General features: G+C 38.8%; 3 protein-coding genes and 1 long non-coding RNA gene across 6 annotated transcripts; all 4 read right to left on the reverse strand.

The window, feature by feature from the left end:
- Positions 1-225: 225 nt before the first annotated feature.
- mtnr1al (melatonin receptor type 1A like) lies at positions 226-24,730 on the reverse strand. Its single transcript, XM_059346852.1, has 2 exons — positions 23,109-24,730; positions 226-1,296 (listed from the first exon to the last, which is right to left on the reverse strand). Exons 1-2 carry the CDS (start codon positions 23,404-23,406, stop codon positions 527-529), a joined length of 1,068 nt encoding a protein of 355 aa, XP_059202835.1. The 5' UTR covers positions 23,407-24,730; the 3' UTR covers positions 226-526.
- Positions 24,731-49,378: 24,648 nt separating this feature from the next.
- On the reverse strand, positions 49,379-175,216 carry fat2 (FAT atypical cadherin 2). The gene is made up of 29 exons (XM_059345583.1): positions 174,921-175,216; positions 155,150-158,413; positions 153,734-154,045; positions 142,885-142,943; positions 141,068-141,379; positions 137,433-137,640; positions 126,029-126,168; positions 124,974-125,036; positions 123,259-123,471; positions 122,282-122,492; positions 116,768-120,435; positions 115,421-115,817; positions 111,723-111,922; positions 110,265-110,418; positions 109,348-109,581; positions 104,300-104,686; positions 91,454-91,665; positions 87,494-87,631; positions 87,215-87,358; positions 82,692-82,889; positions 80,735-81,335; positions 79,470-79,670; positions 74,803-74,960; positions 67,756-68,197; positions 65,141-65,294; positions 62,108-62,207; positions 61,795-61,943; positions 60,891-61,165; positions 49,379-53,821 (listed from the first exon to the last, which is right to left on the reverse strand). The coding sequence occupies exons 2-29, from the start codon at positions 158,397-158,399 to the stop codon at positions 53,325-53,327; spliced, it is 13,077 nt and encodes a 4,358-aa protein (XP_059201566.1). The 5' UTR covers positions 158,400-158,413; positions 174,921-175,216; the 3' UTR covers positions 49,379-53,324.
- Positions 175,217-175,454: 238 nt separating this feature from the next.
- On the reverse strand, positions 175,455-202,628 carry LOC131982090 (uncharacterized). 2 transcript variants are annotated; one of them, XR_009395354.1, is made up of 3 exons: positions 202,549-202,628; positions 197,400-197,542; positions 175,455-176,056 (listed from the first exon to the last, which is right to left on the reverse strand). It is a non-coding gene; the product is annotated as an uncharacterized LOC131982090 (long non-coding RNA). The 2 variants fall into 2 exon arrangements; XR_009395353.1 differs by lacking the exon at positions 175,455-176,056 and adding an exon at positions 196,435-196,600.
- Positions 202,629-217,010: 14,382 nt separating this feature from the next.
- Positions 217,011-228,698, reverse strand: lman2 (lectin, mannose-binding 2). 2 transcript variants are annotated; one of them, XM_059346590.1, is made up of 8 exons: positions 228,393-228,698; positions 224,794-224,912; positions 223,790-223,907; positions 222,470-222,549; positions 220,790-220,951; positions 220,420-220,534; positions 220,078-220,197; positions 217,011-219,133 (listed from the first exon to the last, which is right to left on the reverse strand). In XM_059346590.1, the coding sequence occupies exons 1-8, from the start codon at positions 228,526-228,528 to the stop codon at positions 218,973-218,975; spliced, it is 1,011 nt and encodes a 336-aa protein (XP_059202573.1). In that variant the 5' UTR covers positions 228,529-228,698; the 3' UTR covers positions 217,011-218,972. The 2 variants fall into 2 exon arrangements, with proteins under 2 accessions (XP_059202573.1, XP_059202572.1); XM_059346589.1 differs by lacking the exon at positions 222,470-222,549 and adding an exon at positions 222,606-222,688 and having other exon boundaries at positions 228,393-228,697.
- Positions 228,699-288,358: the final 59,660 nt, after the last annotated feature.

Raw genomic sequence — 288,358 nt, forward strand, 5'->3', positions numbered from 1 at the left:
ATCACAGTATTTCTGTCTTAAAACTCATTCATAGAAGATTTGATGCATCAAAATGAACCAAGGGGAAGAAGATGATCACAATGTTTGAATAATCCAACATCAAACTGAAGTATGAAGTTGGTGAAAACACAACTTGTTTTTTAATTCGAACAGTAACTCATGACTTCATGAACAAAGAAAGTCATGTTAAAACACTTTACTAAGTTAAAAGTTCCCCCACAAGTCTCATCTCTTCCTCCCACTCTCTCCGTGCTTTTAAAGTCTCCCTGAAGGCATCACTGATAACTCTGAATGTAGCATCATTTATTTCACTTTATGTCTCATCCTCATCGTCACCTCCAGCTATCTTCTTTGTTCTCTCTCATTCAGTGTTTTTCTTTCATCTTGATGCAGTACCTTTTTTTCCGTTTCATTAGTTAAGTTTTCCTCTCCTTGTCAAGGACAAGTTCGTCTCGTTAATGGCCTTTTTCGCCCACAAAAAAGTTAGAAATGACTCTGAAACTTAACCTCTGCTCAGCGTATCGTCTCAGCAGTGGAACTTGAAGATGATCAGGACGATCCTCTTGTACTCCTTCCTGAAGTTGTGGTTCAGGACGCCGTAGACGACGGCGTTGAGGCAGCTGTTGAAATACGCCATGAAGTAGCTGGCCGTGAAAAGCCACTCCGGTATCGCCCGGCTCAGCCTGGAGTCCAGCGCCACCGCCAGGCCGATCAGGTTCAGCGGCGCCCAGCACACGGCGAAGAGCACAAAAACAACGAACATGGTGAGGAAGTTGCGGAGGTCGTGCGGCTTGATCTTTGGCCGCGAGTCCGGCTTGACCCTCCGCCTCACCTGGATGACGAGGATCCAGATGCGCAGGTAGCAGTAGCTGACGATGCCGATGGGCAGGATGAAGTGCACCACCACCACGGTGATGGTGTACAGCGAGCTCACCGACTGGGCGAAGGTGCAGGAGTAGACCCGCGGGTCGTACTGCAGCGACTCCACGAACCAGTTGGGCACGATGGCGAGGATGGTGAGCGCCCAGACCAGCACCACGTAGCACATGGTGTTGCTGTTGGAGAAGAGTTTGTCGTACTTGAGGCTGTGGCAGATGTAGCAGTAGCGGTTGATGGCGATGCCTGTGATGTTGAAGATGGAGCCGATGACGCTGAGGCCCATGAGGAAGCCGCTGATCTGACAGTGGATGTAACCGGCGATCCAGCCGTCGTGGAAGATGGCGGTCAGGACCAGCGGGTACGGGTAGAGGGCCACCACCAGGTCAGCAAGAGCCAGGCTCACCACGAAGGCGTTTCCTGCAGACACGAGGGGAGACACACGGGTCATTGACTTATTGGATCATCATTTTGAACCCCCAAAACTTTATGCAAGGAACTAAAGGGGAAGTTAAACTTATATCACCATGAAACTTCACTTACTCACTACATTAGAACAATTGGGGATTTTTTTGTCTTACAAGTTTTCGGAAATTTTCTGTTTAAACAAAATCTGCGGATGCTAATAATAAATGTGTATTTTGGAGGTTTTCTTTCCACTTGTCTGAAAGAAGACATATTTTACAAGCAAATTAACATAAGAAGTTGCTTTCATATCTAGTGATAAAAACAAATTGCATCTTTTCATTGAACTGACAATTTATAATGATATTCTACCTTCCAGACAGCTACCATCTCCATTTCTGTTGTGCTCGAATCAACTTGTCAAGACTTGATTAAAGAAGGTAATCCATCATAATAAACATGGTTTATGATTATTGCTTTGAGATTTCTTACTTGGTGGTCAATTAGTGAAAAAGTTGTCAGCAATTTTTCAATCATCTATGAATCATTTCAGGTATTTATGGACCAAAAAAAAATCATCATTCAAGCATCTTAAATGTGTATATTTGCAGATTTTTTCTGTTTTATATCATCGTAAAGTGAATATATTTGGGTTTTGGCCTTTTTGATTAGATAAAACAAGACTTTAAAGATGGAACTTAAGGCTCGATGAACTTCTGATGGACATATTTCACCTTTGATTAAATAATAAATCACTTGGTTGTAAATATATGATAAGATTCTTTAAGTAGCTTCTGGATTCAAACATTAAAAACCTTGTACATATAAGATGATATAGTCAGTAGTTAAAGGGAAGAACAGTGCATGTTTGGAAATATTTTCTGGCTTTTTTTGGTAGGAGACGGGGGAGATAGAAGATTTGGAGCCAACAAATGAGAAAACAACACGACAAGGAAGAAGGGAGCTCTGACAGAAAGGAGCTGAACACAAACAAAAAGCCAGACAAAAACAGGGAACATTGAGTTTGGAACAACTGTGAAGAGGAACAGGAGGTTACTTAAGGAAACAGAAACAGCAGACTAAAACCATAAAGCCAAACTGCCATTCAGATCACATTTCCCCTCCAACTTAACTTTAATAGCATCTGGATCATTACTCTCCAAACCTCATCACTGACGCCTAAATGCCTCACCATTATTATCAGCTAATGACTACAACTGTCCAAAGCTGCTCCTGTACACACTCAGTCCGATAATCTGCACTCTAACCACTTTAGACAGCTCACACACACCACTTCCAAAGAAATAATGATGAACTATTGTTGTTCTCTGGTTGAGGAGTAAACACTGGTTTGTATGCCAGACGCAGCAGACTTTTTTCCCAGTTTTTTCGGCTCTCTGCTCAGTCGATTACTGTATGCTTTGACAATAAAAAAGTTCCCACCCTGCTGATGTGCTGTAAAGGTCTCCCACATGGGGAAATGAAGTTTGAGAGCCTGATTTAGGAGTTTAACATTTACCTGTCGGCCCGAGTGGACCGTGCTGCATTTCAATGATATTTTCTCAGCGTTTTAGCCATTGTGCAAAGCTCCCTTTATGAAACTGTCCCGTGTCTGTGCAGCATTAGTAAGGCAGGCAGGTTTCTATCTCAGATATAAATTTACACCTCTCTAATGAAATCACTTCTCCAACCCAGCCTTTTTCCTTTCAGTAGAGTTTTAATTCTTCTTGGCCTTTATCCAGAGGACCAAACTGAGAAATCTCAACAACTATCTGATAGATTGCCTTGAAATCTTGTGCAGATATTTACGGTAGAAAAGAAGATTGATCCCACTGACTTTGTTTATCTATTAATTTTTCCTCCACAAGGTTGACTTTTTGTCTTTTCATAAAATATCTCAACAACAATTGGATGGATTGCAGAATTTTAATGCCTTGTATGCATAAGTTTGGAGTTGCACGTATTTGCTGGTGGTCTAAAAAACAGTCAAAATATTCTTATTCTGGACCATTCTTTAGTAAAAAAAAAAAAAAAAAGTTGAAAAACGGGAGCAGATAGTAGATAAACAACACCCTAAAAACGTTGCTGCTGAAGAAGTCCACTGGGACCAAACATTATATCTGGGAAAAGTAGAAGACAATAATCATTTTAATGCTCTCCATTTTTTCACTCATCTAAGGCAGGGCTGTCAAACTGATCCATGAAAGGGATGGTGTGGCTGCAGGTTTACATTCCAACTAAGCAAGAGCACACCTGAAACAACCTGACTCAGTTGATTTGTTGTTTCAGTGTGTTTCTGCTCTGTTTGAACAAAAACATGCAGCTACAGACCCTGTTGGGAGCAGATTCATCACAAGCCAAGTGCAATATCTGAGAGAAGGCAGACATCTCTTCAGCCAATATCTCAGCAAATTTCACCAAAACAATGTAGTTTAATAAGAATCACTTCAAGTAAGAGAACAAATATAATGTCTGGTTTTGGGGTGAACCGTTCTGTTAAAACCTTTGAAGTCTTGGACTGTTTTGGCCCTTTTTGAATATATTTCATTATGCCTGTATATGCAACTTGTTTTTTTTTTTTTTACTGGATCAACATTTTGAAACCACAATCATTCTCATACTGGCATGGAGTTTGAAGTTTGTATGTTGTCATGAAGAAGTCATGTGATTTGATCATGCAGTCTCAATTGGTGACTCCATAGTGTTAAAATTCACTGAAAGCACAGCTAATAAATAAATGAAAATATTTTGTGTTTGTTTTCATCAAAAAACAACCAAAAAAAATGCAACTGTTGATTTCTGATTGACCACAACCTACAGAACAATGTGCATGTCCACTTTCTGTGTCAGCGCCTGCTTTGGAGTTTATTCAGATCTTTCGTAACAGGAAGAGTTCGGAACAAAATTATCAGATGCGGATATCTCAAAACCTAGAAAAATATTAGAGTGCATTTAACCCATTTAAGCCGGGAAATCATAACCGCATTTCTAGCATAAAAACTGGGGCGTTGTTGCGTTATTCTACCATTAAAGCCAGGAAAGCAGATACGTCGTTTTGTAGTAATATTTGTAGTTTTTTCCACCTATTTTCGGTCTCTTGGCCAATGAAATGCATCAGAATACATGTAGGAGTGTTGCAATGCAACATGGGACTTTTCCAGAACTTTTAAATCATGGCGGAAGACGACTATAGCGGAGGGAGCTCAGATATAACAGCTATAAGCTCTCAAACACCACAAGACAGTCCCTCAAGTGGAATCCCCAAGGGAAAAGAAAGAGAGGTCGACCACGAAACACCTGGCGCAGAGACTGGGAGGCGGATGCCAAGAAAATGGGCTCACCTGGGGACAGCTTGAGATGCTGGCTCAGGACCGAGATGCTTGGAGAACTCTTGTTGGCGGCCTAAGCCCCAGAAGGGGTAGTAGGCGATAAGAATAAGCTCTCAAATACTTTTTGAATTTCATTCCTATCTGCTACAGAGGCTGAAAAATCTATTATTTAGTAGGAAGCGTTGACACTTCTGTTGAAATTCCAGAAAATCTTCAGGTTTTAGGGAGTTATTTTAAAATACTCCCATGGGTTTTACAGGCATTTTTTCCAGGCATTTTCGGCCTAAATGGGTTAAATCTCACTCTTGAGGCCTTTGGTAGCTCTCACAAACAAGCTAAATGTGCAGTCTGAACCCCTCTGCTGACTGAGGTGTGTCTCAGCCCTCTGCTGCAGTAATGATAGATTTTTGGTGGAAGCTTTTTATCAGTTTGCATAGACATGTTCACACCCCGAGGGGAGTGGCGGTTAACTCTCTCAGCGTTAATAACACCTTGTTCTACCTGTTAAACTCTGCGGCGCCATTCAGCTTTTATTACCCCCGGCTCCATCTTCATTACCAAGAAGCTTCATCGTTATTATTCTGGATGGCGACTCTTTGTCTTCATCACGTCACAGAGGGCTAGTTAGAGAAGAGTTGTGGCCCAGAGCAGCGAGATCGGGGACTTGTTGTTAACCAGCAGCCAATATATGTTAGTCCATAGTTCTGTCTTTATTACTGCGTATGTCCTTCGTGACCATTCTCAACATTATCCCTGCTCTCCTGTGAGCTGTATGAGTTACCTGAATGTTAACAAGTTTAGACGAGAGATGCTGCCGGGGTTGAAGGTTCAATTCCCATTGCACCTCAGTGATTGAGGAAGACATTAAGCTGCCAGAGTGAGTCTCATTACAGCCGTTCATGCTGTAAATGAAGATTCATGGTGCTTCTGATAGACGTGTCAGCTGCTGGCACGGCCTCGGCAGAAGGTTAAAACGGTGTTAATGTTAGGATCCTTTCAGAGAAAAACAATACCACAATATGAAACTCCATTACAAGGAAAGATAATTACTTAAGAGTACAGTACTTGCAGAAACATGTACCTAAATATCAAACGGAAATGTTTGAGAGAGGCCACAATAACAACAGATACTATTAGGGTCCCATTCTACATTACAGAGAGATATTATTATATTTCTGTAGCTGTCATATAGCTCTGTTTTTATTGCTGATGCCTAAACTTGTAAGCATCATTTTATTGTTGCAGCTTGTTAAAGGTGGAGATTTTTCTAACTATTTTAGTAAATGCTGTTGTTTGCTTTAATCATAACAATGCATCTGATTTAGGAAGCTGGTTCTCCTTTTTAGGAAAGGTTTAATCTAAAAAGCAGCTGTTAAACTGTCTCGGGAGATTCTCAGGAAGAATTTTGTCCATTTTAGATTTACCGCAGTGTACGAGCCTAAGCTGATCTGAGTTTATATGCAAACTGGCTGAACCTTGTTAGTTATTTTGACATCTGTTAGAGCATTAAAAAGTAGCTTACATCAGCAACCTGTGCCACAGTGGTGTCACAGTGCTAAATCTAACTTATATACAGACTTCATAGACTTCACTAGCAGGCCACTGACTGGCCACATTTTAGCATTCTTCATTTTATATTTTGTTTTCATACATATGAGAGATCGACACCATCCGTGATTGATGAAGTATCTCCCGTCACTCTATTTGACATGCTTTGCAGATTACCAAAGAGAGAGAGGTTGTTTAGTAACGTTTTAATGTTAGTACAAGGTGAATTTTTTGTGTTTGTTTGTAAACAGGTTAACGGAGTAACAAACAGTCGGTTCGTCTACCGAGCCAAGGCAGGCAACATGCAGGAGATCAGTAGAGGTAGGAGGAAGTTGTGTTTGTTTACTAGAAACTCTTTTTTTGGGGGGTGATAAGACGAGGCGGGACACGAAAGAGTAAGTCACAAAGGAAAACTGAAGCTTAGCCTCTGTCTCTGCTTCTTCTTCTTTTGTTTATTGGCGGTCAACAAACCAGCTTGAAAGCCACCAAGTGGATTGGAGTCGCTACACTCTCATACATCTCTCGTCTCTCTCTCTCAGTCTCATTATGTTCCACTCAGGAGCAGCTCAAGTGCAACACCTGGTGGTCCAATCCGGTATACTGGTCTAGTTCAGTGTTGTTTCAAACTGGTTTGAAAATGTTTACACCAGCCCAAACTTGTCCTCAGGCATTTTAACGTCAGTAGGGTCGTCACAAGCCAGGCTCGCAGTTTCGTGATCCCAGTCTTCATGCTAAGCTAGGCTAACCACGACATGACTCCAGCAGTCAAGGGATAATCTTATCATCTCACTCTCTGAAAGAAAGCTGAGAAGCATATTTGTTTTAATGTTGAACTATTCCTTTTAAATACACAGTTGTTTCCATTTCTCCAGTAAAACTTCACAGAAGCAGAATTTTTTAAAGGTCTTGTTGCACAATAGAGCTGTATTTCTTTTTTTTTTTTTTTTTAAAGATATTTTTTGGCCATTTTTCAGCTTTATTTGATAGTGTGAGAGAGAGTGAAAGGGGGAGACAGAGGGGAAGACATGCGGGAAAGGGCTCCGAGTCGGACTCGAACCCGGGCCGCCCGCTTGCGAGGTCAAAGCCTCTATGGTACGCGCTCTACCAGGTGTGCTACCGGGGCGCCCATAGAGCTGTATTTCTACAGTAAAAGTTGGTGACGTGGTACACTGCAAAATATGAGACAATGAATCACCAAAGTCAAGGAATAGAAGACTGAAAACATGGATATAAACAATGCTTTTTATTTCAAAGCTTAAAAAGGGTTTGAAAATGCATCCAGCCCATTTCTTTCGTTGTCTTCTCACTGAACTTCACACAATTTCCAGAACTGCCCTTTCATAAATTAAGCACACAAAAGCATTCTCACCTCCTGGAATATTTAATTAGAGCTTGCAGGAGGCAGGATATGATGGAAAAAGCAGACTGTGGTCACATAGCTGGTTAAAATGTGTCCATGAACAACCAAGTCTCTTATGTATCTGCCCTGACCGACAGAGGTTGCCGAATATCTCCAGTTCGACATTTTAATGGCGTCTTTGTATGAATGACCCCTCTTCTTATTCTTCACCCCCAGATGTCTATTATTCTCAAGGTTTCGCACCACTGCCATAATAGAAATGTCATCAGTACACCCACTCACTGGCTGTGAATTCACTGGACAATGACCACAGACTTTGTCCTCTGGGAGCTGGCGGGGTAAAGTCTGTTTAACGTCTTCATTTGCATTCTCACATGCAGCTCCTGTTGAGTAAAGTCTTCTTAGATTGGGGTCACAGTGTGTTCTGCTGAGAGATGCTGAATGTAAACATGACTTTTGTTTGTTTACGAGGAATCTCTTCGGGGCACCTTTAATCCTAAACGAGCAGACTGAATCATGAATCATACTTTGAGACACCTGATATGACTTTGCTGCGAGACAACAAGGGGCACCTAAGCTCCCGGCTGATACATTAAACACATGCAGCCATGCTAATTAGCCTGTTCATTAAGACAAATGATGAATTAATGAGCAAAGATTTCTATCAGCGCGGTGTGATCTTTGCCTCTTGAACGCGCTGAGAAGTTACAGTCGTTTCAAAGACATCTGCTTTTTCCACATTGAGATGCAAATTTATGCGGCGAGTCGCTCCGACATCTAATCAGCTCATCTGTTCTGTAGCGCTGTGAACTTTCCTCCAGTCTGTATGTGTGGGACACACCGTTACAAACACAGGGACTCCAGGCAGACGGATGCCAGCGTGGTCGAGCGCTGAAGTGAGATGCTCGTCTTTGTTCCTTCACTCCTCTCGTGTTTCATTTGTTTCTCTCAGCAGTGCGTGTCATCCTGACGGCAGCTCTGACTGCGGCTGCTTGTAACTCGTACAAGTACAACAGCAAACACTCCCGTCACCCACAGACTCGCGGATACTGAGCTGCAGTTTGAAGGGGAAAAAATAGACGCGTACACTTTGTCTGCCTGACATTTCTGGATCATACCGGAGTATTGCAAAGACGCAGAAGTTGGAGGTTATAAAACTGAGGTTGGGAGTATTTAGAGGGTCATATTCAGGGCTGGAGGATGAGACATGAGTTCATGAGTTCATTAGCACAGCTGAACTTTACACAAACCAAACTTTGTTATTATTATCCTGTGTGAACTTAATCACTCGGCTTTATGGTTTAAATGTTGTTTGAAGCCTTTTGTACACTTTCATATATGATATTCTGAATCCCTTTCATTTTGTTTGTTTCTTTTTGACTCAAAACTTTAAAACCCAGACTGTGGAGGACCGCTGTTTATGTCCTGTGTGAAACCAGGAGTCAAGATCGATGTACACTACCTAAATTACACAATCAAGCCGTTTTGTTCAGTGTTAACTGTGTGTTTAAATCTACAGTTTGTAACTTCTATAAACATATGCTTTTGCCATATTTGATGAAACTGGCTTTTTTTCGTGTGTTATCCTGACATAAAATCTGTTTTTTTGATATTTTGCATGCTTTTTTTAAAGTGACAGAGAATGGAAGGTGACACATGCAGCGAAGGGACCTCGGCTCGACTCAAAACCGGGTCCACTGCTTCAAGGACTCAGTCTCAGTGGTATGTGCTTTTGTTAAACAAAAAATCACATTCCTCTGCCTCCTCTAAGTGCTCCTATTTTCAACTCTTCCAGAAGAAAACAAACAACCAAAGTCGAGCAGTCTCGAACGCAGCTGACGATCACGTCAAAGACTTTCTGTATTGCAGTCAAATCTCTACAAACCTGATCAAATATGAGACATAAAATGAATTCACTTTTCCAACTCATTCTCATCTGAACTCATCAGATACTGATACTTTGTCATGGATTACGACATGTGATACTGACAGAACCTCTTGCTTCAGCTCGTGTTGGGAACGGTGTGTGAACTTCTGCTAGAGGCTTTTCAAAATAAATGTATATCTTAACAGGAAACAAGACACAGTTGTGCAGATTGAGTCCAATTAACAACGCTGACTCTTTGTCTCTTCGGTTGAAGTCTGGGTCAAGTTAAACCCATTCACTCGCCTTGATCGTAACTTCTAACAATGCATATTATGTCTTTTACTCTAAGAGTCTAATATTGCAGATGGGTTCACAGTAGAATGGAAAGTCTGGTGCGTCTCATAAGCAGGCCAAAGGGTGCCTTGTGCGTCACTTTCACAAGCCGAGGGCAGTGACAAGACATGTGTCTGATGAGTTCGGAGTGAGACCAGGCTGGTATTTCTCGCCCCAAATGTTTTCAGAAAGATATTTTAGTGTACTGTTTAGCTGCAGATTGAGTAACCCATGTTGAAAAGAGTGGAGCAAAATTTTTCAGCAGAGAGGGAAGAGGGAGCGCTGCAGGAGAAGGGCTGACATCACTTCAGATTGTCAGTTTCCTGCCTACCAGAGAGTATAAAAGTACCACCAAGGGATCCTGATCAAGTGGCTGTGGTGATGTGGGAATGAGAATGGGCTATAAAATCTAAAATAACTGATTTATTTTCTTTTTTTGGCTGTTTGGGGGCAGCGGAAACAAGCTGTGCACACAAAATGGACAACTTTTGAGTTGATACAGTATGGTATGGTGCAGTTATGTGGAGTTGTGTTTGTGTACAGCTGATGACTCCCTGTTTCCATCTCCTGAGGGAAATATATGTCTCTCTAGCTGCTACTTGCTGCAAGTCAAGTCAGTTTTATTCACAAATCAGATTTTTTTTCTCCAGGGATTTTTTTGTCCAGCATACAACAGCCACTATCCTCTATAAAACTCCCACCCCAAAAAGACCAACGTAAGATTTTAGAATTTGTCTTTAAAAACAGCTGCCTGCTGCAGTAAAAAATGCTCTGAGAGTAAATCTGTGCACTGGACAGCTTAAACAATGAGCTCAAATCTCAGTATGAAGCCAAAGAGAGCTGCATATTCAGCTGATAACTTTCTGCGGGTTCATACAAGGAGTGACCCCTCTGAACTGTCACATTGTTCTTATGAAAATATCACCGTGGAATGTGCACCATTAACCAGCGAGATGCTTTGCATCAGCAGAAACATCTGTGCTACTGCTGCGAGCGCAGTCTTTGATCAATGGACGGCTTCAGTAATTAGTCAAATGATTATTATCGGCTGTGCAGAACACAGAGGGCACTGAGTAAGCAGGGAGAGCTGCAGGTAAACGAGGAAGGCTAGTGGCTATTTCAAAATTCACCTTTGTTCAGCTTTAACCTGCAAATTTGCATGAACAGCTGATAGAATATGTTTTTTCAATGTATTTTGTGTCTGAATCATCATCTATCTCGACCTGTTTGCATGCCACGCTGGACCTCTAAATACCTTTTTGTATCAATACTTAAGTCATGATTACAACTGGGAAGTTCAAATTATTCTGAAATATTTAAAGGCCCTTAATGTGGGCTTTACACCCTAAAATAATGCACATAGTATTTTTAACTCTCACATGACAAAATCATAAAACTGTTTTTGCTGTCTGGTGATAAGAACCCTTCTATCTTTCTCATATTTATCATCAATCTCACTGGACTGACTCACGTGATGTCAAAATAATTGGGAACTCAGGAGAACAGCCTATCAACCTGAAAAAACAACCTGGAAACTAGGCAAAAATGTTTGATACGACAGAGTTGCAGAGTTGGAGTGATAATGAATAAATGTTTGGTTGATTGAAAGAAACCTTTTTATTAATCCCTCTATTGTGCATTAATGTTCTGCTAATTTTTTTATGTGGTATTAGGTTGTAAACGTTTGTGGCTTTCCACATAGAGTGACCTCAATGAGTTAAAAAGTAATTTGTTATCATTAACAAGTCAGATAAAGAATATTTTAGTGGTTTTAGGGAATTCATGTATTGTTTAAATGCTCCTCCATTAAATAAACCAAACCAACTCCAACCACTCCAACCAACTCTGGAACTGGGGGGAACAATCTGAGGAGCAGCTGAATGCAGCATCAAGGTAAATATCACCTGACTCTTAAAGGGCCGGATCCCTGCTCTGCTATTGGTCAGGAGTTTTCAAATCAAGCCAGCTCATTGGCAGAACTGATGAACAAATCATGGGCCAGAATTTGATTTTGTTTGGCTGCTGGACATGTCAGACCAACTTTTACTTCCTCAATAAAAAACACCAAACTCAAGACAGCCAGTTTTACTTGAGAAGTTTATTTCATAAAGTTGCACATTTAGGGACGTTTTTCTCCACAAAACAGACTGGAATCCAGCAGACTAGAATCCATTTTACCTGCCATGAAAACACAGAAGACAAACTTTGTGCAGCTGCTTTCAAGCCAAAAGGAGGTGAGTGTTTGATCCTCAAAAATACAGATTTAGCTGTTAAACTGCACATTTGACTCCCATGATAGAAACATGCACAGCAGAGACATTTATATCAGAAATGTATTTCCAGAGTCAGAACCTGATGGTAAGAGGTTATAGATGAGTCGGGTTGCTTGCGTCGAATGCCTGCAGACTCACTAACCAACGCTGAAAACACAAACAGGCCGAATTATATAAAGTGATAAAACATCCGAGCAGTTAAAGGAAATGAGATCAAATAAATCAGAGCTTCTGTGGCAGCTCACCAGAATGTCTGAGAGTCCTCGGGCAGGTGTGCTGCAGCAGGACGTGGGCTGCCAGGTGTCTGGGATCAGGTCAGGCTCATCAGACATGATGTCAGGGGGAAAACAGAGGCCGTGACTTCATGTCAGCGCTGCAGCAGAACACATGCCTGCACCATGCAGCAGACATTAGCTAGGCTGTTAAGCCTTATCACACCTGTTGCTGTTGTTGGAACAACTCTCTTCTGCTCTCGGCGGATCAGAGTTTTATTATTATCTCTCGGTTTTGAGTTATCCACAAAGCACTCAGAGCTTAAACTTCAGTTAAAGAGCAATACCAATGTTAATGAATACTATAAGTTAAGTATTGCCTTCAATCTTGTAGTCATTTTTTTTACTTTTACGATTTGTGTATCAATTTTTCAACACTTTTTACCTTGAATTCTTAAAGAAAAAAGACAGGAGAAATCAAAAAACGACTGAAAAAGTTGTACATTTTTAATTAATTGAGTTTAATGGAGACAGCGTTAAATAACTATATCATAACATCCATTTCAAACTCTCACACAGCTTATACGGTACAATCCAAGTCGCATTTATCCAGTTGTATACTTAGTGAAACGTACATCCTCCCCAAAATCTTACTGTTTAAAACTCTTTAACTTTAAAACATCCATTTTCAGCTCAGGCTGGTATGCTGCAAGTTCATGCCACTTTGGATGAGTGGGTGTTATTGGTGGTTTTAAACAGTAAGATCTTGGGAGTAATACTTGTATTTGGGAAGTATACAACTGGATAAATGAGACTTTGATTATACTGCACAAGTTGTGTGAGAGTTTCAAATGTATACTGATTCAGTTTTGCTAATGTTAAACACCGCCTCAATTTTTTTTTTTTAAATGTATTTTTTTGGGGCTTTTTCATGCCTTTAATGGACAGGATAGTTGAAGAGAGACAGGAAACAGGGGGCAGAGAGAGGGGAATGACATGCAGTAAAGGGCCGTCCGATGCGGGACTCGAACCGGGGCCAGCTGCAGCGAGGACTGTAGCCTCTACACATGGGGCGCCTGCGTAACCCACTACGCTACCGACCACCCCAAACACTGCCTCAATTTAACTTAATTCATTAAGAATGTGCTATATTTCCCTCCTGTAGAGGCACGCAGAAAAACCTTTCTTCAATAATTAAAGGTAGATCGGTCACCAACAAATTGGAATGTCTGTGGTTTGATCCCTGTCCATATCAGTATGTATGTCGAAGTATCCTTCGGCAAGATACTGAACCCCAAATTGCTCTTGCGTCATCTGAGAATGAATGGTTTACTGTAGTGTAGCGTAGCCTCGGTGTATGAATGTATGTGTGTGAATGATCTTCCGTGTAAAAGCGCTTTGAGTGGTCGCTATGACCAGAACAGTGCTATGTAGTGCAGTTCATTTACCATTAAGCACATGGTGAGTAACTAATATACAAATAGTCACTTTAAGGGTGAAGTTTTCCTTTTAAGGTAATATTCAGTTAAAGTGATATAAAACAGAATAAACACCAAATCCTCACATTTGAGTAAAATCCTTAAAAATTTGGGGAAAATCTGGGAATTTTGTTGTGTTTATTGAAATTAATTGTTCTGCGGACGATCTGTAAGGTAACTTAATTTTTTATTTTTTGTAGCTTTTGATGAAACGCAGCTGTTATATGTGTCATCATGACGGTTTGTTTACTATCAGGGTTTTTTTCTTTCCAAACTGCAACAGCCAAATCCTAATTATTGTACCTTTTTAAAAAACGATTCTCAATTCTCACTAAGGTAATAATCTTGAAGATTTCCATTTAAATACATGTCTAATAGATAATGAAAGAGCTTGCATTTGCAGTATCACAAACCGGGTGTCTGTGGAGACATTCCTGGCAGAAATCACAAGCGGTGCACTATTAGTGACTTTTTGTCATTAATCTGTCACCAGAGACCGGTGACGGAGCTTTTGCAACACACTACCTCTCAATTCAATTGTGAAGAGGCTTACTGTTTTTCCTGGGTCTGCTAGCACCAACGAAAAAGTAATGACTTAAGATAATGAAACTGCCTCCTGACGGACATCACACAGGCAACACTGTTTGAATCTCGGAGAAGATCACACCTGCAATTACAGTTTATTGCCAGGGATGCTGCGAAACAGTCAATATAATTCATCAAAATATAGTTAAAATATCAATAGCAAAGGTGAGCTACCCGGCTCATCCAATAGCAAAGACAGTGTGTCAATTCTAACTCCATTTCCTTCTGTTGCTGCTCCACTTTCAAATCGTCCAACTGTCTTTTATTGTGAAGTAGGGGTGGGCGATATAGCCCTAAAAGATTATCATGGTATTTCAGGGTATTTTTGCGATAACGATATTCTTGACGATATTACAAAATACTGAAAAAATATAGAAAATATAATTTTTTTTAGTCTGTATAAATAAATAAAACTAAAAATATTACTCTTGACTCTTTTGTAATAGCAAATAATTCAAAAATAACCATCTAGGGGGTCCGGGGGCCCCACCAGGAGAAACTTTTGTACATTTTGAAGTAAAATGCATCAATCTCATCCACTTTGGGAGCTAAATGCGAGCAAACACCTCACATAACATTTTTCACAGTGAATAAGGCTTTCCACTAGGACATGGAGCAGCCAGAGTGTTGAAAAACAGCTGGGTCTGGGGGCAGAAAGGTGGGGGCCGGGGTTTAGACTGACTGACGGGTGACAGACACTCTGCTGAGCAGATACAACGCAATATAACTTTATATTATGAATAGTGTAAATATAATTTCAGTGGCTTGAAATGTGACATTAGCGCAGCACGAGACTCTGGAGCTGCCACAGTCTAGGTCATTAATGGAAATCTTTACGCCATTACCTCAAAAAGTAGGAATGTTGCCAATATCATGATATGCATTTTTTTTTTACCCATAAAAAAATATACTGATATAATTGTGAATGATACGATATGGCTCACCAATATTGTGAAAAAGTCACAGGAAATGCAATCAGCCTTTATTTGTCACTACTAACCTGAATGTTTCTACACCTTCACTTCATTAGTCAGATTTAAACTGCAATAATCTGGAACAAATGTACAAATGAAATGTTTTTCAAGAGACAATAAATTGCAGTAAATGCAGATCTCACCACGGATTATTTGCTAATAACCGCATTTAAACACCATCATCCATTCCTGTTTTAAAATCTGTAGAAAAAGCTTTTTCCTGGAGTAGGTACTGCACCTCACAGCATTCTTTTTAAAGGCGTGCTATCTGGAAACCCTGAGGGAAGCTTCCATAAATATTTCTCTCACCTGCTGGGCAGCTGTGACCTTGCTCCGGCAGCGCAGTCACCCGGTGCTGAAGCTGTAAAGGTTTAATGATGTGAAGGCATTACACTTCACTCCTCATTCTCCTCTTAAAACCCACCGTTAACAAGAAAGATCTTTTCAATGAGACAAAAAGCTGGAAAATGAACAGAACAGGATAAAAAGCTGCCTGTCTTCCTGCAGATTAGTAGGTTAAATCAACTGGATCCAATCTGAAAGATATATGGGTCTTTGGAGAGATTCTGCAGCAACATGAGTCTGAGTCTGCTGTGAATCCAAACAGCTGCTGTCCTCTAAAGGAATGAGCTCCAAAACTATCAGAGCCACCTCAATATTTGACCCACTATTGATTAATCTCACTGCTATTCTATCCATTCATTGCTTTGTCTCTTGAATATCATAGTCGTGAAAAGAATCATCATAATTACTCATTTGTTTCAAAGTTTCTTTAAATTGCTTATTTTCTCTCCCAAACAGTTCGAATCCCACGTATATTCAGTTTACAATGATATAAAACAAAGAAAAACACCAAATCCTCCTCACATGTGAGAGGTTGGTAAAACAAAAATGATTTAAAGGCAAATGAGAAGAATCTTCTTAAAAAAAATTCTCTCCATCACTTCTCTGCAGAGACTGACTGTATGGGAAACCTGGAAAAGTCATGGAATTTTAAAATCTCATTTTCCATGCCTAGAAAAGAAGCGAAATTAGTAAAACCCTTGAATTTTTGGGGAAAATCATGGAATTTTGTTGTGTTTAATGACTAATTGTTACAGTAAACTTCCCTGGACGACCTTCCATTTACAGTGATGTAACTGTTGTTGTTACATGCGTCAACGCATGATGTTTTGTTTAGAATCAGGTTTTTTTTTCTTTTCAAAAGCCAGCGAGGAGGATCTTTAAATGTTTCGTTTACAAACTGCATTGGATTCAAAGTAATCTTATTAAATCTGTAGGTTTTAAAGGACCAGGATTTGATGGACAGAACCACTTCTGGTTTCATAAATCCCTGAGCTAATTATAGTTACTGGCTATATGTTTGTTCATGTATGTTGATAATGTGGTCATCACAGACTAGGGTCACTCATTTCCATAACTTTCATTAGTTTGGGAGCTTCAGGGCTCGTCGGAGTGAACTCCGCTGCATCTCGAGATGTGAAGATGAAAATGAAGGTCAAAGGAGAATCGTGATCTTATCTCACGGGTAAATCCCCGTGGCGGGTGGTATTTCAGAGCAGACCCCACTTCCTGCTGGTTTCCAGCTGTCAGACCTTGTTCTGGATTAAATGCAACACCCAGAGAAGTGCCATCTGCTCATCTTCACTTCTCAGGATGCAGAGAATGACACCACCATCACTCAACACTTAAAACTGACCAAACTCCATCTGTGAGCAGCGCCTGACATTTATCTCAAATTATAAATATATGACATATCACAGACTCACAGATGAGGCATTATCCCATGTTTTAAGAGCGGATTAACTAAATTGCTCTGTGAGATTATCCTGCGAGGTTACTGCAAAGCATGAAGCTAAAGTCTCCGCTGAAGGTTACACAGAAGTTTTTGACCACTAGTAGCACTATAGAGTAGAATTTTATAGTGTGTTTTGTTTGAATCCTGCACAAACACGAGGATGCACATTAATACACTAAATACAGGAGTGTGCATCATACACAACTTTTTTTTTTATTATATGAGAACTTTACAGCGTAACTTTTTACAGTTTCTAAATGGTACCAAGTCATTAAAGGTCAATTGAAAAACACAAAAAGCAGGCAGATTTCTCAAACATGGCCACTAAAGCTGATGGTTTTAACCACATTAATGCAGTTTTCTCAGGTTGTTACACACAGAAATTGCCTCTACTAAAACTGTATATAGATTTTTTTTTTAAATGCACTTTGCTTTGCATGACTGATTGCAGCTTTAAAGCGAATACAGAAGTTTGTTAAGATTGTTATACTGCCAAAAACATAACGAGAAGAAAGCTGCAGTGAACGCTCCGAAATCTGGATGTTTCATTCTGTAAAAGTGCAACTTTTATTGGTGGTTCTGTGTCTCCTGTGACATGTGAGCCTGTGTTACAGAGAATTTCTTTTTTCTTGAACCACATAAAGATGCCTCCCTGTCGCAGAAGAATGTAATTATTACAGCAAGCTGAACTTTGCTGCTGCTTGGTGTATTATTTGATGTAAGCGTTACATAATACTCCAAAGAAAACTAGTAAATGTAACTTTATCAGTAACTAAAAATCCAAAAAAAATTTCGTTCTTGTTCTGTTAGTTAATTTGACTCTCACAAATGGACGTCTTAGTGTTTATTTCAGGAGGTCTTTTTTACTTTAATTTGCACATAGATTTTTAGGCTCTAACTTACAGGATGAGTTTCATAAAGTTGCTTTGAAAAACTCTGGTTCCTTCCACATGTATCTAGACATGAGGAGGAGCTGTAGTTGGACTGGACCAACTTTACGCCACATTTTATTTTATTTTACTGCACTTTGTCTGAAGTTCATGTAAGAAAACGGCTTCAGAGTGATGTTACAGATGCTACAGAGTCAGTTTAAGCCCTTCTCTTTGCAGCTATCAGCCTTCAAGCAGTCTGGACACTACTGAACTTTTAAAATTAAGATTAAAAATGCATGTTCATGAATGGATCTGTGTGACATTTAGAGTTCATCCACAGCCCGGACTGACTGTGGATTACTCTGTCCAGGTGGGACTTGTCCTCCTGGCTCTGAAAAGGTTGAGAGCTGCTGATCTACCGGCCTCAAGATCAATAAAAAAAACTGTCTGGCTCATTCATGCTTTCGACAAAATTGATTTCTAACAGGACACAGTTTTCAACAAATGGGAGCACAATTCGGTGAGTTTGGGAAATTGGCCAGAAACCGCCTGCGTTTGAGCAAAATCCCACGAGACGCTGATCAGAGCTGAGAAACAAGTCAAACCCTTCCTCTCAGGATAATTGCCTTTTTGATTTATACAATGACAGCTACTTCCATAGAGGCGTCTCCCCATAATGTGATAACAGAGCCGTATTTACAGCTTTTTGCATGTCTGTTGTGTGAAAAATGAACTGTGACAGGATTTCATCAGTGATCAGATAATGTGTCTCATGACAGGCAGATGGAGGGAGAGGAGATTAATGGATGGAGAGGAACATGGAGAAACGGAGATGAGAAGAAAGAGTCTGGAGGAGACAATCGGAGAGATGTGAGACCTGACAGGACAGCAGAGGAGGAGAAAGAAGAGCAATTGAAGTTTGATTGAAAAGCAAGGAGTAAGGAGAGGAGAGAAAGGGTGAAAAGAAAAGTCTGAAGGAGTGAATACAATGGAAAGGACGAGAAGGGCCAAATAGGTGTGAGAAGGAGAATTGGAAAGGCAGGAGTTGAATTGAGTCGAGAGTTGAGAAGATGGGGCCAGGAAGGGAGATCAGACGATGAACAACGAAAAATAAATGAGCAGTTGAACAACTCATCCAGTTTTCCACCTCCAATCGTTTTTCCATTTCAGATTTTCACTCAGGGCTTCCAGGATTCCACCTCAGATTGATGGAAAAGCAGGAAAAATAAATCGCTCAGAGACAAAAGGGGAGATGGCAGATTACCAGTGTTTATGTATTGATTTATGGGGATGCTGATTTGTCATCGTGACGGAGCGTGACTGGGACTTGATGATCGGAGGCTGCAGATAAAGACTTATGGGTGAAATAAATCTTGGACACAGATAAAGATAATGAACCCCTGAACCTTGAAAAATATGTGTTCTTTAAGAGATCGCCAAAAATACACTGTTTATTGTAGAAAGAAACTGTAAAAAAGAAATGGCATTCTCGTCTGAGTTTGCGTTTGAAAAATTTACCAAAGCAAAGCTTAAAATAGTGATGTTTCTGTCAGAATCACTTTATTCTACATGTGTTATTTAAAAAAGTCTCCAAAATAAGTGTTTGCACTAACCAGATCCTAAAATTAAATTCTCCTCAGCAACACTGTGAAGCCATGATTGATTCTGCTGAGATGAACCGTCACGTCACAAATATTCACTGAAAATCTGTTTACACAGAGCAGAGAGGAGAGGACAGGAGAGGCTGGAAACATGACAATACATCAATATGTACAATATGGAGAGACCCATTTTTCCCTACAATATTAATGCCACTTGTAATCAATTGGAAAAGTGTTGTAATTATAAATTCCATTTTAATCCAATTTATTAAAAATGAAATTCAACTTGCTGTCAATATAACTGTGTTATTCTGCACAAATACATGTTTGAGTTGTTCCCACTTCTAGCCATGATTATGCTGATTCTATAGTGCTGCAGGACTTTTAGATTTATATAGATTTTACATATTGCAGTGAAATACAAGGACACACTGAGTAAAATGTGAAAAGAGGAAAAAAACACCCTGAAACTGCTTGTTGGGGTCCAGAGGATTAACTTCAAACTCTTACAACTCTGTTTCATGAAATCTCTGCTTTCTTGGCACAAGTTCAAACTTTTGTCTGTTTCAACGAAGATTTACACCAAGTCTGAGATCTCCAAGTTAAAACTCGGATGCATTTGGCTTAAAAGTAGTTTTTTACATTTATGCTACACCTTTCCATTGTTTCATCATTTTAATTACTTTATTTAAACATATATTCAGGACCTGCTGCAGATTAAAATACAGCCCTTGAAATAAATAATGTAAAAGCCACCATCATTTTAACTACACTTAGCACAGTTTTAGCTTCTAAGTCTGGTACATGCAACTGTTAGGACCAATAAATCTTTAAAATTAAAGAATGAGGCAATCACCAAGAGACTCACACACCCTAAAAACATTTGCAGGTGCAGGGTAACAGTTATCAGCACAAAAAGACAAAACCTTACTGCTGCTGTCTGCTTTTTGTTCTACTCTACATGGACATGTCATGTTCTGTCCTTCTTTTATTATGTCCATTCAAAAACAAGACAATAAGAAGGCAAATTGGGAACAAAAGCAGATAAAGGCCTTTGTTAAAATGAATAAACTAACAAAGGTTTGATTGATTTTCCCTTGAGCGCACCAAAAAATAATACAAGAAATGGGAAAAATTAAAAAGATATCTCAGTTTGATTGATATTCTCTGGACTGCACCCAAAAAATGAATAGCGTGACATAACTCAAAATGGAGATATCTGTTTTTGAAAGAGAAAAGATTAACAAAAGGGACCAACTTGGACTGTCACACTGCTAGATATTGTGTTTTCTTTCAAACTCTGGTCTGCATGGAACATTTTGTTTTAAATAATGAAAAACGCCACAGAACTAAAGAAAACTTTACATTACCAGAAGTGCTGAAGAGGCACACAAAAGTTCTTTATAACTTACAATTTAAACTTTTGAGGGTCCGGTGCCTTTTGGATGGTCAAAAAGCTGTTTGAGGAGCTCTCTTGTCATTATTCAAACAGCAGTTTGAGTCAGTTTTCATGTGAACAGCTGACTGCAACCCAATGAAAGTCTTCACAGAGACACTTTTTGAAAATGTGACCAATTAGTCCCATATTTAAACTACCCAGTCTCCCCTCTTTCCCTGCAACTCATGTCTTTGATGTCTTCTTCTATTGAAAAAAAGACTCCTGGCTTTAACACTTTCAACAGATCAGGGATGGGAAATGACCTCCTGATCCACCAGCTGCAGGTACAGATATTTCAAATCCACCAGCCACTTATCAGCCTTTAATACATTTGTCAAACATTTTACAATGACGGCTTCTCAGACGGTTCTGTGCAACAAACCATCTGAAACTGAAAAGTGGTAAAATATTACTTTTGTTTGTCAGTTTGTCCCAAATTAACATCATTCGTCCCTATACACCCAAATTTCATTTGTCTGAGTTTCTCACCAGCATGTAAACGCACCACAGCAAACATACCATATACTCAACTTTACAACCATTTAACAATGAGCAAACATTGCACAAACATAAAGCATGACATATTATCTCTCACTGTTGTCGTGTGGTTAAACATTTTGGCACTAAAAACATAAGAACCTGTCACTAATAACTATATTTCTAAAGCTTTATTTGGACTTTGATGACAGCAGATTTGGTGTACGAAGGTGTAAATGTGCGCAAATGGTGACAGACTCCCCTGCTCTCCATAAAACGCAACGTTATTTTGGTGTCCGGCGTTAATTTCCCTCTGCAGGACCTTCCCCTGAACAACCTCCTGTTGATCTCTGAGTCCATTAGCACAGAAAATGGGATAAGTGCTTCCGCTAAATGACAGCCCATTCATGCTTTCAATGAGGAGCTGCTAGCCCTCCCTCCTTCACACTCTCCTACTTGATTTGAGATTTGATCTTTCAACCTTGGATGCTAGGAATTGATTTCCTGCCTGAACTATTAATATCTGGAGCTAAGCAGGAAGTTAGGCTTCACTGTTCTCCAGGATACAAAGATGGTAAATGACAACCACTCTTCAATATTCATATATTGTGCTATGAGTGCAAATAAGCTGCCTGTCCTGACTAAGTGCCTTTAATGTGACTTTTGATGCTTCAGATGGCTCTGCAGAAGCATGCTTCAGAGTGAAAGATAACAATTAGGAGCCTGGATTGATTTTTGTTCTCTCTGTATGTTTGAAGGGTCCTAAGTGCTCTGATTATTTATGCACAGCGGTGCTTTAGAAGGCTTGTAGTCCACGTCGGTCTGGGGATACTATCAGATTTATACATCGATTACGTTGAGTCACCAGCTTCGGCTTCGCTACTTTCCAAAAGTCCTTGACCGAAAGCCAACATGGCAAATCTCTCATCAGAGGTGCACAAAAAGTCTCAACTGCTTTCAGACGCTGATGGTTATAACTGTTCCGACAGTGATGCATTTTCATTAAAACTACAACAAGTCACACAGTGTTTGTCGTCTGAACGTCTGCAGCAGCCAAACATTCTGTCAGTGTCTTTGAGTAACAGCGACTGACAGCGACTGCAACAGCCAACATGCAGAAAGTTACAGAGCTCTAAACAAAATCTCCAACCAGACCTGTCCTGCAAAAAACTGCAGTTTGCACTTTATACTTCTAATCTTTATAATCAATAAATAAGTAGTAAAGAGGTTCAGCAAGACACTATGTGTTATATAGTAGTTTATATAACCCAATAACAATCCTTTTTGTCTCACAATAGCTCATTGATAGAGACATTTTTAATATTTCTTTATTTCTAATACATTTCCTATATTATTAAAATTTAAATTATTAAAAATAATTATATTAAATAATTGTCTAAATAATTGAATATCTAATAGTTCTGCACAAAAGTGAATATATGTGATAACATAATAAATAATGAAAGAAAAAGATGAATAAGTTAAAATATACATAAATAACTAGATCAATAAATAATAACATAATAACTTCTAATGGTAAAAACTGTGACATCACTTCAGACAAAAATAGAATAAAGTTTATATTATAAACAAATATGGAAGACGAACCACATTTGAACTCATTCTGGTGAGTTTACGTTAAATATCTCCATAATCCGACTCACGTGCACAAACAGCTGTACCTGCTTTCCTGAGTTTCCTGTTCCTGAACACGGACACGATGACCAGCATGTTCCCGATAACATCCACCACGATGGTCGTGATGAGGACGCCGGCCAGCAGGGTCACCGCCCAGGGGAAGGACTGGTGCTGCTGCCCCGGGGACCCCTCCTCCCCCGCCGGCGCGGTGGAGTTGCGCGGCCATAGGGTCCCTTCCACCATGGTGGGCTCATGGTCCTCCAGGGACATCAGTTGCGGGAGGTGCCTCGGGTCGACGAGTCGCATCGGGTCGTGGTCGCGGAAGGTCGGTCCATTAAGCATAACGCAGGAGCACGCTGGGAGTCAGTCAGAGTTGTGGGTGCTGATCAGTCCATGTAATGACATCACACTTAACGCTTATAGTTTATATTTGATAGTTTTAAAACTTACAGCAGACAGCAAATCAGAGCAGCCACAGTCAAAAAGCGTGTGAGGAGCGCGAGCAGAGGAAGAGGGAGGGATACAGGGCGTGCACGCGCACGAGATGTCACCCAAGTTTATATATCACCTGCAGCGCAGTGACACGAGTCTGACGTGCAAAGTTCACTCACTTCGCTCAAACACGGGAGCATTTGCAGTGAGATTCATTCACAGTAAAAAAAAGTTTTTGTGTCTGCACACACCCCTCTTTCTAGCGCACGCTTGTCCACGTGTGTGCACCTCTCTTCCTCTCATCCACATCAAACATGCTATTAAAAGCCCACGAGTGTCAGTAAGAGCAGTTACCGTCTGCTCTCTACAGCTGACAGGACGATCTGCGCCCTGAAGTCTTCGGTTACTTTCATTCAACTTGACACTTGAAACAAACTTCCTCTGAAAACACCTCAATGCGTCCACACCACAAAGAATACAACAATGGAATTATGAGCGTCATAATATGTATTAAAAAACAAAGTAAGTCCTCTTTTCCACCACAAATACGTGCGTACTATGCATCCAACATCCTCGCAAGAAAGAGGGAAACGCTACATAAGTTTGAACCTTTTTAAATAAATCTGCTGTTTTTTTAAATGCCCGGTTTCAGGAGGTGCTGTAGCCTCATCAGCACCCATATTCCCCCAGCCATGCGGTGTCAGACTATCGGGAAGCTGTGCGCATCGCTGCGCGCAGTGGCACCGGAGCGACGCGTCCTCTGTGCGCGCAGGTCTCCGAACAGAGCATTGTAGGATATTTCTGTGGAAAAAGAGGAGTTTTATCTCTGATTAGTCCCTCTTTTCGTCCGTGTAGGTTCACTTATCAGGAGTGGTGGTGGGCATTTACGCGCAAAAAAAAATCCTCAGTGAACATTCAAGGACTGAAAAACGCGCTAAAAACCGTTAAATGTAAGCAGGTGTCACACGTTTTCCAGTCTGTGTGTCAGTTCCCATTCAAATTCTAAAAAAAAGAAAACGAGCTTCTCAGGTGACCCGCTTTCATTTTTTGTGAATCGAGTCCTTTCGCGCAGCTGGAGGTTTCATTCACAAATCCGCTCCGTTATTCATGAGTCCAGCTCCTCTCAGTTTGCCGGTTTCACGGTCATTCAGACCCTCACGTGCGGAACAAAACTTCAACTCGTCTGAGTCCTTCTGGAGGAGGTTTATGCGCCTTATAGCATCCAACCGTGATGCTCTCTCTCTCTCTCTCTCTCTCTCTCTCTCTCTCTCTCCCTCTCTCTCTCTCTCTCCCTCACCCCCTCCCCCTTCTTTCCTTTACAACCTCTCTCTCTCTCTCTTGCTGCTGTGGATTTGTGTGTAAATTAGTGTGTTTCTGTCACACACCATCCACGATCCACCATTTCTCTTCCTCTCTTCTCTCTTTTTTTCTCTTTCCTCTTCTCTTTCTGTTTCTGCTCCCCATCTGTTCATCTTCACAGATTTTTCCACCTGAGCGCGAAAATGGTTCTCTCTCTCTCTCTCTCTCTCTCTCTCTCTCTCTCTCTCTCTCTCTCGCTCAGCTTCTTATCGCCTCTTCCAGATGATGTTGCGCGTGCGTGCCCCAGCTTCCTCGGGGGCGCGCCTCATCCTGAAGGCATCCACCGGATGGTTTCATGTTCTCCTGTCCTGTTGAGGAACTCTTTCTTTGAGTCTCGTTGGTGAACTTACTTTGACCTTTATATTTTTTTGATATGATGTCAGAAGTATATCAGACACATTATGCAGCTGTATAGGCATACATAATGCAAATTGGCAAAATGGCAAATTAAAAGAAAAATCTATATCTTAAAGCACTCTTCACAGTTATTGCTTTATGTTCAGTAATGTTCAGTAAGGTGAGAAAGGTTCATTTCGGTTTGAGTCTTTTTCTGTCAGACAGTCATGTTTAACATCAAACCTAACATCATAATTTATTTAATTTAAACAATTAATTCTGAAGGATGTGATTATGAGTCATAATGCTTTGGGTCAAAATCATCCGATTTTAATGAAACAGGAGTGATGGAGCATGTTGGCACCTTGTTCTGAATATTTCTCTAATTGGCCTGGTGAGGGCGCTGTAACTAAAGGTCAGATTCCTGCACCCAGTGTCCACCAATGTCTCTGCAGAGACTACGGTCCACTGAGATTCCTGCACATACATGCTCATCCTTATAAACTGCATTGATTGGCTAAATGAGAGCAGTGTAATGCCAGAATTTAAGAAGTCACTCAATTAACATCAGACTAAAAAAAGCAAAAAAAACCATTAAATATTCTGCATACTCCGATCAATGTAAAATTATTTCTCTGTTGATTCCTTAAAATGTAATATACCTATAATCCTGTTAATATCCTGTGAAAATATAGACAAGTGGAGACGCTTGTGCCATTTTGCTCCTTTTTGCATTTGATTGAATATTTTCGACCAGTGGTGGACTTGTTTGAGGGTCGAATTCAGCCTTCCTTTTCTGTGCTGCGCTCTTTGCATGTGTCCAAAAGCCTGTTGATATCCAGGTCTCTGATCATGTTTAAAAGTCGGCAGGTTTTCCTTGCCTCCAGGAATGTGGGTTCTTCTTCTGGGCATGCATCTCGAACCCTAACCCTAACCCCAGCTTTGCAAACTGTTGGCTGGTTGGTTTGTGTTCAACGCACAGAGCTGACTGTAAAAATGCAAGAGGTCATAGCAACATACAGTTAAAACCCAAAGTAAGACACATATTCAAAATACTGCATGTACTTTCCCTCTGCAGCGACACAGAGTCGGCCAAAAGCCTGCCTGAAATAGCTGCTCAGCTGCATTTTTTTTGTGAAGTGTTATTTTTTATGACTGAGTACAGGACGAGTCATCAAACATTTGAGCCCGTCTTAGTTGGTTTAACTGGAAAAGGGGATTTTGGTGTGAAATTCCTACTTGACACAAATATCAAGAGAAAAATTAACAATGAACAACAATAAACACAAGATTAAAATTGGTAAGATGTACATTTTTTATTTCACAGGGACTTTAAAAACCTTACACTAATTAGTTTGATGTTTGCAATTCCCAAACCTTAATGGTTCTAACTGCCACTTGTTCATTTATTCAGTTATTCATTTTGACAATGAAAAACTGTCTCAAAAGCTTCCATCACCTGTGTTTTACTTGAAACTCCTCCCTGGTGCACCTTTTAAATAAACTATGAATGTTACATTTCTCTCTCAAAAACAATAACACCTATCTGTTGCCTGAACTGAGCCACAATCAGCAGCACAGGTGTACAGCAGACATTTGAATAACCTCACGGTAGCTTATTGTCAAAACAATTCAACACAGGAGCGCAGACGGTGGAGCGAACACGAGATGGATGTAGACCATTGGCTCACGTCCAAACACAAGAGAAGAGGAAGGAGGTAGGGGGGCTGGGGGTATAAAAAGACAAGGCGGCACCCAGAGAATTTGAATCATTCATTTACACATCAAACGCAACGTTCGCCAAGTCTTTGGATTTTCATCCAAACAGGGCAAATACTCTCCTCTCCCTCATCTGACATGCACTTTGTTGGTTCAGAGTCTCCGCTGTGAATAATGTCACTTAGTTGCATGTGAGCGTCCACACACACTTTATGCAAATACACCAAACATGATGCTTTATATGTGTTTGTTTATTGTTGATAATCATGTAGCATTTGTTTGTGAATACACAAATCACCTAAAAACAGACACACGTGCAAACACTCATGCACAAAGTGATAGAATACCTCATGTGGTTGCTTTTTGTTAACATATTAATGTGGTTAATGCAGGCCACGTTCACACTCAGCATGTTCAGAGAGCTTTATTTAGACCCCGAGGCATTAACTCCCCGAGTCCAGTCAAGAAACAGCACAGAGACACACCTGAAAATGATAAATAGATGTCTGTTGATCAGCAGGAAAGGTAGAAAAAAACTAAATGAAGCAAGAAAGTCGGGACTGATTAAAAGTTCACTTTCAGATCAGAGTATTCCAAAAGTGTTTTTTTTTTTTTTTTTTTAAAGCATCAGACACTTTATTCTTACCTTGGAGCACGGTGTGCATGAAATACATGTATCATATTTCAATATTTAGCAAGGTCATGTTAGGGCAAAAAAAGTTCATGGTGAGGAGTAATAAAATAAAGTTTAACAAGTAAATAAAGGCATTTAAATGCCAAAAGTTAAGGAGTAAAGAGGAAAATAATTGCAGAAGTGACATAGTTATGAAAAAACGTGACACACTGAAGATAAGTGACGTAACTTCAAATAACGTTTACTTTTCAGATGGGACACCAATGTCGGTCCTCTGGGTGAAAGTCCTGGGTGTGTTTGACCAATCCTCCACTATGTGCTGTAAACTATGTTCCCTTACTGGGCGCCACAGCAATGACTTCTCAAACCAGGTAGTAAGTTAACATGTAAGATGCCTGAAGTAAGGTTTGTGGTTAACACAAGCTGAAGAGATGTTCACGTTTTATTGCACGACATGAAATACGTTACAAAACTTTTTGCATAATAAATCATTTTTAAAGTATTTACGCTAACAAGTGGCTAAATAAGACTACAGTGGTTGTTGAGGACATTAAACATCATCACTCCGAAAAAGGATGGGAACTCTCTCTTTCTAGTCCACCTCACAGCCTCTAGTCATGTTTTTCAGTGCTCTGAGATTGTAGATTAGCAACTTGTAACCACGGTAAGGTAAGGCAAGGTAACCACGCCCCAAATCCTGCCCTAAATGGGACCATTACTACACATTAACATTATATTGCTTTGAAGACTTGAAACTAGTGATTGAGATCATAATGTTACCACGAGATTTTTTTCTGAGGTAATAAATCAATTGAGAAGTCATCTCATTTTGTATTGCGATAGATAGGGCCAGATTGCCTTTGCAACCCTGTTGGAATTTCAAAAGATTGCAAACTGAAGGGTTAGCTTCACTGCTCAGACCGGGAGGTTGTGTACAATGCACAGAGCTGACCGTAAAAATACAAGATTGTAGATTAGGTTAATAAACAATTTATAAGGCTGCGATTTTGCTAGCTTGTCATAACTGCTGGTTAGCTTGTCGGAGAGTGTCTGAAGCTAACGATAGTGACATTGAATTTCTGCAATTGTGGTGTAGTTCACCATAGCATAACGACTATCAGCTGCATTCACTTCAAACATCAAAAAAATGTGGTGTTTATTCATGAAGATGATCCTGCTGAACAAAACGCATAAGCATTAGAAACATGTGTTGGCCACAGAGCCTATTCTCTGCAATGATCCAAAATCCAATGCAAAAATCCCAGAGGAGAATCCTTAATAGACCCCAGGACCACTGAGGATTGGCATTTATTGACACATTAGTCACTTTGTCCTTTATAAGCACATTTAAAAGAAAAGATATAGAAAAATTTAAATAAAACAAAACAAAATACATGTACAGGTGAAGTAGAAACCCACTACAGGCTTATCTTAAAACCTTACCTGAAAAAGATGGGAAAATATATATATGTATATATAAATTGATATTAAAAACAAAACACCCCATGTTCTAAAAATAAAGAATACAAAAAATAGATACATTTAAAAATGATCTACAAAGAATAACATATATAAATTTATGAAAAATATAGCACAATTAATGTATTAAATGCTTGCTATCACAAAGTAATTAAAAACGAATCCATATGAGGCCATTATAAAGAAAATGTATCATTGATGACCCATTAATATCTAACATAGAAAGTGTAAAGGTGCAAAATATGAAACCAGTTTTTTATGAATAAATATTCAATGTGCTGTGCCTCCTCTCTTATTGATTCCATTTATTCATAGTTTGGGACCATTCTGCTGCAGTAAATCACCTGTTGTTACCATTGTATACCGTCCTATAGGTGCACAACAATGAGGCGCAATTTTCGGCTTGTTTTCCCCGGAAATCCTGCCAGGTTGGCACGAGAGGTGTGGGGCTGCAGAAATAGGTTTTCTCTGAACTCCGACCCTTTGCTTTGTCCCTGTGGCTCATTACTGCCCGGAGACGCTGCAGAATTGTGTCTGAATTGCTCTGCTTGTTTGCACACAACAGATTTATTCAGGTTTCCTGTGCGGAGAGAGCTCGGTCTCGTGTGACAACCAAGCACATGGAAGCACACAGAGACAGGTACACACACACAAACACACACACATTATCACATTACCACAGAGTCTAACAGGTAAACACACGTACATGCCACTGCAGGGCTGTGTGGACTACATTAGCGCTGTCTTAGGTCACACAAAGGTGTTTGATGTTGTTGATTTCCAGGAATAACAGTGTGTGTCTTTATGCGTTTTGTGTGTGTGTGCGCGCATGTCTTTGTGTCATAGTGTGTGTGTGTGTGTGTGCGTGCGTGCGTGCGCGTGTTTTTGTGTCATAGTGTGTGTCTGTGTATCTATGTGTGTTTCTTTGTGTGTGTGTGTGTGTGTGTGTGCGTGTGTGTGCGTGCGTGCGTGCGTGTGTGTGAGTGTGCGCGTGTCTTTGTGTCATAGTGTATGTGTGTCTCTTTCTGTGTGTGTGTGTGTGTGTGCGTGCATGTATATTAGATGGAAAGCGATATTGTTTATGTTAAAACATCCATGTTACACACAGTTACACATTTGAAAACATGTTTTTTAAAACACACAACTTTGTCCTCATTAATAATCCAAATTTAATCCAAATGTCGAAATCTGCATATTTATGAATATTCTTTAACCTTGTCTATGAATGAAACATACCTAACAAGGTGTGTAGTGTTTTAAATCTTTACACCAGACACATGTACAGCATGTTCTTATAGATTAAAGTAAAAATGAATAAATTTGTATAAAATCATAATAATTGCAGATTCGTCTTTGCAGGTCACTGAAAGGTTTAATGAGCATGAAAATGAGATGAATTATATGTGTGTAACGGCATCAGATATCAGCTTAATTGTATGTATGATGTGTATAATTTGCATTTCTCATTGTTTTGTTCCTGGTCTGTTTAAAAAAAATGTTTTTTTCTTTTTCTTTTTTGTGTGTGTATGGTTTTTAGTACACATTCTTTTTATTAGTGGTTTTCTAATGTTTCTTAATATTTAAAAATGAAATACACATGTATTTGAACATGATGAATATTCAGTAATTTCTGGTAGATATATATATTTAAATATGAGTGTCATAAGTTTAAATATGGGTGTATGTAGGTATACATATTTAAATATGAGTGTCTTTGTAGGTTTGACTTTTTATTTTATCCATTTTTTCTAATATCATAGTAAATTTTACATTAATTTTAATAAAGCTACATTTTCCCTAGTAAAATCCATTTTCTTCAGTGTTTTTTTTATATTTCAAAATGAAATTGACTTTTTTTTAATCTAATAAAAATGATTCATAATTGTTAAAACAAATTCTAGTAGATGTTTCTTTTACTTTTAGATTAAATCATTTATATGGCTTTTGTGTTATTGTGTCTTAACATTAACATTCTCATATTTTAGTTTTTATTGTGTTTTGCTTTGTGTCTTACTTTCTCACTGCAGTGACCATGTTGTTGTGTGGGGGAAGCAAGATTTTTATCACCGCTGTAACCCTTTTTCTTGTTTATTTGAAATGTGTGTATCTGTGCTTGTCATCATAATAAGGCTAGTATTTCTCTTATAATTAAAAAAGACCATAAAAAGACCAAAATTAGGGAGCACTGTGTGCATCAAAGCCTGATATATCTGCTTCCACTTTAGCTCCATTGTTGTCCCGAAACAGATTAAAAAAATTAAAGAGTCATAGTTTTATTGGTTGACACATTCCTTCACACACACACACACACACACACACACTGCAGTTTATTTTGTCGTATTCTCTGTATAATACTGTCTGTATATTGTACCAATCATGTCCTTTGAAGGTTTTCTGCTCAGGTCATTATTTCTGCTTAAACCTGATCAACATGAACACTGCTCATCTCTCATAAAACACACACACACACACACACACACACACACACAAGCACACACACACTGGCCGTTCTAAGTGGATAATGAGGACGACACCCGAGGTGCTGAAATAATTGAAGCTGTTTGATGTCTCGTCAAATAATATTCACACACTCTCTCTCTCTTTCTCTCTTTCTCTCTCTCTCTCTCTCTCTCTTTCTCTCTTTCTCTCTTTCTCTCTTTCTCTCTCTCTCTCTCTCTTTCTCTCTTCTCTCTCTCTCTCTCTCTCTCTCTCTCTCTCTCTCTCTTTCTCTCTTTCTCTCTCTCTCTCTCTCTCTCTCTCCTATATGCATACACATGGCCACGTTAACCTTTCTTCATGATAATGATGTACAGTTAAATTCACACATACCAGCAGGACCACAAATGCACACACACACATTAGCGGTCCCTGATAGATGTGTCGTCCCTGATGCTCTTCAGGGAAGCTCAATAGATGGCCATATAATAAGCTTTGACAGCAGTGTGTGCATATATTTTAGAGAGGTGGTATGGTTCATTAAATAGAAGAAAGAAGGCTGTTCTGAATATTCATTGTATACTTTTGCATCAGATGTGGTTACAAAAAGGAGCAAAACTCAGTTTTTGGGGTCAATTGAGATTAACAAAAAATACTGTTACATCGGTTTTGAATGTTATCAGATGAGTATATGTCCAGCAGTGGTGGAAAAATAATTCAGATTCCTTACTTAAGTAAAAGTCCTGCATTCAAAACTTAGTGAAGTTAAAGTACAAAAGTATCAGCATCAAAATGTACTTAAAGTATTAAAAGTAAAAGTACTCATCATGCAGAATGTTATATATATATATAGGTTTAAAAAATGTCTTGACCTGTAAAGTAATTAAAGCTGGCATCTAAGTGCAGTGAAGTAACAAGTATAATTCATACATTAGAAATACTTAGTAAAGTACAAAAACCTAAAAATTGAACATCGGTATAGTACTTGAGTAAGTGTACTTAGTTACATTCCACCACTGGTTATCAGCATAATTATACCCATAAGAATGAGCGAGGAGGGTAATGCTCTACCTGCTGGCAGGTTGAAAAGGTTGTTATCAGCACATTCAATGGCTGCTTATTGAAAACAAAGCGGTTACGTTGAGGTAAAATGCTCCACATTCCTTGCAGTTATGCTAGAAAAATACTTCTCTAAGTTTAGGGCAAAAAACTTTCTGGTTAGGTGTTAAAAAGTTTAATAAAAATGCACGTAAATGACAGAAATTAAGATGTTACTTTCCGTGCTTCATAATCAGTTTCAGAATAGTTCCATTATTATTTCAGCCACTGGAGGGCGCTGCTAAACAACACACGTTAATGTAGCTGCCCATTCTTAATCGCTCATAACGTCCATTCAATCGTGTGACAAAATTTGAATAGGCTGACAGGCTAAGCTAAAGGGAATATCGTTAGTTTAGCGGATATTTGGTCATAAACCAGAGTATTGCACTTATTTCATTTTTGACCAGATGATAGCACAAGAGGAAAAGTCTGGGTGTCACCAAAGTTATAAGTGAGTTTGACAAACATTCTTATTAGTTAATAATCTAGTTAGCTGGACATGCTCATGTTTTGCTTGTGTTTTTGGTTTTGGAAAGGTAAAAAAATCTCCTCAAAACAGATGTAGAATAACTACAGTACCACGCACAGCTGTTTTTTACTTTTTACTCTTTTATTTATTTATTTATTTTAAATTCAAACTCAAACTAGACTTACTACATTGAGTTTTTAGTATTTTATTGTTTTCGTTATTTTTATTTATTACTATATTTGTGTATGATTGTGGGTTTTTTTTTAATTGTATTGTAATAACTGTACAACACTTTGGTCAACTGAGGTTGTTTTTAAATGTGCTCTATAAATAAACTTTGACTTGACTTGACTTGTAACATGTTAAGGAATCCATTCGTTTCCATGCCTGTTTAAAGTTACTTAACTGTAATTAGACGTCACTGCTCCGGCAACCGGTCCATTAGAAGGTCAACTGCCCTGTTACTCCCAAGGGTCCCTGAAAGCTGCTGATTACCAGTGTGACACTAGATTATAATTTGACTAATTCCTCTCTGCAACACTTTATCAGCTAAAAACATAATCATATGCTTTAATGGTGGAAAGGATACTTCTGTTTTAATTCTTTGACACAGAGTTGTGGTCAAGTGCTGGATGTTTTTGAGGCTGTGGGCAGAAGATAATGACGCTGTCACGTGTGTTCTGTTGTGTACACATTATTTCATGTACTTGATTGTGTTTGAAGTACTAGAAGCTGAACTGGGTGCACACACAATGCAATGGCAGTGGGAGGAACATGAGTCACAGCTCATTCTGTTGGATTAATCTAGACTTGTGTGCGAACAGTGACTGACAATACAAAGGAACTGACTACCACCACTAATTATGTCACCACTTAGTATGTTTTCGAAGCATGTGGACTATGTGATTTGCCTGCCCAGGTATCCTCTTAAACTTTTCACTGCACCATTAAATTATTACACTATTCCTAATGTGGCATTTAAACATAACTGTTATTACGCTGCAGGACAACAATTCATGCTCAGAGCAGCAGAGAGGAAATGACGCAAATCAAGAGACGCTTCTTACCTCAACAACTATCAAAACCTTCTCACGTCTTTCACCTCCAGCCTGAAATCAGACAAGACCACCTACTATCAGGACAAGAACTGCAAAGCCACCAATGTTTGAAAAAAGTTCTCGGCTTTCAACTCACTCCTACATCCTCCACCACCTCCTTCCTCCACTCTGCTAACTCCTGAAATGTTTGCCTCCTTTTTACTGATAAAGTTTCTGCCATCAGTAACCAGTTACCTGAGCCTGACCAACTAAAGCTGCTGCCAGTACCTAACCGGGCTTCCCTCACCTCTTTCCTCCCACTGACTAAAAAGGAAGTCTTGTAACTCCTTATGGATTCTCGACAAACCACCTGCCCACTAGACCTGATACCATCCAATCTCCTACAAACCATTTCAGCTGCAGTAAATCCCTTAACCCTGTCTCACTCCTACCATTCCTATCAAAAATACTGGAACACACAGTCTTTAACCAAGTCTCTAGATTCCTTGCTGAGAACAACCTGTATGATCCAGATCCTCCTCTCTACACTTGCTGAGCTGGGTATCTCACTTTCGGCCCTTCGATGGTTCGAGTCCTACCTCTCAGGGAGATCTTTTAAAGTATCTTGGAACAAAACCTTTCCACTGGGGTACCTCAAGGGTCATTACTGCCCCCCTTCTCTTCTCAATTTACACCACTTCACTTCACAATCATCCACAATCATGGCTTCTCATACTATTGTTACGCCGACGATAGCTAGCTGTTTCTTTCCTTCTCACCAAACGACCCCACAGTCTCAGCCCGTATCTCTGCCTGCCTTGCTGATATCTCCACATGGATGACAGAACACCACCTTGAGGTCAACCTCTCAGACGGAGACGGAGCTTCTTCTCATCCCAGCCCATCCCACCTTATATCAGCCTATCAATGTTCAGCTTGGATCCATGCAACTTGTGCCCACAAGCTCTGCACGAAACTTGGGTGTCATGATTGATGACCATGATCATTTCGCCCTATACAACATCAGGAAGATCAGACCCTATCTGGCTGAGCAATCCACTGCTGCAGATGTTTTTCCTGTCTGTCGTGGCCAGCATCCTCTTCTCTGCTGTGGTTTGCTGGGGAGGAAGCAGCAAGAAGAGGGACGCCGCTCAACTGGACAGACTGGTGAGGAGGGCAGACTCAGTGGTGTGTGCAGAGCTGGACTCTCTGGTGACAATGGCAGAAAGAAGGACCCTGGACAAACTGCTTTCCATACTGGACGATGCACAACACCTTCACCAGGCAGAGGGGTGTGTTCAGTGGTAGACTCCTGTCCCAATCCAGCTCCACCAGTAGACTTAAAAACTCTTTCATCCCCCTGGTCATCAGACTGTTCAACAGCTCTCAGCCATTGCACTATTTTCCTGGTCATCCTTGCAAATGTTTAATTTTCATCAATGAATGGATGAAATAATCCAGAAAGCGATGGCATGTCTCGTCTTCAACCAGCCCAGGAGAGCAAGTCACTTTGCTCTTACTCTCTCACTCTTACTTACAAGACAGCAATGGGCACAGCTCCTGCAACGTCTCCTACGTCTCAAACCAGACTCTTCTCCTCTCTAGTGCTCCAGTGGTGGAATGAACTTCCAAACTCAATCCGATCTGCAGAGTCCCTCTCAGTTTTCAAAAAGAGACTGAAGACCCAGCTCTTAATTGATCATCTACACACATTATCAACACACAGAACAATACAAAAAAATAGGAATTGTTATTGCACCATCTGCACTCACTACTGAAAAGCACTTACATCCTAAAAGCACTTACATTGTAATGCACTTGCTTCCTAACAGAACTTAGTCCATGCCGCTTATTCTTGTGTTGTTTCTTGACTTCATCCTTGCTTGTGTTGTATTATCTCTCAAATGTATGTCGCTTTGGTTGAAAGCGTCTGCTAAATGACATTGTAGATTGTAGATGTAAGTGTGGAGATTTTTTTTTTTTTTACCTTGGGGAAAGATGGAGTCAGAAGATCAAGGCAATACTTCTTCTAACAAGACATTTAGACAATGCTGCAAAAAACGATATCTAATTAATACCTTAATTAATGAATGTTTTCGGTCACAGCTCCAACTCTGACTGAGGCCTTCATTATATTCAGAATCTATCCAAATTAGATGATACAATAAAAAGGTTATTTGTTTACAATGAATTTATATACTTTAAAAATATGTTTTAACATATATCAGTCATTTTGAAATATAATCATATAGAAGTTTATTTTCCTCCGCTTAGTAATATGCTTAAATTCAGCAGGTTATCTATATTTTAAAACTTATTTTAAAGTGTATATATGTACTTTAAAAATATGTACACACACACAATGCTTAACAAATTTATTTGACCACCGGTTTATGCCACAGCTGTCCTCAATTAACAGCACTAGTAATTACCAAAATCATTATTCAAATTATACTTTTAATGCTAAAATAAAATTATTATTGTTATCCATGAATTTTCAAATTCACTGTTTTACAAAAAAACAACAATGCAAAAGCACATTATTATTTCTTGATGGAGATGTCAAATTATAGTTATTTACTTGCATTCCTGGACAGAAAACTGACTTTTAGTCGTTGAATGTTAGGCTTTATTAATTTCTGCCCAGTGAGCCAGCTTAAATCTGGCTATAAAAAGTTGAATTCATTTTGTTATTTGCCAAATTTCCTGAACAATAACATGTTTTCTCGTTTTTCTGACAGGTGGTCTAATAAGTTTTTTGAGCACTGTATATTTGATGTTTGATGCAGGTACAGCTGTAGTAATGTTATTTCATCATTATTCCTGTTTTTCCCCCTAAACTGGTGGAAACATGTTGCCTAAAGACATCAGGACTTTCATGAAGGTATCATGGCTCAGGTGTTTCTCTTTGCCTCCAGGCCGTCTGCCGCCAGCCGTCCTTTATCACTTTCTTACACAATGGGGTCAGTGGCGATCGTCTTTAGGTCTTTTGAAAGCACCAATATCTTCCTCAGCTTCTGTTGTGGCCATCTGTATTTGATATTAAATAATTCAAATATAATCATTTACTAAACTTGCCAATAGATTTTTCTCCCGTGCACAAGAGCTTTCATTTTTTAAACTCAGGGTAAAGTGCAAAACATTTGTAATTCCATCACTCTCTTGTCATCCATTATAAGTGGAGCATGTAATGTTTTTCCGGTTGTGCTGAATATGGTAAACATGCTGAGAGTGCAGGGAGAGACAGAGCCATTAATCGTGAGCACACAAGTACACAACATTTGATGTCATTAATGTGCCTCCTTTCCGTTTTAAGTGCATGTCCATGTTTGGGGATGTGTTGAATATGAAATGAATACATCTCTGATATGTGCACTCTTGAGTTTTTAAAGGTGTTCACAGAGATTGTGTAAAAAAAAAAATACTGCACATGCAAGATATCTGTATGAATATTAATTACTCGCCTTGTTTTACCTTGAATTATTTTCTTTTTTAAAAAACAACTGTTGTTTTCCTCTCTGTCTTTGAACAGAGTGGAACGGTAAATGCAGTAAATACATTATGAATTGAGGCAAATTCTGACAACTCGTGCAGTATAATCCAAGTCTCTTACTTCAGTAACAGTAATAATATCACACTGTGAAATTACTCCACCAGAAGTAAAAGTGCTGCATTCAAAACAAGTACAAAAGTCTCAGCATCAAAATTAAGTACTCATAATGCAGAATGAACCCACTCAGATTGTTTTATATATTCCAAATATATTATTAGATTATTATTATTCATACGTTTATGTAAGAAGGTTAGGGTTAGGTCTAATTTTAACTACTGAATGTATTTTGTAGTTTAATTTATAAGAAATACATATTGATATTAAATTGATGCTTTTTTATGTTAAATCTCAACCTGAAAAGTACCTAAATCTGTCAGCTATATGGGGGAGTAGAAGTATAAAGTTACATAAAAAATGGAAATACTCAAGTAAAGTACAAGTACCTCATAATTTTTCTTAAGTACAGTACGTTGCAGTACATGTACACTCTGAAACTGTCGTGTGTTTGTGCAGACGCAGCACTTGTGAATGTTATGTTTTAGGTATGATACAGCCAGGCCACATGGTTTTCACTGGGCAGCATTAATACTGCTAAGCTGATTAAGTTGGTGGCTTCAATTTCAAGCTGATGGTCACTAAGCGACCACTTAGGGAAGTTTATGGTCGGATTTCAACACTGATTGAATGGTTTTAGCTGGCTGCTGATCTGGATCAAGGATTTTGGCACCTTGACCAGCAGTGGCAATTTGCCTTAAGCTTCACATGTTGGTTAAAAAATCACAGTACACACAACAACACACTATTCAGACAACAATAAGAGACTTGGAAGTGTGAAGTTAGGCATGTAAGAGGGACTGTTTGTAAATGTTTTTGGTTGCAGCAGCAGCAGCTCTATAGCGTCTGCCCAAGGTGCAGTTTTTACTATTGAAGTCTCCCAGTTGCTAGAAAACACATATTACAGTTTTTCTCAGTCGCTTTGGTGCACATCACATCACTATTAACATTTGCACAGCAGTTAGTTCAACCTCCACAACATTTAGTCATTTGTGTACATCATAGTAACAGTTTCTCACTCCTTCCAACAAGTTATAAATGCTTTTGCATCAATTGCTTGCATACAACTCTCTGCTGTTTTATAACATTATCGTATGTTATGTCATGTCAGTCAAAATTAACTATACTTGCACATGCTGGATAGTCATTCCATATAAAACTAATAGTCCTCATTTCATTGCTTGAGTCATTACATACAAAAAGGTTGAACAAGTTGTCAAAATCTGTCAAGCAAATTTTATACTTTTTTTTTTTAATCTTTTTTTCTCCTGAAAATGTCTCCTAAATTGAACAATTTCTCTCAGGTGAACCTCAGCTGTCACTGATGAAGCATTAGTGAAGCATTAGTTCCCAATTCTACTCATAGCTGAATCCCATAAACCCCACTTTACTAGCACATATGAATCATTTCTACAATACTGTGACACAGAAATGGAAGGTCAGGCTTGTAGAAGAGGGGTGAGGGTGCAGGGAGGAACCACTTTACACTACAGACTACGCTCATTCACCCATTCACACACACATTCATACACATTCATACTGGTGGCCGAGGCTTCCAGGGCACACTGGTGCCACCTGCCACCATTGGGAATTAATTCATACATTCATTTATATGAATGCAGCATTGGTGGCCGTTTTGGGGTTCATTATCTTGCCCAAGGATACTTTGACATGTAGGCTGCCAAGGTCTGAGAACCTTCCGATCAGTACGTGACCACTCTACCAACTGAGCCACAGGCGCCCCATCACAGCAGAGTCCTGCAGAGTCTGGATTCGTAGAGAGAGATGATATTGGCTGTGATGTAAATTAATCTATGTGGCCAGACAGAGAGGAACATCTGGATGTGCATGAATGACTATGTATGTTGTATGTTCAGTTCCAATATGTACTGCAATATTGTTTACAGTTGTGCACAGCTCTACCCAAAGGGAGTTCATGTTTGTTGTAAATAAGGGTGTATTTTTTCTTTTGCACAATGATGTGAACAAACTAGAATTGCAAAGAGCATATGCAGCAAATACATGCAACATACCAACATACATATTCAGTGTGTTGTACTCAGTTACCTCACTAATTACAGTAATGTGTAACTTTACTGTAGTTTTCAAATGAGTGTGCAAATAGTATATAGTGCTGTCTTGAGCATTTTCAGGTAACTTTTTTGCATTGGAAAACATTGACAGAATAAACTGTCATAATGAAAACATGACACATGAGACATTTGACTATCTTGTTCATAAACAATTGTGTCAGGACTTTTCATCTTGATGACACTGACACTTTGATTCACAATAATATTTGCTTTTGAGGAATGAGCTTTCCATTTTGAGCAAGTGGCACGCTTTTGCAGGTTATCAACTAGGTTTTGCAGCTTGAACTAATTTTTTTGAGAAATGCATTAACTGTTGTGCAAATGTAAATAGTGATGTGAGAAATGCACCAAAGCGACTGAGAAAAACTGTAACTTGAAAAACTGTGTGGAAAAAAATATATAGCTGAAAATATGAAATATTGCTGGCGAAGCAGGCACCTTGGTATTATGACAAATGTGATTTTTCTTTTTTTAATTTCTAATCCTCATTTCAACCTGCCAAGATTTTACTCTAGGTTTAATCCATTTTTCGGGGATTAAGAACTAACACCTCTGGATATTCCTGATTTATTCTGAGGGGTGAACAGAAATGTAACAATACAGAACACTGTGAATCTTTTTACAACCCGATTTTTGTGCTGTGTTAGGTAACAGTTGTAAGCTTGCCAGCAGTGAACTAAGCTGTTGTGTATCATGTTTCCAGCCTTGACTTCAGAGCTCAGGTAATTTAGGATTGAGTGCTTGTTGTCAGTATTGTTTGAGTGAAGCATAGAAACAATCACAGGCCTTGCAGTGCAGACTACATGACTGTCAGAGCGTTACACCACCTGACATACTAACACCTTCGCTGTCTGACACCCGTGACCATGTGTTTTTACCATGCGCGTGCATGTGTGTGTGTGTGTGTGTGTGTGTGTGTGTGTGTGTGTGTGTGTGTGTGTGTGTGTGTGTGGGTGTGTGTGTGTGTGTGTGTGTGTGTGTGTGTGTGTGTGTGTGTGTATGTGTATGAAGGACAGGGAGGGAAAGAGTGATTGACAGCTGGTTGGAGAGGACAGGCAGCTCCACAGCTGGGGTCTAAAGACAGGAACTGGCATTACACACTTGCCATGAGTGTGTATGTGTAAGAGGAGTTAAAATAACACACTAACGCTCGTGGCCTTTCAACTGTTTCAAGTTATATTTACTATTTGCATATCAAACTAGAGCTTTGTTCAATTAATCAGTGAATTAATCAATGAACTGATGAACTGACTTTTTTGAGATTTGAGTATAATTATTGTCATCTTCCAAACAAAACTTCCCTTAAAATGGCTTTTACTGCTCCTGAAATATGAAAATTTAATGCTTTTCTTTACACTTTATCACTTCAAACTAGAGCCTGACCGATATAGGATAGGGGAAACTTAATCGATATGGTGGTTGACATAGTAATTTTTTGAGCTGCACTCAAAATAGACCTTTTTTCTGTGGCGCGTGCATGGATTTTTCACCACTCTGCAGATGTACCCAGAGAGCTACTTTCTCAAACGTAACAATTTATTAAACAATATTTAACATTGTTATACATTATTATACATTATACATACAATGTATAACATTGTCAGCCAATTCTATAAATGATAACTAAGAAAATAAACAAGATAAATAGTCAAATAAACATTGTTACTGTTCATGTGTCAATTGCAGACAAGCAACCTTTTGCTGCAATATGTATTATGTAAATATCACTGTAAACTGAGTATATTTTGATTTCTTTTGGGTTAGTCAGCCAAAGTATTTGAACAATTGATTGGATGCGACTCATTCCAGTTGAAAATGGTTCAGAGAGAGGGATCTAGAGCAGGTCTACAGTGAAATAAGATTATACACATTCTAAATGGTAAAAAAAATAATAATAGAAAATCAGTATGTCATGGTGTGGCTAAGAAAATCGAAATGCATGAACGCTTTATAAATATTTCATTTCATCTATACTCTGCTCACACTTGGAGATAATAAAACAGTTGCATTAACGCTGAAAATCTGCCTAGGCCTACTTTTTAAAATTAATCAGGATTCAATAAGGGGACTGATAATTTTTCAGACCACAGAATCGATGATGGCAATCTTATCAATTCCCATCCCTATTAAAGAAATCCCTTTGGGCAGTGTAAATTGTAACTTCATCTTTCACTTATTTTAAATCCCATTTTTTGATCTATCAGCAAACGTTAAGTTCTTTGCTCTCTATATAAGTTTAATTGTTCTTCACAGAGTCCGTTTTTAATTACAGGGTTTCCCGCAGAGTCCTATAATGAAGATGCCCCAAGAATCATCAAAAGAACATCATTTTTTGTTGTTGTATGAAACATAATTATTATGCTTTACAAGCAATTAAAGAAAGGTCATACAATTAATGAGTGAGGAGATAATTTAAAATAACAAATAAAGTAACTAATGCATAAAATCTGTGTGGTGCAGCTCAGCAGGTGATCAGCTGAGTAGAAACATGTTTACTGTAACTAATCAAGAAGACAGTCGAGAGACAAACAGCCCAATAAGTTGCTGTGAGATGCTGCTGTATCCCTGCCCAGGGACCACAGATGCTAAATTAGCTATCCAGCTAACTCTGGTAAAGAACCTGTTCTGTCAACTAAACCATTAAACTAAAACCAAACTAAATTAAGAAATACTCATATAATGTTCGATAGTCACCATTTGGACTCATTAGTAAGTCTGCACTAGTAAGTCTGCATCATGTTAAAGTTACTTTCGGGTTTGTGTTGAAGATCTGCTGGCTACACATGAGTTGGATATTGTTATTTTATTGTAGATGGAGACAAATGTTGTTTAGGGTGAAAAATGTACCAGTATGAATGTGTGTGTGAACTGGTGAATGAGTGCAGTCTGTAGTGTAAAGCACTTTGGATAAAAGCGCTTTGTAAGTGCAGTCCATTTACCATTTTTTTAACCAGCATTGCATTTGGAAGATTTGTGACTACAATTTGCACAGTTCACTGGGAAAGAGAAAAAATAGAGCAGCAATTTTCTTTAAGGAATTTCCTCCAAATATCGTTGGATGTTTCTTGCAGCAGGAAAAATCGGTGTCCTGATATTTGATGGCTGCTCAAAAGGGTAAATATGGCTTCTTTCACATTCAATCATATACAATTTCTTTTTTTTTTTAAATTGTATCTTTATTTAGAATGGACAGAGAAGTACATACACATGGCATCAACATTAAAGCTTAAAACAAATGCCATCCCAGTTTTTTGTTTCAGTACAGGAAAAGTGCAACGTCAGCCATCAGGACTTATAAATCCAAAGAAAGTAGTCACAAGTCGTTGGTCAGACTCTGTTTGACCTCACAGATCAACATGGTCTCCTGTAACAACATAAACTACGCAAGAGTTGTGCTAGAGCAGCATCGGTGGGAAGTACAGTTAACTTCTTAAGACCCATGTTGACAATTTGCCCAACACACATCCAATTTCTTAAGAATCTTTTCCTAATTCTGTGTAATATTTTCAACTTTGCAGAAATGGCTCGTAAAACTAGTGATTCGTTTTCAAGAGAAGTTCACAAAGAGGAGAATCATGAAGGCAGATTAATGATTGTTACAGGCAGTTAAAAAGTAGTTTTACTCACAAAAAGTTTGGTCAAGTCTTAAAGTTGGGATGGAGAGAATCAGTTAAAGTTCAGGACAGGACAAAGAGTCAAATTAAGAATATTCAGTTGCCGAGTCGTTCATGTCAGGGTTTATTTTAACTTTTTAACTTTTATTCATTTTCCCACATTTACTCAAAACTGAGCCAATGGAAGTAACCCGCAAAGGCTGAATAACTTTACTTGGCGGAGACATAATGAGGAGAGCATGACAGTCCCCACACTGCAGTCTGGATGCCTAAAGAATTCACGACACCGATCCATAAAAGGTCAGAAGAAAAGGAGGGAGGCATCGAAGAAGGTACCACTTACACAAACGCTTTACTCTATAAGTTACTGAAAACTATTATAAAACTGTTGTTTCAGAAAGTCATTATTTGTTGTGTCTTTAGGGAGAAGGCTGCAGCGTGCCAGAGGACCAGAGGGCTCTTGAATGCCTCAAGCATCAGCGGCCCATCACACCAGCGGTGAGCCCATTAGCTTTCAGACACTAGGTGCATAGGGAGAACTGAATACATTGTCGGCCCTGTTCATTCCTATGCAAGTTGCTGAGTGGTGCATAAAGCCAAAAAACTTTGACTACTGTTTGTGGAACCTGGTCTCACAGGAATCCGTGAAACTGACACGGATTTCGCTACCATGCAAGTTACTAACAGTCATATCCCGTGGCTATTCCATGGATATTTTTTCCTATTGGTTTGTTCCAAGTCACGTGACTTTCAAGGTCCCGGCGGTCAGAACAAAAAACATGGCGGACAGTTCTCTCATTTTTTTAGTGAAAAAAAAACAATATTTTGACTTAGTTTCTGCATAGAAATGGATTTTGATCACATTTCTAGTGAGAAATATGTTTTATTTTCTGAATATTCACTCAGTGAATGTACATAATCACTTTGTATGTTGAAATAGCCCCGGGATATGACTGTCATTAACTTGCATTGTAGCGAAATCAATGTCAGTTTCACGGAAATTTGAGTGATTCCGTGGCTATTCCACGGATTTTGAGTTAAGCAAATCCGTGGCTATTTCACGGATTCCTGTGAGACCATGTTGGTTTGTGGGTCAGTGACAAATAAGGGTGTCAAATGGTGTAACGACAAAAAAATTATAAATATAACTTAATCCACCTACATTGTATTTAAGTGGACTTATACATATAATTACTTCATTTTAAAAAACATCAATGAATTCATTTTTTTAGTATTTCTACATTTACACATTTCGTCAATATTGAGCAGAACATATTCTAAATACAAACATTTTTTTTCTAAAGTTTTGACAAATTATGTAAAATGTGTTATATATTATAGTGTTGCAATGTACACATGGATTGTATTTTTTTCTCATTTTAGTTCACATTTATTTTCCTGTATTTAATGAGATTTTTATGGGGGAAAAATTACTGGTTACACCAACTGACTGTGTTAGATCACGTCATAGACCCTTGTACCGTTACCCAGGTCTTCTATGGATCTTCTACACCAAATGATTGATGAGTATTTTGCTTTTACCTTAAGTTTTTCTGTTTGATAAGATCTCCAACAGGATGATCAGCAGTCTAAAGGAAATGAAGAGGCTTTTTAAACTCACTTTTTAGTCATTTGTCATTTTTTTGCCATTTGTCATCAATTCATTTTTAGGCACCAGGTGGGAATGACTGCTGGCAGGCATGGCTCCAGTCAGATGCTGCAATATAGCCTATATAACATACCATAGGTATGAATGCATAAGCAGTAGAAGAGGCCATTTTTCTGCATTTCATGTTGTAATATATAATTGAGAACACCATCACTACACTATTTGTCTGTATAGAATGTCAGAATAATAAAAAGTTTCCTATTGCTTTTTGTTTGTTTTTATAATGTGAAGACTTTGATGCCCAACAGATTAAAGGAGAGGCACCAAACCTAATTCCAACTTGACTTGACATCCTGAGTCAAAATAATGAGGTTGTATCTTAATTTTCTTGGCCTCCTTAGACTTCAAGGATTTATGGATTTGATTGAAAATGTCCTGTCTCTGGTTGTTATAGCTGTTTAGGTGAAAATGATTGCTGCAGACTTTTATAGTCCTTTAACAAGGCCCCATTTTGCTAGTTGTGAAAAGTGTAAATGTCAGATTTATCTTCAGCTCAATTGTAAACGGGCCCCTGTTAACTGTATATGAAAACGAAAGTTTATATTCTATTTAATTTTGGAAAACTTTGCTGTTTGTTAACTTCAAATTACCACATTAGCTTTTATACACACACACACACACACACACACACACACACACACACACATTAACTCATATCTACAGCATATAAGGGAAAAACATGCACACATTCTTCTGACCAGCTGACCACATTTATGAACACATTTTAAATTATTTATGATTTATCATTCTTTATATGTACATTTGAGCTACCACCTCTCTGTTGATGGTGGCTTCATTTGATGAAGCACTTTGTAAAATCAGTTTCTAAATGAATCATTGATCATCCTCCTGATGATTAATTAATAATGATTACTGAGAATTTACCGAGGTGATGGTTTGCAGAAATGTGATACATTAGCGGTATCGATGCTACAAATAGCAGCTGTATAATGACGGCTGAGGGTATTCTTAGCCGTCTTATTGACAGGTCTAAAGAGCGGTGGAGCAGAGTTTAAAAGTGTTTCTATATCCACTTCTGGCTAACTGTGGGTGTGGAAATGAGGCTTGTGTAGGTTTGCACAAGATTTAGATCTATAAAACAGAATGTAGGTGCAGCTTTATAAATCTGATGAAAAAAATACATATGCACATTGCTGTCTTTGTGGATTTACACAGTTTTAGTTGTGAATCATTGAGTTTTATGCTTCTGGACCCAAAAATAGTTCAAGGGAAGTTGGGAAATCCTGAAGGAAAACAAGTTTAAAGGAGACGAAAAAGTAGTTTTGGACAAAGTAGGTTCACCTGATAATAAATTAAACATATATAATGCTTAACATTTTTATTAGACCAGTGGTTTATGCCACAGCTGTTGTAAATTAACAGCATTAGTAATTACCAAAATCATTATTCATGTGTCTGTAATGGTTAATACACCAGTATGTAGAAGCTCTTTAACCGAAATGATATTTTTATGCTAAAATATAATAATTATTGTTATTGTTGTCTATGAATTTTCAAATTTACTGTTTTACAAAAAAAAAAACTATTTACTTGCATTCCTGAACAGAAAAATAAGTTTTAGTGGTTGAATGTTCTGATTGATTTATTTCTGACTTTTCAGAGAAGCCCAGTGAGCGGCTCAAATCAAAGATTTCTAAAATATTTATGTTTTCTCGTTTTTATGACAGGTGGTCTAATACATTTGTTAAACACTGTATATCATCAGAGTCTGATGATATATTTCAGGCAGCATAAATTAGAGCAGTGGTAAGTGTGTGTGTCGTCTTTGATATTCAGTGTGCTATAGCTTCCCCAAAACACACACACACACACACACACACACACACACACACACACACACACACACACACACACACACACTCCTTATCAGGTGGCGTCAGGATCTGGCAGAAAGTTGCTGACTGGGTCAGATAAGAGTTTCTTCTGTTGTAATGTTCAGTCTGAGACACACACACACACTAACTGTCACACCTTTATCTCAGCACCTCCATTTCTCCCTTTCTGTTTCACACAGACACACATTCTTTCATCCCGTCACACTTGCATATTAGCAAAATCTCAGACTGCCAGACACGAGCATTCACTGTGTCCTCCTGCCTTTATCTTGTTTGGTCTCACACACATCTGTATACCAGTTTGTTCATAAATGTGTATGTGTGTGTGTGTGTGTGTGTGGAATAAGATTATTTTTATTATAAAAAATTATTATTATTTCCTGTATTCTCCGCTGTTTTATGATGAGTTATGAGATATTAAGCAAAAAGAAAGTTAGATATCAGTAAGAAACTCCAAACACACATGAATGATACTCGAAATCTTTCCACTTTTGTAATATCAAAGAGAAATACGGCTCTTTTCTTTACTGTGTATAAATTCTAAATGTTTTCCCTTTGCTCTGTTAAAACTCTTAAAAATACAAGAGAGATGCTTTGGAATGACCCCCAGAGAGCAGCTTAAGGCACTTCCTGGTTTGCCTCCCTGCTCTGACACGGAGATTGCCGCCTGGTCTGGCATCGGACGGGCTATAATGATTGTTCGACACAAGTCTATCACCGGCCAAGCAAGGCGACCTCATCAAACACACTCTAATCTGTCCCACCATAGTCTCATGTGATGCGACTAATCCAACCCTTAGATTGGAGCTGCTATTGTTTCCTTTTAGCGTGTACTGTACCCGTCCTGCAGAGATATCTGTAGAGAGATGTGTATTTATTAGCTATGCGATTATCACATTTCAAGCTACTGAAAGTATTTATGATTCATAGTATAAAGTTATTTGGCGTTGTGTTACTGTTGCTCAGCAGAGTGTCTGTCACCCGTCAGTCAAAAGTTGTTTTAATCACACTAAACTGTGACTAATTGTTTTGAATAACTTCCTGTCGCTAAACGCATGCAGCTTTCAAAATAAGAGCGCAATGTGTTAACAGAATCGAACACAGAATTTACAAGAAGACTGTCAAAATAAGATGTCTTGAATAAAATATACAAGAACCTTTATTCTCCTTTAAAATAATTCTTAAAATATGCAATGATTAAGATCAGTGTATGTTATGGAATAGTGGGATTAGAATGGAGGAGAGGCCACCAAATTTGGGCTTTTATGGAAGAAAAATCCCCCTAACCAGCTATTTTTCCACACTGACTGGCTGCTCCATGTCCCAGTGGAAAACTTTTTGACATCAATTAAACATGACACAGTAGGATAACAAATATTCTATAATACAGTATCTCCCAACTGTGAAAAATGTTATGTGAGGTGTTTGCTCTCATTTAGCTCTCAAAGTGCACAAGCATTTTACTTTACAAAGAGATGTTTCTTTACCTGCTTGACAGTTTCGACTGAGACTCTAATCTTCCTCAGAAGTGTCATTACTAGTCCTTAAATTAAATTAATTATGGACTTAAAATCTTTTTTTTTTTATGGCCTTGGTGCCCTCCTTTTTGTTTTATATGTACTGTATCTCGTCAGTGTTATTGAAGGGACTGTGATATTATAGAATTGTAATACTTTTCAACATAATATGATGTTGTCATAATATTTGTGGCCATACTGTACTATTACCATGATCAACATTGCATTTTTTTCTCAATTTATGGACATACCATAATGTGTTTTTTCCATATTTTAACATACATATATAACCATGATTAACATGCAATTCTATGACACTTTTAAAGCATTTTTGGACAAATAAAAAGTTTTATTTTTTGCGATACTTTTTCAACATACCATGATGTTTTCATAATATTTGTGGCCATGCTATACTGTAACCATGATCAACGTGCTATTCTATGAGACTTTTTTCACATTTAAAAATTTGACCTTTTGGAAAAAAATATACATATGAATCCTGTTTGACATACTACACCATGGTAATCTTTTTTGGACATGCTACTACTACCATGATCAATGTGCTATTCTTATTTTGACCCTTATTTCAAAATGTTCAAAATATTCAGTTTTTGTCTCAGTCTCCACTTACATGAGGTGAAATTTAAATGTTGTACGTTGTTTTCATCATCTAAACTACATCTTGTAAAATTCCAGCTGTTTGGCCCAATGAATTTCTCCGTTGAATAACCTTGAAAATTATTTTACTGTCTGGGTGACTTAGATCAACGATGTGCATGGGCAAATTCAAATTACCCCATGATTTCCTCAGATAACACTAATCCTGTCTGGAGAAGGCTTAAAGTCTTTTTTTTTCTCACTTCTTTGCAGACAGTGATGAAACCTACAGATGTGTGTGTTGTTTAAAACTCGTCATGTTTTGATCCTGCAAACACAAAGAAGCAAGAAGTCTGATATCCTGATAATCGCTGTTCATAGAAGATATTATCTTTATTCATATTCTCTTTACAATATTGAAAAACAAAACAGATAGACGGCATCTTAATAAAATCTCTCATAGAGAAACCACAGGGCAAAACATGGGGAGGCCCATATTAATAAAAAAATAAACTTTATGAATGAAAACAAGTAAAACGTACATTCAAGTGAAGTCATATTCTGCACAAAAAACAACCTACAACAGCAACACAGATACACACTGAATGTACAACACAATACATGTACAATATAAACTAAAGAAATGTTCTTTCCAAGACAGTAGTCACAGTTTAACCACCAGTGATAGACACATACATTAACCCAGAGCCTCCAACAGTTAGACTGTTGGATAGAGACGGAGACATGACACTGACCGAGCACAAAGAATGAACAGCAGAAATGTATCTTGTTACTCAAATCAAAATATTGGTTAGTGTGTATATTTAGGCAAGTCTAACAGCATGGTAAGGACAAATTTTTTATATCAGATTTTCAATTTTTGTTTTAATTTTTGTGAACTCAATTGCCTTACAATACTGGGAGCGACACAACAAACGTAGTATGAATTCACTCTGAAATCGAGGATAGAAAAGTGCAAGGAAGTTTGATTCTGTACTCATTAAGGCTCATATTATTCATCCAGGATATTAAATTCAAAAGGCTTATCTCAGGCAAAAATGCTAATCCGTCTACTTTGTTCTTCTTGACAATAATTTGTAGATTGCTGTCATTGTCAGTGGCTCAACACTGCTCACTGCGAGACTGATTAATAGTTTTTAATATTAATTACTTTGAGCTTTTTTTCACAAAATCCAAACTTTGAAGTTGTCTCCGGTTTAGCAAAATGAGATTCTCGTAATCTGTCATTTCTCTTAAATTTTGAGGATGAATTTAAAATTTAAGACACGGTCATTCAAAGGAAAATAATTAAATAATTGCTTGTTTGCACTTGGCGAGAGTTAGATAAGAAGATCAAAATCAATTTATATGTCTGTGATGTTTTTTTTTGTTTTTTTTAGCTTACTTAAGCACATGTTGTATATGTGGAATTAGAAAGTAATTGGTTTCTCTCTCCGTGAATATGAGCTGATCAACTGTTAGATCTCAACAGTCTTGTCCTCATTTAGAAGCTAAAAAAACTGGTGAATAGCTTGCTCGCTGTGATACAAACATGCTGAAAGGCTTTTTAATTAACTCAGTAATCGTACAAACTTTACTAAATACATCACAAGCTACAGCTCACTTAACTTCAGATGAAACTAATGTTGAACCAAATTTTTTGAATTTCCAGGATCCTCTGGTTGGATAATTAGGTGCTTATTGTGTCTTCCCTGACTCTGTCTTTGTTGTAACAAAATATGCTTCATGAGCTTACAGGAAAGATCTGTGTGCATCAGATAAACAAACTGAGAACAGATCATTTGCTGAAATCCGTTAAACTCCAGTGCCAAAAGCTCAGCAGCAGCTCAGCACGACTGCAGTAAAAACAGCAGTGACTAAATATGTATTAATAATTCCAGAGTGTGCTTTGATTTAGCCCATTATGGTGCCAGATGGGAGAGATTTGACAGTTAGGACATTAAGAAAGATTGAGACATTTTTCTCTGCAGTCTGTTTGAATCACCCTGGAGTCTGGTAACACCTACATGCTACAACAAATGCCTTCTTCCAGCACAGGCACTGCCCTTGTGTCTTGTTTTTTTTTTTATCTCCAGCCTCAAAGAAAAGCTCAGCTGCTTTGATTTTACACGCATCATCTGCATCCTCAACACGTTTACATGGAGGCAGCAGCAACAGAAAACTCTGTGTACACGTTCAGCCAAAACACAAACTGTCCAAACAGCTGATTTGTCGATCAGATCTGATCTTTATATGCTCTGGAATTCACAAACAAGCTGATCAAGGTTTTGTTTTGTTTGGACTGTATAATAGCTTGCACACAATGGTTGTTTCAGCGATGGAAGATATGAAATAATGTGATTTGAGCTTCATGCATGAATGTAAAGACTTGACTGCTGAGTGGACTAATTAAAACATCTGTTTTCACTGCGCTTGCTGTGACATCTTATGCATAATGCATGTGGCATGTTGTACCTAAACAGCACAAAGACTGCTGGACTGTGTGTTTGTGCAGTAGATTTCTTTTAGTGTCTTTAGATAATTAGAAAACTGAGAAGTCCTTAAATCTTTTAGACCTGAAATGTATGTTTTTTCTCATTATATATTTAAATACCTTCTAAATTTTTAATAAGGTATTCTAAGCAAGTTGTCATTGACATTTATCATTATCTATCACTTTAATAGACTTAGAGATGTTTAAAAAGAGCTCAAATAAATAGTCATACAGAAAATTGATTGGCAACAAATTGTTCATGCATAAATGCCAAACAATTGCTAACTCCAGCTTAATCAGTGTTGGTTGTTGCCTTAAAGTTTATATAAAGTAAGTGATGATTGTCTGAATTTATAACTATGTATATTTTGGCTCTTAACTGTTAAACAGTCCATTGTAGAAAATGCTGTGTGGGCTAAACATGGACTCTATTCAGTATAACACATTCACTTTTAAAATGTTGCATAATGCACAACAAGCTCTTGACCAAAACAAGCGTTTCTTTCATCTGAGGCTCGCATATTTACACCATTTAAAATGGCTGCATAGACATTTCTCCACCGCTCTTCTTTAACTACTCCAAATTAAGTGTTCCCTTTATCACTGAGGGCAGAGTTGAACTTGATCACGAACACTAACTTCTCCAAAAGGAAATACTGTAACCTAGTTCACGCTAAGATGCAACAGAAACAACGTTGATTCTAGTAACACTTAAAGTTAAAATACATCTACTTCACAACTAACTAAGTCACTTTGTCACTGGTGTTTATGCTTTTTTTTCTTGAGGATCCAGCCCCCTTCATTGTAACAGACAGCAACAATAAACAACAGCAACAGTAAGCAGATTAAAGAGTTCACTGAAATGTTTATCCTGCATGAAATGTGCTCAGTGTCATTTTTAATACCTTTAGATTTGAAACACCAGGCTGACATTATACACACACTAAACCTGTGTGTTTTTCTAACATTCTCGCAGTTCTTTTACGATAAAAACAACAAACACACGCCATAGAATGTAGATATGATAAACACGGCCTCCATTTCACACAATGCGACAGTTTTCATCAAAGCTTTTTATCAGGACCATCAGAAAAACATTTTCTGAATGAATATTGTTTTCTGAATGTCACGCTGATCACTGTCATGGAAACGGTGTTTACCTCACGTCTGCTGTCTCACATTCAATCACATCTTACAATGCATGGTATACATACCATTATCAATATTTGCCAGAGCGGAAATTGATGTTTTCTGAGTGGTTGGCTTGTGTGACAAATGTCTGAGAAGTGAAATGCAGGAGATGTCGTTTGCTATGCAGCTGTTTGGACGTTTCTAAAGCAAAATCTTCTGCTGAGAGTCAGATTTTTTTCCTGTTTTTTTAAACTTTGAAATGGTCCACAGGTCCTCAAGTCAGTAATACTGTTCACGATTTCACAACTCTAACAAGTTAACGAGTTCTCTCGGCGGCGTCTCTTTGACAAAAGGATGAACTTCTGCTGAACTTTTTCCACCGAGGTAACCGAGGACGACTGATTTACCCCCGTCTGGTCTGGCACAGCAAGACTTCACCGCTTTAAAAAAAAGTCAAACAAACGAAAGACATCTGAACCATTATTCCACACAGCGCTTTCATCCGTGAAAGAAAGAGTCAGATCTCATGGTGAGAGACTGCCGAGCTGCTGTTCATTAGTTTCATGTGAGAGGTGTGCTTGTACACAACAAAGCTGCCTTAGGATGGAGAACAGAGTGCACTGTTTGGGTTGAATAATCACTTTCCTTTCTGCCACAAAAAATGGATGTAGTGTTGGAGCTTAAAACATCACCTCCTCACAGCTCCCATAATCGCTCTCCACCATGCTCAACCCATCGTAGCTGCGCGGGTTCTGCCCGGCCGGTCTCGTCTGAGGCTGGGCAGTGTTGGGCGCTGGCGGCGGGCTCGCCTGCTCAGCGTAGGATGGCATCGCCACGCTCAGACGCATGCTGAGTCTCTTGTAGCCTCCCGAGACGTTGTCCAGGCTGCGGGTGTGCTGGGTGGGGTAATAGCTGATGGCCGTGTACTCGTTGGGGCACTGAGAGCTGGGAAGAGGAAGCCCGTCGGGACCCAGGAAGTCATCCAGGTTCTGGTTGCTGTAGCAGGGGGGGAGAGGAGCGCGGCGGTCGCAGCGGTCCAGCGGGAATGGGAAGCCGCCGAATCGGGAGTTTCTTCGCGATTCCATGGTGGAGGTGGAGTAGGTGTCCTCTACGATGTCAAACTGGGGGAACTCCTGGACTGCTGGGCGGCCGTAATAGTCAGGGTCCGCCGGATAGACTGATGACGAGAGAGGAAAGATATAAAAAAACATTAGAATAATTCATCCTGATATGGTCTTTACATCTGAATATTCGAGTAACCAATTACTAAGATTTGATTTTGAAGGAATTTGTAAGAGTCCTCAAAAAAGTCAAATATTTTTGAATGCTAGCTTCTCAAATGTGAGAATTAGCTGCTTCTTTCTGATTAATGTCATTGTAAATTTAGTACATTTTGGTTTTAGACAGTTCAAAACATTTTGAAGCTGTCACATTGGGCTTTTTGAGAATTTACAATTTAAATTTTTGGACATTTTATATATTTAAGTGATTAATGCCACAGAGTGACATCTGCTCGCAGACTGAACAAACAACTCTAATCAACACTTACTGTCACTGAAAGTTAAATACTAACAAACACTGTGCGGGGCGTGCAAGGTTTAAGTCTGGGGTTTTAAGACAGCTTTGAGAATTTGCATATTAAATCCTTCAGTGTGGATTTGAAGTGGCGTGGGTTTCATTAGAGGAATAGATGGAGGGGAGTTCAGTGTCCTAAAGTCCCCACATTTGTTTAATATTTTAGACAAATGACTGATCCAGACTACTGCAGCAGTAGAATAATCCTCTCTCCTCTGGAGCAACAGGATTACAATCAACTAACATTAAGACAATTCAAGGGCAGCCTTGATGATAAGCTCTTCTGGCTTTTTGTACATCCCCCTGTGTGCTCTTAACATTTTATCACTCGAATATTTCCCTGAGACTAATATCACTCTAAGTCCCCAGCCTTGAAATACTTATCATGTCCTTTCTGATGTAAAAAGCAAGAAGTTGACTTTTTCAATCTGCAGGTATAACAGCAGGACTATGTGGCAGGTGAATAGTTCTTTCTGAGGCTTGTTGACGACCTTGCAGTGATTCATCCTTCAATTTTTCTCCCTTTCAGAATGTTTTCTGCACACTCAACACTATTCTCTGTGAGTTGTATTGTATTGGACTCTTTGTCCTTGCATAAATGGTCTAAATCAGCATTGTTTAATGTGGGAAAGCAGCAAACATGCCGTCAGCATTTGAGCCTAAGTATGAACTCTTTTATTGTTAAAGTGACTGTGACAATATTTCTTTGTTTTATAAGATTGTGCTATGTCGATTAAAAGTCGATTAATTAATTAATTCAGCTATTTTTTTAATAACTGATTAAAGTGAGTAATGGCTGTAATTTTTTCAAGCAAAAATGTTTTCTTTGTTTTTATTGCAAATTAAAGTTCTTTGGGATTTGAACGTTTTTGTAAAAAAACAAACAAACAAACAAAAAAAGGTAAGAAATTGTGGCATATTGTAGGCATTTTGTTCACATAAAAACAGATTTTTTTAGGGTTTTAAAGTGTTAGTGCATGACATACAGTAGCCTTTGGCTTTAGAAAATTATACTGGATATTTTACCCTATTGTCGGAGCAATTGATTCAAGTGTCATGAAGCCTAAGCTTTATCATGCTTAACATCTCATCTGTAAGAGAACATCTGTCCAAGGACACACATGCACAGACGCACTGTTACAGCTGTAAGTCATTACTTTGTGAAATCTGCATAAATTATACTGTACTCTGGCATTTATTCAGCTCTGCTGTGTATCTGGGACAGAGATATACTGTATCAGCATTAGAGTTGCACAATTCAGGGGTTCTATTTCCTTACTTTTTGAATGGGAGGGGTTGGGGGTCATGAGTATTTAACTCTACATTCATGTTTTTGTTCAATGACAGAATTGATGGTTCAACCAAACAATTAAAACTTGATAAAGTTCTACTTTCAAATAAATCTGTTGAATTTTTTTTTTTTTTTTCAATAACATTATTTTGCATGGATGTCTGCTTGTGATAAAACAAAATGTTTATATTTATGTGTGGATATGAAACACTTTGCTTAAATTTTCCCCAATTTCCAGTGAATTCCCATAAGTTCCCATAAATGTCCATAATTACCATTTTTCAATATTTCCAAAATCCCCAATCTTAATTTCCCATGGAAAGTTTCTGGAAATTGTCCACCCCTTTGCAACCCTAATCAACACAGATGCTGGTTATGAGATGTGAAAACAGGAATGGCAGAGATATGTTCGTGTGTATTACGTTGAATGTTGCAGAGACCACTGACATGTTTATTGGAAAAAGTTATGATTGGATGAAAAACATTTGTTTAATTCATGAACAACTGATGATCTTTAACGTGATTAAGCAGTAAGTAGTCCAACGTGGGCACCTGTCGCGTTTGTCCCCCTAATTATATATATATATATATATATATATATACACATACATATACACATATATATACACATATATACATATATATATATATATATATATATATACACATATATAAGATAGTGATACCAATAAAATAATAATTAGAACCAGGCAAAGATCCAAAGGCCCACAGTGTGGCAGCTCAGCTCACACTGTGTGACTGACAGGAAACCCCCTGCAGCGATGAGCGCTTAGCAGGGAAGATGGGAGGAAAATCTGAAAACAAAAATGAGGATTCTTGAGGATTACCACTTCAAATTCCTGCCCTTCATCCCCAAAATCTCAAACTAACAAGGCATACGCATTATACAGTTAGTTCAAACAAAACGACATTAAAAAAAAAGCCTCCTGCTGTCACTTGAGTTACTGAGAATACCAAGCAGACTCCCAGCTGCTCGTATCATGAGACAGAGAGAGAAAACTAGACAAAGTAGCAGAGAGAGTTACAAAAAGAGACACAAAAACAAAAGAGAAGGAGAGAAAGTGAGGCAGATGGTGGAAGAAAAGATAAAAATCAAGAGAGTAAAAGATGGAGAGAACCAAAGGCGTGAGGGGCAGACAGGTGAACGAGTTGCGAGAGAAAGAATCAGGGGAAGAATTTAAGAGTAGAGAGAGACTGAAGGATAGAGCAAGTGATGGAGGGTGTGAAAGAAAGATAGAGGGCAAAGGGAGAGATGAGTAGATAACAAGAGGGATGGACGGAGACATATAGAATAACTGTGAAGAAGAGGAGGCAGACAAAGTGAAAGATGGAGAAAGAGATGAGAGTACAACAACAATGATGATGTTAAAAACCTTAAGAGTTGAAAAACTGTCTTTAAATCTCCCACTGTACACTTACTAGATATCAAACTACACATGGGCTGAGATTTAGTGTTTAAGATCAAGGTGAATCCTGCCCCTGTTGTTTTGAAGCGTGTGGCAAAAACTTACAAGTTGCACATTTAAGAAGAATCGCTTGAATCACTGACAGGCTGAAACATATAAAACAAACATATATAAAGGGCAGAAGTACCGGTTACTCTGTACTAGAAGTACAGTTAGTGTTTACTATGGGCAAAGTTGCAAAATCTTCAACATTATAATTGCAAGTGCTTGTAAATAACTGCAGGTAGGTTTGTTGGCAGGACTGAAAATGAACCTGCCACTTCAAATACAAAGCTTTGCCAGCACACTGGAGGTGGTGAGCAAGTGCTCACTTTGTGGCCAGTGTGGACAGGAGGAATGATTACAGTGACCATTATTGTGCTATAATAGTGTTGAATGAAATCTTTACCTATCCTATAAATCTATGAGCCTTTGTAGTCTGAGACAACAGACATCAAAGGAGGCTCGGATTCAAACTTTGTTATTTCCACACTTTGCACAGTTAGAAATACTTAAAAACAAGAGCTGTTCTTTTTCTGAAGCTGCAGAGATCAGAGGCTCAGATCACTGCCATGGGCTGCAACATTGATAATAAATGGCAGAATTACTTTGTTCACTTAAAGATTGTTTTTTTTTTTTTTTTAGCTCAAAGGTAACTCTTTACCTGTGAAACTCCCTTTTCAAACTCAAGTTCAAGTTGGAATATAATGCCCTGAAAAGTAATTTAAAGTCTCATGAAATGTGAATAGTCTACTATGCAAAGATATTGTTTATATATGTTAGGGTCTTTGCACTTTACCTGCAAAGTGATTAATATCTGCAGCCTCTGGGTTTCTCCCTACACAATTAATCAGTGAAACGGGCCGTAAAAGGGAAAATTAAAATCATAATTAGTGTCAGAATGCAGCACAGTACACAGATCTGCCTGTATCAGCAGGGTTGACTTTGGCTTCGGTTGGCTGCTGAGCTGGAACGATTTAGCAAACATGCATTTAAATTTGCCAGCATTTTATTCTTTAACAATGTATGCCTCTAGTCCTGTTCCTAAATTATGTATTTAAACAGCCTTGAAAAGGACATTAAAAATCCTGATTTGTTGATCAATTTTCCTTCTCCAAAAACATGAAGGCTCGCTGCTGCAAATAGCTGACAAGTTCATTTAAGGCTCACCCAGGCAGAGCAAACATCTGAATCAAGAGCTGAAATTCAGTTGCACCTCATTTTGAGGATGCCATCCATGACTTTGGGCATGTTTTACCACAGATCAACGTGGCTGCACCTTTTAGCTTTTAGTACCTTGTGCAGAATGTGACACACACAGATATCAGAATTATGGTTCTAAGAGAAGTGGAGTCACCCCGTCACTCATCTTGGTTGGAGTTATGAAATCACCGGTCATAGTGATGAAAGTTTGATGAGGCTCTGATTGGTTGCTTCATCACCAATTCAGCAACAGTTATGGTGATAGAAAGTAAAGGTCCGATATTAAGTTAATCTTTTAATCTTCATACTGTGATATAGAGCTGGACAATATGATGACAAATTGCCGTCAAAACGATATAAAAATGTAAAAATATGCTGGATTGATTTTACTTTATTGTTTCTATTACAATGTTGAATAACTTGGATGATGTTTTACGTTCTGATCACTTAAAAGTGGGAGTAAAGCTGGAGCGAACAATAGTATCTTTACCAAAATGACTGTGTGGTTATTTCATATAGAATATTTATTTATTGAATCACCACAAAACATGCTATAGCGTGGTATATATCGTTATCAAGATATGAAATTACCTCAATCTGGATAAAGGATTTTAGCCATATTGCCCCGCTGTACTGAGATATTATCGTTATTCTAAACTTTGGAACCTATTCTGGGTATAACACAGAATGTGTCTGGTGAGGTCAAGCACCACAGAAAATGTCACAGGGCCGACCAAAAGCAAAGTGTAGAGGATTCAGCCGCTGTCCCCTTTAATAACGTGCTGGGTAACAACTACAGGAACGTGTCCTTTACTCTCCGTGATAAGGTCAAACAGATGAATGACCTGCCAGGCTGCTGCTGCCTGGGGAGTGATGGCATGACGAACGCCTGATCTGCCTCTCTTCATCTGTCTCGAGAACATAGCAGCACAGAATATTGATCTGCCATATGAAAAAATTGCCGCACACAAAACAAAAGGAGAGAGAGAGAGAGAGAGAGAGAGAGAGAGAGAGAGAGAGAGAGAGAGAGAGAGAGAGAGAGAGAGAGAGAGAGAGAATGACAGAATAACAAAAGAGGAGAAAGGAATTGAGTGAGTGGGATAGAAGGAAGGAGAACGAGACAAATAGACCATAGGGAGATAGAGGAGGGATAAATGAAGAGAGAAAGATGGAGCGAGGGAAAAGTGGGTGCAACGGAGAAAAAAGTGACAAAGATGAAGTGAATGAAAGACAAAGAAGGGGAATGTGAACGAACATTGAACGAGCATTTTCATATTCTTATTTTAAACCTCTTGACTTTTTTCAACTGGAATTTCAGATTTGATTTAGCAAACCCTCCTGATTGCATTGCATTGCAGTGCACTGCATTGCACTGATTGCAACGTGTCATAAATTTCTTGCTTTTATTAATGCCACCTGTTCAAAGATTTGCTCATTAGCAAAACTGGCTTAAAAAATGCCACGTAGAGCTGCCTTTTCCCCTGTTTGTGGTTTTGTTTCATGCACAAAAATTTCCCAGAAGACATATTTATAAATGAAGAATGTAAGGCGAGAATGTGTGCAACTCACACGTGTAAGGAGAGAAACACTGAATATAAGCATTGCTGTGTTACAGCGACTTGTCAATGAAATGTGCATTTACAAACTTAATTTATATTATGGATATTTTCTTTACACTTGATGCATCTGGCAAGCACATTTCACATTTCACCTGAAAAAAGATTAAACAAAAAGAGAAACAGAAGGGAGACAACAGGGGAAGATGTTCAATAGGGGAGGGTATTGCAGAATATAGAATAAGGCTAGTATGTAATATTGACGTATACGAGGAGAGAGAGAGAGAATCAGTCACAGAAAGATAAAGTGGAGAATAAATACATGCTGAGAGATGAAACAGAGAAATCATGTTGTTATTCCGTGATGTTATCGCATACAGTCGGCCTCGCCTATGAATGTTTCATCTTCCACAGTTTAATCAGAGCTGTGTGTTGACAGGCGACTCTACAGGCAGTCCCGTGTTTCTCCCATGATGCACCACTCTGCATGACAATTAAACACTTGTTTGCAATGACCTTGAGTGACTCAGTAGTTCAGCCTGTTATGACCTTTTCTATTAACGTGTGGCTTTGCAGCACAACACAGAACCCTGGGGGGATTAAGTTGATACTTCATGAAGAACAAGTCCATTAGAGGGACAGCTCATGTTGGAAAGCTTGGTGGGAAAGTGAGAGAGGCATGTTTGAGACGGTTTGGACATGTATGAAGGAGAGATGATTGTCATGTAGGGGAAAGAATGCTGTGGATGGAGCTACAAGGCAAGAGGAGAAGAGGAAGAGCAGTGAGGAGGTCTATGGATGCAGTGAGGGACGACATGTAGGTGATTGGTGTAAGGAAGGAGGACACAGGAGACAGAAGGTATTGAAAGATGATGATCCGCTGTGGAAACCCCTAACAGGAAAATGGCGAAAGGAGGAAAAAAAGAAGAACCTGACCAGTACTGGAATGTTGAGGCAGATTTATGATATTGAGGGTTTAAAAATGGGGTAGTTATATGTGGAAAAAATGCCAAATATTAAGACACAATATTTTACAAACAACACGACTGTAATATGTACTGAATTGGACATTTAACTGGTCAACCTGTCACTGGTCTCTGTTTGACTGTGATGTGTGTGTGTGTCACCCTAATACAGAAAAACATAAATACACACCTTCGTAGTCCATGTCCCAGTGGTTCTTCCGGATGGAGTCGTTGTCGGAGCTGGACGGCGGCCTGGCGGGGAGGTTTGGGGCAACGCTGCACACCACAGGCCCCTGTGTCTTTGGAACCACGCTTCCTGACGAGATGATCTGGCTGCGTGGGCGAAGCGACCTGAACGGCGTGTGGTCGAGGTCGTTGGTGGTACCGATCATTGAGCTCATCTCGATGGGGGTGACCTCCGGGTTGTCTTCTTTGAGGCTCTTGGCCAGACTGGGCTGGAAGTAGCTGCGTGTGTGAGGAGATATGTTTCAGTTAAATATTAATCTTGTGGAGTTATTACAAATACACTAATTCCTGGCTCCTTCACTCACTGTTTAGCAGTGTTTGTTTTTTAAACAAGGCTTATTGTGTTGGACAGGAATGGAGGAAAATGCATCTTGGTGTTGCTGGATACAAAGTTTGTTAACACTAATACAGTTTGTCGGGGCGATGTGCCGCTCTGCTGGTTTTATACAGCCTTTGTTCTCTGGTGGCTAACAATCGATTAATCCAAGTTTAACTGCATGTTTGGGATGTGGAAAAATAAAGTTCAAGCAGATCAATTTTAAGCCTGCTGTGTTTCAAGTAAAGCATCTTTCCAAGAGAGAGTATTTCTTCTGACATCCCTGCACAACTTCACAGATGCATAATTTAGGAAATTCTCGTTCCAATGGAATCAAATCTCTCCTGTTTCTTTCTTGTTGTTCGGCTACTTCCCTCCTAGATATCCATTGGATGCACAAAGGTACAACTGTACACGGCTCAGAAAGAACCATTTGTGCTGCTGGAGTTGTTTAAACACTTTGTGTAAACAGCATTTGAACAGAATATATATGTTGACAACTTCGGAACTTCACACAAACATTTGCTCTTACCCATTGGAGTCCTGGACACAAACAGGCTTTTTCTTCTTCTGCTGAACGTAACGTTTCCTGATGCAAACAAAGATGCCGACCAAGAAGAGTAATCCAAGCACGCTGACACTGATCTCCATGATTTCCATGTAGCCGATCATTGGAGATACCTGATGGGTGAAATTAATGGATTTAACATCCAAAGGTACCTTGACATATACTCAATCCATTCATTCTCACAGGTTTCTGTAAAACTAATAATCCTGTGAAATTTTCACTAAAAAAGCAAAATAAAAAACATTAAATAATTTTATTAGTTCTTGTTCTGACTGACCTGAGGTAGTGGGTCGCAGTGGATGGAACCGTCTGTGACTTTACAATCAAAACCTCCAGGACACGGATTGGGCGAGCAGACTTCGATGTGATTGTGGCACCTGTAGGAGAAAAGGAAGTTGGAGTTAGGACAGGAATAATAGTTGTTTTGTAGTGCACAGTGTTATTGGGCAGATGCTGCATAATACTTCAACATTCATTAGTTCTATGTCCTATTATCTTGGGACCCATCAGATAACTTTGTGATGACGATTTAGTCCCTGGGGGCAACACACTATATGTCTGAGGTTGTGGTGTGGCCAATATAGTGACAGATGTGGATGCAAAAGTGACTTTATCCATTTAAGCCGGGAAAGCATTATCGCATTTCTACCATTAAATCCGGGGGCGCTGTTGCGTTATTCTTCCATTAAAGCCTGGAAAGCGGATACGTCGTTTTGCTGTATTTGTAGTTTTTTCCACCTATTTTCGGTCTCTTGGCCAATGAAATGCATCAGAATACATGTGGGAGTGTCGCAATGCATCATGGGACTTTTCCAGAACTGAAATCATGGCGGAAGACGACTATAGCGGAGGGAGCTCAGATATAACAGCTATAAGCTCTCAAACACTTTTTGAATTTAATTTCTTATCTGCTGCAGAGGCTGAAAAATATATTATTTAGTAGTCGTGACAGTTCTGTTGAATTTCCAGAAAAACTTCAGGTTTTAGGGGGTTATTTTAAAATCACCCAGAGGTTTTACAGGCATTTTTTTTCCAGGCGTTTTAGGCCTAAATGGGTTAAAGTATAGAGAGAAAAGAAGACATTTGAAGGGCAGAGTTTAATGTTGCAACAGGACAACGCTGAAGTAACTGACACGTAGATCTGCTTACATGAAGTTTCCTGTGTGTGTGTGTGTGTGTGTGTGTGATGGTCTTTTGATACCATTTCTGGGAACTGTTGTTTTCTACATTTCAGAAGCTGTTTTTAGCGCTCTCACTGTCCCAGGAAGTTAACCCATCCTGCTATTTAAACATGACTTTAGCTAAAGAACTAAACAACTAGTACCTAATTTGTGTCCACTTCGACAACAGCTTATCAAGTCCGACTGCAGAATATGTAGGTCATCACATCAATCCCATAATTCAACTTACAGAAATATACTGCACCAACTGATACCCAGGCCAACACTTCCTCCTCTGCATGCCATTCATTGTTTACAGTCTGTTTAGCATCTTGAGATGCAAGAATAAAGTTGGAGACGAAGTTAGTATTATTATGATAAGTATAGAAAGTTTGAAATGGCCTGAAGGAAGTGGATTTTTTTTCTCAGTTACCCTTCAGCTGAAATGAAAAATATAGTTCAGGATTTAAAAAAACAAAGTGTTTTCTCCTCACTTGGATTTGTCCAGATTTTGGCCAAAAAATTAGCCAGTTGTGAACTGCTATGTCCCTGAATATGCAGCGAGAACAAGAGTGCTACACTGAAGAGCAGCACAGAGGCTTCCACCTTGGCCCGGGAATTGAGGTTAAATTTTACTGATGATGCTGAGAGCTTCACTGGAGCCCTCCATCTTCCAGGCCCAGACATGAAAAACGACCCAGAGGACAGACTGGCAGAGCTCTGATTGCTAAGTGCCGCTGCTGCGATACTGACAAAACCTATCATTTTGTTTTACATAAAACTGCCTGGTACTCAGTGTTACCCACTCATTTCCCAGGTGTTGAATTCCCTTGCTGTACAGCAGTTACAGAGCAAAATCCATTATTTTCTTCTCTGACAAGGAGTTTGGTTTTGGAAGGAGAAAAAAGTTTTTTGATGAACTAAGTTGTGAAGTCCTGTGTTTTTCCTTGTTTTGGACACTGGTTTGATGGATGACTGCCGGTTCATGTGGAAGGTATTCAATCAAAACACACAGCGGGCATTGTAAATGCATTCTCCTGCTGTCCACCGAACAGGCTGATGACAATGTGACGCACATGTGAAGACAATTATCTGACTGCAGCACAAAACCGTCCCAGCATGATAAAACATCTATCTGTGTGTTTTACAAGTCACGCAGTGAACTCCCACTTCCTGCAATTAGGATCCACCGGCGGTCATTTTTCATTCAGCGAGTTAATCAAAAACCTACCTGCATCATGGATCGCTGTTAATACCCGTGAGGAGCCACGCAATCCCACAGGCGGCTTTAATGAAAGGAGGAATATGCAAATGTTGCTGTAATTTCGTTTGAACGTGACTGTTCTCTTTGTCAGCCGTCGGTGGTGTGAGTGGAATACAACTAGCCGGGTGTAGGCTGCTGGACGAATGGGTGTGTGTGTTATAGCTGAGAATATGCATCCAATCACATATGCATGCAAATTCAAGGATTTTAGGAATGCAAACATGTGCGTGAATGTATGTGATGCTGCATATAATGAGGGCTATGCTGGTGTTGGCCTTGTTGGGAGTCATGATAATACCTCTGTGTATCCAATTATGATTTAGCGGCTAAACGTGATCTGTTTGAGGCAATGCAGTAGGGAGAGTTACAGCTGCAGGTGATTATCTTCTTTATTACTTCATTTTTTTGTTTTGATTATTTGATTTATCATTCAGTCCAGAAAACGGTTAAGGAAAATCCTGTTTCTTAAATCTAGAATTTCATTTTTATCAGCTGCTGCAATGAATTCATGCTACAATCATTTTTTTCAAGGAATCTTTGAGGTGCCATATCACTTAAAATATGTCCACCTTCATTCAATACTGTAACTAGTAACTATAATTAGTTATCAAAAGACTTAAAAATCATGAAAATTTTCATTATAAATATTTTTTATAGGACAGGAGTCACATTGAATTAATCTTTTGTAAATCTTGTTAAAATCTCCTAAAAAAAGCATTTCAATTTATATTAATACTCAAACTCTCCGGTAAAATCAGGCTAATATTCACAGCACCTTTAGCTCTTGCAGGAAGACAAACTTAAACACATAAATTAGCTGAATTATTACTGCATGTAAGTGGAGAATATGTTAAAAATGCACCATATAAAATAAATGTATGTTTACCGTGCTTCAGTGTCGTCCAGCGAACAGTTGCACATGTAACCTTGAGCCTTTGGCACACACACCCTGCCATGGGCACATGGTTGGGAGGCGCACGGGTTGTTGGCCAGCTCGCAGCGGGCGCCGTGGAAGAGTCCTGCACACCTGCAGCGCGGCTCTGCAGAGTAAATAAAACACACCCGGACGTCTGAGACAAGAGCCACTGATCATCAGGTTTCCCCTGCAGGCAGTGAATAATCAAAGCAAAGGTCAACCTGATCTAAGCACAGAACACGAGAGTGTCTTTGATACTTAAAAGGAAATAACCGTTCGAAAACAGACATCATGTCTAGCAGCTACAAACAAGTCTGCTTTTTAGAAATGGGTTCACTGATTTACGACATCAACAGTGAACGTTATGTTTTGTCAGTCGCCAATTATGAAAAAGTAAGAACTTTTTTCTAGATCTGCCTTTTTGTGTTAAAGGTCACCAAAACACGAGGACAGAACAACCTGGGAGGAGGACACGGACCGAATTAAACCCACAGGAGTTTGAAACAGACCAGAAAGAAATGCAACAAGGACACAAGCTGTTTGAGGATTCACATTTTCACGTTATTACACTCTGTGATGGCAATGACCGGAAAATATGAGAATGAACCAACTTCTAAATTTAAAGAACTTACTTTAAGTTTAAAAGTTAAGTAAACATGTTTTATTTTCAAAATTATATATCCCCAAGTTTATGTTGCATTGACTACATGTTTCTTTGTTTGCCTGACATCATAAACCACAACCTAAAAAAGTCTAAACTGGTACAAGAAGAAGAAAACAAGTTAAACCTTCTGTCCTGTTACTTCTCATCTCAGCCTCTGTAAAACAGTAGGGGAACCACTTTATATTCTGCAGTAAAAACAAAAGAAACACCAACAGCCTCCATTGTTTTTGCTGCCTGTCTGATTACATTTACTTGACCTGGAAGGATCTTTTGGGAAATAATATTTATTTGTTGTTCTGCACTGCACTCCAGAATTTGTGCCTGAAGCATAACTGAAATTCAATTTGACGTGATGATGAATCAAGTCCTGCGAAAAGTAATACCTAGCTGTAACCTTCTGTCCTGTGTCCACAGGGCCACAGTGAATATTTCTTATTTTGCAGAAGGAGAATAAAAAATTATACAGTTCAGTGACCTAACAGGTAAACCCGAGATAAAGAAATTGGAACAGGCGGCAGGTTTAGGGTTCGTTGTTTACACTGCTCCTCCAGAGTACAAAGATCTATATCTTCTCCTGCTTTATGTTTGGTTTCATATCCACCTTTATAGAAAAAGAACATATTGCCATCAGTCTCACAGAGAGAGGCTCGTGAGAATAATATAATTTTAAAGCTCCTGGTCTTTTTGCTGTAAAATTGCGTCGTCCTTATCAGCTGTTATTCTGTGAAGAACACGTCAAGCCGCCAGACATTCTCTATTGTGACACATAAAACACCAAGACTCTCTGACATCAATTTTTTATCTTTTGTGTTTGAACAAGAACTGATGCATTTGGCCAATTAGTGATAACCTTAAACGGCAGTAAGCATGCAGACACAGAAAGAACTGAGAGAGTCTGATAAGGATTTCAGGACAAACTAATCTTTCATGGCTTGTCCCTGACAAAGAGGGTAAACCGCAGCTTCCAGAACTTTTACTGAAATACTTTCTACTTCTTCCTAGTTTGAAGTAGGCGGGGCTGACCTAGAAATAGGTGACATCACATAAGATCAGTCCGACAATTAGTATTGAGCAATAATTATATGAAATTAAAGATATGGGGTTGTTTGCTCATGTTGCCAGGCTATTGTAAATCAAATCTCATAAAAAAGTCTCAAAGTCAAGTTCCTAGGTGGCACCTATGGTGATAACTGGTGTGTTTTTGGATCTCACTTTTACTTGTTTTTGAAATAATCATTGTTCTTCTCTTTCTTTGTTCGGCCATAGTAACAGTTTGCTTTAGCTGAGAGCAGTGAGTTTAGGAGTGAGTCTCCTCTTTGGCAGACCAACCACTGCTGGGTGTGCGCCACTTGTGATTTTTTTACTAGGACTCTCACCACAGACACCCAGTTGGTAGAAAAGCCTATTACTGTAAATGCCAGGGCTTTAATTAGTGCACCATATGCATAATCAGCATTGTGTTATGTCACTTAGTGCTAGATAATGACATAACAGACTTTTATTTAAATCAAAATCTCTAAGATTGGTGGAACACCTTTTAAACAATATATTCAAAACAAATTAATTCAATTTTTTTGTATTTTTTTTTTACCAAAGTGGGGGAGCTCTGGAGTCTCTTGGAGCCATTGGTTTGCATGTCTGAACTGCGGTTACAGAGATCCGTAGCTCCAATGATGCGCTTGGCTCTGGCAAGCAGTAGTTCTACTAAACCCGTTCATTTTTAAGGGTTCCAATGCAAATTATTTGATTTGCCGCTCCAGTACTTGGACTCTAATTTTATCAAACCTGACTCCATGGATGGAAAGAAAAATCATATGCTTATATTTTTACTTCAATTTCAGTTGTTACTTATTTGATCATGAATATCTAAGGTTAGAGAGAAATACCAACTTCCCTCTAAGTGTGAGTGAAATGACCTTACCCCCACTGTCATCCTCCTCGCAGACTCCTTCGTTCTGACAGGGGTTGTTGTCGCAAGGTCCCGCCCTGCCACAGCACTGGTACACCCCGAACACCTTCCTGCTGCCCGGCCCCGCCCATTCTGCCGTGTCACCCACTCTGATTGGCTCCCCGTTGAGCTCCAGGCCCTCTAGGCAGCCGATAAAATTATGTGGATGCGGGCGAATGTCCTGAGTGAACGCAGCGAAGAGCAAAGCACCATGGGAGCGCATCATACGGCACGGCTCGCTCAGAGCGACGTGGGCTGGATGCTGCTGGTCCAGGGTCAGTCTCAGGGAGCTGGAGTTGACCTCCAGCACAACGCTGTGCCACCTGCCGTCTGATACGGGATCAGATCTGATCAGTAAGGAGCCAGGGGAGGTGTTTCCACAGCTGTACCTGAAGCGCAGCCCTCCATCAGTTAGCTGAGGAAGGAAAACAAGGCTCAGTTAGCAGCACATTAATATTAATCTCTCGAATCATAAGATAATAACTAGAAGAAACAAGAAGACCCCATCCAAGTTATGGTTCAATGCCATGTTAGATAAGATGAACTGACCTCTTATCAGCTGTGTAGAGGCTCAACATTAATCCTGACTATCGAAACTGTTTTTTAAGTTTTAGAAAGACCTTATAGAACAGTGAGAGTAGTGAGGGAATGGATTGTTAAGTTAGAGTTATAATTTTACCTTATTTGTTACTTGCTTATCAGAAAACCATAACTGCCACTTTTACTTTAAATACATTTTGTATTTAATCAATTTTTAATAAACAAAAAGGAATCTCTCAGGAAATATTGTTTGGTACTACGTCGTTACAAATGATAAAAAGTAAATAACCACTGATGTTCTTTTTTATTCACATTAATGCCGCAGTTTATTAGCTTCAAGTAATAAATGTTGTGTATAGATGCCTTCAGGGTGGTTCTAATGCATGCTGAGTGGAGCTGGTTGTTTTATTGATTTCTTTTTAGAATTATAATTATTGGCTGGTGTAATTGTGTCCCCGGAAAAACAGTTTGTTGTTTGCAGAAGACGTCTTGATTAACATCAGACTAAATTGATTTGGAAGTGAAAGGTTAATAATAATTGTTTAAACAGCTTTTATATGACGTATTTGTTGCAGTTATTAAAATGAAAACAGTAAGATGTAATCTGAAAATGTTTTAACCTGGAAAAACTGTTTGAAGCTGCAGGCATTCAGATAAACATCTCTGTTTTTGTTGACAAGCCTTTAGTGTGTTACAACTAAAATCTGCTTTCAGCTGTCAGCTCCCCGTGTTGCGGATGCTCCCTGGACAACAGCACGCCGTGCACACACATTTATTCAGCATTTCATCAACATCAGTGGGAGCCTCTTAATGTTCCTGCACGCTCAGCAGTTCTTCAAACTAACAAGCCAGCAGCTTTTTTATCTATTCATGTTTTCTTTATGTAAGGGAAGGCTCCTCGTATCTTATCCTATTAAATATACAGATGAAGTGTGTATTTTGCAAATTGCTAAGCGTTAACCCCATCGGACACTGAAGGCCGTGATGCATTATTGATCTGCCAGGCTCCTGCGTCTTTAATTGATGCATGATGATGAGCTTTTCTATCTTTGTTTTGCAGATGTATTTTCTTTCTTTGAGTCTGCATTATGCTGCTTTATGTGAAATCATGAAGTATAGCATAGACAGGTTGCTCAGCACTCCGGCTCTGCAGGGCTGCCCCCCGGGACACGCTGGTTTGCTTTCTGTCTCTGCCAGAGGTTTCTGTGTGATTCCCCGTGGCTGGGATGAAAAATACGACCAGGAATGATTTATTCTGGAGGGAAGGGCCGGCAAAATTCTTCACATGGATTAATGACAGCACACAGCAAACGGGGAGGGAGATGCGGGCCGCGCTGGCTCTGGCTTATCATGGGAAGATGCTGAAGTGCTGGCAGAGGAACAAGTGAAAACCTCGAGACATCCGAGGCGCCTGTCACTTGTCTTTTAATCTATTTTACATGACTTGGTGTGGCTTCTCGTGTGATTTATGGTGGATATTTGAAGAGAGATAGCACAGCTTGACGCACTGATGATTTTACAGTATCAGCACAGCCGATGTAGCGCAGGCACAGTGTCAACTTAAAACTCCACAGGGACCGAAGCTCTACAGCATCAGTGCTTCATGGCTCCATAAATCACAGACCCTGAGTGCAAACGCTGCGAGCTTCCTGCAGGGAGCATTAATACTGCCGGGCAAAGTTCAATATGCAACAATGGCTGCTACACTCCTGTATTCTGCCTACATGTGATGTTTGTGCACACTCAAACACACAAACACACAGGTGTTACATCAAGAGCTTGCGGGAGGCAGAGCTGCCCTTCTGCTGCGATAAAAGCTTGTTTATTGTGGTACATATTAAAATTTGTGAACATGGGAATAGCTTCTGTGGTTGCATTTACATGCTTATATTGTAAAATGTATGGGCCTATATCTGCACACACAAAGACACAAGGGAGGGTGAATAATGGAAAGTAAAATATACTTTTGATTTTCATCTAGTGGAAAGCAGAATGCAAAAACATACTTTTAAACCCAAGATTTCTAATTTAGACAGAAAAGGCATCTATTTCGGTATTTAACACAACTAAAAGCTTTTTCCGAATAATCTTATGGTACGAATGTAATCCTATGAATTATACAAATCTGATCACTGAGCTTGTCTCTAACAGCCTCATTTTTTTTTGTTAATGTCTCTTATTAATCTAATCCATTGAACTGAATACCTGATAAATCATGCTACTTCATCACACTGATGAAAAAAGATATCCTATAAATCCAATATTGTCATTTAGCATTCCCGATCACTGATGTGCAACATCGGCTGCAGTCGTCTAATGTGAGAAATTGTAAAAGTTCAACATCACGTCTACCTGATGAAAAATCTCTCCTCTCATGGTATATATCATGAAATCATCTGCACTCAGCTGTAAACGGGCCTCTGCTACAGAGCACGGGGAACAGAAATATGAATAGCATGTTTGCACCAGTAAAATGTGCATGTAAAAGTTCAGTCTGGTGTTTACAGGGAATATCAGTATTTGTATTGAATAAACAAAAGAACCCAACAAAAGTAGTCTATGACAGCTACACTTTCTGCAGCCTACTTCTGTTGGATATTTGCAAGCTCAAGAAATCCTTAACGAAATCACTTTTCCCAAAGAAAAAACAGTTTATCAGCTAAAGTTACTGTGCTGTCATCAGTACACACAAAAGAATGTCAGGATAACAACAAACACAACAACAACAACAACAACAACATCAACTAACAATCTGAGTCGGTGAGTGGCAAAACAAGCACTTTTAGTGGACGTGCATTGATGGTGCATGGCTCCCCCTGTACAGTTACATCTTTTTAAGCATTTTTATTGCTATTAAATGAAAAAACAAACAAACTTGTAGGCAGTGTTGACGGCAGAGGCTGGCTGCAGCACTATGTCTCAATACTGGACCACTTTTAAAAAGTGTTATTCCAGGGGCGTCCCGGTGGCTCACACAGGTAGAGCGCTTACCATTAAGGCTGAGTCCTTTCTGCGGCGGAGCCGGGTTCGAATCCGACCTGAGCTCCCTTTGCCGCATGTCCTCCCCTCTGTCTCCCCCTTTCTATCTGTCACTTTCAATAAAAAGCATGACAAAAAATTCCCAAAAAATTATCTTTAAAAAAAAATTCCCGTTGTTGACAAGAACTTGGGCAAAGAAGGTTCCAGGTTGAGAAATACTAATATTCTTCTTTATATCAGCGATACTGATGGGGAAAGCAGCTATACAATCAACACCTACACTGTATCCTTGAGTGAGATATTGAGCTTGTCCTCCTGTTGGTGAGATCAATCAGTTTGTGTTACTGCAGAAAGCACGATGGATGAGTGCCGCTCCACTGATTCCACACCAGTGTGCATCTACATCTCCGTTCACCGCCAGGTCTTCAAACTGCTCCGCTGTCACATCTGAGCTGTCACTCCTCATCAGGGACGGTGTTTTCCTTCCACTGACACATCACCTTTTACTTCGTCTCCTCGGCTCACCACAGCAGTTCTCCATTCCAACAGCTAACATTTCCATTTCAAAGCCTCACAGTAGCGTGTGTGCAGACATAAAAGAGAATTAGCAGCAGTAAATAGGTCTGAACTTAAATGTGTGTTTTATGATTTTTTTTTCAAAGAAGAGGTTTCTGACGTAGGATACTGATGAGATTTGGTGCTTTATAAGAAGATATTCAAAACAGTTTGTGTCCCGAGGGGAATAAAGTGCGCAAATAGCGTCTTGTATCTCCAGGAAGTTTGTCTGAAGTCATCACAAAAAGCAGGCAAGGGACTTCTCAGATGACCATGTTAAGAAATTCCTTTTGAAGCCATTTCTGCTCACGATGAATCAGGCAGGGATCTATTCTTGCATGTGCAAAGCTGAGAACCAAAACCCAAGAGGTAGAACCTCGGGAAAGACTGAATGCCTCTTTTGAAGTTATCCGTGAATCAAAATGATTGAATATTCCACCCGAGTGCACACGGATGTCACACAAATGAGAAGAGCCCACAAGGGGAAGCATCCTGCTGCATTTCAAGTCCTTATCAAGCCCTTTTTTTATTATCTGTTTAGAGAATTATTCATGTCTCTCAAAGAACACAACAATTCATCATTCTCTTTCAACGTTTAACATTGTACAGTAGACCTTGTATTGTAGCTGCAGAGATATATCTTTCTTTCCCCTTGACAATTCCAAAAAAGCACGTCAATAAATCTTGAAGATGAGACGTTTTTCATCAGGGCTCCTGCAGAAGTCCCTCCGGTTCCCTCAGTGTGCATTTTGAGGGAAAAGGGCAACATGTGGCTGACGTGCTACGTGCAGAGCCAGCAGACGTCACAACCCGAGTTAAAAGGGCATTGATGAGCTGATTACGCTGGATAAGCAGGGAACCAGACATGTGTCGCCGGCTTTAAAATCCGATGTGGAACTTCAGGTATGTGCAGGGAGTTTACCGCCACCTCTGATATTCAATCAGGCATTTAGCACACATAAACATGAAACAATCTCCTGCAGAGAGATAAAAGACAGGTATATCTGATATGCATCTGCAGGATTTGGCAAGAGAGAAGCAGCAGGGTTTGGACAGTTTTGTATTAATAAAAAAAAAACACTAACTCAACAACAAACTCATGCTGGCTTTTCTTGTCAGCACAGACGATATGAAAAGGCCCAGGACACAGCTGGAATCTCAAAGTGAAGAGCGGCACGTGGGCTGAAATGTCAGCGTTGCCACAATCACACAAGTTTAAATCAAGTAGATTTTATTTGCTAAGTTTCAGGGTGTCAACAGGTGCTGTTTGATGCTGACAGTGTTGACCCAGATACACAGCGGAGTGTCCTGCTATTCTGGGAGCTGTGTTTGCAGTAAACACACAAAAGGACAAACTGAGATTAGACAGAAATTCAAGACGACAGCTCAGCAGATATCAAATATTTCAAAAAATGTGACACCAGTGCTGATAATGTGACTGCTGCCACAAAGTAGCAAATACAATACTGACATTTAAAGATGATATCGGTTTGCACAGTGAAGTAGAACATCCACTAGCGTTTGTGAACCCGAGCTGGAAACATTTTGGATTTTTAAAGCTTCACTCGACTGCAGCGTTCCCCAGCGAGAACTCCCGTAGATGAAATCAGCAGCTTCAGATTTGATCATTCTGATAGTAAATTAGTCCCTAACAACAACCGCAAATGGAAATTAAGAAGAGATTTAATCTCTCCACAGCAGCAATACTCGAAAAATAAATTACCTCCCAGCTCAGGGGAGAATAAAACTAATATTTACACCACCTTCAAGTGATGAAAATAATCATTTTTTGTTCCTTTAGCTGTAATTTAATTGCTGCATTAACCTGATTAACCTGAGCCGTTGTGGCATTTCCAACCGACAGACAGAGGAGAGCTGTATGTCTCATGTGAAAAGAACAAACACTGACACACATGTTTTTGCTGGTTCGTCCTTGAACCAGTTTTAAAACAATGCTGCCGTGTTGCATTGAGTCAACAGATACTGAAGGACATAAAGAGCCAGCAACAGAACAACGAGTTTAAACTGAGATAAAATGTATGAATTCTATATGATTTGGGGGTTTAACACTAACTGCTTATCCTTCAGCATGAATGAAAATGGACACACTCCACCACTGGATTGGCTTTACTAGCTCCCCGCCATTCACTTAACCCTATGAAACATATATTTTCTTTAAAAGACCACCAAAAACACAGTTTATCATAGAAAGAAACTGTAAAAAACTGGCTATATCTTCAGAATTGAAGATGTCTGACAGATCATAGCTAATGAAAGTTTCTGTTAGAAAAGTATAAAAAACGGAGCTTATCACTTTATTCTACACGTCTCATTGAAAACGTTGCCAAAAATAAACTGTTCGGGATAACTAGATCCTGTTAAAAACATTAAATTATGTGCTGCTCAGCAACACTGTGCATGTGACAAATATTTACTGAAAATCTGTTTACACAGAGCTAAGAGGAGAGGACAGGAGAGGCTGGAAGTAGAGACTGTAAAAATGCAAACAGTTCAATATGTATAGCATGTTGAAACCCCTTTTTCCAATATTCATGACACTTGTTGGCACTTGAAAAATTGTTGTATATATAATTTCCATAGTATTCTAATTTAGAAAAAAATGTCATTAACCGTGTGTTATTCTGCAAAAAAAGCCATGATTGTGCTGATTCCATAGAGCTGCAGGACTTATAGACTTATAGATTGCAGTGAAAAATAAGGCCACAGTGAGTCAAATGTAAAAAGAGCTTGTTGGGGCTCAAAGGGTTAAAGTGTATTATAAACAGCAGAACAGAAAAACATTTAGTAACAGAACTTTTGGAACAAACAAAAAAAGAAGGCATCTGGTTGTGAGAATGAGTGATTTAGGAAATCAGAAGCAAAGAACATCTGTTACAAATGGTTCAAAAATAAATCCTGCTTTGTGTTCCTCTGAGAGATAAATACCTGTAAAGTCCCCTGGTCGTTGGTGCTGTTGGCGTATGCGATGAGGCCATGCTCCTGGACCGTTTTGAATCTCAGTGACAGTTTGAAGTCCTGGTTGTCCTCATCCATCCCGTGAAGGTACTTCAGGTAAGATTTACCATCGAACCTCACTGCGGACTCTGGAACAGGAAAAACAGCGAACAGTGAGCCAACACACAGCAGCCAGATGATGCATCGTACAGCAGCTGTAGAGAAACACAACTCAATGATTTGATAAAGCACTGAGACTTCTTTCTCACACCATACAAAAGTAAAACTAAGAAAGGAAACTATGAAACTACTGCATTGTGCTTTCCCTTTATGTTTATAAACTGCAAGCTGAGTTTGTTCTGAACCTATTTCTAAACTTCATTTTGGAAGAACAGAGTAGAAGTAGAAAGATGCATGCATGCATGCATGCAACAAGTGGGTGTTTTCAAAGCTCATTCAGACTCTTTCACACCAACATGTTGATGCACTCAGTCTGCAGCCACATACTTCAGATAGACGCTTCCTATAAATCTGCTGCATTTATTTCTTCTAACTGTTGAGTACTTGATTTGTTGAGAATGAATAACATCAGTATTTCTTACTTTCACTCGCTCCAGCTTAGTTGAACTGAATTGATAGTTTATTTGCGTTGAATTATAGTAAATTGAATATCGTGGGTTGGTCGAGTTCCTGACCTGACAACTTTGTCTTTGGAGAATAGTGATGGGCCTTTTCCCCTTTTCCAGGCAGTTTATAGTAGAGCCAGGCAAATATGGAATTTTTGAGAGCAATACCGGCACTAATTTTAGATAAAAAAAAAAGTATTTTATGGCAGCTTTCTTAAAGAAATAACTAATAAAGAATAATTAACATTATAATACATCATATCAACCAATTCTAGAATTGAAAACTGAAAAAATAAGTAATAAACAATAATAAAATAAATAGCAAAATAAAGATCAGTACTGTGTTGACCATTTCAATAATAAATAAATAAATAGCTTGGCAAACATATATGTTGACACTGATATGTCTGTCAAAGGCTTATCATTATTCAGTTGGACTAATTTATAGACAAAAAACATTTATTGATCAGCCTAATCACTAATATAATAATGGCTAATGCATCTCATTAAACATTGAAATATTTTTTATCAAGATTGCATCAGGTGAATAAACTAACTAATGAAAAAATAAGGTAAACACCTTGAGACAATGCCTCTGCTTTATGCCTGTTATACCAAAAATTATTTGCAAATCAATTTGTCCATCTAGATCTGAAATCCGAAGACTCGCCAGTAACTCTAAACGGCATTTTTAACATTCCAACTCAAGGCCAAAAAAACCCTCAAACTCATATTCATCACTCCTCAAGGCAGCACTGCTTTACACCTTTACAGCAAATGTGAGTGTGCAGATGAAACATGGTGTAAACTGAATGTAATGTGTGATCTCAGATGTGACAGACCAGACTGAGAAGAAAGGGAAAAAAACATGTTTTTGAAAAAAAAAGTTTGATCTTTTTTAACTGGAGAATCGCTAAAAAGAAGAAGAAAGTAAGCAGCAGCAGGTCTGGTAGAGGTTTAAGAATGAGCAGCAGTAACAGGGGAGTAATGAATGAAGGTGAGTGAATTCATGAATGGATGGATCAATGAGTCCTGCAGCAGAAGGGAGCAGATTAGTTTGCAGACAAAATGTCTCCTGGTTCTTTAGGGTTTTTAAGATGAAACTTTAATGATGCCTGTGGGGAGGTTCACTAACACGTTGCAAAAAAAAAAAAAAAATCTTTTCCTCTTTCTTGGTGAAAAACAACTTTCCTGAAGTGAGATTTGAATCAGCAACTTTGGATTTATACCTTCTGGTGCTCTCTGAAGAATCATTTAAAACACCAGAGTTTGTGTGTGAAAGGCCACACAGTTTTGAACAGACTGATTTCATGGAGAGTAAAGCGAAGAAACCAAAAGCAAAGTGCTCTGCATAAGCACACAAAATGTAATAAAAATTTAGAGTTTAATGACAAATAGAGAAAGTGCAACTTTATAATTAAATTTTGCAAATTTTAAAAATGTTAAAAAGTTCTGTTTGTATGACTTTTGCCAGTTTCTTCTTTTACTTTGTCAAATTGGCCAAACTTTTCAAATATATAATGTGATTGTTTTTGTCAAAACACTATTTCCTGATAGTGCTTTTGTTAATTGTTAATTTTTGTGGGAGGCAATAACAGTTATTGTTGTAACATTCATTTTTTTATTGTTTTTTTTTAATTAACTGAATAAAAGCTTTGTCTATTCTTCCAGGAAACTGTTAAAATGCCACCATGGAATTTCAGAGCTGTAATAACGTGGCACCTTCAAATCGGTCAATCCAACAAAATTAAAATTACGGTGACATAAAAAAATGATTGAGAAGCTGAAACCAGAAGATCTTTGGCATATCTGCATGACATTCATCAGCAAGTGATGGACGATGAGACTTGTCTGATTCAGATGCAAGCTGATTAATCAAAAATTGTCCAGTGTTGACGCTGTGAATGAATAAAGACATTGTAATTTACAATACCAGAAAATTCAGAGTTTTGAATATGATTGCTCAACATCGGACAAACTGTAGTCTGACACCTTCTTTACAACTCTTTTCTTGCCCATTCTCCGTCCTCACACAACATCTCCTTATCGCCAAACCCCAGAGTCTCTTAAGACCAAAGAGGTATCCGATATAGTCAAAATATGGCGGGGATAAGACACTCAGAAGATATTCCAGAGGGAATAAGACTCTAAACAAGCTGATAATGAGAATGTATCCTGAAGAGCCCGTAGCTGACTCCTATTCTGTCCTCACACCACTAATCCTCACAGGAATGGCAACACAAATCACTGAGGACAATACGGCGAGGTGGCGCCGTGGCTCCATGGTTAAGAGGTTAAGAGGTTGTGTCGGCTGTGACAGAAGCTGTGTGAAGCATTCACACTAAACATGCTTTGAGTGATTTATATAAAATGTGGAGATTTACTCTCCACATTTTTACTCTGTTTAGTTTAAACAGGTGAGAAGAAGAAGAAGAAGGTGCTTTGATCTCCAGCAACAACAGACATTTTCATCGAGCTGCCTGAAAATGCAAGTCTTCTTCTAAAAAAACGAAAATTTAACCTGATGGAAGATGGGTCTTTATGTTTGAAAAGTCTAGACGAACTGAGGAGAAATCAGAGAATAAACTCTTTCTTCTTCTTTTCCCAGCTGGAAAAAAAAACGGAGACGGTGTTCACTCACCTCACCCTGAACCCCACAGAGGACGATAACTTTCCAAAACTAGGGCTGGGTTTCCTTCAAAAGTGTTCAATATCGAAATCAATACTGATACCTTTTTTTCAATTCAGGTTCCTGAACCTCTCAATACCCATTTAATAAAACCCATTTAATAAAAAGATCCATAGTTTTTTTCCTGCATTCCTCTATAATGTGTAATGTTAGACGGACAATCGCCAGCCTTATTAGATCTTGTTACAAGCATCCTTTTCCATCATGAAAGCAGTTCAGTTGAACCTAAATATACCAAAACTCTCCAAAAGCAGCTTCAATTACAGAACTGAAGAGACAGACAAAGAGAGAAAAAACAATGTAAAAGTTACAAATCCATATTATAAGCTAATTCTAAAAAAATATGTAGCTTGTTCACACTCCAAACAAACAGACACAACTAAGTACTTATGCAGTCAGCAAACAAACTCAAACTCTTGACTTTAGAAAAGCTGTTAATTGACATTATTATCTATAATTAGGGCTGCACAGTTATTTTAAGTTTATTGAAAACCCAAATTGGATTAGTGCAACATTCAAATCACAGGAGGTTGCAGTTTTTGTTAAAAAATACTGTTCTGAAGTAAGTGCTGCTGCAAGATGTCCAATGACTACAAATATGATTTCACAGACAGAAACGTTGCAGCCCTATCCACAATGCAGTGCACAAAGGAAGTGGAGGAACTTCACAGCAGCAAAAGATTAAAGGCAGCTTCAGATGGGATTAGGACAGCTCCTTCAATCTTGTCCGAAATACCCCCTTTTCTACTTTCTGTGTGAGGAAAAAAAGATTCCATTGATTGTTTGTGATTATGCAGTATGGGTGATTTGCAGGTACAACCTTTTGTGCAGCACAAATAACAAATATTTTGTTCCCTTATTGCTTTTTTATAGTTTTTTTAGATAATAAATATAACTTGGTTGTCTTGCTTTGAGCCTCTTGTAACTACATTTAGGTGTTTTTTAATTGTACTTTTATATATGAATAAAACATAAAAATGAAAAAAAAAAAAAAAGGTTCAAGTATAGGTGACAGTAAATGTGCCTCAGTGGCTTTCTACATCAACAGTTGAATGAGATGTCAGGCTGCTCTGTGTGGAAGTTAAGAGCATACAGAGAGTTTGCTGAAATGACCCTGCAGGAGCTCACGTACGGCTCGTTTCTCCTGCTGCAGACTCGTCCTGCTCTTCAGCAGAGAGGAGGGTGATGAGAGTGTCAGTGTGTCTCCGAACCTCAAAACTGTGGCTCCTGCTGATAAAAGGCTGCGGCTTTCTCCCTGGTTCACATGCACACTCCCTCATTAACGCCACTACAAAGCACAGGTGCATGCACACGCAGACACACACACACGCAGACAGCCGTACCGTTACAGGGGCAGACGCTCTCCCAGGTGTGCAGTGGGGTGATGTAACCGGCTCTGGCGGTGGTGAAATGGCTCAGTCTTTCTGCTGTCAGTCGGACGGCGTTCCTGCAGCCTCGCGGCGGGCAGCCGGTACCCAGACACCCGTTGTGGCTCACTCTGCGGATGCTGAGGCCCAGAGAGTCCTCGATGTCCGATATAATACCTACATCAAAGAGTTCAGGCTTTCAGACTGCACATTCAAAGAGACTTTTCATCTCACAGGGATTACCTGACTCACTTTGTGGCAAAATGAATGACTGCAAAACTCTTCTCAAAGAGTCTCACCCTTTTGAAATGTACCTGATATCCATTGTTCTGTATTTCAGGTAATATATTTGAAATTATTTGCAATCATTTTTCCATCTAATGGTAATTACTGCTGTTGTTTAAGGGCTAAGTTTGCAAAGACGTCCAACTGCAATGTCATACTTTTAAATACAGAATTTTAATGTCCTAGTTTAACCTCAGTATTAGAACGCATCAACTTTCTATCATAGCTTATCGAACATCTACATGATATGAAGGGCTGCCAGATGTTCATATTTTTAAATTATTGCAGCTTGACTTTTTACACTTATTGGCTGAGATATTAGAACAGCTGGGACTCATTAAACCAACAGCTCCTTAAATGCTCAACTTTCCATCCTTTAAGTGGAAGTGATTTCTGAACTTCTGCAAGTCTGAATCAAAAGTTAAATGTAAAGATCTAAGAAAACAAAACACAAAAATAGTTGGTGTTAATCTAGCTTTTTTCCTTTTGAACCATACCTCTTTATTATATTAAATAGGGCTGTGGATCGATTCAAATATTTAATTGGGTTTCACCACAATTGTCCATTTTTTTTATCTCTTCAAATTGCAACTGAAAGGGAGAATTTTCAAGTATTTTATACTCTTATCAACATGGTAGCAAAGGGTATTTAATACTAGCTGTACTCTTACTATAGTAACTTGCTGTTAAAAACACCTTTTTCATTTTCACTGCTTTCTAGCTGCCATCCACTTTGAGCAAAGAGTCAGAAAACATATGTTAACGCATCAAAACAGTTAATGGTGCTGAAACTAATTTGCATTCATGTGTAATACCATTTAATTAACTTTATTGTATTATCAATGCACAGCAAGGAGGCAATACAACAAGGTGCACCGGGGTTAGTTAAGGCCCTCATTGTGACATATTTGAGTTAACTGAAATGGCTTAGTACGCATCTTATATTAATTGCTCACCCGCGAGTCTGTTTGTGGGCAGAGACTGGACAAGTCCACTTTGAGGCCTCCAGACCAGCAAGGCCTCGAGGACCTGGGCGTCAGGTAGCTGCTGCAGGCCGGCCAGTTGGAGCTCCTGTCTAGGTAAACCCAGAGCCTGTCCCAGGCTGCGCTGCAGGCCCCTCCAGTGGTCCCCCAGAAACTCCTCCGGTGACAGACCATCCAGCTGCAACGTCAGGCCGGAGTCCAGGACCCGCTGGTCGGCCGCCCACACGTGAACTCTGACCCCGGCCGTGACGCTGAACTTGCCATCGGTCACGCTGACGTTGAGTGAGTAGGAGCCCTCTTTAAGATTCTCATCTGCCCAGATTTTGCCGTCCGCCAGGTCGACGGAGAAGCGTCCTCCGTCTGGGTTTTCTGACACCAGCTTGTAGGTCAAGACGTCCTGCAGGTCCTGGTCTGAGGCGTGGAGCCTGCCGATGACCCGGTTGGCAAACAGCCCGCCAGAAGTGGTGATGAAGACCTCCAAAGGCACCACAGAGGGAGGGTACTTGCTCTGCTCAGTGACATTGATGTTCACCACACAGATGGAGGAGAGAGGAGGGTGGCCGCTGTCCGTCACCTGGTTGGATAACACAAAGATTAGACCGGAGTCATTTCTCTTCAAATCCACCAACCAACCAGCACCTTAGAAGTCAAGAAACAGTTCTGCAAACAAGCCCTACCCCCTCTTTTGTTTTTGTATGATTTAAAAAACATGAAATAAAACATGCCAGTTAATGAGCTTTGGAGGAGCTGGTAGGCAGAATGTGTTAACATTTAAAAAGGCTCATATGAGGCTTCTTTGTGCTGAGCTCAGCTCTCTGGCTGCAGCTTCATATTTATAATCATTACAGCCCAAAATGTCCAACTCTTCCTTTGAGCAGTCATTAAATGATTAGTGTTGTAGGATAAAAGAAAAATAGAACTACTCCCAGCCTTAATGAACCATTCGTGTCCCTTGATACTCAAAATGCTGAGTATGTGGAATTTTTTACACTGACCAGCAGACTAAAAAGATTTTTCTTTAAGCAAGGCAAATGTAACAAAAAAAAAAACCTTCATTTGGTCCAAAATATACTATGGATAACTATAATGACGTTTTAAATAATAAAAAAAACCTGCACACTAAAAACCTTTACATTTCATCTACTGATATGTATGTTCAGCTTCAGTGTAAAATATTTTGGGTTCATTACCTTGAACATCATTGAAAACTATGACCTTATGACAACTTTTTTTTTCTTTTCTAGTAAAAAAACGTTAAAGGTTAAACTTTTTTAAAACTCTACTTATGGATTCTAGTCTTTTTTCATAACTTTTAACAACTTTGAATGTCATTAAATTCAAAGTGTCGAACTTTCTTTATATTTCAACCTGATTTTCACCTGTCTATGACTGTGATGGGAATATGCCGACTGTGTCACCTCACATCCAATAAAAAAAAAATCAATAAAAAAGCTAATTATCTGCAGCCTGAAGTCAAAGCTGGAAGTTTTTCAGCTCAACGGTGGACCTGAAGCACCGCGGGACTCTCGGCTTGTGAAGTGAGCTGTATCGCTCCTCAACATGAGAATAACTGTGTTTCCACTTCCTCTTGTGTTTGCTGGAGTGACTGCCACCTCTCCTGACAGCCCTGTCAGCAACACAGCACCAGGGGCCATGAGGGACACGCTGCAGCGCGTCAGCGTTTTATCACCCATCCACGATTTCAATGAGCTTTGTACTCTCTTTCGCAGATTCACCATTTGTGAGATTTTTTGTTTTATTGCCATGAGATTCCAGGAAAAAAGATGAGGATGTGAATCTCGGTGGTGAAATGTGAAATTTAACAGATATGACGATTTTTTTCTTCTCCCCACAGAGCAAGAAAGAAAATGAGGAAAGTTGAACATGTTACGGCAGAGAAACTATGAAATTAGTGTTTTCAGTGGATTACCTGGATCTTGAGCTGGTGATGCGGTTTGACCTTCTTCCTGAGGGGAGCAGAGAGCGACAGCAGGCCGCCCTGGTCCACTTGGAAGCGTCGGTCCTCGTTCCCGCTGACGATGTGGATGGAGAACGGCGGGCCGTTCCTGGGCGTGTCTTTGTCCGTCACCACCAGCTGCAGGATGCTGCTGCCGACCGCCTCGCCCTCCTGCAGGAGAGGAAACATATCAGGCTTTACCTCTTTCTCTTTATTTTATTTCATTCATGAAGATTAAGGCTAGACCAAATGGTAGTTTTAAAGTTCCTTGTACTAATAGTTTCAACAGCATTTAAAGCCACTGTGTGAAGTATATTTATGGGATGATGGCATTTGTTTTTGTTTTTCTTACATTACTACGTTTTAAAGAGGTGTTAATCAAACTAAATAGTAATTTAAAAGGCTGTAGTTTGAATGTATTTGCATGGTAGTAATACTGATGATAGAATTTGAGTGGCAATTAAAATTTTGTTTGCTTTAATAACCTTTTAACTTTAAATAATGTTCATGTCCTCACTTTTGGTGACACAAGAGATTTAAAAGTCGTCTACTGTAGCAAATAAATTCACAAACCCATTTGTGTCCACAACTAAGATTTTGACTATACATAGATATTTTATTTTCCAAAAATCTTGACTTTCAGTATTGGCAGAAGTGTGATTTTGCATTTGATCTAAAACTTTCCAAGCTGTATTTTGTGGAACTTCAGATCAATGTACTCAACACAGTCTTTGTGTAGAATTGTAATTAACCTTGAACAAAAATAAACAAGAGTGCTATTGTTTTCACTGCAGCTTACTGTATTAAAAGTACTGTACCACCGTGAAAGATTTTGAAAATGGTCCCTGCTCACAAATTTATCGCCACAGGACAATAACAAAAAAATAATAAGGTCCTTAAATTGTTCGCCATGATGGATCACCTCTCCAAAGTCATTTTAACAGGCTCTGTCTGCTGGTTTTCATTGTGTGCTGACATTAATAGTACAGAGGTGGGTTATCAATCTAAAAACTTACAGCACGCTTTGGGAGATAGGCAGCAATTTGGACTTAATGAGCCAAAACATACAACTCCTTCAAATTTCAATTAGAGAATGCAACACAAAACACAAAGCAGAGCTTCGAGGAATACACAGAAGGTTTTTGGCTGGTAAAGAGTGTGTCAGGGTCAGGAGTTGTACTTGTTTTACAGGTGAATCCAGCGCAGGACTGAGGTGGAAAATCAGCTGCTCTTTTGCAGCTGTTAATCTGTCCAGACCATCAGTACTGGTTCAGTGTTAGGAGGTCACAGTGAGCACCAACAGGCAAACTGTACCATGGGGTGATTATATGGGGAGGATAAGAGGAGGATGGGGATGTCCAATAAAGATATATAAAGTATTTGTAATTTGTGTCCACTGGTTTCACAGTGGGTTTGCATCACCCTGTGAACCGGCACTCTGAACTATTTGACTCCAAGGAAATCCACTTAACACGAGTACAAAATAACTGTCAAACAGAGGCTGCTGCAGTGAGTTAAACAATGTAACACACCCTGTCCATCAACTACTAGACCTTGAGAAACAATGAATTAAAAACAACAAGATAAAAACAGCAAAGGTAGAAGCTGAGTGAGTCTCACCAGTGATGGACGTGTGGTAAAAAAAGTCTATTATTGTCGCTGTTTTTTTAATTTAGATGTCAAGGTTAAAGCCACTGTGTGGACAATAGAAAGATTTTAGGATTACGGCATTTTGTATTAACCAGTTGCAGTGTGTGGTGTTGTTTTCAGCTTGTGAGTCTTTTTGTGTGTCATCAGGGCAAAAAGTGATCCTGGAGACACCGACTAGAGCTGAAAAAATATTTTTTTAAACTTAGTTTTATTTCCAGTTGCCCTGCAATAAATCCAACCTCATTAAAGATTATGGAGTTTTGGAGTTTAAACTGTTTGAAAGAGATGAGTTAATTGAACTTTATGATGATTTCGGAAAGATAGAGAGACACCTACTGTAGCAGAAACTACAACAGTAGCCACAACCATGCAAGATGCATGAAACTTAACAGGCTTGTAGTTAAGATCAAAATGAAGGCTGAGTTTGAGGATGGATGTGATCTGAGCAAGGATGCTAGAGCTAGGAGGGTAAAAAGTAAGGACATCTCTATTGGATACCCCACTGTATGTCCCTGGCCAACTTGGTGTGGTCCTTTCATGGTCTTAAGTCCTGGTGGCATATGATTTTGTTTGTAAAAAAAAATCAGATGGTCAAAGATATAAATTCTACAGGTATTGGAATGTCACTTAGATTTCTTTGAATAATTTTCATTTTTAACCAAATTTAGCCAAAACATCTTGATGTCTTCTGACCTGCAAATCACCAAGTCAATGCTTGTACAAACATGTGACAGATGCAGAGCAGCACTGATCCCTTTAGCTGAGATAAATTCTGCTAAATCTGGGAGAGAAACATGTTCACATGGATTATTCATGCGTCACTGTTTAGCATGCGGGAGTGAAGATGAACTTCACCCAGAATTTCCAGAGTGAGCAGTAAATCAGCACAGATCCAGTGTGATTTATCGCTGTGTTGGGGCACTTCCACATGTTTTGAGGACGTTCTCCTGCATTACCTGTTCATCTGCTGCTTTTAGTGAAATAAAACAGTTTGACTGCAGCCTAACAGGGCGCTGACACTTCACAACAGATGTGCAAGTCGTAAAAGAAAAGGTGACAGGTAGTCAAACAAAGGCATGTAACATCCACAGAAGAGACAACGCCTCCGCTGCTGCTGACCTGCAGCACCTGTCTGAGAGAAATGACAAGTCCTCTCCCCAGTTTCAACAACATCCATCTGCTTCATGCAATCAGAGCTCTCTTCATCAGGCCGGCTGGCTGTGGACATCAGCAGATGGGACGATATCACATAGTTTGGATTCATCGCCACACAGCGCACAGGTTTTGGCTCGAGAAGCAGCTATTCTGTGACTGAATGGGAGTTTCTGAGCTGGCAGAGCTGCAGCCGGCAGTGATGGAGAGCTGGCACTGAAAACTTTAATTGTCAGTGAGCGACAGCCAGCGCAGTGGCTCAAACAAAGCTGTGATAGTCCTGCCTGTCATGAATGCACATATATGAAGAATATGTGCTCACAGCAGGTATGGGGGGCAACCGCTTTACACAGCAGCGATACAAGCTTTTACCCATAAAAGTGCAGGTAAATGATCTTGCCCTGGTTTTATGAGACTTGTCCTGCAAGCACCTTATGCTTTCTTATAATAATATATAAGTGTTTATCACATATTTGAGGCGTAGTTCACCCATCACGTAGGCGTATGCGCAACAACGAGTGTGCAGCGTCTGTGCGACGCCTACGTGACGATCGTCTGTCCATTGAAAGTGAATGGAATGTACACGCGCATGTTAGAGGTTTGATGTCATTGCATAGGCGATGTACACGCGTTTTGGTATAGTTCGCTGACATAAAATGCCCCTCATAATGCACATGCACGCACGCACACACGCACACACACACACACACACACGCACACACACTCAATAACACCAACAAATCATGACAGCTGATCCTTCTGCTTCTTTGATCCCCACAAAGCTCAGAAACTTCTCTGCTTTTTGCCTCTCCGAAGAGTTTCCCCCTCAAACCCTCAGCACACAGTTTTAATGAGCTCTGGGCGCCGTGCAGCACTTACAGGTCAGCATATTTTCGCAGTGAAGTGCGCTGGAGAAGGAGTTAAAATGACACAGACAGATAGATTGATAGAGAATGACAGATCTTCTGTAGTTTCTCTATAATTATCTTCAATCATTTGAACATGAGTCTTCATCATCATCTTGTTAGGAAGGCAGGAGCCGAGCCGGCACACGTTTACAGTCATGCTGGAGGAATATTTGGTAGTAATGGCTGTTTTAATGGAGAACACATTCAAACTTTCAAGCTTCAAACTTTTTCTGTCTTTTTGTCAGGAGCGGCATATGCTCTGCTGATATTCATGGAAAAGCGAGTTGATATTTCTCCATTTTGTTGTCAATTTTTGATGATGAGGCATTTCTTTCTGGAGATTTTTTTTTATATATACATTTTCCTTGTTTTGTTGTTCTTTTTGTTGCTGCAGTGGTTTGTATGAGGTCCATGTTCTCTTCTGCTGCATGCAGCATGGTGCCAACATTTCTCAAAATGCTCGAGGGCGCTAACTTGGTCAGTTTATGAACAAAAAAACTGAATCTGTTTTTCTCAACCAGAACACATTGCAATGAATTTCTCAAACTTGCCTATGGCGGCCCGTAGGGGTCAAATAAATGAATGAAATAGGGTTTAAGGCAAAAAACCCTGCATACTCTTAATTATTGGAGGCCACATATTTGGTGCATGCAAACTCAAACAGGATGAAACATTATTAAACTTTAACCTGTAAATAAAGAATGCTGATGCTCTCTGAGAAGGGAAAAAAGATGTTAAGATTTTATCAGGTGAATCAAAGTTGCGGAGATGCTGTTGTTGTCATACCTGCAGCAGCAGACTGTGGTTGACCTGGGAGAAGACGGGCGGGTTGTCGTTGACATCAGTGACAGTGATGGTGATGAGGACGGCCGAGGACAGAGGGGGGTCACCTTCATCTGCTGCCTGCACCGTCAGAGAGTAATGAGGGATCTGCAGCGGAGAAAGAGAGGACATTTAATACTTTTTGTGTTTTATTTAAGTCCCTTTTTTCATTTTCTGTCTTTGAAATGAATCAATCCTACTTTATTCACAGACACTTTGTCTACAGACAAAAAATACACTGACTTCCTCTCTGTCCAGCGATGTACGGACAGAGATTTCTCCACTTCGAGGGTGAATAGAGAACTGCTGCAGAGGGTCTCCGCTCACTATGGAGTAACGCAGCAGATTGTTGATGGGACCGTCCTGATCAGTGGCTGTTACCTGGAGGTGAAGAAAGGAAGGGAGAGGAAATGTTGAGGTCACAAGAATCTTTCATCTTATCTCTTCCTGAGGGATGTCAGAGGTCAGGCAGAAGGTCCACACACTACTGAAAGATAGAAGCCAACAGATACAATCCAACAGAGCAACAACAATGCCAAACTACAAACAAGTAAGGCCAAATGTCATGGTTATCTATAGAACCCTTACTTGGTTTTCCAATGGTGTAAAAAAAAAAAAGCCTCTTTAATGCCACTATGGTAGATAAAACGTAAGTTCCATCAATGTTTATTGTGTAAGACAAAATGATGAAGTGCCAGTTGGGGTTCCCTCCAGTGGTGAAACTGCCATAAAGTGCCCTCAAGGGTGCCCTAAAGAGAGCCCTGAAGAGTGCCTTTCCAATGGAGAAAACAGGACACAGTGCCATCCAGGCTGCCCTACATGCTAGAAAACGTTCTGCCCCCTGGTTTTATGTTATTGTTTATGTCATTTTTTTTGTTGTTTTTTGTCTTTAGACAGTGTGAGTTCTTCACTGGTACCTCTGATGCTGGTTATAGTCAGGTCAGTTGAAGGTTTGACTGTAGATCCTTGGTTTGACGGACATTTTTGTTAGATCCCTGTGTTTCCACTATTTTACATTTGTAGGAACCTTCAACAGGCCAGAAAAACATTTTTTTGGGCCAAAAATAATGCCAAATATCCAGTCTGGTGTTTCTTAGATATTCATTCTGGAGCGTCACTGTGAGCCCATGAATGAGGCAAGACTCTTTGGTTAGTTCAGTTAGATACAGTCTATGGTGCACTGGCATCTGTATTTATAGAACAGCCAAAAGGAACGCCCTCTCTGAAATGATCTGGGATTTGCCAGATTCCTTTCAGGGTTTTAATGTTCTAAAGCCTGAAAACGGAGCCAGGAAGGGGCGGAGAAGTCTAGATTCCTGCCAATATGCTGAAAGGTTATTATGGATTTCACGTCTATAATAATAACAGGACGGCCGATGTCTGTAATCTTAACTGCTAGAGTTAGTCAAACAAGTGAAGTGAAGATACTGGTTCTGTAGTCAACGGTATACTAATGTGCTGATGGATTTTGTGTTGAGTAATCTGATCGCAAATAGATAGCTCTAGGTACATCAATTAGACCACATTCAAAGGTGGACTGGGCCATTCTTCTAACAGTGTAGATGCAAATGTGCAAACGGCATCATACTAAAGTGCAAAATTTGGCAAAATGCTTTATGCACGATGTCTGAACATTAAGAAATATTACATGTGTGTCAAACATCTTGGGCGATATGGTTTGCCTGGAACACGCCAAGGAATAAACCCAGTCTTCTTTTAATTTCTGGAAGCACATGCTTTACTTCCTCCACCCAACATACTTGGTCTTTGCAAACAGAAACTATGTATTTATTTGCATATAGAGCAAGGAAGTGAGATCAGATCAAGTTGTGACTCGAGATGTATGTGGAGACACATTCAACTTGTCATCATGTCACCTAAGATTTATATGTATGCAGGTCTGAACAGGGACTATGTGCAGTTTCCACTTGGTTTGATTCTTTATGTTTTGTTTTATCCTTGTTATTAGCTTGTTGTGATGAAGGCTTCAAGCCAAAACAGATTAGAGATTTGTTAAATATTACAAAAGTACATGATGATCTTCAGGGGCAGATTGCTTTCAGATTTTCAATAGAAGACAGAGATGACTCATTTAGATGAAGCCCTTTTGAGGAGCTCGTTCGCTTCTTCATTTCATCAGCTCATTGTCACAACGAATCCTATAATTGTCGCAGCTGACAGAGGACCCTCTCCCCGTTTTTATTTAAACATTTTAAACGCAGAAATTTTGCAGTTAAATGGTGAGAATGAGAGACAGATTGAAAGAGCAGCCGGAGAAAAGAAAAATGTCAAATATGAAACCGTATGATTACAGACTCATCATCGAGCCGAGGTCCGACCATCAGCGAGCCACTGAGCTGTGTTATTGCTGCGTTATCTCCGCGGCTGGCCTGACAGCTGACGGCTGACATGTTGGCGGATAACTATGTGTGTGTGCGTGTGTGTGTGTGTGTGTGTCTTTAACACGTGTACATCATCGACAAGCTGCCACATCAGCTCATGCTGCCCTGTTGTTATTATCTGTGTGATTTTTTCATGCGTTGAAATCTCAGTTTTTTATTACCTGAATCATCAGACGGCTGCCAGGTGTCAGACGTTGTCATATTACTCACGTGTGTGTGTGTGAAAGGAGATAATAAAAACAAATATTTGCTTGTGTGCTGATGCATGTCGCGTGTGTGTGTGTTGAAAAGTACCACAAAGAGAATTCTGTCCTGAAGAGGCAGATAACGGAAAAATGTCCTTCAGTTAAATTGTACCTTTGGAAATATATTCAATTTAAAGTCTAATTCAATTCACTGATTCAATTACAGATTACCGATGTTTTTGTGTCTATGATGTATGAATGTTGCCAATATTAAAGTATGTGTGTGTATGTTGAAGAATCTACACAGTCATTTATAAATGTCACCTTCACTGCATTATTTCTCTTTCAGCCCTGTTAGAGAGAGTGCAATGCTCTAAAGAAGATAGATGTCGGTCAGCTGCTCAGTGTTCGGGTCAGTTTGTGAGCTTTTACATCAGTTTGTGACGTACTTTAAGATGGGAGAGGGCAAAACCAAAAACAAACTACTAGAATTTTAAAATCCAGCCCTTCTCCTCTCTGTGTCCTCAGCTCCTCTTCATCCAGCAATCTGCTGATCCTGATGCTGTTAAATAGCAGCAATTCTATGGGAATCATCATCCTGTTTTCTTTGCAGACTTGTGGCCTGTAAAACCCTTTGAGATGACAAACTGATTTGAAACTCGGAGCCTTTGGCTACAGTAAAACAGTATTAGAAACTGTTTCTCTTTCTCTTTATATCCGACATGCTTCGGCAATATTGACTTGTGTGTTATTGCCTTTATTGTCAGACTCTCTTTTAGACTCTTTTTGATAAGACTCTGAAGCTGAGGTTTAGACAGTTGCTGCCAATGCTGGAATAGCAACTTTTTCTGCAAGATTTTCTGTTATTGAATCAGACTTTCATGGTCTAAAAGGCTTGCACGCTACGCAGCAACCTCCAGGGCCAAAAACATTTAGAAGTTAAAAAAAAAATGTCAGTTCCACAACAGAACACTTTCAGCTTGCTCGAAAAGGCAGCCGACCTTCATATTTCCAACTTTCCAACAGAAACAAACCTGTTTTCAGCCTGGTACAAAACATTTTTTGGTCTTTGTAGCCAACTTTCTCCTTCACGACAACTATGAGGGGTGTAAATCTTTATTCAACTCACTTATTTAACTTAGTATTAAGGTTTAAAGTCCTGTATAATTAAGAGTAATGGCTGCTTTGAGTGACAGGCATCTGCCCTCACAGGTGGCTCGCCGCTGCATTCAGCCACCATTGCTCCAATTTTTTCTACTAATTCCCAGCTTATCAAAAAATTGAGTCAGGCACCGCTCTTCAGAAACCTCGGGTGATGTCTTGGATATTACACCCATTTATCTCTGTGATTGGCCATATTCTCCTGTCAGGGATTAGATGTTCTAAAGCCCGAAAACAGAGCCAAGAGGAGGTGGAGAAGTCTAATTTTCTCTCACACCACTTGAATTACAATATGCTGAAAGGTTATTATGCCCATTGAAGCCAAAGCATGCAACCTAACCAGAGTTTAAAGGACACATTCCCTCTTAAATGTTTACATCGCTGCTTCTAGACCAAAAGGACATTTTGTCCTGAAACATCTGATCAAACAAACACTCATCCCATTGTGCTCTGACCTGCATCACCAGGCTCCCCGGCGTTAGATCCTCTGTTATCTCTGTGCTGTAGTCGCCTCGTCCGAACACCGGCGGGTTGTCGTTTAGGTCCGTCACGTTGATGATGACCGTGGTGATGTCACTGAGGGACGGCTTGCCCCGCGTTCCCTCCACAGATAGGTAGTACTCCCGGGAAACTTCAAAGTCAAGCGGGGCGATAAGGGTCAGCAGGCCTGCAAGAGCAGATTAAAAACTGTGAGAAGATGCAGTATAGATTTTACATGTTTGTACATTAAACCCCTTTCGAAATAGAAAACACACTCTGGACTGAATGTGTGATCTTTCCCACCTCTGATACCTTTGATTTACTTTGGTATAAAACATCACAGAGAGACCAGGCTGCTGTGTGCTCTGATGTAATGCTCTGGGATTTGTTTGAGGTGATGAAATCTTCGACTTTTAAACAGTTACCTCTGATATACAACACAGGAACAAAATTCACTAAATGTACAAAGCTGCCGAGCTCACCTCATGAGCCAAATACTCATAAAACATAAAATATGTGCAGCGTGTGCTTTTACACTCCTGTCAGGTCCTTCATTACAAATACATTTTGCATCGCTGAACACTCTTCAAAGATACAGAACTTTGATTTAAATTCAAGTCAAGACCTCTGTCTTTGTGAGAACTACCTAATGCATGAGATAATATAAAACATAGCACTTCATTAAACTTTCTATAGCTTTTTAATTACTTATCACAGCAAGAAGCCACAAAACTGTGTGATGTTTGAAAACAGCCTGCATCATTAAAGAAAAAAAAATCTTCAAATAGTTTGTTTTGTAAAACCAACGGTCTTAGAGTCAAATATACATAATTCATAACTGTATTTCTCACATTTAAGAAGATTGAAAAAGTGAATTTATGTTTTAATTGATTAATATCTTAAATTAGGTATTAAAGTAGCTTCAGATTATTTTCTGTTGAATTAATAATCAAGTGGCTTATTTTCTGCATTTTGTAGCACAATAACTTCAGTATGTTAAAAAAAACAGGAACTATCGTGTTAAGACACTGAGCATGTTTTATTGTTATCACCCGGTTGTTAGCATTTTAATGTCGATAAAATATGTTTACATATCAGTCTCAATTCATTTTTTTTTTTTTTTCAAGAGGCTTTTTCATCAAGTGAAGATCAAAGTGCATCTGAATGGAAGAAAAAGAAAAAGAAAAGAAAAGAAAAGAAAAGAAAAGAAAAGAAAAGAAAAGAAAAGAAAAGAAAAGAAAAACATGGCAGCCTGGTCACAAATTTTATCAAATCACAGCTAAACACTAAAATGTGTTTCTGAAAGCATTTGAGGCAAGAAATAAGGTAAGGCAGTAACATAATCTTGATTCATATTTAATCCGCGCTGTTTAATCTTTAATCATAAATGGTTGTGATCGGCTGGTTCAGGATCAAGCCTGGAGGAAATCTGTCCAAATGGGAGATTGACCAGAAACATCTGCCAGAGCAAATAAAACATGAACTTTATGGATTTGACTGGTTTCCAGGCCGAAAGAAAATGCAGCAAGGAAGAGTTGAAATGGAATCAACTTCAGGAGAAATGCAACCTGACGTCATGCTGCGGTGGCCAATCTCATAACCACAAACAGCATCATGTAAAAACAAGTTTAGTCACTTGATTAGGCCTTGTGAAACATTTTTTAACACACCGTTTTCGATCTGCCAATGTGTTGTTTTTTTTTTCAATCACCCATAGGACCTGGCACACTAGCAGTGTAACGAGATGCTCACACACAGGCTGTCCTCCTGTCAAAACGTTAATATAGGTTGTGTGTACAGGCAGCGAAAAATGAGCTATATTCATGAATTCCACTGTCTGCTGTAATGCAGCCACCGCTATCTTGTTGATGTGATAGCGATTGAAAGCCAAGTGAAGTTTAAAAGGGGCAGATTCCCACAGTCAGCAGATGGCTGGATTGGTGGATGGGTCAAACAAGCAGCATACTTTCACCCAGGAGAGCGGGATTCGCATCCCATGTGACAACAAAAGTAAACAATTTCTAACTTAAGTCACATTGTTTACGTAAGTTACGTTTTTCAATGTAACTTAAATTTTTTTACGTAAATTGCGGCAGTTACGGGATCCTTGTAACTACCTAATTTCCGCTTATTACGCTCATTTATTTACTGTATAAATAGTCTTTTATAAAGCCTTACCAGAAGTTTTTTGCCGTAAACATAAGGTCAGTTAGCCTGGGTATACCCATACTGCCTTGCACGCTCGATTTCATTTCGAACTGTGAAAGGGTCTGGAAACTACGGCCGTTTCTTAGCCCTGTTTTAGGGATTCAATCACAGAATGGGGAGGGACAGCAAGACGATGTCGCGTACTACTCGACAGATGGAGGCTTGTAGTTTTGTAGTTTTCTTACGGATCCAACATGGCTGCAGCAGACACGAAACTCTCTTTGGATCTAGCTGTAGACGCCGTTTTAAATAGTTTAGAGCGAAAGTTGATCTTAAAAGAAGAACAACAATTGACTTTACACTACTGTTTCACCGCGAAAAAGGATGTTTTAGCCTTGCTTCCGACAGGATTTGGCAAAAGCCTAATCTACCAACTAGCCCCGCTGTCGCTCACTGCTGTAACGCCGGTGATCTCGCTACGAGCCAGGGGACAGCGGAGCCGCCAAGAGACCCGCAGCAGTTCGTCTGTTCGTTCGACCATAAAATCAGTGGATGTGTGAGGCTGAATGACATGAGGGGGAATAAGGCGTAAAAATAAATAATTTGCAGAAAGCCAGAACTGGAGAAGCAAGGCAGCAAGCAACACTCTCTCACAGACACACACACGCACACACACACCAACACTGTCGGTAGACGGTGAGCAGCCAGAGCCAGAACATGCTGCAGAAAAACGTTGCAGAAGCTGAATTGAGCATTTTAGTCTGAAAGTAGAGATGGGCTATGTAAATATCCATTTATGTCGCTTTACATACGTCATCTGGTATAATTGATACGACTGGCTAAGAGCAACGTACAGACCAATAAACGGCTCTGGAGGATCGTAAACCACACCTCCTCTACGAAAAAATGAATGGCTGGTGTCCAGACTAATCTCATTTGTGATTAGTCTGGCGTTAGCCAGGCTAAAGGTCAGTGGTTTAACAACATAAATCCACAGAAACTGCAGTCTCCTTTTAAAAAAAATGTGTGGTACTGACACACAACCTCTTCTGCCGTTTCTGTTGGAGAACTTGTTGTCACCCAGCATGAGGAACACCATGGAGACACAAACGGGCCATCAAAGTGACGCTCCCACACTGCTGCACAATGCTGCAGTAATGGCTGCAACGCCTGATTTGGTGTGAATGCAGCAATGAACTCAATAACACTCTGTTAGTGTTAACGCTCCATGCACAGCTGAAACTGATGGGAATTGATCCATCATTTGTGTTGGATAAGCGAAAACTGTTATCTGTTATGAGACAAGTGATAGACAAAACACAAAAAAACTGACTTGCATAGAATGCCTCTTACAAAACCAAACAATAATAATTTACAAAAGTCTGCAGCTAAAGAAGCCCAGGTCCAGCTCAGTGACTCACCATCACCATCATTCTTATTCAGACGTTATTCTCCATACATTTACATTCTCCCTGCTGCTTTAAGTTGCACATCATCCGCTCTGTATGTAAACTGCTGCTCCGCCCGACTGAGCATCACATTGAAATGCAGAACGTATATTATGTGGAGCGACAGACGCAACATACTGTTTAAAATGGATGTTCACAGGGTTCAGACTCGGTGCTTTGGATGATAATATCCACCATAAGTCAAACATGCACCGTGTGTGTGTGGCATCATGTGACATATGTAGTGAACCCTCACTTCTGTCAGCTCAGTGGAGCCGTGAGTTTACCCTTTCAGAGGAGATAAATCTCTGCACAGCTGGCTGCTGTCTGCGTCTGTTATCTGTCACACATACTGTGAAGTTTTAACCTCAATTTACGGTGGCGATAAAAGAAGCGTCAGAGTCCTTAAGGGGATAAATTGTGTCATGTCCACTTTTCTTTGACTGTTATTGAGTCACTTCTTTTAGAAATGGTTTGAAGTCATCATTTATCTGACCTCCTGTAAACCTTCTTAACGGTAACAGATCAACCTTTTCACCTCCTGTGCCGGAGCAGAGGGGTGAGATTGAATGTTTGGAGTAGAAAGACATATAGCCGAGCTAAAGGTCTGACACAGAACACACACACTGTTGTCTTTTAAGTGAAGATCAGGGAAGATAGGACTGATTTGCAAGTTGTAGAGCTGGAAAGATTAGTTCATCAATCAGTTGATTAGGAAATTGCAGCATCAATAATTAACTGATAATTAAATCCATTTTCATGCAGAAATGCTGAACATCCCCTGGTTACAGTGACTTCACTGTGAGAGTTTAAATTTTCTTTTGTTTTTGATTATTGTTAGTTGAATATTTTTAGGCTTTGGACTTTTGGTCAGACAAAAAACTGCTATATAAAGATGCTGACATTGAACTTTTAGAGATTGTGATCGGTAAATTAAAGATTTTAAAGGATAAGTCTGGTCAGCATTGAGCAATAACGCACTAAAACAGAGTGTTCATTGAATGTGCTCAGGTTTTGGATGAACTGAAAATTTCCAACTAATGAAGATGAACATGAGCAACACACACACACACACACACACACACACACACACCGTGCATTACAGCATCCAGCATGCACACTTTTAGACTTTGACTTTGACAAAAACTTTGACTTGGACATTGCAGTCACATCTGTAACTGAAAATAGTCCCGAAAAAACGCACTTTTTCTTTCTGCTGGAGTAAGTAGTAGTGCCATGATTATTGTTTATGAAAATATATATCTGGGAGGCAATTTTAAAATGTATATCTTCAGTAGGAACCAATGGGTTTTGAGTCGAGAGGAGGGAAGTCAGACAGTTTTGAGAAACTGACAAACACGTTGTTGGTTTTTGCTTTTGTCCGGATAGGTAAACATTAAACCCAAAGGAGGAAAAAAAAGAATCAGATGTCAGAAATTACATTTATTACTTATGTTAACAGCAGCATGTTGGGACAAACACACTGAAGAGTAGCAGCCTATTATACTTTATTTTTTAAACTTTTTTATTCTTTCTCTGTTTGGGTTTACACGTCTCAGTCTCATTCCGTTTGTAAAAACCTGACTCACTCGTAAACCTCCGTCTAAATCATGCCTCTCAGTTGCCAACAAACGAAATCTAACACTGTAATTTGTGCTGTGATGATCCATCTGGATGTTTGGACAGTGAATTTGTTGTATTACACTATGCTGGTCTGAGGGGACAGGATACCTCTGTTAGTGAACTCATTATAGTGGATCTGTCGACTCACATCCAGCAGAGTGTGTGGGTGAGACGCGCAGCCTGTTTTCTTGGGCTGCCAGCCAGTCTGCTGAGCCGCTCTTCATTAAGATAAAACAAAATGAGCTCCAACGAAAACAAGCATCTTCCATTCCCCTCCAACGAAACACCTCCAGGTTTCAACAAGTAAATAATTTGCATCTCGCTGCACAAATCTCACTTTTTAATGGGATCCAAGGAGTCACAAAGATTTTTTATCTTTATTTTTTTTTCCTCTATCAATGTCCTGCTCAGGGTGATTTTGATGACTAATAAGAACAGAAACAGTGGTTTCTACATTAATAATTACATCTGAGTCAAATCTGAGTCACAGGCTCTGATTCAAAGCATCTCACAACCCAGTGACTCTCCCTGGTTCGTGTAAGGTCAGCGTGGGAATTTTAGGGTATAAGAGAGCCATTTTATGGTTCTATTGTGATTCTTTAAACTGAATTCAACGGTTCAGTTTTTTATTTCATATGACTCATGTGATTGCAGTCCGTCTTTGTATCCACATGATTCTCTCACTGAAGCTTGCTTCTTTCTTTCTTTCTTTCTTTCTGTAGCTTTAATGATGCAGGGAGAATGACGGCTGATTACACTGTAACTTCAGCTGGTATTATCACAGGGGAGTGAGTGTTTATTACGGTGGCCCTGAGAGCTCACAGTGCTGCAACTTAGGAAAACACATGGAAATACACAAAACACAAGCAAATTGAGAAAACATCTTCATCAAAATGGCAACACAAGCGCAGACCACAACATAACACGATAATAAAATGCGTTGCAAATAGATCAGAACACAACAGAAGTGCTTTTAGATGACACTTAAAAGTGATGCACACGTCTGGACACACTTGTCATCACGTTATTTCATGATAATAATATTTTCATTTTATAACATGATATATAGCATTAGCCCGCTAGCTCATATCAATCACATTGCAGTTAAAAAAATAAAATAAATTAATGATACACGTTTTAGTTGGTCTCTTTCAACGGCACAGAGTTGGTCTTGGTCTTGGTCGCCTGCTCACGTTAGCACGCTATCGATTGCCAGCTAACATTAACATGCTATTGATCACCGGCTAATGTTGACATGCTATTGATCGCCGGCTAACGGCACGTAAGACATGAATGTAAAGTCACGCTGTTCAGATAATCATACCAAAGCACCAGAGAAGCAGTGTCTGGAAGGTTTTTCTATTCAAAGACGACAAAACTACAGGTAAAAGGTGCACCTCCATCAATTTGTTTTTATAGACTTATTCAATTTGCCCATTAAGAAACCAGAGGGGTTTGTGATAACTAAATCTGAGCTGCTACAGCGGCCAACTGAAGTTCTGTCTCCAGAGCTGATGTCCGTTCTCTTCCAAGTTAAGTATCATAGCGGTCAGACTGTGGGCTGTGCTACTAATACTTCTCTCATTTGAGGTCTAAGGGGAAGAAACAATAATGTGGATATTGTTTTTCACACGGACATAGTATAACAGCTTTGTTCTACTTTAAGATTCAATTGGTGCTCTTTTAATTATATAGTCTGGAAATCTACTGCTTATCTAAATAAACCAACTGCTAGTAATCCAACAAGATCTCCAACCTAAACTACAGAATAGTTTGTTCCTCAACATCACCCATAATAACACATATGAGCATTTCATGGTACAGAGCGAGTGTTAGCTCGCCCCGAGCGTGAATACCGCCATTTAAACTCTGCAACGGCGTCATTCATTGTTATAACACCCGCTAAAGGGCGATGGAGGACAGTCATTTTGCTCCCTGTACAAACAACCTATGGGGTCGTTTTTTGAGGGGAGAACCGTCTCAATAATCACATAACAGTAGTAAATTTAATCAAGTAGTCGTAAGTGCGTTTCTTCTGCAGATTTTCTATGAATTTGGGTAAAATTTACAATGCATTTGGATGGAGACTATAGAAAAAGTTGTTTGCTGTGTTTGCACGAAGCGAGTGAAGCAGCAGAGGCACGGAAAACAATAAGTGGAGCGCCAATATCAACCGTTTTGATTTATTGCAATTATTCACACAGTATATTTCCTGTTACACAAGCTCCCAGGATGCTTTAGAATTGATTTTAACCTTGGTGCTGAACCTTGCAAAAGTTGAAAATGCCGACTGAAGCTGCTGACCTCCAACATGAAGTCAACTTCTGGCAAAAAATCCACTTTATTTCCATTTTAGTTTTTATAAACAAACAGACGGATCCAGCATTGTTTTATTCCCTGAAAAAAACTCTTGGCACTGATGTTCCCTCAACCTTTAACTCTGCCTTTTTGTTCTCTGTGTACATAATTCCCACAGTCCAGCAATTTCTCTCCACACACACACACACACACACACACACACACACACACACACACACACACACACTGTTATTCTGAGAGCAGAAACCACCAGAGGCAGACATTCTTCTTTGTAGCAGTCATGTTTGTGCAGATAATTATGCTAATGTCAGAGATTTATTGTGTCACTTAATCCTGTTAAAATTCTGCATGTTGTGTCTTTAACGCAAACAGAGATATGGTTTATGTACATCAGCTTGTATACGTCTGTGTGCGCTCGCGGCTGCAAGCTTTCTGTCAATAAGGGGCTCGTATCGCTGTTTAGTGTTTTGCTCAAAGCAGTCTGAGCTCATGCTGCACAGCGTGATGCGACTTCTCAGGAAGAGGACACGTATCAGGTGGAGGTGATTTGTCATTGTCAACATAATGACTTCGCTTCCCACGTCTGTCATTGTGCGCACACACACACACACACACACACACGCTCACACGCAGGTCTAAGAACTCAAACTGAAGTTTCTTATAAGAAGTTTTAAGTGCAAAAAGTAACTTATTAAAAAACCCGGATTTAAAACTAAAAGACAGAAAGCTTTTCTTGGACAATTATAAGGCTCTCGTACTCAAACAAACTGATTTGTACATGTGACTTTCAGTAATATAGTTTATTCCCTATGACCTCTGCATCTACAGTCTCTGATACACTTGAAAACGTGACGTGCATACTTTCCTAGAAAATGTCCCTGCTTTTATGGTGTAAAACCTAAAAAGATCCCCATAAAGAAGGACACGTTCAGACTGAAAACAGCCGTGTTGTTTCACATACTGCGGAGGCGATGAAGTAGAAATTCCAGTTTCAGTAACAGATCTGTGAGTTTAAAGACTTGTCAGATGCCAAAATAGTCACTAAGTTATCTTTATCATCTCAGTAGGGATTCATGTCACAAACTCATCTAGCAGAAATGTGCATTTTTAGCCAAGTCACTAGGAAAAAAACGTTGGCCGTTCCTGCAAACCACATTACATTGATATGAGTGTCACAGTCTGCAAAGGGAGGAGATTGGGGTGGTTGGATGGCTTAAACAGACACTAGTGTTATGTTAAGTTTATCCAAAAAATAACTTCTGTATGCAAATATGCTACATTACACGCAACGTTCTATGATATCATGCATCCAGTTTTATCCCCACCAAATCTTTATTGAATCTATGTCCAGTAGTTAATGTTTTTAACCCTGAACATCATCTGGTTCCTAACTTTAACCATGCAGTTTTGCTGCCTAAACATAATCAAGTATTTTTTGTTTCAATTCACATCATAACTGGATGTTTAAAACTGTGAATCAACGATCAGTTGAGAAACTTCGAAAGCCAACGTATCTGTACAATGCCACCATTTCATTCACGCTATCATTACACAGTGACGGAGAGAATGGTGGGGATGACGTGCAGTGAAGGGAACTCAGACCAATTCAGAACCGATGAGGTCTCGCATAAGTGGTATGCACTCTACCAGTGAGCCACAGGGCCCCACTTCAACGCCAACATTTATTCTGACACTTTCTGCAAACATTTCTGTCAGCTGCTCACATCAGCAGGACACCGTGCAGACTGTACAAATGAAGCCCAAATTAATGATTCTGCAGACATGTAAACGACAACAGCACACTTGCATATGCAGGAACAGATCCTTAACTCTCATTAAAGTGTACTAAGTCTTCCTTAATGCTATACTTACTAATCATGCAAAGCAACACCTTTTTAATTTCACTTTTAACATGATGTAGTCATTAAAAATGTGTACATCATGCTCACTCTTTGTGTACTGTGTGCTCCTCGTCACTGTGGGATGTCAGCTGGTACGACACTTAACTTTCAGCTGCAGAGATATGTGGACTGTCACACACTTCCCTGTGAGTCAGCGGCACATTACACTGTCACGTCGGGTAAAGCCTCGTCCATCTGCCACCTGCAGTAAGAAATGACAAACTGCGGCGTGTCTTCTGATCCGGGGCTAGCGGGAGATTTACTGATTAAAACTGCGTTGTTAACGGCGGCCTTGGAGAGGCGGCCTGATGACGCATGGCTTCCATAATTTATTTAATAGTTTTGAATTATTCTGTGGACATCAAAAAACAAAACTCATAAATTATCATCAAACCAGTGAGTCATTCTCTTTCCAACATGCAGTGGTGAAAAAAAAGAAAGAAAACTATTGATTAAAAATTAACCTTTACAAAAACAAGGACAACTTTAGTCTGAACTGCTCACTGAGGAGTTTTATTCAACTTGCACTTGCTCTCAACCAGGGAGCTTAACTTATTCTTGTGTTAAAAAGTGCCTTTTAATGAATTTAATTTCCTAAAGTGCGCTTGATGATTTCACTACTTTCCTGTATTTCAGAGTCAGTGTTGAGAACCAAGGTGAACTCAAAACTCAACATGACAAATTCCCTGAAAACAAATCAATAAAGGCATGTTTTTACCCTAATAAACAACCAATTTAAATATAAGCAAATAATTTCTTAATAAAACTCAACAATTTGAATCTTAAAACCTTTAAGTTACACATTTATTCATGTGTAAAGGCTGTTTGGAGCCGTGTGTCCCTGAATACGATTGCGCTTGCTTAAAGCAAAAGTTCACATTGAGAAATATGCTTATTTGCTTTTTGTGAGATGAGTGCAACAAGTTTTACAAAGTGTGTGTGTGTGTGTGTGTGTGTGTGTGTGTGTGCTGGTTATACTGGGTTCTGTATGAATTTTCCTTCCTGACATGTCTACACACAGATGCTGAGCGTGCATGTCAGGCTGGTTGAGACACTGTGAAAGAGCTTCACACATGGACAGGGAAGTAATTTGGTTTGTTTTGGTCGTGACACTCGATACTTTCAGTGGAAATTCGAAAGAAACTCAGTGTTTACTCAGTGTTAACTCAGTGTCCTTGTTTACTAGTTCAGTTCCCGGCTGTATGTAACTACACACTGAGAGGGTAAACAAGGAAAAGCTGATCAGGGGATTTATTGATTAATGCAAGCTATACAGAGAGAAAACACAGCTTGTTTTCCTCAGCCACATTTAAAGGCATCAGAGCAGTTTTACAAAGCAAATGAAGGATTTATCACTTTTAAAATAAGTTCAAGTTCAGTTCTAGTTCAACTGCTGCTATTCATTTTACTTTGTAGAAAGAAACAGCAAAAACAGACATTATCGTCATTTCCAACAATCCATACACAGATCATTGGTTACGAAAGTTTCCCTTAGAAAAAGTAACCAAAAAGAAGCTTAAAATTAAATATGGAAATAGAAATATATTTCTGTCAGAATCACTTTATTCTACAGGTCTCATTTAAAACGTTGCCAAAAAGTGTTTGCGCTAACCCGATCCTGTTAAAAACATTAAATTCTGCTCCTCAGCAACACTGTGAAGCCATGATTGATTCTGCTGAGAAGAACAGTCACGTGACAAATATTCACTGAAAATCTGTTTACACAGAGCAGAGAGGAGAGGACAGGAGAGGCTGGAAACTTGCAAGTACTTCAATATAGTATATGTGGAAACCCACTTCATTTTATTACCAGTATTTATGACACTTGTGGGCACTTGGAAAGGTGTTTATATATAATATATATATTTTTAGAAAAAACCAACTTCCGTTTTTTCTTTTTTTATGATTTCTGTCATTCTGTTATTCTGCACAAAGACATGTTTGAGTTGTTCACACTTCTAGCCATGATTGAGCTGAGTCCATAGAGCTGCAGGACTTATAGATTTTATATATATATTGTACATATTGCAGTGAAAAACAAGGCTCTACTGAGTAAAATATAAAACGAGTCTGCTGAAACTGCTTGTTGGGGTTCAGAGGGTTGATTTAAATTTTTGTTCTTCTAGTGCAACTTGAATAAAAACACATCTGCCACATATCTTACATTTTCCCACCAGTGCCTGTTTATTTATCCAGCAGTCTGAGATTCTGATCGCTTTTCAAACTTTTGAAACTCTCTTTGCTCCCCCCGAATAATGAAAGGAATGCAGTGGACAGTGATCAATGGTTGCGGTTCTTCTGACCAGCTGCCCTTTAATGATTTATTGGCAGGAAGCAGTGAGATGGTCCCACACCGTCCAAAGGGGCAGACTGCAGCTCACTCCAAAGTTTTTAAACCCAGCAGGGGACGGAGAACGTAAGAAGAAACTCTTAAACTACTTAAATTCAAATCAGAAGCTCAGCTCTGACTTTTATGAAAGTAGTTAAATGTTCATTTATCAAAACAAACAAAAGGAATGATTCATTCTGTTCCCTCAAGCATAAGACTGAATCATAATATTGATATTATTTTAAATGGGAAAGTTTGGTGAAAGAGAAGATTAAGTCTTTTAGAGCTAAAAATTATTAAATTAAATGACTAATTGAGAGTGGCATCCAGCTTGGATGGGCTCTAGGTGTTGCAGTAACACACAAAATGTTACAATTATTATTATTATTTTAAGAAACTACTAATTACTGTAAAGCTACTACATAAATGCTGAGCTGAGTGGAAGCCTTAGGGCACCTGGGAGGTAAATTTAATTAATTTAAAGCAGTTCTGCTTTTATGTTTGTTTCCAGCTTTGTGCTGGTTTATAGAGTTCTTATTCAATCAATTTTAGCATCTGTCCTGGTCTCCTGGGTTAAGAAGATTACAGTTAGGAGACAAAGTTACAGCATTTTTCATACTGCACTTTGCAACCTTGATGTTAATATTTCTTGTTGTTTATGGTTTATTTCTCCTACATGGTGCAGCTTGACTCCCATTTTTTCGTTCTAGTGTGGACAGAAACATTTAGTAAAATGAAGGTCACAGGGACAGATTTTTTTGAATCGGAGGGAGCGCAATTCATCAAAATATGTGTACACGTGTAGAGGGGTCCTGAGTCTGGATGTCTGGCTTTGTGTCCACCTTAGACAAATTTAAAGGGCAGTACAATCCCTCAGAACCACAAAAGACGATATACAACTGTTCTCACAGGATGAGTAAGTGTTATTCTCCATGATGAATAAACTGACCTTTAAAATCATCGCTTTGGCCATTTAATATAAAATAATGCATCTTGTGAAAGCTGGTCTTATTTGTTTGGAGGTGGCTGGAGACGGATAAAAACATTTCTTACCTGATCGTTTGTCCAGCAGGAAGCGTCCGTCCTCGTTGCCGGACACGATACGGTAGATGGGATCCGGCCCTCTGTCGTCTCGCGTCAGGGCGGAGACACTCAGCACCTCCGACCCGACCGCTAAGGATTCTGGGAGCTGAGCGGTGTACTCCGAGTTCAGGAAGACGGGCTGGTAGTCATCCAGGGAGACCACGTCCACAGTCACAGTGGCGACAGAGTAGAGGTGGCGAGGCAGGCCGCGGTCGGTGGCCTTCACCTTCAGCTCAAAGGTGGGCGGGGTGTCGGGGGTCAGGGGCCGCTCCAGACGCAGGATCCCCGAAAACTCGTCCAGGGAGAAGTAGCCGCTGTCGCCCGCCAGGAGGGAGTACTTCACCTCAGAGTTTATACCTGCAGGAGAAAATAAATAACATCTAACATGTCATTTGATTCTTCAGCCATGTGACCTGAGTGTGAGCTGCGTGTCTGACGTGGTGCTGCACCACACCTGGATTCTTTTGGTTGAGAGAGAAAACAAATTGCTACCGTTATGAAAACCACATCTGGATTTCCACAGGGTGTGTTTACGATAAAAAACGTTTCTTCACTTTCAACTCTGTGATTAAAAGATTAGAAACATGTTGAGATGTTGATGTTCAAGAAGCTTTTATGCATGTGCCAAAGACTGATTAAATTAATTCATACTCTTCCTTGTATCTAGTTGGGTTTTTTCTGCTACTACAGAAGGTCACAAGCCACAAGTGCGCACAGGGTTTAATGAATAAAATGTCAACGTCATAGCAACATTATTTTGATAAAACTCTTTTTTAACAACCTGCAAGTAGCTCCCAGAAGCTGCAATGTTCCTGACAATCTTTCTTCAAATGTATAAATGCACTGGGAGTAAAAACAGCTTTTCGTAAGGAAAGCATAGACACTGCAAAAAAGGTGTGTCTAAAAACAAGATAAAACACTAAATCTGAGGGAAATTATCTTGCTACATGGACAGATAATTTAATTTGACAAGGTTTCTTGAATTAAGATTGTTAAATCTAGAAATAAGCATGTTGAACACTTAAAAAAAAGAAATGAACTCTTAAAACATTATAAATTATCCACCACTTCTAAGGTTTTTTTTTTATCTTGGTAAGAACCAAATAATTTGCAGCGCAGTTTATCTCTGCACATAAAATTTAAATATGTCTTGAGGAAAAGAGTGATGTGGTGGTGGAGGAGGAAAGGACAGAGGGCAAACTTCCCTCCACGACTTTCAGACTTTCATAATCGTCAAATTGCTGTACAGTTCACAGTGAGTCTAGAGTCTTCAAGTTGTTCTGTTGTCACAAACTGACTGACTAACTGATGAAAAAACATGTTCCAAAAATGGATGTTAGCCAGAAACGAGAGCTCCAGGCTGTTTGTATGTAGCAGCAATAAAACAAAGTGGGAAAGAAGGGTTAGGTTTAGGGGGCACATATGTTCCCAAAATACATTGATTCCTGATTCCCTGTCTTTACTATTTTATTGTCTAACCTCGAGGTGCAACAACTACTTTGGTCTGTACTACACAAGCAACCTCTCTCCCAGGTTTCCCCTCGACCCGTCTACTGTGCTTTCATTGGCTGTAGCTCTCAGGCAGACTTCCCAAATGATCCAGATATTTAGCCTGCCGGATATTGAACAGTTCATACATATCGATCCTGGCTCACACAGGCAAGTGTTGAGCCAATGCCTCGTGTTGTGACCAGGAAAAGACATTTAATTTAATTTAAAGAAACGCTACTCAATCTGTGGTGACTCAGCTTGAACGCTTACACAAAGTATTAGCCTCGTTGTTATTATTATTATCAGATAACGAAGAACACAGGTTAATCACCAGCTCTACCTGCTCCCCCATTAAAAACACTCTGCAGCTCACAGGAACAGGGAGTTTTTCTTTAAGAAGTTACAGGCTTAAGCATTTGGGAGCTGCTGTTTTGGGATAATTACACAGACTAATGGGAGTGCCGTGATTAAAGGTCAACGTTTTCAACTCAACAAACAGATGGTGTGGCAAGTTCCAGAGGGAAGAAGTATTTCTGGTGTTAGTGTATTTGCAAAATTAATCGGATGGCGCTACGGTTGAAGGTTGACTTTTAGAATCCTGCTTTTGACAGGATCTGTTTTTTAACTGTTGATTGTTGATGGCATTTTCTCTCTTTCTTCATGTTTCCTGATGCTCTCTGTGAGATGTCCATTATGTGTTTAATGTTCCAACAATAAATCTAATTCTGAAACAGTTTGAAGGAATCTGAGAAAGATGCTAATGATACACATGCATCATATTACAGATTCATCTCTCTTTTCAATCACAAAGAAGGTTGTCAGAACAAAATGTACTACTTTTTTTTCTTAATGTGTTTTTGATACATTTTTTTGGCAAACTAAACATCCCCGAAAAAAAAAGAGTTCATTAGTCACTGTTGTTTGTGAGAAAGTTTCTGCGTAGAGAAAGAGGACAAGCTGCTGCACATCTGAAGGAGTGGCTGACCTGTTCTGTCTGCTCATGTGTGTGTGTGTGTGTGTGTGTGTGTGTGTGTGTGTGTGTGTGTGTGTGTGTTTGTGCGTGTGTGTACCTGTCTGAATTTGTTGATCTCTTTGTATAGACCAGCATGTGTGTTTGTATGTGTATATTAGCAGAATATTTGTATTTGTGGGTGTTTTTCTGCATTTTTATCGATCCTCTTGTGTGAACTGTGATTATTCAAGTGTGAGTAGTGTGTGTGTGTGTGTGTGTGTGTGTATGTGTGTACACACATGCCTGCACTGACTGTGCGCTACATCTGGTTTCAGATGAGGAAACTGCCTGCTTTACTTTACTCTTATCTGACTTTACTGTTTACACCTAAAAAACCAACGAAGCATCAAAGGCAACACATGAATAAAACATTCAAACAGCAGGCAGAAGAGACCGGCTCAGATTTGACTCTGTTTGTTCGCTGCTAAAACACTGAGGTGATTAAAAAAAACTGTGAGATCAAATTGTGTGCTGAAACACACAAACAGAATGACAAATTTGTGAGAGTAAGATTAAAAAAACAAGAGTATAGTATAAATCACAGGAAAGAAGAAAAAAAAATCAAAACACAATGAAAACAAGGACGAGACGAATGAACAAACAAAGAATGGATGAAAGAAGCTGAATCATGCTGGTTATTACTTTCACTAAAACACAACTAAACTAGAAGATATTGTGAGTTTGTTTCAGTTCTCTTATGATGCAGTATGTGAGAAGTAAACATGTAGAGTTTTTGCAGGTATTTAGCAGATATATATATAATACTATGTTCACAGCTTATAGCTTCACCAATGCTGGAATGTTCTGAAATGTAAACTGTTCTTGCAAGATTTTGGCTAATGCTCCTGCTATCTATGTTGCCAGATCTGAAGAGAGAGAGTTGCTGAGACAGAGACTGGTCTCAAACAAAGTCTATTTTCTCCTGATTAGTCAGTTAGAAAAATGCTATTTTTGTATCAGAATGTTCAGAAGACGTGGCCTGTGAAAAAGCAGCTCCTATGTGTACTTTCTGGGACAAAAGCCTGTGCTCACTTTCATTGGAATCAATAGACCTGCTGCTCGTCTCCTAAAAGGGCGTGACAGGAACTAAACCCATGTGACACAGATACAGGAACTGAGTGGTCAGTGAACTGCCTCGGGCAGGACTAATGGTGCATTCACAAGCAAACTCCTCAGGAGTTTAAAAGTCGGTCTTCTGACTTAAGTGTGCATTTTATTGCTCAGAGTGTTAAAAACATCATGTTGCCAGCTGTTTCCAGAGGCAGCTGGAGCTCAGGACGAAGAGCAATTCATCTAATCAGAAAGTTGGTGGTTCAAGTCTGCAGTCTGCATGTCAAAGTGTCTTTATGCAGGATACTGAACTTCAAAGTGCTCCTGATGTCTGTGACATGGAGTGTGAGTGCTTATTGCTCCTGATGAGCAGGTAACACCTTGTTTAGTAGCCTCTGCTGCCAGTGTATGAATGTGTGTGTGAACTAATAAATGCTGACTTGTGTTGTAAAGCTCTCTGAGTTGTGACAGTGACTAAAAAATAAATAAATGCACTTGAAAAGCAAAGAGGTGAGGCATGTCATGTGTTCCAAAATTTTAGCCAACTCTCTGGGTCGTTCTAACGATTTAAGGGGGCGTCCCATTTTTTTTGAGATGATACCTCAGCTTTACTAGATTGGACAGAGAGAATGGAAGATGGAGACAGAGGGAAAGACATGTAGTAAAGGGTCTTCAGGCCGAATTCCAACCCGAGTCCGCCGTGGCAAGGATCAGTCTAAATGGTATGCACTCTACCCGTGAGACCTTCGGGAACTCTTTTATCTGATGATTCTGACACAACAAGATTGCAGCACCCTACATCACAATGTTAATGACAAGGGTAAATAATTTGTGTTTACCCCCGGCTATTCAGATCCGCTCCAAAATGTAACTGGTTATGTCCTAGGCTACACCCTTCCACCAAGTAAAATAAAAACAGAGCCAGTAGTTTTTCTGTAATCCTGCAGACAAACAGACGGACAAACTGAAATCAGCTCTAGATACGAAGTACAGTTCAGGCAACATTAGTTTTGCAGGTATTAGGTGATAAATCAAACTAATTGGACCTGACTATGGTGAGAGATGAAAAGTCTGTGGATCACCAAACAGAAGCTATTAAATTTAAAATAACTGTGATCTAACAAGCAGGGCCAGACGCTAATGCAAACGAGGTGAAGGGGTTAAAATACCTGAGCAGCACGATAAAGTACCAGCACAGCTGGAGGAGCAATCAGGTGGGCGTTTCAGAAAGCAAAACTCTGTTGGGAACGGCTTAGTCTTTTATTATGTTTAGAATTAGTGATATTACAATCATACACTGTACACACACAAAGACGAGCTGTGTATTAGGATTTAGTGGAGTTAAGGATCGCTGATGGCGGGACAGAGGGGGTGTCGCAACATGTTCTGACCTGACAGAAACATTATAATTCTCTCTGTGGTTTTGTGTGTACGTGCAGGTTCACAGTGACATTTAATAGCCTACCTGTGTCCGGGTCCTTGGCGTATATGACGGCGACAGGAGTCCGGACGGTCGTGTTGTCGAACACGGTGACCTCGTAGTGGCTGGACGAGAAGTGAGGTGGGTTGTCGTTCATGTCCTGGATCATCAGCCGGATGTCGGCCTGACACGAGCGCCCGCCGCCGTCAGTCGCCTTCGCCACCAGGTTGTACTCGACCTCCTTCTCGCGGTCCAACATGTAGAAAGTGAACAGCTCGCCTGAGGACAGACGGACACACAGCTGGAGTTATGACAAACAATTTCCCTGTCATGTCAAGTTTAATAAATAAATAATATTAAAATCATTATTTTTTAATGTTTCATTTAACACAATTCATGCCCATTTATTAGCAGCTTACAGATTTAAGGTTTTTTTCAACCACACTAGCAGCTCAGTGAGGCTCATTACACACCAGAAACTAATTTATTGGATGGGTGAAAAATAATGGCTGATTGAATAATGAATAATTTTGATATTCTTAATTAATTCATTCATTCATTCATTCATTAATGATGTGTTATTATTCTACTGTGTTAAACTGTTGAGTCTATTATCTATAATGTCCCTTATTTTATTTTATTTTTTACATTTTCCTCGTTTACATTCTAAATATCATTTAATATTTTCCTCTTGTTTAAATTTTTAAAAATATTAAAACCTGTTTAATTTCTTAAAGCCAATCAAGTGTCACTGAAGAGATGAGAGAAATATGTTATGACAGAAATTAAGTGTGATGGATGTCAGTGAGTCGCTTCTAAAACAAAACAAGGAAAGACAATAGAAATGTTGTTGTCTCTTTCGGCAGAGAGCGTGTCTGAGTGCTGATGATATCACCAAGTCAAACACGCCGCTCACTTAGAGGCAGCAGCCGTGTTTTGACCCCAAACAGACGGCGTCATACCTGTTCTGTGGTCGAGATGGAACTTGTCTGCGCTGGGACCGTGCAGGGTGTAGGAGACCTGGCCATTAGCTCCCACGTCCGGGTCTGAGGCTGAAACCTTCAGCACGAACATATTGAGGGGCGAGTTCTCCATCAGCGCCTCTGTGTACACCAGCTGGAACAGAGCAGGAGGATAATAACAATAATCATTGCATAGCACTTTCCTTAGTCAAGCTAGTGAGTGCTGCATAAATAAAATGATCCGGCTACTGGGGGCCAGTAATGAGGAGAAAAGACCTTTTTGCACCAGTCAGAAGTCACTATTAGAAGCATATTGGGAAGCAATTGTTCTTTGCATCAAAAGTTTCTTGCAACAACAGAAAATGTAATTCAAAAAGTGGTTATAGGGCCTGCTGATACACTGAGGATATATTTTTTGAGTTTCTTTTGACAAATGTGTCAATTAAATTAACTTTTTAAATTGAGTAAAAAAAGACAAATCTGAATAAATAAAGAAATAACTCACACTTTAACTAACTAGTGTTAAAAATATATAGGATTTTAATTGTTTTGGAGGGGTTTGCTGTCTAAAATATTTTCACCAAAGATATTTACTTTCCTGATCATTTTTACTGTTTAATCTTAATCTTAATCTTAATCTTAATAAAAGTGTAAAGATTTATTCAAATTAACCACAGGGAAGTTTCAAGATAAATAGATAACCTTTTCTGCGACTCTATTCACGGTCATTATACTGCATTTTCTTGTGTAACTGCATTAAATGTTGATCCATTTCCAACCAAATAATATTACTTTACCACAACATTTTCAGTGAAAATTTAACAAACTAACAAACTTCACAAAAGTTACTACTTGAAATTTCCACTAAGTCTCAGTGTTTTGATTGAGTGCAGCTCAGAGCTCCAACAATCCCTCATCTCTAATTTGGAGTGCAGAGTTGTCCCTCTCAGACTGATATTGACATGTTGGTGGTTGTGTGTGGGCGCTGTGCAATAAAATATGAATGGAGGAGAGGGTCTGAGTGCTGACGCAGCACAGTTGGATCTACTGTATTCAGTTGTGTTATTGCAGCCATATGTGAGAGCAGGAGGGGTTTATAGTTTGGGAGGAATTCTCTTCTGATTGCAACCAATAACAAGATAGTAAAAGTTTTACTATACCGACTCACTTCAATGAAGCTGATGAGATTCTTTATTAGTGAAAGTATTGATGGCACCGTGAGGCAGGCAGCGTGCATTATTACTTGAAAATGAAAACATAACTTACTGAGAATCATTACTGGAGCAATAAAGGAATTAAAAAATAAAAAACCTGTTAACTGTTCCCAGTCAAGAAAAAGATTATTGCACTAATCATCCTGCAGGTGGGAGTTTGGCCGACAAGCTGTTGTTATCTTCAGATGGATAAATGAGGATAAATTATTAATATTATCTGTAAATTAAAGAAATAATTCCTCACCTGTTCACACATCGGACTGTTGTCGTTGATGTCCAGAACGTGCACTTCCACAACAACCGGAGCCTCAAACTTCCCGTCGGTGGCCATGACTCTGAGCGTGTATCTGTCTTTGGTCTCTCTGTCCAGAGCTTCCTTCACGATCAAACCCCACTCGCCCTCGTCCTCCTGGATGATGGCGAACTGGCCCAAAGGATCCCCGTCTGCAGGCAGGGTGAAGAAGTGAGATAATAGAAAGAAGGTTTCTCTTTATTTTGTTTTTACTGAGGTGATGTCTTCTGCAAGCCGTTTTCAGGGTGTTTTTTGCTCTTTAAAGTCACTGTGTCCTTGTATTTCACTGCAATATATAAATATATATATGAAATCTATAAGTTCTGCAGCTCTATGGAATCAGCACAATCATGGCAAGAAGGGGGAACAAATCAAACATGTCTTATTATTATTATTATTTTTGGAATAAAGTGGAATTCATATCAACAACACTTTTCCAAATGCACACGTGTCATGAATACTGGAAAAACAAATTGGGTCTCTACATGCTATACATATTGAAGTATTGTCATGTTTCCAGTCTCTCCTGTCCTCTCCTCTCTGCTAAGTAGAATATGTGTTGTGCCAGAACTACGCAAATCACTACAAACCTTCTACATCTTGTCAACCACAACTGTATAAAATACCAGACCTCTCCACCTAACTTTATGGGAACTAGGAAGAGTTTAAGAGTTTTTCCGTAACTAACCTCATTGTCATTATAGACTAGCCTGCTGATTATTTTTAAATAAATGGTAATAATATTTGGTCTTTAAGACTAAGGGTAATGCACAATATTGACGTTAACCAAGTATTTAAAACATTTCATCTACAAAAAACTCAACAGTTTCATCAACATTCTGATTCCATCATGTGTGTGAATGTGTCTGAGGCTTTCATGGGTGATTCTGTTTCTTATCATTCACACTTTATGTAAATGTTGTTTTCTTATTTGTTCCCTGAGCTGCGATGTTTGTTCACATAAAAGAGAATGAGGCTGTGACAGCAGTAATATATGGAAACGTACAAGCTTTGACATTGCAATTCACTGAGTTTCTTATTGATTGTGCTGATTATTTGTTTGTTTTTGTGCTTTTGCTTTCATTACTGTGTCTCTCTAACTTTCTATTACCCTCAGAGTAATATAAAGGCTTTTTTTTAATCACAGTTTTCTCATTTAATACAGCAGAAACTTTGATATTGAGTTCTGCTGCCACGTATTTCCTGATGAATAATGCAATAATTTCTGTTTGCCATCTTGATTTTTCCTCAATTTCTGCATTGTAGAGGAATATTTTAACATTAGGCTGACTCACCCGGGTGCTTTGCATTTTATTGTTTTCTTCTCTTTCTTACAAACTTTCATCTTGAAGATGAAAACTGTTTTTTCTCTGTCTAGACAGATAAAGTCAATGTTTAAAGCTGCCCCACTGTCAAATTGTCAAGTGTTCGAAGGCGGTATAGCAGATATGTTGAGGGCTTTTTGCAAACTTTCTGTAAGTCTGCATTTCTGAAAACTTCGGCTGAGAGAATTACCCACAATACATAGGACTGCGACATTAAAACACTGAAAAGCAAGCATTGGTACATGGGTGTTTAGGCAAATAAAATTTACACAGAAACATTAACAAGTATTTAAAATGGGACATATTAAAGACATGTGATTAAAGAATGAAATAAGCTCCATCAAACACCTAGTTTATTCATCAAACGTTTCTTTTAATCTTGCTAATAATAATAGTATTAATAAACTTTATTTAAAGAGTGCTTTTCATGCAAGAGATGCAGCTTAAAGTGCTTTACATAAAAAAAATAAAAAATACTATACAGTAAAAGCTTTTCAATCTAATGTTTTAGAAGACAAGTAAAAAAAAAGAAGGCTTTTATCTAAAAAAGATTAGATTATTGCAATGAGTACATTTTTCAGCGGTTACCTTCTTTATGGTTGCAATAAAATGTAGTTTTTAAGTTTAGTTTTATTTTTTTAAATCTGAATCTAAAGCAACACCCAGGCATGTAGCTGCTGCTTTAGTCTCATGGGACTATAGATGTATGAGTTTGCAGCAAAGTAAATCTTGTTTAGCTTCCAGGCAAATTAGGAGACAAACTTTCACTTCTAAAATACTCCTATTGTTTTAGTCACCTATCATCTACCTAACTAAGCAAAAGCTTGGCTGTGAAGAAAGTAAAAAATAAAATAAAAACGTCAACACAACTTATATACATATAAATTGCAATACGTGCCATATTTGCCAGAACTGTGCTGCCTGCAGCATATTTATATTTTTTAACTTGCACACAATGACAAACAGTAGACGTAGCATTTTATCATTCTTAACTGCACAGTTAACTTTCTGTATAACTCCCCTTAACTTTTGAACTCAAAACTTTAATTTTCTTGTCTTACTGTGCTGTAACACTGGTCCTATTCCTGTGTAAACTGTATGACATATGTTGCTGAAAAGTGCTGTTCCGCTCCTATTAAAAAAACGATTTTGAGCCCTTACAGCACTCTCATTTTAGCACCACCACATGACGCCAGTTAAGGTGGAGACTGACACCGGGCCTCAGCAGATTGTGATCAACCACCTGTTCAACAGGTGCCAAATTGTGAAAGAACCACAATAAAAACCTTCTGAGGCTTCAACCACAAGAAAGAAACCGTATGAATTCTTTACAGCTGTTTGAAAGTTGCCACACAAGTCTGAAGGTTTTCTTTGGCAATGAGAAAACACCAGTTTAGTGCTCCTCTACACAAATAACCTGCAGCACTGAGAGGAAAAGATGTATAGCTGAGAGGATGTGAATGCTTGTAGGCACATTTTAATTAAAGGTTAAAAAAGACTAATTATCCTCAAATGTGGCTTTTTTTGCAGTGGGGAGAGTCTTTGAAACAGGATTCATGTAGTGAGAGAAAATGAAAAAAATAAATGTAAAAACCCACCACAAAAAACATTCAGGATTGGATAATTTTCTTTGTGTCTGGTCAAAAGTACTGGATTGCATGAAAAGTCCAGGGGCCTCAGTGTTTCTGACCCTGATGAGCAACAATAAATAAAATAAAAAATCAAAGTTATGAATTTTGGATTTTGTTTTGTGAATCAGGTCTGTTGCAGACGGACACTGAATAAGTAAAATTGTTAAATCAATCATACCAGTGGAGGGAACTTTAATATCCAACACTTGCTTTTGTTTTTGTTTGGTTTCTGACAGGCCAGTGTCACAGTCAGACTAAACACTACCATTTATAAATAATCCAAATGCAAATGTTCCTCTGTTACACTTTCCAAAAACAATGTTGTGACAGCGAGCTCCTTTAGAACGGTCCGGCTTTAACTGTCTGGAGGAAAAACGGAGGATTTGCATTAATTCGTGGCTTTGTTTTTGTTGTTAGCTGCGGGGCATCCGGTTGGTATTCAGCTCTCGTCGGCTTGTAAACCAGCTCCTGTTTGTGATTAATCTTTGGCTGAATAATGTAACATCATGACTCAGTAGAGGCCGATTAACAGAGATTTCATTTCGCCTCGTTGTCTTGATGTATCCCACAGCGAACAAATCTTCAATGGGACAGTAATTTAGCTGACACACACACATTTTTGTGCACACAGTTAATATGTTGCACACACAGGGGAGCAACACACTCACTCATAAATACGTTCTGATTCACTCACCTGTGATGTAACACGTCACGAGGCGGTTCTCCAGCGACACGTCTGCATCCGTGGTCGTCATTGAGACGATGACCTCGCCGGGGCTGCTGTTCTCCACAATCGAGCCGCGGTACACGTCATCGGAGAACTTGGGCGGGTTGTCGTTCTCGTCTGTCACAGTCACCTCCACCAGGACGCTGGAGGAGAGCTTGATGTCGCCGCCGTGGTCCGTGGCGAGCACGTTGAACCTGTACACCCTGGTGGCCTCGCAGTCCGCCTCCCGCATGGTGGTGATCCAGCCGGTGTCCCCGTCGATGGAGAAGACTTCGGTGATGTCCCCCGTGGTGTCGTCAGGCAGAGACTCCAGGCTGTAGGTCACCAGACCGTTGGTCTCTGTGTCCGGGTCGTTGGCGGTCACCTGGGGGTCAGAATCAGCATTTGGGTCAATTTTTTGCTTTGAATTAAAGCATTTTAAATTGTTGTGCTGACATTTTAGACTTGTTTGCAGTCTTCCTGGGAGTTAGAGAAGAAGAATTATATCACTTTTTATGTTTTCCTTTCAGTAGAGATAATTTTGCAGGGTGGTTTATTAATTGTCTAAGCAGCAGACCATGATAAACTCCCATCAATCCAATTCAGCGATTGTTATTTTTTATTGAGCTACATATCTGTAGCAGTTGTTAACAAGTAAAACCAGATAAAAAGGAGATACAGCTCCTTTTGAATGAGCTAAATTATCTGAATACTGAACTACAGCCCAACTCATTTATTAGTCCGCCAATATTAGACTATTTTGCTATTTTATTTTTTATATTGATTCTTTATTTAAATGGTCAGAAATTGACCCAGACTGAACATACAGTAAATATCTTTATTTAGCTATTTATTAGTTTTTTTATTCAGTTTTCACGTCTAGATTTGGGTGACAATGTAAAACATTGTATGTATCATGTATAATAATGATAATATTAATTTAAAAAAAGTAACTGTTTAAGAAAGCAGAGTCATATCAGTGCACAAACCATAAAAAAAGAGTCTATTTTCATTCCAGCTAAAAGATGCACTATATCGGTAATCTGGGAATTTTTCCCCTCTAAAATCTGTGTCGTACCAGTCTTAAAAGTCCCCTATTGGTTGGGCTCTAGCCTGAACAATAAGACGGATGGATGCAGTGTAAACCTTAATAGCTGTCATGCTTCCAGGACGTTTTTAGTTTAACTTGTCGTCACCTGAAATTGCCTTGGATTAGTATTAATATGAAAAAAAAAACATTTTAATACCCTGCACATCAAAATTGATGGTCCTCATACAGTTTAAATTAGTTCTGTCCACAGTTGGTATCAATGATAAAGACGGAAACTTTCTCACCTGAATAACAGTGGTTCCAGTAGGCATGTTCTCAGCCAGGAAGGCTCTGTATGGGTTTGCATCAAACACCGGCTGGTTATCGTTCACGTCTTGGACTTGGATGCTGACCGACACCAGCGATGCAACATCCGTCCCGTTGTGGTTCCCCTGAGCGATCACGTCTATCTGATACCATTTCGTCTTTTCGTGATCAATCGTCTTTTGCAGCAGCAAAGTCCCGCTTTCTTTGTCCAGACTGAAAACTTTGTCCTTGTTGCTTTCCACTGTGTTCCCGTTCACCAGGCTGTAAATTAGCGGCATGTCGGAGTCCGCCCTCACCGAGCCGACCTCCGTCCCGATGGGGACGTCCTCTGCGGCAGAGAAGGTGTAGAGCGGCTCTGAGAACTTTGGGAGTGGAACCTCAGGAGGAACGACTTTGAGCTGAACGGGGACGGTGGAGTTGTAGAAAGGGAGGCTGCCGTCACGAGCTTTCACTTTGAAGTTGAAGATCTTGTTCTCCATGCCGACAAGACTCTCTTTGACACTCACGATCCCGGTGAAAGGGTTGATCTCAATAATGTCTTCTGCTACCTCTTCTGCTTCCTCGACTGTGTAGGTGACATCTGCATTGTTGCCGTCATCTGCATCGTAAGCCAGGATTTGAATGACAGGGGAGCCTTTATTTACAGTCGACTGAATTGACACCTGGTACTGTGACGCTTTGAATTGAGGAACGTTGTCGTTCTCATCTGTCAGAATAATCTTCACCGTGCAAAAGGCCACTTTCCCGCCGCCATCTTTAGCCATCACTTTGATAGCGATGACTCTCTGGGTGGGATTTTCTCTGTCCAGTGGTTGTGTCGTAACAATCTGCCCGTCAGCGCCAATGGAGAATTTCTCATCTGCGAGCTTGTTTATGATGGTGTAGTCGACGCTGCCGTATGGCCCGTCATCCGGGTCAATGGCCGCCAATCGGATCACCCGAGTTCCTGCCTCTGCGTTTTCTGCCAGCTCTGCTTCGTAGATGCTCTGCTTGAAGTGCGGACTGTGCCTGTTGCTGTTTATCATGTCGATATTGACTGGCGCCGTCTTCTGAAACACTCCATCAGACACCGCCACCGTCAGGTTATAGTATGGATCCAGATTCCTCTTACACACGTTAGAAAAAGAGATGATTCCTGAGGATTCGTTGATGTTGAAGTAGCGGCCTTCGTTCCCTGAGAGGATTTTGTACTTGAGGTTGTTCAGGTCGCCCGTGTCTGGATCTGAGGCTTGGATTTTGATGACTATGTGGCCGCACCTTGCCATTTCATCCAGGGTGGCGTCGTACTGGGAGCTGACAAAGTCTGGTGGGTTGTCATTGACGTCTGTGACATTTATGAAGACGAGAACTTCACTGCTAAGAGGAACAGTGCCATTGTCTGTAGCTTTAACTTTCAAATTGAAGTGTTTAGTTTTTTCATGGTCCAGCACCTGTTTTAAGACAATCAACCCACTATGAGGATCAATCTCAAAGAAGTCTGTCTCGTTCTTCTCTGTTTTTACTATCTGGAAGGTAAGATCTTTATTTCTGCCAGAGTCCCTATCAGAAGCAGAAAGTTGTAACACAGAAGTATCGATCGGGAGTCCCTCATCGATTATCACAGTGTACGTTAGCTTTGAGAAAACTGGAGCGTTATCATTCACATCCTCAACTTCTATTTCAATGGAGGCCTGAGAGAAAGCTCCAGTCACAGAGTCAGTCGCACGAACTGTCAACACGTGCATTGTTTGGCTCTCATAGTCGAGGGGGTTGGTGATGGTCAACACACCGGTTTTAAAATCAATGTGAAAGTGCTGCGAGGCATTTTCTTCTTCAAGGTTGTAGATGAGCCGATAACCCTCAGGATTCCGGGCCTGGACATGCAGGATTGTGGTGAATGGGGGGACATTCTCGGGGACTTTCAGCGGATACAGAAGGGTCTGGAAAACTGGGTTGGTTTGATTCCTCACTTGAATACTGAGCTGAGCCGCGGCGGTGTGACTGGGCTGGCCTTCATCTGTAGCCAGGACTGTCAATGCATACTTATTCAGAGCTTCAAAGTCAAGAGGTCTTTGAAGGGACACATCGCCGACGTCAGGGTCAATCCTGAAGAGGTCGTAGTCCTCCTCCAGTGAGTACAAGATGGACCCGTTCTCTCCCAGATCTCGATCAATAGCGGTTGCTTGATATAAAACATCTCCTGGTTCAGAGGTTTCAGAAATCATCATTGAAAAGGGCAAGTTCAGAAACTGTGGAGCGTTGTCATTGACATCATCTATGAAAACCTTGATCTGGGTGGTAGCTGTCCTCTGCAGTGTTCTCATGTCTTCTACCTTCACCACAACGTCATAAACATCTTGTTCCTCTCGGTCAAAAGGGATTCCTGTTGTTTCAAGAATGCCTGAAGTTTGGGAAATCACAAACTTCCCCACTGGGTTAACAACAGAAAACAAAAGAGGCTCATTTAAAAAGCAACCTGTCACTTTAAGTGCCACCAAACTCTTGACTGTTTTTAAGTTTTCTGTAACGCTTGCTGAATAAACTTGCTGCTCAAACCCAAGATCGCTGGCTGTCAGGTTTGTGATGTTCACTTTGACGGTAGCCGAGTCTTTGTAGAGGCCGTCAGAGGCTTTGACAGCCAGTTGATAAAATGACCTGAAATCTGACACATTGCTCACGGTGATGACTCCGGTATTGGGATCAATTGAAAAGGCATTGTGAAGATTCCCCTCGGTGATGCTGTATGAGACTGCAGAGTCTGCGTCATGAGCCATCACACGCACAACCTCTGTATCCCTGACAGCAGGGAAGATGATGGATGGCTCGTACACAGGGGTGCTGAATTGTGGCGGGCAGTCATTCAGGTCCAGGACACGAATGGTGACCTTGGTGGGTTCTATTGCATACAGCGATGGCTCCCCCGAGTCCTTTACCTGAACCGTGAAGTGATACTCGGCCTTCGATTCAAAGTCAACCGGTGAAATTAAAGTGATGGTGCCCATGCTAGAGTCTATCTTGAAGATGTCCAGAGCTTCCGGTTCGAGGATCTCATAAACAAGTAGAGAATTTGAATCTTTGTCTGCATCTGAACCCTGAATGACCAGAGGGGTGTTTCTTTCTCCCATAACCATGCTGTTGATGTGTGCTGCCTCACTTATTTGCCCCAGGTACTCCAGCCGCTGAAAAACAGGAGCGTTGTCGTTCTCGTCAATCACGTAGATGAAAACGACCGTGGTGGACGAGGCTCCGGCCGCGGTGGAAGCTGTGACTTTGAGCTTGTAGGAGGCACAGTTCTCAAAATCAAGATACTTTTGGACTGAAATCAACCCGGTGTAGGGGTTGATATGAAACGTTCCATTTGTGTTGCCACTTTCTATCCCATAATGCACTGAAGCGGGGCTGGAGGCCAAGATGGTGACCACTGGTGCTCCGAGGGTGCTTAATTCGCTGATCTCTGTGAGGTATTCGTCCGAGGGGAAGGCGGGCGGGGTTTGGTCGGAGATGCGGACGTAGACGTGGACGGAGCAGATGTCGCTGCGCTGAGGGAAGCCCTGGTCTGTGGCCTTTACCGTCAGGTGGAACTGGTCCTGAGGCTGAAGGTCCAGAGGTTTGGACACACTGATGGAGCCCAGCTCAGGGTCTATGGAGAAGATGTTGTCGATGTTCCCTGGAAAGGAAAGAAAATAATGTGTTACACAATTGTATTAATGCTAAATTAAATAATTCCTACTGTTTTTATGCTGTTTATGTTTATGTAGCACTATAGTTTTACTCAGAGCCTCCTAGTTCATGTTGCATATTTTCTTGAAAAAATAAATTATGTGAAAACTTTTATTGAATACTTGAACTCTACTCCAATTGCTTTTTTTTTTTAGCTATGAATTTGCTTTGAAGTTTTGCCCTTGGAACAACATTTAATCATTTTTTGCTTCTTTGTATTCTGAATAACTATTTTTTACTAGTCTGGGTTGAAATTTGCCCTGAAGATCCAAAACACACAAAGCGTATTCATGGAAATACTTGCTGCTGAATGTTTTACAGTGCTCACATTTATATAAATTATTTTTTTTTTACTTGAACAAAGAATCATTACATATTCAAAATTTAATATTTCCACTTTTCACTTTATTCAAACCGTGGTTTGATTACGTGTAATAATATAGTTCTGTCCGTTTAAATTAGTGCCACAGATCTTGCTAAACATGGCCTCATAGCTGAAAAAAATCCACTTTATCAGATATGTTGACTGTATATTTCCCCCCCAAAAGATGATTATATTGGATATTATATTACTCAGTCATCACCTGGAGTAGAGCTGAATGATTTTGCAAAGTCCCATGAATTTAAAGGATGTTTACACATGATTTTTTTTTTCAAGAAAATCCTTGACAAGAAGCAGGCAGTGGAGGTGAGCTTGGTTTTAATCATTAGCAATATATTTGTCATTATTACAAAGCATTTTGAAGGTCATTCAATTTGTCTTGAGGTCTTGTTTTCTGAAAAAAAAAAAGATTATTCCACAACAACTAATGTGTTTTTTTAGTGCAAGTTTGGAAAACACTGTTCCTGGCCAGGAAACAATATGGCACATACAACCCGATAATATTGTTTCTTTCACACTTTTGTATTTATACGGATTAAAAAAACCAAGATGTAGCATGCTAAATAATTAAGATTGAAAGATGCTGGTTTGTGTGTTTTAGATGGATGAAATAGGCATGAATTATGTCATTCAACTCCTGGCTAGAAAGGGAAAATGTTGAACTTTTCCAAAAGTACAATACAAAAATGTATCTAATTAGAGTTTCTGATTACTTTACCCAACCAGGTTATCATCGAGATGGAAAGTGCCCTTTTCTTGACTCTACTGCAGTGAGCCATACTCTTTCTGGTTTAAAATTACTAATTTTATTCACATAAGAGAAACTGCTCTGGAGTCAAGAAAAAACAAAAATCAGAAGGGTTGAATCTAGGACAGTTATTTGTAAAGATGGATGTTCTTCCAGTCTAAAATACACTGAGCAGCATAATGTGGGCCACTGCAGCAGTTGGGGTCATCTCCAACACACATGATCAGCAGAATCTCCAGGATATAACCTACACTTCTGCAGGAGAATGCAAGTAATAGAGCTCAACTGTTCTAGAAAGAAAAGATATTTTAGCGTAATATGTGGTGTGAAAAACAAACAAAGAGGCAATAAAAAGATAAAGTCGGGGCAGGACTGAGATCAGGACGTTTAAATTCTAATCCCAAACAGAAAATTGTGGCTGGGAAGGAAACTTAGAAAAACTTTCCTCCCTGAGGCATCATCTGTGTGCCCTTGCATCAGTGGAGCTAAGTCGTCTACATCTGAAGGCACTGGTTGTACGGGGCGACTCCCAGCGGGCTACATTAGGAAATAGTGGCAGCTCCGAGGTGTGAATATGTGGAACTGAATGAATGTAAATCAGAGCAAAGCTGCAAAGGAGCCAGCATTAATACAAGATAAAAAAGTAATCCCTTAGCTGCTCACCGGAGTTCAGAGAGTAGCTGATGTCGGAGTTGCTGCCCATGTCCTTGTCCAGGGCCTTGACCCGGACGACCTCGGAGCCCGCGGGGGCCAGGTTGGAAATGCTGACCTCGTAGCGGGGACTCAGGAAGTCAGGTGAGTGGTCATTACAGTCCTCCACATGAACCACCACCTTCACAAAGTTCCTCTTCACTGGGATCTCCTGGTCACGCACCTGAGAGGGAGCAAAGAAGTGTTGAAGTGTTTGTAGTGGCGAGAGACTGATGACAGAAAAAACTGAAATATTAAATTAATGAGCAACCAGTTTCACTTACTGATACATGCAATTTATTCTGCATTATGTTGGCTGTCAATCAACTAAAGAAATAACCAATTAATCACACAATTGTCAGCGATTAATCATGATTAATCACCATTTTTTGGTCTAACACAATAGCTTGTAATTATGCATATTTGTCTGTAAAGGAGAGACTGATGGGTAAAATTAGACACATAAAATCCAGTTTCTTTCAGATATCTTGAGCAGATATATTAAGAAATATTAAGCTTGATTTTGGAGTGTTATTTAGACATATTCCCAACAAGACATCATGTATATGTCTCTAACTGTTCTGCATAATTTAACGTGTCATTAAGGGGAATAATTTACAGGCAAATCACCATCTGTAAATCAATTACTCATCCCATGTTGCCTTGAATTATTAATGAACTTTTTTGAGACTCGAGAAACATGCCTGAGCTAGCATGAGACGGTTAATGTTTTATGAAATACTGAGCATACGACTGGATAAACAAGACTTGTATTTTACTGCACAAGTTGTGTGAGATGTTTTAATATAGTTTTGCTGTTATTCAACCTGGCCCCCATGTCCTTAACTTTTACTTCAATGGTAACTTGGGGTGACTATAAATGGTCATTTTTGCATTTTGCATTTTGGTATGTTTCAACTGTATTCTACTGAGATAACGGCATCATTTACCATAACGATGAGCGTATGAACGGAGATCATCTCGTAGTCGAGCTCCTCCGTCATCACCAGGACTCCACTCTTTGGGTCCAGGTGGAAGAACTTGGTGCTGTCTGGATGGAGGCTGCTGTGGATGGAGTACACCAGCTTACTGTTGGTGTCGGCGTCCTGCGCGCTGATCTGCAGGATATCCTTCCAAGGCGAAGTGTCCTCAGGAACCCTCACCTTAAACACACACAGGAACAGGAGGAGGAAATGGGTGAATTTTTTTCAAGTAAATGAAAAAGGAAAAAACAAACCCAAGAAACAGCAGGGTTTGAAAAATGGATAGAAAACTGATTTCTTGGACTTTTTACATTTCAATTTGAAAACAATTTTTATTCATGAAGGCAGTTCAAGTAAGAACAGAAAACATTTTGAGGACAAGAAAATGTTTGGTTAGAGCAACAATTCTGAAGAGGAGCTGAGGGGGGCGTTGATTACTGTGATTAAGAAAACAACAGTGACGCAGCGGACTCGTACTGTCTGTTGGCTGTCCTGATAATTACAGTAAGAAATGCCTGCAGAGGTTGGTAATAATTCGCAGCATGTGTCTAAATTTAAGTTCACTCTAAAAGATCACTAACTTCCTTTATGGTCAACACAAAAACTCACAAAAGCCAAAACAGAAATAAATAAAGCATGGCCGAGCCAGCTCTTATATGGATTTATAATATAGCAGTAAGTCACGATTAATAGACCGTAAAAAATATTAATTTTGATAAGTGGTCATCTTTCTGTCAAACTTTGCTCCATGTAACAAATCATACCTGGTATATAAGTATAAAATGGGACTTTGTCAGAGAAGACGCAGTATTTAATCTGATTTAGCGCCCAATTGCCAATTTCCGCCAAAAACTTTACTCATTCTGAGTCATAACTCGGCCAAATATGAACACACAGACATGATACATATATTTTTAGATTCACAATGACTTACACTTTTCATGAAAATTTGTATATCTGATGTCCATTGTAATTAAATCAAAAGAAATCAGCATATAAATCATAAAACAAAAGCTGCTTCTTAAAGCTGCATAACTCCCTTGATAATTACCATATTTTATATATTTCTTGAGTATTAAAGTAATTAAGTAATAGTTTTCCTGTAAATCCATGGCCACATTGAAAACAGGATTAGCTAATAGCTAATTCGGCATACTTTTAATGCCAGTTTGCTAAAATGTAGCCCCAAAATGACCAGATCTGTAGTTGAAGAAGTTAGAGCATGATTGTTCCCCAAACAGAAGTAAATCAGCAAGTTATTCTGTTAATGCCAGTATAATTTGGTTAAATAAATCCCAAATATGACAAATCTTGAGTTGCTCTTGAAATCTGGATAAATTATGTTTACTTTTAACATAGCAGAAGATATTTTGTCTCTTTGGGGATTTATTTATTTTTAGCTTTCACATGGGAAAAAGCTTGATAAATACTGTTTAGGTCTTTGATTATGAAATTTAGTCAGCTTAGGTGGTTTTGTTGTGAAAAACCCCTTTAAACACACACTTCCATTATTGTGATTATAAAGGGCAAACAGCACTCTGCAGCATTTCACACCTGGTTGCATCTGTTACAAACCCATAATTATCTTCAAAGAATGCCCTTTTGTTTATTATTGCTGTAATAAGTCTCCCGTGAGCTCTACTTTTCAAATGGAAATCTACGGGATGCTCCTCGACTCTCACCTCGTATAGCGGCTTCAGGAAGACGGGCCGGTGCTCATTCATGTCCAGCACACGGATGTAGGCCTGCAGTTTAGAGATGGAACACACAGGGTTTCACTTAATGGATGCTCAGCGTGATCAACATTAAATATGGAAAGCAGCAGCGGTTCAAGCTGCTTCGCTTCACACAGCACCTGAGCCGCTGCTGTGTGCAGGGTTTAATATCAGATTCTAAAGATTTTCAAACTCAAAAGGGACATAAATAAAGTTTTTGGACATTTAAAGTTGCTTGGTGAGTTGAACTTAAAATAGATAGGACTGAGCTTTGGTTACTTATGGTTACTTCTCACTTCTACAAAAACTGCATAGTAGTTCTGCAAAAAATGAGCTGAACATGGACAAAATATTATTTTTTTGTTACTTTTTTACTAAGCTGTTTACATGGCTAATGAACTTGAATGTGCCAATAATATTCCTGTTTGCATGCAGCGATGCATTCTCTGATTAATGTCTCATGTTATTTATCACGTAGAAATAAAGACATGTGGAACACGTGGAGCTGCTTGTGCCATTTTGCTTCTTTGCACACACAGCCTCCCTCTTATTCCTTCAGCCACCTTCTTAAATATGTCACTGTTGTTTCTCCTTCTGACCACACATTTTGGCTTTTCTTTGAGGCATGTTTCTCTACCTTAGCCTTGCAAACTGTGTACAAAGCACGGAGCTAATTGTAAGCATTAATTGTTGCTGTTACCTGTTCTAAAACCTAAATAATACTAGAATATCCCACATGTCTTAAAAAATGTTATTTATTGATTCAGGGAAGGTTTCAGTTTTAAACTGTCCTGCTCAAACCAGAATTATCTTATCCTGGGATCAAGAGTATTCTCATTTATAGATTTTTACACTTGAGCCACTCTGATTTGCTTTAAAATTTAAAAAAAAGATTTTCTGATTTCTTTCCTTATTTCGTATGACAGCTAAGGAAAGCTTTCCTTCTTAAGTCTTCAGCTTTTGCAAATATGAGGCACATTTACAAAAAAAAGTCTTCTGTTTTTCTGGTTTATGTCTCTGACCTGTGTGGTGGCGCTGTGGTGGCCATCGGTGACTCGCACCGTCATGTTGTAGTTGGAGCGTCGGGCCGCATCGAGCCGGCGGGCAATCGTGATGGTTCCTGTGTTTCTTTGGATGTCAAAGTCCTTTTCCTCATCACCACCTGAGAGAGAGAGAGAGAGAGAGAGAGAGAGAGAGAGAGAGACAGGTGAAGGAGAGACACAGAGAGACAGAAAGAGAGATTTATTCCACCAGGTGTAGATGCTACAGCTGTCAGGTGTAATATCTTGGATGGTATGTCAGACTCTGCAGGTCTGATTTTGACGGGTTGCAGCAATGATGCATCTTGGCATCGTCCTCCAGCTTGTGAAGAATATCGTTATTTCCCTGTGGGGGGCGCTGTAATTAATGATCCACTTTCTAGCTTTGAGAGGCCCAAACTCCTCCAGAACAAGTACCAGTCGGGGGAATATTTAAGGAAAAAGCATGTTTTTCTATATTTAACTGTCATCATCAGTCATTTAGCAAATTATGTATTGTCATGTTGCAGATGTTCTCTTTTAATTACAAACTTAAAGTCTTTAAGCCAAACAATGCAACTCGATTCTATAAACTGACCTTTGAAAATGTAAGTTTCTGATATACTGTTAGAATCATTGAATTAAAATAGAACAAAAACAAAGAGAAAAATAGATTTTTCTCTCCTTCATATGAATCCATCCATCATGGCAGAACATTTTGATAGCCTCCTATTTACAGACAGAGCTGAGAAAACCAACCGAGACACCCAAACCCTCCACCGCAGCAACATCTCTGTCTGTCTGATCACCTGTCTCACTACCTGTCTGAGTGTCTTTCTCATTTTGTACGAGTTTACATTTAAACTTGACTGTTTTTCCTTTTTGTTCTAGAGGTAGATGGTGTAGGGATAAACAAATCATTTGTAAATAAATTAGTAACTCTCAAATGTGTTATCCAGACATTAAGATTTAATGTCCCCCAGAATCTCAAATCACCAATTTGCCTCGATTCTCTCTGTCCTTTGACCTTCACAAGAAAAAGTCCTCAAAAAACCCTTTATAGGGGGGAAAAAAGAATAAACCTTGGAAAGGAGAGCGAAAGAGGAAGGATCTCAGGACGTGCAACAGATGTATTTTGTACAGAACAGATCAATATAGTATAATTACAACAGAAGGAATATGAGAGGGAGGGAAGATAGAGAGGGAGAGTTGAGAGAGAAACAGAGATGCAGAGACAACAATAATAGTACTAACGCTATAATGATATTTATGCAATAATGCATAGTCATGGCAGCAATGTGCCATAAAAAAGGCAGCAAAGCACCAATTAAAGAGAAGAAGATCATAATTCAGTGTAAACAATGCACTTTAGAGCACGCACTTGATAAGGATCCCTTCGCCTCAGGGCCCGATCAGACAGAGCTCATTTCAGCAGCCTCGGGCGGCTTCATGTAATTGTTCTCAATGAGAGGAAAGTTTATCACTCGCTGCTTTTGTGTTACTGAGCCCCTCACGTATTCCTGTTCTGTGAGCCTCATGTTTTATACAGGAGCATCCTGAACACAGTGAGTTGAAAATAAGAAGCTGAAAAGTGCCCAAAGTCAATGCCTTTTTGTTCCACCTTCTGAGGGTCTAATTTACCCACAAAGATTTCTTGCACCGTGTTCAACAGACGGTCAGAGCCACAGTAAATTCCCTCCAACTGTCCATTTTACATTTTGCTAAAAAAAAAAAGAAGCTAAAATTGTAAAGCTTGAAAGAGTTTACTTCACAGCAAACACGCCACATCCAATGGTAAGGTTAAGGACATGTGATTCGGCCAACAAAGAAACAGACCAGACTGCTTGAAGTCTTAAATCTGTTTTCTGAAAAGGAATTTTAACAGTTGAAAGGTAGCCTTGGCAATTTCCTGTTTCATATTGACGACATATAGTCTAATACTGACATATCTGCAAACCAATTTTGCCAGGATTTATAAATTAGCGTGTGAATGGTTTAAAGACATACAAACCCATACTGTTTTCCCCCCTTTAGCAGAACAATTAGCACTTACACAACCATGTGGAGACAGGTCTGGCTATACCTGGTGATAAACACCAAAATGAAAATTTGATATCCCTTTAAATCTCAAACCGGAGAAATGAAATCTGAGTTGTATTCTGGCTTCACCAAGCTTCTTTTTTCTAGTTGCTACCAATAAAATGTAATTATGCAGGAGCTCAAATGTGGCTGAAGAAAAGTGTACTTGTAGTTCTATTCACCCCTTATCTTTCCGGTTTTATCTGCATGATTGTTTTTCCTCTCTCCCCCACCACCTCTCAATTTTGAGACATACTGTTTTAAAATGTGCAGTAACTCTGACTCACTCTGCCCATCTGTTTCTCTTTCTTTCCACTCCTTTGCTTCCTCTATCCTCTCTTCCTTCTCTTCCTTTCCTCCTCTCTCCACTTTATCCTGCAGCCCCTTGTTTTTTCTTGCTTCAAGACTTTCTTCTCTCTCTCTTTCTCTCTCTCTCTCTCTCTCTCTCTCTCTCTCTCTCTCTCTCTCTCTCTCTCTCTCTCTCTCTCAGCAGGTCGTGTGTACGGACGTGAGAAAGGTAAGCCTCATGCCTGCTCGGCCAGATGGTGTTTATTAAGATGTCCACCTTGCAAAGGGCTAAACAAACACACGTTCACACTACTGTACCTTTACATGCGTTTCTCTTACTGTAAGTGTTGGTTGAGGCTGAATTCTGTTTCCATTTTAGTTCAAATCATATAGTATTTTAGCATGTATGTAAAAAGAGAAGTGAAATAAAGCACAAATCGACAGACAATTGGGTCAACCAGAGATCTGTCTCTGTCAGTTACGCCCTAATGACAGTCTGTTTAACTGTGCTATAAAACTATTAAAAAAACAATCCTAAAAGAAGCAGAAAACAGTCAGCAAAAATATGTATTTAAAAAAACATATATCTGTAGAATAACAAAGTTTTTTTACTTTGATATGATGGTAAGTGAGACTTTTCAAAGTTTAAAAAGAAAATGTTTACTATTTTTTTTTACGATTGTATTTATATAAAATTTAAATTTTTACTGTTATAAACAAAGTTAATTTTACATTCAGCAATATGATCTGTATGTTTTGTATTTTTAAATAGATTTCACTGTAATTTAACGTTCAAGACCATTAAGTAATAATAGGATTAGAATAACGCCTATAACGCCTATAACACCCCAGTACAATTCTTTACACATTTCTACTTCCTCTTTATGGCTAACATTTGTAATAAAATAATGCCCTTTGAGGCAAATCTGTGATTTGTGATTCTGGGCTATATAAATAAAAATAAATAAATAACTTGACTTGACTTTTTCTTGAATAAGAAAAAAATGTTAAATAATACTGTACATTTCTGGAAAATAACCCTTTTTAACAGTGTTCCTTTAACCTTTATCATTTCTTGACATTATACATGAATCCAAACACACACACTCTTGTTTTTCCCCCAATCAGCAGATAATTAGGTCACACAGAGGTCTCCAAGTTCAGTTACGCAGTAATAACCAACAGTAACACTGCAGACGAAGCAGCCACATCGACAGGTGTGTTTAACTGAATTAGATTTCCACATCTATGGACTGACTTCCTGAAAGACACAAAACTGTACCCAAAAAGCCTTTCATGGAAAAATAAAGAAAAGCTCGACTGAATGAGACACGGCATCGCTCATCGCTGGCTGTCGTTTCAGCACTCAGAAAGAGGAAGATGTACTGTGAAAGCAATTTTTCACTTTGCTGATCATTCCTGGAAAGATATGATATCTCTGCCATGGTCGGAGGTTCCATTCCCCCCGGGGCCAGCCATGCAAAAAATATGATTTACTCAAGGTAGTGGGAGCAAAAATTGCTGCAAAATGTCAATTTGACTGAAAAAAATAAAACAGATCTTCAATGCAGGACATTTTTATCTATTCATCCATTCTTCTATCCATCTTGAGGCTGTTTATCTGGGTCAGGGCCACGTAGGAAACAAGAGGCCCGACGACCATCAGTCATGAGGCCATCCGCAACAGTATATATGTATATAAAACCCACAAACAGTCAATAACACCCACTAAAATTTGGCTTTTGTCATAGGAAAGGTTACAATCTGCATTCATTCCCTAGACAAATGACTCAGCGCTATAGTCATGTATTAATCTCTCAGCTATTCAAACAATCTGGGCTGAATAATTCTTAATCCCTTTTCACTGTGGTGGATAAGTACATGAAATTATTGAGCATAATGCATTCTGAACAAGACAAGTTTCCATGCCGAATGTCTTCATCGTCAAAGGGCCGAACTTTGTAAACAGCAGACATTCCCTTCAGGGCAAGTTGGAATGACCACGAAACAGATGTCCTTTCCTACTGCAGCATCCTCCAGTAATTGCTCCAGGAAATAAGGAGGTTTATAATTTCTCAGCTTGTCTCTGTCTCTGCCTCGGGGTCTCCTCCAGGTACCTGTCCTGCCTCAACAGCTCTGCTCACCAGACAAAGAAGGGCCACATGTTGTCGTTCACTCGGTTAAATGTGAATCAGGTCAGCTTTCCTGCTGAGAGGACATAATTTCCTCTGATTTGATCAGCAGTTTTTGTATTCTTCAGGCCACTGCTCAGAGGTTGAGACAATAGGTGAGGGTCAGAAATGAAGATCAATCGATCTTTTTCCTCTGGCACTTTCTGTCTGGTCGACCCCGCTGTGCAGTAGAACAATTTCAATCAAAGTGCAGCAAAAAGTGAAACTTTATGGAACGGGTTCAAACTCTGAATCAGAAAATGTTGGAGTTATGGCAATATCTGATTATTACAGGTGTGTTTTTTGGATCTCACTCATCATCTAGTCTTTTTCTCTTTTCTTTGATTGTTCAGCTGTAACAAGCCTTAACTTGCAACACTTGCAGGGAAAAAACAGCACATTGCTTCACACCAAAGTGAGTTGAACATCTAGTCTGTGGCCCTCTCTGACTAATGGCTATAACTGTGTGCTGCTTGTGAATTTTATCTGGGATGGCCCCACAGACACCCAGTCTTTGTTGTTTGTAATACTGCAAATGCAAGAGCTGTCATCAGTGTGCCATAGGCTCAGTCCTGCCAGTTCAGATGTCATTATTATTACAGGAGCAAAGGAGGAAGTGATGTCGTATAACGAGCGGCAATGTCCATGCTAGGAGGAAGGAAAACCTAACCATGTAGTTTTTTTTCTATCATGTAGCTCTGACACCTAAAACTTACAAAACTGAAAACGAAACCTGATTAAACATCGACCACTGGTCAGATAAAAACCTTCTGAACATATAGTAAGTGGAGCAGGTTCCTTCTAACCCATATGTATGAGGTTGACAGCAACTGATAACAACCCTTTAATGAGCTTATAACATCCAAAATTGGCCTCAGACACCATTGATATTATGAGATATAATCAACGACCCCAGTAAGTGCTTTTAGCTGGACTTTATCCAGATGTAACAACACCCCTCCTCCACTCCCTCCACTGGCTACCAGTGGCTGCGCGGATACGCTTCAAGACTCTAGCTCTGGCGTACTCTGCTGCTAACGGTTCAGGTCCTACTTACACCCAGGACCTTGTCAAACTCTACACCCCTGCTCGTCCTCTCCGCTCTGCATCAGCTCCCAAATGGTGGAACGAGCTCCCTACTGATCAGGACCTCAGACAGCCTGTACATCTTCCGCCGCAGGCTGAAGACCTATCTCTTCCAACAATACCTCAATACCTCGGTTAAGTCATGGTCACCTAACAGATATATTTAAAAAAAAAAAAAAAAAAAAACATCTTTAACATATAGCACTCCTTTAGCAATGAGAGTTAGCTCTTAAAGTTATGTACTTACTTGATTCCTATGGTCTATGTCTAGTTCCATCAGGTTGAATGCACTTATTGTAAGTCGCTTTGGACAAAAGCGTCTGCTAAATGACATGTAATGTAATGTAATGTAATCTCCCTGTTTCTCTCTGCTCTGACAAGTATAAAAGTGGTTTTGATACCCCCATTCAACTCTTATAAAGAAAGCAAATACAGGGATTTCCTGACACAAACTATTCCATTAAGTAGTTTTTCATTCTCACAGTGTCCCCATCATCAGGAAACGCTGCTGGATTCAGACCCAGAGACGCCTGAACTTGTCCACTTGGAGCAGATGCTCAATCCTCCCCTGAAGGGGACAAAGCTCCTCCTCCAGCAGAGGGCCACGGCCTCGAACCTGCGGGTGCTGACCCTCATCCTGTCCACATCACACCCAGCTGGGACCCACTACAGCGCACAGATCACAGTCCAGTGAAGCCGAAAGAGACGCCGCATCCATCCACAAACAGCCGACAGAGACTCTCCGGCTCTTTGATATCCTGTCCCTGATTTTATGTTTCCACTTGGTACTAAACACAGCGTGTTGTTTTTGTGCAGATTCACAGGAGGCGTTTGAGATATTTTGACAGCGAGGGAAGTCTTCATTTGTCTCCCTGAGTTATCTCACAGCCAGAGAGGCTCGATAGGCATCTCAGTTCTGCTGCTGGAGAGGAGGAAGGTAAAAGCGGAGCGATAAATGCCCGATCATATCTGCATGGGAGAGGAGTCCTGTGACACAACAACATTCCCTCATCTACCAACAAGATGAGGGTCAGTGATACTGAACCGTGGAGCAGACTGGGCTGCAAGAGAGTGGAATCAAACTAAATTGAAATATAGTGGCCGGTCTCCAGTCTCATCATGTAGTCATGAAAATGGAAATGAAAAGGTGGGCTTAGTCTAATTTCTCACAATTAAAAATACAGAGAAGAGAAGAGAAGAGAAGAGAAGAGAAGAGAAGAGAAGAGAAGAGAAGAGAAGAGAAGAGAAGAGAAGAGAAGAGAAGAGGATCTGACAGTCAGTTGACGGGCCATCATCAGTAATTACCGCATTATTTGGGAGACCACACAGGGAGGTAAACGCTGCACAATTATCCAACACTAAAACAAACACTTCAGCTGTGATTGATTGAACACAGAGCTGTCAGACGTACTGCAAACATGGAATATATTAAAACACATTAACTCAAGTACAAATAGTATGGCAGTATTAATATTTCATGGGCCTTTATAGTTTTACTCTCCTATATTTCTGTGGGAAATATTGTTTGTGTTTATTTTCTACAGATTAACTTTAATGCAAAATAATATTACAATGCTCTACATTCAAAGAGTCAACTGTGCATGACCTGGACTGACCTCACGCCACCGAAACCAACAATAACATTATAGTAGGGGTTTCTTTTTAAATAGGTTATACAGTTTGAATGCAGGACTTTGTCTTTGTCTCTTTGACTTTGACTTTGACTTTGTGCATTTGTCTATTTTTCCATTGCCGCATGTCCTTTATTATTAGTAATAATAATGCATTAAATTTATATAGCGCTTTTCTAGACACTCAAAGACGCTTCACTAAATAAAAGCTAAAACAACATGTAATGTACTGCAAGACAAATATACTGCATAGGTAGGAGCTATAAAATTAAAACGACAAGAAGACAAAAAACAAGGTGGGATTAATTACTTTGTCATTAACCAGCATGGTGGTAGCTTCCAGAAATATAGGTGCCCAAATAGAGCTGAGTATGTGAACTACATGCTCAACCTTAAACACATTCAAAAGATGCATGAGATGTGCATAAAGCAAAAATATTGGACAGCTAGATTAAATATATATAAAAAAGGTATCAAGTATATGTATCAGACTTCTATTGGTGTTGTCAGGGATATATATATATAAATATGACATAAATAATAGATGCATAAAGTACAACGAAAAGTTTGTGGATAAAGTTCTATCAATTTTTTTCTTACAGAGAGCTACTTTTTGTGCTTTAATGATTCTGAAATCTACATTTTATGCAACATGTGTGAAGTAAGTTTGATTAAGTCTAGCCACTCTTTTTTGCTTTGTGATATAACACCACAGAGATTGGTGGAAATATTTTTAGACATGAAGAAATGTATGATTTGTGCATTGTACATGGTTATGCTTTGGTACTCTGAAAGGCCTCAGAGTCCTTCACTATCAGCATGAAATATGTGTGGAGATCCTGGATGTCTGGAGGTTAAGATAAGATGAGTGCTTTGATGATGTTTCCATTGTTTTGCCTCCTCTAAAGTGGCTTTGATGTGATTGTACGTCATTCTGTGCAACGTGGGACTTATTGCGTAAAGCTGAGTGAATGTAATGTTACATTTTGTGTATCTTCATCTGTTCACAAGTGCTAAGTGTCTCCGATCAGATTTCTTGCAATAAATGCAGCCGAGCCTCATCGAGTTTGTAGTACAAGTTTTTTCATCGCACACAAATGTCAAAAGACGCAACCTCCGACGTCAGCAGCTCTGAGACAACCGAATGTCCCCTCAGGGATGCAGAGAGTATCTGCTGTGTTCTGCCGGGTTCTGGCACAGATCGGGCTTGGCACAGCAAACTGAACAGGAGGAACCTCGGCCTTTCTCTGCACATGCCGCCCTGCCTGGCAGGAAATGGCCTGGCAAACCAAGATGTGTTTTCCTGGGAGGCTCAGAGGGAAAAACGAGACACCGACACGTCCGGCGTCACGGGGATGATTTCCACTTCAACTGAAAAATATTGTCATGCCTTTTTATTTTTCATAAAGCCCTCTGAGACATTTCTCCTCGTCCTGCAGCTGAGAGGAGCCAGAGAGGAGGGTGAGAAGGGAGGAGGAGGAAGAGCAGAAATGGCCAGTCGTCCCTCCTGTGGCGATCTGGCAGGTGATGAGAGGAGCAGCACTGCTGATTTATCCTCACAGAGAGAAAACGTCCTGCTGATACCGCTGACACCGAGACCTTTTTTTCCTCTCCTCCTCCCTTTTTCCTCTATTCATCCATCACTCCAGGAACACTTAAGCTTCTGTGGTGGAGAGGTTGTATTATTTATCTATGTTTTGTTTGCATTTATTTAAGTTTAGTCGATCTACAAATCCTCAAAAAGTTTATCAGAAATTTGTGCACAGATTGAGTTTTTAACTGTTGTGTCACATATGACGGAGAAATCTGCAAATATCAAGGAATTTATTTTGAATTGTACATCTTTAAAAACTGAACACGGAAGTATATACAAAAGTCATTGTGTAAAACAAATCGTATATTGTTAAACGTTTTTAATTTTGCTAAAATATTCAACAGGAATCATAGTTTTTTTTTACTGCCTATAGTTTTGTTTTTGCATGTTCGTGTGTGTGTGTGTGTGTGTGTGTGTGTGCATGACTTGAAGGTGAAGGTATACTTGGATATCCAAGGTGAACAAGGTCAGTCACACCCTACTCCTGCTAAGCCTTACATTCCCCCTCTAAGGCACGTCAAAAACTCACCGTCTGTGATGTTCTTTCAGTGGCTGTAGAATGTCTTTTCTATGGATTAAATGATCACCTCAGTTACTTTTCAAACACAAACCATTCAGCTCTAGCAGCACTTCAAAGCTCTTTGCAACTCTTTAGAGGTTTACAAACCAAAGTCATTCACATTTTTCTGCCATCGCTGGTCAATGTTTGTTCTGTGATGTCTTTTTTAAATGCTTTTCAGCTTCGGGGACAGGACACAAGAGCGAACACAAATACTGTGAGAGAGAGAAAGTGATTAACCGCCAGACCACCAGGAGGATTTGACTTTTTTTAAATACATTTTTAGACTTTAACTTTCTCATGTTCCTCGTTGATTAATCTGTTGAGTATTTTCTCGATTAAGATTCGTCTTGTCTATGAAATGTTGGACATTTTAAAAAAAGTACATCAATGTTAATTGATTTTTAAAAGTCAATTAAAAATGATGTTTCGATAAATGCAGAATGTGAAAAAGTGCAAACCAATTGAGCTAATAAAGGTACATGAAGCTTCAAGGTCGAATAAAGCTTCTGCTTCAAAAAAATACTGTCAATTTAAAGCTTTCATTCCACATTAAGACGTGAAACAAACAGATATGTCAGATTATCATACAGCATTCAACATTGTTTTTACTGTTTGAGATTCGACAGGAGCTCATTTAATTACACCACCTCACTGTGCCCTCTACTTCTGCAACTGTAGAATGGTTTTTCAAAATTGGAAAACCTACTGCTGATAATCTGGTAATCATATACTGTAGTGGGTGGAAACAAGCATTTACTCACATTTTCTTTTACCGATTTGGGTAAAAATTGGAGTGAAAATTTGCGAGACATTTCAGTGGAAACCTGAATACTTACAGAGTACAGAGCCTGAAGTCTGACTTTTTTTGTCCTGACCTGTTTCTGCCGGGCAGCACAGGGACACCACAGCAAATGAAGACAACAGAAATGGAGATGGTCTAAACATAACCACTAAAGTCATTCATTCTCAACTTTTTTGGAACAAACAGTGGCTTCTGATAATCTACTTCTCTCCTCGGGGTGTTTTGATATTTCCTGCAGAGACCAGAAATGTTCACTGTCTTTCTGTCAGTTTTCAGTATGGAAACCTGCTTCTATACCACAGGAGCAAATAAAAATTATATACAAAGCAACCATATCTTGGGATTCAATCAGGGATGCTGTTCTCACATTTGTTCGCCTGGAAACTCTTGCTGTGCCCGTTCTGTTGCAGTCTTTATCACTTCCTGCACCTCCATGTGTAATATCACCCCACAGCTCAAAGTGACACGATTTCTGGCAAGCTGATGCAAACTATATTGGAAAACATCTCAAGTTTAACAGGCTGATTTAGGACAGAATGGTTGTCGATTTAAGAGCTAATAACAGCATTTACACGCTAAATAAGTTTGGAAAGACTGAAGTTCACACATCGATTTTACGTTAAAGTAGAAATGTTCTTTCTTTAACTCACACCCGTATTGTTTGTCCCTGCTCCGCTCCGCCCTGATATCATTCACTGTTGCAGGACTTCGCTGACCTTTAGAAAATAACTTGTCTCCTGTTTATATAGAGGCTCACATGGATGGATGATGGCTGTAACCTGTTTGTATTCTCCAGCGAGAGCCGGAGCTCCACAAGTCAGCACTTCGGCGTAAGTGGCAATATGGTGAATGTCAGATATAATTTCCTAATGTGTTGTTGCTTTGTGGCTCGGCTGCAGGAGTTTAACGTCACACTCTGAGTGATCTATGGGGAGTCATTACACAGTGATCACTGAACCCTGATTCAGGAGCTTTTTCCTGTTTTCTTTTATTCCCTTTTTTTGGTCAAATTTAGCAACGTGCGGAAATAAAAATAGTTTTTCTTTTCATCCTTTTTCTTCTTTAACCCTCATTTGTGTGACGCTTGTTTTTCATCAGAGCTTCAAGTTTATTCTGTTTTCTCCCTCACCTGCACAGCGAACAGATTCTGATCAATACCACAGTGTGTGTGTCTGTGTGCGTGTTTCCTCTCACCTATGATATCAAACCACTTCTGCCGGTTCGTCTCCGTCATGATGATGCCCACCATGAGAGTAACGGGCTCCGTCTCCATGACTGCAAAGGTGTAGTGAGGCTCGTCGAACGTGATTGGCTCGGAGGACGGCGGCGGGCGGGTGATCCACTCGATGTCGAGTCTCGCCGTGGACGAGCGTGACGGGCTGCCCTGGTCTGTGGCTTTAATCTGGAAATTAACATAGAAATTAAATTAACATTTTAATGAGTGCTGGGACTAAAAATAGAGAGAAGACAATATCGGAGATATTAGGGTCTGAACCGGCTCCTCCTACCTCAATGTTTAAAACAAACACTTGTTGATAAGGGTGCCCAAGAGATCAAATTTAAATTAATTTAATGCCTGTGTGATGTCATCACAAATTAGAGCGAGGTCAAAGTGGATAGACAGTGAAAATGTCGCTGATGGCTGCACAACTAGGCATTTATTTTTGATTTTTTTTTCTTGTTTTCTTTATTACATTTTACAGATTTCCATCCAAAAACTACAGATGTTTCAAAAGGACATCTATTTAAACTGGTTTTAACCTATTTTATGTTACTATACACGTTCCAAAATTCCAAAAGTTCCAAAAAGTTTTCTGCTGCTGGTTTCAGAAGAATGACAGAGAAAACTGGGTGAAAAGCACAACACAGGGTTCCTCAAAGTAAATAGAAAAACACTGATATATGTGATAATATTTGTGAAATAATTTATTTATAATAATATTTTTCTTGTCGATTACAGTGGTGGTTAGTGGTGAAAAGTGGCTTTAAATCCAGCTTTTACCACTGTAAAAGTCACTCTGGTTCGTAGATTCGAGTCCCAAGAGCAAACACACACTGGCGATAAAGTAAGGTCTCATTTTTTTCCCCTTTATTTTTGGTCACAGGTAAAATTATGCAAATCTGGTCTCAGAATAACATCATTCTCGCATGAAATCAGTTAGAGTGAGCCATCAACACTATAAAAGTTTACATTTTATTCTTCTCTAAGCCTGCCCTGCACAGAAAAAGGACGTATCGACACAGATTCTATTGGCCAGTTGCTAATAACAACAGCTGTTCACAACGTTCATTCTACACATTACATTACATTACATTACATGTCATTTAGCTGATGATTTGTCCAAAGTGACTTACAATAAGTGCATTCAACCTGATGGTACTAGACTTAGACCACAGGAATCAAGTAAGTACATAACTTTAAGAGCCCACTGTCATCGCTACAGAAGTGCTATATGTTATAGAAGAAAAGAAGAGAAGAAGAGCATTTAAAAAAAAAATAATATATATATATATATTAGGTGATGTGTGAGTGTTTGTGTGTTGTCCTCACAGGCTGGTAGCTAAGAGTTACCAAGACTAAACATGACAGCTGAGAACCCAAACTGTGTCCTCCAAAATCTTTGAGAAAAAGATTTAAAAATCACCAGCAAAGTAGAAAGTCACATTTACTCAACACAGCATTATAATTATGAAAATATAACACCAGTTTGTGAAAATCCTTTGTACATGCCATTATTTTCCACTAGTCAACAATATGAAAAGAACCAAACCAGAAGTAAATATACTCTGGTTACAAGTATTTCCAAATAGTTTTATAGTGTCTCCCTCTGTGCCTTTAGAGCTCCACTGTTATCCAAAAACTATTAAAAACACATTATACGCCCTGTTCAGACGTGGCATTAACACTCGTCCTCATAGGTCTGATCATGAGTGGACAGCTCTAAGTGCATCAGTTCACACGTGGCCTTAGTGTCTCCATTTGCACCTTGAGTGACCACTTGTGATCAGATCTCACTTCCCCTCTCTATATGCAAATAAACTGGGAGTAAACACATTGCTAATACACCAGTTGTTGAAACATAAAATTGCAGGAATGTTTGAAGTAATGTCCCACATATTCACCAAATAGATTACATTTTATGAACCTAAACATATAATATTATTATGAACCTCGGGGACCTCCAGGCCGCACACAGAGCTTCAGACAGCTGGGTTGAGAAAAGGTGGACAGGCTGGTCTCAGATGTTTCCAAAATCAAACACCCAATTACAAGATTCACTCTCAGTGACATGAGAACCACAGCAGCAGTGACAGGGACACAGTAGTGAACTGAAGCTGTTTTTACCACGCAAAGAGCACCTGACGTGCTCTTTCAGCAGGATGTTAGCTGGATAGTCAGTTTTTAATGTGGCCCAGGACACATATTTACATTCACACTGCTAAAAGAATGTGTCAATATGCAGCCCAGACCACCTCTAAATGTTTTCTGAGCGATCGGATCTCAATATGTCTTGACACATACACACCTGTACTTTAGAGCTGTCTGCTTGTGATTGGATCACCCAGGACGCATGTTAATGCAGGTCTGAACAGAGCTACTGCTGCACTGATTGACATGTTCCTTCATTACCATGAACACACACGCTGTAGTTATTTGTGACTCATTCCAACACTCACCCTCCTGCTGCTACAAATACTCACTAGAGCTCCAAATGTGGATTAATCCGCTGCTGAAAATAGTGCCCAACACATGCACTGTTTGTTCCTATTTGCTTGGTAAAAACTTCTGTGAGCAGCTGATTTAGGGAACTACAGAGACCTTTTTTTAACTACATTACATGATATAATCATGTACATCTTCACTCTGCACCAGTGAGCTCAGGCCTGAGTGCTTCAAACAGGATAGGGGAGTCATAAAGTAAAGAGTGACGGACACATTGTTGGTTCTGTTCTTTGTCAGAAAGAAAAACATAGGATGCCTCATGCTTAAGTTTTCTGTAAAAAGGCTCAACATCAAGAGGAACAAACTCCTAAAGACAACATGTACGTCAACAGCAGAGGGACACAAATGTTTTCTGGTGTTTCTGAAATCTCACAGCTTTTCTCCAGCTGATTAACCTCTCTGGCATCTACAATGCAGAGTGATGACAAGCGCAGAGACCTCGCAGGTTTCAGAGCAGCTGTCAGTAAAGTGCCTTTCAGAGTATTAAGCACGGGTAATTTAGCCCCTTTAGCAGAGCCGGTGGGCTCGGTCAAGACTTTAAAGTCTTCACACCTCCTACAGAGACGCGTAAATGAAGCACAACTCTTTAGAAAAAGCATTTAGCCACAAGCTGCTGTAATACAAACTCATTAGCACTCTGAGTGAAAGACAGTAGACACATTTTCTGCTTCATAGTCACACAAACTCCTTGTAGGTTAACCATATTTGGCAGAAATGATGCCACACTGTAAAAAGAATCTTAAAGAAAGGGTAAAAAGTCTGGCAGCAAAACTTGCCAAACAGTTGCCGTCAAATAACAGTAAAAAAGTATACTATTTTACTTTAAAAATATAGGTAATATACAGTAAATATCTGTATTAAAACAAATGTTTTTTTATATATAACAGTAAGTGTGTAACTTTTTTGCATTTTTTTTGTTACAATTTCTTTTTCCATTTTTTACATTCAATTTAAAGATTTACTGTAAAAAAAACAGAAAGAAAAAAAGATTTACCTTTTTTTAATCGCATTTTTAGCAAACAAAAAAACCTCTGTTAAATAATACAGTACATTTCTGTATTTTTTACAATGCATATTAACTCTAAGAGAAGTTCTATACACTTACCGTGAGAATACTGTAGTTTCCGGGCCAGAAATCACCATGTGATGTCACCACACCGGTCACTGAGTCGATCTGGAATCGCTCGTCCTTGTTGTCTTGGAGCTTGTATGTCACCACAGCGTTCGAGCCCTCATCGTCGTCCCGTGCGACCATCCTGCAGACTTCCTGTCTGCCTGCCTGCTGCCGCTGGTTGGGCAGCTTAATGTGGAAAAGTTTGTCTGTGAACTTCGGTCGGTTGTCATTAGCGTCCAGAACTCGAATCACCACGGTGGCGGTGGAGCGCAGAGACGGAGACCCATTATCTGAGACGATTACCTGAGAATTGGGACGAAAGACAGTTAAAATAATAATAAACCTTAAATGCAATAAAAAACAACCTTTTCTTCCCCATGTTATGGACTGAACTAATAATTAGGAAAATAATCTGCAATCAATAAGAATAACCTTTTTTTCGCAGCTCTGTTGGGATTTTTTCCCCTTGTTTTTGCCTAATTTTCAGGTGCCACATGCTGTCCATACTCAATAAGACTCTTTTACCTCGGTTACTGAATTATTTGACTTTGAAAACTCAATCCACTGAGAAAAAATATGAGATGTGGTTAAAAATTCCAGAAAGATATAGACATTTTAATCTGTTCACTGCACCGAGTTGATTGATTCGCCCAGCATCATGACATGAAACATGGTTTTAAAGCCATTGATCCAACCTGCACCACATCACTAACGCCGATATTAGGATGCTGTCAAGCTGTGCTTCTATGTTTTGCCAATATCAGTCGATAACTTAGATTGTTTTGATGTCACTCTGCTCTTAAAACCCGGCAAAACTGGTATGTTTACATGGCTTTGCATTTGTGTTGACTTAAAATTAAGATATATTCAGATGGATATATTGGTCTCCGGTGATCGACGCCACCTCCTGCATGGAAATTACACTATTAATTAATTAATTATAATTAGTCAATGTCAAACTGAAGATGGAAACTGAGTGTTATATGTTGACAGTTCTGTCTGATATCTTGCAAGAAAAAGCTAGTAAGTGTGTGTGTGTGTGTGTGTGTGTGTGTGTGTGTGTGTTTTTCAAACTACTGCTTCCCAAGAATTAACTTTCATGTTCCAGTCAGTATCAGTGTGTTCTTAACATAAACATGACATTACATGTAATGATGATTATTAGACAAAAATTCATGCACCGGTAAATTTCCTATTATTTAAATTGATTAAAAATATAATTTTTATCCTGAAATGTGCCAAAATGTTTTGCTGCAGCCCAGAAAGAAAATACTTCATATTTTATTTCATGGCCAAATAATTTTGGTTTAATTTTTGATAATTAAAGGGTTAGGTTTTTCCATTTGAGAAAGTGTTGCACACAACGTTTCCTGTAGCTGAAGTGGATTCTGGTCTATCTTCTGTCTTCTCATGTTAATGCAAAAGTTGGCCTCTGTGTGTCCTCCGCACCCAGCATGACTGCTCAAAATTAAAAAACTTGCCCTAACTTTCCAACCTTGAATCCAAATCCTGATGCTATCCAGCCTAAAAAAGCCTCTTAAACAGATTAGGATAACCCAACATGCCCCGATGTTTTCAGTGACAAACAAAACAGACTTTTGTCTTCTGGTTAAAAGCTACCTCGTCTCTCTTCAAAGTAACTAGTTGGAACTCAAAAAGTGTAAAACACATGAGATGCCTTGAACAGCCTGCAGAACATATTATCCTGCCATGGATTTATTGATACTCAGAACCTGCGATGCACTTGTTTTTCCCCGTCTCAGCATTAGTCCGAGGGGAAGAGAAAATGTTGTTTATAAGAGACTCACCTCGATACTGTGTTCTGGTTTATCCTCCCGGTCCAAAGCTGAGAGAGTGCTGATAACACCTGCACACACACACAGAAAGAATCAATGTTGTTAGTGTGTGTGAGTCTCAGTCCTGGGAAGTGAGAGTGCTAATTACACCTAAACAAACAAACAGACAGTTATTGCTTGTTATTGTAGGTGTGTTTATTTGTGTCTGTCTCAGAACAGTCACAAAAGCTGAGCAAACACATTTGGGTTTATGGATGTTGTTTCTGCTGCTGTTGCTGTTATATTTGTGTATATTTCTGTATGTCTACCCGACAGTATATCCTCCAGTGTGTGCGTGTGTGTGTGTGTGTGTGTGTTTGTGTGTGTGTGTGTGTGTGTGTGTGTGCGTGTGTGTGTTGGTGTGTGTGTGTGTGTGTGTGTGTGTGTCAGTCCGTTCAGAGCAGCACAACCGTCTTAAGCTGCCAAGCAATAAAAAAAAATGTACTCAAGCTGTCATCATGAATTATTTTTTCACCTTCCAAACCACTGATCAGTAACATAAATAGATACATACATGAAATAACAACAGATGCACAAATATTATACATGTACTACATATATTATACTTTTTTTCCATCTCATGTTGACCGACTTATTTCCAAGAAAGTTATGACTAGATCTCTGGTAAACACGAGATTTAAAGTGTTGCTTTTTCATGATTCTTTGTGGAGAAAGTGACAAAATCGAAGGAGTCTTGTCACTAAAATGTATTTACTCAAGGTCAGCCCTGAAATAAACACATATAATATTGATAACAATATCAGCACATTTGTTTAGCAAATAATACATTTAATTAATTAATCTGGAGCTTTGAAAAGCATCTAGTGAATTTCCTCAGCAGGTGGAGTGGAGTTAGCTTGAGTTGGGATGTGGTTGAAAGCTCTGGAGGAAGCTCTATTAATGCATTTTGTTCAAGAATGAATTTTAATGCTCAAATTATAAGCCAAATAATAATAATATTAATAATAATAATACCTTTATTTATATAGCACCTTTAAAAACAGCGTTCACAAAGTGCTTTGACAGAACAAGCATGAATAAAACTCATGCAAAAATAAGAAACCAACAATGAAGAAGAAAAAATACCACACAAGTTAAAAAGACCAACATCACATGAATGCAAGTCTGTAAAAATGTTTTTTGAGAAGTGACTTAAAGGAATTCACTGATTCAGCAAGCCTCAGGTCCTCAGGCAGGGCGTCCCAGAGTCGAGGGGCCCTGATGGCAAACGCCCTATCACCTTTAGTTTTGAGCCTTGACTTTGCAACAGCCAGAAGGGACCCGCCAGGGGACTTAAGGCTGCAGGCTGGCTCAAAAGGTGTCAATATCTCTGAAATGTAACTTGGAGCCAGCCCCTGACGTGCTTTAAAGGTGATCAGTAAAATCTTACAATAAGTTCTAAAACGAAAAGGAAGCCAATGAAGAGAAGCTAAAATCTGAGTAATGTGCTGTCGTCTGTTAAAACCAGTAAGAATAATTTTGCCACACCGCAGATAAATACAGAACAATACTGCCAAGTCTGAGCTTAAATTCAATTAAATTCTGAATCTCCAAAGCTTTTAACCAAGTCTCTCGACCTTCCTCAACATTTGGAGTTGCTGTAGTGTGAGATGTGGTTGTTTCTTTTGGCCAGAAATGTTTATTGGAGACCTTACTGGGCAGATGACAAATACAAACAGACTACAACTTTGACTTCCAAACTTGTTCTCCCCTTTTTTGGTGTGTTTGAACCCCTGACACATCCCAAACTCTCACAAGGAGAAGGAGAAGAACACAACAAACAAAAAACTAAATAAAATGAATAAAGCACACGCACAAACTGTAGAGAAGAAACATGGAACAAAGATATTCAAAGTGCTCTCTTCGAAGCACGGCTGCATTGAGAATCTGTTGGGTTCCAGCGAGGTAGCAGTGTTTACACATGTATTATTAGGCTGCCATCTTTGTAGATATTAGAAGATGAACCTCTTCAGGCATATTTCACATACATTAAATCATGCAGACAGAGAGACAGGTTTGTTGTAGAAGGTGGATTAATGCTTTTCTACTGCACCAGAATATGTCTACGGGCCACAAGAGAGAAAAATGGTAACAAACGTGAAATAATTACTTCAGTTGGTAACGCTCAAATGAATTACATTCAATGTGTTACTGTGTACGTTCCACTGGTGACGAGCCTGATCCATCACAGATACATTCATCACTCATCGAAGGCTGAACAGCCAACAACGGTCTCTAACCGATTTTCTCCATCGTCAGTTTACCAAGTAGCAGAAGAAGCGTTCCATGACTAAACCGCAGTTTAACCGCTCATTAATAACAGCACCAGACTGAAGGTTTGGTGAATCACTGTTTATGTCTGTATCATGTTTGCTTCTCATACAAGTGATAAAGTATGTGGCTCAACAGGTTTATTCAGACACATTTGGCCACTGTGCAGCTGTTTGTGTGTCTGCAGCTGTTTACTCACTTCAGTATAACCTGCCAGGGACACTCATGTATAAACATAAGTGTTCCAGATAAACTATTTACTGAGTCGTGGAGAAAACCGTCATTATGCACTCTAGGAATTTGTAATTAAATATATTTTTTCACCATATTTTTTATGGGGACTAAGATGGTAGTAATTGGTACTTACTCGAAAAATACTACAATGCTTGCATCATTGTTATACTCACTGGATCTGTACTAAATGTGTGATGTTATTTTTTAAATTAATAACACATTTTTAAATTAAGACACTATTTGTTTAAAGCCTGCATTTTGGTGCATTTCACTCCGTCTTATCTCTTTTTTTCTGCAGCAGTTACTCAATTTCCCACTTGGGCTATTGACCTCATCTCATCCAATCTAAATAAATGAAGTGTGTTAGGGCAGCTATTAGCTCTAACAAGGAGAGCAGGAACACACTGGCTAATGCTGCTGGCTGCATAATAACAGGGGTCAGGTGGAGGAGGGAGTGGATGAGAGAGAGTGTGTGTGTGTGTGTGTGTGTGTGTGTGTGTGTGTGAGTTCATCCCCTTTCACACCAAAGCAAGGACCAAGGAAAACCCCCGTCTTTATTGCTGGTGTGAAGTGATTACGGATTCTGCTCTGGAGGAGGTTTTATGACAATCTGATGCTCCTCCTTTTGTTGAAAGGATAAACATCTGGTTTAATAGTAACAACACGAACACAACAGGGATATTAAACTTATCTTATAGCCGCCATGTGTACAATCTATAGCCCTTTCCCACATAAAATCCTTGTTAATTATTCATGAAGATGATTAAAATAACGCTTTTAATTTCACTTTTTATAGGGAGACAAAACAAAGAAGCCTTTAAAAGTTTGATTAAAAGTGTTGTAAAAACTGTTAGCACTGCCTTACCTGTACCCCTGCACACCTGGCTAAACTCTGTCTAATTATAGGTTTTGGAAAGTTGTAAAATTGCAGGATGCAGCCCCCCAAATTTAACAATAAATATATGAGCAAGATAGGCTTTTTACAATAGGCCTGGAAAGAAGTCAATGGTATTTAAATGCATCAGGAACATCAAGCAATCATCTGAGACTGATCCATGTTTTACTGTAACAAATATGTCACTGTGTGAACAGGGTGGTTGCTGTTCGGCTGGAAGCCAGGTGTGCACAGGTGTGAAAACGGGCAGAACTCCAAGTACAATGCACAGTTTTTCCTCTGCAGTTCATTCCCACTGATTAATGACACAGATCGGCACTGTGAAGGAGCGAGAACAAAGACATACATTTGGCATTTGACCAAAATTGGCACTGAAATAAGTTCCACAAAAACTAAAACCCAGGCATTAAAAATTACCTTATTTAGATATTTTTTGCATTCTGATGTGTTTTTCAATGACAATCTTCAGATTTTCGCCATGGACAGGCTGCCGGCTGGCTAGCTTGTCTAAATAAATTAAAATTATTTTTTTTTTTCAGTCAAACTTTTTAATGCCAAATTGTATTTTCAATGCCAAAACGCACTGTGACTGTCCTCGCTCCATAGTTTTAAGCTTTCAAATGATGAAAGTGATGAAAGTTTTGATACATTACATGGACAAAAATGAGCCTCAACTACACATTTCTTTTTACTCTCAGTGAGGGAAACTTCCTGTGTTTCTTCCTGTAATTCCACAATTTTATTTCCAAAAGCCCGTTTAGATATTTTCCCTCATCTCTTGGGCCAGAAACTAGTTTGTAATTTTGTAATTGCTTCCTTCATCATAACAACGACTTCTTATCCTTCCTTCAAACGCAACAACAAGACAAATCTTGTAAAACACAAAACTGAGGTTGATCAAAGAGGCAGCGATCAATGTGGAGGAGAAATTAGTAAGCAGAGAAGGTAAGAACTCAAAATCAGCTCGTGTTATTTGCATTTTTGTGGAATTAGATGTTGATGTATATGTTGGTGTGTACTAGTTACCATGGAAGCTGTCTGTAACCCACACTGTCAAGTATTTACAGTTTATTCTACATTCTTAGTCTACTTTGCAACATTGCAGAGGGAAACAATGTACTTTGTACTCCACTGCACCAATGTTACCTACTTAGATTAAAATTCTATATCTAAATCTTTTATCCAAATCTCAAAATCAGCTTATATAATCTGAAAGTATTGGAAATTGATCTACATTATTGCATTAATAATGACAATCTGCATCATGAGTTCTTTTACTGATACTTTAAGGATATTCTCCTGATTGCACTTTTGTTGTCTGAACTACAAATTTGAATGCAGGACTTTTACTTGTAACAGAGTATTTCTCTGGGACTTAATTAGGGGTGTGAATACCTTCTCTACCACTAAACCTGGTAGCTCTGTCTATTGTAAGCTAACCGACAAGAAAGGGCAGGAAACCTGCAGATTAATGGGCTGATATGTTTCAAAATGGACACAAATGCAAACAGCTGATGTTTATTTTATGTATATTACATTGGGTGTCTGCAAGGCCGACACGTGTACGGACTCTTGAAGTAACACTAACCCTGGTGGCTGTGCAGTCATGAGAGCATAATTTCAGCTTCACATTTCTTAAGCTTGTGGCACAGGTTATATCTGTATCAGGTGAAACAGCATCAAACTAAGAAAAATTTTAACCATTCTGCAGAACTGAATATTTCTGTATAAACCACTACAGGAAGAAGTTTAAGTATTCTGAAGCCACTTCAATGGCTGCATGCAAAGTAACCCTGATCCCTGCTGGGATCACTTAAGAGTTTTGTAATTTGGGAACACCAGAGGGATGAGTTCATTTGTTGGGATGCAGTGAAGGAGACAGGAGGAGGAGGAGGAGGAGGAGGAGGAGGAGGAGGAGGAGGAGGAGGAGGTGTGGGAGCCTGTCCCTGCAGTGCAGACAGAGCTGAGGGGTGGTATGTGCAGACCATGCTGAGGGTCATTCAGACCTTTTCTTTTTTACGACAGTGCAAACAAGCCCTGCTGAGTACATCATTAGACCAGGTGGGGCACATTAGAAAGTGTGTTTTTGTCATTAGTGCAGACATGGGAATCAGGGCTAAAGCCGAGTCTCTCCCTCGTCGCCTGTTTTCACTCAGCCGTGTTGGGCTGCTGTCAAAACCACGTGAAGATAAACAGACTGTCTGACATGTCGGGACCTGGTTTGTTTGTTTCCTCGTCTTTCTCTTTATATTCACTGCCAGTTGGCTACTCTACAACTGCTACTACTAGCTACCATCTTTTTAATGTGGCTTTTGGATCACTCATGGAGTCCTGTCAATATCAACTTTTAAGGGAGCAGTCATAAATGATGTGGCACTTCTGAGCAACATTTCAGCAATGTGAATGAGTCAAGGGAAGAAAACTTTCAGGTTCACAGTCAGTCAAACAAATCAAGATTGCAAGACAGCAGCCCAAATTCACTTGGGGTTGGGTTGAGTTTATTTGTTGGACTAAGAATACAAAACGACTTCTTTAATAACAAATGCATGCAAATTAAGTTGTGAGTGTAAACAAGCCCCTGTAAAGAGCTGCAAACAGCCCAATTCATCACTAATTGCAAGAGCAAAGCTTTTAAAATAAAACAGCGAGCTGGCACCCCTAGGCCTTAAATGCCCCTCATTATCGGATACCTATCTGATCTGATCTGATCTCAGATGGAAAACACTGTCTCGTCTGCCTGACTTACTGGCAATGCTATCTGATCATTGCAACCATTCTCAGCGCACAAACTTTCTCAAGGTGAGCTCAGTTACAAAACAGGAAACTTGCAAATGTTTTAAAAGAGTCAGAGGAAAGACGCAAACAGAGTGGAACAAGAGATCAGCTCTGCATGGTGCAAATTAAGGCTGAGACATTTGAGTTTGAGATGGAAATCTTTTATGAATAAGCCTGGAGGAAAAGAAAAGTCCTGCCTTTCTTAAAATGAATAAACCAACACCAGTGTGATTGATATTCCTTTGAGTACACACTAAAAACACGATTTATGAAAATTATTTTTGTACACACAAACACATAACATATATCTGTTTTTGCAAATCAACTTTTTAAGTTATTCCATATCTGAATATATTGCTTCATTTTCTTAAATAGGCTATGGGTTAAATAGGTTATCATGCAAACAGGAGGAAATAATGATTTGTTGGAAGCTATTTTTGCGGCAGATTTGGCGTTCTAGTGAGTATTTGTGGCAGCAGGAGGGTGAATATGGGATTGACAACCATGGAGCCTCATGGCACAGAGGAGGAAGACAGCTGTGGATACACGTGCAATACTTGTTGGTAGATCTATAGATTGTTGGTTTTGTGGCGGATTTGTTGGCAAGAAAAAGAAAAAAGTATTCTTTTTTTTTCTGCCAAACTTGTTAAAGTGTAAAAAAGTACTAGCTGGATATATCAGTTTAAGGACTTTTAGGGGCTCTGAAATATTTTGAGGAATTTGCTATTGCAAAATGCTAATTGAATTGGGCACATTCCCGACTTGTCTGGCCTTGTTAACAAACAACTTTTCTCCCGAAACACAAAATGAAACCCCGCTGGAGTTACATAAGAGAGAGGAGCTGATTTTCGGTCATTTTGGTGATTCGGCACACCCTTGTTCCCTGCACAAACCTGTTGTTGGAGTCAGACAATTCGTTTGGAGCAATAACAGCTCAGCTAAAACAGATTGGACTGGATTTCATTTGTTTTCCCTCTTGCTCAGCACACATCCTTCACTGCTGAAACTCTTTAAAGTTGAACCAGACAAACAGTGCTGCAGTGTAAAGTATAGACACGATCCAAGAGGGTAAAAAGCTCAACCAGAAACCTGCACACAGCCATGAGTCACTTCATCCTGTCGAGGCATGAGACGTTACACTCACCTGAACATTAGTAATAGTTGGTTCATTCGTGAAAAAAAAAACAAGGTGGATCATGTTCTAAAGGTCACATTTCAACAGCACTCTAATCTTAGTCAAAGCAACACAATCTCCCTCATTTACACGATCAGCGAACGCTGATATCTGATTTTTCTTGTATTTCTCTGTTGTCTGATTATTTTTAATGGCAGCTACTTTACTGTTCCTGCCTTCAAGTTAAAGGCCAGATTATCTGTGTAAATGTCAAATATCCTCTTAATGTTTTTTGCACCGTGCATGCAAATTATTTTATGACATTACATGGGCCAAACATTGTATTCGTATGTGATTTTTGAAGTCCAAAAACTACAGGCATTAATGTGCTGCTATGACAGCCTCTACTCTTCTGGTTTCAGGCTATCCACCAAATTTTTGAATCCAGCTGCAGGGATTTGTTCCCAATCAGCTGCTAGAGCATTAGTGAGGTCCAAGACCGATGCTGGCTGATAAGGTCTTGCCCCGTTCCAGTTCACCCCAAAGATGTTGGATGGGGTTGGGGTCAGGGCACTGATACAGCTGTCTCTGTGCACGGGGGCAGGGGGGTTGTCATGTTGAAACAAGAAAGGGAATTCCAAAACTAGACAAGAATTTGACCATAGTTGTCCACATACTCTTGGCCATAGTATGTTTAAACAAAAAATATGTTTTTTTTTGGTTTACTGTTTTGGACAATTTCGATTCTATATTTTTTAAAGTTTACCATTTTAATTTGTGTAATCACTTCACATATTTTATTGAGTTTCCGTGGTTAGTAATATATTTTCTTGTTTGACCGGTTCTGTGTTATTATAAACAGATTTTTAGGTTTGACATTAATTCCCAAACATTGGGCATTAATGTGCTGCCATAACAGCCTCCACTCCTCTGCTTTGACTCTTTCCAACAGATTCTAGGCTTCAGGGATTTGTTCCAATTCAGCCACAAGAGCATTAGTGAGGTCCAACACTGATGCTGGCTGATAAGGTCCGGCTCACTTCAGTTCACCCCAAAGGTGTTGGACAGGGTAGAGGTCAGTTAAACCCTTCCATAACAAACTGGGATAATCATCTCTTAATGGAGCTGGCTTTGTGCATGGGGATATTGTCATGCTGAACACAAACAGTTGTCAAAAAGTTGGAATATGTTTGTCTTATTATGATTGCATGCTGAAATAGTTTTCATTCTACTTTTTTCAAATTCTTTTTTACCGACATTTTCATTTTTCACCCTTACATCTGAGTTATCAGTTTATTTTACAGTGTTTCCCCTGCCATTATGCCAGCCCACCCAACCTGACTGACAAGGAATTATTGATTTCATTATTTTAAAAAGAAAAGTAAATAAATGTATTGTAATATTGTTTATATTTTCATAGTTGTGTATCTTTCAAAGGCCCACTATATGCTTAAGTTATAGCATATTGTGGAACATTTCCAAGAACTGAACGATGTCTGACAGGAAAAAAACAGAGCAGTCAATCTTCACTAACTCTCCAAAACAGTTTCATGTTTGCTAATGTTTATGTGTGGGTAGTTATGTCTGTTGTTGTTCCACTGTTTGTGTTTAAAGTGCAATTTATTCTTTATTCCTATCATTTTATGTGGACTTATGGACGGCTAACTTTTGGAAACAAATGAGGATCCAATATGAGAATAAATAATACATTTCAGTAGCATTTGATGAATTTAGGTCATTTACATTCATGTTGCTGAGGCTTGACATTAGAGGAGTAAAAAAAGTACACAAAGACACAGTCACCCCTTTCAACCAGAGACATTTTTCATCCTGTGCTTCAATGCACGACTGTATGAATATCAAATACACCTGCTTTTACACAAAACAGCTTGTTTTAATGTGACACTCTCCGGCTGTTTCAACACCTTCTGTCCTGCCTGCCTTTGTGTGACGTCTCTCCGTTAAACATGGCTCGCCCTCTCTCTGTAATCCCTCTGTATACCGGCCTTAGGGTGTGGACAAACACTAGAGCTACCTGGGGATTATTATAAGAAGAGGACAGGGCTTGTAGCGGCTTGTATCGTTCAGAGCTAACGTTTCGCTAATTTGCCTGAACTTCAAAGTCCGTCACTAGATGAGTCAGTTGCAACTGTCAGAAATGAACATGCACATATCTCCGGGGGGGTTAGAGGCCTCTATTTTTTTAGCCCAGCTATTCCATTTTTCTCTCAACAAATCCTCTCAGATCACAGGTGAGTGAGTTTGTGAGTGACCTCTGAATGAGTTTCTCATTATGAAGTTTCATTTTCAGCCCTTTACTCTGTGTGACACGCCCAGGTTCTGCATGACTTATCCTGCTCAGACTTGCAACATGCATTAGAAGAAGATATTAACCATTTTTAAACCCCCAGTTGTGGGAAATAACTAATTTTACAGCTGCAGTAATACCTCTGAATCAAAATGTAAATCTGCCACGGGGACATGGCCACATATACAGGTGTGTCGTAACTGTTTGTGAAAGCGAAAGCACAGAGGTCCTCCAGATGTCTTATAATCACAAAGGGAGTTGAATTTAAAATGTAAATCAATCACAATGGAGCGAGTTGCCTATATTTCTGTCCAAACTGCTTATGAAATGGGAGGAAGACACCATGCAGACTGATCCAATTACATCCTATATCCCAGAGTAGCTATATAGTTGTCTGCCCGTAAAAGCTTCAATTACATGTTTCAGGGCCGTGCTGAATGTTCAGATGTCTGCACTTACTGTCACCCAGCTGGAGAATGAATTTTGTTTAAAATAGCAAGAACTGACCTTACAATGAAAGCATGGAGCTGTGGCGTCAACATGTCAATTTATGTTGATTCCAAGCAGAATATCCATTCATTCATTACCCTTAAATGCTTTTCTGAACTCTGGGCTGGAGCCGGTCCCATCTGACAGTGGGTGAGAGGCGGGGTACTCCCTGGACAGGTCTCTAGACTATCAGGTCTAGGAAGTCTATCATCAAGGAAACCGGATAGAACACACACTGACTCAGGGAGAACATGCACAGTCAAGCTGGATTCGACCCTCTTGCTGTGAGGCAAAAGTCCTAACCACTACACCACTGTGTAGCCTTTTCTAGCAGAATACATTTTTGTGAAATTGAAAGAAAATCTTAGCCTAGAAACCAGATTAATCAGCCAAGCTCATGTTTCATTTGCTGTGCATCTGGTCTCCCTCCATTCAGACAGAATTCTAAAATACTGGCCCTGAATGGGCAAATAACAACCATTTATGTCACTTGGGGTGAGTTTGACATGATGACAGGCATCCAAAACAACTCATGAAACTCAAAATCAAAGTCAAAAATCAAAATATCGAACTAGTCAGCTCTTATCAAATATGTACCAAGATTCTGTTACTGGGTTAGCTATTTCTTACATTGGATGTTTTTAGAAACACATCTTGCTCCTGTTCTCACTAGCAACTCATGGGGACTGTTTTCCATGTTCAGTGAAAACATTTCTGATCATTCACTTTTAATTACCTGTCTTGGGATCCACATCAAAGTATGTCCGGTGAGATTCCAGCATCTGGAAGGACAGCTTCCCCTCAGAAGAAGTGTCCAGGTCTGTGGCTGACACCTGGACGACAGACTTCACCTTGTCCACGTTCTCCAGGACTGATGCGAAATATACCGGCTGAGAAAGTTCTGGAGCGTTATCGTTCACGTCCAGGACCTCCAGGAAGACGTGAGTCCAGGAGATCAGAGGCTCGGTCCCCAGGTCAGTGACGTAAACAGAAAGCCAGTAGTGTGGCATCATCTCGCGGTCCAGCCTCTCTGTCGTACGAATCACACCTGAGACACGTGAAAGGGATCAGACAGTTTGACTTATGAACAGAAAACCAGTATTTACTTGTTTCAAACTGCTGCTGTGCCTTAGTAATTAATCACTTATCAGGTACATCAATTTAAGATTTAATAACTGTAACCACCCTTGAGGTAATATCAATCATCACGACTTTCATCTACCTTAAGGTGCCTAATTGCATTTTTAAAGACGGAGTGGTGCCCAAAGGCTGAGCAGCATGACACCCTGGTGTTGCCAAAACGAACCCAAATTCCATAAGTGTAAAAGAAGCTAAAAGGTAGTTATGGTATGCCAGGGGACTAAAATGTTTTCTGCATTTTTTTTCAGAAGCAGCTAAAAATTGGATACCCTGAGGGAGAGCTGCAAAACCAGTGACACAGAGAAAGAGATATATTTCAGCATTATGACAGAGAACTCGATTCACCCTGATTTTATCTGTGCTTTAAGTGCAGCAGCAGTCAATGGAATGCAAAATAATTTGTTGAGAGGTCGAAAGGAATCCTCTGCAATGGATATGCTGATGGAAAAAAAGACAAACCACCTAAAATACCCCAGAGAGAGAGAAAAAAAAACATGTTGTACAACTACAGGAGGAAATACACTGCTGTAAAGATTTTCTGATACGACGTGGTGAAGGCATGTCAGTCTGCTGGCTAATATAAACTTTACTGGGCTTTATATTTAATTTATTTATCGTATTAATGCAGATTGAACCTGAATCTCACCTTTGATCTTAATCCTCTGAACCACAATTATAGTAGAAAGAAACTGTAAAAACTGGCATTGTCGTCAGAATAATAGGGCCATGATTGGGCCAATTTCATAGAGCTGCAAGACTTTTGTCTTTTATATAGATTTTATATATTGCAGTGAAATACAAGGCCACAGTGGGTAAAATGTAAAAAAAAAAAGCAACAAAAAAAAAGAAAGAAAGAAAGGAAGAAAGGAAGAAAGAAAGAAAGAAAGAAAGAAAGAAAGAAAGAAAGAAAGGGTTAACTATCATTCAAATATTGTTAGTTATAAAATATGCAGCATCTTAAGACTGAAAGGTCAATACATAGAACAAAAATGTAGAAATATAGTGTTTCTACCTGATTCCTCATCAATGGTGAACACTCCGAGACCAGAGCCTTCATGGATGTGGTACCGAACAACTCCATCTCTGCCCATGTCCTTGTCTGAAGCTGTCAGTGTGACGACTGATGTCCCCACGGCTGCATCTTCCATGACTCCGGTTTCATACACAAACTCTGAAAACACAGGCCTGTGGAGGTTCTCGTTGACATCAAGAACTTGAATCTCCACAAAGCAGGAGGAGGAGAGGGAGCGGGGGAGGCCGTGATCCACTGCCCGGACTGTGAGGTTGTAAATGGGCCGCCTCTCAAAGTCCAGCTCCCTTTCCAGGGTCAGGGCGCCCGTGGAGGAGTCGAGGTGAAAGATCCCGCCCTCTGTTTTCTTTAGGTTGTAGGTGACGAGGCCACCACTGCCAAGATCCAAGTCAACGCTCTCAACCCAGACAAGCAGAGTGCCCACAGGGACATCCTCTGGGACTTTTATTTTGTAAACCTTGGGCACAAACTTGGGAGGGTTGTCATTTATGTCTTGCAAAACAACCACAAGGTCGATCACGGAGAACAACTGGGGGCCCAGTTTGGCTTGATCTCTGGCTTGGATCCGGAGGTCGTGCCTGGGAGAGGTTTCTCGGTCCAAACGGCTCGTCACCACCACCTCACCGGTCCCTTCATCAATTCTGAACATGTCTGTAGACGTCAGTAGGGAGTATTGGACGCTACCACTTGTATCTACATCAGGGTCTAGTGCACGAGCTGTAAAAATAATAGAGTCCACCTCTGTGTTTTCAGGCACGTGTATCACGTATCTGGGCTGATCAAAAACAGGAGGATTGTCGTTGACGTCCAGGACGTTCACTGCGACAAACTTCCATGCCGATGTTTGCGGTATTCCCAAATCATAAACAGTGATGTTCAAAATGTAGAACTCTTTATTCTCTCTGTCTAACGGGCAAACTAACTGAAGGTCACCAGAGAAAACGTCAATGGAGAAACAGCCATCTTCATTTCCACTTGATATGGTGTACACCAGCTTGCTGTTAAACCCCGTGTCAGCGTCCGTTGCCTTGAACTGAACGATGGTGGAATTCAGCGGATGGTCCTCGATCAGGTCGATTGAACCCGGGATGCTCAAGTCAAACTTTGGAGAATGCCGGTTGGTGATGTGGATATCAGAGAACGCTTCATCTTCTTGACTGGTTAAAACAGGTTTGATTGACTCTATCAGTTTATCTGTGAGCTGTTTGAAAACGCCCGTTTCCTGGCAGTTGAGCGTTGCTTCATCGCCTCTGTTTGTGACAGTTACTCTAACAATTGAAGGTTCAGACGAATGTTTACCATCTGTGGCTACCACTCTCAAATCGAACGAACTTGCTCGGAGGGGAATCGGTTGCTTAAGGGTGATGGCTCCTGACGAGTCAATACTAAACACTTGGAGTTCGTTTCCGGACTCGATGACATACTTCAGCTGCTGCAGCTCATCCACATCGATGGCTGACAGCTCAGCGACTGTGTGCCCGACAGGTAAATCTTGGGGTATAGTGGTGTTGCAGCCCACCCTCTCAAACAGAGGGACGTTGTCGTTGATGTTGTTGAGGGTTATGGTCACGGGGCATTCGCTGACCTGACTGAAGGGGCTGCCGCTGTCTGAGGCCCAAACTCTCAAGTGGTACCGCCGCTTCATCAGCTCGTAGTCTAAGTGTTCGGAGGTTGAGATGACACCTGTGAAAGGGTCTATTATGAAAGGTAACGGGCCTGCGTTTGCAATAGCATAAGTCACAAAGCCGCTTTTGCCTTTATCTTGATCCATGGCAGCTACTTTTAAAACGCTGCTACCAACGGGGGTGTTTTCATCCAGTGTGGCCTGATAGGAGGTGTGGCTGAACTGTGGGCTGTTGTCATTTTCATCTGTTATCTCAATCACTATGTGAGTCTCAGCATCACCATGATTGGCCACTACATCGAACTCGTATCGCTCCTTTCTCTCGTAGTCAAATTTCTCCGTTGTTATGATAATTCCCGTTTTGGGGTTTATCTTGAATTTAGTGCTGTCTGGATTATTTTTGATACTAAAGGTGACATTATAAGGTACTGAGGCAACTGAAACCTTGACTACATAAGTTTTAGGGGGGGAAAACTCACTCAGTGTGACAATGTAGGTGTCCTCCAAAAATGCCAAAGGGCTGTAATGATAGGCCGGAACGTGGATTTGTGTAATTGGAGAGAGTAAACTTGGGAAGCTCCTGTCTTTAGCTTGAAGGGACAAATTCAGCCCAAAAGGAGTTTGAGACCAGATAATCCTCTTTGTAGAGATCACTTGGAAGTCAGTGCCCTGCACACCTAAGGGGATTATCTCAAAACACTTGTGGGGATCCCCTCCAACAATTTTAAGGGATTCCACAGGCTTAACTCCTGCTTCCACATGGACATGGATAGTTATTTTACCGTCTGTGGAGACTGTGGGTTTGGGTGGAGGTGTGATAACTGGAGAAGCCATGGGCATCTTTTGTATGTTTATTGTAACCCTTGCGACATTACCAAATTTTTGAACACCAGATATCTTCTTTGTCCTGTCCTCTGCTAAAACTGTGAGGTCGTACCTCTCATGGCGGGTGTGATTGAGCTTTCTGACGAGGCTGACTGTGCCTGTGAAAGGGTCGACGACAAAAGGATGAGCTCTGCTGGTGAAAGAGTAATAAAACTGAGCGTTGCTCCCAATGTCAGCATCTGTAGCGCTAACCCTCACGACACTCGACTTAAGTGGGGTGTCCTCCCTGATGGCCTCGTTGTACGAGGCGGGAAAGAAAAGAGGTTTTAGGTCGTTGGTGTCAAGTACCTGGACAAACACCTTCGTCTTCGCCTCGAAGGAAAACGTGTTTTCGATTGCAGCCACAGTGAGAATGTAGGAGTCTCTGACCTCCCTGTTGAGGAGTGCTGAGTTACTGCTGCGTGTTTTGATCCTGAGGAAGCAGAAATCCCCAACTTTAACCGCCTCTGCTTGGAAAAGGCCGTCGTCATCACCCGAGATGACGTTATATTTGATTTCCCAGAACAGATCTGTCACTTCAATGCCCATCTTCACCGGCGTCTCGGCATACGTCCGCGGGGCAGAGTTCTCATTGATGGTGGCATTGTAAAGATGATGTGTGAACCTCAGTGGCAAGCTGTCTTTTCCCTTTCCCATACTCCCCTGACATCTCGCCACGTGCAGAAAGACAGAGGCTAAAGTGAGGAGAGTTGTTCCGAAAGCTGCCATCTTTGGTACCTCCATGACGATCCTCAGACCTGTAAGAAATAGATAAAAGAAAGAGACAAATAAATGTCTTGTAAAATCAAGAAAAACAGAAGTCTTGTCTGTTTCATCTTGCATTAGCTGCAGAACCACACAACTCTTGTAACTACACAATTTTGTAAACAGACCAATCATTTGCCCTAAGCTTAAAAAAATAATGGGCACAGTATACACTCTGACACAACAGAGGAGGGGAGGCCTGTGGCAAGGTATTAGACTCGTGCTGCGACTTGCAAACAAAAAAAAGGCAAAGTAAAACAACACATTGTTTTAAGACCGGATAGCTGCCTCCAAGTCTTTTCAGAATAGGCTGCAGAACAAACCCTCCCCCATAATTATTCTCTTTGGTGGCCAAACACTCGCAGAAAGTACTCATCAAAATTATTACTCCTAAGCCTTTGTCATCACAAAGCTATGAGAAGGGATTTGTAGTTTGATGACTCTGTATCATGCAGACGGCAGTGGGTGGTTCAGTCCTGATCCGAGAGTAAACTGCTGCATGTGTACTGTAGGTCTGAGCCTGTGATTGCTGTCTGTGCATTAAAAGTCCCTGGAGGCATGGGCCACCAAATTGCTGCTTTCATAATCAACAAAGGATCAAGATCCCACACTGCTGGCATTTCAATATGTGTTGGATCTGCAATATCTCTTTTTATAAGAGAGACTTGGTGCCAGAAATGGCAGCATGAAATGTTTAAAATAAATGAACGCCAAGACAGACTTGGATCACGAAGTGTAATAAAGTTGAAGAGTCTCAGATGAAAACCGCAGCTTTTACTGTTTAAAACATTGACATTGCTCATAAAACATTTATTGGATGCTGCATTTAAATTGATGACAGTTCTTTAAACTATTTTTCACAGGTTATTACAAACATGCGTCAAGAGTTCTGTTCTTTTCTAGTGCCTGGTTTAGTCTCACAGAGCAGATTCGTCACTAAGAAAACGGTCTTGTCATATTTCCTTTGAACCTAATCTAAATTGTAATCGGTGTTATTCATACTTCAGTGTTGTAGCTATGATGGCATAACTGATGTTATCTTAATCCATGGAGTGATTACTTTGATTCGAACTGAGGATTTAGCTATGCTAACTGTTTACCTGTGGACAGGCAAAGTGTGTTGACACTCAGACTGATAGTGAAAAGATCAAGGCAGGGGAGTGTTGAGTAAGATATGGGGAAAGCAGAGTGCATATGCAAAACTGGCAGCTTACGTCATGCACCGTATGAAACAGCTTCTTAAGTAAATAGGATAATAAAGAATGTGAATCCCAAAAATCCATTAATTTCTTTCTTATTGGCCGACATGTTTTGGCACTATTCACAAATCAAGGCACACATCATCAAGCAATTTATAAACTTAACTCTTTAGGATTAATTCAACTGCATAGAGACAAACCATGGAGGAAAAAACATGTGCATATAAACTAACGCTGGGCCAAAAACAGGGTTCCAGTTCTATGGAAATTGACAGTTATCATATCCTGTATATTCACTTATCCAAGACTGTTTACACAAACATCCAAACGTCCATTTAATTAATAGTTTTTGTTTGGATTAGGTGACAAAGTTAGAAAGAAACACATGATTTTGACCCAGGAGATCACAGTTTGTGTTGCATGTGCAACCAAAGGTGAATGTTCAGATATTTTGGCTCACATACACAAGTTTACTCACGTAACAAACTTAACCTACATATGTTACTTATGTAATAAACATACTCATTTCAACACAAACCATTATCTTTTCCTGAGCCAAACAACAAGCAAATTGTTTTAATTCACAACATTAGTCACGTGTCAAAACTGCAACTGCAACTGTTTCACAACATGTTTTGCAGCCCTGCACCTGCAAAACTGATGCTGATGCCTCTCAGTTTGAAGCGTGGGGCCACTGACCAAGCTGCTGTATTTGATGAGCTGGAAGTGAGAATGTGTTGGCACTGCATGAATGCCCTAATTCAGGTTTGACACATGCCTGAAGGTGCACCCTTTTACATGTGGACTCCACGCTATTTAATGAAAACCAATTGTGCACAAGAATTATGGAAATGTATGAGCTAAAGTGAGCCCAGTTGATGCACGGCCACACTACACCAGCTCGGATTTCACAACACCCAGAACTGACAGCAGAAAAAGAACTGCGGGGCAGAACACTTTGCCCTTCACTGCCACTCACTGACAGCTCGTCCACAGCTAAAAGCAATCCGCACAGAACAATCTGCAGGGCAGAGATGGTGTTCCATGGGATCAGCGATGAAAAGATATATCATGCTCTTTCACCCTTTTGCTCCTCCGCAAGATTTAAACCTGCTCAGATGGTATTATTAGAAAAATGCAGAAAGAAAATGCAAACAATTTGACCCCATCGTTAGGCCAGAGTCCTAAAGAAAACACACAAGAAAGTAGCAAGACAAAAGGAGCCTTCATATTGCGCCACAAAGGTATGAATACCGAGGTCATAGATTATCTCACAATTTATATGGGTCTGAGAAAACAGCTCATCACAGGTATACGATGTACTGAATGTTCAGGTCTGTGACTGCAGGTAGCCTGGCGCTGGGGGTTGCAGTGGAGGGTGACAAGTATGTGGGGTTTTATCTTCAGTCAGGGCACTCGGTGACAGATAATCAGATTACTACAGTCAGGGTCACTATTTGGGTTTCGGAAGAGATTTAAGGAATCCTGCATTCTACATTGTTCTATCTTTTACATCGGCGAGGTCGGATCAAATGAGGTTTTAGCATATTTCAGACTCAGGGCTGGGTCATATTTTAAACCACGGACACTTTACATGTGGTACTTGAGAGTTTTAGAGCCTTTGCTTTCAGTCTGAAATATCAACAGAGATACCTCATAGATTATAGGTCTCACTGCATGAATGAAATGAAATAGAGAATTAAATTTTTCATTTTGCATGACTGTGCGACTGGTTATTGAATCAATGTTCACATTGATCTCAGTCTCACAGATATGGATGTTCAGGAGTGGTATAATGAGGTATAAAGTAATCCTAAAGAGTAATATTTTACAGGTCTGACAAGGATTTTGTCTTTGAAAAATTCTTTAATATGGTTATCCCTGTGGACGGAACCAATCTGTCTGAATTGAAAAAGGTCACTTTACCCAATATGCAAAGAAAAGATACTTTGCTTCACATATTCATCAAAACTCGATGATCTGGATAACTATAGATAATCACTAAGAGAGAAAATCATTCTGCAAGTTGAACTTCTATGATCATTTATTTTCCAATACAACATTTCTTTCCTTGTGCCGACAAGTGTTACCTATATTATGTAAAAAGGAGGTTTCACATGTTGAACTATTTTTTTAAACCTCTCTTGTCCACTCCTCTCTGCTCTGTGTAAACAACCTGCAGTTCAGCCGAGTTTCACTGAATTTTGGTCACATGACTGTTGGTCTCAGTCGAGTCATTCACGGCTTCACAGTTGCACCAAAGAGGCCCCAAATGTAATGTTTTTTGTTTGTTTTGTTTTTTACAGAAATTGGTAAGTGCAAATCCTAAAGAGGAATATCTTTATTTTAAGCTGAAATTTGGTTATTTTTTCTGACACAAACGTTAATCACACATATTTGTTCGGGCGCTGTTTGATATGTGAAAATGTGATGAGAATTTCTGTTTTTTCAGTTTCTGTTTTCTGTAATTTACTACAAGCGGTATTACAATATGTGAAAAAATAAATTAGCCATCAAAACACAGAAAGAAATTGTCTTATTAAATAGATGACAGATAACAGATGTAATGTGCTCTGTGTGAGGATATACAGTAGAGCATCGAACAATATTTGGCAACATCATAACTCAAAGTGTCATCATCATAAAATACTTATACAAATATTTGCTGATGTAGTGTTTTGCCAATGTAAAGCAGCAGTGAAAGCCTTTAGTGAGCATCAAGAGGAGGTCTGATGTGATGAGAGGAGGATGGATTACACAAACACAGAAATGTGTCTATTTCCATTTGTATCTAATGAACACTGTGTCAGACATGTAATGAATCCCACAAATCAGCATGAAATGCCTCATCATCACAAAGTCATACTCATCTCACTGCATTCAGAGGGAGTTATTGTGCTATTGCACCTTTTTACTGCCTGGTGGATTTTTATTTCCCTACACTGCAAAAAAACAACAACATTACATTGTACATTAAGTGCAAATGCAATATTAAAAAAAGGAAATTATTTTTATTACAAATATTAACCACAAAATGTATCTTAAAATCTGTAAATAATATAATGGGACATTCTTGGTTAAAATGCAAAAATAAACATCATGTTGCTGAAAGTAAAAATTTGGGCAACTTTGTGTTTTCTAACTGTAAAACTTTAAATTTAATGAAAAAAAGTAAAATGAAAATAGCCTGTACCGTAAGTTAATTTACATATTATTTCTTTAAAAATACAGGAAATATCTGTATTTAAAGAATATATATCATAAGTACTGTATGTTATCTGTATTTTAAAAGGAAATTATCTGTAAAATAACTTACGGTTGTTTACTCCTATTTGACATTAAGTGTTGAGTGAAAGCTACTTTTTACCGTTTCTTTACATTTTTTCCTTTTTTTACAGTGTATGTGTAAACTGAGTTGTAAATTATAATTTGTATCTAAAATAAGTATGAGTGAACAAAACTGTATTCATTTTCTTTGCTAAACTAAAAAAGTGGAATTTCTACCAAGTCAGCCACTACTACTTCTGTATTTGTAAAATTGAACACTTCTGTGAATTATTGAAAACCTTTTTATGATTTGCTGCAAACTGAGGTGTCGCTGAAACTTTCTATGGGGCCGGTAAACTAAACTGAACCTGCAACTGATTCTGAAAGGAAACGTTCATGTTTTCATCCAAACATCCATCGCTGCAGGGCAGAAACCTCAGGCCATTACAGCTGCTGCTGAGGTCAGCTCGCACACACACACGCACACACAGACACACACGCCTGCCTCCCGGTGTGTGTTCCAGGTAGCAACCTGCAGCCACACGTTGAGCTCCAGCTTCATGGATCACATTTCACCATCACCCCTATGGCTCCCAGTACAGACAGAACAGTATCTGCAGCTTTTTTTTTTCATTCCTCATCTCCACCACCTCTGTCTGTCAGTGTGAACCTGACTGAGCTGTCATTATCTGCTGGAAGCTCAACAGTGTTGAAATCTGCTGCAGACCCACACACTTTCTAACACAAGTCTCGGGAAGTTTTCTGTTTCATGTTTGCCGGCTCTCTGCGGCAGGCTGAGGCCACGTGATCCCTGCTGTTCATCACTTCTCCACGGAGAGATTCCAGCAGAGGGCTGATGTAGCAGCAGGTCCATTTGTCAACGTAATAGAAGTTTATTCCCATATGCTGCTCATTTTTCATGTCTCTAAAACTTATTTTTCTTCACTAATGTTTAAAATACTTTTTCTTTCTTTATCTACACGGCATAATTGTGTTTGGTCGCATGTGTGCTAATATCCCGTACCACTGGACCTATCATTATTTTTGGTGCACAATTACAGGTGCATCTCAATGAATTAGAATAGATGGAAATCCATCTCCAGTAGGCCTAACCATGTATTGACTGCATATAGATGGACATACTTTTTAGAGGCCAACATTTCCATATTAAACATACTTCTTAAAATTGGTCTTTTGTAATGTAAAAATGTTTTTGAGACACGGAATTTTAGGTCTTCATTAAATGTAAGCCATAATCATTATAATTAGAAGAAATTGAATAAATTAAGACATGAAATGTTTCATTCTGTGTGTAATGGATCTATATAGTGTGTTATTTTCACTTTTTGAATTGAATTACTGACATAAACTTTTCTATGATATATTCATTATTGAGATGCACCTGTATGACTTTATGCTCAAGAAACTGTCAATAAGGGCTCTGTTGTATGCTCCTCATTCCTCTCAAGTAGCCAATACAGGCCGCACGTTATGAACAACTGTTTCAGTTACACAACAAAAGTTATTTCCAGGGAATCGGCTCAGCTAAAAAGAAGCCTCACCTTGTCTGATGCAGGCCACATTTTAGCCTTTGTTGTGGCTCAACAACTGGTTTAAAATGGGAACAAACATGTATATTGATATCAGAGGATGTGCAGATCAATCCCATGTCTAATATATTATCATCCACTGATTGTAGGAGATGAATAACTTCATATTTTTGTCATCTCTGTCACAATCTTGACTTTAAGGGAGCCTGGAGACAGTGCACGTCTCTATAACTGTTATTTACGATGATTTACAGGTATTTTTACTGTTAAGGTCAGTTTAAGTTTGACAGAGGAAGTTAAATGAAATTCTGCATGATTTATAGTTCAGATTCAGATTTTCCCTATTGATAACACAGCAGTGTGCTAATGAAATGGAAAAGACTACAGGGGCTTTTTTCCAACTCATGACTTGCATATTTGACTGAACATGGATATGCAGAAACAGAACATGATATATCAATATCTGAAACATTAATATTTGTGCCAGCCTTAAACATGAGACACCAAACTATTTTTTCAATTGCATCAGGCACAGTTTTTGGTCAAAATTACTAAAATTACTAATCTGCCTCATCTCTATTTATGAGGAAGTTGAAAATTAATTATTTTCTTCTCAGCCTCCCAACGTGTAACATCAGACTGGTGTATGCAGAATACATATACATGTATTGTAAACACAATAAAACATATCCAACATGCTCACACACTACGGCAAGCCCTTTAAAAAAAGTCATCAGTAGCGGTAATAGCAATTGAAGATATCAAAAATTGCTTTTTGACTAGTTAGAATTCCAAGCATCCACATCCATAATTAGATTTAGACACATTTCTAATTAGAGATATCTAAAAATAATTTCTCCCTAGTCAAATCATTTTTTTATATCAGCAATTCATTTCCTATAGTGCTGATCACAGGGAGGATAAATGTTGCTCTGTGCTTTGAATGTTTAAATGTAACCAAGGTGGAAATAATTGAAACAATCCTCCTAATGCACAAGCTATATATATATTTTTTTTATTTATTGTTCTTTGCATTTTCAGGTTCAAAAAAGATGCTTTTCAGTTTTACAGCCTGCTGTGACATGCTGCCTTTTGGAAAGTGTTTGTTCAGAGTTCGTAAAGTTTAACACAGAAGTCTTTGAAATAATGAAAATAGTTTTCCAAAGTCTGACAGTGGGGAAATAATGTAACCTCAGTCCCCAGCAGGAGAAGTCTGACTTTTTATTTGCACTGTTTGTTCAAAATAAATAACAAGAAACTTATCCTCTGCTGAACTGACCGCGCACTGAACCCTGACTCCTGCACCGCTTTATGAACCAAACTGGGACTTCTGCATACTGTTACTCCTGTCTCACCTCTCATTAAATGGACATTTAATGATTTTCTTTGGGTAAGGTTGCTACATTACTTATAGTCAGTGTATTACATGCATGATGGAGGTCAGCAGGCACCCAGTTTGGAGAAGCAGGCAGGTTATCAAAATGTACTGCTAGTGGCGTCTAAACTACATATATTTTAAATGAACTGTATCTAGTATATTTTCACGGCTTTACCTTTCTGTCAGACAGCCCTTTCCTTTGGCACTACATTATCTCAACCGCAGAACTTCAATCTACCTATACAAATGTGCAACTGTGCTGCACACTGGATTACATCACAGATCAGCTGTTATGGGCAGACTTTCTGCAGTTTATGGAATACAAAACAAATACTAATAATAAAAACGAGTTATAATAACAGCAACCACAAAGAACAAGACAAGATCTTTATGAAAAAGGAGTATAGAGAAAAATAACTTTTGCAGAGGGAGTCTGAAAGGCTGAAAGAGAGAGAGAGAGTGGAAACTTCTGTGGAAACTGGAGGAAAGAGTTTGTCTGATGGCAAAGTAGAGTGGTGAAAATATTCCAGTTGTAGCGTACACTTAAACTGATATTGGTTTGAGGTGGCTAAAATACTTTTTGCTGCTACCCCCACTCACAGCAGTACATTGTTTAGCTTCTGTGTCAGTACTCCTGTCTGCTTCTCCAAACTGGGGGCATGAGGCTGTGGATAAGTACCTTAATATCACTTTGAACAATTCAAACAAACCCATAAACTGAGAAATACAGACAGGTTTTGTGTGGGAAGTCACTCCCTCTAAAGAATATTTGAGGAAAGCACTTAACAAAAAGAAATACTTGAGATTCACTTACACCTCCATTTTATCAGTGTAAAGTTGTAAACACTCGTCACAGAAAACTCGAAGGTTTGACTAATAAAGCTAATCTAACAGATAGGAAACAGTTTCATAGTCAAATCAAGAAATAAATAATGGGAAGTTCTTGTGTGGTGTGTCTGTTCTCGGCCTTATCTACTTACTCATCAGTCCAACATGCAAACTACCTTTAACCACATGGAGCACTTCACTCAGTGTACAGCTAGTCACCCATTTCCTGTGTTATGACTATTGCAACACAGACAAGTAGAATCATGGATCCTTACAGCTGCCAATCTGGCTTTGTAAACCCGGGGGCGTTTTATAATGGGAGTGCAGGGAGTGTGGTTTGATTCGAGAGAGCCAACAGCACTCTGCAGGCCCTGCCAGGCCCGCTGGCATACAGGTAATTATCTCCATATGTTTGTACAAAGGTTCTTCCGCAGAAAACTGTGGTAAAATATTAAGAAAGTGGTCTTATAAAGGGGAATTAAAGGATTTCAGCTTTTCCCTTTTTTCCCTGAAAACTATACGCCGTTACTCCTCCCCCTGCATTCATCTTATTATACGGTTTCCTTGTTTTTTGTGAAGTGATTACGCCCCCATTCTCCGAAAGAAAGGAAAGAAAAGGGAGCTGCTGCGATTCTGCTGAAATACAATATCCATGGCATCATCAAGGTGCTGGTGTGGATGTGGGCGTTTCAAAGGAACCGCTTAAAAACCAGGCGGACTAACGTACTTTTCCGTAAATGAGAAATACAGCTTTATTTATCTGTCAAACATTATACATCCTGAGCCCAAGACATTAGTTCTTTCCTGTTCACCTCTTCACACCTACAGTTCACCTTAACTGAACACTTTATATTAACCCTCTGAATCCCAACAAGCCATTTCAGGGCATTTTTTTGCTCTTTTTACATTTTACTCACTGTGGCCGGTATTTCACTGCAATATATGGAATATATATGAAAGATAGAAGTCCTGCAGCTCTATGGAATCAGCACAATAGTAACTGGAAAGCAGAAATTAAAAAATATATTTTGTGCAGAACAAGACAGTTATAAAATGACAAAAATCAGAAAGAAAGGATGTGTGTTGAATTTCTCTGATTAATTATTATTTTAATATTGAATAAAAATGGATTTATATATACAACACTTTTCCAAGTGCCCACAAGTGTCACAAATATTACATTATTATTGGAAAAAAAAATGGGTCTCCACGTCACGTGACCGTTCGTCTCAGCAGAATCAATAAATAAATAATGATCATAAATCAATTCATTCATTCGTATATGAGTAAGAAATATTATATCTGAAAGCTGATATAATCTAGTAAATTGAGTATTTTTTTTTTGTTTTGTTTTCTTCCAAACTAAAATATCCAAGCACAAGAATTAAACTTTGAACTTATTATAAGTTTTGAGCATATTTAAAGGAACACTCCACCGTTTTTTCATATTAAAACATGTTATTCGGGTAAGTAAGACGAGTTGATACAGACATCTTGCGTCTCAATGCGTGCACTCAATCGCCCTGGCGCACGGAGCTACTTGGCTAGCACTTAGCTTAGCCCAGTTCATTCATTAGGACCCAAACAGATGGACAGTTAGAAGCGACCAAACTCCTCCACGTTTTCCCTATTTAAATACAGCTACACGAGTAGTTAAACGACCAAGTATGGCGACACAAAATAAAACGTGGCGCTTTTCGAAGCGGATAAAAAGGATAACTATAATGTATGGCGGAATAGCACTTGGGAGCACTTCGACTCGGCGCAGTAATATCATCACTCCTGACGGAAGTGAGAGGGAGCGGAAGTGATGATATTACTGCGCCGAGTCGAAGTGCTCCCAAGTGCTATTCCGCCATACATTATAGTTATCCTTTTTATCCGCTTCGAAAAACGCCACGTTTTATTTTGTGTCGCCATACTTGGTCGTTTAACTACTCGTGTAGCTGTATTTAAATAGGGAAAACGTGGAGGAGTTTGGTCGCTTCTAACTGTCCATCTGTTTGGGTCCTAATGAATGAACTGGGCTAAGCTAAGTGCTAGCCAAGTAGCTCTGTGCGCCAGGGCGATTGAGTGCACGCATTGAGACGCAAGAGGTCTGTATCAACTCGTCTTACTTACCCGAATAACATGTTTTAATATGAAAAAACGGTGGAGTGTTCCTTTAATAGAGATTTTAAACTAATCTGAGTGATTCGGGCACGTATTTAAACTGTTAATAAATGCTGTAGTACTATTTATGGTTACTGTTTTATGTGTGTAATATACAAATTCTTGTGTGCTATACAACTGTTTTATAATGTATCCTGCGTTACCGGTCATTTATTAACTTTCAATACAAGTACATAAAAAAGGTTCCTTATAGCTGCTTATATAGCAGTGTTGTATAAAATCATGCTTGTGAAAGCTCAACATGGAGCTTTAGAGCGTTGCCATTTATCCTCACTTGGCTGAGTCACGACAGTAAAAACACGTTTTCTTCCACGTGCAACTTAACTTACTTCCAGACGACTTCTCATTTGCATAATTGCAGAGTTCAATTTCCTCCCCATTCATAAAAAACCCATCAGCCTCCATAGTCTGTGCCTTGGTACAATCTAACACAGTAATGAGTCTGTGCTGCAGCATTAAGCCATGATGGATGGATAGGCTTCACTCTATGTCAGTCTATTAAGCGCTCACTCTTGTAACGGTTTAAAAAAAAAACACACCACAAATTTGATGACAACAAAGCACAAGTGAAGTTTCGCACCTCCTTTAAGACTCACACAGTCACATAACCTGAAAATGTCAAATCTGACAATGAAGTGCGACAGTGACCGGTCCCATTCAGATGAAAGGCTGTTTCCAAAAAAAACTTGGTGCAGGTGCAAGTCTTTAGCATTTTAAGACCTGTTTATGTTATCTGGGGTCTGGGAAAGTGATGAGCAATCAAGGGACCACATCATGTTAGATAAGTAGTAAACCAGCAGATAAATAAAGGTTAAAGTTTGCTGACTGTTCAGGGAAGGCAAGGTATAAGGTGATCTTATATTTTTAGTCAATCTAAGTCATCAAAACATTAATTATAATCCAAAATCATTGAACATTTCGAGGCTTTTTGTCATTTAAAGACACTGCTGACATCCAACAAACCAGTTTGGTTTCACACAGTTTGTATAAATGGACCTCAGGTGGGTAATAAAGGAGTTTAGGGCCTTTGTCCTCCACCTTATCCTTGAAAATAAAAAAAAATGACTATCCCTACTTATCCCTATATGGCTGGAAGGTTTCTGTAAATTGTCAGCAGTGATGAGCCTCACCTCTAGCTGCCTGTAGCTCCTGACAGCATGCTGATTGGTCGAACAACTGGCTGATCAGACACAAACACATTACTTGAAGTGTGACAAGATGGATTGGTGTTCTCATGATCCCACAATTCTCACATGGTATCGCGAGAACCCCGCTGCCGTGCAAGGTAAAGAGATTCTTAGCCCAAGTGATAATATATCAGTGCTGTTTTAAAAGCTTGTTGAACTGCTTCCAAGTGGCCAAAAAATAATTTGCATATATTATTTAAGAAGATTAGCAGCAAGTCCAACTAGAAAGGGCACTCTGCCAAGGCATGCTCCATCTCGCAGTGCTATTCCTCCGATTTGAGAGGGGCGTTAACGTCAGGCACTATTTTTCCCAATAATTTCAACACCACATAAATGCAGTACAAATGCCCTACCTTGAAATGTTAATGAAATTAAAAAATCCATTGTGTATGCCATGATTCAGATCCAATCTAACGTTTAAAGACTTTTTCCTGAAACCAATTTCAAGTTTCAAAATCAGGGCCACTGTTTGGTTTTTTTTAATCGTAATCCAACTGAGACAGATCTGAAAACATGACCTCCTTGGTGGAGGTAATAACACCCCCTTCATGATCATGCAGTCAGGTGTGGGAGGGTTTTTAAATCGCAGGGGGTAGCCCCAGGAAATTAGCTAGTAGAGGTGAAAGGGACTGCTCATTTACTTGAAGATTAAAAAATTAAATATGATATTTACAAAAAAATACTTTCTTGTGATGATAGTCTTTATTTCAGGTGGGGTGCCTCACTTAGGGAGGGAGTGGGAAACCCTGTGTCTTTAAAGCGGGAGATGTCAATCACCTCTGGTACAGCCTACTGCTTCTAGGTGATGCCTGCTGAGCCCTGCCAGACCACCATGTGCGAAATAAAAACTGTGGGTTGGTGTTGACATTCAAATGAGAACAGAAAGCAATCTAACATTCACTTTCACAGCCACACCTCTCGCTGACAGGTCTTCCTGCTTCCAGATAACAATTAAAACCAGGCGTTGGAGGGTCAGGGGGTCAGAGGTAGAACTGGATGAGCCTCGACGAGCCTCCATCAGCCTCTATCCATCATCCTGCTCTCCCCGCTCTGACTCCCTCTCATTGATGAAAACTGCCTTGCTGCACTGTGCTCCGCTCTCACTTTATTACTTTTTCTTGCAAACTTTTACTGTTATCAGTGCTTAATGACTCCGACACTTCACCTCTGTGCAACAGTGTCCAGTCAGTGGTGGAATTAATTTTTCTCTTTTGATTCATATGTAAGTCCTGCACTACATTATTCATGGGACATTATTCCTTCATTTTATACATCAAGTATCAGACTTGAAGGTTTGATTCTTTAATGGCGTAGAGCCTGTTTTTGAGATGGACAGAGAGCCCGACTTCACCCTCAGTAAATCTGACCTAATATTCTGCTGCATTCTGCATTTTGTTGTATTCTACATAAAAGCTGCAGTAAATTGACTAAAAACTAAACTGTTTATTGCCATCTGCACAAATTCTCACGCCCCTGCAGGAGTGTAATTTCAGATCTTCTGGAGTATTTAAGGGTTTGGTTACGATGCTAAGCCCCGTCTGGAAGGGTTCAGGGGTTGGGGAAGGGCGCGGCCTTCAACCTAACCTCTTTCCCACCCACAGCATGAAGCCAGGACATGGAGGCCTTTAACTGGAGCAGAGGGTTATATTGGGACGGGCTAACAGCTCTGAGCTGCTCTGGTCCAGACATACTTAACCCTGTCAGGACTACAGAGGGCTCTGATGAAACTCAGAAACCCTGACAACAGAGTTCGGGTCTCAAATAAACACAAATAAAAACTTAAACATACAGCAAGTGGAACAAAGAAAGTGAGCATCATTGCACATAATCTAATGTTTGGGGTTTAGTTAGTTAACTTAATTCTTCACCTTCATCTTAGTTATGCTCAAATAAACTCTGATATCTAACACCCTGAGCCAAATCTGCAAAAACAAATATCCTTCATCATGGAAAATTATAGATAAATCCTATCTACTCATTATAATGCTTGTGGGATTTTTTCCAGAAAATCAATCTGGATACTCTGGATGATTTTACCTAATTCAGCCAAATAAATAACCTAGGTGCTGCTTCATATTGTTGATTTTCAACACTGACCACAAATGCTTCATGCAACCAAGATATTAACAAGCTGAATAAATAATACATGTATGTTACGCACAGCCACAATCAGACAACGCATGGAATAGTCTCATCGACAACATTTTTGATGATCGTGGATTAATCTATAAAATTCCAAGCAAAAATCGCAGAAAATGCTGTTTTCAGCCTCGCGAATATGAAGACTTCCTGCTTTTGCCTGTTTAAATCATATTAAACCGAAAAGATTTTTGTTTGTGTCTTGTGTTTCTTGAATTATGATAAGCTGGAATGGACATTTTCTAGACCAAAACGTTCAATCGTAAAAAGAAAAGCAAAAATAATCCATATAATGTAACAGAGTCAAATTCTTTATAAGCTCATATTGCACTGTTGTGCATTAGTACAGAGGTTTATTTCAAGTCTGGATCATCAAAGATTCTGAATGTCAGAGGCCACCAATGACAAAAAATATGAACTGATCTTTGCAGACTGAAGCTTTTTGTCTCAGTAAAGTGGCGCCTCCCAACCCTAAAACTTTTACTGTCATAGCATCTGTAAAAGTTGCGTTGGTGCACCACTGTGGGCTGTCATAAAAATCCACTGTGAAGTCATGGAAACGTTCTGCGGATGAGATCTGAAGCCAGTGTGGGAATTAAAACTGCATTTGAACTTGATAGTACTTTTTAAACCTCTTTACATTCATTTAGAAAAATAGACAACTACAGTTACATGTGAAAACATGTCACACAATTACAATTTTGCAATGTGTTACTACCTCCACAAAGATGTTGTTTATACTTTTGGTTTGGTTTATTTCTTTTAATAAAATGGATTACAGAAAAACTACCGGCCTGATGAACCTTGGTGGAAGGGTGCAGCAAACAGCTGAAAAACTCAATACATTTAGGAGAAGATCTGAATCATAGGGCAGATACACCAATTATTTTTCACTTTCATTAACACTGCAAGGTTGAGCATGTCCTTGGTGGAGGTCTACTTTATTGGATGAGCTCTTCTCTATAAACCACACCGTATAGTTCTACACTGCAGCTTGTTGGGTCATGAAGGGTGGAAGGTTGAGTGGAGGGGTCGGGGGTGTACTTTAAAGATAAACGGCCACTCCACATACAAACACACACACACACACCCGAAGGGTCACTCAGGCCTCAAAGCAAATACCATAATTACAGGGAGGGTCAGAAATGCCTCAGTAGCATTCCCTATTAGCATGCTCAGCCTGTCAGTCCTTCAGATCATGTGACTGTGTGCTTGGACCCGACTGTATGGGATGAGTGGGTGATGGAGAGGGTGGATAGGTGTGTCTGTGGGTTTGGATTAGGATGCATTTCATTTAATCCCCCTCCCCTCTTGTTACACTCTTTGAGATGATTTGCATGATTTTTCTGTCTTTCCTTGGCCAATTTTCTTGGTGAATTTCTGCATCTTACACTCAGTCCGACAGCAATTTAGGCAATAAAACAGTCAGTGAGTCAGTTGAGGAGGCCAACGGCGTAATTGCATGAGGGTAATATCCATCTATTCTTTATGACGGGCAGTTCCATCCATCCTCCAAGTCTAGACTTTATCTCAACTACTCCAAACAGCTGTGATACCAGGGTTGTCATTAATGAGGCTCAGCTTTTACCAAATTGCCCATTAGATGATTTAAAAAGCTCTCAGTCCAGATGGAATGGTGTGCAAATGCTTGGCTGTAATATTTCAGCATTTCTGCTTATGATTCCAAAAAACTGATATGATGGGAAAACTAAACTAACTTAATCCTACTTTAACAAACTATATGGTCTTATCAGAGATATTTCATTTCTCAGGGCCGTAAAAACTAATTATGTACCTATATTCCTTAAATGCTAAAAAGCCTCAGGTCAAATGAGGTTCAGCGAAATGAATGAATGGTTTTCTTCACACATGATGTGTGTTGCTTTCCATTATAGAATGTCACATTTAAAGAAATGAAATGGTCAATACTATAGGGTTATCTTGTCACTCATTCATCACAGTTGCTGTCCTCCATTTCCATCCAATCTGTCCTCACTGGGAAGTGACAGGACTCAATACGTTCTGAGCATGAAAGAAAAAAGAGCTCATGACCTCTCAGTCAACTGAAGAAGAGACAAATGCTTGTCATTTCTATTCCTCTCAGTACATCAAAGAAGATTTGAGGACATGCGTCAGTGGTGCTTCAAAAAGTATGATTGAGCAATTAAATTCCACACATAGGAAATCAGCTCCAGGAGGAAAAAGTAAGAGAAGGGAGAGGCACAATGGCCAAAGCTTCAATCGTCAAACGCTCAGCTGCATGCATTGACATGTGCCTGCACTGCTTCTTCACCTCTCCTCCCATGCAAACACTCCGAGCTAAAGCTGTCACAAATACAAGCTTACCAATCCTTCGTGAATCAGCTCACACACACTCAGCCAAACACGAACACACTATGTTCCTTTTCTGGGAAAGTAAACTACTTCATTGATTGACTCTCTTTAATTTAAAGTTTCTCTTCGAAAGTTCGAGTTCAAAACACATTAGAAACTATCAGGGGAAACTCATGTGCACATCATTACTGCAAAATTATAACTAGAAAATGACTTGAGAAGCATAATGTGTAAAAAAAAAAAATGTAATTATTTTCCAGCGTTTGTCTAATGAATGTGCTACAAGAAAAGTTTAGTTCTTTTTCTGAGGCACTTCTACTCTGTTTATACATACTCCTGGGCAGTGTTTGGTAATATTAAAACTAAATAGTGGTGTTACACTTCAAAATAAACAGCAGTGAAGTGAGGTGAAGCAGCGTGTATGGTGAGCGACAAGGAAAACTTACCTCAGGTCCAGTTAGGCAACTCTTCCAGGAGTGTCTGTCTTTTTTCTCTCCCCTCACACTTCAGGAACTTTTAAAAATCCTTTGACAGGATGGCAACAACCGGTGTACTCCCATAGTGGATTGGTGTAAAGTCCATGAAAAGAAAAAGAGAGAAAAGATGCGGTGAGAAACACACATACGGAGCTGTACGAGTGTGTTTCAACTGCCGCTAACTTCAACTTCAGTGCCTTCAAAGGCTCTGAACCAACACGCTGCTGAAACACCTCAACACTCCCTCAGGAGTCCCATCTCCACCCACTTCTCACACTGTCCCTCCTCTCTGACACACACACACACACACACACACACACACACACACACACACACACACACACACACACACACACACACCTTCCATTTGCACAGATTGTGGGCTGTTCACCCCCCCCTTCCTCCTTGCCTGTGGGCCCAGGCCTTTGGGCCTTGGCCAGGACTGTGCTTCTAGGGTGTGTGCATCTTTGTGCATGTGTGTGTGTGTGTGTTTGTGTTTGTGTGTATTGCTACTGTTCATCTCTCTGCAATGTCAAGTTAATGTAGACTGAAGAAGTTTTTCTTCCAAACATATGTGATTTGCAGACAGACCTTCATGCATTAAATGCAGCATGTGGATTGAAGAAGCACATAATTATTGTATAAGAATAAAGCAAACCACATTTTCCACAAATACAAGAAAATGGATTCATATAATGCAGCAACTTGAGTCAAGTACAATTAAATGTCTTTTTTTTTTTATGTGCGCTATATCAGTGCAATAAAAAAATCACCTATTTGGGAAGCAATTGTCTCAAATGAGCAAATTTGAACCAGGCTGAACATTCAAACAAACATTTTAATGGTGCATTATCTCAGTACTGAGGGAAATTCTCTTGGCACTTTATTCATAAAAGCCACATCGATTACTGACATAAAAACAATCAACAGAAACAAACCTTAAAGGGCCGTTGTTGACCTGTATGGAACTCCAAGGACAACCAGAGAAGAAAAAGAACACTTAAAGAGTCTGCTCAACCAATTTATAGAGAAAATAAATCCCACTTAGCCTTCATGTTGCAACAGTCACTTCAGGGTTATTCAAGAGGCTTCATGAGGCAAGCTCACTGCAAACATAAACACATAAAGAATTCCACACTTTAAAGACAATCTATGAATACAAAATATGTTGGTGTGAAGATTGAAAAAGAAAAATTAGAAACAGGTTGAAAGACACAAAAGGTTAATGGTATAGCCAATCCATATCTGACCAAAGGTATACTGTGTAAGAACATGTTTTATCTTTATTTTTTCAAGGGAGAAATGCTTTTTTTTCCAGGAACACCTCACACCTTGAAACCATCAACAGCCTCTGCTGACCACTGAGCAGTTCCACTGAGCAGTCGGCAACCTTTTGGTCACAAGCACGCTTCTCATTTAGGCCACCACAGCCCCATCGAAAAGGGATCATCCCTTTTTCATTTGCTGATCACGATTATGTACCATAAGTGTCTGAAAGATCCAATACTGTGATTTCTGCTGCCTCCCCATTACAATGAGTGCAAATGGAATGTTATTTTTGGTGCTATATTAAAAGTCTAAAAAAAAAAAGGCTCCCCGTGTCAGCATGGGTTCTCTACGGGTCCTCTGACTTCCTCCCACAGTCCAAAGACATGCAGCTTAGGTTTAATTGGTGACTCTAAATTGTCCATAGGAGTGAATGGGAGCGTGAGACATAGAGGCTGACACATAAAGACAGACAACCATTGTCTGTCTCCATGTGTCAGCCCTGTGATAGTCTGGAGACGTGTCCAGGGTGTACCCCACTTCTTGTCAGCTGAGATTAGGTAAGCAGTTAAGGATAATGGATGAATAAATGGATGGATGGATGGATGGATGGATGGATGGATGGATGGATGGATGGATGAATGGATGAATGGATGAATGGATGAATAGATGGATGGATGGATGGATGGATGGATGGATGGATGGATGGATGGATGGATGGAAATTTGGGCTAATGTAATGGCCACTCTCTACTGAACATGCAAATAGGGCATTGATTTAACAGAAAATCCCTCACCTAAATGCAAACAAATTTGGCAACATTTATCACATTTAAGAGAGACGTAGTGAAAAAAGTTGGAGAGTGAAAATGTCCCAGTTACTGTAAATAAGTCATAACTTTCTACGTTGACAATTCACTTATTGGGACCTATTCTCAGTCTGTAGTGTGCGCTCTCACCATTATGAAAAGTTAAATTTTTCATTTGACATTTATAATTGATTGATTAGTTTATAAAATATCAGAAAATGGTGAAAAAATACCCACCAGTGGTCCCCAGAGCCCAAGGTGATATCTTTAAACTGCATGACTTGTCTGACCAACAGTCCGAACCCCAAAGATATTAATTCTCAAATGATTCAAAAACTAAGAAAAGGAGCAAATTCTGGAACCAGAAAATGACTGGCAATGTTTGTTTTGCTTGATAATAACTAATAATTATAGCTCAAACAAAAGCATGTTTACAGTATATTTTCCTATATGTTTTGGCTTTTACTTAATTGATCCATTAACTGAAATCTGAACACATAATAACATCTTGCATCTTCGTTTGCTGACCAGTCTGGGTGTAACCATGTGACCCGACAGTAATCGTAGGCAACTTCAAACAGTCTGACCCTAACGGAGAGGGGTAATTAGCTGTTAAGGTTTGTAGCTGCAGCAGAAGCTCTGCAGGCTTTGTGTTGCTGTTGTGTAAACACTATAAATAAACTCAGTGCATACAGCTCTCGAACTGCTGGCCCTGGGCCATGAATGTGGTTAGAAACAAGTAGGGGCATAATGTGGGTGGTGGTGGTATCTAATCTATAGTAGGTGAGTGAATTAAGAGTCATTAAGTAATTTCTATTTTATCAAGATTTAGAGAGCGGAGAATTGCAAAACCACTGTCAAACCCGAGGCACGGCTTACAGCGGCTGGAAGCAACCTAAACCTTGAAGTCAGTTGATAACTAAGACATCAGCTTTGAGCAGGGATTCAGCACAAAGGGAATTATAAAGAGGTAATTCATCATCATGATAAAAACTGGAATAATAACAAGGATTTGTCATTTTCATTTTGCTTCTGGGAACAAAATGTGTTGTAACACCAGCCTCCAACCACCTCTGGTTTGTGTCTCCCATCAGGGGGAACTCACAAAGGGAGCATTGTTGTGTGAGCAGTAAACTGATCAACAGCCGAATAAACCTGCTACAGATGCTGTGTGTTAAAGTCATTTGTGCAGTGGGGCAAGAAAAATCATGTTTAATACCACTTTAATGTTTTGCCAGATGTCCTTTGACAGAAGAACATTCTTTGGAGACCTCACAGCCCATAGAGCACAGGCTGGATTTTCTTAACTCTAACCGCATCAGCCACGTCCATAATAAGCAGGCTAATTTTGAAAAATGCATATTTTCATCTTTATTCTGGCCTTCGGTTTTAAACAGCAACATTTCCAAATTCATTGAGCCTCCTTCTTGGCATTGGTACTGGATTGGAGGGGGAGAAAAACTTCAGCTGAGTAAGCTAAAAAATAAAAATAAAAAGTTACAGAGTGGACTTTTTTGTTTTGGGTTAAACTTCTAGATTCACTTTACTCACTCAGAACAGAGAGTTGTGATATCCAAATATGTTTTTCTGCAACCAGTACATTACATAGTCCTCTTCTGTGGATGATTCAATGATAAGTTAAGAGATATGCAGGTTGAGAAATTGTTACATTGTTTGACATATTCATTGAAGCATGTTGAAGAGTATTTAATAATGTAAGCCAGTTGGCAAAACTGTAAGTCATAAAATAAATAAGTATTTTAGTTAAACTATTGAACAGTTAAGTCTCTGCAAGTCTTTTATCACCGAGCTACAATCATTGGAATAGGAAACAAGTTTAAACTTAGGCGGACTGTTAATGGAGCACCAGCATGTTTTTCCTAATTGTTACCATTAAAGCGAGAGTGCATGCAGCCACATGCAGCCACACACTGAAAAAGTTCTACACTCCGTGTCCCATTTCAGGGTGCTTTGACACTTCTAGTTAGGAAAATCTCTGAACTTTTCAAAAAGGCACCGGTGCAGCACTGTCGCTCCTTTTGAGAGCGACATCATAAGACAGAAAAGCCCATTAATGGGAGCAGATGTGTGACTCATGTGACAGTGAGTGTTGATTAGTCAACCCTCTCTAAACAAAAGTTATCTGCCTAGCTATGCTAATGTTCTTACAGAAACAAAACCCAAGGTGCACTCCCCAGTCAGCACTTTTCTCAGTTAGAGAAAATTGCTACATAGATACACACCCTTAGTCATAATAAAAGAACATTCTAGTTCAGATACTTTCTTGGAGATAAGAGGCCAATTTATTGGAATATAACATACCCTTTGTTAGCTTAAACCACCCAAACAGTTAAAGTAACCCAAGTAATCACAAACCACCCCAAACAATTATTCCCTGCACAATTATGGAAAACTAGCCCGATCTTGCAACAATGTACCCATCAACGACCACTGGCTGTGTGCATCAACTGTAATAAAAATTAAATGTCTGGAGAATTGGTAGTGAACACCAACATGCTCACAAAAAGCAGACTAAGGATGCTATGGCATGTCTTTTGGGCAACTCTGCCAGAATCCTCTACATTGACTTTTTTCTGCTTTGAAAAAAAAGATCCAGCAGAACTACATGTTGAGGAAACTGTCAGCATAACTTAATTTTTTTTAAACTTGTTTATCTAAATGGGTCTTTTCTCTACGCTTACATGTAAGGGCAAATTAATAAAAAAAAATGCCTGTATTTGTGCCCGTAATAAACATTGTACTGTCCCTTTAAAGCCTGAACAGAAGGTGAGCAGAAGCTTCCCTGAGGCTCCATGTCCAGTATTTCCAGGCCAAGGTAGAGAGACCTGATGACAGAGAGGAGATAGAGAGAGAGTGAACACATGGACCTGTGGAGAGAGAGTGGGATGGGAGAGGGGAGAGGGTCAGAAAAGAGAGGAATGGGGTGGATGGACAGAAAAGCAAGGATATTCAAAGATGGGAAGAGAGAGATCAATGGAAAAAGATGCAGAGAGAGAGATCAATGGAAAAAGATGCGGAGAGAGAAAAATAAATATGTTGACTACGAGAAATGCAAGGGGGTGGATAAAGGGAGCTACAACAGAAAGAAAATAACAGAAAGAAGGATGAGGTGAAGAGAGAAGATAAGAAGAGGTGGAGGAAGGACAGAAAGCAATAAGAAAGCTTTGGAATTAATCAAAAAATGGCTTTGTAAGATACAAAGAGATGGACAGAGAGGTGGAGGGGAGTGATAAAGGGGAGTAGGAGAGGGAGACAGATGAACAGAGAGAGGAGGAAAGGAAGGAGGGCTGGTCTTGAAATAAACACCAACAGAAGGTGGGCATGAAGCCACCGGCAGCAGGTGAACCTGAGCAAAGAGCAGGAGAGCCTGGAGGAAATGAAAGCTAAAATCCACCTTACGTAACCCGCTGCTGCTGTCTCATGCTGTTCAATCCATACTGCTCAACATTTACATTAACACCAGGGGTCACTCAGCCCATGCTGCTGTCCTCACTCACACTGGAACAAAATGTCTCAGCAATTTAAAACCTCGATGAGTAAATGTCAGATTCTGGTGTTTAGCCCTCAGAATCAAAGACTTATGACTCACGGTATTGTTTTTCGATATTCAACAGTCACAAGAGGACAAATCAATCAGTGAAGAGGAAACACAGAACAATTTACAATCCAACAGGAATCCAAAAGGAAATAGACAATGACCCCTATTTTTATTGAGCCTGTCAGAGAAAATTGGTGTTGAAGGGATAGTTTGGATTTTTTGAAGTGAGGTTGTAGTGTATTACCTACAGCTGATGGCGGTCGACACGTCTCTAGTTTGGAAAAGCAGGCAGGAGTAGAGCCAGAAGCTATAGACATGTACTGCTGTAGAATCTGTTTCAGTTGAAGTGTATGCTATATTTTACACATTTTCACCATTTTATCTTGTGGAGAACTGAAGCTGTTAAATTATTCTATGCTCTCTTCACCAGACTACATCTAGAAAAGCAGCAATATTATTTCTCAGAACAAGGGAGTTCCTGGTCTACCGCTGCCTCAGTTGATTAGTTTGTTTGTGTTATTGTGTGACTTTGGTGTTTTGAAGGGTTATTTTGGATTATGGATGATACAGTTCCCTGTTGGAAAGAGCTGTCTGATGACAAAGTAGAGCAGTGAAAATATTCTAAAGGTTGTATAAACTCAATAAGAAGGATTCCTTGATGAGCATGATCTGTCAATGATACCCTATCCAATGAAGATAAAGAGCATTTTATTATTACAACTGATATTTACTATCAGTTAAATACACCAGTCTTCACAGATAAAGTTACATATTCATAAATTAAAATACATATCTGCATAAACTACCTAATTAACACATACTATTGTGTTATAAATCTTTTATTAAATCTTTATATAGTGGCATGGTAAAAGTAATTTTGTCCAATGAATAGATACAGTTTGAAAACATACATAACAACAGTGAGGAATGTGACCACAGATATGTCTTATTTTTGTCAAAGTGCTGTCAAATTGCTGTCATGTAAGCATACGTTGTGAGTTGAGAAAGGTTTGTAAATATGTAATAGATTAGTTGTTATTGTGTCACTTGATTCCTACAATAACAAGTAACTCAGAAGAGTATTGGAACCTCTGCAGCTGACAACGTAGTGTACTTAAACACACACACACACACACACACACACACACACACACACACACACAACACACACACACACAGGTTCAGACGTGACTGTTAGATTTGCATACTAGTTAATTTTTTAAATGTTACACTCTGTTTTGAAGAAAACACTCGTAACCTTAAATCTATCTTTCAGTATTTTTCAAAATGTAAACACTTGAGTCGGTAGAAGTGCTACATAATTTAGCACTGTGAATTGTTTCAATTTTGTTCCATTTACCACAGGGTGGGTGCATTTCTAAACTTTCCTACAGATAAAGTCTCCTCATTTAGACTTAGCTGAGTGATTGAAAGCGCTGATGTGTTTGGGCATATATTAAGATCCTCTGAACAAAATGTAATGTTGTGTTTATCTTCCAGCAGCTGTTTTGAAACAAAGAGTGAAAGAGAAAAGATGAAAATGAAGCTCATGTCTGCACGAAAGTGTTGAAAGTTACTAATTACAGTTAATTATTATTTTAATTTGGTTGGTTTGGGGTGTTTTTGCTTTCACTTAAGTATGATCCGCTGTGGAGATGAGAACAGCCATGATTTGCTTTAATTTGTAAAAGAATGCTCAGATGCTTCAGTAAGCTTATTAAAATGCTTGTTAAACCTGGAAACTTTCTGTTTGTAGGAGAGAGGTTACTGAAATGATGTTGCATGCGAGCTCTTGACGTAATCTCTCAGCCTCAGAGCCGACTGAAAGAAAATGTCCCCGACCGACCTGGTAATGTCTTTGATCATTTGTTATTTGCTAAATTGGTAAATTGCAAAGTAAAATAGCACGAGAAGAACTATTTTGCAAAATAACAGTAATTTCACAATCAATGTGTACATTACTTTGTGTGTGTGATGGGTGAAAAAAACTGCCAGACTAATTTCTCTAGGAACCGAGACACTAAATGTCAATGAGTCTGAATAGCAGCACACAGACAGCAAGTCCAACCGTGGCATGAAAACACTCAACAATGTAGGGGACAGAACAGCTACATTATTTTAACAAAAAGAGCCTTTTCCAACGTCTTAGAATGCTGACTTGAAGCATGTAAATTATTCAAATTACACTTACGGACAGCTGGTGGAGAAAAACTACCAGAACTTTGCGTGCAGGGAAATGGTAAACCACAAAAATGATGGAGAGTTTGTTTGCACAATCAGATACAGTATCTCCATTTTTATTATTTCCCTAAAACATGATTTTTTCCTGGGTTGCAGTCTAGAGAATATCGCTCAAACAGCTGTTGGGTTGTTTCAGTTAGACAACAGCAACTTTTTAAATTTTGCTAAATCATGTATTTTTGCTATGTCTACACGGTGATGTAGTGGTTAGCCGGGTCGAGTTTGCATGTTCTCCCCGTGTCAGCGTGGGTTCTCGCTGGGTACTCCGGCTTCCTCCGGCTTCCTTCCACAGTCCAAAAACATGCACTTAGATTTAATTGGTGACTCTAAATTGCCCGTAGGAGTGAATGAGAGCATGATTGTCTGTCTCTATATTTCTGCCCTGGGATAGTCTGGCACCTTCTTCAGGGTGTACCCCGCCTCTCGCCCAATGTAAGCTGGGATCGGCTCCAGCCCCCCACGACCCACGTGCAGATAAGCGGTTAAGAATAATGAATGAATGAATAAATGAATTAATTAATTAATTGATTCATTCATTTGTACTGTCCAATCACAAGAAAATCAACCAAAACAGCATTGGTTTATCATTTTAAAAATGGGTTTTTATCAATTTTTGCATATTATGTCATAATTTTTGACTGTCTAGAAAGAATTTGGCTTATAAAAGTTATAAAAAAAAAATAAAAAAAATAAGCCTTCACAAAATTATTGACGAATACGTACACAAAGTAAGGCAAAATAAATTAAGTGAGAAACAAGGGAATGTAGTCTGCTAATCAGGCTAAAGTTATCAAGGCAACATGCTAAAATTAAGCCTACTAAGTCCACATTTATCCAACAGTCACTCTGAATCAAAACAATCAGCTGACAGATTGACTCTGCTATCCCTAGCGCTACAAAGGCTAAAAATGTTTTTTTTAAGCCTGGTTGAAAGGCTAAGCACCTGGCAGTTAATAACTAGCTGGTAATTTGTTGCATTGTAATTTTATGACAGGTAACCTGAGAGCAGTAAATTACACAAGCTAAGAATGACTGGAATGACAGATCATTTAAAAAAATGCAACCGGAGCCCAGAAGCAGTCAGAGCAGAGCGACCCATCATCATCACACTGCTCTCAGTGTGAACGCAGGGTCAGCTCCGAGTTCATTGGTTCAGCTACGTCCTGTTCATGTTCCACCCTGTCGCCTCCAGATCGACGGATAGTGAAAGGAAAACTGTCGCCACATGTCGACTGAACCAGTTTGCAGGTGCAGTAATGGACGGAGGCTGCAGGGCCTTGAGTAGTCCTCAGCTGACCTTTTCCAAAACGTGTCAATGTGTCTGTCAACAAGTTCACTTCTTCGCTCTCTCCACACAGAAGTGATGAGGAATTCTGGGGCCGTGAGAAGGACAGGGTCCAGGGGAGAAAATAACTAAACTGTCAGAAGAGTTTTACATAAACGTTGACTGCAGAGTATGTTTCATGGACCTGTATGGATAGAAATGTTGATCAAAGTGATGGAGCCTTTTTTCCTATTATACTGACACATTGCTGACTTATTATTTAAACACACTGATTGAATAATACCATCTTGTCTAAGACATTGCGCCTGCATCTTCACTGTATCCCTGATCAACTGTAAATTCCCATGACATGCAGACTGATAAACATCAGAGCGATGCTAACCTGAATTCCTCCAAGCAAAAAGCATATCATGATAGTCATGGTGCATGAGCGTAGTCTTTGTTTTTTCAAATTCATCTTATTGGTTTTTTTTCACTGTGCAAATAAACGAAGATGAAATGCAACGATAAAAAAACAACTAATTTGAGCAGGTACACCCTCCAAATACAACTAATCATACCTTATATCAGAAGTAAGTAAAGAAATAAAAATACCTGTCTTTTTATTTCTTTCAAGACTAAAAGCAGTGACTGAATCCTCTCTGCAGTGTTTGCCCTGAACCTCCCCCACTGCCTGAAGGTTGAGGAGTAATAAACCCTCATTTCGGTGGGTTTGATTTACAGTGTTTGCCTCCACCTCACTTAACGCTTGCCCTGGCTCACTGATAAGGATCATACAGGCAGCAGCAGGTTAAAATGTTCTTGTCCTCCTAACATGAAAAGGAAGAACTCTGAAAGGGCACAACCACCATCATCATGTACATTTGGATTTTTTTTTGCCGTTGGCTCATGTTCAAAACTGACTCAATTTCATATTTGACTCAACTTAGTTCTGGCACCTGATTTTAAATGATTTAGTTCTACCTAGCTTTAGTTCATGAAAGGAGAAGCTAAAACATCAGATAGTTTGGTTAAATTGTGTAAGCAAACTTCTAGAGCAGGGATTCCCAAAGTGTGAAACCCCCAGGGGTGCACGGGCTGCTGCACACACACACACACACACACACACACACACATAATAAAGACAAACAAAAACTGTAATATTAATTAATTCATAAATGCAAGCTATTCAAAATGCACTTTATCTTAAAATGAAGCGTAGCAGTTATCTTCCATTTTTCCAACCTGTGTTATGATGATGGGTTGTTTAGCTCCACGGTCATTTCAACTTGCTGCAATTTTTGTTTAACGCGGCTCAAAATATTATAACATTTTCCCAACTGATCTGCTGTCTGCCTCTGATCCTGAGCCTGTCATCCATCCTCTTTGCTCTTAAAAGTGGAAGCTTGCGCATAATTTTGCTGCATTATATTGTGTTTCAGATTAATTCAAATGCGAGAGCGCATTGTTGTGATCGTGATTATTTTATTATATGTGTGTTCTGGTCATTTGAGCATGATTAAACATGGCACCTTTAATATGGCTATAAAAAAGCTTATTGCATTTTTTTTTAAGGTGTGGGGGTTTGGGGGTATGTCTATCTCCCAACCCGGTTGGGACATAGAAGGGGGTGCGCGGCTAAAAAAGTTTGAGAGCCGCTGTTCTAGAGGAAGATTTAGATGGTGGTCATCCAACATCGATCCAGGCCCTTTACAACGGCAACACAAAAGATAGCCTACTCAAAGTGACAGACTACTCAGTTTTAGTCTTTATCAATAAGTCTTGTGGTGGCGGGACTGGCAAGATTATTTCATGTAGTGTCTTTCGTAGGTTTGTGGAAAACTTAAGTGCACATATTTAGCTTCGGTGAGGATGTTTCAGTGTCCCAAAGAAATAGTTTTCCAATAAAACATGAGATTCACATAATTTTGGACCATTATTATTACCATTTAGAACAAAACACTGAAAAAGTTTTAACAAAACTTGGTAAAGGAGTCCACTGGGGACAAACTACAGCCATCTGAACTGGTAAAAGTAATTTAGTTAGTTTTGAGGCTCTCCACATTCATTTTACATTCATTCAGCTGATGCAGTGCTCAGAACAGCTTGGGTGCTACGCCTAAGCATTAAACCCTGGTATGGTCTTCTACCTGGCTATGCTAGCTAGTGAATATTTGCTTTCTATGTATAATATTTAACATGTAAGCTATTCTCACAATCCTCTGCCTGTCAAATTTTACCAATTCAGTGCAAATACATGCTTGAGAAAACAGCTAACTCAGAGTGAGAGCAGGAATGATGGTGACTAAAACGTTGGATAACTTGGTCAGTTAGCTTTCGAATGCTACCCCTTTACTGCTCTGCAGAGAGACCAAATAGTTTTTGTTAGAATTCACAAAGTTAACCACGTGTTTAAAACTGTGATTGTGGCTGGTCATAGTTTGACATGTAGGGCTATCCAGTGATGCCAAGGGGTCCTGACAAAGCATCGGTAAGTGACAAGAATCAAAACAGGCTGCACTGGTTCAGAAACACTGAAATTCAGCCTATCTGATGTTTACACAAACTAAACATTCCAACATTTTATCCTGCCAACCGGGTTTCTGGAGCTAGTAACTTTATTTCTGCACTATTATCACATGCTCCAGTCATCTAATGCTGCTGTGCTTTTTTGCTCCTCGGGATAAATAGTATCAATCTATCTAATCTGATTCTTAAAATGCTGCAAAACTGAAATGTTGAGAAACTGAACGAATGAGTCAGGAAAAAGAAAAAGGAGGAGTGAACGGAGGACAGACAGAAGGAGGCATGCTGGGACAGATCGCAAGCTGGTTCTTCCAAACAGAAACACTGACTTTTCAGGCTATAGTAGGGGAAAGGTTACAGCATGAGAACACGGAAAACAAAACTGCATTTATTCACCTGTGCAAATATACGAACACAGCAGTACCGATGCTGCCACACACACTAAAGAGAAATGGGTTACCACATTACTAATATTTACATACATATTTGTCTCCATGTTTATATTTTGAAGTGTTTACTTGTACTGCATTTGTATGTGTTTATTTATGTTAATGTATGTGTAGGAGTGTGTTTGACCCTCTCTTATATTATGCAGGAAAGCTGCATTTTATGTCTTTGACTGTTAAACATTTCAGTGTGATATGCTGCCATAATCATCTGCAAACAGAATGGATGTTGTCTGATAACAACACCATCAGCCAGATCCAAAATCATCAATATTTACACATGTCATCATCTGTGAGATTTGGGTTGACAAGTGCATGCACAGAGAAATGTGCCATGGTTGTTTTTCATAGATATTTAGTATGGAAAACTATATTGAGCATTGTACTTAACATTCATACAATTACACAATGTTTGCACTGGGAGCTGGTCTGTGTAATTACAGGCTTTGTGCTGTTGGTCAAGAGTGACAGCTGGGAACAGGGGGTGAAACAGAAATCAGTTTTAAAGAAATCAGTTTTTAAAAGCTCCTTTCTTGCATTTCAAGACCACATTGAGACCAGTATACTCAAGTAATATAAGGATATGACAGACAGACAGACAGACAGACAGACAGACAGACAGACAGATAGATAGATAGATAGATAGATAGATAGATAGATAGATAGATAGATAGATAGATAGATAGACAGATAGACAGATAGACAGATAGATAGATAGATAGACAGATAGACAGATAGACAGATAGATAGATAGATAGATAGATAGATAGATAGACAGATAGACAGATAGACAGATAGACAGATAGATAGATAGATAGACAGATAGACAGATAGATAGATAGATAGATAGATAGATAGATGTGCAACAGTTGCAATATATGTATCCATTCTGTTAGAAAAGAACACATGGATTAATGATATAATGAAATTAAAACAGAATATACAAGATAACAAATCTACTATATTTGATCAAAACTTGATTTGATTTGTAGACGAAAGGGTGAAAAAATATTTCATCAATTTCATTTGTGGAAAATCCGTGGAAAATGAGATGTGTGGACCAAGTCACAACCTCTGGGTCTAAAAAGTGAAGCCAATAGAGAAGTGTCGTAATCCTGCATTCTTTCTAACGGCCAGTAGGGGGCAACTCCACTGTTGCAAAAGAAGTCCAATGGCTTGAAAATTAGGTCTTCTGTAATCAGTAGCTGACTTTCCACCAAATTGTTGTCAATTTTATTGAAGTCTGTTAGAATTTAGGATATCCCGCTAACTAACAATACAAGCAATACAATGAATGAAATAAAGTAAAAATTCTGAAAATACATAAATATCATAATAGACAATTTTGGGTGTGTGTGCGTGCGTGCATGCGTGTTCCTCGGCCATCAAGGCCTTCAGCAGATAATAGTTTTGTGTATCTGCTGGCTCATCAGTTTCCTCCCTGCTGTTTGTTCCAGTTTCAGACAAAGACACTCTTTCAGGTGTTATAATGTCCTCGCTGCAGCCTTGTGCTCCTTCACAAGATAAGAAATAAGTTGTTTTTTTTCCACTTATCGCCAACCCACGCTTCAGCCACCTGGACACACACTGTTAAATTTTCAGTCAGGAATTCCACAGAGAAGATGCACAACGTTCTTTAGTTGATACATTCGTATTCAAACTCTGCAAAAAACACTTCTAAATGGCTGAAGGTTAACTGACACCAAGTTTAATTGCAAGTGAAACAGGATTTAGACAACTATCAAAGACCAAATGCAGTTTCATTGAAGTCTAACCATTGGTATTATGTACATTTTTGATTGCAACTAATGGAGAAGCTTAAATCATAAGATATTTAACATGAGGCTGGTCCCAGCAGGAGGCAGAGATCTAATGTCAGGCATCATGCAGCTTTTATGTTAATTAAATGTATTTTAATCTTGCAGGTTATACATTCACAGCGTGTGTTTGGGAGTACCGTCATACAGAGGGTTAACATCTGATTAGGGCTTCTACACTGAGAATGAGGACCAAATCTGCTGGAGTTAAACTATGTAGAACATTTTCAAAGTTTTAAGGCCAAACTCTGACAGTTTGCAATACGAACAAAAACACTGTTGCTCCAGAACAACACATCCACTGTGGCACAAGATAGCAGAGCTTTTCACATTTCCCCTCATGATAAGAACTCAGCAAAGCAAAATAAAACAAAGTATGTGTTTTTTGATCTTCTTCTCTCCGGCTGCTTTCACTTTGTCACAATGCGGACTCTGCACTGATAAAATGAACTGCACTGCACAGACTCAATAGTTCAAACACAACAAACACCACTATTATTCTTCCTTTAGCAAAGCTGCTCATTTCCCTTCGTGTGTGACTGCAATCAACACTTTCTGCAGCTATACACTCAAATCTGTGTGTGTCAGATCCTTTCAGCAACTTCACCGCTATTATTGTTTCTCAGGAACAATACCTCTGTCTGTGCTTAGAAAACAAAACAGAAAAGTTGGAATACTTTAAACTGCTAGGGACAGCCTGAAGATGGTCGGTTTTATTAGTCCCACTAGCACTCAAGTCCAGAAAAGAAAGTTACCAAATCTCAACAACTAGAGGCCAGTTGAATGAAATTTGTTCTCAGGGGAATAAATTATTAATTGTAAGCTTCATGGTGGACTTTACTGGATATACAGTAAACATACCCAACATGTCACTCTTGTAGAGCTTTAAACAATCATTATAAATCTGAGATTAGTGGTTGGCTTGGTGTCTTTTTATCCAAAGAACATGCACATTTGGCACATTCCTGATTTTTTTTGTTAAACCACCAAAACTGTCAGTTTAAGTCAGACTGTCCTGCACTGAAACATGCCTCCATAGGCCACTTGCAATAATACAACACATATATTTTTTTATTTTTTTTTTAAATTTATGGCCTCTTCAAAAGCCATGGCAGAACTGAGGTTACGGAGTCTAAAAGCCAAGACAGATGTGGGGATAGTATAAAGTAAAAAGTATGACTAGGTCCACTTGGGAAGAATGGGGCTCATCATTGTGATTTTAAGTTATGAACATAACATCATTTCCGTGCATAGCTACATCACGACGTACGTGACACTCTCCTCCTCATCACCGCTATATCTGTTTAGTGACAGGAAGTAATTCATACGATGAGCAATTAATACTAACAGTGTACAGAGTTTAGCTTTTTGGGATAAAACCAACTTTTTATTGACACTCTAAGGAGGTGTAATCACTTTGAAGTCACATTGGACTTGGTAAATGTAGTCCTTATTAAAGTCGGTCCAGGCTACTCACAGTTGAAATACTTAAATCTTGACCATCAAGAAGCTTGAGCTTTTTACTTTATTATTTATTTAGTTATACTTGTTTATGCATTTTAAAAATATATATAATAGAATAGCCATTATCTGCTTCCATTCATGTAAGTGACGCACTCTTGATTGTGAAAATGTAGTAAAATAACGTTGACCGGAACATTGCTTTTATTTTGAAGGCGGGTCTAAAACATTCTAACTGTAACGCTTAGTAAATACATGCATCGGGAAAACAAGTGCAGGTTGGATTGGCCCAGTGTGCTTTGTTCTCTTCCATTATCATTAGCTAGCCATTCGCTCTAACAGGTAGTCTAACCCCACTGAGAAACTCCAGTAATGCTAACAGAGTGCTCGCGCTGTTACGGTTATCATGACAGCTCAAGTGTTTGGCGTCATGGCAGTGATCCAGTCGCTCGTCCCTGTGGCGAGAGAGCGGAAGACTGTTCGGTGGAAAAAAATAAAACAATCCCTTATTTTGAAATAGTGACGGGCATTCCCTGAGATAGCTCTAATATTACTAGATGCGGTTGTAAAGTGATGTGTTTACTCTTATATTCCTGGATTTTCATCACAGTTGCTATGAGGTTTTTTTCTCCATTTCAATTAGTTAAATTTTCTCTCTGTGTATTTTTTTCCTGTGTGTTCTTTGCAGGCTGCGAGGGCAACAACAGCAACAGTGAGCCACAAAAATCTTCAACGGAAGAAACCAGCAGGACCAGCAGAACAGAGAGAGGGGTCACTGAAGAAAGACAGATAGTATGAGGGCGGATGGCAGGCAGACAGACACACAGGAGAGAGAGAGACAGATGGACGAGTGGACAGAGAGAGTGTGTTGGGTATATTAGTGGAGCATAGCTGTGTCTGAACCAGCTGATCTGCTGGGAATTTGCTCCCGTTTCCTGGGACCTGCTGGGCTCACACACACACACAGTCACACACATATACACACACACACACACACTATAAACATAATAAAGCATACGCTTGCACACGCACACACACATACATGAGTTCTAGGCGGTCCTCTACCTCCTTCTTCAGCACCATCTGCCCCCTTGATATATGAGCATACCACCACCCCTACACACACACACACACACACACACACACACAACTGTTCTTGTGTGGACCTTCATTAACCACGTTAATCTCCTTACTCTTCAGTAACAGAGGACCCTTTTTCTATTCTTAAACCTAAAATGCAGGTCATACATCGTCCCTACAGCACATTAACACTGTTTAAAAGGGTTTTCATAGATGATTGTGGTTTAATTTAGTCGTTTGGTATATTGTTCTTTAAATTGTCTGCTGGCTGAAAGCAGAAAATGTATTGTCACAGGTCTTGTGTGACTGCAGTGCGGGCAGTAGATGTAGTAGATGCAGTGCCCGGCCTGCAACGTAAGCAACTGCACATCCACAGGCTATACTGGTACTTTACTCTCTCTGTTATAACAACAATGTAATTTCAAGCTTCCTGTCAGTCCGTCACCAGGGTGGGGAATAGTCTGCCGCATCAAAAGACTGCTTTGTGTCTCTGAGGAGTTGTACATGCGACCAATTTCATCTCGCAATCATTTTGTATGACATCATGCTGCAACCAGCGTCGTCTGTGTGAAGTTTTTAAAAGTTTAACCAGACTTTAGGTTCGCTGTTGACTCACTGCAACTTGAACATGCTGCAGGAGTGACGTAGTCTTTCAGGCTCTCTTTCACTGACTCGACCACAGCCTCTCTGTCGCTCTGTGAGAACAAGTGTGCGAGGAGGAGTACAGGCATTTGCGCGTCAATAAACGTGGCAGATAATTCTCCTCATAGTTTTTGTTTCCAATCATTCGGCTAATGTGCAGTAAAAAAGCAATTGCTATCTCAACCCAATGCTCTCAGGTACCAAAAGTAGGTACCGATTGATTCAATGTGAATGGGAACTTGGCAGTACCAACGTAAATCGTTCGGTGCCCTTAAAAGAACCAATTTCGGTACCAACCCTAGTGAACAGGTGGCTCTTGAACAAAGCCAGTTGAAAAATGTTTCAAAGTTTCTCTGAGAGCAGCCTCACAGAGCTGTAGACCGTATAATCTTATGAAAAATTGTTGTTTGAAGCAATTTGTCTCTGCTGGTATAAGACTTCACAGCATGAGAACAATTCAAGGTCAACTAAGCTGCTGCTTTGTGACGTGAAGTGTTGGCTGCCATGAAACAAAGGCCCATGCAGACATCGTTTATTGTCTCCGTTTTCAATTGAGAAATAATGACCTCCATTCACATACAAGAGGAAGAAGTCAACCCGCAGAGCATTTACTTCAAATGTCAAACTCTGAAACTGTGTAATATCTCTGAGGCCACTTGTCTGACTGACGCAAAACCTTGAGAAATGATGCATCTCTTTAATATTTGGGTGAAAAGCTGCCTGCATGCTTTATTGGCTGATTTTGGCAACGCTTCAAACATTTGACTCACATTTGCTTTCTAGTCAAATGGGAAATCACTTTCCCTACATAATCTCTTTATCGTTATCATATCATATTGCAACCGTTTCTTTCTCTATTCCTCCTGTTCCTCACAGTCACACACGCAAACACGGACACACACTCAAACACACAACATGCCACTGAGAGCTGGCAGGAGGATGATCAGGGGATTTAGTGGTGACATAATTCTGGTGAAGCGTGACCGTCCCTCCTGACCACACATGTACATCACACAGAGACACACACACAGAGACACATACACACACGCACACGCACACACACACACAAACACACACACACATAAACACACACACACACACACACACACACACACACACACACCTGCGCTGCAGACACAAAAACAGCTCTTGACAGTTTTATTGCGAGCTCTGTCATTTCAATGAGGAAATTGGCTCATATCTTTTTTAACTCCCTGTTAAATGGAACTTTAAATACCGAATCTTAAATACCTGCCACAGAGTGAGAGAACAGAAACTGGTTCCTCCATGTAAATTAGCCTTTTACGAGCTCATGAACTCTCTGACTTTTCTCCCATTTACTGCAGTCTAATGGCTATTATTTCCTCAATCACTCTGTTTCTTTGTTGTGCTTGTGGCAGAATAAAAAGAGGGGTTTCACTGATAAAATGATTAGACAATTGGCAGAAAATCAATCAAATAAAAGTAATTTGAAGAGCTTGAGCTCTATGAACATCTTTCAGTGTTTCTGGTTTTTTATTGATTAAATGATAAATTAAAAGAAATTACTGACAGGTTAAACACCAGTTAATATATATAAATATTAATCTCAAGTTTACTATTCATTATATTAGAAATAAAGAGGATTAAATCTCACAATATGTTGCATGTTTACTGTTTTCTCAGACTCACTCATGCTGGCTTTTTTACAGTTCAGTTATGCTGGAGGCCACAAACAGTATGTAAAAATAAAAGTTATGTTAAAATACCATGAACATGTTCGGACACATTTTGGAACAGTGACTTGCAAAAACATGAAAATATCCAGGATGAAAACATTAAAATGTAACTACTATTACCGGTTTCCTCTGTAATCCAAATGAATTACTGCCAGTCTATGGATAGCTATTATGCTCTCAACAAAGGAACTCAATTATTCCATCGTTCTTGTTATACAAGTGTCACTTTGTTGGCATCCATCATGTAATGTCTAACTGTGCAACGAAGCTCAATCTTTTCCAGGCTCTCAGATGTCACAGCTGTCTGACATGCATCAGTTTACACTATGTGGCAGCTAAATTTGGCATCTTGTCACAGTTGTCATGTAATTAATTTACCTTATTGCATTCGTCAATTAATTTCAGTCATTTTAAAACATCCTTCTCTAAGAAAATAGGAGAATGCTACCATGTTAAGAGTAAAAAATTAAATGTTAATATCATTTTTTAATATAAAAATATAAATGTGTGACACTGACTTGACATTTAAACAGCATCCAATTTTGAGCTGACTTAGTGCAACAATTGTTATTATTATTCAATGTCTGTTTTAAACATCCATCACAGTTTAGACAGGTTCCCCTTGTCCAACCTTGACCTAGTGGGCTGACTGCAGTTAGAGTTGCAAACATGAATTCAATTTCATTTGATTATTGGTTTGAGGATTGTAGTTTTAAGGAAAAGCTGCTGAAATGTTCTGATTCATTTTAGAATCATTTCATGATTCTAAAATCATTTCATAAATTCATTTTTGACATTTTTACAATAAATTTATCAAGAAAATACTTCATAGATTAAAAGACAATGAAAATCTTCATTAGTTGCAGCCCTAACTGCAGTTCTGTGTTACAGTTTTCTTTTACAAGACATTTATCAGACATTTCACGTTCACTCTGCTTCTGTTTGAATATTGGTTTTACTGTTGGCTTGTTTACAACCAGACTGATCGTCTGCCTGCTTGTATTTCTTGCTCTGTGAGCACAAAAAATACTTTGTTAAAAGATGAAAAAAGTGAGTCATTGATTTGAGGTGTATAAAGGTGTGAAAAGCAACAACTGACCAAAAGAACGTTGTCCCTACACTACACTACAGCACTAAACCTTACATATTCTGTACTTTATTGATCCAACAGGGAGTTTTTTCAGAAGAGAAAAAAAATAAATAAAACACCATGAAATACAGTACATTCTGCATGAAATATAAAATTATCTTTAGACTTCAATGGTATGAAGAACATCTGTGTATCTTTAACTGCCTGAAGCTTTCAATTGCAGAAAAAAATATTTGCAGCCCACTCTACTCCCAAATCAAAAACGCTCTTCCTATTTTTTCTTGCTCTTATAACGTTATGTGTTAAAGAAAAGAAAATCTTCTGATGGAAGCAAAGAACTTATTCCCTCAGAAGAAATATTTCACATTGTACAGTCTATTATTATTAATACTACCTCGCCCACATGTTCTATTCTCCAGTCTGCCCCTGTCATGAGGTCATGAAGATGAAAAAATCTATTTCACCTCCATTATATCTGTGTCTTTCATCCATCAAACAATGACAATAGTTGGATTTATTTTCACTTAGGCGCTGTGACCTCTGACCCTTGACAAAAAAAATATTCAGACAAATGTGTCACCAACAAATCACCACATATGTTTAGCAGAATGTTAAATGCAAACAACATATTTAACCAGCAACACACCACCCACGGCATGAAATGAAGAGAAATGTTGAGTAATAACTTTACAACACTACTATTATTTCAGCAGGAACATCCAGTATGGATGTTGGTACTAAAACTAAAACAGGACTTTCCACACAGGTCCACCACGTCCAATGAATAGTTTCACAAGCTCAGTCCAAAGGAATAGGCCCAGAATAATAATCTCTAATAATGTATTAATGAGTCAAACCTGTGTTACACTGCTGCAAGACAAAGCCTGCTCAACTATAAAGTTGCATTCCCCAGCTGGGCTCAAAGATTGGTCCATACTGAAATATTCCACACTACTGGCACTCATGGATGAATCCTAATGACTTTGAGATAACATGACTTTTTCTCTAGCAGCACTAGTTTTATCACATGAAATATCATACAGAGAATTTGATACTTTAACGGCACTGACAGGATTTGCTTTAACACTATTGAGTATCAAAAGATGCCTTGTCATTCAATAACAAATTCCATCTGCGAGCCAATTACAATACAGCATGGCTGTACCAAAATCTGTGTCATATGAGACACGCAGAAAAAGTGCCAGGCAGAAAAGGAACAGCCAAACTTTCCTTGCAGTGTGTGGCAGTAAATAAACAAGTTGCAGTTGCCAGTCAATAAATACTACGACTCCTCAAGACCAAAGAAGTTCCTGTGTCTTTCTTCCCAGCTGCTGAGCAAATTTGAAAGGAAGGTCTGTGATAAACCAGAGCAGTTTGTGTTGCTCTATGGCTCTGTGCAGAGACACTTTGCTCCTTCTAGGAAGCAAAATGAAGATAAATATATCAATTCACTGCATTTTTATTAAGCATCAACCTTGTGTTTTGCCAAAAAAAACAAAAAACTTGAGGCTTAAATTGACACCTCAGGTTGCATTTAGAGTTGGTGCAGACAGCTGCATGGATGAAAATTTTGTGAATTTTGTGAACTGAATGATGCACGGAACCGCACAAGACTAATGTAACCATGGAGTGTAAATGTTTATTTCTCATAAAATTCAGCATGAAATGATTTTACTAAATTAACAAATTTGTCATGTTTTTGTCAGCGATGGATATATATTCTTGATCATATCTGCAACAAGACAATAATGTAATTGCAATTTTATAGGGCTTGTTTTTTTGCTTTGTTTTTTACATTTTTCCACAGTTGTCTGGTCATGGCACATGCCTACAGTGAGTTAAAATATAATAATAATAATTCAGCAGGATAAATGGTTCTTTTAACCTTAACAAAAACCTTTAATGCCGTCAGTCAACTCTTCATCATCGTTTAAGCTTCTATATTTTTACACTGTATACTTTAAACTTTAATATCCATTATCCCTGTAATTACTTAAGGTTAGCTAATACTTGCTTGGCAACCTAAAGTACATAATATATACAGAGGTCATGGTGCACAATCTGAGATCCGTCTGAAATACCAGCGACTCCATTTGTGTTAATAAAGTTTTGCAAATATATTTTGGAAGTAGAACACAAGTTTGAACTCTCCTACCTTTTGGCACTCAGGACACAAGACCGACATTATTAATGCTTAACAGAATGATTTTAAATTTCACTTTAGGGTGGAATTTCACATTAGAGAGCTATAATTTTGGATGGCAACAGGCAATCTGTAAATACAGCCCTGTCAAAAGACGAATAATCAGCTTTTCTTCGTGAAATGAGCCCCATTGTTCTTTGTTGATGTTCCGTGGAGAAAAGCTTAGATGTCGACAAGTTGGTTCTGATCCCCAGAGCTCAGAGACAATATCGACAGTAAGTATTTTGGCAACGCAGCTTTTGCAGGCGTGACGGGTTTGTTCAAACCTGTTAAGTTATGGGAGCTGCCTGTTTGACATGATGAAAGAGAGTGGTTTAGCACATGTTACCTTGATCTTCTCGCAGGCTGCTTCCTCATGTTTCTATCTGGCCGGATCCATACAAATCTCTCTTTTCTTCCTTGTTTCCTTGGATGGTTCTGAATTTGCCTGTCAGCCTTGTTTTTGCCAGTTCTGCCGGATCCCCATCGCACCTAAAAGGTTGTTTCAACCAACATTAGAAAAAAATAATGAATATTTCAAACCTATCCCTCTACAGCAACATCTAGATATGCATTTCATTTGATCTTTATTAGTCTCTGTTTTGAGTCATCTATCTCTGCTTCAACCTCAAAACAATTCAGGTTTATTCCAAGAATTTAATTTTGGTTTTGTTGCTCACAGCATTAAAAAACGTATCCAAAAACAGTTTCCCAGTTACTCTGGATGATCCACCACATAACTGTCAGTTTTTTTCTATTTTCGATTTACACTCAACTTCATTGGTGATGGAGCCCAGTGGAGGAACGATAAGCTGTCAGACAGTAATGTCGTTTTTGACTGTAAAAGTAGTTTTTGTTTGTAGAGAATCAGAACATGGACTGGTACGACCAACATAAGAGAGGTGCAGATCATTCGTCTTGAATGAAGACACGAAATAACAAAGAGGCACTAAAAGACTGCAAGTGATGTAAACTGACCACAAAGTGATTAGAAATGAAAGAGACACAAAGTGAGTCATTGCCATCGAACGGTTCAAAACTATGGAGACAAATTACTACAAAATTAGGCAAAAAGTCGTACAAAATCACCACAAAGTGATGCAAAACAACCACAAAATCATGCAGACTTGCCACAAAGCGAAGCAAAATGACAAAGAGACACAAAATGAATAAGAGTAAAAGACAACGATATGTAGAGTTTGACAGCATTCAAAAGTTTCTTTGGAGAATGTATAGAGGAGCCTAAAAGCCAAATAATAGCAATTAAATGTTTGACCTAATGACAGCCATAACCTGATTTTGGTTGTGATACAACTTCCAGATCAATTTTTTTGCATCGCAAAAAATATCGGGAACCCATGTTGGAGCTGACACACATCCTGTCTGAATACTGCATGATTCAAAAAAGTATAAAAATGATTTCTGAGAACGTCAGACACTTGTCATGCCAGAACAGACAAAAAAAGCTGTAAACTAAGCATGCAGCGTTTCTGCAGGTCAGTCAGCTATGTCAGTCAGCTCCTTATATGCACCACAAACACATGGTCCCCCCTCTGTACTCATCTCTGACAATGAAAAAAAGTTTCTTCAGAGAAAACCAATTTTATCCCTCCCCCTGTGATGGCAGTGGGGTTTTGTTTGGTGGAAATGGAAAGTGGCTGCCTCTTTTTATTACAAAATGGGAACAACAATCATGTTTTGTACTTTGGAGGAGTGCTTTTTCATATATGGCATGGAAAACGTGCCAGATCTTTTTCTTTTCAGTTCAGTCACATGCTTTCCGAGAAGACAGACAGAAACATCTCAGGTAAGAAATATTTTCATGCTTCAGCGTTCAAACAGGAGGGAGAGGAGAAAGTCTGCATTATTTTCACAACATAAACATGCACATTTTCATGGTTTCTCCTTGAAAAGGAAAAACTTTAAAAAGTCTCAAAAAGTATTGTTATATTTCTATGCAATGGTGATTAGCAAATTATTACAACTTTAACTGACAGGCCTCAGGCCTTAAGACCACACAATACTTTTCATTTTACTCAATCACTCACTTCATCCGTCTCTCCCCTCTATTTACACTTTCTTCTCCACTTGCATGATCAGACACCTTCCTCCACTGTGAAGGTGAACACACACACAAACACTCCCACTTTGGGTTGGAGTTAAAAGATTACATTCACACTCAATCCTTTAACAGCCCCCCTCTGTCTGCCACGCCTCTCACTCTCCCTACATAACCGCTTTCTGTCTTCAAGATGGTGAAAGCAGAGGAACCCTGATGCTGTGACACATCCCCTCACCTGATAAGCTCCACTCATTGGCTCATATCAGCAATTTAAATAAATATATAATGCATTTAAAATGTTTTGCTTCACTTAATTCACATTCCCTTATTTTAGATGTGCTTTGTTGCATTTTCATCAGTCTCTTTCCTGTGTATTTTTCAAATCTACTGCCCATTTTACTTCATCTGTAGTAGGGTTGTAAAAAGGCCACAACCTTGATGATAGATTTCCAGAAATTTTAAGTTAAATGTTAGGTCATGGAATCTGGAAATTTGTGCACATTTTCAATATAATTTTTTTTACCTATTTTAAGGTAGGGTAATGGTTCTGAACCGAGACTGAAAAACTTACTCCATATCATCAGATCTTGTGCCACAAATCCATCTTTCTTATCGCATGGACATATTCCAGATGCAAATCGGACCAACGCTGACAATGGCTTTTTACCTAAATGTAAACTGAAAGCTTTGTAGTCAATGAGACAAATCTTTGTTTTCTGTTCATTTGAAAAAAATAGAATAAACTTTTCCCACAGATGGTTTCTGTTACTTGAGATAGTTCTGATCACACTGATTTTTGTTAAAGTTTCCATTTTTCTGAGAGATTCTGTTTTAAGTAGTTATTTAATGCTATAACTCTCGTGTGTGACATCATGATTGACAGCTCTGATAATTGAATGGCTCCACCATCCAGTCACTAGGCATTAGGCGGCCCGCATGAGCTTACCCAGAAATTAGAAACCAATACAACCGCAGTGCTTTTATTTTGAAGGCGACATATGTGCGTGCTTGCATAGGCACCTGCACAGAAATGCGTTCCACAAAAACCACTGAGTTACCTTGTTAACCTTGTGAAAAACACTAATTGCTTTCTGCATGACGTTAATAAATTGCTGGTTTACTGCATAACATACATGCTCTATATTGTTTTTGTGCTTTGAATGTATGTTGTGTTTAAAATAAGTGGAAAAGTGAGATAACGATTGGAGATTTTTACTATTTTTTACTGCTATATTTGAGTTACTCCACATTAGAACAGTCTTTATCATAACATGTATTCTTACCAGTAGCAGCTCAAAACCAGATCATTTACCGCATTTTATAAAGCATTTTGAGCAGAATCATGTTCAGAGTTTTGGTCCGGCCGTTCGCAGCCTTCGCAGTGTCTCATGTGGCCCCTTGGGAAAATGAATTGCCCACCCCTGCCTTAGTGCTTGCAGAGTAAAAGGTGTCATTTAATTTTAGGATTAAAGAAAACTTTTAATTATCCAATGGCTTTGGGCATCACACTAACTGGTAATGTGGTTTGAGGATTTTAATCTGACACTTTACCTGCAGGCTACCACAGTTCCAGTAAACACACATCCATCAGGTCATAGTATTGTTAAATAAAAACATGTCATGCTTCGTGCCAAGTCATCAGCAATCTCTCAGTGAGTTAAATTGTAGAACATTCAAAAGTGGATTGACGCTTTGATCAAGATGACAGGCAGTGTGACAAGTTGAAATTGTTATGACTGATTGTTACTGTTTGTCGCCGACATTCTGATCTCAGATGAAAAAAGCTTGTTCGAAAGATGATTTGCATAAATTCACTTCAAGCAAAAAAAAAAACACTTTCCTTTCTTTCTAATTTACATAAAAGATGATTAGAAATCGTCATCATGTCGTCACTAAATGAACCAGGTCAAAGTCAATGCACTGAGTTTTTCGAGTTTTTCCATGCCATCAATGCAACACTGAACTGAGTCAGCAGCTAGGAGTTTTTCTACAAGAAATGTCTACACAATGTTAAGTGACCTTGATAATATCTGGCCTGGCTCAAATATGGGAGTCGTAATGTTGTTGCCATTTATAACTTAAATATTAGAAGTTTTAACACTAAGAAATAAAATTGCTCTTGCTCTGAAAATTGCTGAACAGTGTGAGATTGTGTTGGATGGGCCGAGTTTCTACTACTCAATTTGGCACAAAGAGTGTTACCTGAATCAATGACTTCTGCAGTTATAAAACAGGGGAGAATATTTGACAAAATAATCTTCCAACTCTGGAAAAAGCTAAGAAGTGAAACTTGAGTTAAATTTAGTTACTTTGTCAAACTACTGCAGTCAAGATCACAAATAATTTCAACAAATCGCTTCATGGGCATCCCGGTGTCTCCCGACACAAGCACATACCATTAAGGCTTAGTCAGTTAGGGGTAACTGTTTGGTTCGGTATGGTACTTTTTTGGTACGGAGAGGGTGCAGAAATTTAAAAAAAACTTCAGGGTGTGCAGGATTAAAGAATCAGCTAAAGATAAAGAGGTATTACTTGGGCATTGCCTGATGAATAACTTTAGTTCAGCTCCCATGAAAAAATAGAAAATGTGGCCTCCAGAAGACTGTAAGAATCCTAAATTATAAAATAAGGAAAAGAAAACAATGGGAAATCAGGTATGACAGGCATACATTAGTTAGCAGTCAGCCTGTTGCCACTTGACTACTCCAGTCTGACAGTCTGCTGGTGAGCTGGTCTGTTATTGGTCAGCTTTGTTCGTCTTTAACCCATCTTTGTGATTGGTGGCGTCTGTTTATCTACACTGACCTGCTGTTAACATACCTCATCTGTCAATCACACACTTGCCTCGAGAGCTATCTTTTAATCAGCCAGTGTTGAAACATGAGAAGGAAACGTGTGTGGACATTAGAAGGAACCAAAAGAAAGAGAGAAAAGAGAAGAAAGGAACAGAGGAAGAACAAGAGAATGGGATGAAATAAATAGCGGAGATAAAAAAATAAGGGAAAAGGTAAGAGAATAATGGCAGGAGTAACAAATGACAGGATGTAAGGAGTAAGATGGTGTAGATGGAAGGAAGGGGGGAAGGAAGTGGGAGTTGAATGTGATATGATTAAACAGCAAAATACAAGCCAGAGGGAGAATAAGGACGAAGGGCGACAAAAGTGCCAAAGTTAGCAAAATGGTTGTTTTCTTCAAATACCCAAAAAGTTTCTCCCAAAAAGATCATTAGAATATTTTACTTGCATTATCAGATATTTACTGACACATTTTCTGATATTTGACTGATATTTTAAAGCTATCCTTATAATATTGTAGCATTTTTTGTTATATAAGATACCAACAGCTTAGATTTGTTATTGATAATATTCAGACTATTACTTCCAGGTTTTTACTAGGAAGTTTCTTCAGAAATGTTACTAAAAAAACTTGAACTTACTGTAGTTTTTTTTCCCCTGAATAGTTGGTGGTTTTCAACGACATGAGTCAAGGTGAAGGCAGGGAGTATCAGGTGCTTTATGATCTGCAAGAGAATATATGTCACATGTTAAAAGTTTATTATCATGATGTCATAAATTATATGAGGAGTGAATATTTGCATTTTTAAGGCCTTTTTGGACAGTAAATCAAGTAAAATCTGCTTTAGAGCAATAAAAGCCACTACATGTCAGAACACACACACACACACACACACACACACACACACACACACCGATGGTGTTCTAAACTGCAACTGAATAAATACAAAGTGAAAACAAAAAACTAATTTCAGTCCAACGCCCCACAAACACACATTAAGCCGCCAACACAGTTTGCTCCACTCCCATCTCCTGTGGTTCCTATTAGTGCGAGCGATAATAAAAAAGTTAATCTGGTGAGTTATGTCGACAGTTTAAATGCAGATCACGACCCAAACTTCACTCCTCGACAGCTCCTGTCAGGGTGACTTAATGCAGAACCAGGACCAACTCATTTAGCTTCAGCTTGTTGTTTATCACCTGCAGCAGCAGGGATGGACTAGCCCTCACATTAATCACACCATTAATACAACATTATCGGAATAAAAAGAAAACATTTATTAAGTCATGTTAACTTTTATAAAAACAAAGAAGCCTGACTGAGCCTCATGTTCTTCACTGCTGTCCTCCTTATTATTATTGGTTATCCACAAGGTACTTCTTAGTACAGCCAAAGTCTTTATTGTTTGCCATGTGCACCTCAAAAGCATTTGTTACACAAGGAGAGAAAATTCCCAAGCATAATTTTCGTTGTTCCGCTTTCCTGAATTCCACACTGTCACTGATGACAATATACTGCCAAAATCAGCTTGCAAAGACTTGAAACTTGCTTGACAAAAGTAATCCTCACTCGTCCTCTCTCAAGTATGCAAACATTAACACCTTTGTGTTATTTTTTCTTTGTTCCCTTTGTGAGAGGATTAGAATTCCCGGGAGAGGTGACTAACAAATTAACTGTTTATCCACCATTAATGTCACTAGTCACCAGACTAATTCACAAATGTTTATTATTCTGGATTCTTTTTTTATTTCCATGAATGGGCTTTATCAAGACTACAGACACAGACCAAGATGCCTCTCAATATACTTTCAACCAGTCAAAGCAATGAAGCGTATGACGCACTGCTGAGTGACATATCTTGAGGTGGTGCTTTGTCAGTTTTCAAGCAAGAAAAACATGGCGGCCAAGTTGCACACTTTTTCAAATTACACTTAAACTGTACACTACAATGAGATGTTATTTGACGTGAGTTTCCCTGGACGCCATTAATTGTATCTTACCTGCCTCATATGAGATAGATGGCTGTGATTGGTTAGGTGAGAGCCAGGCGGGATGGAAATCTGATGGAAAAAAAGAGTGGACAGAATCATTTAAACTGTGTATAATCGGTATTGCTGCAATTTAAAATTATTTTCACTGTCGATTAATCTGACTAATCATTAATCTGATAAATCATTTTTTTGATTAATAATCAGTCTATAAAGTGTTAGGAAATAGTAAAACATGTCCATCCCAATTTCTTACAGTCCAAGTAGATATTTACAGTAGCTTCATGTGATATAAAACAGAGAAAAGCAAGAAATCTACAATTTTAAGAGGCATTTTCTGCCATATTTGCGTGAAAAATTACTATCCATTGTCAAAATAGTTGGTTTTTGATATCTGAAAACTATAACTGGAGTTTTGAATTGCTGTTGAGAAAAACCAACATAACTACTGCAGCTGCTTTATGTGTAATTCAAAAGCGAGGGGGTGTCAAGGTTAATCCACAAGCTATTCAGCTTTCAATGCCATTCATTTATGTATGGAGATACACAAAAGATCCTCAGTCACGTCTTTAGATTCCATGTAAAGTACATGCTGACATTTAAGTGACAGCATGAAGTCTTAGAGAGGAAGAACACAAGAAGAGCGGGTTGGAATGGTTAAGTATCGACAGTCGTGGCTGTGTGAGCTGAAGAAGGGAAAACTCAATGTGAATAAATGCACGGGAGCACATCAGGTCGCTTGACAAAGTTTTCTTCTGAGAATCATGTTTGATTAATGACAGTGCTGCCATAGAAAAAGTCTTACCATATGTATTCAAGTTTCAAAGTTAGAGCTCATTATTTCCTGTCTTCTTTTCTGTCCCTTTTCCAAGAAATTAATGAAGAATAAAAAATAAGAAATGTTTTCTTTAAAAAAGATTTCCAAAAATCTAATGTTTATCTTCAAAAACTGCTATTATTGTCAAAATGTGGAATCTGTTTCTGTAAGAAGAGGTAACCAAAACAAAGCTTAAAATTGTGACATTTTTGTCACAAAATCACTCTATTTTATATTAATTAATTTAAAACATGGTCAAAAATAGACTGTTTGGAATAACTAGATCCTGTAAAAACATTTAATTCTGCTCATCAGCGTCACTGAGAAACCATTATTGATTCACGTGACAAATATTCACTGAAAATCTGTTTACACAGAGCAGAGAGAGGAGGACAGGAGAGAGGTTGCAAATAAAGTTGAGACCCGATTTCTTTTCCAATATTCATGCCCCTAATGGGCACCTGGCAAAGTGTTTTATAAAGGAATTCCATTTTTCTTTTTTTATGATTTATGTCATTATAACTGTGCTATTTTGCACAAAATACATTTTTGAGTTGTTCACACTTTTAGCCATGACTGTGTTGTTTCCATAGAGCTGCAAGACTTATATTATATTCTATATATTACAGTGAAATACAAGACCACAGTGAGTAAAATGTAAAAAGAGCAAAAACACCCTAAAATAGCTTGTTGGGATTCAGAGGGTTAATTAGAATTTGCTTGCAATTAAAAAAAACCCCAATATCTGTTACTTTAAACTTTTCATGTTAGCATCCATGACAGCCACAAACCTTGTTTCCAGTAAAACCTAATTTTTGATGAGCAGGAACTAAGGTGGACAACATGGACAACATGGACTCTTTTATCATTGTCCTTATAATTTTATATTGAGATGTCAATATATATTGCTGCAAACAAAAGTTGACAATTAAGAAGGCGGGAATGTATGTACAGCTAATCCAGTTTAATAAATAAAGAAGTGCATTTCATCACATTGCTGCATAAATCCTGTGAAAATCCAATATTACCATAAAGCAACCTGGCTCATCGATTTGTAACATTGCTCTCAATGGCCCAATAAAACCGGAGATATATATGTGAGACGACATTAATGTTAATGCTGTATACAGTAGAAGATGTTATGAGAATATTTTATCATGCAATTGAATGAGCCATGTGGGGAAAGAGAACGGGAGCAGCCATGTATGTCCTTTAATGAAACACCTTTTAAATCTGACTTAAAATGTCGTCAGCACTTCTTTAAAGTCTCACACACACGCACATGCACACTCACAGGTGTTAACTCTATATATGAAGCAAAATAAAATGAAATCAAGAATGGCCGTCAACTTTCTATGGATAAATAAAACTTTTTAAACAAACACACAAAGATGAAAGTAACCACTGTGAGTGCAGGATGGGAACTTTATGTCCCTGTCAGGGAGAGAAGATGCCCAGAACAGCGTTTCTGACGTATGACAGAGACGTGACGGTTGATAACAGCATGTAGATGTGCAACAGCCATCTGTGGATTTCAAACAGCAGCGCCCTTTGTCTTAGCACGGGAACGGGTCTGTCGGCATGAAGAATGGAGGGAGGAAGATTTGCTGCCACTCTGCAGGCCTGCTGCTTTCTAGAAAAAATACAAACCGCTGATGGAGCACAAACTCAGAAAATAGTTAAAAGGGAGCGAGACAGCGAGACAGGAAGACAGAGACTATAGGGACAAAATATACACAGTATCATGGGGGATAAAGAGAGGGAAAACTAAGAACCAGAAAAGGGGAATTGGGGTTTTAATTTGGCAACTTTCACATCGTTTCATCCGTTCATTATCCTTTACCACTTATCCACACTCAGGTCGCAGTAGGCTAGATCCAATCCCAGCTGACATTGTGTAAGAGGCGGGGTTCACCTTGGACAGGTCTCCAGACTAATAAATGGCTGACATGTAAAGATAGACAGCCATTCATGCTCTCATCCACTACTACAAGCAATTAAAAGTCAGACTCCACAATTAAACCTAAGTAGCATTTTTTTGGACTGTGGGAGGAAGCCGAGGGACCTGGAGAGAACCCACGCTGACACAGGAGAAAATGCAAACTCCACAGAGAAGAGCCACAAGCCAGATTTGAACCAGCAACCCTCTTGCTGCGAGGTGAAAGTGGTAACCACTAACCACTACTCCACTGTGCAGTCTGACTTTAAAATAAAAAATAAAAGTCAAATTACCTCTTTTTATATGATTGGCCAATTTGGAATTTTAAGTCTCCAAAATGTATTCATTGTAAAGAAAAGCCTGCAATTATCGCGTACTATTTTCATTAGTGATCAATCAAAAACAATAGATCAATCCCCTATGAAATATCAGCAAACAGTGCATGAAATGCCCACCACAAGTAGGGTTGCAAAGGGGTGAAAAATGTCCGGTAAATTTCCAGAAACTTTCCATGGGAAATTAAGCTGAGGAATATGGGAAACATTCAAAATAAAAAAAACATGACATTTCAAAAGATTTATTTGTAAGTAGATCTTTATCACATTTTAATTATTTTATTGAACCATCAATTACTTCATTGAACAAAAAAAATGAAAAAAATTAATGTTGAGTTAAATAGTACTTATCCCCCCCCAACCCCACTCTTTCAAAAATGATTATATAAAGTTTTATATTATGAAATTATCATGCTAAATATATTTTCCCCAACTGTATCTAAGTTCCCTGTTAAGGGCCAACCTTCATTTTTTGTAAATTTCCTGTTTATTCTCATTTCTTCCCATACATTCATGTTGATTCCCATTAATTCCCATGGAAAGTTTCCAACTTTGAAGATTCACGGAATCTTGCAACCCTAATCACAAGGTCCCACAGCCCAGAGTGAAAATGATCTGAGAAAAAAACTTAAAGCAAAGAAAGCAAGACAGACTTTACAGTCAAATATCAACACAAAAGACATAGTAAAATGTATAAAACTGAGCTGCTCCCATACTGGGAGCTTGTTTCAGCAACACAAATTTTGCAGGGCATCAACTACAGGTTCACTCTGTGTAACAAAACAGCAACCAGCTGGATGACACGGCTTCTCTGGAATGAAATCAAATACTGTAATGTCATTAATACAATTTAAAATCAGACTACTGATGTTAAAACATGGAACAAAGCGCTACAAGACAATGTAAGTACAAACAGTGAAAATGACTTCCTGCAAAAAGCTGGTGAGGGAACATCCCAGAAGTCAAGAAATACGATCCTAACCTTCAGCAGAGTTTGGTACTCTGATGACAACTTCCTGTTCATTATCAGCACAAACTGTGACTCACATCTCAAGGATTTGAAATCTTCCAATTTAAAAAGAGTTTTCATCTCCCATGTTCTTTTTGCCAAAGGCCACACAGAAGTCCTCACCATTCTTTCATTCATTCAGCCACATGACAAGAGGAAGGAAGGAAGGAGGAATATGTAAGAGGAAGGTCAGCTCATACAGCACAACGTGATGCTTACACCAACACCTCTGCTCACAGTACAAAGCACGTAGCTACAAAGCCCAAGTAGACCTGTGAAGGATCTTTAGAAATGTTGTGATTTGATTTGTAAGCCAAGGTCAGACGAGACAATAGTCTGAACATAATTCATGTCCAGTGACAAAGACCTTCCAATCCGGGGTTTGGCAGAATTATCCAGTAAAGTCTGTTAAGCAAGCGAGCTGGGACATTGATGGATTTCACAATCAAGGTTTGTTTGCCCTGATTCAATTCCTTTGATATTGGATCTTTTCTGATTTAGTCTGACCCAATACTTGTTGATTAAATTTATATCTGTCAGAAATAAGCTTAAATTATTGACATGATATGAATGAAAGTTGGGAGACTGGGAGAATTTGACCCCTGAAATTGACATGACGCAATCAGCTACAGAGTGGAGCCTGGTTAACAATATTTGGCCGAGTGTGGACATTGGCTTGCAGAGACCACAGAAACCCAACAACAGCCAAGTTTAATTTTGGCCATCAAGTTAGTCACTGAATTAATGTAATTGGCAACAGCTTGTATGACCGACCGCCAGCAATGTGAATGTGAAATGTGACCTGCTGAAATAGAGAGATTTGTTATGGTTGGAGGTTAGCGAATCTGTGTTCTTTGCCAACATGGGTGTAGGAAGTCAATCGCAGGTGTGACGAAATTATAATTCACATTCACATTACATTAAAATGTGAGCTCTGGACATCCCTGGACAACTCAATATCCACGATCCGAGACATTTCAACTGGCAAATAGGGATCCAGATTTGTTGAACAAGTATCAACAAAATGGCCTTATGAGTAACAACAAGCCTGAGCTGCTAACAAGAGCAACCAGTGACGTTTATACACACCAGTGACAATTTCATTGGTGTAGCTTGTGATGGATTTACCTGTGACTGACAACCTCCTGAAGGCAAACACTCGACATAAATACGACATGGTATTTCCTGCCTTTATGACTTAACAAGGACTGCCCGAAAGCACAACTGAGCAGCATGCAATGGACTCTGGAAAGAGTGGAGATTGTGAATATGAGAAGTTTGAACATTTAGCATAACACCTAATGGGCATAAAGCCATGAAATTCAGTCAGTTCGGATGTTCTCCATATGCTCATTACTTTCCAAAATGGGAACATTCAGTAACAATATGAGCAACATAATATTATGATTGCTTAAACAGACTAACAGAGCCAAAAAGAATGCAATTTCCAGCAGTGCCTATTCTAATATAAGTAATGTATCTCAACAACGATATAGAGGGGGCTGCAAAAGTAGATATAAAGTAATGAAAAACAAAACGTTCACACAAAACGTATTTTATTGATTATACAAACATATCAATAATAACATATTAATCCCTCAGATGTTCAAACTGTTTGACCCACAGCATTTACACATCCTAGCACCACTATTATAATTACAGGTAATACTGGAATAATCCTAACTGTACACCTACTTTTGCAGCCCCCTGTATGTCATGATACAACATGTTTTCTGGTGATTCTATGAATGGTCTATGTAAAATAACCTCATGGTAAAACTTATCGCCCCAATCACACAATGATGGGATCACCTTGAATTATGTTGTTCATTGCAAGTTAATACCACTAACGTTACCTTTAATCTGCGTTTGCCAATGTCCCACTGTGTGACATTGATGAGCAGTGTGACTACGCACCTTCCATTTCAAGTTTGTGGAAAAACACTAGAAAAAAACACAATGTGGGGCACAGAAGAGGACCAAGCACACTGTACTATAAGAAAACAATGTGTGCAACATTGTGCTGGAAATGTATTGTTAGCAATACGTTTCGTTGTGATCAGAATCTATTTTTGTATAGTTCATACTCAACACCTCTTTGTTTCGATCCAGGTTTGCTCTCATAAGCAGGATCAGAACATATAGACATATCATATCACGCACCTCTATTGGAGTGTAATGAACACTGTATCATGTAGAGGCCACTAGCAGGAAATGAATGGAGATTGAGCACTAGGCTACATCATTTTGTTTTTTTAAAGACTTGTTGTGTACCACTTGTCACCCAAATTAATAAAGCAATTATCAATTTTTCAGAGAGAAAATTATCTTAATCTATACAAAAGCACCTTTTTCAGGAACACTCAATACATTTTTTTTTTTTTTGAGACAATGTAAGAGTGACCTTCATCCTTCTAAGTAAGTGTCTTGAAAAGAGTTGACTCACAGAGGAACATAAGGTCCTTCAACTAAAGTTTGCCCAAAATGTATTATGTTAAATTATAGTAATGTCTGTCCACATTGGAGCTGAGAAGAGATGCTCTGGCAGCCCTTCTCTCTGCAATGTTGGCATCCACTGAATTATAAATCCATTTACTGACAAAACATTGATGCTGAGAGGCCTCTTTCCCATTCCTTCAAGGACACAAAATATATATATTTTTTAACAGAGGGCACAATGTTGAACACAGTGTGTAGTCGTCTTTAAAGGCATGTGTAACTGCCTCCTCGTAGCTAAGATCATATATTCAAATGAGATACAGTGTGAAAAATGAAACTGGAATTATCCCCTCATGGTTTTATGTCTTCACCAGCTACTCAAGTTGCAGTTTAAACTGATGCCTTTCCTCATATAATGTAAAGACTTTCAAGGAACATTAAGCGTAACTTGTTATTTTGTCATAATTAGTGTAATTATTGTGTTGTGGCTAAAAAACAACATTTTTTGAGGTCACAGAGACTTTTATCAACCAAAATCTAATCAGTTCATCATTGAGTCCAAGTGGACATTCAGGCCAAATGTGAAAGAATCCCCTCATAGCATTTCTGAGATATCTCTTTATGAGAATGGGACAGACAGATGGACGGACTGAGGCATAAAGATGAATAAAAATGTATGTACAATCATTCACAAAACAGTAAAATCTAGCATGTGACCAAATGATGGATGAAAGTGCATTAATCAATTGGATAACACAAACAATAATTCAGTTGTTTTCATTTCCATTATTTTCCCAACTATATATATATATATATATTCATAAAAACTTCAAAAAGGCCAGGGTGAGTTATTTTGTTCAATTGACCATCTATAATCCAAACTCTAATCCATGCAGATTGTGAAATGTGAGGATGTAAACCCAATCTCTATTTTATATCATTACAAACTGAGGGAACTCACAATCTGCATTTGTCCTTATGATTCTTTTTCCATAAAGTCCATATTATCGGCCTAATCCTTAGTAACCTGAATCAAACATGTCTGCCCTCTGTGCTGTGACTAACGTGTCATTCAATCCCAGGTGGAACGGTTTTCTAAGATGTAGGCCATCGACCCCAAGGTAACAACTTGCTCAGTCAGTCAGGTTCCCAGTCAATCACAGCCTTCAGGTGTGGAAGTAGAAGTCTAAACCGCCGGCGACTGGAACTGCTGCCCCCCAACACACACACACACACACACACACACACACACAGGTGTTGAATAGTGGGCTGGAAAAAAGAGTGTGCTTGTGTGGAGCCTGTGGGTTGTCACACTGTGCAGCCACACAGGGTAATGAAAATTCAATGAAGCGCTTGTATACTTTCCTGCAGTGTTGTGTGTTTAGAAAGGGTTGGGGGATGATTTTCTAATGATCTGTAAGACTCAAAAAGCCCAGGGTTCATTAGTGTGTGTGTGTGTGTGTTGTGTGTGTGTGTGTGTGTGTGTGTGTGTGTGTGTGTGTGTGTAAGAGAGAGGTAATGCAGGGTAAAAGCATACATTTGTAATGGTAAAATGATCGATTCTGACAGATACGCTTTCAGAAATACATATTTTTTTAGCCTTGAATGTTCATTCATTATTAATAAGGTACAATCATAATTTGCTGGGCATGTTGGTAATCAATACCAAATGAGCGAATAACTTTGGGTGGGAAATGTTACAGATTGCAGATATTTTTAATTATGAAATAGTGTAGTGGTGAAGCAAAACTTTGAAAGACACTTTGGTTTTTAAGGCCAAGAAAATGACCAGTGGCCCACTTTATATCACATGGAACACACACACACACACACACTAGTCTGGTGGAGAATGAAAATCAATACTTTGTCACCATCTTGTGGTTAAAGAAGATATAACTTTTGCTTCATATTTGTACTAAAGATGAACACATATACAACATATATTTATATTTTGAATAATGCCTTCACATGATCTCTAAGACTCAGCCAAAGGGTCAGCATATGATCTTAAATATATGTGTATAAGGTAATCCATGGTGAAAATATACATTTGTATTAATCATTTGAAAAATGATTGACATATGACACAGATATGTTTTGAAAAATACATCACTTAGCCTCAAGACTTTCATCCATTACTAATAAGGTAAAAAATCAACAATAGCAGGCCTTGTTGGTAATTAATGGCAGCTGGGAGAGTGAATCACTCTGGCTGATTTATTTAACATTTGTTATTTGAAATAATATACAATTGAGAGACAAACTTTTTTTTAAAGTTTTGGTTATTCAGTCAAAAAAAAAATGACCAGTGTCCTACTTTATACACAGACTGCACACCAAGAAATATCACTAATCTGGCAGAAGATGAAAATCAATACTACGTCACCATCTTGTGGTTAAAATAATAATTATTATTATCTCTATCTCTATCTATCTAATAATTGATCATCTCAACTTGACTTCTGCTACATATTTGTACAGAAGACAGATATATGATAGAAATGGTATTGGAATAATTAAAATGTATAATGTCCATGAAAAGCCAGAACTGATCTGTCAACAACAATATTATTGTACATTACTGTACTGAAGATGCACCTCTAGAGAGCAGCGAAGATACTTTGGCTTTACTGCTGTCAGTGGGGCACACAGGCTGCTTCAATCAACAAAACAATCCAGTACTTTCGTTTTAGCTGCTTTTTGGTTACACAAGTGAATACAAATCATGAATGCACCAATCCCACATTTTCTCCCTCAAAAAGACAAAAGACATCTACTTAAGAGAGATGGATAAATAGAATCCCATCAATCCAGCAGATACACAGCAGCAGGCTAGGCCACAACAGTAATGCAGAATGTATTTTTGGGTTAAGCTCATTAAGCTCACAAAAACCCATGACTTAGAGCTTGAGCTCAGCAGTTTAGCTATAGCAGATCATAAATCAACCCATTGTTTTTGAGTTTCCCATGAAGACAATACAGCATTATTAAATATAATGACTGTGTGAGAGATTTACATCTTTGAAACCTGGTTAGTCAACAACAGGCATTACTCAAAGATGAGTTAGCCTACACATATTTCAACACTATGTGAATAAGCAGCATCACATTGCATCAGTCAAACAACAACCAAAGCTTAGCCAATATTAAGAAATTAAATCAGAATTAATAGAAACAGTCATACTGCTCATAACAGATATGAGCTCAAATTAGCAGCCAGAACACAACATCAACTATTGATAAAGCATGTTGGTAAACAGCTTAGCTTGTTAAAGTGAAGCACTGATCCTCAGCATCTCAGTGGACAGGTAGCCTGAGGCTTTAGTGCTGTAAGGGATAGTAATGGCTGAAGTCAGCAGCCAAACTGCCGAACTCCTGCTTGAAAAGTCTGAAGCCTGCTGGTGGGGACATGAGGAACCACCGCAAACACAAAAATTTCCTCTAACAATGTCCTCTCTTAAGCTATATATATTTTTTTTATGTATTTTTTGGGGCTTTTTCATGACAGGATAGTTGAAGAGAGACAGGAAACAGGGGGCAGAGAAAGGGGAATGAAATAAAGGGCCGGTTAAGCCAGTAAAGGGCCGTCCGATGCGGGACTCGAACCGGGGTCAGCTGCAGCGAGGCCTGTAGCCTCTACACATGGGGTGCCTGCGTAACCCACTACGCTACCGACCACATCTCTTCAGCTACATTACCGGACTGCTAGTAAGCTAGCTAGCGACTAGCGTGTAAGTGTAGGCTAAGTCCCGCGGGCCGACAATTTTTCCACTAACACAATATACAGTAATTCAAATTTAGTTTAATTAATAAACAGAAAGATATTTACCGTTAAACATTAGTTCCTTGCTAGTATTCACATGCATTCACATTACAGTAAGTTTTTCAATAACCCAAGAAAAAAACTCACCAAAAACCATGGTGGTTAGCTTTGATAACGTCTTCTTTAAATCTCCAACCAAGTAGTTGTTACTCTCCATGTCTTAAATCAACACTTTTGAATGTATTCTTCCAGTTAACCTGTCCGCTTTTCTCATAGTATATAGGCTTTTCTCCGTTTTTCACATCGGCTCTCTGGCGCTTCTTCCCGCGCTTTGCATTAAAAGCCAAGGGCAGCGATCTCTTAAAGGGGAAGCAACATTACAATTTCTAACAGCCATAATTTTAGCCATCTCCATAAAAGAAACTGTCTGACTGTTTCAACTGACTCTCAATAGGTTAAAATTATATAAATGAATCAGTGTATGAAATTAGTTTTAAAAAAAAGTTTAAGTACCATTACTTGTTTTGAGTATAATAACTTTTAGCACCTTATCATCATCTTTAAATGGATTTATGAACTTTAATGATAATGAATTTATGTTTGAAACATACACAATAATCACAAAAAATGAACTCTCTGAGACTGTATATTAAACAGTTAAAATTAGCTCGATGCTCACAACAGTTAAATGCTGCTTACATAAATGCAGCTCCTTTTTTAAAAATAAAACATTATAACTCAACACGCTGGTACAATAGCATTTCTTTGGCGCCACTCAGAGGATATGTGACCACGGTGTGGGATTTTGAATTCTGCAACTATTTGTTGTTGTTTTGAAAATGAATGATGATATCTGGTAGTTTTAAGCACGATTACCTCATCAAAAATTTTATTGTGTATCCAGTGAGAAAGAGAAAAAAGCAAAAGTTGATACGATGATGACGATGGCCAACAGTTCACTCTGCCACTGCTGAGTGAAAAATACAAATACATTTTCTGTGTCTAACCCTGCAGGTGGTAACACCTGTTCAGAACATTGAGGGTTATGTTCTGCAGACCAGCTCTAAATATTATTTATGGTTTCAGATCGGTTACTCCATCATGGCATGTCACCACCATGTCTCTCTTTCTGCCTCTCTGTTGAAAAAGGAAGAAAGAGAGGGAGTCAAACTGCACCACTGTAAGCTCTGTGGCAAAACCTTCACAACAGCTCAAAGTTTAAAGGTCCATCACTGCATCCATACTGGAGAGACCTTACAGCTGTGACCAATGTGGGAACACTTTCAATGAGCTACAGCACCTGAAAAAGCATCAACTCATCCATACTGGAGAGAAACCTTACAGCTGTGACCAATGCAACAAGTCTTTTGCTCAAATGTCTTCCTGGAGTGCCCACCGACGTACTCACACTGGAGAGAAGCCGTACTAGTGTGACTACTGTGGGAAAAAGTTATTCTGTGGCTGGTAACCTTGAAGCCCATCAACGTATTCACACTGGAGAGAAGCCGTACCCCTGTGACCAATGTGGGGAAACTTTTTCTCATAGTTCTAGCCTTAAAACTCACCAACGGGTTCACACTGGTGAGAAACCCAAGTGACTATGAACTGAACATTTTTACAACCAAAACAAAACTAAACCAAACAAAGACAGTGGCTGTGGAGTAGAGAGAGACAGAATTGAGGCCTCAGCTCCTCTATAAAGCCTCTGTGTTAATTGTGACCAGATTCAGGTGTTGTATCTTCTCATGACACTCCTCTAGCATTCAGCAGACTGGAGGAGTGGTATTACCTGTGGCCCCTCCTACACAGGAAGAGAAATCCAATCCAATCCAATCCAACTTTATTTACAAAGTGCTTTGAAACAACCACAGGGGGCGAACATGCTGTACATTGCAATAAATAAAACAACACAATAAAATAGAAACTAGAAAATTTCCTCTGGGGAAATTCTGAAAGGGCCACGGGGGCTACTGCCGGTGTGTGTACACTATGATGAGATTCTTCAGAGATTTCAAACTATGCCCTTTAACCTCAAAATGTATGTGTGTGTGTGTTTGTGTGTGTGTGTGTGTGTGTGTGTGTGTGTGTGTGTGTGTGAAACGTGTATCTGGAGAATCAATCAGGGCTTCACAGTGGAGGAGCAGAATGAAATGTTTTTAACAGAATGTAGAATAGTGAAAAGTAATTTTGACAGAAATATCAGAGTTTTAAGCTCTGTTGGTTGCTTTTTTTACGGAAAGTTACGTAATCTATTATCCATTCAAGGACTCTTGGAAAGTTCAAATATAGACAATTATGCCTGTTTTTAGTTTTCTTCTACAATAAACAGTGTATCTCTGGTGGCTATTGAAAGAAAACATAAATAAATCAGACAAAAGTAGAAAAAGTTTTTCTATAATAAAAGATGACGAAATAATTTGTCGTACTATGCTATGTCGTTCTGTGCATAAAGGCCTACAGTATTTATCTTTTAAAAGCTCTGGCTCACTAGCTAATGAGCATCCTGACTTTTGACACTAAAGCTATTTTCCTCATACTTTAATAATCCCCCATTGTCTGTTATTCTGGAATAGCTCCCATTTGTGATGATCACAAAATTTAAGTAATGAGATTATATACAAACATGGAGGATCCAGTAGTGTTGAATCTGCTTCTTTTTTTTTTTTTTTACACAACTCCAAAGTTAATAGTCTCTATAATGCATCTCTGGCTACTTGAATACACTGGGGGTCTTTCCAGAGAATTCACAAACATTCCTGTTTAATTAAATGGTGAATAAAACTTGTCAGTGCACCACAGTTCACAGTCAAAGTGTTGTTTTTTTCATTTTAATTCATTATTTCAGATGAGAGAAGCTGTTTCAAGTCTCATCACAAAAACCAACTGATGAAGCAGAAACAGATACAGAAGAGTTAAAGGAACATGGGATAAGTGATAAGAGAAAAAGTAATTCTGTTAAATGCTGTTCAACAATGAAAAGACAGAACAGAACCAAACAGGGACATCATGGAAATAGAACCTGGAAGAAAACCAACAAACCAAACATGATATTGAGAGTGTCAACGTTTTGAAAGTCCGGTTCTGTAAGCTTTATAGTTAGCACTGTCTGTCTGAATCTTCATTAATCACTTATTTTATGTAGCAGCTAATAATTCTAATGTTCAGTATACTGAAGTTTTTCTGTCACAACTTAGCATTACTAACCAAAAAAAAAAAAGACTTGGGAAAGAAACAAAGGCATATTCTGGATCAAACGGAGAAAGACAGCTGAAATGACCCTGCAGGGAAAAGAAAAAGAAGCATAAAATATTTCAGTTTTAAGGTTTGAGGTTGTTCAGTTTTTCAAGTTCCATCCACTTGTGCACTGAACTTTTCCGAGTGGCTTCATCCTGCTGTAATACATCAGGGAGACGTTGTGGTAAATAGTAAGTGCTTCACAAGACATTATTCCCGACTTCAAGCGGTGAAATTACAGAAGGCAAAATGTTACAGTTTGTGCAGTCACACCACTGTCCGTTATAGGACAATGCTTGAAGTGACAATTGTAACATTTTCAGATCAATGCAGGTTTGCTACTCCCTGATATAGAACAGTTGTGATTCACTATTCAGCCACGTCTTAGGGGTTTAACAAATGTGGTCAGCCCCGAGATCTCAAACCATCTGGTTTCATGATCAATTTAGTCAGTCAATGATGACAAACAGCCATGTTCATTATGTATATAATGGCATTTGTGTGATAAACCTCTTCTCTTTATCACTGGATGTTGATTTCTCATCTCATAAAAGTACATGAAAACTACTTTAACAATTTCATCATTAACAAAACAAAAAGTTTGCAATAACTATCTGGATTCAGCTTCACAAATGTGAAATTTTTCTGTTTTCTATGAGATTCAACAAAAAAACATAAGACAAAAGGCATCTTAGTATTGACAGGGGATCTTTGATGCTGAGCTGTAACTCAGGTGGTTTTTCTGTGCTGTACTTATGTTGCAAATTCAAAATAAAACAGATATATTGTATATGTATGCATACAGAGGTTTTTGACAATATCTTTTCATAATTTATCCTCTTAGATAGCTACTGCCTGCTGTCATATTTAATATATATGTGGAAAGCATGTTGCAACTTAATTTTAATTCATTTCAAATAATTTTTAAAATTGCTAACAAGCAATATGGTATTTTGTTTATGTCAGAATGAAAGCGACAGCAACACAGGAAGTGAAATCAACTCTACACTCTTTGCATGGGTTAAAACACAGACTGATGGTTGTTTATGTGGAAGGCTCCTGCGGTTGCCATAAGTACTTCATAAGGTTTAATCTGACGTTCTGTGTGGAGCTTCTTTCTTTAGCCAATAAATAATTGGGTAACAGCCTGGAAGACGAAAATCTAAATACCCATCGCGTTTCAAAGTTCACCATTTTTGTAGCATCACATCTGCAGCAGAGACACCGATAGGCGAGTGTTTACACAATCTGTTAAGAATTTGAAACACAATAGTTTGTAAGGGACAGCATGTCTATTCTAACCCTGCAATTAATAAACACATTAAAACAAAAACAGCATTGATCAGGGCCACTCGTTTTGAACCTTCTTGCCAACATCATAAATGACTGTAATTCACTCCAAACGCAGTGCTTCAAAGATATAAACATTTGTACAATCTTTAGAAAAAAATTCACATTAAATGTGCTCAATCTGTCATCTGGAAACAGTTCATTCCACAACAAACACCTCTCTGATAAGGTTCTTATGTCTTCTCCATCCTCAGTAAAACCTCTTGTTCCTCTCCTGTCTCTTCTGGAAAACTACAGCTCCCACCACAGCACACACTACGATTCCCAGCAGAGCACACAGCAGAAGCAGGAAGACCTTCCAGCCGGTGAGGGGCGTGCCTCGGAAGTTTCCGGTGGGATCGTCAATGTTGTCTGTGAAGGAAGAAGAAATTCTGCGTTCACTTTCATGTTCAATTCAGAATGTGTAAATGACTGACCTCAGTAAGTCCCAGGTAACTTGCTTTTGATAGAGTATAACAAACTAATGAGCGCAACTAGTAAAACAACAAAACTGAAACTGGTACGAATGTGAATTAACAGTTTTTGTTTTGTTTTTTTAAAAGGAAGATTGGAAATGTCACCAATTGCTATAAATTGTAGGCCTTTACCAAATAATCCAAAGATTTATTCATAACGTTGACATTGAAATTCTAAATCAACATGTGAATGCTGTGCAGCTATTTTCTATTTTGTATGTGCTTTAACCTAGTGTTTCTGCACAGCAGTTGAAATAGATTAGGCTACATGCATTTATTAGCATTATATTGTTTGTAGATTTAGATTGAAGTGGTGGCTGTGTAGATTTTTTTAGTTGTGAAAGGACAAACCTTTCCAATAACCCCAGAAAATAAAAATATAGGTGTAATAATTTAAAAAATGCACAACATCCATAAATACATTTTTATTCTGCTTTGTTTTCTGCAGCAATTAAACAGCACTATAAATTACATTTATATAATCACAATGGCAAGTATGTATGTTGACCAAACTAAAGAAAGCTCATGTAAAAAAAAGATAAATCTGATGAATAACTGTATTTAAATTAAATATTTTATTTGAGGATATTTATTCTATTATTATTTTTTAGGGTGATGATCCCATAAAATACAACGACAGACATTTAAAGCTTCCTTCAAAACTATCAATAGAAGCTTGAAATGAAAAAAAAAATGTCAGTAGGTACAGCCCTAGTAAACTGCTTCTATGTTGATTTTTCCCCCAATGTTTATTATCTTTATTTCCTGGTTTAGGTGTAGTAATGTAATCCTGTTTCGCATTTCAAATCCAAACAGGGAAGACGGGAAACTTTCATCTACCTTTAGGGGACTTGAGGAGGCTGACGCTGGGCTCAATCTTGGTCCAGTCCAGGTTCTCCTCCTCAGGGGTGTGTTCTACCATCAGCTGGTAGAGCTTCATAGAGATGATGTCATGGTTATCTGGAAAACAATACATGCGTTTAAACTCTTAGCAAATCTGCAATAATCTGTGATATAATATTGGCATGAATACATCCCTGGACAATAAAGAAGAATGCAATAACAATGGCATATTTTTCTCATTTAAAATAGAAAAAATGTCCTTGAAAATTTCAGTACTGAATATTATGACCTCTTTATATTCACCGTTTGTTAGTGTGCAGCTTTAATACTTTGACCTACCAGACAGATCTCCTGTAGCTGCTGAGGCACCAAAGAAATATCCAGTAGGAAGACGAACTCCTCCGATGTCGATGCACTCCTTCCATTCATTCTTGTCCTCCACATCAACCATCACCTGCAGGATAAAGGCTGGATGTAAGAAATACAATGCAGCACTGCAACAAGTGACTATTTATTACAAACTTAAGAGGTCATAAAAAAAAACAGGAAATGAGAAAATAAAAAAAGTGTTGTGGACGAAAAAATTATTCAAACTGAATCCAGACAAACATATGGGCTTAAAAATATCTTTATAGGGAAAAAAATACACCCTTAGTCAGCCATATTATAGTATACTAGTGCTATAGCTGAGAAAACACAAAGCACATACAGTGAGTCTTCCTTTGGAGTAGCGAACGGCGAGGTACGTGTCGTGCTCTCTGTTCCTGATCTCAGCCGAGCAGCCTCCAAGCTCAGATGATCGGCCATCTTTGCCGTGGTCGTAATTCACAGAGCCGTTATTAACCATGGCTGAAATGAACGGGAAGGAACGCTGGCGACAGAAAGGAAAGAATCAACAAATAGATCTTGAAAAACTTACATTATATACACACACATTCTTCAAAAAAAAAAGATACAGAAAATACAGAAAAACAAATATATGAAGCCATCATGATAAATTTATCAGCTCATGTTATACACATAAAGGCTACCTTCACACTGCAGGCATTTAAAGTCATATCTAATGTTTTGGATGACGCTCGGACATCAATACCTTATGAACGGCAAAATATTGTTCTGGAATTTGAGCAAAAAAAATTTTTTTTTCCATAACTACCCATAAGCCACTAGTTCCTGATATTTAGGTTACATTATTTGAATTCAACTTTAGCCTGAAGTAATTGAACTCCCCTCCATGTTTTGATCTTACTGTTCTCCATCACACCACTAACTGGCAACACTGACAAACTCTGACCTGTGCATTCAAAAGTAAATCAGGGCAGGATCTGTTTTAGTACCATGTAGAGGAAAAAGCAGGAGGGAAAAGAAGGAATAGAAAACGTCTAGCTGCAATATGAAAGTAGCATGTTTCACAAGTTATAGTAAGATAAAAAACAAACATCTTTAAGACATTAAGCGTATGTTTCGGATCTTTTTGAAGTGGGGTTGTATGAGTAACTTATCCACAGTCAGTGTATTACCTACCGTGGATTGGGGATCGCTGCAAGGTGCCTTTTAGCCACTTAATATTTATACATTTGTTTGTTTAAGTGTACGCTACATATAGAATATTTTCTCTGGTTGACCTAGCTATAGGACTGCCCCTCCAATGGGAGGGACACAAAACACAGTAGTAGCTGATTAGAGTGTTTGTGTTATTGTGTGTTTTTGGTGTTTAAGGGTTAGTTTAGGTTCACCAAAGTCACATAAAGTAACTACTGATGGAGGCAGCGGTAAACCAGCAACTCATGTGTTCTGCAAGATTAAATTAAAAAGTATATTTTTTTTTAAAGTGATGTTCATCGTCATTGTCATGTTGATTCTTTTTAGGTGGTTAAAATACATTTTCATGTTACTGCCATGTGCAGCATTGCTACGCTTAGCTCCCATTCTGTATTCCTGTCTGTAACTCGAATGGGCATGCCAACCGCCATAAACTGAGACTGTGTGTGTGTGTGTGTGTAGGACCTTTTGGACATTAAAACAAACACTAATTAACGCTGGATCCTGACTGATCCTGTCCGAGTGTCTATCAATGAAATGATGCTGCCGTACATCCTCTACACACTTGGACGTAGCTTCTCTCTATTCTCTTAAAAAAACCATATAACCCCACTTCAAGGAATACAAGCTAACCCTTAAAGGAAGTTTAAACAGAAAGGTTAGTACCAGAGCATAATCATGCTCAATAAGTTGTGATTAAATTTGCTGTTTTGGTGTTGAAACAAATGTGTCAAAATAAATTCTGTGGGGTTTTCAGTGTTAGCATGCTTAAAACGTTCTGACAACATGCCCATTCAAAGTGAAGAAAAACAGCATGCTGACGAGGAAAACCTGAGCAACCACTCACATCTGTCGCTTCATCGTTAGAGTAAGTATCTATAAAAACGGCCAGCCCGTGGAACAGAGCATTGTTGGAAAACACTGGCCCTGCAAAGAAACAAGCAGGTCATTCACCTCGAGCCGCACACACACTACACACTTACATCCATTCCATGGAGGTCATTGCGGAAGGTATCCACAAAAATAGCCAGGCCAAGAAACTGATCTTGGTTTCCAAACACAGGGCCTAGGATGGAGGCAGAGATGAGGCGAGACATGAGCAGACAACTCGAGACACTTTTCTCTAGTCAGCAGTGAAGCTGAGAGGGAACACACAAACATCTGGACATAATGGAATAAAGCTTACTGATGGAGCGAGCAGGGTGAAAGCTCAGTAACATTCAGTTTCAGAGTTTTTTTTAAGCATTTCAGTGAGTGCATCTTTGGATTTATATTTCTCTGCCATAGTTGAAGTGCTTTAAACATGTCATCTCTATCTTTTTCCATGCTTAAAACAGGAGGAAATGATGTAGAAAGTTACAAATGCACAGGCTAAGATTCTTATCCACTGACAAGCAAGGTCAGACATCTTGTGGTGACATGCAGCATTGAAAACTGCAGTAGTTTATATTGTGTATGCATGACTTAAATAATTGTTTGTTTATTTCTTATTTTTACAATAAGTGATCTATCTAGTATTTTAATGTTGCCGTGCATGATCATATGAATTTCCATATCAGCCCACCAGCAGGAGAAAACAAACCAGAACAAAGCCAAACGGTGATTATCTCCACCTTGACCTGGGCTTTGTCCATGCACTTAACTATGTGTGACTGTGCATGTGAGTAGAGAGAAAGCCTAGACTAGACTAGTGTCTAGTCTCACCGTGTTTAACTTTTCAATAGTCCTTAGTAAACATATAATGCATGGTTTAAAATAAAGATATGGTTCAGATTTATTTCCAGGACTCTTGTGGCTGTTCTTACCTTCATCTAACAGAAAGCAGCCTCACTGCTTTCTCACACACTTTGCTTTCTTGTACAGTATGATGTGTAAGATTTCAACTGATGTTCTACTTGAAGCTTTTATTGTAATGCAGATGCATGAGCACCATCTTATTTTTTTATTACAATGAAGTGGTGGTAAAAAAATAAAAGCAGCTGTCAGAGTGATTTTACTAGGTGAGGAGTTGCAGGTGAAAAGGGTGAGTATTGCATTTTAGGTCAATCCAAAATTCAACACTTTGATGCACAAAGGACCAACATGACATGAAGAGAGATCAAGCTGGGTGAGCTTATTTCAGAAATTAATTAGTAAAGAAGAGTGAGGCTGAAGATGAGGACTTTACCTGGATGCAGTCGGTCCTTTGTGTACCAAATGGCGATGCCATCGCCATGAAGATTCTTTTTTCCTGACCCATGTACTTTAAACTGCACATGCATCTCCCAGTCCTTCAGGTAACACGGCTGTAGAGCAGAAAGAGGAAAATTATTTTTTTCAGTATTCTATGGCGGTATCATGTAATAAGACAAAATAAACTTAATTCTGCTGCCCATTTTGACCAGGACTCCCTGGCTGTAGAGAAATTGTAACTCAATAGGACCTTTCAGCTTAAATAATGGATTTATAACATTAATAATAAAACAAAAAAATACACAACATGTAAATAACAGATTGACTATTAAAATCACTAATAGAACTTTTTTTACTAGAGTACTTTTTTGATATTTCAAATAAAAGTGGACAGCAGGGACACATTAGTCCAGAAACAACCACAGACTGAATATACTTTGCAAATGTCAAGTTTACAAGTTTATTAGTCATAAAAAGTAAACATTTAATTTTTAGGTTAGAAGCCAGGCTGAGTTGGCATGGCTGATGGAGAACTACTAACTTCTAAAAAACTGCAATAGGGTGATGTACAGTACAGGCCAAAAATTTGGACACACACCTTCTCATTCAATGCGTTTTCTTTATTTTCATTTACACTATTTACATTGTAGATTCTCACTGAAGGCATCAAAACTATGAATGAACACATATGGAATTATGTACTTAACAAAAAAGTGTGAAATAACTGAAAACATGTCTTGTATTTTAGATTCCTCAAAGTAACCACCCTTTTCTTACTAGAATATAAGACATGTTTTCAGTTATTTCACACTTTTTTTTAAGTACATAATTCCACATGTGTTCATTAATAGTTGCATGAATCTACAATGTAAATAGTCATGAAAATAAAGGAAACGCATTGAATGAGAAGGTGTGTCCAAACTTTTGGCCTGTACTGTATAAATGACAATATATGGTAATCAGATTGGAGATCTCAGCGATGTTTGAAGTCTTTCTCACCACAGTGTTCCAGATGGATCCCTGCTTGCTTCTCTCATCCGGAGTGAGTCGGACATATGAGGTCGTCACCAACGTGCTTCCCCAGAAGTCCCACTGACTACTGGGGCTGTTGCCAACACCTGCAAGACAAACAGATGATGAAAAAGACACAATCAGATGATCATGTGACAGAGAGGAGAGGATTCTTTTTTTCAGAAATGTCTTCAAGTTAAGTTTTCACAAAAATACAAGTTGCTTTTGTTTGTTCAGCTACAAAACTTGTCAAAGTGTCCCGCCACAGGTTGGTGCTTATTTACAGTGTGTGCTGTTCTTTTCTAATGTCAACATCACCACACTAAAATGCTTTCAAAACATCCTGTAGTTTTAGATTTAACGTGGCCTCGTAGGAGCAAATACGCACACCTTGTTGGTTGTGAAACGTGTAGAACAAGGATGTTACCCAACAGTTACTGTGAAAACATGTGCTCCAACAAGAAGTTTTAGACAGTTGGATATGTTAGCAGGAATGCACGTCACCATCAAAACTACAAAAAGTAGATTAACTGCACAGTAGAGCTGTGTGGTTGATGGAAATTTTATTAAAATCACATTAGGCAAGAGTTTGATGTCCAAATTGAAGGTGATGAATATTTTTAAGAGCAAAATGTGTCAAAAAACTATTCTGAATTACGTATTGTGATGCTGCAGAGATGTCCCGGTCTGCAAATAAGATTCTACAGGAAAATAAATTATTTGTTTGATAGAGATCCTCAAAAAATAATAATCCCACCATGATCCTTTTAATATATTTTTCCATGAAAATGAGAATAATGATCGAAAAAATGATCATCAATTTTTACCCCAAACCAACAGCACATCAATCTTTAGCCTAATACCATAGTATATCCTATATCATAGTATACAATATCCAAATTGCAACCACAAAAATGGAAGAACATACTGATATGACTTGTTATCCTAAGAGTCAAATAGAGTACAATTACCATAAAGCCAATTTAATTTTGACTTTAGTTTTTAGGGCCTGGTGGTATTACTGCAGATTCTGTCAATTATTTCCTTTTAGATTATGGTGTTCAGCTGCACTGCTTTGCAAGCATGAACATATCCAGTGTCCAGTTGTTTATGAGAATAACTAAGAATGTTAAAAGGGAATGGTGGGTGGAGTATTGCTGGTTTATTAATCAGTGTTAATGTTTATTATTAAAATAAAATATCAAGTCAGACATTTGTCTTTAAACCTTTGAGTTTAAACCTTTTTAAGTGTATGAACATTTTTACTACTGATTAATTACTTTACATTGAATAAGCTGATTAACTTTATGTCAAATCTTATTCTGTCTCAGACCTCCATTGAATTCACATCTTTGTATGTCTAAATGTATCAGCCATTCCCTCATCAGTAAGTGTGTGAAGGAACACAGGCCTGATATGACATTTGATATGATTTTCCTCACCACTACTGTTAACACACTCCCTGAATAAATACTTCCTTGTCCCAAGGGTGTGTTGCGAAAGCCTTGCACAATATGAATTATAGACGTTTTGAATCAAATACATTTTTTGCAGTTGGCACTTGGCAGTAAAATTCCTGACTTCCTTAACTTTAACGGTTACAGCCACCTGCAGCGAACTGTTTGATCAAGTGGCGTGATAAACTTGCTTTTCCACACTGAGCAACAGCTGCATCAGTTAAATATTAGGGGGTTTGGTTACAAACGTATTCACTACAAAAGTGTGACGCCTTGTGGATTAGATCAATGCCAAATTTACTAGTAATTAAATGACAATAAGAGTAGTCAGGAGCTCCTAAACTATGTATAATATCTTCTTAATATTTTGATGATTATTTTTATTTTCATTTCTGAAATAGTAAAGTGTGCAACATTTGTATTAAATTAACTATAACATGCAACATCCTTTTCTTTATTTGTTTCTAAATATTTCTTTTATATATTGTACTACACTTCCTGAAGACTCCAGTTCTGACTGAAATTTAACCAGCTCATTTTCAGCAAAGAACCTTAAATGGCACAAGTAAATAAATACATACATTCATGTCCCCCAACAACTGACAAGTCAAGCAAGTTTAATAGAAATCGGTTAACTTAAAGCTCCTAAAGTAATGCTAGTAAGTAAGTAAGTAAATTAAGCCTTGAAAGTTGATTACGGTTTTTGTCCAAAGCCAGTGTTGGAACAAAGTGTGTTACTACACAAACTAATGCATTATTAGGACAATACTGTTCTGCAGAAAATAGAAGTTTATATTTATATCAATATGAAGACAGTTAGAAAAAGGTAGACAGACTGTCTTGCTGTTGGGTGAAGCCTTGGCCAAACAAAGAACTAAAAGATTGAATGAAAAAACAGATAAGGTTTCAAATGATGGAGGACTAGTCAGGCCTCCAGACGTAAACAACACAGAGCCTGTTTGGGATGAACTGGACAGACAGCTAGCAAAGACACCTAAAGGTGCAACACATTTGTGGAACAGAAGGACACATTTTCCAAACAATGTCTAATTTACATTTCGTAACAAATACACACTTGTGTTTGGCTACTAAATAAATAAGCAATATACACTACAGGCCAAAAGTTTGGAAGAAAGATCAAATTTGTACAAAAAAAGATCATAGTTGCATTGGTATACTTTGCAACAAAATAAATGTGATTATTATATAAAGAGTCATTTATTAGAACACATTTTTACTATAATTATCAGGTTTTTATTGCTTAGACTTTGTGTATCCTTCTTTCCTTAATCTGTACTCTTGTTTCTTTTCTCAGCTCCTTCAATTTTAGCCATTTCCGTGGTAGTTTGTCAGAGTTATGAACACAGTTGAGATTTATTGGGATTTTTGTATCCAAACTCTCAAAAGCCAAAGAGCTAACGTGAATAATGCAAACAGTGATTTGTTTTTTTACTTTTGCACATAAGTTGTGACTCTTTTCTTTTGTTAACATTTAATCAGCAATGGTCTGGTAACGTCAATGTATACCTAAAGGTCAATTGAGGAAAACGATTCCATTCAATAAAAGGTAAAGTATGATCATGCAGTAAACACATCCAAAAATCCAAAGAATCCATACTGTTTTTTAAGACAGGCATTGTGAACAGAAAATTTAAGTTGCCTCCAAACTATTGGCCTGTTATTAATGTGTTTAATGCTTTAATTTTAAGAATGCATTGAATCATTAGACTGGTCAAACTTCAGTTACAACCGTAAAATGAAAGGTGTATTATAGTAGTGTATTATATTAAAAAAATGTTGTGTAAAATTGTTTAGCAATAAAAGGAATTATTTTAAAGAGAGAGAGAGAGAGAGAGGTTTTAAATATGTAAGCATTCTGTTAAGCTAAATAGACAATTCAGTAAGTTTTGATGAGCTACAGCAATAACAGCTTACATTACATTTATTTTGAAGACCATATGACTGATTCTTATAAAATTATGTCGTATTTATGAGCCACGATACTACGGTCACTTATATTAATTACCCAATAACTTACAAGTTTATCAATTATTAACTTCTAAAGAAGCAGCAACAGACGGGGAGTAGACAGAAGATGAGGTTAGCTAACGAGCTAACTAGCCGTGTTACCTTGGTAAGGCTTCATTAACGAGTGCTCTCTCTTCAGGTGTTCCGTGTTTCCGTCCGTTATATCACCAAACACCACACACAACTCGAACACAACGAGCACCAGTGTTGTGCTCAAAAATCCCCTGAAGTTCCCCATTTTGCTCAAAAAGCCTCGGACAGAAACTCTCACAACAAAATTGTTCTTCGTAACTCCATAAATCGAGCCGGTCCCTTCACTATTATCCTCCGGAGGCAAACCAAACAAGTCTGACGTTTATTGCCACACTTCCTAAACCAACGGAACGTTTTTTTCCCTTTACGTGTTTCTAAAATAATGAACATACAAAGGAAAAAATAATAGCGGTGCAAAAACTTTAATTAGTATGAAACATTTTTTATAAAATGGTAAGGAGGAAGCGTTAAACGCTGTGTGTTTCCACACGGAAGATTTTTGAATACGGTGGAAATTTAACAGCCAATCACAGACAAGCACATCGCAAATTAAGCCAATCAGGGAGCACTTGGTGTTCACCCTTTGTCCACTAGATGGCAACAGAAGACAAACAATAAAATCAGGTACTGTGATCTTTGTAGTTTATCTTGTTCAATACAAAGTTCAGTCTAAGTGAAGCTAAACTTACTGTTGTCTGTCTATAGTTTTATTATATTTTCAGTTGCAATATATGTGGCTCTGATTATAAAAACAACAACCTTCATTAGCCTTTACATTTTTAGATATTGGATAAAACTGATGTGAGTAATTCGTATCCCTAACTTAGAGGGGTTTTTTTAAATAGCATTAAACATTCATAAATGTATGTTATGGCAAAAAAAAAAATGGGTCATGAATTATTAGTGGTGGAACAAAAGTAAAAATATGCACTCAAGTATTTTACTATTTACAATTTTGAGGTACTTGTAGTTTGCTTGGATATTTCCTTTGTGTGCTACTTTATACAAAAAAGAATGAAATGCAGGACTTTTACTTGTAAAATAATATTTTTATATTTTAGTATTTCTTTTTTTTTTCTTGAGGACAGGATGTGACTTCCACCTTCCACAGGACTTGTACTTCCACCTACTAACCATTCACAAGAACTATTCTTTTAGGCTCCAATAACTGCTTCATTATGTAAAATACTAATAGTTTTTAGCGTGCAAACCATTTATGGACAAAGGATTTTGGAGGGCCCGGCAATAAGCTCTTATCCAACAGTTTTCCAACTAAACTGGGCCACCAACACATACGTTTGCTACCTCTTCTTGTTGGTTTGTTTGGAGCAGGAAGCAGACATATTTTGCTAGGCCATGAGCACCTTACATGCATTAAAAGGGGTGGTGGTAGTGATGAGCATTGGTCTGATTCCTCAGCTGGTTATACCCAAAAAGTAGTGTTTTAAGTACTCAAGCAATCAGTAAGACAGATTTTTGAACTTTAGAAAACTGACGCAGAAATATGCCGAGCTGAGAGTTTGTGTTGATCATTAATGCAAGTGTAGTGTTGTCTCTCATCCCCAGATAAACCCAAACATCTCAATATCTCCTTCTCCCCACTTCTACTATATGGACACAAAACAGGAAACTCAATAACAGCACCAGCAAGTTCGACATGTGTTCTGCTGTTTATCTGTGTGTGTGTGTGTGTGTGTGAGGTGGGTTCTTTTTTGGCTGCTGTGACCAGAGTTTTCGATCCTGCTCAGGCTCTATTTATCAGGCTACTCGCTCAACCACGAACATGATCTCCACACTCCAGGACACACTTCTCCTTGCAGTGGCAGTAAATGTTGGCACTGGACGTAAATAGTGATGTGTGGAATCATCCAATATGTAAGTATTCCCCGGCTGAGGCTGAGGTCTGCAGTGAATTTAAGTTTTAAATCTTAAACTTTGCGTTTCAAAGACCAGAATGAATCACAAAGAAACAGAAATCGTACCTACAGTATAATATATGCTACACAAACAGATTCAATGAAAATCATGTTGAGATTTTTCCAGGGTTCTCTTTATTAAACCAGTCTGTCAGATCTTGTGTCCCCTTCTTTCGTCTGACGGATGACAACACAACCTACTGACTGATGTGTGTTAAATGAGTCAGAAAGTAGAATTACTCTAATTTACCAGACAGTCATGACATGTTTTTGTAGTGCCAGAAAACTGGCTGTGAAGTATACACAGGGTTAGGGGGTACAGGGGTATGCATGGACACACACACACACACACACACACACACACACACACACACACACACACACACACACACACACACACACACACAAATCATTTGAACACAAACAGGTATACACCAGCAGAGAGAACAGCAGGTATCCAGGACTGATATGCACTAAAACACAATACGTTTACACACAGATACACGCTGCTGCACGTACGCACACGAAAACACAGCTTGCACATACAGAACATTTGAAGGATACACAAATAACTACTGAAAAGAAGAAGAAGGGAACAAAGCAATAAATCCTCAAACTCAGAGAAAGGGAATTGCAGTTATGTCTGTCTGCGTCACTCGTTAGAAGAACATTTCATAATGTGCGATGAGACTAAACTCAATTAAGTGAGCAGGTCGCTTTTAGACTTCTCTGTCTGGCTCTCTCTCCACCTGAATCACGTCATAAATGTCATGGCCGCTCCATCGCCAGCTCTGTGACTCACCAGTCTGCAGAACAAAAAAACATTAACTGTGCTTTTAACAGCACACTCTCCTGATTTTATTGGGCTGAAACAGACGTGGAGAGCAGATATGCTATCTGGAGATGTTGAATTTAACTGGCAGGTTACATTTGCGTGTTCCAGCTTCACAGAAAAGAAAGAAAAACACATTTTTTCCATCAACATTTCATTATTGTGCAACCAGCACACGTCAGATGAACAGTAAACACAGTTAGAAGAGAAGAAGTTTAGAAGTTAGAAGTTTTCATGTCACGTTTATATATTTATTAGATATAGATCTCAGCAGCACGGAGAGGTTATTGAATCTGGATGTACCTTTCCTGTAAACCAGTAAGTGATGTTGTATGAACGTCATTCTGCCTCAGACGCAAAACCTCTAAAGGACGCTGGCAATCAATCTGGAGGTATCAGTCCTCCAGACAGCAGCAGGGAGGCAGCTTTATTATTTCAGCTTCATCTCACATCATATTCACATCACCTCACAGACTCAGTGACCTGAAAATCCTCTGGTGAGCTGCCTAAAAAACGCCAAACCCCTTTTAAGGTCACTCGTGAATATTTGCTCTTTTTCTGTCTTTTGAATTGTTTCTCTGCTGAGTTCTTCTTTTGTGTTGCTTATCCCATTGCTTCCTCATATCTTCTATGTTTTATGTTATTTTTGAAATTTCACTTCACCCTAAAAATGCTATAGCAACAATTCAGTCAATGCTTTAGCATTTTTAGTTAAAATGATAACTTATCCTCACAATTTACCATGTTTCAAGTGGTGACTTTGTCCTAAAATATTATTACTTACTCATCAAATCTCATACTTTTATTCTCACCAAACAGCTGCCCTAATCCTTCATCATAGCATCCTCATTTCCATGCATATTTTGTTAAATGCTAATGGGCTGCAGATCCAGTTATTCCTTATGAACCAATTCAGTTTATCAGGGAGCAGGAGCTTCCCTCACTTGCGGATTTAAGGATTTAGGCCATAAATTCCCAGTTACAAGCTGGCATCTGTATCCCTGAGACCACCCCTGTGAAATGACCCTTACATGTTGTTTGGGTTCCTCGTCTGATTCGGACCATTGTACATCTGTGTAAGTGGCTTCAGATTAGTGCATTCTGATGTGGATCAGATGGAGCCAGATGGCTTTGTGGTTCAGTGAGTCTGGATGCTCTGATATGCCCTTGTACAGTGTGTTCGGGCAGCAAGAGCACTGCAAATTATTTGTTTCTTACCAAGATAAAAAAAAAACGTAGATTTAGAAGTGTTGGATAATTTATCTTGTTTTAAGAGTTAATTTCTTATTTTAAGTGTTCAACGTGCTTATTACTAGATTTAACAAATTTAAGAAATCTTGTCAAGTGAAATTATCTGTCCATGCAGCAAGATAATTTACCTCAGATTTAGTGTTTTTAACTTGTTTTTAGACCCCTTTTTTGCAGCGAGTCAGGAGGACATACAGAGAAAACAAGAAAAACAGCCAAAATGTGTATCGATAACAGCTGTACCTGTTAGGATGGATATCATACTGTATATGTGTACTAACTGAAGACTTTATCAATTTATTTTAGACTTCAAATTCCTCAATGATCAAAGATAAAATAAGAGAAGAGAGAATGCTCCCTGATCTTGGTAGTTTGATGTATCATCATCCTCCACAGGATGACTCTGTGATGCTTAACTTTAATGGATTTAAAACATATTTTTCATAATGCAATCATGTTGACGCGCTGAACTAAGACAGTGAACATGTGAAACTTTAGAATTGGTAAACGGCATCTGCATGTTAGCATTGTTGGGAGCATGTTTAGACTGAAAACACTGCAGTAATAAAGTAGTGTAAGAGAGTAAATAGTAAAGTAATGCATTACTTTAAAAAGACAACACATAATTTTATTTGTGTAAAAACCTGAAGTGACTGAAATGTATGAGTACCAAACAAAGAAAATATGAGGACCAAACAAAGAAACCTTACCAGTAACGCTTTAAATTGAACTTAGATTACTTTATAAAATACAATGCACATTTCTATTCCACCACTCTTTGTTCTTCTTTGTCCCCTTCAATTTGTTGTGGATGTACTCATGGTAAACATGTACGTAGACAGATCGATGAGGTCATGTATGCTCTGAGCCCTGAAGGCCATCACAGAGCCATGGAAAGTTTCCTCAGGCCTAATCAATACTCTGACCTATCACTGATAATATTGATCAGGGCACAGAGGACGACACAATGGTGTAAATGTTATGGGAACGCTGGGATGAAAATATTCTGATTTGTTTGTCAACGCATCAGATGACTGATCAGAAGCAGTTTGAGTAACATTTGACCTCAGAACAATTATAACCCTCAGTGATGCTGTTCTCATCAGCCTCCCCCGCTGTTCTCCCCCATTAAATCATCGTGTCATTAGTTTAATTTTAAGCTGTCAGTCATTTCAAAATAGAAACTGACCCCGTTTTGTCACAGTAGATATCTTATTTTAGAGCAAATCTCTCTGTGCCTAATGAGAATCCAGTGTTTGATAATTACAGCAGAACTGAAACTCATTTTAACACCTACTTTAAAACACACTGAGCGTAATTACACAGCCTACATGTGTGTTTAAAAAGACCTACAGAGAGACAGATCATCACAAACATAAAACCTATTATCTCCTCTGTGTGTGTGTGCAGTGTGAGTCTGGAATTCAACTACATGACCCGGACAATTAGTTTGCACAAAGCTCTGGGCTAGAGTTCAGGTTTGGTTGTTTGCAAATGTCTTATATTTAGAATTGCATATCTTTTTCTCTGTCTCTCTGCACCAATATACAGTGATAAAAGGAAAAGATTGAAGTGTTGAGTGTAACAGTGCGTATCACTAACCTGGTGAGCTAAACTTCAGATTTCAGGTTGAGTTTAGGTCTCAAATTTGACAGTTTGAGTTGGGTTTCAGTGTGCTTGGGTCTTAAAGACTTGGGTATAGTCAAGGTCTCAGTTTTGGGCGGGTGCAGGACTCTGTGAGAAGCATGATAGGCTGAGACACTGTCAATCAAAGAAACACATCTACGGAGGTTTTTTTGGTAATAATGTATGCACAGGGCTTAAAACATTGCAAGAATTAATCAGTGCTCATTGAGAATGTGTCGAAGTATAAAAATCAGACCAAAAACTTTTCATGGCAAACACTTTCACTTCTTAATTACGTTGGTAGAACTCTGGTGCATAATGAGCAGCTAATTTGCGTTCAATCCCAATTTGTCATCATTTTATATTTGATGAAGTTAATTATGATAAAGAAAGCAGTGAAAACAGAAAATAAAGTGAATGAGAAGCGAAAACAGACTCACAACTGTTTCAACAAACACCCACACCACATTAATATTTATAAATTACTTCTTTGTCATGCATATAACAACTCCCTCAAAAAAAATCCAATTTCCTATTTTTATTTAAATAGTATATGACACAACTGCAAAAATCACTATAAGCAGTTTTTGACAGCAGTTTTGAGTTATTTTGTTTCTGCACAACCTTTTTTCCTAAAAAAAATGCAGACATTAATCAATGTTTCATTTTGAATTTCAAAAAGTATATAAATCAGAAAACTTTGAATAACAACTTCATTCTTACTTCTTAATTTCTTTGGGGTGACTGGGGTGTATAATGAGCAGCTAATTTGCATGTAACCCCAATTTTCATCACTTTCTATTTGATGAAGTCAAAACTGAGGAAAGAACAGAGTGAAAAGAGAAAATATTAATCTTAAGACTCATATAAAGCAAATGAGAAGTGGCACATTCTACCAAAAATTGTGCAATCATTCTAAATGTAAGACCAAAAAAAAAGACCTTCAACGGAACATTTCTTTTGAATCTTCTGCATATTTCAAACTGTAAAATCTGTAATAGCAATGGTTTCTAAATGCTGTGCAAAATGAATCCATCACCACAGAATTAATGCGACTATAAACATGATTTTTTTTTTAATTATAAAAACAAAAATGCACCACATTAAAACAGTGAAAGACTGACATTCTGTCCATCAAAGTGATGAGATGGGAACATTGTGATGGAGGAAGGTCACTGTGTTATAGATGAGTGACTGCAGCTCTCCTCTCACACTGAATCTGCATTCATCACAGTACATTTTACTCTGTGTGGGAAGTACCACTGTGGACCATGAGAACACAGAGATGATCTGTAGTAGTGTGTTAACGCTACACTCTCTGTTATGAAAGCTGTGGTTCTTTAAAGAAAGCCTAAACTAATGTGTTCGGCTGGAGTTACATCTGTAGCCGGGCTGTAAATTCATTAATATATAATTTTGGGTTCAGGCCAAAGAACACACATTGTGAAATGTAAATGTAATTAACATTTAAACAACTTTGAGAGTTATTCTTGGCAAACAGCAACTCCAACAGCTGGGGTGGCGACCTCTGAAGGATAGAGCCGTACAATTACAACTCAGTGCAGCTCATTATATCATAATGATATACAACAGCAGTTCTCCTGAGGGACTCAGAGACTTTTGTTTATTCTTTAACAATTTTTGGTGCAATTTATCTCACAAATTCATGAAGAATATCCCCCATAAGAGGTTGAACTGTACCCTTTTGTTGCACTGAATGCATAACTCTTGCTTTAAATTAGTCTAGATGTATTACAGTATGTTAATTTTTTGGGGAGTCACACTTGCAATTCTAAATAGACCAAAATGAGCGTACAATTTCAATTATGGAAATCAAAAGCTGGATCAGCAAAATCCGAAACTTTACCATATGGTCTAACGTGGCACTTTCCCCTCAAAGTATGGCAGTTAAATTACATTTTGGAGCAATTAACCCATATAACATTTTAAAGCTATAAACATAAGGTGTCCAAACGTTTATTTTCTGTTGCAGTGCAAGGTAACTATTAAAGAAGGATGCAACATCTTCAAATAATCAGGTCATCTTTACAACGGCCTAATATTCAGTGCTAGAAATCACCTTAAAATGACCTTAAAATCCGAAGACCAAACCGATCGTGACCCTCTTAGTAACTTTGCATGACATATCTTGCCTTGTTTGTCTGGTTATTTCGTGCTGTTCTGACTGCAGATGAAAAGCAGCTTTAAAATAACATTTATGTTTAATAATTGTTCGTTCACAAACTAAATTAAAAAAAGACTTGACATTGCACATTGGTAACCATCACAGTTTTAGACAGAACGTCAACTTGCCGTTGATGGGACATATGTAAGTGTTAGCTCATCATCTGACTTTATTTGAATGTAGCTGTTTTTTTCTTCATGTTTGGATTGGGGCCTTATGGTTAATTATATTCATCATATCATATTCATTGTATGGGTTTGATGGTAGTCTGATGTCTCAACATCTGGACTCCTGATTTTGCAGACCAGTGCAGATAGGCTCCTCTCTCTCTCTCTCTTTCACTGTGTCAGACTGAACTACTAATATATATATATATATATATATGTATATGTATATATATATATATATATATATATATATATATATATATATATATATATGCTCCACATGAATAAATATTATTAGCAGTAATAACCTTCAATTCCAATATGCACACAACCATAACAAATGAAACCATGACGAGTTTTGATTCGGCACTTTATATATCTGAATATTAATAGTTAGAATCCATTTAGCAAAGAATAGACATTTACAATAAGAAATAAGATGACAAGTCTTTTAACATGTCTTTAATTGATGCAAATTATTCCATATTACTCATAATAAAATTGTATCTGAACTCAAGTGCTAAATGTAGTTTCTTTAGTTGCCCCACAGTTGATAATCAGACACTTGAGAAATGCATCTACACATTGTAGAGGATTTAATATTCCATTTACATTAACCGTCTCTGCTTTCAGAACACAAGAGAACCACAAACGAGTAACTCCCAGAATTTAATGAAGCCTTCAGCACATTCAAGCCCTTTGAGTACTAAACACCTTATTAATTATGCAGAAAAAAGGGGAAAATCTCCCTGCTAATCTCTCAATACGCTCCCACTTATTTTTCTAGCATTAAGAAAAAAAAAACATTCACTGCTGCAGAGAAAGTCCATGAGAATTGGAAATGTCTGCTGCGTGTTCTGATTGCCAAGTGAGATGTTAAATCTCCAATCATGACGAAGGCAATCGCTGTTAAATTAGGCTGATGGTCTAATTTCACCCGTGGCGAGCCCGTTGGGGACGTACAGCCTCCAGAGTCTGAGCCGGGGAAAGATATTAAAGACAAATTTAATTAAAAAACAAAACTTGGATAGAAAGTGTCTGGAGAGAGCTGTCGTTTCAGCCAACAGCATGATTGATTACCTGTAAATCAAAGAGCAGGGAGAGCTGGGGAACTTTTTCTGTGTGGGTGTAAAAAAAAGTACACTGTGTGTGTGTGTGTGTGTGTGTGTGTGTGTAAAGGAGTCATATCGCAATGTAAAAATACTTTCAGGCAGTTAAATGAACTCAACCATGGTTGGAAGAATAGTTTCTTTTGGAAACATTTGTGTGATAACCTTGTGAGATATATAAACATATCATATGAACATGGTTATTCTGTTCTTATTATCGATTTAAAAATGATGTATGAACAATTTAGAGAAGTTTACTAAATAGAAATACTTTGATGAGCCTTTTAATTCATGGATGAATGGGGATAAAATCGTTAAACATACACTCTCCTAAATTTTCCAAACTTTATTGGACCTAACAGATCAACTTCTGATATAACAACAATGTATTTTGCGATGTTTGTGAGGCTCAAAATGTCTCACAACTTTTCTTAAGATTGTGAAAGGGGAAAAAAGCTTCTTTGGCCAGTGTGTATTATGATATCCTGCACTTCTGAATTGTTGGGTCACTGCTGCAAAGTTGCTTCACATTGCTGTTTCTTTGGGTTTTGCATGGACAAACTGTTGGATTTGGCATATCAACTTTCTGCAGGTAATAAGGCTGTTCACATTCACTGTTTTACCTACAAAAAGCAATCGGGATCCAGTAGGTCATAGTAGGTAACACAGCAGGAAGTCAGGTGACGTATTATAAAGATAGAGAAAGTCTATTTAGGGTATATCACACAAGCGCAAGACATGGGGTGTCCCCAGTGAAAACGAGTCAATACTGTTTTTTTAACCGTTTAAATTAAATTCAGCATGTAAATACGTCACATTCTGCAAATTCTGTCACGTCTGGCAGAAGTTATTTGAACCCAAAGTCTGATCTTTTTCCTCAACTTAACCAAGGAGTTTTGGTGCATTAAAGCTAACAACTATTTCCATCTCACAATGTTTACCACGTTTAATATAGCCAGCATTTCACAATTACAGTCATAGTTAGATATCATATAAGGTAACGTGCATGCTTTTTTGTAAGATATCATATATGTGATATGATGTCTCAGCGTACCTAAACGTAGAGGCCAGTCAGCAAAATTTTTTGTCATTATACAAGCACAGACATGTGCACCAGCAACATTATTTTGTCGTTGTAATGTAGCAATATGATGTTTATAGCTAGATACGTTCGCCATCAGGTGGGCGGGGCCAACAAAGTGTTGTTGGAAGTTCTGTCTGGAATAAACTTTGTTTTATACCTAACCATGTTATTTCTACTGAACCTTAAACTTGTGGTTTTGGTGTCTCACCTTTACCAAAATGTTTTATGTATGCATGTATTTTCTGTATTGAAAACAGCAGTTAATTAAGGTGTTTTGGTTTAATTTTAGTTGTCTGTGTTTGGCAGAGACATACAATGCCATCATTTATTCTGGCAACTGGTTCGCAGTTGATGAGGATAAATTGAGGTTGTTAGCAGAATTTTATGACATTATTGATGGAATTTCCTGTGATGAACACCATTTGGCTTTTACTACACACTGTACAGCCCTGATACAGAAAATCAATTTCTCCATTCAAATCCTGTATCTTCTTCTCCTCCTCTCTCTCCTTGTGTGCAAAAAGAGCTCCATTCATCTGCAGAGCTTGGATAAGGGTTGTTTTTTTGGACTCAATTAAGTGATTCAATGACCTCTAAACACACACACAGGCACACACACGCTGAGCCTGAAGCCAGCAGTGTCCTGTGAAGCCCGGACTCTGCTGCACAGAGATATTGGCCAGTGTTTAACTGTCAGCCTCTGATGGACGACAGCACACATGTAAATGAGAGCGTTACAGCAGAAAAGGTCAAATGCCAAGATATCAGTGTAAACAATAACTAAGTAAAGCTTACTGCAACTATTTGAAACAAGCCTTTGTGTGTGCTCAGTCTTATCCTCTTTCCCATCACAAGTGCTTTATTTAATTTTAAGGGTGTGAGGAGTGGAGCTGTGCAGGCGAACAAAAGATATTTTACACTGACAAAGAACAAACTTCCTACCTGTCAGCTGGCTGTTGTGTGCTCGGTGCAGCTCTGTGTGTTTGTGTCTCGTCAGTAAACATCGCTTTCTTCCTGAATTGACAAAGTGGATGATGGTGTGTCTGTGCGCTCTGCTCTGGGGATCCTAAGCAAAACAGATGACGTCAAACTGTTGAGATTACCTGCTATTCTTGTTATTTCTTCCCCACTGAGCGCCACATTTTCAATAAAACGTACAGTGACGAAGAACAAGAGCGATAAAAAGCATTTCATGATGCATCAAAAGCAGATAACAGGTTGTTTCTCCGTCAGTGAAGGCCGTCTCGAGTGTTTGAGCCTGAGCTGTTTGTCTGATGAGGCTACAGCCTCTGACTGAGGACAAGAAGAAGACAGCGGCTTTTCTTCTTCTGTGGTATCTGCCTCCTGCATCTCGCCCTTTTCCTCATTAACCTGCAGCTTTTTTTGGCCTTCTCAATAAAGAATGACTCATCTCGACTCCCAGAAGACACGATAAACCCTCATATCTTCCGGCTTCCTCTCTCCACTCTCACTTCACTCTGTCTGACTTCCATAAAGATTCAGGCTATTGAAACACCACATGCAGATCCAATTTAAAGTCCAGCGTCTGCAGTCATAGTGACGGATGAACACAAAGAACACTGGCTGTACAAAGTACTTAGTCCTCTTCACTTTTCAGTTTCTTTTTATACTTCATTTTGTCTGCAGTCTGCTGAATTTCAGACTGATGAACGAAGACTAAATGGAAGAATAGGTTGTTTTGTTTGTCAATGACCCTCAGGACTCACCATGACCATCACTTGACTGAAAATGTGAACTCTTTTGTGCCTAAACACTATGTTTGGTATGATAAGAAATAATGCCACATGTATTCTGATTGGTCTGAAGTCTTGATATTTGGTACAGACGTAAGTTGAGCAAGTATCTAACAGTACAACTTTGAAATTTCTAGAAAATATGAGAAACCATACTTAAATTGTCTTGTGTTATTAGTGTTGATGTTGTCTTTCATGTGTTTTTTTTACACACTGGTGGATATAAAGACATGAACACAGATTCAAACACTTCATTTGGCTCCTTATAATTTCTGAGATTCAGCCATTTTTTGTTGTCATACCGTAGGTACTGTATATCTCAAAAATTGCATAATGCAAAAATTACATGTCCAAAGACTAGATATAGAACGAAAAGACCAGAGATTAATTCCACTAAAGGAGAACAAATGGGTATTGGTTGTGAAACAGAACTACTTGGTTATGTTAAGGAAAATATCATGGTTTATAAACATGATATTGTTATTAAAATATGTGACAGACATCACAGTACTTGATGTGGTCATGTAAGTGTATAAAAAAAACGAAAAGTCGACTTTTGTTTTCACATGGGACATGAACAGTGGACTCCTGCAAGAAAGTTATTGTTTGTTTCACTTCCTCATTCTGTGGATTTTGTCACTCTTTAAACGTCACCTTTGCTTCTGTCATAATTACTCCGGCCATTAGAGGTAGCAGCTTAACAGCAAATGAAAACATGGGTCGTAATAATCTAATTGCACAGAGACCTACAAGGATGTTTTTTTCTGTATTTTGCAGAAGAATCACTGAATTTAGATATTTTCTACCTTCCTTCTTGCTGATTCTCTGTCATGTTGTTGAACTGTGACCTTTTGTTCTTTACCGATTTTCAATCAGCCTCACAACAACACTTCCTGACATAGTTGAAAGCCTCTCCAGCGTTATCTTGGTTCCAGATAACTGTTTTTATCTTCATCCAAGTCTCCCATAGGTTTTTTGTCACACACCTCTCAAGTCTCCTTGTGCCTGCTGCTAAGAGGCATCGACACAGCGTGATGCAGCTGCATCCTGCGTCACCGTATGGACGCTGTCAGCCAGGTGAAGAGTGCTAACTGACATGTTTCACACATAGCACTTGGGGTTCAGGCCAAAGGGTTCAATTCTTTCTTGTCCTCAGAGTCCTTTTAGTGCCATCTGGCAAACCCCTTGCAGGGTATGACTTTTATCCTTTTTCTTCTTTGTGCTTTCTGTTTAGATACTCCCCTACAGGCCTTATAAATATAGAACTACATGAATGTTCACAAAATTACAGCATTGAGAGGACATGTTACAACTTTCTCCATTGTCTCGGGCAGTATTAATGGGTGTTATCTCTCCCAGAAACAATGGGGACATTATTAACCTCTAAAGAACCCAACAGCGAAGAGAAGACAGAGATAAAAAGGAAACACCGCAAAGGGGAGATAACGTTGTGCTACTTGGAAACAGTTGTGTATTTAAGTGATGGATTGCACTGTGGTTGCAAGTGATTACCGAGACATCCCACCAGGCATAATAAACACCCACAAACCACTCTGTCAATCTCATGCAGGGGGACCGGATGGACTGGAGAGGCATTAAAAGATGAACAGTGTGTTCTGAGGATTTGGACAAATAAGGGCCTGTTGTGGGGCACAGAAGAAGAAAAGTGTGAAGAAGAGGAAATAATTAGGAGATTGTACACCAGGAGAAAGGAGGATGCACAGTCTTGGGAGAAACATACAGAAACAAAGAGAATGATGCAGTTTGGAGGAAAGAGAGAAAAAAAGAGGGATGATAAAGTGGAAAAGTGTCATACAAGCCAAACATGTCCCTAAAGTAAAACTAAACTTCTACAGACTTTTCTTGTTTTTCTATCTTGGTGTTATTTCCACTGGGCTGAGGAGTAAATGTCAGCTATTAAATTCTGTTATCATTCGTTTCATTTAGCTGTCAGTCTGTGAAGAACAGCCTGTCCCTCTTTATGTCTGTCTCTGTCTCATCTACAAGACTGCACCAGTTACGCCGTGTTGATGAGAGGCGGATCAGCAGATACAGACAGATGCAACACGTGTCTCCTCACCAACCTCGTCTCCTACAATTTGAGCCCATATACTCTTGATGTGCAGCAAAAATGATGTGATAGGAAATGTCTGCTCACCAGATTACAGTTTTTATTGATAAGCAGATATTTAGAATCCTTAACAGTATAAGACACAGAAATACCAATTAGTATTATTATATATTAGTAAGTTATATAAAGTGTATAAATAACCCAATAATCTGATTCCTTTTTGATACATAATAGTAATTTTGAGTTTGCTTCTCCATGGATAGATTTAAAAAACCACAATGGAAATAAGATTCAACATATTTTGAGCATTTAAAAAAAACTTTTCAAACACAAGACGTGTCTCACACCCTCCTTATGCCTTTTGTTAACAACTAGACTTGACTGCAAATCACACAGTTTGTGTCGCCACAAATACAATAATAGACAAAACTTTTCATTGGGTCTTCTGCCTCATTATTCCAGGCTCGCATAAAATCCATTATCACAGTATTACTGTGTTGCATGGTAGTTATCAAATCACCCCCTAAAAAGCATTTTCGTGTAAAACAGCTGTACACTGTAAAACAAGTTGCTGACGTCATCAGCTGTGACTGATTCACTTGCTGCTGCATTCATTAACATGACAGTCATAGTGGCATTTTTTCTGAAATATTAAACCCCACCTTACAGAATACCCTTCCTTATATACCAGTGTGGTAAGACTTGTGCAAAACACTACTTAATGCACATTCACACACACTAAAATATTATAGAAAAGGAAATGGAAAGAGGTAAATGCTTCCTCCTCCTCCTCTTCCTCCTCAGTCAAGCTGCTCCTCTCCTTCTCAGGTAATAATCTCTGCCTGTCAACACATTTACCTCATAGGAGTTTTCTATTTTAGTAAGACAGACATCATGTTTCCAGCTAGGTGTGTCGATCATGTATTCAAATTTAAAATCTTTCCCCGTGCCCTCCACCCTCCACCCTTCTGTCTCCTGCTCTTTGGAGTAGGACAAACCTCAGCGGGGGGAGAGAGGGGTAATGAGCTGCAACAGTGCAACAAGAAAAGCAGCGTGAAACTTCATTTCTTCATGATGTTTTTTAGATGATGTGAGGAAAAGAAGTGAAACTGAAGAAGAAGATTGAAACGGCCTGTTTATTATCACTTGTCTGTTTCTGCAGCAGCGACCTGTAAAATAGCCACAGCACTGAAATGTAACAGTTGAATGAGGCCAAATTAAAAGAGTCCTCTGCTCAGCAGGGGTGAGGTTGGATTTGGCAGGGAGTCACTGTAATATTTCATCAGTCAGAGGCACTGGATGCGAATAAAAGTTGTTGTCTCACAGCAGATTGTGAAGATGCTGCAACAGATGTGGTCTGTGATGGAGACAAGTGGTCTCTTAAGACCAGCTAATAGAGTTTAATTGTCATGATAATGAAGAAATTAACGCAACTGGTCAGAATTGAAGTCCAGGGTCAAACCTAATTATTCTTTAATCACAGTGAACAATGAGGGAAAATCGCTTTAAGCTGCACAACTGATTTGCATGTTTGAGTGTCTAGAGTTGTTGATTGATTGAAATGAGATTCAGTGCGAGTGCTGACGTCTCTGCAGTTAGTCAGCAGATCTGCTCTGACTGTGTTAGATATGGCTTGAATGACTCAGAGTTTTTAGTTATCCGTAGGCTAATTTCTCCTTTGTCAAAATGTTTTGTTTTTTAACACTAAAATACCAAGGGAGATTCAATTAAACGGTGATGAAATTTCAGCATGAATATTATATCAATATATTTAATGTAGGAAAAGGAGTAGCTGTCATTTCAAAGATGTTAACAAGATAACGGAACTGTTGTTGTAATAAGAACATAGATTATTATTCAAAGCAGAGCAATTATACGTTAAACATGTTTGGAGGGGATCTTAAAGATAAGCAGTTGCCAACAGTTATTGACACTACACTAAATTATACTTAACTTTGAACGCCATGACTTAAAGCCCATTTCAACTCTATTAATACTTTTATCTGGAGTCAGTAATAAAGTTTTGATTGATTGATTAATTATTACTGAACTGAAGCAATGGAGTCTTAATAAACCAATACACTGAGCATAATATTTCTCCAATTTCTCTACAGACCTCGTAAAATCTTAATCAATTTAATACATTTTTTGGAGCATATATATATATATATATATATATATATATATATATATAAACCCAGTTGCATTGTGTTTGGTAACTGTATGACCTCAAATTCACATTAGTTAATAAAATTAAAAGCTTTGATTGGAGTTGAGTTCTTCCTTTAAGTGCATAAGTTCTCCTGGACTGTATATAAATGGCTGAATATTACCCTATTTTTTATTTTATTTTATTTTTAGTTTAGTTTGACTTTTAATGACCTGTTAAAATATGCTTTCTTGTCTTTAACCCTTTCTATTATGCTTGAATTCTGGAAAAAATCTCTCCATTTCTGTCTATCGGTATGTATTGGTCATTAGTTTGTTCAGACTCTTCATTGAGGATCTTGATAACATTTTAAATTTTTATTATTTTTTTTGAATACTGTTTAACTCTGCTTTAAACTTGTGAGTTATAAGAGGTTAAACAGTAAAATAAAATGATTTCTCTCACTGACAGTGGAGCTGAAGTATTCTGACAACTAGAAGTATGAAATGAACTCTCACTGACAATCTGTACATGTTTAATAGGTCTTTATATTCACTGAAAGGGCATTGTAGGCGGTATAACAGTAGACAGTTTGATATACCATCCTGTGACAGAGTGTACATACAGCAGTGTCTCAGTGAGCCTGCGGGCAGCATGGCTTGTCTCCAGCAGCTTCAGTGACGCGTGTCATCTGTGAGCGGCAGCGTTTGGAGGTGACTGGCTGCAGGTGAAAGCACCGCTCATATGAATTAATCATCTGTCAGAGTTGATTCTGCGGCCTGTCTGTTGGTTTCTGCTGTGTGGATACAGACTGACAGGTGACGCTGCGTTAAGCATTTGTGCAGACCTGAGAGCTGATATGAAAGATAATTGCCAATTGAGTGTCATGAAGACAAAGAAATAAATTGTCTGACTCTTTTCATGTGTCACTCAAAGGTTGTTTCTCTTAAAATTATCATTTTTTCACTCTTTTATTCCCTCATTTCGTCAGTGTTTTAAAGTCACAGCTTTTTCTATTTACTTCTTTTAAAAACAAAAACAATGACTTATCAGATCTAGTTTAAATTTACTTGTCTAATTCACACATTTTTTATTTATCTATTTGCTTTTTCAAAGGTTTTCTTGCTTCTTTTAGTGAACAAAAATTACTTTCTTTGCTGCTTCTGATTTTCTCACAAGCTATAGTGAGACAAAATATGTATGTATTACTTTTTGGTATTCTTTGTAGTTTTATCAGACTTTTAAACTTCATCATCATTTAAGAGGTTAAACAAACATTTCTTCACTCTGGTGACTGAGAGTGGTGACATCTATCAAACTGTTGTCTGTTTCAAGAGATTATTACATTTTAGTTGTACTTGCTTCAAGTTTTACCTTCATATAAACTAGTTTAAATAAACAGGACAACCCTTGGCTGTTCGGAGAGAAGATATAACTGCTGCAGGTTCACAGTACGAGTGGTGGAAGTTACAAAATGTAAATGCACTTGAAAAAAAACCCATAATAATGGATATGAACCTTGTAATGCCTTGAGGCCACTTTCCTGAAATAATAAATGTTGTAAATGATGATATAACACAGAGAAAATAATTAAATGTCGCTCTGCTTTTATCACAGCACAACTGTTTTAATCAAATTGGCTTCAAATTAATCAAATCACTGATATTTTACACTATATTTTACAATTCACATGCATTTTTATCAATGATTGTTGTTACTCACACACCTGTTAAGGTCATCTGTAACTTTTTACCAACCTACAGATTGAAGGATTTGATCGACATAATGTAGCACTGATCATATCACCAGGTCACTTCCAAGGGGCAACCTCCCACTCAGAGCAGGGAGGCAAACCAGGAAGTGCCTTAAGCTGCATTCTACCAAAAATTCCAACAGGGGGCACTGATGAAGGTTTTGGGTCCATCAATCACAATATAAAATGAGTCAACTTCTCACTTGATTTATTACCTCAGAATTTTTCTTTAGGACAACAGTATGGTTTCAATCGCGAGTAAAAAATCTTCTACAAGACAATTGAATGGGGTGTGGCTATCTTTGATTGACAGATCGCTAACAAGGCTGAGCTAACAGACACTGTGTCAATAAAGTTTAAAAATAAAATAAAAAAAGGACGTTTTACTGGTTTGGTCTCATAACTTTGAGCCTTTCACACTGTATTTTCACTTATTGACACATTTTGTTCATTAAAATTATAAGCGTTTGGTTGGACTAACAGACACTCCAAGAAGTCGCTGTTCAGTTTTCAGGTAAATAATGTACTTTTTTTGGACATGGTGTGCTGAGCAGAAAAGATAACTGTCTTCACTGCTTGGCGACATGACGTGTCCATGAATGCAATAAACTGACAAATCAACACATAGAGAGGCGGCGACTTCTGGAGAGTTCAACTTACATTTTTTATTAAACCTCTGTGAGGATAAAAAAAAGGGTTCAAGGGAAATGATACCTGGTCCAAACTCCATGAACTGGCCAGCCTGATGTCAATCAGGGAAGTGTAGTTTGAACCCAGAAACTCTGTAACTGCAAATTTCTTGACGTATTGTAATAAAATGAAGTTAAACTGAGAACTCGGACGTCTCCTGCTCATCATTCCCCATCAAACGATCATGCAGAGAAATAGGTGAGGATTTTGTGTTGGAGTCAGATAATTTAATTTTAAAGGTTTCCTCAATGCATTTCTCAACAGGTATAAGTCTTATCTTCAGTCAACCGATGGAGGAAAAGCCTGTTTTCCCTCTGCGCCTCCTGCTGCTCTTTGCCCTCATGTAGCTTGTTGCTAATAACTCATCGTATAACTTCAGGTGACAGAGAAAACAGTGAAACCTGATTCTGGCGAGCAGCTTTTCATTGGAGGTTAGAGCCAAAGTTAAGCAGCAGTCGAGGAATGCAGTAAAAAGTGGCAGCTCTACAGCGGCAGTGTCTTTAGGTGGGATTGCCAATTACTGCTGGTTAATTAACTGTAACTGTTTCGCATCTGTCTTCCCCGTGGACGGCCGATCCTCCAGGATCTGAGCGCTAAACATCGACCCTGCATAATTAAGTCCTGATTAAACCATACATCTTGCTGCAGAGCCAAACACCTGGATACACCTCACCAGGGACGAGCATGAAGGAAAAACACTGGTTTAAGCTTTGACAGCCGCAGTTCAGGGAAACAACAGTTGGCCTCAGTCCGCCCGTGATTTTACTTTCCATTATTTAGCCCATTAGAGTGTGTCCAGACACTTCACTGTTCAAACCAGCTGGGTATACCTACCTCATTTGCACAACAATGATGTTCTTCCAGCTGTGTTAAGTTTTCAAACACCTCTACAAAACTGAAAATCCAAAATCTGTCCCTCAGCGGACATTGGTTTCTACTCTTCTGTTATTTTCTTGCTGTTGCTATGTATTCTTAATGCCTGCATTCAAAATACAGGCTAGTGTTTTACAACCAATGGCCCCCAACCTTGGTAATAGTTCCGTGCATAAAGGTTGTGAATACATTTGTTTGAATGAGGTACTAATTATCTGCTCGCTTGATTTAGCTGAAAAGAAATACTCAAAAGGCTAAAAACTGCCCTGTTAGAACATGACGCTTTAAAGGGATAGTTCAGGGTTTTTTTTAAGTGTGGTTGTAGCTCTCCATCGTGAATGTATTACTCCAGACAGGAGTTTAGAATAATTTCACTGCTTTTTCTTCCTGTCAGACGGTCTTATTTGACAAGGAACTATCAAACTGTCTATGCTCTCTTCAGAGCCAGCAGACGCATTGATAAAGACTGTCATTTTACCTTGCAGAATGCAGGACTTGCTGGTCTACCACTGCCTCAATCATTTACTTTGTTTGTGTTATTGTGCAACTTTGGTGTTTTTAAAGGTTAGTTTGGATTGACCAAAGTCACAAAATAACACAAACAAGGTAGAAATAACTTTTTGTCAAAGGAGTCTAGTGGCTTTGAAGAGAGCACACATAACAGTTTCAGTCTTTTTTATTTTTATTTTGTCCAAAAGGACTGTCTGATGAAAAGGTAAAGCAGTCAAAACATATTCTAAGAGTAGTACACTTAAACTGATGTTGATTTCTTTTGGTGGCTAAATAGGTGATATTTAGCTGCTGCTAAATATGCAGCAGGACATTAGAAAGCTGCTGTATCGCCTACTTCTTGAAACTCAGGGTGTGTCGTCTGCCTTCTACTGTAAGTAATACACTGACTGATAATTACCTCATACAACCTTACTTCAAAACATCTCATCCATCCATTTAACACAAAAATACAAATAAAGCGGGGTTTTGAAATGAAGTTGAAACATTTGCAGTTAAACAAAGAGAAATCTGCTGTGACCTCAGTAACAAAGTTAACTTGGCAGCAATAATTTATCAAAGTGCTGTTGTTGCACAGACATGAGTCTGGATGTGAAGCCCTGACTCTGTTATAACTTTCCTGCACTTTGTACATCAACAATTCACCCGAACCATCTCCCTGAAACTCTGGTGCCCTGGTAGCCTCGGCCACCAGTATGAATGTGTGTGTGAATGGGTGAATGAGCGTAGTGTGTAGTGTAAAGCGCTTTGGATAAAAGATCTATATAAGTGCACCCCATTTAAGTGTTAACAAATATAATCTGTATTTATTAAAAAATAAATAAAAAAAATAAAAAAAGAGGAAACAATTACTAAATAAATCAAATAGAAAGAATAAAAGAGAGGGGAATTAAGGGATAACATGCACTTTGCAGGAAAAGTGAAAATATTTCACATAAGAATCTCTGCAGCATCGTATCACAACTACTCAGCAAGATGGCTTGTACTTAAAACTACAGGTACAAGTGCTCTCACCACCACTTACTGTATTCACTTTAGAACAGTGTGTGAACAAAGTGAAGCTCTTCATCTGCATTTCAATCTTCATTCACTGTACAGCACTTTGGTCAAAGTGCTATATTGTGCCTGTACTTGATGTGTCTGTTTCCTCAGCTTCTCTCTCCCAGCTCTGCTATACGTATGAAATTACTAAAAGAAAGCTTCTCTGCTCGTTCTGCTGAAAAACCATAACCTGCTCGCCAAAACCACAGCACCTCACCCACTGTCCAGACCAAAAGCTCCGTGTGCAGGTGGAATCTGATCTGAGCAGAAAATCAATCTTCCCTGGTCTCTCTCTGCCTCTTGTTGTTGGCTGAGAAGTGCGGTGTGCGGAGAGGAAATGTGCTGTATAATGAGAGAACTGGAGCAATTGAATAAAATAGTGTGGCCGGAGGAGGAAAGTCTCCCTCTTTAAAACCATCTTGGATTCCAGAGTAATGAATGTTGACTGAAATTTGTCTCTTTTGTCCGCAGGACGCCACATCTCAAGTTCAGTCTGTTTAAATACGCTGATTAGGGGTGTAATTGTTGGAAAAATGTAGAATAACAATTGTTTTAAAGCATTTATGTGCTCGAGCGTCTCCATTCAAGATCTTTTAACTTCAAGCCTTAACCAGCTGCAGATGCTGATCTCTCTAGTGTTTGCTGTCTGAGTTTAAAACCCTCTGCATGAGAGAAAAACACGCCACTTGTCCTACTTATGACTACCACCAGGAGGCTGATGTGAAACGTTTTTTGCAGTTGGGACCTTACATTTATAGTTAATCAAACATGGACGGAGACAAATCAGTGACGTTGCCTGCTGTCGCTCTGTTAGGATGGAAATTGTTTGCACATCATTGCACAGGAGCCCTCTGCATTGATTTAGGGGGCTCACTGAAACCCCTAGTGGTCATATCCAAAAATGCATGAAGGGATTTAAATATCACTCTGTTATAATAAATAATAGGGTAAACTAGTTGTATGACTGGGATTATTTTTTATGAAACATTGGTTCTTTTGCGAGCGTCCCATTCCACCTTCACTGCAAAAAAAGAAAAGTTGGGTGAACTCAAAATTTCAAGGCAACAAACTTTGATAAAATTTTAGGTTGGACAATTAAACTAAATATTTTAAGTTTTGTTTTTGAGTTTGCTCAACTCTGAATTCAGATTTTTGTCAACTCAACTGTAAGTTGTACTAACTTATAATTTTACATTATAAGTTATTATAACTTTTAATCCTTACTTCTGCTAACTTCTGCAATGTGCTGAATTGGCACGATTGTAACGCCGCTATGAAATGTCAGCTAGTGTTGCAACCACAATTTTGAGTTAGCATTGATACGCTAATGGCTACTCTTGTAGCTGTAACAAGCAGCGCCGCTAGCATCAGTTAGCCGCTAGCTTTCGCTAATGACCGAATTTCACCGCTGTTCCGCATTTCACAACAAATAAGAGTTAGCAGAACTATTGTCCCTTGTTGTGAACCCCAACTTAAAGATATAAGTAACAACAACTCACAAACTTGTTTTTGAGCATACAACTGGCTTCCTTTGTTGTGCTAACTTACATTATTGCCCTAAATGTCAATAATTTATATTTCCAAGTTTTACCAACTTAAATCAGTGTTTTAGGCCAAAAAATACAAGGCTTTTTTTGCAGTGTTGCTTACCGTCTCGGGGGTAGTGTTTAGGAGCAGGACCCACACTCTTGTGACTCCAGATCAGATGAGACAACCCGCTGAATTTAGACAGACTTAATGGAGGAAAACTAGCCAGGATTCCCTCAGTAGAAGAGGGAAAAGCTTATCGCTGATTCCCCATCTGACCGGCAGATTGAGGAAAAGTCGTTTTATGGAAGAACACTAGATTGATGTCGCTCTGAGGCCTGATTCCTTCTGATTGAGGCTCACTCTGTGGTTGGTGTGAAGCCTGTAATGGCCCCATCACGCCTGGGTCTGGTCTTTCCATCACTCATTGAGTTTAGTTTGATTTTTAGATCTTTCTGTAGCTTCCCAGTGTTCCTTATATTTTTAACCTGCCAGCGTGATAAAATCACATCACTTCTTCATGACAACTCAACATAAAAACTTCAGCAGTGTGTTTCCTGCCGTCAGCTTCCCTCTAAAGTTCTGGTTTGAAACTCCATGCCAATTTGTGTTTGATGATGATAGGCCAAGTAAAACCGAAGATAAGATCAAATATATTTAGTGTATAGTATATTCAAAAATGGCCATCATTATCATCATTATAGTGCTATTATTGTTGTCACTATGCATCTCTGTCCACCTCTCCACCCTCCTCCTCTGTCTCCTCTATCTCATTCTATCTGTTATAATTTTACTATTTAGATCTGTTCTATACAAACGACTTCTACTGCACGTCTGTTTGTCCTGTGAGGGGGATCCCTCCTCTGTTGCTCTCCTTGAGGTTTCTTCTTGTTAGTGATAGAATCCAGAATCAAAATTGGCGTCCATTGTGACAGCGAGCTTCCAATTATAGCCTTCCAGACATTATGAAGCACACTACAAACTTTTAATGACCACCTTTCAAGCCCACGGGAGGCAAGAGATTCACAATCAAAAGATTTTTTTGTTAAATGCAACATGAGTAACACAAAAACCACCTGAGGCTAAAAATGTTCCGACTGTTTCCTGAAATAATGAAGGAGTTTTTGCTTCATCCTGGATTCACCTGTTTCACTGTGTGACACGAACACAGCAGCTGCACACACTTAATGTATTTCTGCTTCCTTTGTTGAGGTATTTTCAAGGTCGGACTTGTTTGTGGCTCATCATTTTTTCATCCTGCCGCGTGCCGTGAGATCAAACCGGGTGTTTTCTTTTCCTCGAGGGCCGCCGAGCTACAAGAGGCATCTCAGCCCAGAGGGGAGGTGACACCGTCAGGAACAAAGGAAGAGACGTCGTCTGGTCAGCGTGTCTGTATTTTTCTCCCCAAAATAGCTGTCAGTTCATGTTACGGTGACTGGGCTGGTGGGTAACATGAAACATAGCAAAGTAACTTTCTACAGCTGCTGCAGAGTGTCTTTAAAATTCTTTGTAGATTAGTCCAAGTAATTATAAAAAATACTTGGGAAACAACATAAAACAACACAAAACTTCACCAAAAGTGTAACATATGACATTTATTGATCATTTCACTCAAAAAGGATGTAACAAAGGATGACTATTTGCATAGTAATACCACTGTGTGTAAATTATGTAACTTAAGAGAAATAAATGACTTTTTTTGGACATGCCTTTGTGACTTAAGCAAAATATGATGACATTTTATTTTGAAGGTGTCTACATAAGAGTCACACAAGCCTGTCAGAAACATGAAATAACAAGTATCATGAGCATTAATTTTACTTCAAAGTGTCATTTACGTTCATGACACATCCCATGTCAGGTTTATGACACGCTCATGTCACTCTTATGTAGACACCTTCAAAATAAAGTGTTACTAATATTAGTGTCAACAATAAAACACTGATAAACTAAACTGATAACTAAACTTCTCCCTCTAGCTCCTCTTTGCTGGGTTCTTATCTGATGCCTATGAATGTGGCAAATTGTCAAAGAAGTGATGATCTTAAAGGGGTTAAAAAGGTGGCCGGCATCATGAGGAGATGATTTAGGCAAAAAAAACAATTTTGACAGCAGAACAACAGATAGTGGTAACTCTATCTTGATACTGGTTTTATTAAATGCTTCATAGATGTGCAAAAAGATACGAAGCAAAATGTAAAAAACAATAGAAAAATCCTGCAACTGGGGAATATCGCCATGATAACTTATGCTGCACACCTAACCAGCTCTGGAGAAGATTATGTTTGAGACAACAGAGCAACACTGACACACCCTGACCAATCACTTCTCTAGGAATTTAATAATAATAAAGATTCTTGTTAGAAGGACTGACTTCTATGTGTCAACTTCTTGAGTTGTATGTGTGTGACACGTCTTTGTGCACTTATGTCCTGCAGGCTGTCTGCACGTCAGAGCCATTTCATTGTGTTTTTCTACTGTTATCGTCATACAACAGAGACTGATTGAAGCAATAAAGCCTTATACTAGTTGCACTTAGAAGAAGAAGAAGAAAAAATATGCCCCATTGCAGTTTTGAATTATGGTTTAGTTAATTTCTCCCCGTTGGAGGTGCAGCTGGAAGAATAAGGCTGAAATTGCAAAACACCACCAACAGAATACATCTAAGAAACGCAGAAAATGCTGTTTCATCTACTTGTACACTATCAATCAATCAGACTTTATTTGTATAGCACTTTTCATACAAGAGAGATGCAACACAAAGCGCTTTACATAAAAAAAGGAGAAAATAATACAAATAAAAAGATAACGAAACATAGAAACAAACACCCTCTGCCCATCCCCAACCCACCACCCCACCCACCTTCATCCCCCCCATCCTATTAAAAACAAAGCACAAACTGAGGAACTGGATGGGGAAGGTATATTAAGTCTGCACAGTAGACAGTGCTCCATGAAAATACAGTACATTTAATTTAATTAGCCGACCACCCAGTGATGTTTTGAGCATCAAGCTTTTCTTCAGATTACATTAGTTTTTCCCTTCTTTTACATATTTTTTGGGTCAGCACTTTCACCTGGATGTGCATTCCTTTGTTAATTAGTTTTGTTTTGCAGTGATATAATCAGCCTATTAAAATACTCATTCACACAGCCTGCAACTTTTTGTCAGCTGTTCTTCCTGCAACTGTATCGCTTTGAGCCTGGATGATGTGTCTACCATCTTTGTATGCGTCTAATGTTACAGTTTTTAATCTACATTTCTAGTTAGTAGACTTATCCGTGTTTGAAATTGGTCATATGCTGCAAACACTGCCCCTTTGATGCTAACACACCCAGAGATTGGGAAACACTGGGTTGACTTACTGAGCTGCAAACCATCATTGTAGGACCAATTAGCCTGATTATGGTTGTTTGATTTAGTGTAGCCGGATAACGGAAACATAAAAACGTATGTTGAACTCGATCCTTGCTCCATGGCCTCTTCATGACACTAAATAATTCTGAATGATCACAAACAGCCCTGAATATGAGTATATATATATATATATATATATATATATATATATATATATGGATTCTTGTGCATGCACCATATCCACAAGTTTATGCAACCAACATAAACAAACTATTTGACCAACAAAAATATGTTAAAATATAAATATTGAATATCTGAAAAATGTTGTTTTTCTTTTCAGAAACTCAAAGTTAGAGAAAATGTCATGTTTTCTGTCTGCCAAAGTTTGTGTTGCAGCTCGGAGCGGTCTAAGTGGTGTTGGCACTTTAGGTAATAGCTTCAGTAAAACTTCTGGATGCATTACCCCCTCAGTTTTATGTTAAGTGTGACGATGTATCTTTGTGCCCTGAGAGTGAATCCCTCCTCCCTCCTGTTTATCAGCTGCTCTGTATTCCTCTCATCTCTACGGCTGCCTCAATAAAGAGAAATTGCCGCACTGGCACCCTCATTTCCCTCTCCACTTTCCTCTTGGGAGCATAGAAAAGATGGTGTTTGGGGTAAATGCAACTAGGAATGAGAATCATCCATTTTCTGTAGATTTTGTGATAAAAGTTTGCAGAGTACGAAAAAAAACCCACAAACAGATGAAGCGACTGGAGATGTTTCAGCCCGAGCTCCACTCCCAAGACGGATGTGGAAGAGTCAAGTTAAGGTCTCCTCAGCCACAGAGAGAGTGGCTAAGTGGAAAATTTTCTGTTTATTTAGTTTCATTATATAATTAAGAAGGACATGATAATAGAAAAACCACAATCTGTTTTATTACTGTGTGTGTGTGTGTGTGTGGGTGGGTGGGTGTGGGATCCAATTTAATGCCAAACATTAAATGGTAATTTTACTGTCCATTAGGGAGGCTGAGATTTAACACAATGATGCCAGAAAGTTGTTTTTAAGTTCATAAAGTTCCACCAATTTTATTCCACTTTTTCCTGGCCACCAATAGAGGTAATTATATGTAATATGACTTTTTTTTTTTTTTTTTTACAATGAAAATAGAGTAATTATAATTACAGAAATATGCAGCTTTTGACTGATGACCTTATATTCAGGATATGGTGTTTGTATGACACTTAAATCAAAGTGTTTAAGGTTGTTAAAGCACTTCTATATATCCCAGAGAGATATTTCCAACCTGAATCAGTAATCTTATCGCTTTACTTTGCTTTATGGCTGCATTGTCACAGATTTATTTTAACGCTGTCCTGGATGTATCCTCCACTGTGATGGGCAGAGGCAGAGGCAGATTCTCACTTGTTAATGATAAATGTATTTTATTTGTCCTCTGGGGGTTATCTATTTCTCATTTTGTTGTTATTTTTCTTGATTTACATGCACATGCATCAGCTGTAGAGAGTTGTCAGGATGATGGGTCGCCACAGTGCAGCTCCCCGAGCAGTGAGGAGTTGGTCGACTTACTCAAGGGCGTGCCCGCGGTGCCCAGGAGGTGAACTGGCTCCTCTCCAGCCAGCAGTCCACTATCCACAGGGACTGAGCTATTCTGGTACCAACGTCACATTTGAGTTTTTGTTCAGGGACCTATTTTGAGATGTTCCTTTATGGATCAGAAAGTTGGATAAGGTGTTTAATTTAGAATGATTAGGGTAGAAATGAAGCAAACAATGGTTATTTACCCACACAAACAAACCAACAAAATGTCCAGATTGATGTTTCTCAAATAGACACATACAGTAGGCTGTGTGCCCTCTTATTACCAACATGTGCAAGGGTTTTGTAATGTAAAAGTAACAATTAACAAGTTATTTTAGAAGTAACATTACCTAACACTGCATAGATCTGGGGCGTGAGCAAGAGAGTCAATACAGGAAGGTAATGTCTTTTTGAGAGAACATTGCTGTGAAATTTAACATGAAGCTGCTCATAACCCTTTATCTGGGCAATATTCTAGGCTAAACTATACCTGCAATATGTCGATTGCTCTTCAAGGAAACTTTTTGAAAATAACTACACTGTAAATTATTTGTTTCTTACCAAGATAAAAAAAAGGATTTACAAGTGTTAGATAATTTATCTTGTTTTAAGAGTTAATTTCTTATTTTAAGTGTTCAACATGCTTATTTCTAGATGTAACAATCTCAATTCAAGAAATATTGTTATGTGAAATTATCTGTCCATGCAGCAAGATAATTCCCCTCTGATTTAGTGTTTTTATCTTATTTTTGGACCCCCCTTTTTTGCAGTGTATAGTATATAGTAATTGATAATAGTTAATTCTCTAGTTAGCTGCTACTACACAAGCTGCTACAGTTTGCTTCCTCTGCTGCATCTCAGATCTCCTTTTGAGGGTCTTGGTGCACCTGGTTTGCACCAAAGTCTCATGCAAATGTGATGATTTCTGTCATTAGCAAAAGCTAATCAATACAAAAATACTTCAGTTAAGGATAGGCACCAACACCGCTGGTTTAAGGTTGGGTATAGACATTTTTTTTTTCAAACAAAACTTCCAACAACAGGACACAAAACTGGAACCGTACACCACTCTCCTGCTTCATCACCAGGGCTGGACTGGCCATCCGGCACTTTTGGGCCGAAGGACTTGAAAAAAACAAAACAAAACAATTTAAAAAAAAAAATATTTTCTGGTTGACTGTTTTCCCAATGGTCAATAAAACAGGTAGAGGTAGGGCCAAAGGCCAAGGCCCCCTCCTCCCTGGCCCCTTCTGCTGTCAATCAGCCAGTCACGCCACAGCCTGACAGGTCTTTTCAGTCAAACAACCTTGGTTTTGGTAGACTCATTGGCCAATGGTCAATAAAAAAACAGGTAGAGGGAGGGCCAAAGCCCGCCTCAATCGGCTGTCAATCAATCAGTCAGTCACAGCACAGCCAGAAATTAATAATGTAAAAGAAACGCAAAGAAGTAACGAAGAAATTAAGAGAAAAACAAACGACAAGCCCTTCAGGCAGATGCTGCAAAATGCGCTAAACTAACTGAAATGTTTTGTGCTGCAGCAGCTCGGCGCCAGGGCGGAGGATGGTGGTGGCCTTTAGGGAATTAGGAAAGAGGTGGATAAATGGTTCTCTGCCTGGCTCAAATATCACAAAGTCAGGTTAATAACTTTGTTTTATTAGCTTGCTAACTTTTTGAACACATTATGTGCAGTATGTGTGTAGTTTGCTTGCTACATTATCAATGTATCGTGTGTATCGACAAGTGTCTTGTTTACAAACAGTACTGGGTGCACGCCCAGCCACTAGCCAAAACTACATTATGGGAGGAAAGTTTCTGCTGCCTCCACTATGTGTGCACTGATGACAGTAAGTTTACCACATCGGAACTTTTAATGGAGTTTAACAGTTATGGACTTAAACTAAATTACTTAATTGGTTGAAGTTCATTGACTGGCACAGCAACATGCTAGGCTAGCTGTTGTTACCAATTTTCCTTCTTGTGCCTTGTTGTTACCTGTGCCAGCGTGATCAGTTGTTGATACATTTGGAGGTGATGAACAGACTTGCAGTTAGACTTGAAGGTTATATTAGTGTGGCAGTGGTTCATGTGCTAGAAGGACATTTCTGTCTCAGGATAATTTTCCCACCTAAAGGGAACTTTTTGGATTTGTAAAAATTAGTAGAACACCATTTTAAAGTGAGCATGGAGTTTCCACTGTACTTTTACAGTACTCTGTGTTCTTTCATATTTTCCTGCAGGCATATTAATTTGCTTTGTTGTGCTGCATGTTATTGCGTTTATATTAAAGAGTGAAAGTTATCCATCCTGACTTCCTGTGTTTTGATTGACACTCTGGGATGAGGGTGGTCTTATGTAGCCTACATGTGTAGTGTGCAGTGATATGGTTAGTATATCTACATGGTTAGGAGAGCACTAAGATAGTTGGTGAGTTATCAGTTGTGGTGGGCCGGTCGGGGCAAAAATGCCAGGGCCGATTTTTTTGTCCCAGTCCAGCCCTGTTTATCACCCTGAGGTTGTTGGTCTCATCCACCTCCACTTCTGCCAGACAGCAACCGTGTGCAGCTATAAACACCATACTGCTACGTCACAACAGCAACTCTAACTGGGCAACACCACAGTTTGTTTTAAATGAACCAAGTAGTTCAGGTGTGAAAACTCTCTGGTTATTATTTTGTTAAAACATATGAAACAGGTATAGCTTAAATGTATTGACCTCCTGCTTATTTCTAGCATGTGAATTTAGAACAACAACAACAACCTGCATGTGAGATGTCCTGTTACTGTCCCTCACAAGAAAAACACAAACATTTGTGTAATCCAGGATTCTCAGTGATCGGGATATAAATGCTGAATTTATACAGACAGATGCATGCACACATTTGTTCCTTGACTTTAAGTGTCGCACAGTAGAGCAGAAAGGGATCAGGAAAGAAAGAAAGCCCAGAGAGGACAGATTGTTCTGTGTACAGCAGCTCCAGTCAGGGATGACAGCAGCAGGCCTCCGTAAAGAAAAACACTTCTTGTAATGCCCGCGGTTCAGAGGACAAAGTTGGACAAACGAAACAAACAAACAGTCTGAGGTTTAGTGCGCCTTAAAGCCCCAATCCCCAATCCACACCGCAACACGGGGCTCTTCTTCATCCCAAAATATTTGTCTGACCAAATCAATAAAGCATCCAAACAGACAGAGGCACACTCTTTTGTAATGTCCAATAACTGAAAATAGCGCAACATGTGATTTTCCCTGCAGACACTGAAGGATGAAGCCGGAGTGCAGCAGTAATTCACAAAGCACTCAATTAAAGGTAAAACAACAACAACAAAAACAGCTGCATCTGCACAAAGTGTGCCCTTTACAAATGTCTGCGTATACAGCAGCCTCCACTTTCACAGTGGCTGACATCCTTCAAACAGCCAGACTTTAACTGCAGCAGAAGTTTACGTTATGGAGTGACCGCGCTTACCGGAATACGCCGACGTGATGTGATGTGTGGCCATTTGTGTTTCTGGACTGCAGCAGACTCGGTTCATTAACTGCAAAAGATGTAATGAGGCAGTATTAGCAGGTCTGACCCGGCTCTCGCTCAGAGCCGTCAAAAAATCTAATTGAAAATGTCCGTGCAGATGTGACAATATAAAAGTTTCACTCCATAAAGACTAAATGGGCAGCTTCTGTACCGCAGCAACACTTCAAAAGGAGAAATCACTGCGGTACTACATAGAAAGATGTACATAGATCTGCAGAGAAGGGAACTGCTGCTATTTTGCTTTAAAACATTAACTCTAACTCTAAGAGATTCAGTGGAAGAGGCTGAACTTAATTCAGCCTTGGAAAGTGTTGCTTGTGCAGAGCAGCATCTCTGAACCTGGCATGGATTCAGTTCTTCTCAACAACACCAGAGTACAACAAATGTCTGCTGTCATGTAGACTTAATTTGATCTCTCAAGCTTCTTTACTCACTACACATCAGTATTGCCTTTTCGCTCGAAAAGACACATTTAAATTTTTTCTGTTGTGAAAGATGTTTCTCTAATTAAATGATGCTGATGTCACAAATCTAATATAATAAGCATAGAATATAATAGAATATATTTTTATTTTTCATTATGCAATGCATAACGAAATTAAGTGCAAAATTCAGTGCAGGAGTATATAAATATGTACTATGTAAAAACGCATAGTATAAAACATAAATAAAACAGATAAAAGGGATAAAAAAACATGGAGAATTAAAAACAAAACAAACAATAAATAGCGCATACATCCACGTCCACATACATTCTACATTTTCATGAAGAGAGATTCATGAGGATTTTTTTATCAGGTAAGTCAGGGTAACTTCATAAAGGTGAATTTCACAAAGGTTGCAAAACACCTGGACAACTTCTGCATGAAGTGTTAGACTCCTCCCCAAATGATAGAACAATCATTTAGACAAGGAAAAGAGCTCGGAGCTTTATTCACAAAACACTTTACACCATCCGAATAGTTGAGCTCTGTCACCTTTCTTAAATATGCAGACGACACAACTGAATTTATTACCAACAATAATGAAGACCAAATGAACTGATGCATACCCTTTATGGTATGAGATGCATCAAGCTTTACATTAACTTAAATGTAAATCCATTGGTGGCAATATTGTAAATGATGCAATATAAGTAAGGTTTTTCGGGGACGAGAACGCGTTGCAAATACAGATGCATTGTTATGTCCTTTGGTGCTTGAAACTGATGCACAAGGCACCTTTTAGTGTCTGTAGAAGACGCACCACACTTTCAAGGAATATAAACAATCAACTGCAATATTAGATGCAAGTGCTCCATGTGATATAGTATAAAGAGCGAGAAAGTCCACAGAGAGAGGAGGACAGGTCAATTCAAATGACAATTCAGCTAAAAATAAATTGAAAGTAAAACAAAGCCTCCTTCAGTTTTACACACACATTATTGAGAGCATATACACTTCATACATAACAGTTTGATAAGGCAGCTTGGGCAGTCAAAAGTACACTAGAAACTCTTGTGACTTGATTTGAGTCTGATGCATTAGCCATATGTCTAATTTGTAATGTTGTCATCCGTCTGTGCTTGATGTTACTGTAGTGAGCTTCCTTATGCTGCACTGACCTCGGCCCTATGCTCATTAATAAAAGATTGATTGATGGTGTGTCTACATAATGTTCTCAAAGTCTCTGATACTCATCTGTGCCATTAACCAAGGCGACAACTCACATGATTCATTCATGACAGTTTTATGTGTAGAGACCACTGATACTTGAGCTTACTGGCCTTTCAGAGTACTTTTTAAATGTATTTTTTAGTATTACTTTGAAATAAAAGAGCCTTCTAAAACTACCAGTAAGAGTTGCCAAAGCTCAAAAGAATGACACTGTAGCGACATTAAACTGGATGTTAGTATGTAACTGTGACTCTATGGCCCATCTGTGCCTTCAAATTGATTCAATGAGTCTGCCAAATGAATGTTAAGTCATGTAATGTAACTTCAATTTGTATAATAATAAAAACTGAAAAACTTTTTGATGCACAAACTTAAATGACAATGTGACTCGCCTGTTTGGGGAACAGGATGTTGTTGAACACCTGCACAGCTGCGAGCTCTGACTTTTGAGTGATGGGGTTTGAATCTGGACTGTAAAACTTGCCTCCCACCTGTCCGCCCGGCTACTGTCCTCAGCCTGATTACCTTTGCCACATGCCAACATGTCAGTGTTTCATGATGGCGTCCATCTGGTGATTAATGGGATCTGGTTATCACTAAAACTGCAAATGTGCAATCGCTGCAACACAACCATAGGGTCGTTTACAACCAGCTGACATTTTTTTTCCCCAAGCCAACAGAGAAAGAGGAGGGGAGAAGAAAAACAAGAAAAAGAAAGAAAGTTTTGTAGAAACAAGGTGTCTGGTGTAATCTCCCTAGCCCAGGGGTGGGCAACCTGCAGCTCTGGAGCCACATGTGCCTCTTCAGGTTGTCTTCAGTGGCTCCATGTGGCTGTGACAAACAAATTATACAGAATGAAACTAAAATGTGCATCATAGCTTAGTTTCCAGCCTCTCATCTGCATTCTGACAAAATCATATAAATAAATGCTCATATGCTGACCTATAATCAATGTTATTATTTAGACTTAGTAGACTGTTTTATCTCCATTCTAAGGCTTAAAATAAGGTTTGTGGCTCCATTCCGTCTGTTTTCCTCTTATTTTTGCCGACACTAACTAACTTCTGTTATTAAAGGTTGCAGACCCCTGCCCTAGCCTCAAAGCACATTTCTCATAATGAACACCTTTAAAACACAAGCTAAAACTTCCAATAATTGTCATTTCCACTGGGTGTTGGACAGAAATTAGACATATCACCAGCAGAAAATACTCTAAACTCCTGCTGCAGCTATAATTGGAAAACTCCGTTATTATTCTGGGGAGATGCACTCAGCTTACTTGAGCTTTGCCTGATGGGGGAATTGAGGTTGACAGCATTATTAATGAACGCTGAGCAGTGCTAAAGAGTCTGACTGAGTTCAGGGATAATGGATAGCAGAGGGTGAGAGTGATGAGACTAGGGTTAACAGTCTGCAGGAACGCTACGATCACTCTGGTGGGCGGTTTAATCCAGAGAAACTTGCAGTAACTTTGACACATACATTAAATGGTAAGGAGAGGAAACCCATTTTTGCGGTTCAAGTAGATATCACCTGTCAGTCAAAACAAGTGTGTTTAACATTTGATTTCCTTACGGACTAATCTTAGGGGGAGCGAGATGAAACTACTGATATCACAGTCTAGTATTAGTAAATATTCAGCAGGTTATCTTCTTGTCAATAGCAAATGTTTTTTGCAGTCCGACTCTTAAAGGGATAGTTCAGATTTCTCTATAGTCATATATTACCCACAGTAGAGCACTGGCAAAGAAGAATTTATAATCCTTTAAATGGTAGTCTGTCAAGTTTTTATTGCACTTCCAAGTACTAATGAGATGCAGATTAAAGAAAAAAAGGTTAAAAATGGATGCAGTAGAGGCCGACATATGCTGACTTTAAATCTTTGGGCTTAGGCAAGCTTTAAAAGCAGTAAATCCTACATTTCCATAATGCAAATTAATAACATCTTGAGATCCTAACTGCCTGGAAAACATCCACTTTCGTTTAGTCGTCCTGTCTGTCCTCTGACATTTAGGAGATGCAAGGTTTTTACCTGACCTGTGTGTTTTATGTGTGTGTGTATGTGTGTGAGTGTGTGTGACCCAGTCTGAGCAGGTTCATCAGTCAACATTCATTTAAAGGACAGGAATCAAACCGACATTTAACAGATCACAGCAGAGTGATTGACGCCTGACCCCCCTGTCCTCCACTCTACAGAGACATTTGCACCCCTCAAACTGCCTCTGTCCTCTGAGAGGGAATAGTGTGTGTCTGTGTGTGTGTGTGTGCACGTGTTGAAGTCAGCCCTGTGAGTTGTTAAATGTCATAGCTGAGCTTTGCTGTCTATTCCTTTTTTTTCAGTGAAATGTCTAGACAACTGCTGGTTGTATTGCAATGAAATGACTCAATGAAATGAGGAAGAATTTTAATAACTTTAACCCTTAACTATTCCTGTAGCGCCACCATCTGCTCAAATATTTTTGGTTTACGACCAAATTACTTGCAAAACTAATGACATTCCCAACAGCCTCAGCTCTACTTTTTGTTATGTTTTTTTTTCTTCTGCGTGTTACTTAGCAAATCTTAGCATGTTAAAATCAACCCACCCTCACCAATCTGTGTACAAATAACACAACTTAACTTTCAAATTCCGTGCAATGCATACGCCAAAATACAAATTTGTGTGCATATGATACGCACATGAGCATTTCCAAAAGTAGAGACCCTATCATTTGCAGGACATTGAAAGGTCCGCTGTTGTAAAAAAATGCTGTGTCGTTGAATTTATGCAACAAAAGCACTGATGCAGGTTTAGAGCAAAACAATTCCTGGTTACGAGTTATGTAAGACAGTTTAAAAAGTAAATATGCATGTAAATGCTGGAAGTGAAGTAGTTATGAGGACGAAGTGACTCTGGAAGTGAAATGGTCCATTAAAATGTGTTGCAGGAAGTTAAGTTGATGTTGAATGTGTTGAATCACATGGTTTACTTTTGTTCTCCCATGGGACACGAGCACTGTCCTCCTTGGTGAGAGTCCAGTGATTGTTCGACCATCCCTCCCGAAGTGCAACTTTTGTGCTTTACGGCGCCAATAACTCAAAGCGTAAACATGGGACAGATTGGCGTATCATATGCACACAAAATCTGAATTTTGCCGTCTGCATTGCATGTAGTTTGATGGTCTACAGTCGGGGCGGCTGTGGCTCAGTTGGTAGAGTTGGTTGGCCCCTAACTGAAGGGTTGGTGGTTCTATCCCTAACCGTTGCAGCCGGTCGAAGTGTCCTTGAGCAAGATACCGAACCCCAAATTGCTCCTGATGCTGTGTTCATCGGTGTGAGAATGAACCCAATGGTGGCAGGTGGGACCGTTTAGGGTAGCCTCTGCCACCAGTATGAATGTGTGTGTGAAAGGGTGAATGAGCGCAGTCTGTAGTGTAAAGCTCTTTGAGTGGTCGCAAAAGCGACTAGAAAAGCGCTATATAAGTGCAGGTCCACTTACCATTATAGTCGTGTTATTTGTACGCAGATTCAAGAGAATGGGCTGGTTAAAATATTCACGAGTCATGTCTCTTATGTTAAGCACCATGAATGGTCTTGTTGAATTCTTTACAAGTAAACCTGCCTCGCCTCATATGATTAACTAATAAGAATTCAGCTCAAAGCCCCGCTGTGCCAAAGTACAGCCTCACAAAGCCGCGAGCTCGGCTCTTCATCTTGTTAAAAGTGAGCTACAAGACATTTTTAGAGATTCTTGGCATGAGGGCAGAGTAATAATCCTAGGAATTATGTTGACATTGGATGATTCCTCAGGACACAATTTATACCAACGTTTGGAAAGTTATGTAGAAAAGTAAAAAGTAATGTTGTGGAAGTCAGGGTGAAGAATGTGCAGACGTGATCCCCTGCTGCTGCTGCAGACCAACAACTGATGCTTGTCTGTCTGCTGGAAGGTTTAACATTTAAATATGGAAAAACACACAGCTGGAGATTAAAAAAAAAAAACAACACAGTTTGTAAAGTTCCTTTTTTCCTCTGCCGTTTTTTTTTTGTGTCATTAATAGTTCTTTTGGTAACACTTTACAATAACCAACTAAGTGATGTTTATAGATGGTTTATAGACCAATTATTAACCATTTACAAAGTGCTGTACATATTTAATCTTTAAATGCTTTCAACCATATTCTTAAAGGTAAATGAATCATTTCAAAATCATTAACATACTTAATATGGTGTTAAAATGTTATATTTAGGCAACTAAAACTATTAATAAACTATTAATCATAATTTAATTGTTTGTTTATGGTAAAGTAACTATAAACCTACATTAATATACCATCTATTTGCCATTTATAAATGATTTAGTTAGTTAAACATTAATAAATTATGTTTTTACCATTCTAAATGGCCTATATACAGTTTATAAATGATGATTAAACATTAATAAACTATCTGTTTACCATTTATAAATGATGGTTATTGTAAAGTGTTACCGTTCTTTTTTATTTCAGGCTCCTTCTTCTGTATTAAAGTACATACCTGTAGCTGCATTCCAGGCAAAAATAGCTCAGAAAGGAACATTTTGACAACACATGATGATTTCTACTTTCTCCCATTCAGGCTAATTTACTTGATGAGTTATTACAAGAAACACTGAGGGTACAAATATTCATCATCCCACTAGAATAAAGTAAAGTTGACTGAAAAGTTTCCTGAAGTTTTCTTTGTGTTCAGATATAATTGTTACATATTTATAACACAAACCAACATTCATACATATTTAGCACATTGTTATAATAATAAGAAGCACAATGTTTGTGTAGAAATGTTTAAAAAAAATAAAGTAATTCAAATACAATTCTGTATTTTGTATGACATTGCAGAAAATGATTTTATAAATATTCAGAACTAATTGTTCTACAGCTTTCTTGACCAGGAGGTATTTGTTTAATATTTGTTTTCTTTTGTTTTGTTTAGTGAAGTTAATGTTTTTCTTCCCAACAGCCAGATAACTCTTCTATATCTCCTGTAAACCCTGTGGTAAAATACATCTTCTCTTCTTTATTCATTAAATTGAGATTAAATGTCAATGCTGCACTTCAAGTATGACTTAATTAAAGCTGAAGTTTATAATTTATTGTACGTTTTAAGATAAGCCGCAGGCTTCTTCAGAACGTTGAAAAAATACATTTTGAACTCCTTAAAGCTGCACTAATCAATATTATTATATTAACAATGGATCGAGTGTGAACAGAGAAAGCCCACACATCATTTATTATCCAGCTCTGCAGCTCTTTAAGCTCATTTTTCTGATTTTCAAGTCTTGACTGATTTGGTTTAATCTCAGGTGTGAGAAACACACTGTGTGCTACCTTTCAACCAGAAAATGTCATGCAGACAGAGATAACAGGAGGATGGAGAAGAAAGTGAAAGCTAAAGACACAGCGAGATATTTTTCTCAGGAGTCAGTTAAGATTAAACTACAGCTAGAAGAAGAATGAATACTGGGCTTAAATGTATTGTGTAGTTGGAAATACAACTCAGAATGAATACTACTTCCCAGCATCAACTTACTTATACAGCAAGGTGATGATATGTTACTGTTGTGTTCCTGCTGCTGCTGCTGCCAAAGCATGCAACCTCATTTTGTCACACTGTTAAAATAATCACCTATGTCATTTTTTGTCAAAATAGTTTTTTTGCCTAAATCATCTCCTCATGACGCCGGCCACCTGATTTTACCCCTTTAAGATAATGGCCTATGTCAAGTGTGTGACTTAAGCAGATTTATTATGCCTAAGTCAAAATAAAATGTGACTTAGGCAATTTTTTGAACATGCCTTTGTGACTTAAGCAAGATATGGTAACACTTTATTTTAAGGTGTCTACATAAGAGTGACATGAGCGTGTCATAAACATGACATGGGATGTGTCATGAACATTAATGACACTTTGAAGTAACATTAATGCTCATGATACTTGTCATGTCATGTTTCTGACAGGCTTGTGTGACTCTTAACAGTCCTGACGGCTCGTCTACAGTCAGTTTCTGAATATGGGCGTCATGGATTTCCATGTGGATTGAGCGTTTTGATACTTTCACAATATTTATACAGCTTTTTATAATATGGGACCTTTACATTTTAAGATTAGCCCAAGCCTTTTTTATAGATTAGGAAAATTCTCTTTAAACAGTTTAAAATCTTGTTGGATTATCCACGAAAATGCTTCATCGCCAAGCTTAAAGTGAGGCTTTTGTTTTTGAGAAGTTCAAATTCTGGAGATATGAGATCATAACTATAGTCAGTGATGATATAGTAGAGTGTGATGAAAAAACAAAATCATATTACCTGCTGCAGAACAACAACAACATTAGTAACAAACTGGATTACACAGTGTGCTACGGGCAGGGGAACTTTTGATTGCTTTCGTTATATGTAAGGCTTTTAAATCTTACTGGATTAAGTTGAAATGCATGAAGCAATCTCTCTCACACAGAAAAAAATACATTCCTCTTTTCACAGAAGTACAGTAAATATTTTCCTTTCTGGGGGAATGAAGGTTATTACCTGGGAGAAATCATGTTTCCCTTGGGTAAGGAGACACCACCTGCCTCCAGCAATTTATCTTACTTCTCTATTGAATGGAGAAAATGAAGAAATAACAGAAGAAGCTTTCAGTTACTTAGTGTCTGTTACTCTCTGTCAATGTGAATGTGTTAAGAGACACTGAATCAGACATTTAGGCAAAGAGGAATGCAAAAGTTGGGAATAAGAAGAAGAAATGAGCAAAATAGGGGAAAAGAAGAACGAGGCCCTGCGGTGCTATTTACCCAGACACTGAGGAATTACGAGAAGACGTCCTCCCCTCTGACAACAACCAATAAGTCCTGCTCCAGCAGGCTGCTGGGGAGAACATATATCTGAGCCTGACATTCAGCAGTATTAGCACATCATATTAAACACCCATTCACACCCTGCTCTTTTCACATCAGCTCAGCAGCGATGTGAAGAGACAGGAGGAGAGCCAGCTGAGCTACGGAGCACTGACAGGAGAAAAATTCATACCAACATATGCAGTCAGCAAAACATTAAATGCATTAAGCAGAAAATAGTTTCTCTTTTGTCTTTTTTGTACAAAATCGGGACTCATTTTGGGTTTACAGCACATTTGGTTCAGTCTTTAGCCCTATTATCAGCCTCACTGTCAGCAGCAGCTGTTTTCAGGGAGAAAGCTGTTATAATCCCACTGTATACTGCCTGTACCAAACCAAACACCAAACAGCAGACACAAACAGTTAGCAACCAGCTGGTGAGGAAAGTGAAACATACAGGAGGTAAAGAACCAGTTTTTTTTTTCTTTAAATAGTGACTGGAAAACAAACCAGAACTAAAAAGAGAATTGTGACGATTGCTCTGAGAACAATGAAGCAAATAAATAATTAAGTATGTCATAGATTCTTGGATGTTGGTGAACATTCAGTTCGCAGGTTTGAATCCGGCATGCAGCTCTTTCTGGACTTTACATGTTCTCCCCGGTTCATCGTCGGTTCTCTCCGGGCTTCCTCCCACAGTCCAGCACATTTTATTTATTTTTATTTAACCTTTGTTTAACCAGGGAATATCCCATTGAGATTAAGAACCTCTTTTTCAAGGGAGCCCTGGCCAAGAGGCTGCACACACAAAATACAGTTACATATTTACATAAGACCTTAAACGCGTAATGAGAAACAAGTGCATATTGTGGAATTGGCCTCAATAACTCTCAGTTTGGATTTTAAAGTGCTCAAAGAAACATGCAGCTTAGGTTTAATTGCTGACGTGAATAGTTGTCTGTCTCTATGTGTCAGCCCTGCGTTGGTTTGGAGACCCGTCCAGGTTGGACCCCGCTTCTCACGCAATATCAGCTGGGATTGGCTCCAGCCCCCCGTGACCCGAGTACGGATTACAACAATGAATTAATAAAATGAACATATCAGTCTGCAACTAATAAAAGTGAGCATCGTTAACTCCTTACAGTTAACGATGCTCACCACTTTGTTTTACAGCACCTGAGGATTTGGGGCACACAGCATGCTGGTTTTGTGTCAAAGAGTTCCCCTAACATAAATCTGAAGCAAACCATATCCCTAACTTGCACAGAGGGGTTCGCTACAATATTTTTATGGATTTTTATGTGCCCAACTAGTCTGAAAAAACAAATCAGTACTTCTGGCAACATCAGAAAGAAATATCAAACAACAAATCAATTTGAAGCCATTTTAAAAAAAGGAACAGAGGAAATTAATGTAAACTAATTATACCTTTGGGACTGAGAACTTTGAGCTCTTGAAGTGTGAACTTGGAAAACACTGTAACACTCAGTAACACTTTACAATAACCAACTAAGTGATGTTTATAGAAAGGTTTATAGACAATTTATTAACCATTTACAAAGTGCTATACATATTTTATCTTTCAATGTTTTAAACCAATTTCTTAAAGGTATATGAATCATTTCGAAAACATTAACATACTTAATATGGTGTTAAAAATGTTAAAATGAGTGCAACTAAAACTATTAATTATAAGTTAATTGTTTGTTAATGGTAAAGTAACTATAAACTTACATTAATATACCATCTATTTGTCATTTGTAAATTATTTAGTTAGTTAAAAATTTATAAATGATGTATATACCATTCTAAATGGCCTATATACATTTTATAAATGATGATTAAACATGAATAAACTATCTGTTTACCATTTATAAATGAGGGTTATTGTAAAGTGTTACCTAATACTCTATACTTTGCATTAACTATCTCATTTTTAGCCAAGTTTAAAAATCAAATATTTTCTCATAGGATAGATAAATAAAGGAAAGCGACAATTTTGTGAAGGGATGCATATGGCTTCTACATCCAGGCAGGAGGAACAGGACATTTGGACTTCCTGAGAGATGAATCGTTACCAAATGGAAGCATTATTCCAGTCTTTCATATTTTCCAAAGCAAATAATACAAGATGTGGAGGTTAGCATATAGAAACACTTAGCAGCGGAAAGCCTCTGGGGTAAAATAAAGAGCAACACGAGGCCGGGTCAGAGATCATCCTCACACACCCTGCAGCACCGGCTGAATCGTGCTTATTGTTGTTGCTACACACAGACTCGTGTGCAGACAGATACAGAGACTTTCACCCTCACCGCTCTGTCACAATAAAAACACTAATGCATTGTGGGTCCTCCGGGCGGGAGCTATTCATAGAGCCTTCTGCCAAATGTCACCGATGCAAGGTTAGTGACATTACCATATCAGAGAGTTAGACAACCATTCAGTCAAATGGTTTCCTGCCAGACAGTGAAGTGGTGATCAAACAGCTGATCAGTTTGACTGAGCGGCGAGTTTCAGTCATTATATTTCAACGAAACAGCCGAACAAGAGGGTCTATCTAATATACCAAGGGAAAAACATCCAAGCACACAGGACCTGAGCCTAATTTGATCATTCCTACATTAAAATGATAATTATCAAAATAATTAAAAAACCTTGAGTCTTCACATCCACAATCAACTGCCCTGCTTAAGGGCATTATGCAAGGAACTGTGACCTCTGACCTCCCTGGATAAAGACAAGCAATAAGGGATTACTCAACAAGCTTCAATGTGTCACAATTTTTCCAGCTGTTAGAAGCTCACCATGAAGGAAATGTCAAGTACTGTAGCAGTTGAACTTGGCCCCTCCTCCCCGGCTTAAATACAGTGAGAGCAAAAGCCCAGATTCACCCTCGTTTTGAAGCTTTATCTGCTTGTTGTTTTGCTTTGTTCTATTTGTGTGTGTGTGTGTGTGGGGGGGGGGGGGGGGGATCCATGATATTTGTAGCTTTATGCACGCTACGTTTACAATGCAGGCCTTGATTCACAATTTGGATTTTTTGCTCAGATCCAATTTTTTTTGTTTGGCTGTTCATATTTTTTTTAATTGTGGCCTATCAGACTGCAGTGTGAACTGCTCACAGCCCCGAACTGACCCGCATGCCCAGACGAGCAACATTTTTAACTTTGCCTTCTAAGAATTGTGTGGCTCCTTTAAGAGGCAGGGCAAGTTATGTGTGTGTGTGTGCTTGTCTGTGGAGTGAGTGGACGAGCGAGAGATAGCGAGCATGTGATATGCAGCAGGAGACAAGCGGAGAAAGGAGTAAAGGTGGTCACTTAAGCAGTAAATGTGCAGTGCAAGTCACAGTTATAAGGTAATGAAGTATGCAGCTTCTTAAGGCCAAGTTGAGCTCCTGTGTATTACTTTTTGTTGTTAAAAGTGAAGGGGGTTAACCCTGGGCTTTCTGACTACGGTTGGGGAGCTAGAGTAACGTAAAAGTCACTCTAGCTCACATTCACATTAGAAAAAGATAAAAAGTCACAATGGAAAACACGTATCCTATTTAGGACTACATATGAAAGTGGCCTGGATCTGATTTGGAAAAATTTAATTTGAGCGGGTTAGACTGTCATAAAAAAAATCGGATCTGAATCATGTATAAGCAAAAAATCGGATTTGGGTCACATTTTCCTGCAGTCTGAACGTAGCCTCAAAAAATGTCCTGAACACAGCAAAATCAAAAGAAAATAGAAAATACAGACAGAGTGCAGGGACTCTGAAGCTACAGACACTGAAACATGCTTCTCGAGGATCCTAAGTGATGATTTAGAGGAGTTTTTTTTGCATATTATCTACATCTTGTTTTCCAGAAAAATCTTGCATGGTATACCTTTAAAGTTATATTAAATGACATGGTATATTAGTGAAACCGTTTGCATGTTTTGTTATACATAAACAAACTACACAACCAGCTCAGCGCCAAACATCAGACAGACAGTAATTGACAGGCTGCTGATCATAGTGGAGTGTATTTTTAAAAAAGAGGCTGGGAAGTGTCATGGAAGAAAAACACAATGTGTGCATGATTAAACATTTCTCACTCTTGATTTGATCATTTTTGCTCATGAATCACTAATTTTTGCTCCAGATTATATGTCATATTTGTCTCTTTTGACAGTGTTCAGTCAGCCAGAAGTTTGAAGACACATTTATGGAGAGCTTTTTTCTGGCGCCATCCTGTAAAATACCTTGTAAGGGAAATAACACAACTTTGTGTTCACAGCTGCAGTCCAAAGTGTATCCACATATTATGTATTATTTCCATTATTCCTTTTCCTGGGCTTTGTACAAACCAGGGCTAAATGGAGACTGAATATTGGACATTGATCACAATTAAGTCTGAAGAAAAGAAAGACATTTCTGAAGAGTTTTTATGTAGTCTACAGTAGTTTTTTTTTTTTTTTTTTTTTACAGCAAAGGCTCTACTATTCTGTAAAATACCTTTTAAGGAAGTTAACATTGTGTAGCCGGAGTACAAAGTGTGTCCACACAGTGCAGCCAACTGGAGTGCATGAATGACTAATCGTGTGCACAAATAAAAAAAATGTTTTCCTCTGTGATACTTCACAGGCTCTATCTGTCCGAACCAGGGCTAAAATGAGAAGGAATATTGGATATTGAGCACAAATATGAGTCAACTACAGTAGAATGATAATTGAATGATCATTTTTAGTGGAAGTGTAATCAGGCAGATTTATGGCTCTAGCTGTGTATGTGTCAGCTTTATTTTGGTTCCTGGCTTCTAATCCTTAAAGAAAACAACCTCTGCTTTGTCTTCCTTCTGTTCTACGACTTGTGTTAAAAAATATACTTGTTTATATTCATGACACAAAGAGTTTGCGTCTTCTTTCACCTCTTTGCTGTTGTTTACAGCTGATTATCACAGAGCTTTTTCTTTTCACACTGCAGCTCTGACTGTGTAATGTGATTGCACTTAAAGCTTGACTAAATGTCAACAACAAAACAACATCAGCGCTTCATCAAACAACACATTTGCAAGAAAAGTGAATTATGATTCACCTTGGCGACTTTGTCTTCCCTACGAATCCAAAGTGCGAAACATCTGCCCACGCTGAGGTCACATTTCCTCGTCTGAATGAGCTCAAAGAATCATCTGAGGTTTAATCAAACATCTGCCAGAGCAGGTTTGTGCATAAATCTGCGTGATTAGTGACACATTGTGCTTTTCCACGTCGGGTGAGTTTTGACAGATTGTTATTGCTGCTGATGGAAAGAAAGAAGCATTTTGCGTTGGCGTTCTGCTGCCGAGCAGCTCGCTGAGGGAGGAACACATTTGTTGTTTTGCTGGAAAACAGGAAACATTTGCACTGCTGCTGACAGAGTGTCAGAGCTGATTTATTTATTCTGATATGATGCAACGTAAATACAATTTTTCATAGTCAGCGTGAATGTGAGGAGCTGCATGTTTTTATCTTTGCCACATGAATATTTACAAAAAAAACCCTCTATGTATTAACTTTTTCCATATTTATTGAAAATATGCAATGAAAATTTGATTTAAATAAAGGTAAAAAAAAGTATTAGCATCAAAAATAAACTGCCAAGTGAAAATACTCATGTCTATTTCAGAATGATATATTATATTATTGGATTATGTTTAATTATTCTTGCATTAATGTGTACATCAGCTTAATGTTACAGCTTGTAAATATGGAATTTTTTTTCTTTTACTCTAGATTCTGCTGGTTGGTTTATTGGTCCCTGTGGGGACATAGTCTTATCATAACCCTTAGTAATAAATTACCATAGTTCATTTGTTGATTATGATGTATAAATATGTAACATTTAATTGCAATAAATGTAAGTGCAGTTAAAGTACAACATTTTCAGAGCCAACAATGATTCACCTCTGATCTGAGGCTCCAAATACTGTGGGCAACCAAAAAGATCAAGTCATGTATTATGAACCAGGCATAACATGCCTTTAAATTCATACGTTTTGGCAGAGAAATGTCCATATTCACAAATCCACAGACAGAAACAGAATATCTCAGGTTGGAAAGACATTTTTTTAGTTTTGTTTTTTTGTTGCTGGGCTTTTAAACAGAAGCAGTTCAGTTATTTTTTCCTTTTGATTAAGCAGGAAGTCACAAGAATACTGACGATAGTGCAACCTTGTAGCCTGAACTGCATGTCTAAACCTCATGAAATTGTATCTTCAATATTAATCCCTTTTAGAAATACGCCGCATCTATTTTGTACATCTGCTTACTGTCTTTCTAATCAGTTTCCTTTCAGATAACCTGCATTCAACATGAAAACAGATGTATAAACACAAATGCACTTTTCACAGCTAAATAAAAGGAATGCGCTGTCAGAAAGTGTTTATCTGACTGACAGAGAAAAGGAGAAAAGGTCAAAAGAGGAAATGATGGTGACATTTTATTGGGAGCTCAACATGTTTCTTTCTCCAGCTTTATTTTATTAGTGTTGGTAAACAGACGAGATGTGGGAAAAGGAAAAAAGCTCATTGGATCATAAATTATGCATGTTTATGCGTCATCAGTCAGTCGGTTATTACAGCTCAGACACACATAATCACTGTGTGTAATGACACAAAAGCTGCTTTGGCAGCGTTACAGCACATCAGCAGAGCCATCCCACCGACAGAACTGTCTGATTTATGTCTCAATACGGTCATACAGGAGCGGGTTAACAGCCATCTGTGGGGGATTGTTGCAGTGGACATGCTGACTTACACATGAGAGCACAACTTCATGGTGATTGAGATGTAAAGCACACAATTAAATCGGACACTGAGGTACTTAAGTGTCAAAACAGCTGTTAAGATTGTAACAATATGGACAGAAACGTGGAAAATATGTTCAAAGAAATCAAAATAAAGCTGTTAGGCATTTCCATGATAGTTTGTGCTGTGTTTTTTATTACGTTCTGCTTCTGCCCCTCAAAAGTGCATACAAATGAGACATACCACTTTATAACAACATTGGGCCTTGAACTTTGACCCTCTTGATCATATATGATGCACAAAGGATAAAAATAGACACACTGGGACAGGATGCAGTAAGATACTATGTCAAATGCAGAATATTTAAAATGCAATTGTGTTGAGACTAGTGTGGTAGTATTGGAACACACCTTTACTCTACAAGAAGACTCACCAAAGTCCAACTTCTGGATTCCCAAATCGTCACAAATGTAAATTCTGAATGGATGATGCTCCACTATGTTTGCAGTTTTAAACACATGGACAACAAAACAACCTCATTATGTTTAGGCAATGAAACTACTTGGTTAGGCTCAGGTTTCAATCATGTTTTGGGTGAAAATAAATACACTGCTCAAAAAAATAAAGGGAACACTAAAAATAAAAAATCCTAGATCTGAATGAATGAAATATTCTTTTTAAATATGTTGTTCTTTACATAGTTGAATGTGCTGACAACGAAATCACACAAAAATTATCAATGGAAATCAAATTTATTAACCCATGGAGGTCTGGATTTGGAGTCACACTCAAAATTAAAGTGTAAAAAAACACTACAGGCTGATCCAACTTTGATGTAATGTCCTTAAAACAAGTCAAAACAAGGCTCCTGTACGAGCCTCTAATACTGCTGTGGACAGCTGTACATTGGAGTTAAAAGCCCAGTGCATCTAAAACGGACGGAAACATTGACTGTAATCCACAATCAGACTGTTTTTCGTAGACGAGATGGAGGTGTACTCCACCTGAGACTGCTCCCTCAAAAATGTCAATATAGGTCATTTGTACAGGCAGAAATATACGATGCATATTCATTTTTTGGACTGTCCTCCACCAACATCTTGCTGACATATTAGTACTTTCACCCAGGAGAACAGATTAATGTCCCATGTGAAAACAAAAGTGTGTGACTGAAAAATCACCTTTTGTGAATAAGGTTTTTACACACCATGTCACTTCCCTGGCTCACATCACCCTAGTCTTTTATAATGCCTAGCCAGGATTTTTTTTTCTCTAAACCTAGGAGGTTTTGTAGCCTAAATTCACAAAAACTGCAGCTTTTTCTACAACCAGGACCAGCGTACGTGTATGAATGTTATTATGGGTTGACGAATTATCTATTCTCGTTGTTTAGGTTGGAGATCTTCTTGCCACCTGTTTGATCAGAAGTTAAAATAGAGTTGGACAAATGTTCTCTGTCACTGACAAAACTGTTCTATTCTGCAGCTTCTTTATCTATTTAAATGATAATTCCTGTTTATTTCAACCTGCAGTATGTCCCATAAATGTAATGATTGCCTCTATGGGGTTTCCCTAATATACAATTTACAATATAGGGTAGAAAACTGTAAACTGTAAAGACTGCTCAGAAAATTCAACATGTAGCTAAAAAACCACCACACTCAAAGAAGAAGGAACATTTATTTGAGGATGTGGAGCTGAAGAAGGAATCAAATCATACAAATTTTCCTTGTTTTTACAAATGTAGCTATTTCTTTTACTCGCAAGGTAAATTTGATTGTTTCAGTTGTTATTAAATAAAAGTCACCTTCTAGCCTGATTTTGGAAGCTTTTAGTAGGTATAAACTTTTTGATGAACATAAATCCACAAACAACAACATCAAGACATGTTTCTTCTGTTTCTTCTGTTACTGTGATTCTTTTTTACTTTACACTGATTAAGTGAAATAAAAGCTAAAAGGTGTGAGACCTAGAGGGAGGCTAAAACAGTGTAAATTAAACAAGTGAGAGGAGCAGAATGTGAGAAAAAGGTGCAGTGAATAAAGTGAGGAGTCTGAGAGGCGGCACGCTGAGTCTTACAGCTACAGTATGTAAATGTGAGTCATCAGACGTCCCAATCATCTTCTCCCCGAGTGGAAAAATGGGAAAATTATAAATGCAACAATTCATTCTTCTGCCTCTTGCCACCTACACGGCACAGATGGTGTTTGTGAAGACATTTATCCTCCAAAATACTTCTGCAGCAATCAGATTTATAAAAAAATCTTCCAAACTTTTGGAAGAAGTCAAATGGAGTTCAGCTGCTGAAAGGCCTTCAAGTGGAAGAGTCTTCTTACCGACACTCAATCAAATGTGAAACTCTGGCCTTTGTCAAACCCTGATACCCCCTCCCCCTCCCCCCGCCCCCCTGCTCTTTAGAGAAAATGATTGCTTCTAAGTATGAAAATATTTGTGTAACTGGGAAGAGCGGAGAAGATGAAATGGTGGGGGTGTAATGGCTGAAACAGCAGATGCTTTGAAATGGTGTGGTCAGGGGGCGGGAGAAATTACTCTGAGGAAAGGTAAAGAAAAAATGTTGGTGAGGAAAATGAAAAGAAATAACAAGAGTCTGAGCCCGTGTAGTAAACGGAGACAGCAGTCGCCCTTTCTGTGAACTTTAATGCCGACATGTTAAATGCAAAGGTCAGAGCAGGCAGTCTGAGTGCAGACTACATTTAGCTCCGTCTGATTGTTTAATTGGCTTCGGTACCCAATTGTTCTCTCAATGTTTCTACTTTCTAAAGACATTTAGGAAAAATGTCTCAAGTGTGCTTCAGACAAAGTTCTTGTTGGATTGTCTGCAGCGTCTGAAATCTTTGAAAGCAGAGCGAGGTGATGACGGCAGACCATTTTGTCTCAAAATCGTGTCCGTGTGCATTTTGAAGATTTGCATGGGAAAAGCTTGATGGAAACACCAAAATGTTATGTCAAAGCTACCGGTCTGAAGTGGTTCTGCTCCTTTGGTTGCAGAGTCTTGGGGACTGGAACCACACAGAAGTTTTCCACAGGAAAGACACTCTAAAGATTGAGGCTCAGGCTGAAGATGTGCAGGAGCACCTCACAGAGCTGGTCTGCACAGTCCCTGAGCCGTCTGGAGCTAATGCTATCTGGCCCCGTAGCCTTCCTCGCCCTGACTAATACATTACACTGCAATCTTCTGACCAAAGTACATTTATGCAGCTTTGTTTATTTGCTCTAAACCTGTTGATGGGAAGTCCCTTGTTTGAATTTATTTAATGCAACATTCTAAAATTTTGTTTCAAATTCCCTTCACATTTAATAGAAACATGTCATGTGATAGAAACAGAGATGGTGATAGAAATAGAGACAGAGCTCAACATGTTTCCGCTGCTCCAGCGCTGTGAGCTCTGGTGCTGGATGCAATGAAAGTGACTACATTACATCTACTTCTGGACCAGACGCTGGTACAGTGTAACCTCCTCTGCTGTGGTCCAGTGTGATTTAAAGAGCTGTCAGCAGCCAATCAGGGGTTTTGTAAGTGAACTATGATCAGGAAGTGCATTTTTTATTCCTTTGACTGTGTGAAAATTTGATGTTTTCACATCAGTGATTGTAACGTAGGGTACAATAGTGGCTGTCTCGTCTCAACAATGTGTTTAAAATAGTGCTTGTCACAAAGTTGCATTTCATAGGAAATCATAGGACCACCTTCATGAGAATACGCTGAGCTCAGTGAACAACATCCAGTGACTGCTGATCAGTCAGATATGTATTTCCCATCTATCCATTTAATCTGTTTTACTATGAAAGACAAACCTTTTTACTGAATTATTTCTCATTTTTAATTCAAGTTATCTGCAGGGAAGAGGCCGTAAACTGTATGTAAACTGAGCTGAGGCTTTGACCCTTGACCTTTTTACTTATGATGCTGATTAGATTGTTGATCCGGGCACATACTCTGAAACTTTCTCTGCATTGAAATATTCCTGCGTGTCATTATGATGTAAAATGTTAATGCTGTATACATTAAAATGGTGTCTGCTGCAGCAGTATAATGATAGAAATGCATTAAGATTAAGATTTCAGAGTCCAAAAAGTAAAGGTATTACTGGAGTCCAACACAGCTGATGCCAAGCAATTATATGAAGACTTTGAGTTTGAGCTCGTCTATAATTTGACCCAAAGGGTGTCTCAGTACAGTCGACACACAGATATAACAAACAGTTATGACAACAACTTTTTTTTTTATGATAGAAATCACAGATTGCACCACCAAAGCTGATCTCTGAGCTAAAGGTGTAATTATCCAACAGTTTTCAGACAACAAACAGGGTGAAAATCTGATTAATCTCTCCACAAATTGTAAGCAAAGTTAATTATGTGTAAAAAAAAAAAAAAAAGGGAAAAAAGAAAAAAAAGCTTTATAAATAGGGCTGCTTGAACCCCGCCCTCCTCTCTATAGTACAAGATGTTCTGTGTATCGAGCAGTTGAGCTGCATGCAGTGTAATTAAGAGTTTGTTTCCAGGGACACAATGTAATGAAGATTTTCTTTTTATTTCAGCAGAGCAGTCGGTGCAATAAAGGAGCTCAAGGACACCGTGGCCACTATCGACACAGGCTTTTATTGTAGCGACCCTGTGATCCTGTTGAAGTTCTTTTGAATCCAAGTCTATAAACTATGAACAGCTACGGCTCACTGGGAGCTTTCCCACTTTATTTACTACTTCACAGACATTCTAAACCAATTCATATTTCAAACTGCAACATTTTACCCAAAAGCACAAAATATTAATTTAGCAAACATTCAGCTTATTTGCACGTTGCGAATTCAAACTTCTTGAAACTGTTTCTTCTTCTCAACTACATTTAATAAAACAGTACAGAAAGATAACACACAGCCCAGTGCAGAACAGTGATGGTACAATTATGCAAACCCTATAATATAAAACACACAGTGCAGTGACCTTTAGAGAGGCAGACCTTAGTAATCACATCAGTGACATTTTAATTGGAGACTCAATGCAAAACCACAAAGAGCAGATGATTAGTGAGCAGTGAGCTGGATAGAATTATTTCACTTTATTGTGTCTGGTCCTAGCAGCTCCACAACCTTAAAGGCTTTTATCTTAATTTTTTTTGCAGCATAAGCATTGTAATTTCTTCTTTTTCTTTCTCTCTGACCTTTTCCACTCAATGTTTAAACCTTCTCAGTCCTTATTAACTATTTAATTGTGTTTTCATTCAATTACACTACTTCTGTCTTTATTTAATTTGATTATTTCCCACTTGCCCTCTGACATCACGTGGACAGATCCACTTAAAGGGGCGAGGGGAGGTGAGGACAAACGACTCCTGGCCTTTAAGTGTAGGTAACCTATTGACCATTATGGACCATGTGACCCCTCATCAGAAGGGGCTGTTCCCACAACAGGAGGGTCAGTTTGCATTTGCCAGAATTTCCAGTCTGAGCTTGTCTGCAAATGTCTGCACTATAATCAGGGCTTAAGAGGGATGATTTTGCAAATCAACACACTGTCACTTATCATGTGTTATTTGTAGAAATGTATTAGATCTCAGTTTCAGTCCTTATCTGTGTCTTAATGCTCTTTATGTCTTGAAGGTGCAGTATGTGATTCTAATTCCCAAAGCGTCAATCAGCTATCTTTCTCCAGAATCACATACCACACCTCTAATTTCAAAGTTATATTTTTCTATAAGTTGTAAAATACGTACACGAGACAAGATCTCCAACCTAAATGTCAGAATAGATCGTTTGTCAATACCACACCTAACAACATATGAGCGTTTCTTGGCTCACGGTACAGAGCGGAACAGTGTAAAAATAAATATAATCATTATACATACATGTATGGTTCACGGTTGTAAAAAAAGGCCGCAGTTTTTTGTGAATTTAGGCTACAAAACCACTGACCTTTAGGGTAAAAACTTCCTTGGTAGTTATTATAAACAGTTTAAACAGTAAATAAATGCATGTAAATGCTGGAAGGGAAGTAGTTAAAAGTGTGATGTGACAAAAATGTGATTCACAAAACGTCAGCCACGGAAGTTCTATGATGTTTCAATTACATTGTTTACTTTAGTTTTTACACAAACCTTGTTCTCCTGGGTTTAATCCTCTGGAGTCCATCTATTTATTGAAAATACATGTTTAATTTACAGGAATAACTTTATTTATATATCATATGTAGACAAGCTGAGAAAGAGAAATGAGCTTTAACAGTGTGCCATTTATGTATTTTTAATTTACATGCAAATAGACTGTTTTGTAGTTTTATTGTTTATTATTTTTTCTGCCGTTTTTGTGTGTATAAATGGTAGAAAATAAAAATGGTACATTTCCATAGACACCTGTGTCTTTTGTTTGTATTTTGGGTTCCTGGCAGCTTTATACTTTGTTAATTAAAATAAAATGAAAAATCTGACTGATAGCCAAGTTTGTGTGGAGAAAAAGGAGCCATGCATGTGATGTAAGGACAGACTGAAAGATGCTAAACAGAGACAGAAATGAATGCATAGGAAGTTGACAAATTTGAACCAAAATCTCCTGGACTTCAGAGGTTTAAAGTCTGAAGAAGTTTGTTTAACCTATCCACCTCCCCAGCCATTGAACTCTGCATCACGTCAATCATTACTACTGCTTCAGCAAGATGCATATGAGTCGTATTTTGCTGCCTGTACAAATGCCCTATATTGTCATTTTTGAGGGGACAGTTTCTAATTCTGATGTGAGTATTTAGTCATTTTCTGTGTCTTAATGCTCTTTATCTCCTGAAGGTGCAGTATGTGATTCTGGAGTCTCATTCCCAGGTCCTCTACTGTTTGACAACTTGGAAATAAGACTAAAAATATTCTTCTCCAGAATCACATACTGCAGCTTTAATGTCAAAATGTACAATGTTCAAGTCCTGAAATACATGCACTTAGACCTCTGAAATCTTCAGCTATCATGTCCGTTAAAAATCTGTTAAAAAATCTTTACCATGCCATGTTGGTATCAGTTTTTTCAGCGTTACCTAACCTATAAGTCCTGATAATTCATTTTTAACTTTGAATTACTTGATCAAAATTTAGAACCTCAAAGAAACAAAGGAAAACATAAAATCTGATCTTGAAAATTATGTTTCACACACACAGAAATGTACATGTTGCAAATATGAACACGGGTTACAAATATTACATATAAGACATATAAAATGAGGATAATATCAAGTGCTATAGTTTTATACTAAATATATTTGACATTATCTTCGGTTTTACTTGCCGAATATCATCAAAAAAAAATCTGGTATGGAGTTTCAAGCCAGAACTTTAGAGGGAAGCTGATGGCAAGACTCGAAGTTGGTTCATTTTTATGTCTTCAAGTCATGAAGAAGTAATGTGTAGGTTGTTTCATGGACTCCAGAGGGTTAAATAAAAGCCAGTGCTAAAGAGGTTGGAAGCATAAGACCTCAACTTCTACATCAGTATTCATTCACACACTGATGTTGCAGCTTTGAGAGCAATTAAAGGTGCAGTATCTCACCACCATTGATGTGTAGACTGCCATGGTCTGGGATCAAACAGTGGGTTTGTGGCTTCCATCTTAGCCACAAAACAATAATTCCTTAGTGTATTTTAAATCCTGTTTTCCTGCTATGAATTGCAGGTTGCAGATACTTATTATTTTTACTTGTTTTTTGTCCCCCCCATTTACACATCAGCTTGTTTTCCCTTCAGTAATAAACATTCCTGTCATGATTTCCTGATGTGCTGGTGTTATTTTACGACACCGATTGATCAATTTCAGTTTTTAATGCGTGAATATTTTCATCCTCATAGAAGCTTGCAGCTGATTCACATGAAACCAACTGTCGCCTGGCATTGAAATAAATAAAAATAAATAAATGAACGCAGCTTTTCTCTTTTTAATCAGCACACAGCTGTCAGACACATTTCCTCACTTTGTACTATTTACTACACCTAAATGTCCGACAGCTACTGAATCGACTAATGGGAAACATGAGACAGCTTTCTCCCAGCAACAAGCAGCAGCAGGGAACAGCTCTTTCAAATCCCTCTTGTTTCTGCTCAGAGACTCAGATTAAAGAGCTAATTATGTTTGTGAGCAGGCGTCCAGGTGCTCAATACACACACACACACACACACACACACACACACACACACGCACACACAGACACACACAAGCGCGCACACTCCTCCAGATACACGCTTCACACACACACACACACACACACACACACACACACAGGTGCAAGTGCAAACTCAATTACACTCACACACACCGTCGATACACATATGGATTCACACACATGCAGGGAACATACATGAAGACAAATGCTAACTTCTATGAACAGTCACATGTAAATACTGCACAAAATAATAATAAAACATTTAGGAAGTTAACTTTACTTTTTCAAGACACTCTGAAAGGGAAGTGAAGATTATGTCTGAACAATAAGAGCATGGGGAATATCACCATCTCTGCAGCTCTGAATGAACCTGTTAGCTGGTGCTTTGGTTTTAGGAGACATTTACCGTATGCTTCAGTCCCACAGCTGCAAAACAGCTGTTTACAGCACACACAAAAAAAGCTGATGAACCCATTACATGGCATCTGTTCACCTCCAATCAGAAGACTGACTCAGTTGGAGACTAGCTGAAAAGCTAGCAGCTAAAGAGTCAGATATGTTTCTGAAGAGGAATTAGTGGAGAACAAAGTAGAATCAATATTTAGTGTACATTCAAATGACCAGAAACACGACTTCAGTGGAATGATAATATTGCTCTGTGTCTTTTGGATGTGGAGGTTAACATCTTTTTTGCAAACATGTCAGGCATGAAATCCTCATACAACATTTCAGATAATCTCTACAAACAGATAAAGAGCCAAATCATCACCAGATGATAGCTGATGGGTTCCAACCCCGACTGTTCAACCAAAACCTGCTCAATGCTACTTGGACTGCAAAGGAAACTGGAATGCTTCAGAAACACCAAAACTTGTTATGTTGCATTCAGATTCTGCATTCATGTGCAGATATGCTTTCTGTTTAAATAATAGATTAGATTAGATACACCATAGAGTACAATTTAGATACCGGTCGCTCTCACTGTCCTCTTTTTACTTTCTTGTTTTAGTGAAGCAAGATAAAATACAGATAATCTAACAGTGAGAGACATGACAAAGCAAACACTGAAACAATGAAAATAGAATAAAGGGACTCAGAAAACTTTTGTTTGGGATGAAAGCTGGCCAAAAACAGGCCAAAGTTACAGAAAAGAAAGACAATGTTTAATGATGACCAGCTCATCTTTTAATAGATCTACAGACGGTGTTGTAATTACACCCTGCTCTCAGAGACTATCCAAGGTGTGTTTGTGTGTGTGTGAGTGGGCATACATTCACATCTGAATGTGTACAAAGGAATGTTTGTGGTGTTTGTTTGCTAATGTTTGATGTCTGCAATTTAAAGTTTTTTTTGTGTGTGTATGTGTGTGTGTGTGTGTGTGTGTGTGTGTGTGTCCATTCTAGCTAATTACCTTTGCTTGGCGCAGCATGCTGTGTTCAGTTCGCTGAGGCGGAACAATGGCAAACTCAACGACCCATCGGATATTAATTGGGAATCAAGAAAATAAAACTATCGGCTGCTGAACTTCTACAAAACCTTTTGACTTCCTTCCTGACACTGTTTGTCTGACAGAAACACACAGGAGAGAGACTGTCAGGGAGAAAAGTTTGCAACATTTCAGTCTGTTAAAGATGAAATAAAAATGAAACCAATAAAGTCCAACAGAACATGTATCTATGATGTATCTATGATGTCAACTACTTCTAGCGAACTATTCATCCAGCTGAAAAAACAAGAATGGAATAAAGGAATATCGACTTTTGGCATAAAGAAGGCTTTCAGATAAATCAGGTGCATTTGGTTATTTTTAAATTCAATGTTTTAGTTTCCATTCCTTCTAGGGTAACATAGGCTTGTTCAATTTCAGGAAAAATAGTCAGGTAAAAATGTATGTGAAAATGTGCAGGTAAGTCTCGTAGTTGCGGCCATGCAGAAAAATCTAAGTGCATCTTTGTAGATTGATGATCACAAAATAAAAAAATAAAAAAATCATATCTGCTCAAAGTTAGAATTAGGTGTGATGTCTTCTGTTTTATCTTGGGATTTTTATACAGTTTTGCTAACGTATCCTAAAAGTAAGAAGATAGCTCAATGTGAGATCATAAGATTGTGCATCAGATACATAACAGTGTGCAGGATGCAGGGCCTGAGGCACTGTGCCCAGCTGACATACACAGATTTTAGGTTGTCCCCAGTGTCAGCAGTGTGGCATAAAGCCTCGGTGCAGTCTTGCAGGAAGTCAGTCCAAAGCAATTTTACCATTTAGTGCCTGCAGATTGGCTGTAAATCCTTAGAAAACCCACACATTTAGTTAAAACCTGTCAATATTTAACACATTTCTTGTCCCGTTTCATCATGTCTACCTCCGTCAACTTGAATATTATGTGCATGTTGGCAAACAAGCTCGGATGTTCATGTTTGTTATTGTCAAATGCTCGACAAACAGTGAAACAGCCGATTGTAATGGAACTGTTCGATCTCAGATTGAAGTGAATCAGATAAAATGTACGTTTTGTTCAGGTCAGAGTCACTCATCCATGACAAATCAGTGTGTTGAAGCACTCACATGCTCCTGTGAAAGAGATGAAGAAGAATGTCATCCTGTTACTGATAATAATGAGAACACCTCAACCCTGATGCACACAGAGACATCAGCTCTGTGCAGCAGGAACACAAAGACCTGAAGAGCCTGTGTTCAGTTTCACACTGAGGAAATAAAATTCACTCTGACAGAAATGATCCACATGAAGAATAACAAATGACAAATTTCTAATACTTCCAAATGGCCTTCACCAAGTCATCCCATTTGCCTCTGCTCCTTTATTGGCAGGGGTCATATTCATAAAACATCTGAAGGCTACAAGTTACTCCTAACTTGCTGCTTTAGGAGGAACTCTAAAAATTGCTTTTTTTTTTTTTTAAATCGGCATGTCTGTTCTAATTCCAAATATTTCACAAAGCATTATAGTGCTCCTAAATCTGTGAAAAGTTAGTCAGATGCTCTTTAAAGTCACTAATCACTAACAGTCCTAAAACAGCTGCTGCTTGTAATCACTTTAACAAAGTGTTTTGTTGTTCTTTTACAAACCTTTAATGATAGAGCTTTTAAAAAGGTACTGCTTTAATAGTGATGGTATTTTAATTATAGTAGAGTTAGTTAAGGATAGTCGCCTCACCAACCAACAGAAACGTGTTGTTCCGTGCACCTTTCTACGGAAGCCTGAAAGGCAAGGTGAAAAAATCTTGTACGTATGAGATAAACTTTTTTTTTCACTTGCCTTTCAGGGCTTCCGTACTTTTCAATATCAGCCATGATTATATTCTGATAATTACAAGACTTGTTATATAAATACTCTAATGAGCTGCCAGACATGTAAGAGACTGATGATTATCTGAACATATGCTTCACTAGTCAGTAGCCGATATTCCTCGTCTTTCATGTTACAACAGTACATGCATTCATCTTAGAATCTTTATTTGGATGCCGCAACATACCTCCTGTAGTATTTCTATCATAAATTCACTGACCAAAACAGCCCAAAACCAAAGACATCCTATCACAGTTTATAGATATAGATTTATTTGACAAACATTTAAAAATACATGACAAGCTGATCACACCAATTTCATTTAAGAAAAAAAAATTGTTGGAGGATTAAAATACACAATAAAGCCAGAGGGCTGATTTCCATTGTGGTCCTCCAGTTTCATGAAACATGACCATGATCATTCATAGCAATAGAGACAACCCGCCCTATTGTTTAGTTAAGAGTTCTCGCAGGGAAAGCTTAGGAAAGCCGGGGCTGTTATCACAAAACATTTTACCTTACCACAAGGACTACTATCACTAAAAGTTACGAGCTAAGAGTTTGCTCGAAAAGCTGCTGAGACCAACTTTTACTTTAACTACTGTTTCTTCTTCACATTCTGTTGAGAGAACAGTCATATCTTACACATTACACCTTTAGAGCCTGCACCTGCCATGAAGAGGTTTCACATTAAAAGCTTTCATTGCCTCACACAGCACAGTTTCTCCATTTCCCACTCGGCTTTTAGTACAATAATCATGTCTCGCAGTGGCTAACTTGACTTTTATGATTTAAAGGTGGAAGATAAATGAGCATCCATGAGATGCTGACACTCAAGAGGCCAATTAACGACTCGGAGAGAGATAGTTACTGCAGGACAGCAGTGTGCACTCGGAGCCATCGGCTGCTGAACAGGTTTGTGTTGTGGGACAGCAGCAGCAGGCGTCTGTTTAATGTGGTTAAACACACTGCAGCTCAGCTCACTGCTCTGGAAGAGACAATCATGAGATCCAAATGAAAGGTTTCACTCCAGCAAAATTATTTTTTCACCATTAAAAAAAAAAGACACTGGTTAATTTTTAAAAGATGTGTCATCTGAACAATGATTATTAGATGGTATTTAATGCATAGTGATTATTTCAGGCAGAAGAACAATCTCTAAAATGATTATCCCATTAGGAGAATGTTTGCAGTGTCTATTTTCCACCAGTCAGCATGAAGCACAGATGATTTTCTTCACAACAACATTCCTGCTCGGCAGTAAGTGAAAATTTTAACATGACTCATGACCTCTCAGGTTTAATCTGCTCATTACTGACAGAGTTAACCAGCAGCTGGAAAGGAGCTTGTAGCAACACTGCTGCACGCCGTCTTATAACAAGGCAAACAGTATTTTTCTGAACGGACTGCAGCCTGGAGGTGCTGCGAGTACATCTTATACCTTTAGATGATGTGATCAAAAGGCAAAATTTTCCTAAATTTGCACATGCAAATGAATGAAATTGCATCAAACAAGTAATATGATAAAGATGTGCCAGATCATATAATAAAATCTAGCTAAAATGTTGCATTTTACTGACCATTAAAAAATGCAAAAACACATTTTTATTACCTTTTTAACTTTTGCCACAAGAAAACTAGTCTGAATGAAATTTTCTTTGGCAAACTTTTGCTTTGAAGTGCCTTAGTTGTATTATGAATGTCCTGGCTTTTTCTTTTTTTTAATAATACCTTTTCACATAATTTCAGCTATCTGGCCAGCTGTGAGGATGAAATATCACAAGAAACTGCTGCAAAAGCTGAATCATCATAGAAATGAGAAACTGAAAGGAAATTGGGGCAGGAACAAAGTGCAATCAGTGTTTTCTTCCCAAAATAAAATAACTTTTTCTTCATAATAGAGAAGCTGTCACAGGCCGGTGAACACCATCACACTGCCAATGAGAATGAAAAGAGTGGGGCAGTTGTTTTCTTCGTCTGGTTTGGTATCATAGGGAAAAGGCCAAAGAGACAAAATATGAGACAGAAAACTAAAGAGTGAATAAGACATTATTCTGAGGGTACAGGGTTTACTGGAATACCAAGTAAATTAGAAGATTATTTGCCCCTAAAGGGAGGAAATAATCTGTCTGAGCGAGTGTTTCTGTGGAGTCGCTGAGCAGAGATGATGTTCTCCAGCAGGCGCAGAACCCACAGACACACATAACCATGGTAACCATAAGTTAAAGAGCTGCTCACTGTGCAACAGAAAACTGTGAAACATGTAACAACAAAGCATCTGTGTATAATTGTCATGTTATTTTATATTATATATA

This window comes from Centropristis striata, chromosome 12, assembly GCF_030273125.1.
Source record: "Centropristis striata isolate RG_2023a ecotype Rhode Island chromosome 12, C.striata_1.0, whole genome shotgun sequence".
Classification (NCBI taxonomy): Eukaryota; Metazoa; Chordata; class Actinopteri; order Perciformes; family Serranidae; genus Centropristis; species Centropristis striata.

Excerpts from the sequence above, each read along its gene's own strand:
- mtnr1al (XM_059346852.1), bottom strand. The coding sequence starts at position 23,406 with ATGCTTAATGGACCGACCTTCCGCGACCACGACCCGATGCGACTCGTC. Across the intron at positions 1,297-23,108 it reads CAGGAAACTCAGGAAAGCAG|GAAACGCCTTCGTGGTGAGC; the intron begins GTACAGCTGTTT and ends TCGTGTCTGCAG.
- fat2 (XM_059345583.1), bottom strand. The coding sequence starts at position 158,399 with ATGGAGGTACCAAAGATGGCAGCTTTCGGAACAACTCTCCTCACTTTA. Across the intron at positions 126,169-137,432 it reads GAAGTGGTTTGATATCATAG|GTGGTGATGAGGAAAAGGAC; the intron begins GTGAGAGGAAAC and ends TCTCTCTCTCAG. Across the intron at positions 61,944-62,107 it reads ACTGCGACCCACTACCTCAG|GTATCTCCAATGATCGGCTA; the intron begins GTCAGTCAGAAC and ends TTCACCCATCAG.
- lman2 (XM_059346589.1), bottom strand. The coding sequence starts at position 228,528 with ATGGGGAACTTCAGGGGATTTTTGAGCACAACACTGGTGCTCGTTGTG. Across the intron at positions 224,913-228,392 it reads GTTAATGAAGCCTTACCAAG|GTGTTGGCAACAGCCCCAGT; the intron begins GTAACACGGCTA and ends TTTGTCTTGCAG. Across the intron at positions 220,952-222,605 it reads ATGACCTCCATGGAATGGAT|CGTTCCTTCCCGTTCATTTC; the intron begins GTAAGTGTGTAG and ends TTCTGTCGCCAG.